General features: G+C 39.2%; 5 protein-coding genes and 1 long non-coding RNA gene across 7 annotated transcripts; 4 read left to right on the top strand and 2 right to left on the bottom strand.

The window, feature by feature from the left end:
* The first annotated feature begins 12,841 nt into the window (after positions 1 to 12,841).
* On the top strand, positions 12,842 to 14,049 carry si:ch73-23l24.1 (otospiralin). Its single transcript, XM_034694549.1, has 3 exons — positions 12,842 to 13,134; positions 13,437 to 13,511; positions 13,636 to 14,049. Exons 2-3 carry the CDS (start codon positions 13,448 to 13,450, stop codon positions 13,878 to 13,880), a joined length of 309 nt encoding a protein of 102 aa, XP_034550440.1. The 5' UTR covers positions 12,842 to 13,134; positions 13,437 to 13,447; the 3' UTR covers positions 13,881 to 14,049.
* A 6,503-nt stretch (positions 14,050 to 20,552) lies between these two features.
* Positions 20,553 to 32,473, top strand: ecrg4a (ECRG4 augurin precursor a). 2 transcript variants are annotated; one of them, XM_034694273.1, is made up of 4 exons: positions 20,553 to 20,689; positions 28,806 to 28,853; positions 28,972 to 29,141; positions 32,033 to 32,473. In XM_034694273.1, the coding sequence occupies exons 1-4, from the start codon at positions 20,620 to 20,622 to the stop codon at positions 32,180 to 32,182; spliced, it is 438 nt and encodes a 145-aa protein (XP_034550164.1). In that variant the 5' UTR covers positions 20,553 to 20,619; the 3' UTR covers positions 32,183 to 32,473. The 2 variants fall into 2 exon arrangements, with proteins under 2 accessions (XP_034550164.1, XP_034550163.1); XM_034694272.1 differs by lacking the exon at positions 20,553 to 20,689 and adding an exon at positions 21,916 to 22,053.
* Positions 32,474 to 32,547: 74 nt separating this feature from the next.
* uxs1 (UDP-glucuronate decarboxylase 1) lies at positions 32,548 to 81,305 on the bottom strand. The gene is made up of 15 exons (XM_034694271.1): positions 80,496 to 81,305; positions 78,689 to 78,716; positions 75,764 to 75,812; positions 73,862 to 73,905; positions 71,360 to 71,420; positions 69,273 to 69,453; positions 64,325 to 64,429; positions 62,740 to 62,799; positions 61,895 to 62,016; positions 50,845 to 50,964; positions 49,866 to 49,909; positions 38,468 to 38,528; positions 38,281 to 38,338; positions 37,588 to 37,691; positions 32,548 to 33,342 (listed from the first exon to the last, which is right to left on the bottom strand). The coding sequence occupies exons 1-15, from the start codon at positions 80,584 to 80,586 to the stop codon at positions 33,211 to 33,213; spliced, it is 1,260 nt and encodes a 419-aa protein (XP_034550162.1). The 5' UTR covers positions 80,587 to 81,305; the 3' UTR covers positions 32,548 to 33,210.
* Positions 81,306 to 87,686: 6,381 nt separating this feature from the next.
* LOC117819867 lies at positions 87,687 to 88,970 on the top strand. The gene is made up of 3 exons (XR_004632649.1): positions 87,687 to 87,744; positions 87,840 to 88,058; positions 88,870 to 88,970. It is a non-coding gene; the product is annotated as an uncharacterized LOC117819867 (long non-coding RNA).
* An 11,614-nt stretch (positions 88,971 to 100,584) lies between these two features.
* Positions 100,585 to 144,374, top strand: tmtops2b (teleost multiple tissue opsin 2b). Its single transcript, XM_034693358.1, has 4 exons — positions 100,585 to 101,432; positions 122,674 to 122,999; positions 134,733 to 134,966; positions 142,107 to 144,374. Exons 1-4 carry the CDS (start codon positions 101,066 to 101,068, stop codon positions 142,320 to 142,322), a joined length of 1,143 nt encoding a protein of 380 aa, XP_034549249.1. The 5' UTR covers positions 100,585 to 101,065; the 3' UTR covers positions 142,323 to 144,374.
* Positions 134,984 to 216,363, bottom strand: st6gal2a (ST6 beta-galactosamide alpha-2,6-sialyltranferase 2a). Its single transcript, XM_034693357.1, has 7 exons — positions 216,016 to 216,363; positions 187,781 to 187,837; positions 186,620 to 187,704; positions 160,544 to 160,641; positions 159,435 to 159,536; positions 149,301 to 149,475; positions 134,984 to 139,568 (listed from the first exon to the last, which is right to left on the bottom strand). Exons 3-7 carry the CDS (start codon positions 187,617 to 187,619, stop codon positions 139,321 to 139,323), a joined length of 1,623 nt encoding a protein of 540 aa, XP_034549248.1. The 5' UTR covers positions 187,620 to 187,704; positions 187,781 to 187,837; positions 216,016 to 216,363; the 3' UTR covers positions 134,984 to 139,320.
* Between the last annotated feature and the right edge of the window lie 26,663 nt (positions 216,364 to 243,026).

Genomic DNA, 243,026 nt, shown 5'->3' with positions numbered 1-243,026 from the left:
ACCTAACATTAAGTGTATGACTCTCAACCACCTGAGCTTCAGCTGCACAACATGTCCCCATATTCTGTATTACAAGAATGTTTGCACTGGAACGGAAGTTAAAATTCGTATGTTCACTGTTTTGTATATTTTAGTTTTTGTTCAAAGAGGCTTTTGAGTGAAGTGAAGACAAACACCATCACGCCTCAGCTTGTAAGAAAAGAAGCTTTAATGAAGTTGTTAGAGAGGTTTGAATCAGGGCTGTGCTGGATGTTGTTGCAGTTTCAAATATGAGTATTTGAATTAAACACACCACATATTACATTCTCTGTGACAGAGTTTAAATATGGCATCCATAAGCCGAGCGACCGCGGGGGCAGAGGGTGTGGCCGCCTCAGGGCCCAAATTTTGCAAAGGACCCCCTACTAAACTGCTTTATTGACAGGACCGGAAGAGCCCATGTCTGTCCCCGTCCACAGTGCTGTAATTAAAAAAACATTCACACACACAAATCTATTTTGAATTTGAAGCAAACTCCCGTTGTCGTTCAGTTAATAATCCTCAGAAATCCATATTCACACTAACACACCTGAAAACGCATATGGCATGACCATTCAAGATTATTTTTCTTATGTTTAAAGATGGGCCCATGTAATGCTTTAAACTAAGGCGTGCAAACCATTGTAGGTATCCAATGTTCCATTAGATAGATCATTCGTTAACCCTAATCCTAACCCACACCCTAATAAAAACCATAACCTTAACCCTAATCCAAACCCTAACCCTAATCCAAACCCTAACACTAGCCCTAACCCTAATCCAACCCTAACCCTTACCCTAATCCAAACCCTAACCCTAACCCTAATCCAAACCCTAACCCTAATCCTAACCCTAACCCATATCCAAACCCTAACCCCAATCCTGATTCAAACCCTAACCCTATTCCAAACCCTAACCCTGATCCAAACCCTAACCCTAATCCAAACCCTAACCCTAACCTTAACTCTAATCATAACCCTTACCCTAATCTAACCCTAACCCTAATCCTTACCTTAACCCTAGTCCAAACCCTAACCCTAACCCTAACCCTAATCCAAACCCTAAACCCAATCAAAACCCTAACCCTAACCCTAATCCAAACCCTAACCCTAACTCTAATCCAAACCCTAATCCAAACCCTAAGTCAAACCCCAACCCTTATTTTAACCCTAACCCTAATCCAAACCCTAACCCTAATCCAAACCCCAACCCTAACCCTAGTCCAAACCCTAACTCTAATCCAAACCCTAACCCTAATCCAAACCCTAACCCTAACTCTAATCCACACCCTAACCCTTATCCACACCCTAACCCTAACTCTAATCCAAACCCCAACCCTAAACCTAGTCCAAACCATAACCCTTATCCAAACCCTAACCCTAACTCTAATTCAAACCTTAACCCTAACCCTAATCATTACCTTATTAGTAGAGTGCTGTGTGCTGTCCTCGGTCCAGCAGAAACATTTGAACTCGACAAGCAACATGTAAGCAACAAGCAACTCTAACCCTAATCCAAACCTTTACCCTAACCCAAACCCTTATCCAAACCCTTACCCTAACCCTTACCATTATCAAAACCCTAACCATAATCCAAAACCTAACCCTAATCAAAACCCTAACCCTAACCCTAATACAAACCCCAACCCTAACCCTAGTCCAAACCCTAACCCTAATCCAAACCCTAACCCTAATCCAAACCCTAACCCAAACCCTAACCCTAACCCTAACCCTAATCATTACCTTATTAGTAGAGTGCTGTGTGCTGTCCTCGGTGCAGCTGAAACATTTGAACTCGACAAGCAACATATTACCTTTTATTGTATCTTTTGGACCAATAATTGAGAATTTCTGTTTTTTATTGATAAGTAGGAGAGAAAATACATCAGCTGTTTTACAGTTGTGAATTTGACTATCAGAAGGCCCCCTTGAGGTTCTTCTGCCCCCTTTGCGCTGAGAGTCTAGCTCCACCCCTGACGGCATCCATTACAGTCAGTTGCCAGTTTAGTGTTTTGAGTTTGTTGAATTACAGAGTGCAGATTCAGCCATCCATTATGGGTCCCTTTATGGTGTTAAAGTCCCTTTTGGCGAGTAGTTCTGTTAGACACCACATCTGTCAGCTGGTGTGAACAGTGTGGCTGATGTTTCACCTGAAGGAGTTATTGCACCCGCATCAGTCACAGTAAACTGTCATCTGTCTCTGCTGTGTCGGGAGGCAGAAAGCAGAGGTTGAGATTTCATAACGCTAATGCTGTTAAACCACTTCAGCAGGCCAGTATCATAATTGATGTACTTTTTTGAGAATAAGTACAGTTTTTACATCACCTTTTACATTTTGTGGTTCAATTTCCTGGGGTTTAGGACAAATTGTGTCCGTAGGGGAGTGTCCACCTTTTGCATTAACAATCATTTCATCAATAAAGCTGTCGTCTTGGCTGCAGGACCTCTACTCTCCACATGATGGCAGTGTTGTGCTTCTGACATGGTTAGTAGTAGACAGCTGTTTGTGTTGTCAATATTCACATTCTGGGTCCACAGGACATGATGAAAAAATCACATTCACCATTGTTTGTTTAACAACAAATTCATGTTCTTAAAGCAGAAGCTGGATTATGTGTTTGAGGCTGATTTGAATGGATATTTTGTGTGGCTTCTCTCTGTTTGCGCTGAGCAATTCCCAATGAGCTAACAGAAAAAAAGAAGACCAAACCAAAAAAAGATTATCAGTCATCTGTGATTCTTGCACATTTAATTCACAGGAGGTTTGAAATGTGATGGGCATTTTAAATGTAGACATTTTGATTACAAGCAACCAGTGAAGTTGAATTTCACTAAAAGATCTTGTTCTGAAATGTTTAGAAATAGAAACAGAGAAGATTTCAGGAGTTGAACATATAATGGATGTTTTTCTGTGTTTATTGAAAATAAATTAATCTAAATAAATCAGATAAATCAATTAACTCTGGTCCCAGTTGAGTGTTATAGATAGTAGTAGCAGTTGAGGTCAGGCGGGTCCACAACAGCAGGTCATCTGCTGCAACAATCCAGAGGAACCTACGACACAAGGGAGCTTGGGGACTCCCAGAAAGGCCCATGCTAAGTCACTTTAATGGGACATGAAGAAAGATAGAGGAGAGAGATGGAAAGACTAGAGCTCAGTGTGCTGATTCCACCAGTAGTCTAAGCCTATAGCAGCATAACTAAGAGCTAGTCCAAGCTTGAGCCAGCTCTAACTATAAGCTTTGTCAAAAAGGAAAGTCTACTCTTTAAAGTAGAGAGGGTGTCTGCCTCCCAGACCCTAATAAAGTTGTCCAATTTATGAAAGCTTGATCCAGTCTTGAGGTGTGATTCAATTTCTTCTACATGGCGTGGCCTGCAGTACTTTCCTTCCCTGGATTACAACAACATACTCACTATACTTACTTAACCATAGACCTTTCTGGAGTCCCTGAGCTCCATTGTCTCGTAGGTTCCTCTGAGCTGTCCTAGGCATCCTCCTGCTGTGGACATTCCAGACTCCAGCTGATACAGATGTGCTGGACTCCAGTGGCAACAGCTACTCCTCCTCATCTCATCACTATCACCGCTCTCTCTCTCTCTCTCTCTCTCTCTCTCTCTCTCTCTCTCTCTCTCTCTCTCTCTCTCTTATTCTCCTCTATCCCTCTTTCCACACCCACCTCGGTTGAGGCAGATGGCTGTCTAACATGAGTCTGGTTTCTGCCTGTTAAAAGCAGTGGCGTGTCCAGAGGGGTAGCCAAGGCTGGCACTGGCACCCCTTGAAATCCAATTGTACACCCTAGGGGCCACCCCAAAATCCTAAACTATGATTGGCTGTTTACCTTGTCAGAGGTGGGGTTTCTGTTAAAAGCTATAATTTGGGATGAGTTTTAAAAGGTTGACAGTAGATTTCTTTATTAGTGCTCTCAAATGTGACTTTGAAAAAACATCTTTTGTAAGTCCTTAAAGAATTAAGCTTAGAAGATTTATGCAACTTTGTCATGTTTTTTTTTTTTAAGTCAAAATTAATATAACAACTGTTTAATACTTTAATGAAAGTAGGTTGTGAAGACAGAAAGGGTAAATGTTATTTATTTGTAATGCACTGGCCACCCCTGCCTATGTGAGAGCCTCAGTTGGGCCACCCCGGTCAAAAAGTTCTGGACACACCCCTGGTTAAAAAGGAAGTTTTTCCTCGTTGCTGTAACTAGCTAAATACTGCGAGGTGCGATGCTCATGGTGGATTAAGGTGGGGTAAGACTGAGTCTTACCCTGTCTTGGTGTTGGGTCTTTGTTAATAATCTAACGTAGAGTATGGTCTAGACCTGCTGTTTTTAAAAGCATCTTGAGAAAACATTTGTTGTGATTCGGTGATATACAAATAAAGATTGATTGATTGATATACATTGTCCTGCTTATTAAACGACAACTTCCTGAATAATTCAGGAACTTTAAACCATATATTGATGTACTTGATTGTATTGATTTAGAAATTGTTCTATTTCCCTCCATGAAAACAGTCCTCTACTCTCACAGTTTGAGCTATGTACCCTTCCTTTAAATGAGCTTACTTAACTATTATAACTCAAATTAAACTGAACACTTCCACTGAGAGTGAAGCAAAACAAGGAAAACAAGGTTGCATGAATCAGCACAGCACCTAGTTGAGGTTTTCTGCCTCGTCACTGTAAGAGCCTGAGACATTTATCTTTCCATTAATCAGCCCTTAAACACCGCTTTACCTCTTATCCACGTTCCATTAAGTGTTCATTCACTATCTTGATTTTCTGTCTTGAACCTCTCCTGCCTTTAGTTTGTTGTTTTCGACTCTATTTTTGTTTCCTGACCCCAAACAACCTGCATCCAGTTAACTGCACTTCTCTCTGCATGTTGAAATGATTACAGTTTGTCCTACAGAGTCTGTGATTCAAGCCACATCAAGAAATAGCAGACTGTTGCTTTAAAGTGTTGCTATGTAATGACCAATCAGGAACAAGTTAACTCAACGGAGCCATGTGATAACAGTAGCTAACGGGTTATTCAAATTCAGTTTACATTACAATGGGTGCATTTCGAGTTATCTGTGTTTCGACCGCGGGCTGAAGTGCCGGGTAGATTGTGCAAATCAGGCCTGTGACGTATGAAAAAAAAATTATATTAAATAATATTTTGAAATCTTAATAAAAAACTAAACTAAAGGTGTTTTTTGACCACAGGAACTTTACCCCGGAACTAGGGACTTTACCCCTGAACTACGTGTTTCAACTGGAGGAACCAGGGTCTAAATTTAGTTCAGGGGTAGATAATCTCCCCCCTGAAAGGTTCCTGCTTGGGGGGTAGTACTTTTCAAAGGACCTGGGACTTTTGGTAAACTGTTACGTGTTTGTGGAGTTAGCACAGTTGTTAAAACACAGAGGGAGTTCCTGGGAATGCATACTAGTTTAGTTTTTTTATTAAGATTTCAAAATATTATTTATTTAAAAAAAAATTCTCCATACCTCACTGGCCTGATTTGCACAATCTACCCGGGACTTCAGCCCGCGGTCGAAACACAGATAACCATGGGGGCACAGGAACCTTTTAGTTCCGGTGAAGTAGTTCTGGGGGCTAAAAGACAGCGGAACTCTTGGTCGAAATGCACCTTAGGATGCATTTCCAGGAACTCCCTCTACGTTTCAACAACTGTGTGAACTCCACAAACACTGTTATGTTCAGCCGAAAGTCCCAGGTCCTTTGAAAAGTACTTCCCCCCCTAAGCAGGGGCTTCTCAGGGGGGAGATTAACTACCCCTGAACTAAAGTTAGACCACGGTTCCTCCAGTTGAAACCCACGTAGTTCCGGGGTAAAGTTCCTGCGGTTGAAAAACGCCTAATACGTAATAACTCCAAATGTTCATTATCTTTTGACTTTTCCATCAGTGATGACAACCCAAAGACACAAGCCTTTAATTTTCACAACAGAAAACAGCTCATTAACTAAACTAGGCCATGTGACCTGTTGGCCTGTATGTTTTGGTCAAAAGTCAGCAATATATTTAAGGTGCAAATCTCATGAAGTGCAACATAAAGGAGATAGATTGAGGAAGATGATGGGACACAAATGGGAACGGCCACCAGAAATGAGTGATTGAAACACAAATGGCTGGGTTATTAAACTAAGTGGATGTGGAGAGTTCTGACAGCAGTATATAGAAGGTCTCATAAATGCAAAAACATGGGCTGCAAACCTGGTTGTTAGTGCACGCTGAAGTATTGACAGAATAATGACTCCTCCGTTTTGCCCTTTACATTTCATCTTTTCATCTTGTTTGTCCCATTTTCTGTGTCGTCTTTCAGCACCAGAAGTTAAGAGCTCAGCTGCTTCACACGTTCACACTGACGGGCTCTCAACATCTTATGTGCTGATGGAAATGCTTTTATCACATCTAGTTCTTTATGTATAAACTCTTCACTTCCTCTCGACGCAGCAGGTTTATGGGGACGTTCTGTAACTCTCTTATTGTAAACATGTCTCCCTCAAGTAAGCCCATCAATGCCTTTATCCCTCTTACTAAATCTATACATTTCTAATCTGTAGATACCTGGGCAACGGTTGGCATTGTGGTTCAAGCGCCTGCCCCACGTGAAGAGGCTATTTGTCCTCGATGCAGCGGTCGCTGGTTCGACTGCAGCTGCAACCTTTTGCTGACCAGTGCACCAAAATCCAACCAAGGATGCAAATATCAGCTTTTATGCTGATGACTCACTTTGCTCTTTTACAGATTCAACTTACTTTTTACATTGTCTAACAACCCCTGCATGAAACTACATTTTAGGTTCATTGCAATGTGGGTTAATTGTTTCCTGTATTGTTACACACAATGGAACAATTATTACATGCTCAGTATGTTCAGGATATGTACGTCATGACTCTGTCATTTGAACTCCTTTATAAGAAACTTTCTGTGAAGAGAAAAGTCAGCAGAAAGGAAAAGGCCTGCTTGTACCTGCAGGATAAAAGCATTGGTGTCTAAGCCTTTTTTCTTTTGCTTGCCTGACCGTAGCACAATTCTGTATGTACATTCATGCATCTTTTCTATGCTTACATGCTTAGAATACAGCAGCAAAGAGATTAATCACGAACAGTGCTGCTGTGACACATCACAGCTCACTGTGTACTGAAGGCGGCTTGGCTGGTGCTAACTTATCTGCAAGGCCCACCTTATCTCTGAGAGTTTTTACAGCAGAAATATATAAACTTTGAGCTTCTCAGCTCTTGGGAATTATTTCTGAACCCTAAACTTCCATGTACACAGATAAAGTAGAAGAATAATACTCATTCAATAAGCAATGCCTTCACTTTTATCCCCTCTCAATATTTTGGACGTTTAAAAGATGATGATAATGCCTGACAAAACATCACTTTGAAGATTGATAAGTTTTATAATGCTCCTTTATTTTAAAGTTCTTTCTGAAGAGCTCTCTATTCGTGTTGGTTTGGCGCCCCCTGTGGACAAAGTGATACCTCTAATCCCTTTACTGAGTTTGTTTTGTACACGCATGAATTTAACAGTCAAATGTATATCTGACTCAGAATATTTTCTGTAAACAAGGGAAAAGTTTATTGTTTTGTTTATTTATTTATTTATTTATGCAATTAAAAGAAAATACAAACACAAAAAAAAGAGCAAAGATAAATAATATACTGTGCAGGAAGAGGCAGAAAACTCAGAGAGCTTATTTGAAGCCTCCACCCAAATAGTGTTCTAATATCAAAAATGAATTAAAAAATACTAAATGGACACATAAAGACAAAAATGAAATAACATAAGAATATAAAAAAATAACAATTTATATAAATACACAAATTACATCAAAAGTAAGTAATAACCATCTTTTCACAGGCATTAAAAAATAACATTAATGAATTTGTTAAACTTGTCCTTGATAATTTTTTTTTTTTTGATGATCATAAAAAGGCATCACTTTTCATTTCAGTCTGTTTCATAACTAGCTTAAAACTCCCTACAGGATCTTTAATTTGGGAAATTATTGTCTTCAGGAGACAATGGTTGTGAAAGGTCAAGCAAAAGCCTTGCTTCAAATGTACTAGATGTTGAGTTGTGATTGTTAAAATTTTAAGTTAAAGGCCCTGTGAGGAGTTTTGAACTGGCTGAGAAACAGACTGGAATTTATACTGATGCCTCTTAATAACCTTCAATAGCAAACAAGTCCATCAGCAGCAACACTGACACCTTCTCTGTTGTAATTTTTAATGCCTGAAACCGCCCTGGGGGGGTAGGTGTCAGACCAGATGATGGACATTTTGCTTCAGAAACAGCCTTTCTTTGACTATCTTCATGGAAAATAATCACATTGCCTGATAAAGTTGACTGTTGAAGACAACAGGATGAGGCTTTTGTTGAAAATACTACTTTTGCATGTATAGGACAAGAGATAAGAGGTATCACTTTGTCCACAAGGGGGGCGCCAGAATTGATACAAAACAAAAGTTCCTTACAGCACCCTTAAAGTACAGATTTTTAAAAGCTACTCAAAAAGTACAAGTAAACAAAAAAATCTCAAATACAGTAACATGAGTATGTTGTTAGTTTATTTCCAACCCTGTCTGCAGGTAATAATGATAATAATAATAATCCATTTTATTTATAGGCGTCTTTCTTGAAACTCAAGGTCACCTTACAACATTAAAACAAACAGAGTTTCAATAACAAAGGTTGTGTATGGATTTGAATAAAGACATTATAAGATATAATAATAATAGGTTGATCTAATTGATTTTAGTGGACCTATTGGAGACCCTTTTTGATGCTCTGAGATTGTGATTGATCTTTTTTTTAACATAATTAACCAATATTTTTGTCAGATTTTATAAAAATGATCTTCAGTAGTTTATATAAATTGTTTTGTGTTATATGTGATGTTATTTGTGACATTCTGCCAACGTTCTCTATCTTAGCCAAGCAAGTGAGAGGAAAGATTTTAAAGTGCAGTTTCTGTCTGAAAAATGATGAGGTAAAAATAAACTACATTAATCTGAAGCTTAAAATAGTCTTACATTTATTCCTCACTTCTGTTGGACTCGGAGCTGATTAAAAAAAAAAGTTCAGTTCCCAGCTGTTGTCAGAACTTTATTAGCTTTTTTTTTTCATAATCACACTAGTTTAATGTGCAATCTGTGCGATAGGTGATTTACTCTTTAGCAAGAAAGACATCTTTAAATTGTCGTCAATAATCATTTCTGTTCGCTTGTTTTCTATATTTTGCTTTTATATATTACTCTATTATATTCATGTCAATTAAGCATATTGAACTGAAACAGGGTGGAAATGATTTGACAGAAAAAAATCTGAAATAGAGTGTTGATTCTTTCATATCCCCTCCAGACGGACATATAACACATCAAATAATAATAATAAAGAAACTCACGTCTAACTTTCCGCTGTGTGGCCGACTGTTGGTTTAGTCTGTCTGGATCCCAGGTGTGAAAACTGTCTAGGACATGATTCTTTTCATCTCCCTCCATCTGCTCTCTCTCTCTCTCTCTCTCTCTTCACTCTTTCCTCTGCTCTTCTTACTTCCTTTCACCTTGAAAAAGCTAAATTAATCTTCTGCAGCTTAAGGCCAAAATATGTCACACTGAGGCTGTTGATGGATGTGACAACAACAGTTAAATATACACAGCAGCAGGATGATGAGTCTGTATCATTAGGCTGGATCCAGATGTGACCTTTCATTTTAATTGGTCTCACCTTGCCTTAAAACTGAACCTTTTAACAACAATGGGCTGTGCTGTTGAACATGGATGGACAGCACAGCAGCTCCGCTCAAGTGAAGCCAAACTTGAAGCTCACCTTGGTGTCTGGCTTCAGTATAGGCAATAAGCCTACCTCCTACATTATAACAGATGGGACATGTGTCAAACTAGAAAAAATCACAGGTCCTGTGATGAACTTTTGGACTGTGTTGATTTTGGCACCCTCTTGTGGCAAATGTGTGCATCTTTTGTCTTTGCTAATTGTGTCTTATACATGTCATTCATCCTGCCTTCTTTGTGCCAATAACCAAGACTTCAACCTGTGGAAAATATTTTTAAAAAGGGTGTCATTGATGACCTGATATGACATCTTCCCCACAGCGGCTCTTTCAGGCATGAAAAACATCCATGTCCTCCTGAGACCTGGAAATTTATTTTTGTCCTCTGTGGGGGACATGAGTTTCCAAATGATATTTCTGAAACCTTATAAGATATCATGCTGAAACGTTTGTACCATGTAGAAAACATCCTGGCTTTTCTAATAAGCTCCCATTTATTGAAGAGAGTCATTCACAACTGGAGTTCTACCTTTTCAAAATGGTTACCATCTTAGTAATCACATTACGGGGGCACGAGAGGTGAATAATTCTAAATATTAAAAGCATTCATAGAAAAACATTTGAAGTGACTTTCAAGTATGCAGAAAAGTTTGATGCTAATTGGGTACTTTTTCGTGACCTTTGTGGTGGACATGAGTGCTTGCCTGAAGTTGTTATATGAAATTCGTGGTGTCACAGCTGACAGGAATAAGACTGGGGCTCAGAAAACTTTGCCTAGGATTGTGGATGGAAGTTCAGACTCTGAGCTGTCAGATGATGAGGAGATAGAGAAGCAGAGTGTTAAATGTAATTTCAGACAGCTAGGTTATTAGAAAAGATTGGTTTGACTTGTGGGGACCAAGCAGCAACCTCCAGTCTCAAAATATGAAGCTCATGCGGAAGTGTTATAAACTGCAATTCATCGACCATCCGCTTGAGGCTGGCTGCAGAAACACCGGAAACAACATAGACACCATTTCAAAAAAGATGATATTTGCAGCATTAATAAAAATGTTTACAGCCTGGTTCAAAAAACAGCTTGGGTCTACGTAGCTAATTTCTCTAATGGCACACACTGTACGGAGGTGAACTTTTTTTGAAACGCGATGGTTCAGAAGATATTCAGATTACGAGTTTTTGCCCAAATAAGGACATGACTGACTTGACTGACAGGCGGGAACACATAGCTGTTGGCTAGGAGGCTCAAACCTTGCCTCTTTACCTCACACTAAGTTTGGTTGAGTTCAGCATTTTCAATATGGCTGCCGCCATCGATTGGCTTCAAAACAGCGCTCAGGAACAGATGGGTGACGTCACGGATATTACGTCCAATTCTTTTATACAGTCCATGGGGACTCAGTTATTTTATGATGGACACTACTGAATATTTGGCTTCAAAAGTCCTGCACTGACTAAGACAAGTTTGACTGGGTTGACTAAAAATAGTTCTATCAGGAGAGACATCATGAGGACTGAACAATTATTTACTTGAAAAATTTAGGAAATATTAGAAATGTAGAAAGTTCTGGCGTTTATACTCCACCGGGTTGTCCTCAGGCACTCGAAGGAGGAGTGAGGCCGAGAGCAGGTCAGGAGGACATCAATGAGATGAGTTGGAGGTGACTCAGGTAGAGGAGGGTTGCAATCAGGCATGGACAGGCCATCTGGCGTACCGGGCAATGCCCGGTGGGCTGACACACATTCTTGGGCCAGCCCTGGGCTGTCATAATTTAACCCAAAAAGTACATTGTAACAGCTACTGTTTGTTAAATGTGTTCAGTGCAGATGTCTCTCTCTCCTTCTCTCTCTGTTTTTCATACTTTAAGGTGCCACTTTGATGAGGAGCTCTTTATTTAACAGGGATAAATGGTCTTACTGTGGTCTTAATAGTGTATTTGTATAAACAGTATATTTCATTAAACATTGAAAAGACATCACTAGCAGTGTTTCTTTGACATCCACTTTCACTTCAAGATGGAAATGATGACACTGTGGCCATCTCTCCCAAGATGAAAGTCTCTGTGAGTAGTGAAAGAGCATATCCATTTTTTAACATGGCTACTCTCTTCCATGTAGGCTGCTGCGCTTTATTTTAATTTTTGAAACAACACACTGTGCACATATACCCTCTGGTATGTCGTGTGCTTTCGCATATCGTATAAATAATCATGGTGGGCCGCCATGGCCAAAAATGCCAGGGCCATTTTTTGGTCCCAGTCCAGCCCTGGTTGCAATGATCAAGCTGAAACATTGACTGAAAGTGGGACAGAGGAGAACAGATTAAAATTTTTGGCAGCAGCAAGATGATTGGTCGATAAAGGCAGAGGCTAAATCTGATTGGTTTAATACTTGAAAGAGTTAACGCCCATAATTAGCTGAACAGGAAGAGACAGAGAGGGTGAGAGATTGGTCCTCTAGCTGTGGGACGTCATAATTGGCAACTCTGTTAATAAATGAGGGCCCCTGAAGGATTCAAACATTAATACAAGAGTCTTTGAAGTCTCCACAGCCACGAGTTTCTACAAAACAAGACAACATGCTGTTCCACTGTGGACGGCACCTGTGTGATCTTGTTAAAGCTGGGGTTGGTAGTCTTGGAAAACTAGCATTAATTTGAATGTAGCATTTCCTCATGACTCCGTCTAACCCCTCCTCCATCAGAGCTCCTCCAAAACGAAAATGGTGATTGGTCTGTGTTTACCCATGTTTACTCCGGCTGTAGATAGTAGCTCTTTTTCACTCTTTTTTAAGAACACATTATGTATTGATTGCCATCAGGACATAAAGATCATTTTAACCAGTATGACAAAAAGTGTATCTAAATCTGACTACCAAACCCAGCTTTAAGTTACATGTGTGATAATCTAGGTCCACCAGCTCATACAAATGCCTGTGCAACAAAATACATCACCAGTGTTATACAAAACAGTATTTTGGCTTCACTTTCTTCAAAAATAGGAGGAGATGGAAGAGCGCCGTCCATATTTATAAACATGTAAACAACAAATTTTGAAATCTAAACATCAGAAATCATAATTTTGTATCCTTCTGTTCAAATAAGAAGCACAAGAAGTGTAGAACAGTCTTCCTGACACACATTTAGGGTAGGCGTCAGGAGTGGAAGTGTGAAAAACAAACATGTCCGCCTTCCTGTCTGCTTCGAAACGAGATGCAGATGTCATCCAGAGATCAGTCTGACAGAGGTGCGAGAGAGACAGAGAGAGGGGCCAGGGACGGGAGCACAAGCATAATCTCCTGCTGATCAGGTAAGACAGACGGGTAGACGGCCTTGACACATGGCAGCTTTTGTTTCTTCTTTCACAGACTGATGCCTACAAAGCTTTTATAGAACATCTTCACCTGGAAATGGATTTCCGCTCGAAATTATGTCCCTGACTTTCTGGTGTTGCTAAGAAGTTCTATATGGACCTTAATTCACACACACGCACGTGCACACACACACACACACACACACACACATACACACACACACACACACACACAGATTCCTCTTGGGTGTCTTGGGTTACTCTCCTCTCGGTTAATCTTTTTGTATTTTGTGCCTCAGTTTCTGGAATCATGCGTGCTCTGTGTGTGTGCATGCTGCTCTGTTCCCTCCAGCTCTTCATCCTCCCTTCTACAGGTGCGTCAGCCCCTCATGTGCTGGACAAATTACATATATAGACCTGACTTTGTGTTATGCAGCAATCCTGACATGACAAGGCGTGAAATAATGTTCACACCTCTGTCTCTGTCTTCTCTGACAGCAGTAGACGGGAGCGAGGCAGCCGGCAGGAGGGATGAGATGGGGGAGAGGGCAGGGAGGGAGAGACGGAGCCTGCCGTATTGGGGCCTGTGGTCGTCTGATTTCTTCGGCTGGTTGGAGGAGCTGCGAGCGCAGGCGGCTCAGACAGGGGTGGAGGATCTGGCTCGGACGTTCTGGTCTCACTTTCCCATCGCAACCGAGCTCGGGTATGATAGTCCCGAGTCTGACCCCCAACTTGAGGAGTGAGGAAGAGGAGGAGGGAGGAAGCAGATGAGATTTAAGAGCCTGAGGGCTGAAGTCAACTTTGACGTTTTTGTGATGAATCGTGATGAGTTTTCAAATCAATTCTATTTTGGAAACTTCCATATCATTTTTACATTTGTGTTAACTTGTGTGTGTACAAAGATAACATGAAATGCACAAAATTTTACATGAACGACTGTTTTTTTGTTTTTTCCTGCATTATTAAAACACAATTGAATCAACACCTCTCGACAACTTTCTCTTGAACAGTAAAAAGAAACAATGATCATGATGATCATTATGATATCACATCCTCAGGTAACTGGTGATTTCAACTCCTATCCTAAACATGATATTGAATACAGAGCTTTAACTTCTAACGCAGTATATTTAAATGTTTGTTTTGATGCTTTTTAAGTCGAGTCAAGTCAACTTTATTTATATAGCACATTTAAAAACAACCAGTGTTGGCCAAAGTGCTTTACAAGGTAAAAAGTAAAAATACGTGAAGACTATAATAAACAACACAACATATCAGGATATTAATGTCCTCCTCACGAGGGGAAGGCCAAAGAGAAGAGATGTGTCTTCAACAAAGCTTTAAAACAATCAACAGTGGGGGCCAATCTTAATTGGAGTGGCAAGCCATTCCAGAGCTTTGGGGCCGCTGCCACAAAAGCTTGGTCGCCCCGTGTTTTAAGCCGTGTTTTAGGCACATCCAGGAGCAGCTGGTTTGTTGACCTCAGTGCTCGAGATGTGTTATGAACACGAAGAAGATCAGCCAAGTAGGATGGTGCCAATCTATTTAAGGCCTTGTACGTTAAAAGTACAATTTTAAATTCAATCCTGTGGTGGACCGGGAGCCAGTGGAGAGCACGCTGCATAGGTGTGATGTGCTCCCTCTTTTTCCTGCCAGTCAGGAGGCGAGCAGCAGCATTTTGAGCAAGAATGCTGGACAGGATCCAATTTGAAAATGTCTGTGTTGTAAGCATCTTACACAGTCAGAAGATCAGTAAGAGAGCCGGGTAATAATCAGGTGTGGTAACCTAACACTTCTTCCCCCTCTGTTGGTCAAAAACAAAAAAATATATATATTTTTTTTAAGTTGGACTCATAAAATGTTATCACTTTAAAGATGTGTTTTCGTGAAGAAACTCTCTACAAGGGATTACGTTTTGAAAAACAGTCAAACTGAAGTTGAAATTTCAAATTTGCACATTTTTCAGCTTCCCACAGAGCTGTGAGTCAGACTTTTCAGTGAGAAATGTTTGTGTGGACTTATGGGAGCATCTGGGATAACTATGTGCCGCAGTGTCAGACACTCGTGTCACTCCTCTGAGGCTGTCAAGTCAAGTGTGAGGAGCAGAGGGACGGGAGGACGGACTAGGAGACAAAGAGTTTGATGGGGTTAAAAGAGAAAACTGATGAAATTGTGCTCTTGAGCAGAGTTCAATAAAAAATTCTGATCTGACACTAGTTCAACTTTTTATTCCCTGGACAACAAGCAAACACACTGCACACACAAGAGAGGATGACCTTATTCTGTATTATCACAGTCCAGGAATGCTCTGATGCAGAGATGCTCATTTCACGCTTTCGTGCAGGAGGGAAGGAAAGCTTTGTGCCTGAATCTGTGTCCACATTTTGCAATGCTTTGCTCTTTCCTCCAGCTCAGTGTAAGGTTTATATGGACAGGAAACATCCAAGTGTCTAATGAGGGTTCTGTGGAATGAATGTCTTCATCCCATGAGAAGCGTCATGTTGCCTCAGCGTTCTTCATCCCGTGTTCTCCTCTCCTCTCTGCTTCCGATGCGCTCAAAGCTCTGATAATTACAAACAGCCTGAGGGGACCATGAGGGATCAGTGTTTGTCTGTTTCCACAATGTGTTTCGGAGCTTTCCAGCTCAAATTTTGTAATCTCCAACTTTAAGTCAGGGCTTTAAAGACCATTAAAACATAGAAGTCTGTTCTCTCAGTTTTTTCAATCTAAAAAAATGACCATCTTTATACGCCTTTGATAAGAGCCTCTGCTTCTCAGACCTTCTCCGAGGTGTCTGATGAGTAAAACCACAGGGGAAATCTCGTCTACACGCATGCCTGCACTGACAGCACGGACTTGTGCCTTTTACTGAGCTTTACAACTCACTTCAGAATGCGATAAAAATCTTTCCCTTCAAGGCCGAGTGTGTGGAGAGTAGCTGGTTGAATTCTGTTTGTTTCAGAAAAGACACAGCCAGCCAAACGCAGGCTTCATAAAAAAGATTCAGACATTTTTGGCTAAGTCAAAACAATGAATTATGGAGTTCATAAACAGTCCATTCATACTCTATTCATTAAAAGGTTTCTTCTACTTTTCTGTGTTTCTCTTTCTTTCTTTCTTTCTTTCTTTCTTTCTTTCTTTCTTTCTTTCTTTCTTTCTTTCTTTCTTTCTTTCTTTCTTTCTTTCTTTCACCTCACCATCTTTCCAAATCCATCCTGACAGCAGAGCATCGTGTGCCAGATTCTGGGCTTCCAGCTCGACCTGTGAGAGACACAGAGGCTGTTTGTGTTCCCAAACCAAATACTTTCCTTCTCTGATGCACACTCTTTTTTTTTCACACAACAGAATGAGAAGTTCAAACCAAGTGGAGAGAGGGAGAATTTTGGAATGGAACTTTTATAAAGTAACATTTAATCGTTAAAGCTGGCCCAATTTAAGGCTTGATTTGCCACCCACAGTGATCGAAGGGGCACGGATGTGAGGCTTGTCGTATTCAATTATATTTCCAAATAATCCTAAAGAGTGTGGTGTCAACACGACTAATTTACTGTTCCCAACTGAGTCACAGCCTCCCTGACCTGGGATCATAAAAATCGAACATGTTCGATACTTTCAACTCTGGCACAAAAGCGCAGGAGAAGCAGTTGTGCTTGCAGACTGAATCTGTAAACACTCAGTTCACTTCTGCATGTGCTAAAAGGTATGTTTACTCTCACAGGTACTTATAGCTCACAGAAATTGGCAGTGAATGTAGAAAGAACTTTGCCCTGAGTCAAATGAAATCAGCTTGTAGAATTATAACAACAACACCAGCACCTTTGTAATATTACGTCCAGTTCACTCACTGAACAAATTTGCCCAACCCAAACAATTTATGCCAATTTTCCAGAGAGCTGTACACATGTGAAAGGTTACTTCAAGGCCAATAAAAACCATATAAAGCATATAAAGCTTTGCAAAAATGCATGACCACATCTCAAGCGCCAACCTCTGGTGGTAAAAAATGAAACCTATGTGGATGTGCAGAAACACTGTGATTCCTCAATTGTCCACTTGAGGTTGGCTCCAAAAGCCAAAGAAAGTCCATTGGAGCTCATATCAAATTTCTTCCACAGCAGAATGAAACACAGCCTAGTTAAAATAGCAGTCTTGGTCTGCCATGAGTTGATCTTAGTTTGGGATTTTTCTTTGTGTTTCATGCCTTGTTTCCTCCCTGTCTCATGTTATCTTATGTCTTGTGTTATTAGTGGTCCATGTCTTGTGTGTTGTATTTCATTGTGTGTTTTTGTGTGTTTCTTAGTCTAGTTCAGGCATGTACAAAGTACGGCCCAGGGGCCAATCGCAGCCCAAGGTCCATGTATTTATGGCCCCAAGCTTCCATCTTGAAACGTGTTATTTATAACAAAGAAATGTATCACTTTATGAATCATTAGCACTGGGAATTCTGCAAGACGGCAATAAAGAAGAAACACAAGAACTCTTAAAGTTGACAGGTTTTCAAATTAATGTTTTCATCATGATGTGAAAATGTTCTTGATGGACACTAAAAGTTCAGAAGACACAAAAGAGGACACAAGACAAGATCAAAATTATGAAATTGTGCAGAAAAGGCTAAATTTGGTGCATATAAATTGTTAAAAAATAATTATTTTTTTCTTAAAATGTCATCTGCTGGTCAGAAAAGTCTAAAAAACAACATGAAAAAGAAGTGTGATGAAATCCAGATCGTGATCTGCCATAGAAAAATAATGAGACAATATTTTTCCCACATTGCCCGACGCTAATGAAAAAAAAATTCCTCAAGAAGAAGATAAAGTTTGCTAATGTTTCTGTGGCTTGAGGAGAACTGAGGACCATCTAGTTACTGTTTTATTGAGAAAAAGTTTTTAAAAAATGGTATTAAATAGAGTTCATATATAACTTTTTTAGATTACTAAGCTTCAGTAGGAGCCTCTTGCCCTGAGGTATTCTGACAACATCAAATGTGGCTATATTTGAAAAAAGTTTGGACACCACCAGTCTAGTTTATTGTGTTTACTGATTTATTTTGTAGTCCTTAATCCCTGTTTCCAGTTTAGTTTTACTTCCTGTCCTTGTATGTTTCCCCCCTCTTTGATTAGCCTCATTAATTTCACCTGTGTTCTGTTTCCACACCTGTGTTGATTACCCTGTGTATTCAGTTTCTCTGTTGTCCCTGTCCTGTGTCCTGTCCTGTGTTCCCAGTGTTTTATTTTGGACTTTTTGGATTTTGTTTCTCCGACATTGGTTAAGTAAGTTTCTGTTTGTTGTTTTGTTATTCAAATCGTATTCTGCACATGGGTCCTCTGCTGTTCTCAAAACCACATGCTACATACTGCCTACGAATGCAGGATGTAGTCAAGCGGCAACCTCCGGTCTCAAAACTATGAATCCCATGCAAAAGTGTTATTAGCTGCAACTCATTGACAATCCGCTTGAGGCTGGCTGCAGAAACACCAGAAACCACATAGACACCAATTCAAAAAAGACGATCTTTGCAGCATTAATAAACATGTTTACAGCCTGGTTCAAAAAATGGCTTGGCTCTACGTTGGTCACTTTTCTATCGGCACACACTGTACGGGGGAGTGAATTTATTTCTGAGGTGACGGTTCAGAAGATATTAAGATTATGAGTTTTTGCCCAAATAAGGACATGACTGACTTGACTCCTAGCTGTTGGTGAGGAGGCTCAAACCCCGCCTCTTTACGTCACACTTTAACTGGTTGAGTTCCGCATTTCCAATATGGCTGCCGCCGCCGGTTGGCTTCAAAACAGCGCTCAGGAACAGATGGGTGACGTAACGGATATTACGTCCATATTTTATAGTCTATGGATGCAGTACGTACTGCATACTACATTCTGCGTTTGAAGGTTGTATGTAGTATGACTGTTCTGTTGGATCTGTTTTGCAGAAGTAAACAACCGCCAAGCTGATAGCGAAACTTCTTCTTTAGCATTCACTTATAATTGAAAAAGTTAAGAAGCGGAACATTAGTGCTGTGCATTGTGGGAAACAGTACGCAAGGGAGACTGGTCCGCTACATACTGAGACATTTTCCTGAATCAGTACGACATCCGGGTGGTTTTGGCATACTGCAGATTTTTCTCCTGTTTACATACTACATACTAAATGTTCGCCAAATCAGTATGTACTGCTAGTATAGTAGGCCGTTTTGAAACAGCCATGGTCTTAACCTCTCATTTCTGTATCTCATTTTCTGCCCCTTTGTGACAGGCGTATGGGAGTTAACTTCTTTTTAATCATTAGTATTGATCATATAAGATCTAAGAGTTTTGAATAATCAGGCATGATTGTGGCATGGTTGCGTTGCAGCTGGGCTCAACTCCAGCTCTTCGCCTGATTCCACATCAGCTAGAAGTTGGTTGGACGGTAACGTCACTGAGACCATGTCCACGTTTTAAATAGGCCAAGCAGCATCTGGATACAGAGCTAAAGGGCTGAAAGAGAGAGTGTAAGCTGATCTAGGACAAACACAGGCAGACGTGCAGTTGGCCAAACAACACAAAAGCTAGCCCCAAAGCTAACAGACTCTGTTGCCTTGTGCACTTAATGAGCAATATTCACTCAAGTGAAAGAGCAGCTTTCTTTAGTGGAAAACTTTGAACTAGTTGTTGTTTTTTTAACACCCAAGGTCACATAATGATTAAAAGAGATGAAGTGTAAAACGTGTATGTTGAAGAAACGGGGAAAAAGGAGAATGGTGTCTCTCTGTGCTGAGGGGTTTTGATTGAGAACACATGTAGGAGGCTTGGCTTGATGTTTTATTGTAAAACCATACATGCAATTAGACTGACATACTTAAATCATGAAGCTAGTTTAACGTGCAGCATCACTCTGCCACTCTCACTGAAGGGGTTACCTGAATCAGGCCTTTTTAATATTCCTGACATGAGACTTCCCCTCAAGACACTCACTCTGATGTTATCAGCAGGGTGAGCTACTGATGTTTTAAACAACAGTGAAAAGATCCTCAGGTATCTCCCTCTCACTGGTCACTGTGTTAAAATTAATATCATGCTGCACTTGTTTCTGCTCAGAATTCTCCTGTTATTATTTCACTCTTGTGAGTTACAGAGAAAGCATGAAAAAAACATTCACACTGCAGCAGCTTTCTCCAGAAATTACATTTCAACCCTCTGAATATCTCTAAACCTGTTTTATTACACTTCTACCTTCTACTGGATTTCAGCAGCTGCTCCTGTGCTGCATACAGAGATGATGGAAAACCTTAGACACATGAAAAATCATTTTACAGCAGAGAATTCCCCAGTTTCAGCTGTGTTTCTGTAGGCAGGGAGGGAAACGACATTCCACTGCCGTGGGCCAGTTTCCACTTGAAAAGTCTTGGTTACCGCCCACTCTTCCCTTAGGTTGTGCAGAAGTTTAAGCACAGTTGTTGCCTTTAAGCCGCTCTGAAAGGACTGTGCTCGGGGAACAAGATGGCATCCCAGCAGCTCTGCTCCAGGTTAATAGGTCTGGCTGTGTTTCTGACACTGCTGGCTCTGAGAGGTGAGATCGGTTTGATTTCTCTTCTGCTTTCCTTTTCAAATGTCAAATTTATGGTTCACATTCTGGATCATCCAGCTTTGCCATCTGGCTCTTTTTCATCAGTGTTTATTTCTGGATTTTTTTGTGATAGTTGGATGAATGACAGTACAAGGAGTTGAAAAGATGAATGACAGTATGTCAGAGTGTGTGGGATGTAATTTCAGAGAAGGTCTGTTCTTAGATAACCCTGAAAACGAAAAAACAGTCTTTCCAAGTATGACCATTTTCTCGCCATCTCTTCTTTGACACTGTCTTCTTCACTCACATCCTTACTGTGATTATGATAGGAGAAAAGGAACACAGGAAAAACCAAATTGAAATTGATTTTCTTTTAAACAGCAAAGCAGATGAACAGACTAATTGATAGTTTTATCCCATTCATTTCAAATCAGCAGGATTTATGATGCATATGTTTTATTTCAGACTTTAAACTAATTAGAGATAAGACGTCTGTCACATTTGCTTCCATCCAACAAGTTTCACTGTTATTTTGTAATGATGCAGTTTAATATACTCTATAATGGAAGTCTGGAGTGCATCAACACAAAGCATAAAAACAAAAAAAACACAGATGCAGACAAACTGCCACTAATGACTCTGTGAAGGTCACAGCTCTTTCCTTCCATTATAAAATCTCTTTACAGAAACTGTCTTCAGATGGCTTTGCTTAAAGTGAAGATTTAAAAAGAGTATAGCTGATTTCAGACATGCACAAAAACCCCAAAAACTTGTCAGTTTTTTGAGGGGGGAGCTGCATGTGTGAACCAAGCGGTAACCTCCGGTCTCAAACTATAAAGCCCATGCAGAAGTGTTATAAACTGCAACTCATCGAGAATCCGCTTGAGGCTGGCTGCAGAAACACCGGAAACCACATAGACATGAGTGGGGAAAAAAGACGATCTTTGCAGCATTAATAAACATGTTTACAGCCTGGTTCAAAAAACAAATTGGCCCTACAAAGCTAATTTCTCTATCGGTACACACTGTACGGGGGTGAATTTTTTTCTAATGCAACGGTTCAATGGATATTAAGATTATGAGCTTTTGCCCAAATAAGGGCATGACTGACTTGACTCCCAGTCGGGAACACATAGCTGTTGGCTAGGAGGCTCAAACTCCGCCTCTTTACGTCACACTATGCCTGGTTGAGCTCCGCATTTCCAATATGGCTGCCGCCGTCGATTGGCTTCAAAACAGCGCTCAGGAACAGATGGGTGACATCATGGATACTACGTCCATATTTTATACAGTCTATGGTGTGAACACAAACTGCCCAACTTTACCCAGACTTTTATCTGCTTGCCCACATTTCCGTATGAAGTCAGGTGAGTAGATGTGAGAACACAGCAGGAAATAATCAGGAAGCAGTAAGCAGGCAGCGGTGATGACATTTATATCATGCCAGCAGTTCAAACCTGGAAGAGCGACATGTAACATTAAGAATAAAAACATCCTGGGTTGAAGCAGCAAAACTGTCTGCACATCCGTCCATTTAAAGATAACATTGATATAGATTCAAAATGCCTCATCATAGCCTGGCTCTGTGCTGCTTCATCTGCCATGTGGATACTGCAGTGAACTTTTGATATCATGTCCCGCCTCACACCCTCCAATCTGCCAGGGAGGAACATGTGTGAACAAGCAGCTTTAGAAACTCTCGAGGGCAGAACTCCTTGACATTTCTAGAACATTTCAGGAATGCATCGTAATGAAAGAAGCTTAAAGCTGCTTTCACACTTACACTAAATATCTGAAAACTTGAAGAAATGATCTGGATGAGCTTCATGTGTGAATGCAAACAGCTGAATTTTTTCACCCTGGAATTTTTCCTGCCAGTTCATGGTAGCCTTTTGGAGATGAGTCAGGTTGAGCTCGTGGGAGAACACAGCAGAGAAGCTTCTCTGCTTGGCCAAAATTACTTTAAATCACACTACTTCTCTCACTGTTTGCATCATAAGAGTAAGACGCGCATGTTTTGTTAACCTTCATTAAGATTTCAGGAGCATCATGTCCCTATAGACTGATATATCCTTTATTAATAGAGGCCAGGACTCTGACTCTAAGCATGCGTAGGGTCACTTGGTAGCACATTTTGATAGGAAGCTCTACTTGAAGAGCGACACGTAAGAAGATGAAAAACACATCAGTCGTAGTGAGACTGCTGTATACTCGCTCCTCCTTTCTAGTACATTCTTTTTCACTCATTTGTTGATACTTCTGATATATTCAATCCCTTCTAGCACTGATAGAAAGGCCAAAACTGTTATAAAAGCATGCGATCACTGACAGAAACACATGGGCAATGAATCTACGAACAAAAACATTTATCACGAGTTGAGAGAGAAACAAAGTAAAGAGAATCAGTGATAAAGTAAGTTAAAACATGTGGAAGAGTAAGATGAAAGGATGATTTTAATCATTGATAAAAGTATTTTATTTTATAGATCAGCTTTGCAGGTATTTAATCATTAGAGAAACTATTGATGGAACAATGTAAAAGTGCTGAACCGTGTGTATCTGTCATCATTTGGAGCTGACATCTGTTAACATCACTGTAACCAGGTTGTCTGTCCTTAAGTGAGTGTGAGAGTGGAGTTGTTGGAATCTCTTTGTATCTTAGTTGGACAATTTGAATCTGATAATTGTGCTAGAGGAAACTTTAGGTCAACAAGAAATATTATGGATGTTGGTATAAAATATCTAAGCAACCTGTCAAACACTTGTTGAGATATTTAAATCAGGATCATCCAAAAATGCTGACATGACCAACTAAAGATAATGCCAGAAAACGTCAAAAATGTCAAAAACGATCCTGTTTCCTACGCAAATCAGGAACAAAGTATTCTCAAAGCCAATGAGATCAACACTAAAGTCTTGATCTCTGGCTTAAAGTGTTTTTTTTTTTTTCAGATATTCTTCATCCTTTCACTTTTAGTATAAATTAAAAAGTGTTATATCTGTGGATTGGTTGTTCAGTGGTTACTCTATGTTAAATTATTAACAAAGACACAACATCATGAAAGGGAAAGACTCAGTCTGATCTCATCTTAATCCACCATGAGCAGAGCACTTTGCAGCATTCCTTTTAACAGTCAGAAACCTCGAGCAGAACCAGACTCATGTTGGACAGCCATCTGCCTCGACTGAAACTGGGTTGGAAAGAGGGATAGAAGAGATGAAAAGAGAGTAAGAAATGATAGTGGTGAGATGGATAGTAGTGGAACGTCCCCAGCAGCATACCGTCTATGGCAGCGACTCAAAAGATGTCAGGTTTGAATGTGCAAACTTGACCTCTAAAGACTGTTTTTTTCTGAGTACCAAGGCTGCCCCTAACAGTACAGTAGCATTCAGCTGTGGTTCAATTGGTGACTCTGTTTTGTGAATGTTGCTCTCTTTATATGTTAGAATCTTGATAAAATCTTTTCTCCCTCAGGCCGCTCTGCTTTTATAAGCCAGGATCAGTCATCAATCTACAGCCCTCTGGGGAGAAGCAGCACAGCTGATGCATGGATAGATGGACGGATGTTATTAGATTGCAGTTATGAGCAGATTCATGCACTTTAACAAATGTGCTGATTCCACTAGAGTGAGAAAAGGTTAAAAACACGTCACACAAAAGCTCAGCAAGTATGACTCACATTGTTCATGTAACGGTCAGACATTGCAAGCGTTCTGCAGAACAATGCGTTGTTCATAGATTGTGTGCACGCCTTACCGGAGAGAAAATCCACATGTAAGCAATTTTCTCAAAATGTATTCTCTCACTGCCTACCGCAAAGTGAAAATGTGTTTTGCTTTATCTGGAACAGAATCCACTTGAAGATGTGGACTGGATTCCCATACATATTCTGAGGCACATGGAGTTCTCAGGCTTATATAAGCTACTCAGTTTTATGTGAAAGCTTTCTCAGAAAAGCATATGAATGAGTTCTCCAGACACTAAATAAGGTCATGGCCCAGATGTATGCAGGGGCTTCAGTGCTCCGAGAGAAAGGCTCATTGCCCCTTCAAGGGTTGCTAAACGTCATGTGATTGAACTGGCTGTGTGCAGCGAGGTACAAGACACCTCTTTAGTGCCCACTTTGTCTGTTTCCTTACACAGTGCATTAGTCTGGTGGGAGGTGTGAGCAGCAGGGAAGAAGTGGATGGAGTAAATATATTTACATGCAAATTGGCCTCTGACTATCTGCATTGAATGTGTGTTACAAACTTCCCTGTTACTCATGCTCTGTGCTCTACTCTGACATTTAGATTTATAATGAAAATGGAGATTGCGCTCAGCCATGAAACTGGGATGAGTTAAATAAAATGGGGGGAAAAAAATGTATGCATGTACAACCACTGAGGCTAATCATAAAGCTGTCAGCTGATCAAGCAGCGTAATCAGGAAAATATATTTTGATTAAGCTTTAACGAAGAGGGTGGAGAAAGGTATGCTGAACTATATCTACAAAAAAAATTGAATGGATACAACCTCATTTGGATAAATACACAGATATCCGTACAGTGTATATTTCCTTTTCTCTTTAAATTGAGTAACCAGTATGTTTACTTTTTTTAAGTGTTAATTTTTGATTCTATTTATTCCATCCATCCATCCATTTTCTTCCGCTTATCCGGGTCGGGTCGCGGGGGTAGCAGTCCAAGCAAATTGACCCAGACATCCCTCTCCCCGGCGACACTTTCCAGCTCCTCCTGGGGGATCCCGAGGCGTTCCCAGACCAGGCGGGAGATATAATCCCTCCACCGCGTCCTGGGTCTACCCCGGGGCCTTCTCCCAGTTGGACGTGCCCGGAACACCTCTAAAGGGAGGCGTCCGGGAGGCATCCTTATCAGATGCCCGAACCTCCTCAGCTGACTCCTTTCGACGCGGAGGAGCAGCGGCTCTACTCCGAGCTCCCTCCGGATGTCCGAGCTCCTGACCCTATCTCTAAGGCCGAGCCCAGACACCCTTCGCAGGAAACTCATTTCAGCCGCTTGTATCCACGATCTTATCCTTTCGGTCATGACCCACAGCTCATGACCATAGGTGAGGGTTGGAACGTAGACCGACTGGTAAATCGAAAGCTTTACCTTCCGGCTCAGCTCCCTCTTCACCACAATGGTCCGATACAACGTCCGCATCACTGCTGACGCCGCACCAATCCGCCTGTGGATCTCACGCTCCATTTTACCCTCACTCGCGAACAAGACCCCGAGATACTTAAACTCCCCCACTTGAAGCAAAGTCTTCACTTCCCCAATAAATTCTATTTATTGCATTATCTAATTGTAATTTCTATCAGGGTTGTCAAAATTACATGCTGATTTCTATTAATTCATCAAAGAAAAAAAAAATGTAAAAAAACGAACACAACCATCTCATAGACTGTTAATTATAACACACGCTTTAAATGTTCCCTGACTATGAGGCCAAAATATGTAGCGCTTCCTCTCATGATGGATGGCATTGTAGGTCATATACCCAACCTCCTCTGTGTTAACAGATTGAACATGGGTCAAACTTTAAAATCAAAATTCACCTCAAATAGTTTTTTCTCAAACATGGTTCCTGTCACTTTAAGTTCTTATAATGCTGATGTATTTCGAGGTGTTCATGTCTCTGAGAAGTTTAGTTTGAATTAGTTATTTGATGTTAAAAACGATGTAGTGGCGTTTCCTCCGGATGCCACAACCACGAAAGAGCTGCAGGCACGATAACTAAGTTTCACACGCAAATGACATGAGAGGTGATCCAGTTTTTGAAACTTTTAATAAAGAATAAAAAGTAAAAGTCACATGTCACATGGTAAAAGAACTGTATGCTCTTGCACCTGGCACAGCTCTCTGTCTCTCTCACTCGTCTCACTCACTCACTCACTCACTCACTCACTCACTCACTCACTCACTCACTCACTCACTCACTCACTCACTCACTCACTCACTCACTCACCATGTACCAAGTGAATCAATCAAGTGACCTATCCAATCACATTCCAGTCGCAATGAATATTCCTTCTTTCCCAAAAAGGCACAAAACATGAATTTAACACTATATTTTTCAAACAAATTAAATTATTGTAATGTGGCTCTTACTAACGATATATGATTGAATGACATTTGGATTGAAGGACTGATGACACTATCCTTCTGCTAATTAAAACATGCATTAAACTTTACGGATAAAATGCCAAAGATCTCTCAGGTCGATTGCAGAACGAATTATTGTGTTAATTTAAAGCGCACACTCCTGACTTTGAAAAGCTTATTGAATCTTGTGAGCCTGCATTCGTCAACAGAGCTGTCAATTAATTTAATCTTTCTAACTGCTTTTACTTCTATTTTATTATTTATTTATTTTGTATCCAAATAATTCATTGTTTTAAATTGTATTTGACTATTTATTGTTTTAATTTATTTTTATTTTTTTCATTTATTATTTAAATGTTCATAATTTATCCTGAACACCTTTTCTCATTTTACCGATGTGATGTTGTCCTCTTATTCTGAAAACCTTTTATGTCCTTTTAATGCTTTTATTTACTTATCCATTTTTATTCATTTATTTGTATTTATTTAATTTATTTATCCTTGAAAAACCTCTCAACAACGATATACTGGGCTATTGTCCCACCACTTCATTCTGTTTAATTGACGTGTATTCCTTTTAACCTCTTGCGTTGCATTTTGTTTTGCATAGTTAAAGTTCCTCCTCCCTGTCCTTAGAAATGTTTGCTATTTGAACCATGCTTTTTTTGTCAAAGCACTTTGTAAACATTTGTTTTTAAAGGTGCTATATAAAGGACAGCTGTCTGTCCTTTGTATTACACTGTCTTTGGTAATTACCATCTACAAATAAGATTAAGCAGTATCTCTCACAGTCTTGTTTCTACCAGCTACGCAAAATCTCTCAGGTCAGGCCCTTTCTTTCACACCATAACCTAAAAATGATCATCCGTTCATTCATCACTTCCCGATTAGATTATTGTAACTCCCTCTACACCTGCCTAAGCAAACACAACCTCTCAAAACTCCAGTTCGTCCAAAACGCCTTTGCCAGACTCCTCACACACACACACCAAGAAAAGGGGACACATCACAGCAGTTTTAGCCTCTCTTCACTTCCAAGGGCGAGGTTAAAAACCAGAGGTGACCGGGCCTTTGCAGTCAGGGCCCCGTCACTCTGGAATGACCTGATGGAGGAGATCAGGCAAGCCACATCCTTGTCCTCTTTTAAATCTGTTTTAAAAACACACTTTTTTAAATGTGCTTTTACTTCTTAACTCATCACTGACTATTTAATTTCTGCATGGTTTTTATTATTGTCTTTTACTTAAAGCTGCTGTGAGGAACTTTTGATTTATATCAATTTTGGTGCCCCATTGTGGACTAAGTGATACCTATTTTCTCTTGTTCTGTACATGCAAAAGTAGTGTTTTCAACAAAAACCTCACCCTGCTGTCTTTTAACATCCAGATTTATCACTCAATGTGATTATTTGCCATGAAAACAGCCAATAAAGGGTGTTTTTAAAGCAAAAACGTCAATCATGAGGTCTGACACCTACCCCCTCTGAGTGGTTTAAGGCATTTAAAAATGACAACAGAGCAGGAATGAGTGTTGTTGTTTATGGTTTTGTTTGCTTTTGAAGGTCATAAAGAGGCATCAGTGTTGGTTTCAGTGTGTTTCTCAGCTGCTGTAAATCTCCTCATAGTTCCTTTAACTCATTTTAGCTCACCTTACCTTTGCCATGTGCTTTTGTGTTTTATCTTGCTGTCTTGCACTCTTTGTAAACATGTTCATATATAAATAAAATGTATTATTATTATTATAATGCAAGGCTTCTCAAGAAAACAGTAGAAAAAAAAATCATCTAAGTATAGACTTAAGGTTGGTTATTTAAACTTAACTTTACCTGTGTTTTAACAACCAAAAAAAAAAAAATCTCTTTCCTCCTCAATAAGCAAGGTGTGTGATTCTCTCAGGATTGAATCACAGCTGGCTCCACTTTTTAAATAATGTATCAAGACTTAAAACTAACCTGCTGTGAAGGATGGTGTCTCTGCAGCTCATTTATTTCCTCCTCTCTCCTCAACAGATGTATCCAGTGAAAGCAGCCTGCACAAGATCTTGAGGAAAAGAGAAGGTAACATTTTACTTCACACCATCATTAATAAAAAGCTGAAATAAATGTGGATTCTTGAAGTAAAAAAATGTTTAGAAAGCTCCCCTTCATTCTGTTGCCCTGCTGTGCTTCCCCCTAGTGGCAGGAGCTGGTGCTGACCTCTCTAAGTCCTCCATCGCTGTCCCCTCCTCAAAGGCTCAAGAGTTCCTGGCCAAACTGAGCAGAACTAAGAGGAACCTTTGGGACCGCAGCAGAGCGGACGTGCAGCAGTGGATTGCGCAGTTTACGGCCATGGGATATGATGAGCAGGTGAGTTGTGTTTGTTCACTGAGAGTTCAAGTTTCCTCTGAACTCCTTAAGTCCTCAAACACACCAAACTCCTCAGTGGAGCTGTCAACAAGACAGGATTGCTGCAAAACAAAACTGATCCACATAACAAACAGCACACGGATTTACCTCCCTCTGAGACATGACTGTGCATATGAGGAGGGAAAGAGCATGCGCACAGCAGGATAGCACACACAGGAACTGCAGGCACACTGATTCTGGATTTCATATTTTTCTTTGCTTTCTACCATCAGTAGAAACACTTCAAATGTTGCGCAAAATACTTTTTCAAATTTCTGCTGTTGGAAAGTTCACAGGTATGTTTCCTCAAAGGACCCCTTTTCTTTGCAGCTGTGATAAACACTCTACAGAGTCGGGGCATTTTGAAGAGATGGAAAATGTTCCTGAGGTTCTGGTTGTTTTATAGTCCTAAAGCCAAAGCTAAAACACCCCTGAAGATGTTACTAGTTGGAGTATTTATTTTGTTGCTAAATACACCTTTTTTAACTGGATTAGTGTTAACGCAAACTGCAAAAACTAAATTGAATTGAAATAAAATAAATCAGAGGTTCAAAAGGAGCTCTTTGTACATGTCTACACTACAGCTCATTTAAAGCTTGGGTTGGTAGTCAGATTTAGATACACTTTTTGTTATACTGGTTAAAAAGATCTTTATGTCCCGATGGCAATCAATACATAATGTGTTCTTAAAAAAGAGCGAAAAAAAGCCGCTATCTACAGCCGGAGTAAACCTGGGAAAACACCACCAATCCCTGCCATCAGGAGCCAAATTATGAAACCAATCAAATCCTGTCCTGCTGTTCTGCCTGCCTCTTGCGCGTACATTTGGTGTACACTCCCCGTCTCCGGCTTCTGCTTCCTCTGACTCTACTGACTGCCCCTCTCGCCTGTCCCCTCTGACCCGTTGAGGTGCTTTGCTCAGGAGGACTGTAGTCCGGATTAGAGTCTGAAAAGCTCTCACCACGGGGGCTCTGACAAGCAAAATAATGAATGACATTTAGTAAGTCCTACAGAAAATGTAGATGTATTATATGTATTAAAGCATTTCTCCTAAAACTGGATAATACTAGCACTAACAATAGACATGTTTGTTTGTGTTTTTAACTTTCACTACGATAATGTTTTAGTGTTTTCTTACCGCTGAGTGAGACATGAGTTGATGTAGTGCAAAACACAAACGATGTGCTGAGGACCGGTTTTGAATCAGTCATGACCACGAATCAGAGGGGCTCGTTTACGTGAGCGGGGGGCATCGTTTTGGAGGAGCTCCAAAGGGAGGGGGGGAGGGGTTAGACGAAGCCCTGAGGAAATGCTACATTCAAATTCATGCTAGTTTTCCATGACTACCAACCCTAGCTTTAAGCGCTGGATTTAGTAATTTGTTTAGATTAAAGTGGGCGTGGTCTAGTTTTGAAATATGTTGTCACATACTTCCACCATCAATCTAGGATTTAGCAGTACTTGAATTCAACTTGTCCAAACATTAGGGTTTTTAAGCTTATGTATCAGTGCACAGTACAACAGCTCTCCTAAAGTGAAGCCAAAACTCTTAAAGGTCCCCCGGGTGATTGGCTACCGTATAGCGACACCGCCTTCATTCAACAGATGAAACATGGGTCAAACTAAAAACATTAAATGCACGTCAAATTATTTTTTCTCAAACATGCTTGCAGTTAGTTCTTATCATGCTGATTTATGTCTAAAGTTCTGTTTTTGGTTAAAATGAATTATCTGATGCTATAAAAGGGGGACAAACGACATGATTGGCAGCTCTGTTGATAAATGCAGCTCCTGCAGCATTTTGTGCAGCTCTACTGAAGAGTTGAGGAGGAACTGTTGGGAGAAAATGTAAAAAATTATAACACAAGAGTCATTGACCTTTCCATAACCATAAGACGACAGACAGACCTGCGGCTCCATTAGCCAGATTGCTTCTGCAGCCAGATTGCTAACATGTTGTGTTCCACCAGCACAACATGTTAGTGTCAATTGAAGCGGTAGTCTAGCTTAATCCTTATGTAAGAATATAGATCGGGACATGGGGGAACTTAATCAATTTTTAGACAGTCAATAAATGGTTTGAGCTTTTTTATAACTCTTGAGAAGTAAACTTAAGAATTCTTTTTCAGCTTTTAAAATTTGAGCTAACTTTGACTTTGATGTGTCATATATAGTCATGTCTATTTTCTACTACTCAGATTTTCAGAGGCTTTGAACCCTGAGAAGATTGACCAGGCAAAAATTAAAGCTAAAGTAACCTGGATTTTGATCTGACTCTGCTTAGCAGAGTATAAACCATCGCCTGCCACAAGTCTAACAAAGTGTGTTAACAAGGCACAGCTTTCCTCATGACATGCTGTATATATGAATACATAAATACAAATGTAGGACTGTATAAAAGAACATACGAGTTCCCTTTTTTTTGCAACTGAAGTCCATGTAGAGAATCAGTTTGTTCTTTTTCAGGTCATTGAATGTCGTGTAGAATTCCCTGTGAGGATATAGCCGAGAACAGAGGGAGCAGATAATGCAAACAGAAAAAAGGGGAGCAGAGTGCACAAGATTATCCCCCCCAACGCCACCAGTTTTGACAGCTGACAGGGTTTTCGTTTCAGCCTCTGGAGCAGTCTTTCCCAGAGATGTGCGCCGTTTGCTGCTGCTAACTTAAAAGGCCAGAGCTGTGAAAGCATTGGCCTTTTCAATGTTTGCCTTTCATCCGTGTCTATTCTCATGACAGTATAAGAGGAGACCTTATCAGCTGCCTCTGTGTCTATTAGCTGGGGATTTGTTGAAGCTGAGTTTTCCTTAACAAGCCACGCTGCTTGTGGTGTTCTTTTTTCTTCTCTAACTAGAGGCTGGAGGCCGACCTGTCGTACTGGATGGACCAGGCGCGCTCCACCGATCAGGGGCGTCAGCATCACTACGATGAAAACGCCCCCATCGGCCCTCGGTACCCTGGTTCTTACAGGCATGGAGCTAATGTCAACTATGACTACTATTAATGCCAGTGTGTGATAGTCTGCTCGTCTGTCACCTGTCATGTAGCTGTCAACATCGAAGTACTCTGCAGCTGCTCCAGCCTGTTTTAATTAGCTGCACCCATCTGTATAACCCCTTATTGATGCTCGGTCTCAATTCTGAAATAGCTGTTATAAAAAGGAAAAACATGCACAGAGTTTGCCCTCAAAAGGAATCACCTGTGATCAACAAGGACATTTTTATGCAGCTGATTTCTGTAAAATCTGTCTTTAATTTGCTCTACTAGATTTTTGTAAATAAAGATTCGGCTCAAACTCATGCTTCTTGTTTTCTTTCCACTTCCACACAACAAGCGTAGGAATGATTTTCTACTTCCCTTTTCAGATCATTCACAAAATATTGGAAATATTTTATTAAAACAGCATCATCTGAGATTTGTAATGCAAAACCTGACATAAGATTTCACAAAGTAGAACACCATGATGTCCTGATAAACACACAATAATTCTGTAACAGTCTTTGTGGAGACTTTTTTTTCTCAGTCTTGCAGTGCTCTGCATGAACATCCAGCTGGGTGCTGGCACGTCGCTGATAGGAGCACGAAACATCCAGTGGAAAAAAAAGAAAAAAAAAGAACCAAAGCCAGGTAGCTCATATCTGGAGACACAACACCGTAAACGTGATAAAATGAACACAAAGCACTGATTCACAGCACAAGCTGTTGGCATGATTCCTGTAATGTAGTTTGCGATTTAAATAGCAAAAAGCAAAAATTCACAAAAACGCTAGGCTGGGTTTCAGGTTTCTTCTCTTCTTGATTCAGTTCTGTCCATCCATCATGAGAGCTCCAGATTCAAGCCCTTTTTCCAAGAGAGCAGCTGTGGCTCGCACACAAGGCAACAACATCTCATATAAGTCGTCTCTGCTTTAAAAAAAAAAGACACAATATCCCAGAGTGCTTTACTCGTCAGTGTATTTCAGTCTTCAAGGGTCTCCTCAGGAGTCTTTAACTTCATTCTGTTTCGGAGAGTCTTTGTCCAGACACCTGACCTCAGTTGTGTCGGGGTCTCCCTTTCTTCATGCGAGCCGCTTTAGGTTTGGGGATGTACTGGTTGTTGGCTTGGTGCTCCAGCTCCCTGCTGAAGTACTGGATGGTTTTGTTCAAGCCTTCCTCCAGTGGCACCTGTTGACAAGAAAGAGAATAGAGAAGAGGTGGGCAATTCATTTTCCCAAGAGGCCACATGAGAGACGGGGGACAATGTGTCTGCCCCCTGGTGGCTGGCTGCAGTATAGGTAAAAAAAATCTGTCAGTCAAACTTAAAAAAATAAATACAAGTCGTACGAATGTTTCTTACATCTGTATGCTGTGGTGATATGTAGTTATTATTTGACTGTTTTGTGTTCAAGGCCTCTTTTTCCTGAAAAGTTTATTTTTCGTTAGTTATTAGCGTTTAAAAAACGGGGTTTTACTTCCGGGTTTCCTTTGATTCACAGCCGCCCTAGAGGGAAACTTCAAAGGACACACAGTGTGTTATGACGCTACGCTGTAGGGCGGAGCTTGTTACATTGGCTTCACAGGCTCTGGCTGCACAATGGCTGCGCCCAGGAGAGGGACTTTTTGGCTTCAGAACCGTACAACGGGAAGAGGCGGAGCAACGCTGTCCATTTTTATTTACAGTCTATGGAGCGGACATCCTTGAGGGCTAGCAGTTAGCCTACTTAGTCAATCACGGACTGTATGCTTTGTGGCATATACGTTCACACGCAGCCACCTGCCACGCACATACGGGAGGGGCATGTGGCCGCACGTAAATCACAACAAAAAAAGTCGCCTTCAAAATAAAAGCATTTTCCTGGCATTGGATGCATGGTGTACACTTATTTACTGTAGATTTTATTTCTGAATCTGATCACCCATTAAAGATGAGTGCCTGGACCATATTTTCTTAACTTTGGTGAAATTACGCGAAATAGGCATAGAGAAAATAGCATAGCTTACCTGCCGGTCCTCTGGGAATTTTCTCATTAAAGCGGAAGAGCTCACCGGCACGCATTGTGGCTAACAGGAGCACTAATGTACTGTAACTCATACGACCCCACTTCAAAAAACTGAAATATCCCTTTAACCTCACGCGGGCCAGTCAGGGACAGCCAAAGGGCCGGATGTGGCCCCAGGGTCGTAAAATGCCCAGGGCTGGCATAGAGAGATATGATGGGAATTGGATGTTAATGAATAGACTGGTGATGTACTCTGCCCTTAATGATTGTCTATTGATGGAGGCTGCTCTCGAGCCTCTGTAGAACACTGTGTGGTTACTCATTTAGTCGGCTAATAATTCTGGCTATTGTGTCAGTCTATAGACCTCAGGTGAACCTCTCCAGCAGTTTGACTCATGCAGTCGGATAATAGTTCTGAATGAGCTTGGCTTACTCCCACATTCCTAATATAAATGTCACAGTTCGATGGCCTGATGAAGAACTTTTTAATGAAGACTAACGATTCCAAATAACATATTATAAACACTATTACTAGCATTCATTTCAACACTGTTGATGTCTCCCCACATAATAACAATGTGACTCACACTGAGGTTTGTCGACTAGGTTTAAAACTGTCTTTTCTCTTTGAAGTGAGACAGTCAAACATTTCCCCTGACACATTTTGAAGCATAACACCGGTTTGTATATGACTGATAACATATTTTCTAACACATAAGTTTGAAATTTTGCACGAAATGTTGATTTGGACAAGATTTTTTGACATTTATGCAATAAAAATGTATTTTCTAGCTAACTTTACTGTTATTACTCGTATTAAATTGAACATATCTCAGTTACTGTACTGAGGTTTGGGGAAACATAAAAGCTAATTGCATCCACTTTCAGCACAACAGAAAAGAGTCCTGAGAAGAGTACACAATGTTGATTTCCGTGAACAAACAAATGTATTATTTCTCAAGTCTGAAACCTTATTGTTATTTGATCTTGTGGATTTTAATACTGTGCAAATAATGTATAAAGCAGGAACAATCTGCTGCCAGGACATATTCAAAGAATGTTCTTTTAAAAAGAGGGAGGCTGTGACTTTAGAAGGAAGTTAAATTTGAAGATAATGAGTGTTCAGAAAACAATGAGGAGTTTTTGTATTTCAATCTGTGGTGGGAATCTGTGGAACAGACTCAATTTGGAGCTACAGCGATGCCAAACATAATCCAGTTTAAAAAGAGGCAATAAGAAACAAAGTTTAAAGGGCTTTGATACTCACCAGGGGTTTACTTTGAATGTATGTTTAAATACGAAGATTTGTTTTGTATGAATTTATTCAAGTATTGACAGAAAATAATTTGTGCATAAAATGGTAGGATTAAATTTGGTTTTTACTTCTTCCTACTTCTTTTTGGACACGGAATTTGAAATGTTTCAGAGCTTGCTGATGGAATTCTCTGATTTTTCTATTTTGTATTTATTTACATGTTTGTAATAAAGACATCGAATCTAACATTTCAACTGATGGTGAAGTGAAACAAGGTGGACAGGATTGCACGAATCAACTCCACACCTGATTGAGTTTTTCTACATCATCACTGATAGAATCTTAAGATTTCATCTTCCATGGATCAGTTCTTTAAGACCTCTGGTAACCCAAATCAACAAAAATGTTTTGACTACGATTTTTATAGTCATACGTACATACTATTATATACACATACATACATATACACATATATATATATATACAAATATTAGTGTATATATACACAAATATTAGTACTGAACTTTATTCCATTTTTGAAATGTTGTCAGTCAAGCTTTTGATAACTCTGACCATAGGTTCTGACACTAGTTTGAAGTGGGCAGGGTTACCTTAGATATTTATGATAAAATAAATATCTAACCAATCATAAATTAATCACTACTACTCAGCCCGTCTCCTAACCCCGGAGAATCCAGGAATCCGGGCATCACACGTTCCTGATGCCCCGAACATGGAGACCACGCAATAATAAAATTTATAAATTATATTTTGTAATTCAGCACTCGGAGACCATTTGAAACAATGATTTTCAGGAGCTGGAGTTTTTATTTCTTCAGATACGGAGTTGGGCGTCATTGGTTTAGCTTTCTAAACGCACGCCTCATGTAGAGGCTACAGTCCTCGTCGCAGAGGTCCCAGGTTCGATTCCAGCCTCAACCTGTTGCTGCATGTCCTCCCCCACTCTCCACTCCCCACATTTCCTGTCTCTCTTCGGCTGTCCTATCCAATAGAGATGACAATGCCCCAAAAATATAACTAATCCGGAGTCAGCTCAAACATGCAGGCTTTGAACACTCTCTTGACGTGTCAATCAAAAAGGTAGCTGCCATGCCCACACAGTCCTGAGAAATGCTCTGAACTGGAAAATAAGCCGTTTTTCATAGTTATGGATGTTTTATTTTCACTCAGGTTTTTATTGATGCTAAATTACACGTTAAATTTTGATATTCTATATGAATTTTAAATATTCAAAGTCACATTCCCAGAGGCTTTAACATCACTGTATCCTATTCTCTGTCCTGTTGTTTTTTTTAACAGCTGAAGATAGGCAGGAAATGTGGGGAGCAGAGAGGGGGGAAGACATGCAGGAGATGGTCGCGGACGGGAGTCGAACCGGCGACCTCTGCGACGAGGACTATAGCCTCTGTATGTGGGGCGCTTAGACCGCAAGGCCACCAGCACCCCTTCTCTGTCCACTTCATGAACCATCTTTAAATTAGTAGATTTCTCTGTCCTAGCCTCCAGTTTTTCTGTCTTTAACCTCTCCTTTTTAACATTTGACTTGTTTTTCCCACCATTAACAAACCACAGCAATAGTCTTCTATCAAGAAATAACATTGATATAAACTGTTGACACAGTCTATATTGATATATATAGACCAATCAGAACAAAGCACTGAACACAATGTGTAATACAGGAAGTAGAGTAAATTTGAATGTTGGAAAGCTTTTAGGACCGTCTCAATTTCAGATAATTTTGAGCGGAAGTTCTAGCAGTTATAAATCATTCATTTTCATTTTTGATCAATGTGACTGAACACCAAGTCATTACTGATACCGAGAGTAATGTGTCATCATTACAGTGAAAAGTATGATGTAATGATGATTTTAATAAAAATCCTATTAATCCTCCTCTGTGTGAAAAATTCAACATCAGCTTGCAAGGATAGAACTCTGTTAATAAATGTTTCACTGCAGATTCGTGACGTGAGATGAGTCACAATCAGAAAACTAAAGGCGGGAGAAAAAACACTGATCACCGGCTGTTGGTCAGATTTGCAGAACTGTTACAGCAGGTTTGTGGGATAGTATGTGTATGTGTGTGTGTGTGTGTTTGTGAGAGAAATTGAGAAAACTCCTGCTGACTGATGCTGGGTTGTGTGTCACACGTACCACCGGCTCCCAGCCGAGCATCATCTTGGCTTTTCTGATGTCAGGTCTCCTCCTCTGTGGGTCGTCCTGAGCCTCTGGGAGAAACTGGATCTGACTCCTGCTCACTGTGGGTGTGCATAAAACAAAGAGAGGAGGAGAGTGAGTGTTTTCATTCACAACCTGAGAGGTGCATATTTATTTTGCTTTTTACTCCTTTAACACCGTAGATGTTCATATGACGTTAATCGTTTAGTGGGAGGGAGCAGAGTCGAGGGGGATTGATGGTTCTGTGTCACATGTGCTGATAGAATTGTGTGAAGGTGATGTGACTGTCAGAGGTACGACCGGAGCTGACATACTTCATGTTCTGGCTACAGAGAAGCAACACCAGACAACTGCAGCTGTCACTACATGTGTCTATTGTTGGTGCAGATTGAGACATCATAATCTGGATGTCAAATATATGATGCACAAAATGCTACAAGACATAAAGGGTTAAATCCTGCACTGAGAAACAGATCAATTTCCGTGCGAGGGTCACCGTGAGAGAAGAGCAACTTATCTGTAAGAAGCAATGGGTAAGATAAAATAGACAATAGGACAAGTAGAGTGGGAGAAGGACATTAAGAGATAAGCATTCAGGCTGAGATGGCCAGGGTCAAGTGCTTGCAGAGACACAGAATTATAACAATCTTGATGGATGTGACACCTTACCGACAAGACTTTTGATGAGACGGGCAAACTCCAATATGGTGTGCTCCTCTGGGTTTCCCTGCAAACAGATTTCATAAACTTCCATCAGATCAGTGTCAACAAGAGGCAGACTCACCGAGCGTAGCGCTGGTAAATTGTCTGCCTGCAGAATTCATTTTCCACTCCAGTTTGCAAAGCATGAACTCACCAGATTGACTGGACTGCTGATGTTACTGTTCATCAAGAGCACGAGGCCGTTCACCAGGTCGCTGCAGAAACAAACAGACACAGGCAGAAATCTTAAAATCACTGTGGAACTTTACCTTATATGAGGGGCAGAGTATCATGTACGTTCACGAATGTGTACATCAGAAATATTCATTAACTGCCACAGACTAACAGTTGTTTTAATATTACTTTTATATCTTTAGTCTCATAATAATAATAATACATTTTATTTGGGGGCACCTTTCAAGTCACCCAAGGTCACCTTACAGAGAATAAAAACATTAATCATTAAAAAATCATTAAAACAAACAAGAAATAATACATAAAAAATAAAAACTAGTGAAGTGCACAGAGTCTGGTTGGAGTGAATATGCCAATTTGAACAGGTGAGTTTTGAGTTGGGATTTGAATGATGTGATGGAGTCTGATTGTCTTATGTGTTGGGGGGAGGGAGTTCCAGAGTCTGGATTCTGAGCAGCTGAAGTCTCAGGCACCCATGGTACTGAGGCGTGAAGGTGGGATGGTTGACTTGGCTCTCACCTCATCACGGTGGTACAAATGTTCTGACACTGTGAGAGAAATTTTAGCTTCAGTGTGTATTGATTGTCTTCTCTCACCTTTTCTATTTAGGACATATAACACCAGCACAGGTGCGCTAAAAGCTCTTTTGTGTAGCCATAGTCTACATGGGCCTCATTTCCCTCTCTTCGTCTCTTCTATCCCTCTTTCCAACCCCTACCCAGTCCAGGCAGATGTCTGTCTAACAGGAGTCTGGTTCTGCTCGAGGTTTCTGTCTGTTAAAGGAAGTTTGTCCTTGCCGCTGTAACTTGCTAAATGCTGCATGAGATAAAACTGAGTCCTGTCTATAAGATGGGACTGGATCTTATCCTTTCTTTAAGTTGGGTCTTTGTTAATAATTTAACACAGGGTACGGTCTACACCTGCTATGTTTGTAAAAGCATCTTGAGATCATGTTTGTCGTGATTTGGTGCTATATAAATAAAGATTGATTGATTGATTCAAACTACACACTGAAAGAAACAGAAAGTTCTGTGTATGTAATAAACAAAATAATACAGGGACATAATTAAAAGTGATGCAGCTCTGTGAGGCTGTACTGCGGCACACTCCTGCATCTGAAATGACCTAAGACTCAACCTAAGATGCTGACATGCAGATTTCTTCACGCTAACAACATAAACATGCTGATAAAACATGTATGTATTAATTGAAGCTAGGAGAGCGAGTACAATAAATAAATAAAGATCCCCTCTTGCTCATTTTCACTAGCGTTTTGAACATGTTCTGATGTTTCCCACACAGATACACACTTTAACATATCATTAGTACAATTCTGTCAACATGTGTTCGACTCTGACATTAGCAGGTGCATGCAAACAGAGATAATGATATGACAGACTACCTCACTAAACCACATGTTGAGGGTTGGTTGATGCAGGTTTATAAAAAGAAAGGTTAGCTCTACTTTTGCACAAATGTCAAATTTGCATTCATGAATATATACATGTTATACTAAGGGAAGTATTCTGTCTGTTCTGTTTAAATCAATGATGACACACTACAAAACAGAAACATTTCTCTGTAGATTACACTGCAATCAGAACAAACCAGCTGCCACAAAGATAATCCCAAAGTGGAATCAATCAACTATTGACAAATCCTTATCATGAAATGGTCCAACATGACCACCGTAGGGGAGGGGATTATTACAGTGGTGTTTTATTACTTTGCATGTGCTTATGTAAACACATGTAACATTTTAGGGAAATGTATGTTAAACCAATCAAATTATACAAAAGGGGCATTTTGTAATGATACAGTAGATTTTAGTGTAAAATACATAGACTGTATAAAATATGGATGTAGTATCCGTGACGTCACCCATCTGTTCCTGAGAGCTGTTTTGAAGCCAATCGATGGCGGCAGCGATATTGGAAATGTGGAACTCAACCAGGCAGAGTGTGACGTAAAGAGGCGGAGTTTGAACCTCCTAGCCAACAGCTATGTGTTCCTGTCCAGGAGTCAAGTCAGTCGTGTCCTTATTTTGGCAAAAACTCGTAGTCTTAATATTTTCTGAACCGTCTCGTAAGAAAAAAAATTCACCCCCCGTACAGTGTGTGCTGATAGAGAAATTAGCTACATAGAGCCAAGCTGTTTTTTGAACCAGGCTGTAAACATGTTTATTAATGCTGCAAAGATCGTCTTTTTTCCCATTCATGTCTGTGTGGTTTCCGGTGTTTCTGCAGCCAGCCTCAAGCGGATTCTCGATGAATTGCAGTTTATAACACTTCCACTTGGGCTTCATCCTTTGAGGCCGGAGATTGCCACTTGGTAAAATATGAGTTTAGCAACGTCTTGCACAATAATAAAACAAATAATAATGTTAGTTATGAAGTCGAAATTTTTCGCTTTGCAGAGGTTATTTGTGTGGTTTAAGGCAGTGCTTCCCAAACTTTTCAACCCACAACCCCCAAAATAGCAGTGCCGGAGACCAGCAACTCCCATTGTCCCTAGAGGCAGTTTAATATTCCTCACTGCAATGGGAATACACTGATAGGCCGATCCACAAATAGACTAAATTGAAAAATGAAAAAGGTCTAAGATACTTAATTAGCTGGTCGTAGAAAATTACACTACCTAAGTGCAAATGCTGTTGTCACCTCAGGGTTTTTTTTGACAACAAAGAAAGGTGGAAAACAGATAAAACATTATTTATTTACTGTATATGGTTTTATTGAAAATGTAACCACTATTTTGGTTTATATTTTTATAATTGTGGATAAAATATGCAACATTCAGTTGTTCTTGTTTTCACAAGGTATTTTGGGACCCCCTTATTGGGGTTTTTGCGACCTACCAGAAGGTCCGACCCCCACTTTGGGAACGACTGGTTTAAGGTAGTCAACATAGTTTTCATTCTATATTCTGAACTCAAACATTACCCCTTGATCCTTGAGGTCCAATACATTTGCTAAATGCATTTTCTTTTCATTAGATTTTATTTAACCTTTATTTAACCAGGTAAGTCATTAAGAACAAATTCTTTTTTACAGTGATGACCTGGCAAAAGGCACAGCCTTTTGAGGGGTAAAGGGTTAGGGAAAATAGTAATGAAATAAACACAAGGGTAAAAACATAAAAGACAAGTTAAACATGACAGGACAGAACAGAGCAAACAACGAACAGCGTCAGCAGGAGTCCAGGATTTAAAGGATTAAAAGCAGGTGCAGGAGTGTTTAAGAGTGTCCGTGAGAGAGTTCCTGAAGGCTGATTTTGAGATGTAGTTTTAAAGTTTTCTGTAAATTGTTCCAGTCTGTGGGCACAGCAGACTGAAATGATGACTGACCGATGACTGACTGTGTTTTGGGGATTTTCAGCAGGATCAGGTTGGTTGAACCTGTGTTGTAAGTGGCAGGTGCAGATTGTAACAGGCTACATAGATACGGAGGTGACAGTCCAAGGAGAGTTCTGTATATGAGCATGTACCAGTGTATTTCACGGCGGGTGTGTAAGGATGGCCAGTTTACAGAGGAGTATAAAGTGCAGTGGTGAGTTCTGAAATGGGCATTTGTGGCGAATCGATGGCAGAGTGACAGAGAGCCTCATCAAGATGTTTTTTTCCCACACTATTTCAACCATGCATTGTTTGAATGCTTTTATGGCACTAATGCTTGTTGCTGTTTTTTTTGTTTAATTATTTAAATATTGTTTACCACCAACAGCTTGCAATCAGCTGAAAATGTGAAATCAATGTCAGGATTATGTCACAAAGGCTATCATAGGCTACATTACAAGAACTAACAGTAATCCACTTACTAAATTAGGCTCCATGGAGCTGGCGGAAAAAATCGTCATTGTAACATTTAGCAGCACACGTGGTGCCGTTCTGCTTGACTAGTTTTCAATTAGTGGCCTCTGATCTAGATTAACTAGATCAAGCGTTCAATAAGGGTCGACAAGAGGTCAGAGAATTTATGGTGAGGGTAATTCATGCACTCATTCTTGTTAGCTGGAGAGCCTGAGAGAACATGAGAAACGTGTAAAAGAACACACATAAACACAATACAGGTCTCTCCTGGTTGACAAGATCTGAATCAGCTCTTTCTGTTGAACATACTTCATTAGTGAAAAGCATCGACTAATAGCAGTCAATAAAAACAGCATTCTATTCATTCTAACATCATTCTAACCAAGAGACTTCTATTTAGTAACAGGAGGATTCAGGCCCTATTGTTCTGAAAACAAAACTGCTCTCACTGAAAGGTGAAGACTATCTAATACGAATGTGACCAGTATGTGGGTCTTTCATGACCTGAAGGTTAACTGCTCATACATTTCATGACTATGGAAATAATTTCATTGAACAGCAACAATATTTCATCAAAGACAGGATATTTCATGAAACACGAAAAGATTTTACAAAATGCAAAAACATTTGAAAGAATTCTCTTATTTTCCAATTTTTTTGCAAAAGGTTTTTCAATTAATTAATTTGTGACAGGTTGCTTTTAGTTAAGTGAAGTATTTTTGTTTTGTGAAATTTCTTTTGAGTTTTGCCCTTTGTGAATTTTCTTGATTTCTAATGATTTTTTTTGTATTTTGTGATTTTTTGTTGTTTAATTAAATAATTTTCCATTTGCATTCAATGTTCTTTGGTTCATTAATTTTTTTTTTGCATTTACTGAATTGTTTTTTTGTATTCTATCAAATATTATTGCACTTTGTAAAATGTTTTTTGAGTTTCATGAATTTTTTTTTTGCATTTTAAAAGAAATGTTTCATATTTCATGGAATTTTTTTACATTTTGTTTTTTTCTCATTTTTATGTTTTTTTTGTTATAATCCAAATGTTCTATATTTTATGATAGTTTTTTTTCCCTTTAAGTCCAAAAAATTGCACAGGATCAATTAAAACACTCAGCACCATCTTCATCTGTGACGGTGTTGAGAGTGGGATGTGTTGAGGAACTGAAGTCCCTGCCAAAGATTGGCTGCTGCTCTAATACGGTAAGAAATAGATAAAATAATTACTCTTTTTTACCCTCTAATCTTTAACTCAATATTTTTCTGTATACAACCTGCCATTGAAGTCTGTGTTTAAAGAGCTTTTTTCTCTTTTACCTATTGAGTGTTTTGTGCAGCAGTGTAATAATTCCTTTGCACCAACGTAGACCGTAAAAGCACTTTGACAGGAACCAAATATAAGTCATTGTTATCAGCAGAACCAGGCCTCCGAGTCTTAACAGCTGCTAAAAGAAACTCCTGTCAGTTAAGCACAACTAGCCGCTTCATAAGAGCCTGGATTGGATAATCATCATTTCCTACATTGTCTGAGCGGAAGTGAGGAAGTGTTTTTCATTAAGAACAGGCAATTAGCGGAAGAAGAACGAGAACCTTATTTCCTCTTTTTTAATTTTCTGCTTTCATCTCTGGAGTTCTCCTCCTGCATTAAGCTATGAGCTGGAGACATCTTTTGCAAGTATTATTGACTCACGAGGTTTTATATAGCATGCATTCTCTGGGCTAATGACATCAAGATCCTGCTCCATTAATTTTAAATTTGTCCGTCTTCCTTCATTCATTATGCATATTTTCTCTCCAAGGCGTAAGGGGATCATGTGTTTAGTATGGTGTGTGAGCAAGACAGCGAGTGTGTGATTGTTTCTATTTGTCTATAACTATCCTAGCACATAACTGGATTAATCAGAATTGAATGTTGCGTTTAACCTTTGGCCTGTTTGCTCAATGAGGTCTTGTGCTTGCAGTGATTCACTAGTTTTAAAACAACTGCTGTATTGGTTGTTTTACTCCATCATTGATGAGCAACGAGCACAGCTCATTTTGTTGTTGTTGTTGCAAAAAATGCAACTCTCAACAGAGGTGAGATGGCAGCATAATGGCCACTTATTAGCTACATCCATCATCAGGTCCAGAAAAAAACAGGATGTTGAATGATTTCTACAAAGAAAAAGCCATTGAGATGATTTCAAGGTCACAGGAAGATGATGCTGTACAAAACTCAAGGGCAGACACATGCTGTTGCAAATGTATGGTGTCTTGTACCAACAGTACGACCTTGCAACAGCAATAAAAACAAGTGTATGATTACAGGTTGAGCCTTTTCATCAATGAATGGGTGGTTCTTAAAGTATCTTCTGTCTAAAGCTGTTTTTTTTTAAGTAAAAACTTCTCCTTCAAGTACTGAGAAATCCCAGCAGCATCTGAAGGCAGCACGACTTAATATGTTGATTAATCAGCAGCCTCAGATAAGAGCTGTGCTGAAGCGCAGGGCTGTTACACACAGCTGTTCATTGTCTACCTTCATCCATCATCTGAAGACAACACCAGGATGACATGTTGTATCTATGTTGAACCATGTACCTCAGACTGGTGGGTTGTAACTACTTATTTCATTTTCTTATGAAGGGGACATCCTGTAACAGATCCAAATCTCTTAAACAACTTTCTATCCTTGAAAAATCCGACAGTGAAAGATGTTGCTGTTTTCTAACATTAATTCTTAAAGCCTGGTTTATATTTTTGCGTTATTCCTCTGCCATGGTGGCCGACGAAGATGGGCTTTGTGTCACGCTGCAATAATCCGCAGAGAGCAGTATGATCTTTTTGATGGCGGCTCGCCCGTTTCCAGTCCGGTTACATTATCTGATGCTTTGTCACATTGGAGCTGATACATGTTGCCGTTTAAATTATCATACACCTCTTTATTCTTACATGGAAGAATTAAGAGGAGACGTCAGAGAAGATGGCAACTCCGGAAGTGCTGTTAATGCAGGAAATACAATGCCGACCAGCGAAACAATCACAGACTGCAGACACTACTCCTACTACTACTATCCGTCTCACCACTATCGTCTCTCTCTCTCTTCATCTCCCTCTATCCTTCTGTCCAACCCAAACTCAGTCCAGGCAGATGGCTGTCTAACATGAGTCTTGTTCTGCTCCAGGTTTCTGTCTGTTAAAGGAAGTTTGTCCTTGCTGCTATAACTTGCTAAATGCTACAAAGTGCTCTGCTCATAGTGGATTAAGATGAGATAAGATGAGTCCTTCCTGTAAGATGGGACTTGATCTTATCCTGTCTTGATGTTAGATCTTTGTTAATAACAGAACAGAGAGTACGGTGTATACCTGCTCTGTTTATACAGCATCTTGAGATAACATTGGCAGTGATTTGGCACTTTATGAATAAAGATTGATTGATATTAAACATTAAAACTAGAACTAGAATTGCAACAGCCCCCATGATGGTATACATTTGATCTTCACATCTATTGTTTTATTAACTTTTATCACATTAGTAAAAAAAAAAAACCTTAACATAAAGCATGATCTTTCCTTACTAAAACTACAACCTGACCTGTCAAAGATTGTTCTTTGAAAGAGAGGGGGGTTTAACTTAAGAGGGAAGTTGAGATTAAAGATGGTGAGTGTTCGGACCAGAAGGAAAAGTTTTTGTATTTCAATCTGTGGTGTAAAACTGTGGAACAGTCTCAATATGGAGCTACAGCAATGTGAGAACATAATCCAGTTCAAGAAGAAGTATAAAGAAATGATTCTCACGAGATACAAGGAGGAAGACAAGTGTTGAGAATCACGATGGTATTACTTTTGACTTTTGACTTGTGGGAGTGCACTAGTATAATACCAGATAATAGTGAATGAAGGGGTAGGATTAGATGAGTTTTAACTTCTTCCTACTCCTTTTTGCCCTTGAAAAGTAAAATGTTTCAGTGCTTGCTAATGGAACTGGTTGATTTTGTTTCTTTTGTACAACTATATCTTTTTTTTCTTGTATGTTTTTATAACTATTACTTATTTTCTACTTGTATGGTTTTTTTTTCTATTTTACTTTTACATGTTGGAAATAAAGACATCAAATCAAATCAAAACCTGTTCATTGGTTGTTCCCAAAACCATTTGAAAACAAAGGACTTGGCTCCCTCAGTTAATCAAAGGCTCTGAGTTTTATTACAATGTTTTTGAATTTCATTGGTGAACACAGAGAGTGGAATTAATAAAGTATTTCATTAAAGTAAAGCAGCAGATTGAGATAGTTCTCGTAACAGCGGGAAGGCCAGTTAACTCTGTTTCTCTGATTCTTGTAGTTAATTGGCAGGGATGTTTTTCAATACTTGTTTCTGATCCACTTTTTTTTTCTGTTTATCAGCCTGATTTGAAATCCTAATTAAATAAAAATCAAAAGTCCCTGAGTGCACTGAACATTAATGAGCGCTGTATCTGGGTAAATTGAACAAAATCTGTTAAAACTGTGTAAAGCTTCATGTTGCGGCCTGCCCTCGAATCACTTCATTTAAACTAAAGAACAAGAAGACACCACTGTGAGAGGAAGGAGGCGTTCGTTTCTTTGAAAACACGATTGTTTTGACTGACAGTGTTTGTAATGAAGGTCATTTGAAGTTTGAGAGAATTTCTCTTTAAGGACACTTTTCGTGACGACCTTGGCTTTACTCTGCCTACAGAAGAGGGAAAAACAACATCACACTAAAGGGATGGGCAGAAGGTGAATTCTTAATAGAGATACGAGAGCTTCAAATGCTCTTTGTCTCTGTTCTTTCGGCTTCAAAGTGATCAAACTAATCTCATCATCACCTGCACACAAACCACTAAACAACTCTTTTAACATGCAACAGGCGAATATATCAGCTCCACCAGGCAGGTCACCGCACACATGTTGGTATTTAGCTTAAAAGTTCAAAGTCACATTAAAAGCAGAAAATCAGTCTAAGCATCAACATCCACACAAGCCTTTGATAAAAGCCGAAGAAATCTTCTCGTGCTGGTGGTAGTGACTAACACTGCATAAGCTATGTAAAGGCATAGTATAATCAAATGTCATTATTATGGCTGTCAAATTATTTTGAATCATGATCAATCACATGATTAAAATCCCATAATTTTATATTCCTTATTTATTCTATTTCATGTTTTATTTTGGGGGCTTGCACACCTTTTATCAAGAGAGGAGAGGAAAGTGGCTACAGCAGGAAAACAAAGGCACTTTTTGACCGCAGGAACTTTACCCCGGAACTAGGGACTTTACCCCTGAACTACGTGCGTTTCGACTGGAGGAATCTATATTTAGTTCAGAGGTAGATAATCCCCCCCTGAAAAGCCCCTGCTTTGGTGGGTAGTACTTTTCAAAGGTCCTGGGACTTTCGGTTGAACGTAACAGTGTTTGTGGAGTTTACGCAGTTGTTCAAAAACAGAGGGAGTTCCTGGAAATGCATACTAGTTTTTTGTTTTTTTTCCTATTCTATATATTAAGTTCTATTTTTTGGGCTTTTAAACCTTTATTTATAGAGGAGAGGACAGTGGATAGTGTATGAAACCGGGAGAGAGTGGGGGATTGACATTCGGGGAAAGAGGCCGGAGGCTGGATTCGAACCCAGGCCACCCACTACATGGGCGTGCAACTTAACCATTAGGCAAAGTCTGCGCCCAGCTTAGTTTTTTATTAAGATTTCAAAATATTATTTAATAATTTTTTTTCCCTCCATACATCACTGGCCTGATTTGCACAACCTAACCGGGACTTCAGCCCGCGGTCGAAATGCAGACAACAATGGGGGCACAGGAACCTTTTAGTTCTGGGGGCTCAAAGACCCCGGAACTCTTGGTCGAAATGCACCTCAAGAGAGAGAGTGGGGAATGACATGCGGGAAAGGGGCCACAGGCTGGAATCGAACCTAGGCTATACGGGCACCCTATTATTTTATGTTTCAAAAAACAGTTTTTAAGTCCATAATAACATTTAAAAGCAATCCTTGCCATCCTAAGGAGGCCCAAGTCTTCCATAGTGTTGAATGGCCTGCTGACAGTTTCCACCAAGTTAGTACGCTTTGTAGTACCAATGTTAACAGTTGATCAAGTATCGATTCAGTGATTGTTGAAATTACTCAATCTCGTTTTTTTGTTTTGGAATTTCCGTCATGTGGTACAAACATCTTGCGGGCTCATATTTAATTTAACCAACAGGGAGGTGTTTTACGATTAAAGCATGTCTCGATGTGAATCAGCGGAGAAGCTTAGCTAGGGGATGCGGCTGTGCAACAGGTCTCCACAAGCACTTTATTTCTCGGCCGCTGGACTGATTATGACCTGGCTGCGCTCTTGGCTGACACCTAACCACATACACATGCTTATTTTTTTCAAAAAGGATGAGTAGGCAGAACACTGGGCATTGTGAGTCTGAAATATTTACTCGTCAGTTCTCTTGTTACAGTAAATCCACATGTTGTATTCTGAGCCTCCGCTTTATTTGACTGTACGTCTGCAGAGATGAATTTTGAGCCTGCTTCACGTTGGTAGTCAGCGTGGAGCAGGCTTCACTTTGTACGACTCAATCATAGACCGTATAATAAATGGATGTAGTCTCCATGACATCACTCATCTGTCTGTCCGGAGACATATTGGAAATGCTGAACTCAACATTACTTCCGTCAAGCTAGTGTAAGGTAAAGAGGCGGGGTTTGAGCCTCCTCATCAACAGCTACAGTGTTCCCGCCTGTCAATCAAGCCAGTCATATCCTTAAATGGGCAAAACTCTTAATCTTAGTGTGTGCCGATAGAGAAATGAGCTATACAGACCAAAGCTGTTTTTGGAACCAGGCTGTAAACATGTTTATTAATGCTGCAAAGATCGTCTTTTTTGAAATGGTGTGTATGTGGTTTCCGGTGTTCCTGCAGCCAGCCTCATGCGGACCCTAAATGAATGAGGTTCATAACACTTCTGCATAGGCTTCATATTTGAGACCAACGGTTGCCGCCTGGTGTCTATATGATCTGTTGCTATTCAATACCGTCAATTATGTACACTGTGTCTCTAAGGAAAATTGATTTCGGGGAAAAACCACATTTGACATGGAAAACATTTCAGATTTTTTAGTGATTCATCGATAATTGATCGTTAACATTTCCAGAGATCGATCACAGAGATTACTTAAAATTGACATTCCTACTCTGTAGTTAACTTCTTTGATCTAGTTTCATCCACAGGTCGGTCGTGATCTGCACATTACAGAATACTTTTCTGCCAGCGTTTGAATCCCTTTGACACAAAGTGCATATTCCTTTTGAGATGTCAACTGAGCCACCTGGGAGATCTTTTTAATTATATGGTTATTTTCCATCAGGTAAGGGCTGCAGCAATTTAAAAAAAATGTGTTCATTTCAGAATTGAATCACATCAGGATTGACGCTGACAGTCAAAGTGATTACATACAGTAAAATTATGATGACTCATTTTTAATGATATAAGGACTGAAATGCAGCAGTTTTTTTGATTGATGTATGAGACACTTTTGATGAAGCAGTCTTACCTCACATACTGAAAGGCTCTCGTTTGTGAACCAGTACCGTACACCTGAAAGAGAAACAAGGTGATTATCATTTCATCGCATTATGCACACACAAAAAAAAAACTCATGACATTGTAAATAACATGTTATAATTTCAGCAGCTAAAATTAATTTTATATTTTTTAAATGATTGTTACAAAAATGACCTATTTGTAATTTCAGATCAGCCTTTTTCCTCTGAAAGTTTTAGTTTTTAATAGCAATAATAATAATAATAATAATAATAACTGCTATTTATATAGCGCCTTTCAAGAAACCCAAGGTCGCTTCACAGGGTCAGGTAGGGGGTCTGGGGGGTAGGTGGGGATAACACTAACGGGGAGAGGCCTTGAGGAAAAAGTGCGTTTTGACTGCTTTCTTAAAAGTGTCCAGGGTTGGGGTGCTGCGGATGTACTTAACAGGGAGCTAGTGGTGGGAAATGAGAGTGGGGGTGATGTGCTGCCAGGGCTTGGTGTGCGTGAGAACCCTGGCAGTTGAGTTCTGCATGTATTGGAGCCTGTCCAGGGCATTGCTGGGTACCCCGAACAGGACTCAGTAATCCAGCCTGAAGGTAATGAAAGCATGGATGAGGGTCTGGGCAAAATGATGAAAGTATTTTTTCCTCCTAAGAGACATACATCAATCTCAGTGTAGTGCATCATTATCTACTGCTATGAAACTGTTTATTATATACTCCATTTGACTCATATCATCAGAGGACCTACATCCTGATTAAAAACAAAAAAGTGTCTAAATTCTATATAATTTATGTAAATAATGTTCAATCAATAAGCGGTAGGGAGATAAACAATGCAGGCTTAGACATGGATCACTTACACTCTCAGTAGAATTAACTAACTTTACCACTTTCGCTGAACAAAAAGAGTCCAACAGAGGTTTGATTAAGCCCCTGATTAATGAGATGAGAGCACATAATCATTAGAATGCTTTAAATACGTACAGTGAGAGGTTCTCCCTGAAGAGCCTGCAGGATGAAGTTGCTGACTACACGCCCATCATTCATGTGCATCCGGGAGCCGAACGTGTTGAAGATTCTTGCCACCCTCACCTCTACTCCTTCCTGCGAGCAGATTAAAAAAAAAAAGAGAATGAAGTTTAGTCATTGATAAGTTCACTTTTCAATCACTTGTTTTATTATTCGACATGTTGCACATTGTTGAACACTTTGCAGCATTTTCTGTGATATTGAGTGTTTTTCTTAACGTGCATAGTAAGAACAGGATTATTTTCTGCCACTGAAATACTGTGTATGCATCTGAAATATAGTTATTAACTCATATGTACAAGGACTGCTGCTGGTAGTGATTTAATGCTACTGTATATAACCCTTATAAATATATAATTCTATGAAGACTGATGAGCTGATGGAGCATTGAGCTCCCCTAATGATCAAATATCTGCAGCATGTATGGAACACATTTCGTACACTACATATGTTTGGTTTATATAGTGTCTTGTTATTCTAAATATTACATGATAACGTGGAGGATCGGATTAGTCAACCAATACAGTATTTAACAATAATTTGAAGGGAAACATAAAATTAGTTCATAAAAATCACTGCATGTCATTTATTTTCTCACATTTTTGAAACTTCGTATTTTTTTCTAGTATTATTTATTTTCCGACCACAGTCAGCATGTCCTGTTTAAATCTAAACCAAGTATCTAGCTGTCTCCAAATAAACTGGAAATAGTTGAAACAGCAAATCTGTACCAAGCGGCAACCTCCGGCCGTGAAAATTGAAGCCAATGCAGAAGTATTAAAAACTGCAGTTCCTCGAGTGTCCACTTGAGGCTGGCTCTGGAAGTACTGGAAACCACACACACATCAATTGAAAAAAAACTATCTTTACAGCAGAAATAAACACATTTAAAGCCTGGTAAAAAATACAAGTGTAGTCTGGATAGCTCATTTCTCAATCAGCACACATGTACAGGGCGTAAATATTTTCATAACACGGCAGTATAGAAGATATTAAGATGACAAGTCTTCCATTATGAGAGGCACAGCTGACTTAATTGACAGGCGGGGACACTAGCTGTTGGCGAGGAGTCTCAAAGCCCGCCTCTTTACCTCACACTAGCTCGACAGCAGTTAGGTTGTGTTCAGCATTTCCAATATGGCTTCTGCTGATGATTGGCTTCAAAACAGCGCTTTAGAAACAGATGGGTGGAGTCATGGATAATACGTCCATTTATTATACAGTCTATGATTTGTACACGAACATTTGGAAACCATTAATTAACATTTACTGGGTGTGTTAACCTCTGTGTTGTCTCTCGTCACCAATTCTGTGTGTGGCTATCATCAGGATCTCAGGGCCCAGGAAAGAGGATGTCAGGTTTTCTTGCTTTAGAATTTCAGCATGTGATATGGTTCTTTTGGCTTCATAAAGCTGGGGAACCCCAGCAGGCATTGGGGAAATGGTTGGTAGAAGAGGGTTGGCATCTTCAAGTCTAAGGTCAACCAGAAAATGCTGGATTGCCTCCTTCTCAGAGTCTCTGCTTTAGGTGAATAAGTTCAAATGTCATGTTCCCAAATGAGGGTAATATGGATGTGAGATTGATAGGTTGGTGCAGCAACAGCAATGACACGGGCAATCTACCAGACCACTATGGTGAAGAGGAAGCTTAGCCTAGAGGCACAGCTTTCAATTTACAAGTCGATCTACATTCCAACCCTTAACCATCATCATGAGCTTTGGTTAGTGACCGAGAGAATGAGCTCTCAACTAACAGTGAGGGGAATGAGTTTCCTTGAAAAGCTGGCTGGGATCAGCCTCGGAGATAAGGTGGAAAGCCAAGACATCCGGAGGGAGCTCACAGTTGAGCCACAAATCCTTCCCCATTGAAAAGAGCCATTTGAGGTGGTTTAGTCATCTGATTAGGATTCCTACTGGCCGCCTCACTTTGTAAATTTTCCAGACGTGTCAACCTAGAAGAAGACCCGGTGTTCAGTCAGAGCACCTCAGACCTCGCTGAAGGGATTATATATCCTGTCTGGTCTGGAGACACCTCCCTCAGGAGGAGCAGTAAAACGATGGAGGATGGAGGACGGAGGATGGAGGAACGTCTGGTTTGACTTACTTCACCTGCTGCCACCGCAACCCGTCCCCTGATAAGCAGAAGCTTTGTGACAGTCATTTTTCCGCTCATCATTTTTTTGGTTTATGCCCAACAACTCCTCATAATTTTGATCCCCTGAATTATATTCAGTTCAATAGCTGTCCAAATCTATGTGAGCGTGTGAAGATGGTATCACGTGGAGAGTCGCCATTACACGCTACTCTATGCAACAAATGAAGAGTACCCCTGCAGGCGTATAACTAGCCTCCACACTGTCTTTTTAAAGGTTATCAGAACAATTTGCGTCAATTGCTTCCTTGCCTATTAGCCATGTCCTACAAAGACCATTAAGCATTAGTGAGATACTTACATTCAATGATTCTGAAGTGGAATTAACAGCTTTATGTGAGAGTGAGAGGAAATTAAACTGACCTCCCCAGGTAAAATAGTCCCCAGGTGACAATGACTCCAGGAGCTCTGTGTGGACTCTCAGCGAAAGAGTGAATAAATAAGGCCAACTACACCCTTCGTACTCACAGCTGTAGAAAACACTTCCTTTTTGAAAATCCAGGGCCTTCATGTGTCAGGCTCAGGCATCAATACACACTACTTGGATGGAATGAGGGCGCGTTTTAGCTTGTATAGCATGAATAAAAACATGAATATTATGGAGATTGTTTTTGATAACGCAGAACAGGAAATTCAATAGTCACAGGCCTCCAGTACACTCAGTCTGGTGGAGAACAAGGACACAATGGGGACGACACGACATGATGGAGAGTTCTTGGAAGGTGTGTAAACAGAAAAGATGGTGTGTGTGTGTGTGTGTGTGTGTGTGTGTGTGTGTGTGTGTGTGTGTGTGTGTGTGTGTATGTGTGTGTGTGTGTGTGTGTGTGTGTGTGTGTGTGTGTGTGTGTGTATCTGGATAGCTTGTTTTAGTACTACAACAATAGTCTACACACCTAATCAGCGTATTCACACCTTGAACACAGAGTAATGAGCTTAAAGCAGAATGTCATTGACATCAGCTTTAATCAAAGGATGTTCTTCACTGACTATCCCAATGCTTGTCACTACACACTAATTATTTTTAAGGTTGCCTTTTAAATTCTTCTAATGATCTGCTAGTGTCCTGTTGCCCTTTCTAATAAGCAACCACATTGCCTTCAGGTTATTAGGATCTTAATGTATGTTGCTGACACATACAGAACTCTCCAATTAGACAGCTCGCGGGAGATCCACATGGATGAAAAGAAAAAAAACAACATACAATTTTCATGAGAATTCAAGCACAGGATGTTGAGGTAATAAGCAGGAAATAGAGCTCCTTCAACCGTTTACAAAAGGGAAACAGTCCCAGAAACTAGCTTTGGTAATTGGCATGTGTATAGATGGGACATGACAATACTATAGATTGATTTAGTTGGAATGTGCTGTTATCTGTGTGTTTGTGTGTATGTGTGTTTGTGTGTATGTTAGATAGAGAGAAATGATAAGCGAGATTCAAAACGAGAAGGGCTGGCAGGGGAAACAATCTTTTGAGACTTTATTTCTGTTTCAGTGCACAACCATATTGGAATAATCTATAAGGAAAATGCAATTTTCAGTTTCGTTGCCAGAGGTTTCTTATAGGGGTTACAAAAAAAAACATATACCAGGCTTTGTGAGAACATGTGTGAGATACACGGAGCAGAGCACATGGTTAGGTCTTATTCCAGTGCAGACTAACAAGCTGGTAAAAAATTAAACCTGCTTTTTCCAATTCATGACATAAATAATTAACTACCATTTGTAGCTGATGCAGCTTATCACGTTTTCAGTTTGTATCTGCAGATAGTGAACTCGGATTATCATGCACTGCCCTTTGAGCCAAAAATGTTAAATAAGGTAATTTTGAATTAAGTCCCTTTCTGAGGTTTAAACTTTAAAAAGCAGATCAAAATGTTGTAAGAAAGCTACGCCTTAATTCAATTCCTTCAATCAGTGAAGCGCAAAGGATCTCTCTCTTTTATTGGTCCACAATAACTACTACTAGTCAAAAAAAGTCTTGGCATAATCATTTTATGCTCCTTAAAGGAGATGGATAACGTATATTTCAGGTTTCAAAAATGTATGATTGTTGCTGTGTATGAAAGTGGAATAAGAGCTATTTGAATCCATCCTACTTTATTTACTTATCTGGTTCAAATTTCATTCAATTTTAAAGTCATATACTGTCTTATTTTAAATGATTATAGACATATATATTATTTATTCAGTTAGTTTTTTTTTATTTAAATTTATTGTGGATTATTTCATTGTTTATCTAGTTATTAATTACATCTTAATTCAGTGATTTTTAAAGATTACCTCTCAGCATTTTAGTATTTTATTCAGTTTTACTTTGTTGTATTTACGTTAAAAATTGCATCTTAGTCTCATTTACTGGCTTTAGCTTTTAGTATTTTTTTTTATCTTATTATATCTTATCTTATTATTTTATTTTGGTGAGCTTAATTTCCAATCTTGAGTTTCAACATATTATTTTAACATTTTATTTTACCTCCATTGTTTCCTCATTAACATATCATTAGAGCGTTTCCTCAGTTTGTCAGCAACTTTTTCTTCATTTTTTACATCATATTCTTAACAGTGCATATAGTCCAGATCAGAGTCTAAAAAGCTCTCACCACGGGGGCTCTGACAAGCAAAAGAATTAATGTATATGTGCTGTAGCATCCGTCCGGACGCTGTAGGGATGACAAGCCGTGAACATGTTGAGCTTTAATAACTGGTTACTGTCGGCCATGATCACGCCAACCAACAAAGCAACAATCAATGTTTGAATGAATGAATGAAAAACTTCTCCTCTTGTCTCTCCTCTCTCCCGCTCGCACACTCTACACCTCTCCTGATGCCTTCACTAACCGTCAACACTGTAGGTATTAAGAGCATCTACACTGAACACGTTTAACAAACAGTAGAGCTGTTACAGTTTTATATGTATTATAACTTTTCTCCTGTTATCGTGCCACCAGATCAACTGGATAATGCTAGCATGATAGTTGTGACTACTAACAGCAGCCATGTTTTTTTGTGTTTTTAACTTTCACTATGATAATGTTTTGTGAGGACCATTTTTGAATCAGTCACGATCATATGGTCGCAAGTCAGCGGCGCTCATGCATGTGAGTGGGGGGGGCGCCGTTTTGTAGGAGCTCCGAGGGAGGAGGGGAGGGGTTAGACGGAGTCATGAGGAAATGCTACATTCAAATTCATGCTAGTTTTCCGAGACTACCAACCCCAGCTTTAATAGATGTCTTTAAAAAAGAAAGGGCGACTGGGGTCCTCATTTGTGAGGGACGGTTGTTTAAAATGCTTGACTTGTGTGAGGCAGTAACTGAAAACAGATGTGTGTAACAGTCTCATCCAACACAAGGAAAATCATAGATTCATATTTTGAACATAGATGGTATATTAAAATGAACACGATAAGTGTTCACTGACGTCACACTTTGACTGGTTGAATTCAGTATTACCAATATGGCTGCCGCCGTCGCTGATTGGCTCAGGAACAGATGGGTGACGTCACGGATACTACGTCCATTATTTATACAGTCTATGATTAAGACACATTGCCCTCTATATACAGTCAATGGTTTTGACCAATCAGAATTAAGTATTCAGCACAGCCAGGTGAGGAAAGGAAAGAAAGCTGGGTAATAATAAAGAACAAATAGCTACTGTAGTTGAAAAGTGGCTGTGGTGCACAGAACAATGTGACGAGGTGACCTCAAGTCAGGTTAACACCCATAACTAAGAAGAACTTGTTGCTCCTCAACTTCAAGGCCATCCATGACCTCGCTTCTCTGTACCTGTGAGAACTCCAGCACATCAATATACCTACCTGCACTCTCAGATCTTCTTCTTCTATCACCTAACCTCACCACCCGCCTGCATGATCATCAAGGGGCCTAGAGCCTTCAGCTGCTCTGCCCCCTGCCTCTCAAGCTCCCTCCCACCAAAACATCTATAACATTGACTTCTCTCCATTTTCAAACCTTGTCTCAAAACATATCTTTCTAAACTGGCGTATTGAGTTTGATTGATGTCCATGTGAGTGATTCTATTCACTGTTAACTTATTTTGTTAATTTTATTGACCTATTTTTATCTTTTTACACATTGTTTATTATTTTATTGTTGTTAATTATTTATGACTGCTTTGTTAGGTGACCCTGAGTGTTTTGAAAGGCGTCCATAAAAAAATGTATCATTGTTCTCGTTATTAAGATATTGTTCAATCAATCAGCACACTCTGACCTAAGCACTTTCATTTAACTGGACATATTATAATTAAAAACAGGATTTCATTATGTCTTATTGCTTTATATAATGTATTTCTAACACTCAAGGTGCGTCACACTGCATGTCATTCACACATATCCATCCAAAGCCTTCTTGAGCAAATCTGGGCCAAAGCAGCCAAGTCGAATTCTGAACATTTGTGTAATTCACCAATCGTTTAAATCTGATAATAATAGTAATCTAGCCACTATTATAAACTGGAAAGAGGGTGGCATGCAACTAAGGAAACTGAACAAACTATAGTCAGTAATAAAATCAACACATGTGCTGAGGCTCTACCAGGTGAGCTAGCATAGCACCCGCATTCTGCATTCACGTGGATTCAAGCAGAAGGTAGACGACAGATGGAGCGCACCTTCTGCATGACATGCGAATAACAAACATCTGACATTATAATAAACAGTTTTTTCCATTAATGCCTTAACCTCTACAACATAACTTTCTCTCATTTGCAAGTTAAACTTAAATGTCAAACCCCCTCCAAAACTTAGGATCATTTTTTTTCCCCCACTATGAATAGTGAAAGCAAACTATCCTCTGTGCATTCCTTTCTTGTTTTTGTCTGATAAAGAGAGACAGTTTGCCATTGCAGCCAAATAATTGATTACTGTCTGTCCAGATTGGCTGTTTTCTCAACAGGTATCTGCTAAATTGTGTGGTTTATAGCTCGTACACTGTCCTGTTTAATTAACTTCATGTTTCTATATTTCTGAATTCTGTCAGTAGTCAGAAAAAAGGGTCAGATATTGCACTTTATTCATTCTACAACTTATTGAGTGTGTAGAAAATGAATGCAATGAATACAATATCACTGAAACCCAAAACTTGCTCATTACTACCTTTTTCACTACTTCTCAAAAAATGAGCAGGTGGCACTAAAATCCAATCATATTATTTGTAATATAGATGTGATTATGTAATTTATTATGTAATTCCTTATGTGTAATAAAATCATGTTAACCAGTGATATAAATAGGAATTTGATAGATAACGTTAGCCTTGTGTCTGAGGAGCAGACTGCATAACCTACACTCATCACTTTTTAAATGTTAATGCATTTTGATTACATGACTGGACAATAGATGGAACTTACGATATTCTTGTCCTTATGCACAAACGACTGACAGTTGGATATTGAAAGCCAGCCATTTCTGAGAAAGCTCCCAGCAGGTGTGAAAAAAATAATGAGGGGGAGCAGGAGACGAGTCAGATAAATAAATATCACCTGCCTGAAGCAAAGGCAAGACGAGTCAATCGTATCTATTCATCAAAGGCTGGCGTCAATCAAATCAGGACAGCACAAAATTAAACAAAGAAGTCTCAACATCATTTGGATGTGTGAAAATTCCAAGAGAGCGACTGATATTGTGCTTCAAACTAATAGTCAAGATATCAAGGTATGTATCCAAGTTATTAAAATCTCTTCATCTATCTTTACCTGTTCAAAAATTCAAAATTCAATTCACTTGTTCAAACCCATATCTGATCAAATAAGCCCATATATGAGCACTTTTGTATGACTTTTTGAGATCCAATGAAATAAGAGGTTGGTTTCTTTATGTGTGAGCTTTCTGTTTACATACTGTTACATAGACATATTTTCCAAAACGATTCAAATTACAATTGCAGCTCCAGAAAAAACAACTGTTCTGCTTAAGACATATCATTTCCATCAAGCAATCAATTATATGTGTATGGCACCATTTCATTGCAAATATTATCTCAGTTACAAAACAATTAGGCCATTTAGATAACTTAGAAAAATCAAAGAGAACAACCACAAAGCCAGTGTAGAAAAAGGCTTTATTGGCGTCTGACTAGAGCCTCAATTCCTAAAAAGATGAGACGCTGTTTCAAATGTGGATGAAACAGATTTTGAAGGTTTGTAAATTATTCAAACATTGTATTCAATCAAAAATGGTGCAAAGACCACATATCAAATGTTCTAACTGAATAGATAAGTATTATTTTGAAAAAAACGTTAAAATTTGTGGCAGCAACAAATGGGACACAAAAGTGGGACAAGGATGACAAAACACCCAAAAAGTTGTGTAATGCTCAAAAACCACATTGAGGAACATCTCCCAACTATACATTAGTTTTCAATAGTTTACTAACATGACTGGGTATAAAAAGGGCGTTTGAGAGAAGCCGAGTCTCATGCAATATTTCCCCAATCTATTTATCAACGTGCAATAATTACTTCATCACACTTCATCCTTCTCTTCTTACATGTGCAATATGTCTTTCTACCCATCTTCCCAGTACTGTTCTCTACATTGTTTATACCTAGGCTACAAGTCTGTGCACAATTTTCACTCATTGGTTTTGGAAATGTTTGTAAATTTACTTATTTAGTTGTGTATATATGTTGTAAGATATGCTTATTTTTACTTGTTTGATTTTAATCGCTAATAACTTTTTAATAATTGTTATTCTATATGCTCTTGTTTGCTTTATACTGTTTTGCACTGTCTACTTTGCTGCTGTAACACTTACATTTCCAGGTTGTGGGACGAATAAAGGATATCTTATCTTATGGAAGTAAAGATTGGACCACTCTGTGAGAGACTGCGAAGAGCAAATGAATTTCAGAAAAATGTTCTACAGCATAAAATTGCAAATAATTATTGGAATTAATCATCAACTGTACATGATGTCATGAAAGATGCAGAGAATCTGGAGAAATCTCTTTAAAATAGGGGTAAGGCCCAAAACCAATACTAGATGGCTGTGATCTGCAAGCCCTTGGGTGGCTCTGCATGAAAAATAGACATGACTCTGTAGTGGAAATCACTGCATTAGTTCAAAAGAATGTAGGTTGCAAATCAATGTACATGATCCAGAAATGCCAGCAGATTCTCCAGGCCTGAGCCTGTTCAAGATGGACTGAGGCAAAGTGAAAAACTGTCCTGTGGTCTGATTAAAATTTGACATTCTTTTTGAAAACCATGGACACCGCATCCTCCACTCTAATGAAAAGAGAGACCATCTGCTTGTTATCAGCACACAGTTCAGAATCCAGCATCTGTGAAGGTATGGGGGTGAAGAAGTGCCTGTTGCATGTGAAGCTTACATGTCTGGGAAGGCACCATTGATTCTGAACAATATATATACAGGCTTTGATGCTGCAATCCAGACAATGCCTGTTCATGGAAGGCCTTACATATTACAGCAAGACAATGACCAACCCCATTCTGCACATATTACAATAGCATGGCTCCATAGAGTACTGGTGCTTAACTGAATTGTCTATCTACTGGAAACATGGCACATCATGAAGAGAAATATTTGACAAAGGACACACTGAGCTGTAGAGCAGCTGAAATTCTGTATCAGGCAATGCATGTCAATCAAAACTGGTCTCCTTGGTTCCAAAATATTTATAGAGTGTTGTTAAAAAGAAGAGGTGATGCAACACAGTGGAAAACATTACCCTGTCCCAACTTCTTTAAAATGTGTTTCTGGCATCAAAGTTAAAATTTGCATCTATTTTTCATAAAACTAAGACATATTTTGGTTTCATCATTTGATGTTGTCTTTGCAATAATTTCACTTAAAGCTGGGGTTGGTAGTCAGATTTAGATACACTTTTTGTCATACTGGTCAAAATGATCTTTATGTCCTGATGGCAATCATTACATGATGTGTTCCTAAAAAAGAGTGAAAAAAAACTGCTATCTACAGCCGGAGTAAACCTGGGAAAACACTAACCAATCACCGTTTTTTGGCTCCCCAAATTTTAAACCAATCAAATCCCGTCCAGCCGTTCTGCCCTCCTCCTGCGCGTACATTTCCCCGGCGTGCACTCCTCCGAGTCCCCGTCTCCTGCCTCTACTTCCCCTGACTCTATTTACTGCCCCTCTCGCTCGTCCTCTGGCCTGTCCCCTCTGACCTGATGAGGTGCTTTGCTCAGGACTGTAGTCCGGATCAGAGTCTAAAATGCTCTCACCAACAAGCAGAATAATTAATGACGTTCAGTAAGTCCTACAGAAAATATATATTTATTGTAGCGTCCGTCCGGACGCTGTAGGGATGACGAGCTGATTCATGAACACGTTGAGCTTTAATAACCGGTCACTGTCGGCCGTGATCACGCCAACCAACAAAACAACAATCAATGTTTGAATGAATGAAAAACTTCTCCTCTCCTTTTCCGAGACTACCAACCCTAGCTTTAAATGTTGGGTTAAGTGATTTGCAAACCATCACAAACATTTCACACAGCATCTGAAGTTTTTTGGGATTGAGAGTATAAAACAATATAAACATTTTCTGTTGGCCTAAGATTCATGCAAGTTTGGTACAATTCTACAATAAAGAAAATACCCTTTAAATTAACGGTGTATATGTTGCCCCTCTTTAAGTCTGCTTTAAAAGTTAAAGTGTCAAAAGCAAATTATCCTAATTATTAAACTGTGTTTCATGTGTGTTTCATGTCATATTATTGTTTTAGTAAAGATGGACATTTGCAGGGGTGTAGTGTTCTTCAACAGAACAATGATGTCAAATAAAAAAGACCTTTCCCAAGCCAATGATTTTTAAAATTCATATTATAGATCAATGGTTACAATACCTGTTTCATGTAGGCATAACACATGGTCTCTGCCACACGTTTCCCTTCATCGTAGCATGCTCGAGGACCAATCGGGTTCACATGCCCCCAGTACTCCTCATTTTGTGGGTGAACCTCTGGATCTGAAACATAAATATTTCAGCCTTCTACCTTTAAGACATGATTTCAAAGCCTTGAGATTAATTTCCCTTTCCATTAATTAAATCATGTAGATTTGTAGTAGCATGCTTCATATCTTGCTGACTGACATCTTCTGAAGTATTCATGTCATATCTGCTCCGAAATTCTGCTTCGTTTTAGCACAAAACAGACAGAGATTAATGACTGAAGGACACAGCTCAGACTTGATTTATCATAAATGCTGCATCTGAAACAAGACCGTAATTGCTGTGTAGATAAAAGAAGACTCTCTTACATTTCACCAATCGTTCTCTTTCACCAATCATAGCTCTGCCCCCCTTTATGTGCAACTGACTACAACAAAACAAAACAAAAAATATTTGATAAATGTAGCTAGATGAGCAGGACAGGTGGGGTCCTTGAATTATTCAAATCTATATGTGTGACGGGGATGCTAACGTTGGCAGAGTTTTCAAGAGTTTTAACGGACAATTAATCATCAGTGAAACCTAGAAAACAGGTCTTGTTATGAGGTTGCTGCAGCAGTCTGATTTGCATTTTGCTGAATGTTGTTTTACAATGTAATTTGTTTTAACTTGTAATGCTAACAGGCTTCCATTAGTTAGAATAGCCACGATTTCACCCACATACTCATAGCTAAGCAGCACCATTCAGTCTGATTGTGTAAAGAACAGTATGAGATGAGTGGGAGGCGTCTCTCTTACCTCCGTATACCTCAGAAGTAGAAGCTAGGAGAAGTCTGGCGCCCACACGTTTGGCGAGACCTGAGAGGAACAACAGTGAAGACAGTATTTTTAACACAAAGGAAATTAAGTCTTGGCATTAAATCCGACTTTACACACACACAAATAAAAGATGATTAGAGCATTTGAAATACATATCTGACTACGGTTTATTTTCATTCTAATATTGTGCTTTAACTATACTTTATTTAAACTGACAAACAGATAATGCCTTTTTTTGTCGATAGGATGGAGACTTTATTTTCACTAAGATAGAGATTGACATTATCCATTTATCCAAAAATGTATCCAAATGGATAATGAGAGCATATTCATGACACCAGTTAAATTAAACTAATATAATAACAATATTTCTGATTTATGCACAAAATGTTCTGAGGAGAAGGGGACATTGTTTCATTGTGTTTGACAGTGTACTAAGATTAAAATGTTCTAGGAAGAGATTAAAAAGGCGATACAAAAAATTGCTTTATAAGATATTCCAATGGATCCCAGGCTTTTTATTTTAGGACTTTACCCAAATAATCATAAGTTTACTAAAAATGACCAGATAATGATAGATATGTGTCTTTTGCACGCCAAAAAAACCATCACAATATTTTGGAAAAGAATAAACAGATCAAGTATACCACTTTGGGTTAGACAAATGCTTATAACACTTCCTGGGAAAAAGTGACATATATTATAAAAGGAAAAAGTGACGTGTTTGAAAAAAATATGGGGACCCTTTACTGCCTTCATGAAAAGTATTGAGCTGTCAGATGATGAGGAGAAGGAATGAGTTTTCTGTGATAGAAACCTCAAAACATATTGACTGAATCTTGTGGAGATAATATGATATCTTTATTTTTTGATTGTGTATAACCCTTTCATGTTATTTTATTTTATATATATATATATATATATATATATATATATATATATATATATATATATATATATATATATATATATGTATTTGCAGCAAAGATAGCTTTTGGTCTGAGAAGAAGTTTGTTTTAATGTTTACTGTTGGTGGGTGCTTTGGTTGTGAGGCACAAATCAATCTGTTGTTTTGTCACTAAAATGTGTATAAAACTCAATAAATATATTGATTGACAAAGATAGAGATTGACCAGAGCTGTTCTTAAGTGAGAAGGAAGCTTGTCTCTACATCCTCTGATCAACCCTCCCATCAGTTTTATTATTTATCACTAATGAAAAAATACATTATACAACATTCAGACAGACTGACAGCTTCCAGACATTCACGGATGACTGTGTTGTGAAGCATGAAGTGTTTTGCCGGATATTCAATCTGTAATTTACACTTCTTGATCTGAAAATTAAATCAGGGGGCAAAATTATACTCTGGTAAGTGTTGAGATTTTTCTCATTTGGTCCACACTACAAAGGGGAAAACTATTTGTTAGATCTTAATTCAAACAATCCCAGTCTGACTCTACCCTTGAGTGAACCGAGTGCGACCATGTTTCGAGTCCTCTCCTACCCTCAAGCCATTCTTCCTGTAAGTACAGAGTCAGTAGAGTGCGCTTGATGTACTCACCGAGCATATTGAGAGTGCCAATTGTGTTGGTCTTGAGTGTTTTGATGGGATTGTACATGTAGTTGGGAGGGGAGGCTGGAGAAGCCAAGTGGTAGATCTGGTCCACTGTAAAGAGAGAGAAACATTAACAATCCTTCCAGAGTGAAAGATAATGACACAGAGACTGTAGAACCCTTTTTGTTGTGTTCTCTAAATGCTGCAGCCTTATCAAATATTGACCTTTTTATGCTGGCCAGCCTTGGGTGTGTAACCTCTTGTATAACTGGAGCAGATGTTAAGGACTGGAATTAAAAAGGTGAAATAATAATAACACCTGCTGAGGGCTCAAGATTTGATGTACACCATGATTAGACCGAAGCAAAGCAATGAGAACTTTTCATCTTGAACATGCTATGAGTGTCCAAGCAAATCTGTAGGAGGTTAAACTCAACTGCTGCTTGAAAGTAACTGAGAGAAAACACTCCTGACAACTCATATTTCTCTTGAGACAGACAAAAGAACAATGTGCTTTCCCTCCGCTACAATGTTGTTTTGACTTAAATGCTCTCAGCAAATTTTCCTCCCTCAACCATCAAAAGTCCATTATCTCGCCATCTTTGTCATCCTTCCATTTTCATGCCCACTACATTTACTTCAGCTCTCCTCAAGCAGAATGTCGCCACCCATTGAAGGCACGACCTTTTGATTCATGCGGCAAAACATTTCCACTTTCAATGCCCGTTGCCTCGACAGCTCGTCGGCACTATTTTCAGTGTCAGATTAGATTTCCTGCACAATATAAAGTCTTCCAGTGACTGGCGAGTCGGCTTTTTCTAAATGGATTTACATGCAGTAGTTTTAATTTCTTTTATCTACAATATGCAAAGATTTTCTGGAGGACATTGGAGGGTGGCCAAGCAATTTTCATGAAGTTGGCAAGACTCCTTCCATCTTAATTCTTCCTCAATACCCCAAACCCCCCTCTCAAAAAAGAATCCAATCTTCTTCATACAATAACATCACAGACCCTCAAAGCTGTGAGAATTTATGAAATTGCAGGAATGCAAATTACACTGATACCACAAACAAACAAACACAGAGATAAGAGTTATAGTATGCTTTTGTGTTCACTCCTCTAATGGATTTTCACAGCTTGTGTTCTGCAGCTTGTGTAAGTCAGGGCTTGCATATTTATGGTTTAATAATGCTGCTGTGTCTGCAGCAGGTATGTGTGAGACATTACTCTACTTACATGCCAGAGTGTGGGAGGCCAACTGTTTCGTAACATCAGTGACAAGGATTCATGTAAAATCAGACAGGTTCAGATGACTCCAATCTACCGAATCAAATCAAGTTGGCATATGTCCTGTCGATGAAACATAATATTCAAATGTTGCAACCCAAGGTCTCCTTAGCATAAACTGGAGTGAAGCCTCAGAGCTAGTTAAGAGGCAGATGTCTCGAGTGCACTCCTGCATGTAAAGATTAGACAAAGACATCAACCTAATAACACACCACTGACATTCACAAACACTGCCAACAAAGACTCTCTGCCATCCGCAAACTCAAAGCACTTTCTGTCGCCCCCCACCTTCTACTGTTACTGTACCAAAGCATCATCCAACCCATTCTCCTCTACTGTTCCCCCTGCTACTACAACATGCTAACTGTCTCCAACAAAAACAAACTCATACGCACCACAAACACTGCCACCAAAATCATCCGCCTCCCCACACCCAACCTGTCTGACCTCAACAACAGAGCCATCATACGCAGAGAACGCACTATAACACTGGACCCCCAACACCCCCTCTACTCAGTCTTAACACTACTCCCCTCCGGTCGCAGGTACAGATCCCCTTACTGTAGGCGAGCCCGGTTTGGCAGAAGCTTCGTCCCATCGGCCATAGCACTGCTAAACAGAATGCCACTGTAATGTGTTCGGTGTGTTTATATGTGTCCGGTGTGCATATTTGTGTCCAGTGTGTTCATATGTGTTCGGTGTGTTTTAGATGTGCCCAGTGTGTGCATATGTGTCTGGTGTGTATATTTGTGGGATGCGGGGCACCATTGCTGTGAGGCTGGGTGGATGGTTATGGTTACTGTGTTCATACATGTATTCCTGTACAGAAGGTGGCAACAAATCTCCTTATTAAGGACAAATAAAGATCTATCTATCTATCTATCTATCTATCTTTATGTAATATGAGACCACACGTTGTTTACTGCTACCTGACCGAAAAAAAAGGGTGATCGAGCACCTTTTTAATAATCAATTACTCAATTAGCGATTAGTCGTCAACATCACAAATGAGCTTTGAACCGTCATTTTTCAGTGCTCCTTCTGCAGTTGGTTAGCATTATCTCAGACATTAATCCTCTGCATTAACTTCTGTTATAACACTTCTGCCTAAAAAAACAAACATAAAAAACAAACACGCTTATATAGCTTGCCAAGAAAACATTCAGAAAAGACTACCACCGCTCAACCAGGTGCTTTTGACAGCTGGTACGATTAAGGAGAACAAACATAAACGGATCAGGCTTCATATGCACCATATGCATCCATCACAGGTATAAGCAAATGTATATGCCAAGAATATTCTTGGCATCAAAGACCCAGATTCTGATCAGAAATCTTGGGTGCCAACAGGAAAATCTGCACACCCACCTTTACTGCGAGATGACAATAGCTTCTAAACAACAGGCTGTTAAAGACAATTAGATAAAAAGAAAAGAAAAGTTGTGAAAAAAAACGTCAATTTCTATCATTTACAGTCAAAGCATACTCACTGCATCCTTTAGGTTTTCACCACTCAGAGGTTCTGCACAGTTATTCAGAGGGAGGCATTTTGCATCACCCCTGTGCTGCTCTCTCATCTAAATTGCTCCAACAAGGTATAGTAGCTGTAGCTGTAACAGGCAATATTAAATATCCTGTCCATTAACCTTTAAAACAGTCATGTTTTACACACCCACCACCGCTGTGAGTAGCTGATCTACGCTGTCATCATAAAGTTTACCAATTTTTGTAGCTGTCAGCTTTCACGTCATGTGTTGCGTGCATAACCTTAAAATCCTTCTTTAATTACTACGAGCAGCGTGAGCTTTAATCAAGGTAGAGTTTTGTTGTAAGGTAGACCATGGTCTTATGTCTGCTTTGATTTGTTGAGGGAATGAGGGGCGCAAGCATCAGAGGAAGCTGCAGTTTGCTTTAGAAGTTTGGTACATTCATTAAAGAGGTGGGTATTTAGCTTTCTCATATTTCAACCATACATATAAAATAAGAATGTCAGAAGTCCATACTAAACGAGTGCAAATTTTCCAATCGGTAGGCATGCAGATGTTGTAGTACTCCCTTGATTTGTGTGTAAACTGCTCAAAATGGTCCGCTCTTATAATCCAGCGAGATCTTCACGAGGCTTGCTGAAATGATGAGGTCATCACATAAGGATCTCCTAGCTGGTTAATCTGTGTAGCTGGTACAGCTGAACATCGTGGAAGGAAACTGTCTGCCCATGGCTGTGCCCCCCATAGACATATAAAGAGTAGACGCTGAATCAACCGCTACTACCTATTGGCGCTGACGAGCCGTGGGGCCGCCATCTTGGGCCGGTCACCCGCTCCACTCAGTGTAATCTGTTTGGCAGGCGCAATTCAGTGTCAGCACATTTAATCAATCATAACTCGCTAAATATTAAACTGATTTTTATGCAGGGTTGTTTTTTTCTGCAAACGTCATACACGTAGGTTATGATACAGGACACATGGTTCGGCGTATTTTGATATTCATAGTGGGCTTAACAGTAATAGAATATTCTGATATGTGATATATGTGATGTATGATAGGTATTTTGCCGCACAGTGCTCTGGCATCTTGAAGTCTCTGCTGCTTCAGTTTACGTTTACAGGTAGGATCATGGGTAGGATCACCGGACCAAGATGGCTACCGTATTTCTTGCACCCTAGCAGCCAATGCGGTGTCTACTCTTTATATGTCTATGGTCCCCCTGGCAGGCCTCAGGAAGGGTTTGAACTTGGGGCCTTAAAGAGACAGCAGCTGAAATGAAGCAACAGAGGCTAAAATGAGGGTTTCCTAAAACAATAGTGTCAGAAAAAATTTGGGTTTTGTGAGCCGTCAATCAAGTACGCTACAACAGAGGTACCAGATGGACATTATCAAGCCTGAAAAAAGCATAATACCCCCTCTTTAAAGATACTTTGTGATGTGCCACAATGTGCCACAGTGTTATCCAAATTAAAGTAACTTTTTGGAATGAGTTAACTTTTTGCTTTCAGAGATTCTTGAAGGATGTATTCTGCTTTATCTTTGCACTGTCAGCGTTTTAAATAGAGATAAGCAACTCAAAACATTTACACAAACACTTGTCTTGAGCTTTACATATATCTGTGATAAAAAGACAAGAAAAAACACAAGCTATGATACACATCACTTTGGATATGAACAACACAGGTGACAGCATAAAAGAGATGAAACTACTGTTTGCAGAGCTTCTTCTAAATGATTTTGAACTGCTTCTGCAAACATTTTTCAGAGGCTGCTTTTCAAAGGGGCTCTATTCATCGCAGTCAGAGCTAAGGATGTTTGTTTTCTTAGCCGAACAGACAAAACAGATCTATTTGAAAAAACATTGAGATGAATGACGATAGAAGCATTGGTTATCCTCTCTGTAAGGGTGCAGGTTAGTGGTGTTCACATCAGTCTGAGACTTCTGCAGTCCATGCATTAACAAAAGTTATTTCTTTACGATTTGATGAGTCTTTCCCACTCTAAAATAAATGTTCCGATTTAAACTTTAAGCACAGGATAACTCGGGAGATTATAAAAATATGTATGAGCTCTCCCTGGCTCGCCTATATTTGAACCCTTTATCATAAGCTCTCCTCCTGCATCAGCGTCAGAAATAAGAAGCCATTCATCATCGCTCCCATTAACTCTCTCACTCACCCTCAATATAGAGAGGCTCCACCACATCATGATTGATGAGCTCAAAGTTTTCATGGCCGATCCAGTGCTCCACGTTCCTTTTCCTTCCTGTGAAGAAATTGTCCACCACCGTCACCTCATGGCCGTCCATCATGAGCTTGTCAGTCAGGTGGGAGCCCACGAACCCGGCTCCACCGGTGATCTAATGAGAGAGAACATGTTTGATAGCATCAGTCATGTATACATATATATATCAGTACTTTAATGGGTACATAGATGATTTCTCAAAAAAGGAAATGAAAAACTTCTTAGCCTGTGCTACACAAAATGAAGGAGCGGGGGCGAGTGTAGGTGTAGGAGTGAGTTACAGTTTAAAGATTTTACTTTTTGTGCTAATTCACTCTTTAACAAAGGCAGCAGTCAAGTCAGAATCAATCAGCCTTTTTCAAATATCTCTTCATGCTACGAAAAGCACAGGCGTACCGTAAAACATAACAATGATTCAGCTCTACTTCGGTGTCCCAGTGAGCCGAGAAAGTACAACAACGGAAGTAGCTAAATTGACTTCAGTCATCCTTTATTTCTGTATTCAGGCTTTCTGTTTCCTGTCCTTGGGAAGAAAGTTTATGAAACAGTCGTCAACTGATGTGAAACTTTTCTTGTAAAGCTCTTTTAAGCACCATCTCAGTCATTTACTGCAACTCTAAAGGCTGAAGATCTTGCAGATTACAAGCCGAGATGATGGAGTTGAACCTCCTCTCATATACTTTCTCTCAAAAAACTCATAAAACATGCATAATCTGAAAACACTTTTAACACTGCTGCTGACGAGAAGTCTTTTGAGGCAGACGTGTTCCTATAACAGTCTGTTTTCTATATTAACAAAAAAACTAGTATAACAATAGTAATAAAAATAATAATAATAATAGTAATAATAATAATAATAATAATAATGACAATTACAATATGAATATCATTAATAAAAATAACAACAATAATTATGATATAGTAATAGTAATACATATAATAATAATAAGAATTATGATAGCGTTATTATCAACACCAATATTATCATTATCATTATGATGAGGTAATGATAATTTTGATGTTATTATCATTATTACCATTAGGTAATGATAATTTTAATATTAATATTATCAGTATCATCATTATCATCATTATTATTATTTTATTATTATTATACGTATTACCATTATCATAATAATTATCATAATAATTATCATTATTACTACTATTATTATTATCATCATCATCATCATCATCATCATCATCATCATTATTATTATATAGATAATGATAATCAATGATGACGATCATAATAATAATATTGATAATAATAATACAAATAATAATCTTTATTTATATAGAGCCTTTCTAAATAAAGTTCCAAATTGCTTCACATAAAACAAGAAATACCAAAAAGAAAAATAACTTTAAGATCTTAAAACGCATAACAACACATCAAGAATGTTTTCAGAAGAGATTTAAAATTAGAGACAGATGTAGCATGCAGGATTTCAGCAGGTAGGTCATTCCAGATTTTTGGAGCTTAGACTGCAACTTTTGAAAGTCCTTAGTCTTCAAAAGTATTAAACTTCAGATATATATTCTACTGCTGGTCTTTATTTTCTACTTCCAAAATATTTGATCTGACCTTTAATTATCCAGAACCTCTGATTGTGTAATAGCTTCAGTTTTTAGCTCATCAAAGTAAACAATGTTGATCCCTGACTTGGTGGGTACAACATTATTATTCCTGACATGAACCACAGCCAAAACTGCTATCGCTGTCAGTCAAGAAGCTCTATCAAACTTTACTTTGACAAACAGTGCCAGGACCCGCTTGTTGACCAGAACTGACAGTCTTCTGCAGCACTTAGAATTCGTAGCACTTGAGAAAGCTCCACTGCTTATGATTAGGTTTCATTTAGAGATTAGAGCACACATTGGAGATTTAGACTTTTGGGATTTGCACAGATTTTAAAGAGAAGAAAATTGTGACTTAAGTGGCTCAATAAAGCATTCGATCCCATTATAATAATTATTGTGAGAGTGATTTCGGTTGAAGAGGTATTTTTGTAGCATACCAGAATCCTTTTTCGATCCTTTTCAGACAGGAATTTCACAGGTGGGTACTTCTGTGAGAAACTGGGAGAGAGAGAAAATGTCTTCAGGGACAGAAATGAGAAAGAAAGAATCCACAAAAGACAAACAGTGCTGTACGTGACTTAAAAATATGACAGGCTGGATCTTGCTTTTCAACATGAATCCTTAAAACGACATCAGGAATGAGGAGTCTCGTTTACCTGTAGCATTGGATAAACCCATATCTAAATGTTAAAGTGTTTCATCTGTGATTGTACTGCAAATGTTTGCCAGGTTTGCTTGTTTTGGACACTGGGACACTTTTGACTATAATTTGGCTCTGGATAAAAACATTGAGAAAGCCATTCAATTGTTTTGGAACTTGTTATTTAGTGTACAGTTTGCCATGCTTTGCAAAGGAGCTAAATCAGGGTTACCCAAAGTGGGGGGTTGAGACATGAGACACTAAAGTGGGGTCACAAGAAGACTTCCAGCATTAAAAAAAAAAAAAAATGTAAGTAACCTAAAATAACATATTTTTCTCACTGTTGTAAATATATGGACAAAAGCATTGGGAGCAGCAGGTTAATTCATAATAGCACAAGAAACACAGCCACGTGTGCATGTAGCTCGGGTAATTTTCTGCAGACCAGCTAAGTGAAGTATGAAGCAACATTTAATTACATCCAGGGACAGTGGGGGTCGTGAGTCTTTGGCACCTATATTTTGGGGGTCACGGCCTGAAAAGTTTGGGAACCCCTGAGCTAAATGACAAAAGGGGTGCAACCCTCATAGAAAAACAGAACAAAATCTATGACTGTTTTTTAAAATAAACTAAAGACTTACCTTTTTAATCTGGCTTTTAATTTGAAATAATTCATTTTCAGCCCTTGACTGCATTGTAATCGTAGTTTTAACAACATGTATTTATCCTATTTCTTTAGTTATCTATTTCTTTATCAGATTTTTTTTACTTCAACTGATTTGTAATTTTGTATCCTTGCCCTACTTATTTTATTAATTTTATTGTATTGATTGAAGTATTTTTTACGAGTATGCTTTTTATTATTCTACCCATCTCTGTTGTTTTCTGTCTCTCTGTTCTTTTGTGCAACACTTTAGGCTGCATGCTTTATGTATGAAAGTTGCTATATAAATTAAGTTGAATTAAGTTGAGAAAAAGAGCTTATTCTAATTCCTATTCTTACCTTCTTCTTACTTCCAGAGAAGAAGCTGTTAGTCTTCCTGGTTGAAGGACCAACAGCTCCTTTAGCAGCTCGGTATGTCTCCTCCTGTTTTATTTTCCTGTATTATACTGTATATAGATAAACTGTGTACTATTTAACTGTGTTGTAATAATGAACTATGTATATAGATCAACTGTGTTGTATTGACTAATTAAATTCATTAGATATTAGACCTTTATTTTACCAGTTAAAAATGTTTGAGAACTAGTTCTCATTTACAAACATGATCTGACCAAGAGACGCCAACAGGAACATATACACACACATAGACATATAAACATAAGATAAAACAAATGTGTTGTGCGCGAGGTGTAAAAAAGTATTTTTGTATATAAGTATGCATGTAAGTAAAGTCAGAAGTGATCAGCAGGAGCAACAGTCAACTAAAATCTGTTGAAGTTTTAGCTTGAAAGTTGTGAATGGAGTCAAAGTTGAGAGTTTGAGGGTGTTTTGTAAGTTGTTCCAGTTGTTTGTTGTTGCAATACGAAAGGAATTACGTCCGAAAACAGTAGAAGTACCAGGGATAATGAACTTGATGTATTCAGTGGACCTAGTGTGATATGAGGCTTGGGTGACGTGAAGAAGAGAGGACAGGTAGGGAGGTGTCTTGTCCAGGATTGACTGGATATATAGATAAATTGTATTGAATTATAAAAAATGAAATGTTAGTGTAATTGATGAAAATATGTATTATAATAGTTATTGTATTTGTTGTTTTTTTTACTCTGCTTTAGAGTATGCCAATAAAGCAATATGAACTTGAACTTGATTTTCAGCAGGATGATATGGATACACTGCCCATGTTCATTCTTTTGAAAGAGGCCTTTTATCCTCTGGCATGTTGCAGGGTTACAGCAGGCAGCATGCTGTAGGGACATGGGGCTCATATGGCTTCAGTCATCTGCGTCATTAGCATTCAAAGCATCAAAGGTGACAAGGATAACAACAAATTTGATTAATAATGTAACTATAACTGCATATAGTCTGCTCTGTAGAAGTCATAGTAATCATGGTGTGGCCTCTAATCTTGCAGTAATCTTCCATTGCTTCCGTTTACAGTCATCCGGTAAAGAGTACATCCCTATTTTCAATAAATGGGGCACTAACCTTTCACTGAGCAATAACTTGGTATCACACAACAGTCGATATGGCTGCAGTGAGAAGAGATACTATTCTTCAAGTCTGTGGACACATTTCGCAACACCCCCATCTTACTACTTTGTATACATCTGTGCATTAGCATATGAGGATACACACCTTTGTTCCAGATCCCGAATCTTCTCTCTGAGAGGAGCCACAGCCTGCAGGGAGACGAGAGCACAAGTCAATGCATATTAATATATTTGAAAATGGTATATCATCAAATGATCCCAACAGTGCCTTATGTTAACACAGCAGCATGTTAATGAACGTGTACAGGGAAGGCTACTCCATATTCATAGCATGTTCATTTATTGATGTACCTCCATGGCAAATGTAGGAATGAATTACCTGAAGAATTAATCTGAAAGGATTTTACTAATCCACTTTTGCACACTGATCGAATGGTTTTAAATACGAGACACATTCAACACAGGTAGAATGATAATCCCTCTTTTAGGTTGTAGGAGTACAATGTCCTTTGGATAGCCCAAAAACTGTCTTCTAAGACTGACGTAAACCGGTAGATCAGGTATAAACATGTTATTATTGACCGCCACCGAAACCCATTAAAACAGTTCAAGACAACATTTTACAAGTTGTTTAACCACACTAGGAATCTTAATAAAACCTGCCCTCCTTTGTTGTGTCGGTTAATCATCTGTTTCTTTCTATGTCTGTGCGTCATTAAAAGTGTTACATACTCATCTGTAAATGAGGCCAACCTTATTTCCTTATTACCGACTGTAAATGTCTGAGCTCAAGGTCAGTATGAGATTGAAGTCAATCACATGTTGTATCCACGTCCCAGAGCAGAAGTTCACAAAGGCTCTGTTCGTGGCTGGAACTATTTCTTCCACTGGCAGAGCACTCCTAAAAAAGTTCTGAAGTTCAAAAAGTTTTGGTACTAAACTTACGGCACTTTTGGAGTCTGACTGTGGACAGGTGTTTTTATACAGATAACGAGATCAAACAGGAGCCATTAATACAGGTAACGAGTGGAGGACAGAAGAGCTTCTTAAAGAAGAAGTTACAGGTCTGTGAGAGCCAGAAATCTTGCTTGTTTGTGGGTGACCAAATAGTTATTTTCCACCATAATTTACAAATAAATTCTTTAAAAATCCCACAATGTGATTTCCTGGATTTTTTTTCTCATTTTGTCTCTCATAGTTGAAGTGTATGTCTGATGAAAATTACAGACCTCTCTCATCTTTTTAAGTGGGAGAACTGGCAAAATCAGTGGCTGACTAAATACTTTTTTGCCCCACTGTAAATAAAATGCATTATTATTATTATTATATATATTTTCTTTAAGTACTTGTTTTTTCTAAGGAAAAAAAACAGTGTGCAGTTTAACTCTCTATATTCAATATTAAAAAATCGGATCTGGATCAGGGGCCAAAAAAGCTGATCGGGACATCTGTACTTGTTGAGTGATCCCAGCTAAAAGAGAAACTGGGATCAACCTCCTATGGTTGTTTACCTTCACCTTCTAATAAAACTGCAGCTCGCATCCTTTTCGTTCCAGACATATCAGTGTACCGTCTGTATTAAGGACTTTGGGGAGTATTGAGACCTGGTATTGTCATGTGTCCTGGGTGACTGCATCACACATGGACAGCTCTGACTATAAGTGTGAGCGTTGACACATTGCATTATCATGCTTCTCTAAATGCCCCTCCAGAGACCACTCGTCGTGACCCAATCTTACTCTTCCTGCTTTGTATGCAAATAAACTCAGAGCCCCATTCATCTTCATTATCTAATTAATAAAAATCGTGATGCAGACTTCTAGCACGCAGAGCTGAACTCTTGCAAAAGCAGCAAAGAGGAGCATGTGATCACGGACTGAAGACACAATCTAAAACTTTAGTTTGAACACAAAGCCTGAAAATTGAGAATGTTCTCTGAGGTTGTATTCTCATAAATGTGTAATGATATATGCAGCAGGGCTCTTTGAATCTGTAAAACACAACACGTCAGGAAAAGGAAAATAACAGCTCCCCGAGCCAAACTCACATCATCAATTCTTTGCTCGATCTTCATTTCTCCGTGTTCTTGAATCGATCTAGGAGAGTAAAAAGACATGGAGCGGTAGGGATGAGATGGTTGCAGCCATTATAGCAAGGCCAAAGAAAGTAGCTCTTGACTGGACTATTTCTGTTACAAAGCAACACATAAGCCATCGCCTTCACCTGTGCATGGAGAGAGGGTTACGAGGCAAATCCTGTATTGCAGACATTATATAAAAGGAAACACGTATTGTGTTGATTTAGCTGATTGTCACATTTTGCTGATTCATTAATAAAATGATGGTAACAGCAGTATTTTAATCACATAAAAATCTGCTATGACATTAAAGCATTATCATCATTGACTTGCACTGACACAATAAGATGAGGGAACTTAATCAGTTGACAAAACGTATTACAGCTTATGAACATACAACTAAAGTGGAAAAACACTTTATGGTGTTTTTTAGATGATCCAGTACTGGAAGTGACAGGACAGGGAGGAGAGTGCTAATATTGTTTTATCCATGATGCATTTATTTTTACTTTTATTAATGGTTTTGTTTCATTCACTCATTGTTTTTATTTGTTTTACTGATTTTAACTGTTTTATTGTTTAAATTGCTTTTTAGTTGTTTCTCTTTTACTCAGCTGTTCCTTTAAGCTCTTGAATTGTCTTGCTAGCTCAATGTCTCCCCCTCATGCTTTGTTTCTTATTGTGGGTTTTTATGATGTAAAGCACTTTGTAACATCTGTTTTGAGAAGAAGAAAGAAACGTACTTTATTAATAAAATGTTTCCACTCGTGTTATTTTTGAGAGAGTGAGGATGCTGCCATCCACCAGCGCATCCCGAGCAGTTGGGGGTTCAGTGCCTTGCTCAAGTGCACCTCAGCAGTGCCCAGGCAAGTGAACCAGCACCTCTGCAGACACCAGTCCACTTGCCAAACTTGATGCAGGCTTATTGACAAGTGTGTGTGTATGCAACAGGGTTGACGGCCCTCAAAAGACACTTAGTAACTTCATTCATATTCAACAAACAGCAATCCTGTGAGCTGCTTTGAGCTAGCATTAATCACAATGTCAGAATGGGAGCAGGGACTCTCTTCCTGTCCACTATTACACAATCTAAAACCAATTCAAAGGCTGTTTTGATTTGGCAGAGGAAGGACGTATTATTTTCTATGAGACTGAATGCTGGTGTGTGGGTTTTTTTTGTGAAGTCCCACATGCTCCCCGTCAGCCCTGTGTTATTTAACAGGTAAGACTACACAACATGAAGGAGTAGAATGACCTCATGCTGAGAGCGGTCGCAGTCCTCATGTTCTGTAAACAACCTCATTAGACCACCCACTCCTCCTTCTGAATATGACATGTAGAGGTGAGTAATCTGGGGACTGATCTGAATTCTGATTTCGGCATTCTGTGCATTGATACTTAACAATTCAGGAGAAGATAAGTGGGTTTTTTTCCCTGTGATGTTTATACATGTGAATAATTGTTTAGTAGAGACGTGCTTTTGCTGCATCTTGAGCAGGACCCAACAAGTAGATACCTTGTATTTAGGGCTGGGCAATAATTTGATAATGATAACGATCATGATATAATTTTTCTCAATATAAATATAAAAAATGTTTGATACAATTTTGAAATATTTAAATCTGTAATTACATCCCCCAACCACCGGTAAGAGAGCCTTAAATGTGCCTTAAACGCTAGGTGCCTCCCAACATTAGACAGAAGAAGACGGCATTGAAGAGCCAATCATGTTGCAGGGTTAGAGGTAGGCGGGGCTTAAAGACGTCTGGAGCAAAATGTAAACACAGCTGAAACAGCGACATTGAAGACAACCCAAAACCTACCAGCTAAAAACAGAGTCGTTAGCCTAACACTGTGCTGACTCGGTGTTAACTATTAACTTAATACACTTCATTAAATATACTTTCACGTTGGAGTAAAGGAAGAGCACAGAGACAAGTTCTGCTGTGCATTTTGAACACGTTTAATGTCAACCAGGACTGTAGTACAACTGAACACTGAATAACCGTGATGCTTTCACTGCACTGTGGGAAACAATATCAAAACAATACTCTATAAACTGATACACCATACACAATTTTATATATCTGTGTTGTAAATTTAAATCAAATTATGCAAATAACCTCAACTTGAGAAAATAAGAATCCACAAACTAAAACTCTCATCAAAAATCTCATCTTACACAAATAGACCTGCTTCCTGTTAGTACTGTCAAAAATGAGGGACTCAATAAGCCCATCAGAAAACTACACAAGCTAACAAACCATTTTGTTTCTTCAACTTTCCCACAGGAGCAAAAATCTGCCTTTAAATTTAGATAAAAAAACTGATTTGATATTTATCGTGATAATTATCGATATCTTCTGATACATTTTTATCATGATAGCATGTTTTTCAATATCGCCCAGCTCTACTTGTACTTAAATAAGATATATAATATATATATATACTGTATATACAGAGAGAGAGAGAGAGAGAGAGAGAGAGAGAGAGAGAGAGAGAGAGAGAGAGAGAGAGAGAGAGAGAGAGAGAGAGAGAGAGGCAGATATTTTCTTCATATATATTGTATATTTTGTTTAACACTTTTGTTTTTGACCTAGCTGTGACCTGATTATATATTTTATCTATATGTATGTGTATTATTTGATGCAATTTATGAAAAAATTTATTATTGTTACGCTTTGGCAACATTGTTTAACTTTCATGCCAATAAAGCTATTTGAATTGAATTGAATTGAGAGAGAGAGAGAGAGAGAGAGAGAGAGAGAGAGAGAGAGAGAGAGAGAGAGAGAGAGAGAGAGAGAGAGAGAGAGAGAGAGAGAGAGAGAGAGAGAGAGAGAGAGAGAGAGAACATTGATAGATATAAGGGGGGTTAAAATAAATGAAAGACTGTACCTCATGTTTGTGTACGTTCCCCAGACAGCTTGAAGAGAGAGAAAAAATATTATCAGAAGAATGGCAGCATAATGAATGCAAAGTTCATGTTAAAAATGGTGTCACATTCAGTATTATTCTATAAAAATTGCACAATGGAAACTGTCAAAGAAAAAGTTAAGTGAGAAAATTAACCTCATATAAATATCCTCTTTGTGTGTGTCTTTTGTAAAAGTCCTTTTTGACGAGTGCACTTGTAATCTCAGCGTGACAAATAATTAAAATGCTCATATCCATTGAAAGAATCTGACTATTTTTGTAAAAGGTTAGGTTGAAAGTCAAGGCAGGAAACATTCTGAAGCTTAAATTTATTTTACATCTACTGTAACTGTCTAAATGTATGTTGTTTAATCTTTACAACAACTATCAAAGCAGTAGAAAACGTGAATTTAATTCAACTGTTAGAAAAATTTTGAGATGACACTTTCTCTCTTTTGACATTACTTGATGTTACATTCAAACTTAGTAGAGGCATTGTTTACACCAGCCCTGAATCAATCTCACTTGTCAATATCACTGTCTGACACAATTGAAATGCCAGCTCAACCTTAGGAAGCATTTAAAAACAAAACAATCCCTCAATGATGAGAATCAAATAAATGAATACATGATTGCTTCTTAAAAATGTACCCTTTTGGCTATTACTAAAATAGGTTTTTTATGTATGTGTCATCATCCACATGGTAGGTGAAAACTCAGTTATCATATCACCTGATGAGCACAAAGATCACATCATGGGTTTTACAGACACCATGTTCATTGTGCATCCTCAACACAATAATCCAAACTGCATTGTTCAGCACAGCAGACAAACTCACATGTCTGCTCATACAAACCAATCTAAACTCAAAACAGGATCATTGCTTGACTTAGTAATAAGTGTTAGTATGACTTAGGGATAGACCAATTATCGGCGCCAATATTCGGCATTTTGACGCATGTCGGCATCAGCCTTTTTTAAAAATCTAACGGCCGATAAGAGATCAATTTAAAACTGGGCTATTTCAGCTCAAAATTCACTAAATCACATGGCAGAAATGACACCGTCTGCAGAAACTGTAGTCTAGCTTGTGTTCCATTTCTCCCTGCAGTTTCTCATCACAGGGGACGAGCTGAGCAGCATCCGTTGTGGTCCCTACAAATACTAGTGATTTAAAACTCATACAACCCCACTTCAAAAAATCTGAAATACCCCCATAAAAGAAAGATAAGTGAAAGATTAACATTTCAGTTATATTGACATTTTGGAAAACTTTATTTACTGTAGAAAACTGTAGGGAGCTATATATTTGTTTAAGTTTTCATTTAACTTTATAAGACATGCTGCTGAGCCTTTTTATTCAAATTTTGATGCCAATATTTTCCCTTTTACTGCAAATGAATATCGGCTCCAAATATCGGTTATCGGCCTCCTTAACTACTAATACTCGGTATCAGTATCGGCCCTGAGAAAGCCATATCGGTCTATCTCTAGTATGACTGAAACAATACTGAAAAATGTGATTGATTGAGACTCAACTCAAAGAAAAGCACAGCAATTGTGATAAATCACTTGGAAAATAAACATTGTGTCATGCATTTTATAAATATGCAGCATAAACTGTTTAAAATGACGAATCATTATTTCAGTGGGTTTTTATTATCATGTCAAACCAGCCGTAAAAATGTATATTCTGTGTGCTAGGAAACTAAAGAGTATGACGTGTCTGTTAAAACTAGTCCCACGAGTTCAGTTGTGTGACAGTTTCCACATCATGTTTTTACTTACAGGCAATGTAGGCGATCAAAGCGAGGGCAAAAAGCAGCTTCATCATTCTTCTGTTTAATCCTGATATCAGCCAGATGAGCCGCTTCATCATCCGCTCAATCGAACAGGACCAGGAAACCTATTAGCCCCACTTTCAGGTCCGGCGAAACAACATTAAGTCACAGTCCATCATGTCCTCGGTTCACGGTTCAGTCCCTCAGGATGATTTGGTATATCTCGCAGACTCTCAATAACTTGGTACCTGTCATTCACATGAAGTGTAACTACACTGACAGGACGGGGAAACTAGCTTCTCCCGTTAGGTGTGTACGTGGCTAGCAGGAAACCCACAGGTAACTATCAGCACCAGGTAGCAAGCTACACTGTTGACTGTCTATGTTCAGAACCACATTTAAACTTGTATAAAAGCAACATTGTTCCCCAACTAAAAAGCAGCAGCAGAACCAAGGACTGTGTTACACTAAGGGATATCTCAGAGTTTACAAACCGCCTCAGTATCACATATCACTGAGGGGTTAGCCTGTAGCAACACATTAGCAAGCTAGCAAGCTAATAAACTGCCTGCCCTTTTCCCTCCCATCAACAGCTGCAGCCAGATAAACAAAACACGCGGAAATGAAGGTGCCTCCCGTCTATATCCAGGTGAGTCCGGAGAAAATAAAACAGCTGTCCAAGAGCATAAAAGCACACAAGTCGGAGTTTGCACCTCTCATATGGGCCGCAGGAAAAGTAGCAGAGCGACTGATCTGTGCTCGATTGAGCAGCCTGGCTTCTCCTGCTGCATAGACTGAGTGACGCTCTGGCAAAACTTTAACAATCATATTATTTTATGACTTATTTTATGACTTATTTTATGAGCTCACTGTTGCCGTTTGAACGTATACGGAGTAGAATATAACTACACAAAATATTAAGCACACTTTGCAACAGCATCGGGCAACACAATCATTTATATTCAACTCTAACACAATGGCTCATTCATTCCACCATACAGCAAATTCCGCGGAGCTTTTTAATAACCCTGTGCATACCCTGTTTTTCCCATTTTAACCACTGTGGCCTGTGTGGCGCTGTACGCAAGTGAAATGTGCATGGTCAGGTGTATTCCCATTTAAAATCAAGATAGATAGAGCTACACACAGTGGTGGACAGTAACAGAGTAGATTTACTTGAGTACTGTACTAAAGTACATTTTTAGAGTATCTGTACTTTACTTGTGCATTCTTTTTTGGGGGAACTTATTATTTTTACTCCACTACATTCAGAAGACAATTATTGTACTTTTGACTCCACTACATTTCTCTCAGTGCTCTAGTTACTCACTACTTTTGCTTTGAAGTCAGCTCATGCATTTCTTTCTCTTTTCTGAAATCTGATCCCTAAGACAGTAAAATGTGTTTGTGTAGTTCTGTTTGTCTCAGTGGTTTAGTCATACCTGTATGTCGAGCGTCTCCACGGTTGCACGTGGAGCAAACAGAGCAGATTTCACTCAGATCAGGCAGTTCATTTAGAGGTGGTAATGATGGCTGTAATTCTACACCTGAGCACCCATGGTCATATCTTCAGCCCGTGTTAGAGGTTTTTGAAAATGAAGAATGATACATATCTTTTGAAATGTTCTCCCTGTTTCCCACTCTGCCCAAACAAACAAAGGTTCACTGTCCAACCTGAGAAAGTGTGTTGAGCTACGTAACATTTGTTTCATTCCAGATGAACATTTCAAACTAAGTTGTCTGTGATTAGAGTAACTTAGTTTCTGTTTTTATTCCATGGTATAGTTTTTAGAGATTTTGAGTAATGGTTTCTAAATAAAAATATTGTAACCAAATGTATTCCTATGTATTCTTGACTGCACTTATGTATTGTGAAAATACAATGTTTTAAGATTTTTTAAGAAGTACTTTGAATACTTAAGTATTTTAAAAAAGAAGTACTCCAGTACTTTAACTCAAGTAATATTCTGACAGAGCAACTTTCCCCTGTATTGGAGTAATATTTGACCTGGAGTATCTTTACTTTGACTTAAATAATGAATCTGTGTACTTTGTCCACCACTGAGCTACTAGAGCCAGAGCTTGCCCTAACCAGCTTGGTGCCCTAGCTAAGATCTTAACTGGTGCCCCTTGTATTGTAACCAACTCCAACAATCACATCACATATACACTGAAAGACAACTGACATCCAGCTTTATGTTTTACAGGTTTCCTTTGTTTTAAAATAAAAATGACCTCTTAAAGAACATTAATAAAATGTTAACACTGATATTTAGCAGGAAAATAATTATACAATTTCAAAATGCATAACGTCATAGTAGAAGAATTTATTCGGTCATTATATAACAGTAATTTTCACAGTGCACACTTTCAACAAAGCAACAGTAATGTATTAAGTTAGGACTGAAAAGGCAGAAGCAAAATGCTTATTTAAGCCTAGCCTACATTTTCTATCTAATTAAGTTAACAGCTCCCAAACAAACAACCAAACAAACAAAAAAAAAACAGGTAAACCATGAACACTTAAAGACTTCAAAAACTGATTTGCATACCATTATTTTTAAAAACCAAAAGTAGATCACAGGCTTTTAAATGTTTACTGGCATCATTCCGCAATTTAATCCAAAATTAAATTAGATAAAACAATATTGTTTTTCCTATTATCTTCAAATTTTCTTCCTCAGTCATTTCGCTGTGCGCCCTATGGATGGCCGGCGCCCCTAGCATTTGTCTCTACTGCCTATGCCACGGACCGGCCCTGCATAATAAAACAGTCACTGCAAGAAAACGGGACCTCACCTTTATAAAATAAATCAAAGCCAGTGTCTCATGCTACATTTGATCTCTTCCTCTTTAATTTAATTCAATTCAATTCAAAGTGCTTTATTTATCCCCGGGGGGAATTAAAGGGCCAGAGAGCAGTGGTATAAAAGTTAGGTCAATAACGGCACAGCAGCAATTAAAAACTTTTATAAGACACCAGAGCAAGTGAAACAATACTTTATGTCTTAATAAAAGACGTTTAAAAAGATCAACATACATCTCACACAATAAAATGATCTTGTGTGCTCAAATAATTATCTTGTGCGCACAAAATAATAGCTTATTCCCACAAGATAATTATCTTGTGCCCACAAGATAATATCCTGTGCGAACAATATACAAAATATTTCTTTTTGGGACTTCAGGGGCTCCATAGACCATACTTCAGGGTGCCATTTGGTGACAGTTTTTGTATATGCAGCTTGAAAGCTTCATGGTCTTTATGTCTGACATGTTCTCTAATTAACTTTAAAAGCAATTACTGTCTGTCCCAGCTCAGGGGCCGGATGATTTCCCCTCAAAGGACCTAAAGTCCAGGCTGAACCTGCATATCATTGCCACATGTGCAAAAATGGCTTGACTGCTGATGTTATAAACTGCAGCACAATTGCCTGAGTAGAGGCTTGCTTCAAAAAATTAAAACCTCATTTTTATGTCACATTTGTGGGACTTCTGAAATGGGACAGCCCTTGATGGACTGTTTAGACACATCCGGCCCAGATATGAGGACTTTGGAGGGTGCAGGCCTGAACTGGGACAAAGCAACTGTATTTATAGAGTTTGGTACGGGGCTCGTTCTCACAAAAAGAAATTGAAAACAAGGAAAGAAAAGTTCTGAAAAAGTTTGAATTTGAGTATGATGTAAAAGATTGTTTTGTGTTGTTATAGTGTGTTTTGAGCCTTGCAAAAAGAAAAAAAAAACATAACACTGAGCATGCTTTCTAAGTGATGGCATAAGTTCAGTGATATTTTCTACAATCCCAATCCCCCCCAAATAATAATAATAATCCAAATTATGTGTTTATGAAGATTTTACACTATGTTCCAATTTTGGGGGAATTGGGGATTGTGTATGAGTTACATTTAAATTCATTCATTCATTCAATAATGATTTAAATCTGTTAATGAAGTTTGGACATGTAACATATCCTTGTTGTGAAAAACTGTAAAAAGGCCTGATGTTTATTCTATTTGTCACCGGACAATGACTAATGCCAGTCACACATAATTGAGTGATTTTTTGTTTATACACCAAGAACAACTAAGGATAAGGAACACTTGCAAGCCAAATCCAAGCAAAACGCTATCACTGAAATAATACATTGAACTGGATCACAATCTTGTCAAAGCAATCCGCAAGAACATCACTAAGATATTAAAATGAAAAGGACAGTTTGCATTGATGTTTTTATGTTAAACAAAGTAAAAGTATCAAGATTATTTAATCACAGTGATTACGTTTTTATTGTCAAAGGGTTTAAAACAATATTAGCAAATAAGTGAAGTTTAATTTGTATAGCATCTTTACAGAGCATAGTCTGGGCTTCACAAAATATCAACACAAAAACAACACAATTGTAATAAAATGAGGAAAGAACCAAGATAGTACTAATTATTACAAACATTATGATAACATGCAACAATACAAGATTACATCAGATGGTCGAAAGCCAATTGAAAAAATATGTATCTTAAGCTACTTTTGAAATACTTAAGTAGAAACAGCACAGCATATTCGGACAGGAAGAGCAAGAGTAAATTGGACAACAAGTTGGTTCATATACAGAATCCTGCAAGCATGGAGTAACATCTTGGTCTAGTTGTTGTTTTCAGATCTGCAATTAACCTTGAAGGTCATAATTATTTGCACATACGCCCTGAGCAGACAATATGAATCCTAACAGGCTTAATCTAAATTCATCCTTGTGCGCAACATTTGAAGATAAGTATTAGAGGGTTACAAAATTGTTTCCATAAATGTTCTCATAAGGTCCACACTGATACATGTGACCTCTAGTAAATGACACCAGACCTACCAAATGATTGTGTTCTGTTTGTTAAGGAGATGGACAGCATCTTGAGCTGTTCTTATGAGCTATTGGTGAGCAACTCGTAATTGCTTTCTAGGGATGGCCCGCCTTCACGAAACAAAATGTCATTTGATTCGAAAGCAATGTTTGTTTTTTGATTTGATGGCCTTCGAGACTATCACAGGGACCGCTAAACAGCATCCATAAATAATGAGCTGTATGAGAAATGATTAACAAGTTGTCCCAGAGGAATACTTATTTATGGTTTTGTCATCAAAAGATACATTTAAACATTTCCTGGATTCTAATCTGATATTCTAATCTTGGTCGCAACATGTGAATTTTTCAGGGAGAGATAATAAAATTGTTCTTATATGCCAGGAAAAGGATGAATCTAGCCCCAGTTTATTCATGGCTTTGTAATATCTGATTCTGGAAAGCACAGAATAAATATGTAAATCAGCTAACCAATGTAAAGCCAGACATGCTGTGTAAATATCATATTCTGCCTGTTAAATTCCCACCTGACTGAGGATGCATTAGCTGGTGATTTAGCAAACACACTGTCAAAACACTTGACTGCATTTGAGATTGACGTAAAATGTTAAAACATCACAATAATCTACAAAATACATTGGATGGGAGAAGCAAGCCATTTTTATCACCTCCATTATTTATACTCTTTATATCAGGAGAATGACAGAATTACCAAAATGGTCAGAATCACAGGCAACATGGCATTCTTGTACCAGACATTTTTCCATACATAACATGACATATTCAGCTGTGAAATGATAGACTGGTTACATAAAAAAGGATGTCAAATATTGTTTTGTGTCATTGTAAAGAGCTTGGTATTTTGACAGACAACATGTTGTTTTACTAGAGCCAGACATGACCATATTCAGATGAGTAGTTTGAAAGAAGCCAGATTTGATCCAACTCCATGTTATCAGCTAACGCTAGCTTGTATAGCAAATTGCATTTGTAAGTTTCAGTAACTGTTATGTTAATAAGTAATGCTATTTCCTTAATTCAATATTACAGAATGCCAACATTTGCTGTTGACAGGTAAGTTTAGTCAACTTAAGTTATTACAATTCCTGTTAATTTAAGTTTGTTTTCAAATTTCGTGTCACTCCATTTGGATGGTTTTGAAGTTTCTGTTATACACAAGAATTAAGCATAACTGCAGGTCTGAAAATGAATTTAATGATGAAGTGTCTCAAACCTCCATTCTTTATTATGGCTTGCAGAGGATGACAGGAGTAATCCCTGTTCATGAAATAACAACTTTGCTTCACACTGAATTATTACCTAGGGGAAAACTCGAAATAGTTTTCGATAGTAGTATTGGGTATAGTATAGTAGTTTAGGGCTCTATATCACTAGTTTCAGGTCCACATGGTACTATGATGTTCAGTTTGTAATCAATGGTCCGTTGAGATTAAAGTAAGCTGATTGTTTTGGAAAATTGTCACGCTGTGATTGAAATGTTTTGGCACTGCAGTTTTGTTGGGTGTTCTAAAGCAGGGGTTCCCAAAGTGTGGGTTGGGACCCCCTGAGGGGTGGCAGGACACCAATGGAGGGTTGCAAGATGTCCTCCAGTTTTTTTATATATTTTTTAAGTAATCTGAATTTGCTTATTTGACCAATTATTGTAAAAATATTGTCAAAAATTGTAGTTACATTTTAAATAAAACCCTGCAAATAAGTACATTTCATTAGTTTTCTGCCTTTCTTTGTTGCCAGATGACTCCTAAAGTTAGAGTCAGGGTTAGCTAACAGTTAATTATGTAGGTAAACTAATTTTGAAGTTAAAGTAAATGAAGTATGAAGCAACATTTAATCACTTCAAGGGACATTAGGGTCTTGGCAGTCTTTAGCACCTATATTTTTGGGGTCGTGGGCTGAAAAGTTTGGGAACCTTTGTTCTAAAGTCATAAAAGCCAGAGGATGCAGTGTTTGATTTTTGTGGATATTTTGTTCAAAGATCATTATGAAGAGAAAAACTGTCCTCAGATTACCAATGATACAAACTATTTCAAGTCTGCCGTAATGAGGTTTCACTGTTACTTAGTTTTTCTACTTTTCTATTTACAACCCCAATTGCAAAAAGGTTGGGACACAACAGCACAATGTTGATAAAATGTGAAGCTTTGCAAATTATTCAAACTTTGTATTTATTTGAGAATAGTGCAAAGACAACATATGAAATGTTGAAACTGAAAAACATGTTGTTGTTTTTTTCTGAAAATATATGCTCATTCTAAATGTGATGCCAGCAACAAGTTTCAAAAAAGTTGGGACTGGGAAACAGACTTGTGTTATCTGAAGATTTTTAACAACCAGTTGTCCATGGCCTAACCACACAAGCAGTGATGCATTGCAGTGACAAAGTCTGTAAGGCTAACAGCTTCATACTAAGACAAGTTCACAGCAACGTACTACCCTGCAAGTTTTGTGGTTTTATACCGGGCCTGTCTCTCCTGTGTTAGGCCTCTTTTCCTTGGACAACTTGGCCTGACAATTACATCTCTGTGACATTTACATCGAAAGTGAGACGTTTCAGAGGCGGGAAAGTGAGGCAATGTAAAATGGACTACAGACTCACAGAGCTGCTAGCATGACTTACTGAGCAAAATCTTTTTGTCTTGTGAGAACCACAAACAACATCCCTTAATTTGGTTTGGGGTCACAGCAGAGTGTCAGGGATGGTAAGTAGAACATTACACTTTTAAATAAAATAAAATAGACACCATAGAGGAAAGAGAAAAGTGATATCAAAACAAGAGTTTAACTATTATTGGCTTTAAAAGAAAATGTTACTATACACAATAATCTTACAAATTCAATATTCAAACTAGACTGGTTTGTTTCTGCTCCTCTTCATAAGCATTGTTAGTAAAACTTTTAATATTTCACGTGTTACCGACCCTACAAGAGCCAAATTCACAGGTGCTGGTTGCATCATCCCAATGCTCTGAGAAATCTTTGTTTTATTTTTGTCGGCTTCTTTTGTTTTCAGAACCAATAAGCAGAGAAAGGCAGGCAAGAGTTCATCTGTATCACACTTAAATCACATGCTGTTATGTCGTACCACCTGCCTAGTGGCTGAGTTAATGCACTATTGTATTAATTTGCAGGTCTTTGATGTCTACGTCTAGAAGTTATGTGTGTTTGATCAGTACTGGTTGAACTGGTATTCTCTGGTCCAGAGATGTTGGCTTTGTTTTTGGATCAAGTTTATATTTCCTTGTAACTTAATTGTAAATGCAGGGACACATTGTGTTCACAACCAATGGTTTATGGAAGGGATTTTGATCCCATGTACTGGTTTCCATTACAGAGTCATGTCTGTTTCAGTGCAACCTGGGGGGCTTGAAGATCATAGCCATTCAAGTACTGTTTTTTGGCCTTGCCCCTTTGTACAAGGATTTCTCCAGATTATTCGTTTTTTTTTATCTTACAGTCCCTTGTAAGAAACACTGCAACCAACAATCCTGGTTCTCTTGTTTTTCTATGTAGATGAGGCAGAAGGTTCTGGTATTTGCACACAGCTGTGGATACTCCAGGTGTCCAGGTCTTGAATGGAGCCACAGAGGTGGAAGAATACACAATCATCTAGTCAGGTGACTCTGTTTTGAAGCTCATCTGACCAAACGAAATTGCCACCCTCCAAAAGGATTCATCTTGATTTGAGAGGATTTTTGAAAATTTACAGGTTGTCTATGAAATCTATTTTTTTTCCCCATCAGAACACTTCAGCGTTCAGCGGCTGGAAGTGACAGAAATAAGTAGAGGAAATTGAGTGCCAGATTGTACCAGCATTACTGAATTACTTACAATTTGCTCCTTTTAGAAAAAAAAAAATCTTCACAGAGCAGTAATGACATTTGAATGCCAGAGGATGAGAGACGCATTTTCATTTTATTTTAAACAATTATGAGGAAGCATTACAGCATCTCCGCTTTGTCCTGTTTGTTGGTATAGTTTGATTAGGATTTATCATTGGCAGATAAATCCCTGAAGAGAGGATTTCTAGAACATCCCATCTGCCAGGGGAAGTGTTTGGTAATAGACCATCTGACAGCTGTTAATAGTGGGGATTGGCATGAAAACAGCCAACACGGAGCCTCTGTCTCATAATTTCTTGGCCGTACCGCATCATTGACAGTAAAAACTGAACTGGCAACTGAATAGAAGAGCGGCAGGGGACAGTGCAGAGGCAAAACACAGTTTAAACATCACTTTATAGAGTACAAAGACTTTTCAATACACAGAGGAATGCTTTACTTCCTCTCTACAAATCTACAGAAGACTGCAGTAGGGGATAACATAGCCATAATAGTATGAATTGCACATCACATTACATGATTGTACCTGATGTGAACAGTTACAAAAGAAAATTGGTTTATGGATTGCTATTTTAAACCATTGAGTTTGACATTTTTTGCCGTCATTTTATTTTGTGTTTTTTATCTATTCATGTTTTGAATAGAAGGGTGGTCACTATCAGCCATCTAGCATTGAACTAGACCTCCTCCACTTAACTACAGTTAGACATCTAGGTATATCTTATTGAACAGGACACTTATGACAAATTACGAAAGTGTCCAGAGGTAGAAGATTCAGACTTTTTCAAATCATGCTAACAGTAGTGTTTCATGGTTAGCAGTGTTTGTTGGTCATTGGAATGCTTGGGTGCAGACTCAAATACTTCCAAAAACTACTAAATATATTACCACAAAATTATGTGCACATGCTCTTGGTCTCCAGAGAATTATTCCTAAAAAACATTATGAGTTAATCATAAGAGGTTTTAACTAAAATACCCCTAGAGCTTTCCAAAGTACTAGCAGGAAAACTTGATCATAATTAATTAATTTCTTCTTAAAATGATCATAGCATCATTCTAATCCCCTGACTTTTCGTGTAGCTGCAGTATTACTTTAACATATCTAACTAGATGATTGCTAAAAAAATAAAAGACACTACATGAGCCGGTTTAGATCAGCAGATAAAGGCCATGTGCAGAGGCTGTGGTCCTCAAAGTGGGCGTCCTGGGCGTGATTTTGACCTGTGGTCTTTTATCACGTACAGTATGACTCAGCACTCTCTCTCTCTCCCCAGTTTACTACTTCATCCACTGTCCTCTTTGAATAAAGGTATAAAAAGCCTGAACATAAACTTAAAACAAAGACATTCCCATGTGCCCGAGCTGTGCTTTGGTCTTGTGTTCATTAGCAAATGTTAGTATGCTAATACAAAAAACTCAAATGGGGAACATTGTAATTTTTGTGACAGCCCTAAACATTGACAAAGTAGTATTGCCATTGTTTGCTGTCAGCATGCTCAAAACTGCACTGTTTCCCAGACTGTTGAAAATGAATCTAGTGTCCAGAGACTGAATGTCAATGAGCCTGCTGACCAGTGTTATGCCCAGCTCGTTGCCGAGCATAACACAGAAGGGAGGTCCACACAGTGACAGCTTTTAAATAAGGAAATAATTTATTGAAAGTACTCAACAAAGGAAAACTAATGATGAAGTAAGCTATCAGTAGTGTGGTCAGGGTGTTGGCTGCTGTGAGACTTTGTGTGCTAAATAAAGCTATGTGTAAAAGGAAACTAAGGCTGAACTCAACATAATCACCAAACAAAACCAAAGTGGGTGCCTGGCACCAGCCTTCCAGGGGGGAGAGAACCATCTTAGATTCACCCAGCTATTAAAGGCTCCAAGCAGGTGAAGCCAGGTTTTACTTTTTTGACACAGGCTTTTTTTCTAAAAAAAAAAAGTTCACCTTTCTTATAGCAATATAGAGATAACATAAAAGATATTGTAAGATACATTAGAAAATCATTACGACCATAGCATTTACACAAACACAGAAAGCTCTCCCCACCTATAAGCCCAACTAGAAACCTTAATAGATAGCTAATAGATATGGTAAATGCAGCCCTATGAAAAGTATTGAATGAAAGCTGACTATTATAGGTGTTTTATAATCTGGAAAAAGGAATTCTTAGGTAAAAAAATCCAAGCACACTTCTTTTACTGACCTAATCATATCAGTATAATACCTTATTCGTACTGTATATTACATAATATTATATGATACAAACATATTAAAGGTCATAATGAAAGACTTGTGATTCATAATTTCATAATTAGGCAAATATGTAGTTACTGAAACTGGAAGAAATAAGTTCTTACATCAAAACTATGTGCTATCCTTTTAAACAAACCAAATTCAACCATCTTACGGTTTACCTCTATCATAATTGAACCTTTTTTTGTAGGAGAAGCACAGATGTTAAAATATTGAAATTCTTGTGTAGGAATAACCCCTGGAGATGTGTCATCTCGTTTTCGAGGGGGGTCCTAGAATACTAATAAAATGTCATATATGATATCTGAATGTTATTCAGGGACCTCAGATTCAGGGTCCTGGTTTCATGGCTCTCAGCTTCGTCTGAATAGAATTATCTATGCAACTATTATTATTTACTATTCTCTTTCTATGAAATTCAACAATCTCACCAAGTGTCCTGTAATAAACCTTCCTTTCACTGTAAGGTGAAGGTTTCTGAGTCACTGCTCATGAGCAGTACAAACCCTGCTCAGCTATATAACATCCTCTGAAGTTCAGATGCAGTGCACACTGACGAGTTTGGAGAGATGAAATTGGCTATTAAATATTTCATCTTATGGACCACAGACAGCTTTGTGCTAAGAATCTTCATGGACATTTCCTGTCAAACCAAGCTCAATCACACCTTTGAGCTTTTTATTCATTTATTTTGCTATTGAACCTTGAGTCCCAAACAGAGTGAGTTTGAGTTTCAGAGAGGAATTTGTCCTTGAGGTTGAAAATGTGAAGTAGATTAGGTGTTCAATTGACTAGTGAAATTAATATAAGCTGGTTAAGAGTGCAATGTGATACAATATGATACAATATGATGCAATACGATACAATATACCGTGGTACAATACGATACTGTGCAATATGATACAATATACCATGGTACAATACGATACTGTGCAATATGATACAATATACCATGCTACAATACGATACTATGCAATATGATACAATATACCATGGTACAATACGATACTGTGCAATATGATACAATATACCATGGTACAATATGATACTATGCAATATGATACAATACAATTTGAGCCGATAAAATATGGTACGATATGATAAGATACGATACAATATACCATGGTATGATACGATGCTATGTGATACGATACATTAAAATTTGATAAAACACAATAAAATGTGGTATGATACAATATAATACAATACGATAAAATACAGTACCATTCATATGATATGATAAAATACAATATGATACAGTGCTATATGAAACCATTCTGTAGGCCTATAGCGTATGATACATTAAATATGTTACAGTATGATATGATAATGTATCGCATGATATGATACGACATGATACTGTACAGTGTGGTATAGTGTAGCATGTAGAAAGACAAGACAAGGAGGTAACATACAATATGTAAAATGTGATATGTTTCAACATGATGCATAAGATACAGTTTAATATAGTAAAAAGTGATATAATTAGATGCAATACTAATCAATTTGATAAATGATGACACAATATAATTTAATATGCTATGGTTTGATACAGTAAGATATGGTACAATACAATAGGAAACGATAGGGTGTGATACGCTACAATATGATAGGATGCAATATGCAATATATGCTATATACAGTACGATATGAGCACATCTGATCACAACCAAAAATTACACATAAGGTATATAAACTATGCATGTTGCATATCAAACAGAACAATAGTGAAAATATTTCTTTATGTGATAACACATACGAAGAGGGTAACATAAAAACTTAAAATTGTTTTCTTTAAAATGTTCTACAAAATGTCACTGATACTGGTGCTTGGTATCTAAACATGTCTTGAGTTTTGCATTTTAGACAAGCTTATTTAATCATTTATGTATGTAGATGCTTCAGGCTCTCTTACTGAGGCAGGCTGTTGTTTCTTGATTGTGCTTGAATTACAATTCTAATGGCAGGATATTCAAGCTGTTTATTTACCAAGCCATTTAAAATGCAATCAAAAGCTGATGGCTGTTCAGGACACTGGCACTCTCAGTTCTAGCCACAGTTACCTGCTTTAAATTACCTTATATTGTTGCTTGGATTCATTTGATCCAAAGAGGAAGCTCTGGGCCTGTTTTTTCCTTCTTCTAACTGGAAGTTATCAGAAGCTGGAAGTAGTTATCAGCACCTCACACATTTGTCAACATAACTTCTGTAATACACTTTGGGTGATGAAAAAATTCCTTGTACACAGCTTTATGTATTTTATAAGCTAAGCAAGTATGGGAAGAAGTGCTAGCTTTTCTTTGGAACTGATAAGAGTGAAAGGGAATGGGATTGTGTGGATCAGAAGTCTGTGTAGAATGGAATTTAACAGTCTTTTCCATATAACAGGAAGTGTTAAAGAATTTTGATTCACTAGAACGTCAGACCAACTTCCATTCGGAATAACAAGGGCTGCACTTTCTGTTTTGATCATAATAACATTCTTCAATAATAATAGAATTATTGTATTACTATAAAGAAACAGCTATATATATATATGACAAGTTTATCATCAAAGCCCACAGAATTAGTCCATGATTACAATGACTGTTAGGTTTTTAGTCCTGCATCGTTTTCCAACAGTCTCTCCAAAAAAGTGTGAAGTGTTTTAAATGCATACTGAACAGAAACTTTGAGGCTTTGAGACTGAAATAATTGAATTTTTATGATCAAATAGAAAATGGAATAACTGAATCACAGTACAGATTCTGATGTGACTTCACTTATTGGATGAACGAGGTGGTGTCAACATGCCTAAAGGCAAGAGGAGCAATGGAGCGTTGAGATGAAACTAACGCCACACAATTTTTGGACAGTTTCTCCCTAGAGGCACCTACAGTGTTTCACTCGGTTCACAAAAAGTGACAGAAATGAAGAGCTTGAGGGTTAAGTTTATGATGTGGGCGCTAACTAGACTCCTAAGTCAGGAAAAGTGTGTGAGGGAGCAGGCAGAAGTGACATAACAAGCTGTAAAGGACACATTTTGCTGTTCGCTACACTGTGGTGTTAAATGTCACGCCTTTGTGTTGGGCAGCTTGAAAAGATATTTACTACAGTGAGATTAACAAGAGTTTTCTGCAAGAGAAGCGATCACATCAATGAAAACACATGACACAACACGGTTTAGCAAAACAGTTCAAACTGATTCTTGTTTCTTTATCAGAATAATCTCTTATTTGGCCAGTTCCATATCCCAGTAGATTATTTAAATAGTGTTCTTGTACACAAACGTAAACTGAGATAAATATTCATTTTTGTGTGGGATTGTGTGAAAAAATTAATAAATTGTAAATTATTGTCAGAGTCTCTTTGGCGCTGGAACTCTACAGGGAGATAGGGTGATTGAAGATAATCTCCCTTGGAGTTCAGGCACTGGTGGGGGAGACCATGTCATCAGAGGCTGATGAGATAATGGAGCTGACCAAAACTGCGAAGACTTGGCGGTGATTGGGAGATGGTTGATGAAATCGTTTAGGGCTGATGAAGCTGTAGAACTGCAAAGAATGGGCAGCTGTGGCGAGATTGCTGAAGATGTAGTCTATGGTTGATGAAGCTGTGAAGTCTGGGCAGGGATAGAAAGGTGGAGGGTCGCTTGCAACAAATGCATATATGAACTGGAGGAAAAGACTAGTAGCAAAATGATTGGCTAACAATGAGAGTGTGTTGCAGTGCTATTGGATGGATATGACCAGGTGATGAGAACAGTTGATGACTACTGGAAATAGGAGTGAGATTACGTGGAGGAGTGTGCACAATGAACTGAGTATAATGAACAATGAAATAGCAAGCGGAAGATTCTGTAGTTTCCCTGACTGAACTTTCACGAGAGCTTCATATGTCACATGCTCATACTGATGGGCCGTGAAATGTTACAACTGTTCTGCAAGGCCAAGCAATGAAACACTGTACATCATAACAGCCATAGTTCCACAGTGTGCTATGTGGATAAGGCACCACACTTTGGCATTTGAAGGGCAGAGCTCACAGTCCAGACAGCCTGAGGGAAGACTCTTTCTAAGCGGCTCTGTGTTCGTCTTCTATGTTCGTCCTGATGTTGCGTGGACGTCAACCAGAGAGTGGCCACTCAAATAAGTCAGTTGCTTGACTGCTGGGGGTCATTCATGATCCTGTTTGCACTCACCATGCTCCTCCTTGTGAACATTTCCTGCAGGGTTGGGAGTGTTGTACCCATGGCACGCTCTGCTGATTTCAAAACCCTCTGCAGGGTTCTTCGGTATCACACAGTGCTGTTTCAGTACCACTGAGTCATACCATTAGTCAATGCACTCTCCACCACTCCAGAGTAAAAAATCTGCATGATCTTCAGAGGGACTCTAAATTTCCTTTCGCTGCCGGACGTGATGGAGGCCTTCTTCACCTGACTATCAATGTGTGTGGTCCATGAATAATCTACACAGATGTGTACTTAAAGCTGCACACCCTCTCTACCACCATCTATCCTCAGTGGAGTTTAATCCCTCCTTGTCTCCATCTGAAGTCCACAATCAGCTCTTTGGTTTTGCTAATGTTCAGGAGCAGGTTGTTGGCCTAGCACCAATGTGGCAGGTCATCAACCTCCCCTGTATACATCCACTCATCATTGTTGCTGATGCAACAAACCATCATCGTATCATCTACAATTGTCATAATGAGGTTGGAGCTGTTTGTGGACACACAGGCATGAGTGAACAGGCTGAAGAGCAGGGGGCTGAGGACACAGCCCTGCTGGGTGCCACAGGGCAATTAGTAAAGATAAATTAGAGCGAACTGAGGAGGAATAACTCAGATATCCTGAATTCTTCATAATTTCATAGAATATTCAATTTATTTTCTAGTTAATTTGTGACTGCTTCCCTTTAATTACTGACTCATGTCTGGGGAAATATTAAGTATCTTGAGATCTTGTAAATGCATTTCCTTGTACTGGTAAATTTAGAGTATTTTACCCTTCTGAATACAGTACTTTCGCCCTCTTCTGACTTTTCCTCTTTCCCACAATAACCGATAATGGCTGCTTTTTTAAAGTCCTTTGAAACAGCATATTTTCAAAATGTGAAATCCGACCTTATAGTATAATGGTCCACTCTGTAGTGTGCTGGCTTCTGATAAGCCTAGTATCTCTTAACTCAGACAGAGCTGCGTGTTTCATCCTCTCACCGTTACTCGCACCATGCCCACACCAACAGAAACCTTTCCTATTTAACACTGGGCTATTTTTAGCCTGACCACCTACTTTTCATCAAAGTAACTCTATGGGGACATTTTTCCCTCCTCCCTGTATTTCTGTTGGCTACATCTTGGGAACAATATTGGATATATTGTTGGTGAGACACTTCAAAAGTCAGGTAGGTTTGAACATAAGCGACATGTGCATTCCTCTCCACATGCTGCGCCAAAACAAATTAAGAAAGAAACAACAGGTAGAACATGGAAAGGTTAAGTTAATACTGTTGGAGGAAACAGAGAGATTGGTAGTCAGTTGAACAGCTACCATAAAGGGCTTCCTATGCACGTTATTTCAGACGTCAGAACTGAAAATAAAGATGAAAGTAACCTTTTGTAATAATATTTTGACTTGGCAACGGCTTGTGTAACTGATAGCATTATTAGTTGTGGCATTTGTCAAGGTTATTTGTTCCCTTTGTGCTTTTTATCTGCCACAATGTCTGAGGAAGAGAAGAGAAGAGAAAAGAAAGTGTAGCAATTGTAATCAAATCATGACATCAGTCAGATCCAGAATATGAAGCCATCTGTTCTTCTCATAAGTTCACCGTCAGCATAGTGATACTATCCTTTTGTGTGTAGAACTCTAAGTTTGGGTGATGCTAATAAAAATGTCAGAGCAGAACATTAGGAATCATTGTTGAAAGAGAACACTGTACTATTTATCATTTCTTTTCAAAATGGTCAACTTGACTCTTCTGCCTACTTTTACTGAGATTGCTCTTTAGCTTCAAATAACATTTTAGATCATAGATATTATACACACTACTCCAGAGTACTAACACTTCAGTGACACTTCCTTTTATGAACTTAAAAGTTACTGTCTGCAATATGCAGGATTGTGAATGTGCCTATCACATTTGTTTGTATCAGTAAGTAAATATTCAGTAAAGTGTCTTGGCTTAAACTTGAGAAGTTGCACATGAGCCTATCAGGGGTCTCTGCAGGAGCAGTGACTGAATTTCTGTGACCATATGTCCACACACATGCTGTCCTCAAGGCAAGAGAAGATGAGACAGATGTGTGATAAAAACATCTGACCCTATTTCTGGATGTTCCCTGGATCATGCAATTTAGAGATGCATCTGAAAAAGGGTCTAATAAAAAATACTACGAAAAAAAGTTAGTGCATGCTAGAGTGACTGCAGGTTAGTGGTAATTTCATATCAACCATCCAATTTAATGTCTGACAGTGCTCTGCTAGCTGTTCCACAGTCTAGACTAAAAACTAAAGGCGACAAGGATTTTGCTGTCAGGAACCCCCAGACTGTGGAACAACCTGCCATAGGAAATCAGACTTACAGAGTCAGATCCTAATTGTATTTCACTAATCAAGGCACACCTTTATAGAAAAACTTTTATTTTGTGAATTTATTTAAATTTTTAACGTTTTACCTCTCTGTTTTTACTCAGTTTGCCTGTATTGCTTCTTGGCTTTTATGGTATTTTTATTGTTTTTGTGAAGCACTTTTTTGTATTGAAGAGTGCTATACAAATAAAGATAGTATTAATGTCAATCAATCAACCAATCAACTCATCAAGTTTATTGATTTAGTTATTGTGAATAAACCTGATACAGGTAACATTAACAATATGATATATGATGTGACATGATATGATAAGTAAGGGATAACGTATGGCTAGCAGGTTGTTATGGGAAAAAGAATCCCGGCAGTGTGAGACAAGACCCCAATGGGAAGTGGAGGGGTCTTGACCACCCTGAAAGTTTTTTTTCCCATAACTACCTGCTAACCATACATTATCCCACTTATTATCTGGCTACTAACTTAAAATACAAACACGCTGTCAAGAAACATTGATTAAAAGATGAATTTATGGACATGATTCTTATCTGCCTGTTGCGGTTGATTTAACGTTAAACTGTCCTCATTCAGCTCTCCTTCTTCTTCGAGCTCTGAGGTTCACACACCTTTAAAAATAAATGAGGCAAATGTCACAACTTTGAACCTTGATGCTATCATCACCACCATTCATGGTTTAAGTTTCTTTGTAGAAACCGGTATCATGACACACTACAATACAACACTATAAGACAGTGTACGATTAGACCCAACACTATTAAACACCATAGGATACTATATGGTACAACAGACTAAGGTATAGTTTAGTAAGGTATGACATGACATAATATGATACCATATGGTAAAATCTGGTACTATATGACACAATGCAATACAGAACGTTACTATGTGATATGGCACTACACGTTATTATAAGATGTGAAACTATATGATAGGATATGATTCATTATGACAGGATATGATACGATACGACGTGACACTTTCTGATATGATACGGCACAATAGAACCTGATATGAAAAGACACAACAGAACAGTGTACGATATGATATATGATAAGACATGACACTACAGTACAATATGAAACGACGATATTCAATAAACGACAACACGAAACGATAGAATAAGACACGAAAAGACTCAACACAATAGTATACGATATGATATGATAAGACATTAAATTATACAGTACATTATCAAACAACAGTATTCAATATGGTATGATACGGCACAATTTAATGCTATATGATACTATATGGTTGAAAACGACACGACACAACACGATACAATACGAAACGAAAAAGACACAACACAACAGTATATGATATGATATGATAAGACATAACATTACGCAGTACAATATGATACGTCAATATTCAATGTGGTACAATAAGGAACGATTTGAATCTATACGACACTGTATGGTTCAATACGACACAACACGAAAAGACACAATTCAACAGTATTTAATATGATTTGATAAGAGACGACATTATACACTACAATATGATACAACAATATTCAGTACTGTACAATACCCAAAAGATTTACGACACGAAACGATACGATACGACACGAAAAGACCCAACACAACAATAAACAATAGGATATGATATGATAAGACACGACACAACACAATAGGATACAATACATTATGATACACTACACTTCATGGTCCCCTAGGAAAATTTAAAAATTGATTTTTACTCAAGTACTGCACACCCTGAACAATCAATATTACAGATAAACAAAACCACTTAAAAAAAACCAAAAGAAACCCCAATTAATATTTATTGCACATTACCCTTATTGCACAGGATCAGAAATCAAAGAAAAGGATCAAATATAACATCATGACGTTTTTGCACCAGTCATACAGTCTCATTAGAGACCCAATATTAATTAATGAGATGGCACCAGTGGCCATAATAGACTTCCTTTGAGCAGGCAGGGAGCTGGAGGGGAAGGAGGCCCATTGGTGTGCAGCCATCAGCCGTGAACAGCAGGGCTGAGAAAGCAGGATACCTGAGTGTAACTGAGAACAATATTCACCTTTTGTCTTTTCATAGAGATAGAATAAAAAAATTCAAGTCAGTTGCAGCAAACGTGTTATTTGTGGTTTTTATTGTGTTTTTTTAACTGGACCCAGCTGGCCTCCTGTCATTTTGTCAAATGGGGCCCCTCGGCAAAGTAACTTGAGCACCTCTGGTCTGGATTGTTAATGTGCTGTGATAACCCTCCCAGCAGGTCTATAATAAAAAATATCAACATTTATCTGTCAAATAATCATCCTGCTGTCAGAAATAGAAAAATGGAGTGGGAAAAAAAGAAAAACAGGAGTGAATTATGGAACCATAAATAAGGGCACAATTAATAGAGCCCCTCACACCCTTTCCCACATACACACATACACACATGCACAAACGCAGACACACATACACACACACACACACACATACAGCTCATGGCCCCTGTCGTCTCAGTGTCTTCTGACGTAAGAGCCGCCTTTAAAAGATGCTGGATAGCTGAGCAGCGCGCACTCTGCTCAACACCGTCAATGCAGCCGGAGTGTTCACTGTGAGCACGGATTACAATTATTCCCAAAGTGGAAACTTCTACATTTCAGATTTTTTAAACATTAAAAGACCAGATCATGAAGGAAAAAGTAGATCCTTGTCTAGATTCTGCTGAATAATGACAGTTTTGTTAAGAAATCCAGGCGTCAAAAGAAGCTGAAATGCGCTGAATTTAGAGAAGTGGACGTGCGTTCAGGTAACAGGTGGCACTTTTTGGACACAGTGTATTTTTAGCCTATTACGTCAGTGTTGTATCTCTGGGATCCAGTAACCATCTTAATGCCTTGACTATCAGTGGATATGCGTTTTTGAAAACATGCAGTGCATTGATCTGATGTCCCAGAGTAAAACGAGCATGGAGACAGAGAGAAGCCGAGATTAGTAAACTTTTCTGGCAAGCAAAGTGAAAAATCCAACCAGCAAAAGCGGCTTCAGAGTGAAGACAAGCTCCGATGAATGGACAGCAGGATGTTTTCTGGTCAGGCTGGTCTGAATTACAGCTTCAACCTGAGCGATGACCAGGAGCTGGAGGACGCGCCTGCGGGCAGAGGGAAGCTGTCCCCGGCGGGCTTCGTGGCGCTGTCCGTGGTGCTGGGCTTTATCATGACTTTCGGCTTCCTCAACAACTTTGTCGTGCTGCTGCTGTTTTGCAAATTCAAAAAGCTGCGGACGCCGGTGAACATGCTGCTGCTGAACATCAGCGTGAGCGACATGCTGGTGTGTTTGTTCGGCACCACTCTCAGCTTCGCCTCTAGTATCCGTGGGAAGTGGCTGCTGGGGCCCAGCGGCTGCAGCTGGTACGGCTTCATCAACTCCTGCTTCGGTGAGTTGACCGAGAGATCCTCGGTGCTTTGCAGATGTACTTTAAACTGTCATGTTAAAAATAATCAAGGTACAAGCCACTGAAACCCCCCCACAAGAATCAACATGTTTTTTTTAAATCATCAACAATTACGACTTTAGATGATTTCATTTTTTGTTGCATTTTCAGAAGTTAAGTGGCAGAATAAGCCAAATTACAATAGAGCTCTATTGGCCCATTAATCGTGATGTTGTTCTTTTAATGGCAACTTATCAAAGATACCCTAGAGAGAACAAGAAAGAGCTGATACATGCGCAATTTTTGTCCAAGATTCTCCACAATGAATGCAACTTCACATGCTTTCCATTCCTGCTGCTGTCCACACATAACTAGAAGGTATGTTGGTGTGGTTCTCCCTCAGCACTATCTATTTAATGACTTTCCTGACGTGACTCACATGACTGGAAGTTGTAAATAATGTCATTTCTGTGCTACATTCTTCGTCTGAGGTTGCATCCCGTGCAAAAGTCTCTATGGTGCCAGAATTTAAACTAAAGATCGTTAATGCTGGAACATTAAAAGTCATTTCTGTGCTGCCTGCACAAAAAAAAATGTGACTGTGATGCCAGAGATCAATTTCCTTACCAAACACATTCCTTGCATTGAAAAAAATCAGCGTGTCACTGCTCTCTAGTGGACAAAGTATGCAAGTAGTTTTGTATTGCTATGCTGGAATTCCTATTACCTAATGGCTGACATGGATATATCTTCAAATGTTTGTAACTGGCAAATACATCAGTCCTGCTCTACTTGGTATGCAGCTCTTTTGCAGCCAAATGTGAAATATTCCACTGAGCAGGGAGAACTGTCATATCTAATATTCCTGTATCATACTACTAATGACATCCCAGAGGCTTCTATCCAACAAAAACAACACAAGATGTTTTAAATTATTTTCTGCATTAGGCCTTCTGAGCAACCTGGGGATGATCTTTTGCCTCTCGTGAATTCCACCCTTTGTTTGAGAAAGAGTCAAACGTACACGAAACATCCGCTTTTACTTTCACAACTAACATAGTTTTACTTTTTGTCATACAGATACAAGCATTCACATCCACCCAGTCAGGTCAGGGCTCCCCAGAGGTGTTAAATGCCTTCAAGAGGTGGGGGTGTGAAAGAAAAGAATGAGTGCACCCAGCTGAATGCATACTTTTGATAACCTTTGACCTCTGGGGGTCTAAGATAAGAAATTAAATGAGTTATTGATTCTTGGACATGTACTTGTTTACTTTTTGTTATCTCAGAAGATTGAAAGATATGCGGTGAGTGTTTGAAATGAGCTGCATGCTCTAGAGAATTATGGTTCTTGGCTTACATCGCAAAAACTAAAATCTTGCCAAATGTAAATGTACATTTCCAGTCAAAATATTTAACAATATATGAAACATTCACAACAACTTCAGCCACATTTTTTTTTATCTTAGACCCAAAAATAACAAATTAAATAACAGATTTATAAAATCAATGTTGAACCCAAGATAAAGAACCATTAAGATCTGTGAAAAAAAAGGAGCTTTTTTAACCCTTAGATCTCTAGTGGAGAGAGCTTTATGTGTAGCATCTACACTGCAAAAAAAACCCCTCATATCTAACCAAAGAATTTGTCAAATTTCTGGTCACATATTTTAAAACTCTGCGAATAGGCCACATACACCTGACAAGTCCGGGTATAACATATTGAATCAAGTTAATAAAACCCAGGAATTAAAGCCTCAAAAGTAGCTGCTGGTGCAGCAGAGAGTTTATTTTGCTCATCTATTTCTTCTTATTAGAAGCAGTTCAGAAAAACGTTTGTGCAAGTAATGTCCTGAAATAATATGTTATACCTGGTCTTGTCATATCAAATGTAATTAGAAACGTACATTTTATTCATCTGTGAACAAAATTGTCTGCGGAAAGGCCAGTGGCTCATGTTCTGTTACCTCTTATTTCAAGCTGCCTATGAATAATTGTTTGATTCAAACTTTTAAGCGTACAATCACAACTTTTATAAAAATGTTTTCCTTATTCATGATTTACATTGATTGTGATGATGCCAATAATTCCAACTCTATCTTGATCTCTTGTTTTTGAATGTTGTCTTGTTTGCAAATCAGGTCATTGTGTGTTCTTTATGTGACAACTTTCTGCTTTTACACATTGTGGACAAACAAAGTTTATTCTCTTCTTTATTCTCCTAAATTCAACAAACACGCTGGGGAAAGCTTGGTTTATACTTCTATGTCAAATCAACACCTTAGGTCCATGTAGCCCTATTCCAGTGCAGAAGACTCCATACGTAGCCTGGCGTGCACCTCCTGTAAATGAAACTGCACATTGAAACGATGCAGACTTGTGATTAGTCTGCAAAATTTCGGCCAAACATCAACAGTCCATTTCATCTCCTCTGATGTCTCCTCTCTGTTTTTCTGTTTAATAACTGCTGTATGATCAACAACAACATTTATCAGCTCCAATTTAACATAATACACTCAGAGTCCCTATAGCGCCCTTTGGACAAGCAAGTAGAGGACATCGCTGGACTGGAAACAGACAATTTGACCAACATAGAAATCATATTGCATACAAGCGTTGAAGCGGGGTATTGCAGAGTGACACGGAGTACGTAGTGCTCATGACCACCGAAGGGTCAATGTAGAAGTATAAACCAGGCTTGAGATTTGAGGTTTTTGCAGTGTAGATGCTTCATACAGAGCTCTTAAGGCTTTAAATGAAGAGTTAAAACATGTTTTACAGATGTAAATGATGCCTAACCTTGGATTAAACATTTGTTTTGTAAATATAGTCCTTCACTTTGCTACGTTTGGGCCTTTTAGTCACCAGTCTTCTTTTAGAAATAATTTTACTGACGGTACACTGGCCAAAGTCCAAGGATTTTAGTTGTATAGTAGATTTCTATCATCAAATTTAATCTATAGGAACCAAAGCTGTTGATCTGTTTTGTCTGTCATCTGTCTTCAGAAGCCAAAAAGCAGTTTCTGCATTTTTCTTTGATGGGATTTTTAAAGGATGAGAGATATGTAGAAAACTACAGCCCAGTGTCACCTGTAAATGTCCTCTAGTGTAGAGTAGGAAATCAGTCCACACACATGTGCTGATGCATTTTGAAGGCCATGTATATGTATTTATGTGTATTTCTATTATATAGAAATCAGCTCTATCTGATGTTGCACTTGCTTTCATCATTATTGATACAGGCTCTTACATGATGAGTTTACAGATGAACTGAGTCACCGCACTTACCATTCAGGCAGAGTATAAACTGGGGATGCTGTTTGCAATGGCTACTGTGAAGCTGCTTCCGTATGGGTTTCCTGTACAGAGCCACATCTATATTCAGTCCAACTACTGATCCTATTTACAGTCCTGAACAGGGCACTTGACTCACTTTTTTCTTCTTTCTTTCTTTCTGTTTTAAGTTTCTCCACCACCCTCGCCATCAACATACCTTACCAGCATTTTAACTAAATCCTCGACTTGGTTATTACATTCTCTGACCACAACATCTTTTTTTTATTAGTCACAGTGAATTTGTTTATGAAGTCTAGCTGGTGGTTTTGCACCTGCTGCTGTTTGTTTGTCCTCACAGATAAACAGAATAAAATGAATGTTGACTGAAAGGAATTTCCATATACTTGAAAAAAAAAACTTGTATATGTCTGACTGTTTTTGAAATCAGTGTGTGTTTATTTTGGCTTTGTGTCCCTCCGGGCTCCTGTAGTGTGTGGATTGTGCTGTGTTTTTGTACAGAGGGCTTAACTCAGCATGCTTTTGCATGCTGGAGTCAGTCTTTATCTCAGTGTTGCTCTCTGAGTCAGCTGGACACCTAGCACCATAGGCCATGTGCAATGTTTGTTTCATAACACCTGCAGACTTTAAATTTGCAGGATTTGGCAAGTAAGTCCGGACATTGATATCATAAATGCACTGAGGTGTGCAGCTTTAGAACTGCAAATCAATCCAAGAGATGTATCCTTGGCAGAGAGGACCGCAGAGGAAAGTAACCTTATAGATATAGTATTCATAACTCAATAAAAAATACATCAGCTTAATGAGTCAGGAAATACGTTTTGATGTTAAATCAGCATCGATAGAGAAGTTATATCTGCATGATTTTTCTCATTCTCATCATGGCTTTCTGAACAAGGCTTAGGGTAGAAGGCAGCTGATCTGATAATGTAAGGGTTTTAGGATCTTTAGCAGCTGAACGTTTCTCCTGTTAGCAAGACCAGTGGTCACTCTGTAGTTCAATGCAGAGAAGAGGGACCTTGTAAAGAACTATGGGTGACAGCAATGTAGCCAAATACACCTCGCCTCTCTAAAAAGTACAATTTCTCTGGGTCAAACTCTCTCACAGTTTTAAATGTATTCATTCAGTTCAATTAGTGGACTCAGTGTACTAAATGCACCACAGAATGCTACAGGAAGTAATTTCTGCCTATGGTCATCAAACTGTAAAACTCTACTTTTATTATGTTTTAAATGTATTCATATTTATATCTAATTGTATTCCTTATTTCTGTTAATATTCTTATTTATTTGGTATACGAGAAACTGTTATGACTGAATTTCCTCTCCGGGATAAAAACAGTATTGCTGATCTGATTCTGATTTACAGGAAAACGAAGGAGAGAGAAACGCAATAAACACATGAGCCAGGGGGTGGCCACCCTTGTTCTTTGATTGGCCACCCTGAAATCTTAAACTATGATTGCCTACATGCCATGTTAGAAGCACTTATAATAAAATTATCTATCTTGGTTGTCCTTCAGCAGGCTGCCGCTAGCTTCTTTGTTATTCAAAGATGAACACTTTATCAGGTTTTTACTTCTAAGACCCAAAAGCACTCAGAGTGGCACAGTACACCCAGATTTATTGTCAAGTGAAGTTAGTTGTAAAGATCAAGTCTGTGGTGGAATAGATGGATCAAGAAGCAGGGCAGGTTGAGGCAGCTGAAAATCCAGGAAGAGTAGTGATCCAGAGAAGAAGAGGGAGACTGAGACTCAGTTTTAAATCTTTAATGAACCACAAATCCCAAGTTTCAAGAAGTAGTCTAGCCGTAGCACAGTACCACACCAGACTGGTTATGGAGCTGGGTTATATACATTGGTGGAAAAAAGTGTTCGGACACCCTTAAGATTTGACACAATCTCAAATTTTGTCATGAAATATTTGTGAAAAAATATTTTTTGTGTTTCAAGCATTAGGCAGACATAAACAAATATGAATTATATTTGTTTTTGTTTATTGTTTGCAAGAAAAACTAACAAAACTAAATTATTGACAGTTTTAATATGTCAGTTCTCAACATTGTCGGTATCAAAGTCAACAAATAACAGAGAATGCGTTCAAAACTGAACAAAAAAAGAAATAAACCTGGCTGTGACTGTACTTAAAGAAATTGTGCTTGAAGACCTAAGAGTGATTCTCTATGCAATATTTCACAAATGCATGGGGTGTCAGAAAACTTTTTTCCACCACTGTATACTGCAGGAGTTTCATCAATGGATGGAACTCAGGTGTGCAGGTTGATTAGTAGCAGGTGTGTGACAGATACAGACCATACAAGGGGGGGGGAGATTTTTCTTTTTTTGGTACCTGAAATGGTGACTGCAGACAAACACCTTCTTTTAAAGTCCTTGGACAGCAGGTTTAAATGTTGCCACTGTAAAGAGCTACCTTTTCAAGTTTGAAATATTTTTTTGTCTCTTCTATATTACAAGTTAAATCAGATCTGATTCGTGTTTACCACGCTTGGCCACTCCTACAAAAGTCAGCCCCCCAGTTTGCCCCCTCCCCCCCAAGTCAAAAAAGTTTTGCTCCAGCACTGGTCTCTAAGTACCTATTCCAATGACAGCACTACAGGGGGCACACACAAAAGGCAATCACACAAGCACACAGAAAGACATTGATTGTAAAAAGCTTGAAAGAGTAATGTTTTAATACTGAGCTTACAAGACCCTTAAGTGTCAGCAGGTCTTAGTTCAGCCAACTGTCATAAAGAAGGGTTCCACAGAGACGAAATGTACCTTCACTCGCTTTATTTGTAACTCTGGGTACATGAAAGTAGTCCACACCTGGTGTTTGAGGGGTATAAAACACAATAATAGTCACCGTATAACCCTTTTGATTTAGATAAAGCCTGCACACTAAAGTTTGTTCATGTGTTTGTGTGTCATAGAGTCAAAACATGTTGTTCCTCAGCCAGACTTGTGTGTGTGTGTGTGTGTGTGTGTGTGTGTGTGTGTGTGTGTGTGTGTGTGTGTGTGTGTGTGTGTGTGTGTGTGTGTGTGTGTGTGTGTGTGTGAACACACTTATTTGACTGGGGTGGCACAACAAGGGCACAGACTTACTAACCACTCATTTCAAGTCTCATCCAGATGTTTTATTCTTGAGTTTAATTTTTTAACTTTGAAAAGTGACACAGCAGAATGGCAACTTTTAAATCCTCCACACTTGATTCTTTGAGGAAGATGTTTTCAAAAGTCATGATCTAAAGTAGATTCCTGTGGAAACATTAATCTAGTTTTGACTGTAACACAGTGTGCAGGAGCTAACTTGCATTTTTTGATAGATTGATCCCTTTTCTATACACCTGTGTTATAAAATATATGTGCAAAGTATTTTTCTACAATAAAAAGCACCACTTAAGGAAAATAAGCTCCCTTACAATGCAAAGAAAACCACAAGCATGCTTTGTAACACAGTCCAAATAGTTGTTCCATCTCTGACTAGGCAAGTAGATAATCATAGTTTAGGATTCTTCTGATGCACCTGGGGTGGCCAATCAGGTTTGAAGGGGGGGCTACGCTAACCCTCTGCACATGCCCCTCTTGACACTCCCCTGCTCCTCATTAAGACCTTGTAAAATGAAAACGAAACCATCAGTTTCACATCCTGATGATGCATGTCTATACTTTAGAACATAAAGAAGCTTTAGTGAAAATGTAAACAATCACATTAACTTTTAACCGCCTGACTTGGATGATTTATTCCATCCATATATCTTCTTAAATCCACTCTGCAGTATTCCCTTCACATGAGATGTCAGAGGAGCTGCTTTTATGCTGAAGCCTGCTGCACTACAGGAGCACTAACTCTTACCACATACGGTATGATATATGATGATTGATCACCAGCTGCTCAAGGTTGGTTTCAAACCAGAGTTAAATTTGTACCGCAGAGACCCCTGAAGACACGTGAAGTCCCTCTGGGTCTTCAAAGTGTCCAATTTTCTCCCATTTTCTCTGTAAGTCACCTTACCTGTCTGTTTACCTTGGGTCTGCGGGACAAGAGCTGAATGGCTGAGACTAGCAGGATGTAGGATGACTCATGTAGCAAATAATACATATTCAATTGAGTCATTACATTAATAAGCTGTACGTAAACAATGTTTTAAGTGCTTCCTCTGACTCATACGTTTTTGTACAATATAATATCTTTGAATAACTGGAAGAAAGACATAACCTTGTGCCTTTACTCGTTTTAAATGCTTTTCTACAGTTATGAAGGTGACACATTGACTAGAATTGAAAATTAACTTTTGCATAATGTGCAAGCATCGGTCATGCATCTAGACCACAATGTTCTTCATTTCACTGAGGTACAGGCGACATGGGAACTGACTTATACAGGGGTGGGATGACGTATGTATATCAGGGCATATATCGTTATCCTTTCTGTACCTTGCATCAATTTTCAAAGCTATTCATCTATAGAAACTGACCTTAACACAAGCAAAGAGGTGGAGTTGAGGCCACCTGGCGGTCAACTCAGCCATGCTCCTGATTATGCAAATTTATGTATAGCTCTTAACCTCGGTAAATTCAAAACAGATGTGTTCTAAGAAAAATTCAACCCCTGACCATACAGTGTGAATATACATATACAAATACTGCATACACACCAACCCAAGTTTTCTCTCAATATCCTTGGAATTGCAGCTTTAGAAAAAAATCTTTTTGTACCAGGCTGTAAACATGTTTATTTCTGCTGTAAAGATCGGCTTTTTGAATTGGTGTGTATGCGGTATGTGACTTCTGATACTTCCGGAGCCAGCCTCAAGCGGATCCTCGATGAACTGCAGTTTTTAGCACTTACGCATTGGATTCGTATTTTTTGATCGAAGGTTGCCGCTTGGTTTCAACCGAAGACTTTATGAAGCATGGAGGTAGTCGGAGTGATGTCACCGATTTGTTTCTGTAGCAGAGTTTCAAAGTCTATCAACGGTGGTCACCATATTAGAAATGCTGACTCAACCTAACTTTTAGTCGAGCTGAAAGAGGCAAAGAAGTGGAGTTGAGGCCAACTTTTAGCCTCTTCACTAACAGAAACATTGGAAAACTGGAACATTTTATCAAACAGTAGTGTGTGAGGACAGAGAAATCACCTTTTTCATACCAAAATATTTTTTTACCATGACCAGTACTTTTTTTTTATTTACATTTTTTGGGCTTTTACACATTTATTTATAGAGGAGAGGACAGTGGATAGTGTAGGAAACTGGGAGAGAGTGGGGTAATGACATGCCGGGCAGAGGCCACAGGCTGGATTCAAACCCAGGCCACCTGCTACATGGGCGCGCAACTTAACCATTAGTCTAAGTCCACGCCCTTGCCAGGCTTTTTTGAATGGGTGTGTATGTTGCTTCCAGTCTTTTGCAGCCAGCCTCAAGTGGACACTCGAGGAACTGCTGATTTTAGCACTTCCACATTGGCTCCATTTCTAGAGACTGAAGGTTTCTGCTTGATTGCAACACAGCCAAAATGTGTTGGCCTAAACTTGAGTCCCACCTTTGACCAAGAAGATAACCAGTCTTTTTTCGGATAATGTGGTGGCATCTATGGTAGCCAAACAGGTGTTTAGAGGTGCTAGCCCCAGGCAACCCCCTGGACACTCCCCTGCACTGCAGCCATTATGGCTACAAAGTGATCTTTATTTTGATTCTATGTATATCAGGGAAAGGAGTCAAATATAAAACTTTTAAGCAGCAGATGGTGTTATGACAAATATTAACACAAAGGTTGAGTTCAGAACAACATATTGAATGAATGACTAGTCATGTCTGAATTGTTGATCTGTTGGGTTTTCTTGGCCAAAGTGAGAGTGACACTGTGGCAGAAAAACAGCCTGTATCAGAGAGGCAGCACATCCATCATGTTAGTGTTTCTCATCAGTCAGTGCCATGGTTGATCGGTCAGAGAAGAACAACTGACCAACAACATGTCAACCAGGCTACTGTAATAAACCAAGTCCTGTCTTTTTCATCTATAAAAAGAAACTATGATACATGAGAGTAAAGCGAAGAGCTGATCAGTAGAAGAAGACACATTTTTCATGTTTGGAGAACAGATGGCTTTACGATTACAGCGTGACTATGGCAACATGTTGAGCTTAAGAATTAGCCCACCATAACACATTGAAAGCCAATGGGTGTGTCCAACGTCACGCTGTCATTCATTTCTCCCTACTTTCTCTGTGGGGAGTTCTCTGAGAGGGAACTACATAGTGAGTTCAACAGCTTAATGAAAAATCCACATGGATACTAATCAAGCCGGACACCGATAAAGACTTCATTACTGTCTCACAATCAATAGAGATTCAACGTCAGCCAGGGATCAATAAAAGCGGGTATAACAGAATAACTATATAACTACAGAAATAACCGAATAACTTAAAATAATATATACACTGTATTTCTAATAAAACAATGAAAACATATTTTGAGGTACAAGTCGTTCACAGAATAGAATAGAGTAGAATCAGTCTTTATTGTTTACAAAGTTGTACATTTGCCTGAGGCTGTCCTGATACAGAATGTGGGCACAAGAACATTCACGCAATCACAATCAAACAGGACAACAAAATTACACATTAAAAACAGTACGTTATGTTAGGGATTTGATCTCATCAGTCATTTTGTAAGGTTGAGAATGTTTCTTGCACCTGGGATGAATGACTTTAAACATGTTTTTAGTTGCCAGAGGGATTCTATAGCGCCTCCCTGAGCTCAGAGGCTCAAACTGGCAAAAGAGAGAATGGGAATTATCTACCCTGTGCTTTCTTCCTCGTTCTGTCAGTAAATAGTTTCAAGTGACCATGCCAGGCAGGAAGGTGGAAGAGCAAGACACACACAACAATAGATTGAATAGACTAGTTCTAGAATGTGCGGACTGACACAAGGCCTCTCAGTTTTCTGAGGAGATAAAGTCTCTGAGAGTATTTCTTGAAAATATACTCAATATTTTTAAAGAAGCTTGGTTTGCAGTCTAGAACTGTTCCAAGATATTTAAAGCTATTAAGGATTATTAATTTGTCTCCTAAATACTTACTATGGTCTCGGGCCTGTCATCATCATTGGACAAAACTAAAGCCCTGTTTCCACCAAGCGGTTCAGTTCGGTTCGTCTCGGTACGGCACTCATTTTGTGGCGTTTCCATTGACTGAAACCAGGACAGGCCCCCAAATTACCGAGCTGTACCGTCCCACTTTTTGGTACCCTTCTGTTGGGGTGCCAGACATAGCGATCGGACCCTAGAAGGTGGGGCTGGAAACACTGCAGTCCATTGATTGGTCAAAAGAATCGTCACTTCCCGTGCGACAGTGGTAATAAAGAACAACACATAAACCCGCCATGTTTAAATCTCCATTGGGCTTCGGGGAAGATAACTTTTTTTGTTTGGAAAATGGCGTCAAGAAACAGACTTTCCTCGCGTTTTTCTTCTTCGTTGCATTTATTAGCGGGGTACACTGTGTTGCGCTGCCATGACGTCACGCTATTACGTAGCTGACTTGGCTATCGGCTTTCGGCTTACACGCCGCCCACCAAGTAGGGCACGGTTGGCTGTGGAAACACAAACATGATCAGGCGTTGCCGATCAGACCCGTACTAAACTGTACTGATCCATACCAGACCGCTTGGTGGAAACGAGCCATAATGTTACTACATCAAAAATCCTTCCTTTTTAATATAATAGCTTTCAGATTTAAGAAAAGATGCAACTAAATATGAACTTATCTGTGTTTTTCAAACTCTACTTAAAATTGTTTCGATAAGAATCTGATTCAACATCAGACAGGGCACTGGTCATGCTTCTCTTCTCCGTCATTCATTCTCCCTCTACTCTGCAAATGCATGATGGTAGGTATTGCTTGGCTAGTGACCATTGGTGGTACCCATTATGCATTGTGAGATACAATTAGTCCACTACAAAGGGTATAATAACTCACAGTTAGAATCCAGACTGTACCGTAAAATGGTGAATTCCCAATATAATTAATAATCTATAGAAGTGTTTTGAACTTACAAGGTTGTTGTCAGTGAAAAACTGTATCCTGTTATTTATTCCAAAGTTAGACCCACTAGTATTATGTGACAAATTATTACTTTTCCGAACACCCTAAATCTGTGATTACAGGGTTCTAATAAAACTGTCTTGAGTTGGTTATGTTTTGTATTCTTTGTTGTATTCTGTTTTTGATTTCTGGTTTTATTTTGGAGAGTTACCTTGTGTTTCATCCCTGTTTATATTCTGTATTGGTTATATGTTTAGTGATCCTTGTGTGCTTCTAGTCTATCATGTTTCCTGTTTTATTATTGAAGTTATTGCTACCTGTGTGACTGGTTTAGTTTTACTTCCTGTGTTTTCCCTCCTTTTGATTGTCTACACCTGTGCCTTGTTGTTCTTCAAGCACTTCTGTCTCATCATCCCCTGATTGTCTGTGCATTTAAGCCCTGTGTTTTCTCCCTCATGTCGTCAGTTCATTGTTCAGTCTAACCTGAGTGTTGCACCTTCCACGAGTGTTACTACATCTTCTTGTGTTCTCGTGTTTCTCGTGGATTTGTTTCAAGTAAGTTTTGTTTTGTCACAGTTTTAGCTTATTAAATCCTCTTTTTGTTTTCTGTGCACCGTGACAAAAACAATCCTTCAGATTGGAAACAGCTCTTAAAGCAAAGAGATTCCTTAAGAGAGTTATACTGATGGTGTCTCGAGAGAATCTATTATCCAATCTAATGGTTAGGGACAGGAGGACTTTCAATCTTGATATTCCTCAAAGGTTACTATGAGGTTCAGTATCATCAAGATGACATCCATATGAATTCCAGGCGGACACAGTAATCTGAGAATTAATTGTGCCTGTCGATGGTGGTGATTATCACTGATTATGTGTAATTGTAAAATCCTTTATCCTGCTCATTTCAAGCTGCTGACTGATGTGTTGATGATCCCTTTCGGCGTGCCAAGCATGAAATGTTTTGAGAAAATAAAATGTTGTTATGCTATGTAGTAAATGGAGTATTCAACAATAATTATTTTTAATAGGACTGCAGGCGCTATTTCTGTGCAGGTAATGATAGTCCAAAAAATGAATCACAAGAGGAATGGAAGCAATAAGGATTAGATCTTTTTTTGCCTCTATTATTCCTGTTATCTTTTTCCCTCTATCTTTTGCCCCCTCATCCATGATTCTATTTTTTTCTGTGTTGCACAAAAACAAGAGCCCTACTTTATTTCTTCACATGGAGATTATGTTGTATTATGTACCTCTACTGAAACCCAGAACACACCTATTCACACCATGATTAAGTAGAAAGCATACTGCTATTATTCAAACTGTAAAGGAATTCAACAGTATGTTTGCCCCTCTCAACTGTACTTATAAAACCAAACATGGGAATCTAAAATCACAGTCAGATAGTATTGTGTGTTGTCTGCATGAACCAGCATATCAGATTTGAATTGAAGCAAGCATTATCGGATTGAATTACACAAAAAGCCAGAACCAACAGTGCCTTTGTCTGCGTGACTCCTCTGACCTGCCTGTAGCTCTCTGCCTCAACCTTTTAGTGTCTACCAAGAACAAAGAGTCATTTTAAAAGGTCAGATATATGTTGTTTCATTTTATGAAAAGGTTAAGTGGCTGAATTATGTAAAACAGCTGGGCATGTTGGCTGTTGTGGGAATATGTTAAAGTCTGAGGATTAAACTTGCTTGACAACATCACACGCGAAATGCATCCTTAAATATCATTAAAAAAAATCAACACTGAGTGCACACTTGTATTCTAGTTCCTTCACAAAATTTAAGTGTATATAGATGCTTCTGACCCATAATTACTTAGGGAGAAAATGGTATTAGTCTTAGATTGGGTTACGTGTTCAGTCTACAGTATATGCCCATAAATCTATTCAATTGAGAACCTTTATTTATTCTCGAAAGGATGTTGAGGTTTACCTCATTTCCAATGTCATTGAGATCACAGGCACATTAGAAACAACAAACAAACACACATAATCATCCACTAAACATTTGATAAATTAAAACAGATACAGTTTGAGACACAGTGGTCAGAGATCATAGTGTTAAACTCTGCAGAACGGGGAATAGATATCATCTTTAAAGTCTGATGGAGGGTATTCCATGAGTTAGAGGCGTCAATGGAAAATGCTGACCCGACGAGGTCAGTGTAAACCATAGACTGTATGAAATATGGACGTAGTATCCGTGACGTCATCCATCTGTTCCTGAACGTTGTTTTGAAGCCAATCAGCCAGATTGGAACTCAACCAGGCAGAGTGTGACGTAAAGGGGCAGAGTTTGAGCCTCTTAGCCAACAGCTATGTGTTCCCATCCGGGTGTCAAGTCCTTATTTGGGCAAAAACTCATAATCTTAATATCTTCTGAACTGTTGCGTTCCAAAAGATTTTACCCCCCGTACAGTGTGTAGATAGAGAGATTAGCTACGAAGAGCCAAGCTCTTTTTTGAACCAGGCTGTAAACATGTTTATTAATGCTGCAAAGATCATCTTTTTTGAATGGGCGTCTATGTGGTTTCCAGTGTTTCTGCAGCCAGCCTCAAGCGGATTCTGGATGAACTGCAGTTTATAACACTTCCACATGGAGACCGGAGACCGGAGGTTGCCGCTTGGTGTAAACTCAAGGGGCTTTCAGAACGGGCCAATCAGAAGACAGTGTCTTGGTACAGAGTCCAAGGGTTTCAGCATTTAAGCTGTAGCATGTCAATAAATTACATCAGGATAATCTAAAACAGATAAAAACACTGCTTCAACATATCTTTTTCTATAAGAGAATGGAAAGCTGGATTTATTTCTGTATAAGAAGCCATCTTTCTGTTTTAACTTGGTGGCAAGAGTGTTTTTATTCTATGCTTTTTAAATATATATGTAATGGTTAATCATTTATTACTGCATGTCTTGGTACTGCAGTACCTACAATAAAGCACAACCCTCTCTAGCACCCACACTTGATTAGTCAGCGCCTCTCTTTAGAGCATTAGAGCTTTAGAGCGGGGATCCAACCCCGTGTACAGTGTCCTGAATTTAAAAACAGCCCTTACCAAGGATTTCAAAAAAGCCTTCAGAGTGAACACACATGATACCGCATGTGTGTATTTATCAGTCTCATAATGATAATGTTTCAGCTCAACTAGACTCAAATAAAAACACTCCAATCCATTTAACTGCATTTTGAAAATAATCCTTGTGTACTGACCACAGGAATGGCCGGCCCAGTGCTGTGATTTCACAAAGTGCTGCCCTGCTCCTCGCTCAGCGTTGAACTTTTAAACCAGCTTTCATGCAGACACTCAGGCTGATCACACAGGTGACGTCAGATGAAGTCAGTGAGGGTTCAGTGCTTAAGGCTTAGGCGGTGTTTACATTATGATGCAATGGATGGCAGTGAAGGGGGGGGATTTTCATGTTAAACAAATGTGAGTGTTTGCTATCAATATCATAATACCAGATTGGCTTTGTAAGGACTGAAAAACTAAACATATTCTAACAGAACTTTAATTAATTATAGGTTAAATTAAATAGTATATACTCAAACCTGAAGTTAGAATAAAATTATAATAATTTTAAGACTCATGCCTCTTTATGACCAGGAACAGCAAACCGGACCATCGACCAAAATATTGATATCAAATATTTCTTTATATTTAGTTGCTTTATAGTGAGAACAGGTTTGATTGTGACAAAGCAACTTACTGCATGCAGACTTAAAGAGCCTTTCTGCATGTTTTTCTCTGCAAAGTTCAGAAGAAGTATCAGCCAGTTCAAACCAAACAGGGAGTGATTTTTCCTGCAGTTAAAATGTATGTGCACTGGATGTCCACAGAAGCACTAAAGCAACAGAATATGAAAGCTGCTTTAACTGTCAAGTTAAAGATATTATGCAAGACTGGCTGAATAATCAAGTTTCCATAGCTTTAAAGGTTGATATCTCTTGTTTGTATTATACTTACCACTGGCGCCAACGTCAAAGCTGCCAACAGGATGTCATCCAAATCTTAATTAATTCACTGTATACCAAACACCTTTGTCATCCTGTCAGCATTACAGTGTTTAAAGATAGATGTGGCACTTTTAAAAAGTGTTGTTAAAAAGATGTGTCTAAGTTATTTAAAGCTCCTGTGAGGAATTTTTAGATGGTTATTAAACACACTGATATTAATACAAATGCCTATTTATGAGTTAAAAAAAAGCAAACAAGACCAATGAGGAGACTCAAATCAAAAGTAAAGTCCCTTGTGTCATAAAGGGTCTTATTTACATAAAAGTAAGCATTTAAATAGTATAAGGAATTAGTTATTTATCATAAAATTAGGTAATAGATTCCCAGAGCAAATCATTAGGCTAGTTACACGGCCACTGCTCATACCACGGGTCAGCTAGCTCTCTGAGTGATTGTTGATGTTGGGGTTAATTGTTTATGGCTGTGGTTGCTGGCTGTTGCCAAGTTTGCCTATTTTCAGCTGAAAGAGTTTTGTTATTGTTGTGGTTTTTTTAGGCTGAGCATGATCTATTTTTGGCTTAAGGTTTAGACCAGAGTTCAGTTGTGTAATAATGATATAAACATGTTTATTTCAGCTGTAAAGATCGGCTTTTTTGAATTGGTGTGTATGTGGTTTCCGGTACTTCCCGAGCCAGCCTCAAGTGGATCCTCGATGAACTGCAGTTTTTAGCACTTCAGCATTGGACAAATTTTTTTAGACCGGAGGTTGCCGCTTGTTTTAAACAAGATGTGATCTTCCTAACGATTCTTTGGAAGCAATCCTCACTGCAAATTAACTGCTTTTCACACCACATTTTTCTAGCATTCATGAACACTAATTTTCATACCAAATTTTGTGGACACTAAATGAGACTTATCTTTACTGTCACTGTTATTGCACAATTTTAACGTTCAAAAATAGCCTTAAATTTAAGCTGGTTCATGTACTTACTTCTCCACTCTAAGCTTCACACTGCTGCTTAGCTATGAGGCTGTTAAGATGGTTACATGATAAACTGGTGTTAATGGTAACCCATTTGGTACTTGGCAAATGTACCTCAGAGCATCTTGTTTGCTTGAATCAGCAGATGATTTTTTGTGAGACAGCATGCAGTTTGGAAAGGGCAGAGGCGCTGGAGGGATGTCAGATTTGATCGATCAGGTAGAAGTTGATCTCAGTGGGGTACTCTCACTGCTGCTCTGATTGTCTGCACACACAACTTCTGTACCCTTCAACTACGACATATACAGGCTGTTGTGTTACTGTGGTGTACGTAGAAACAGCAAAGGGAGATCTGTGATTTTCTGAATTGACCTCATTGCACTGCTTATGGATTTTATGCTGTGTTGTGACATTTAAACTGTGGGGTGAATACTCTGTAAGGCTGATATGCTGCCTCTACAGAAAATCTTATGTAAATAATCTTGGATCACTGGATGTAAAAATTTAAATGTAAGTGTGACAAATCATTTTTTCTGTGGGTGACATTTTGTGTTTGCGAGAGTCTGGTGACCTGCCCAGAAATAAGCTTGTGTTTCTAGATATGGTACATATATTTCTTTTTCTGATGTTTGTGGTGGTAGAATGATTTTAATTTTTTAATTCTTGAGCGTGTCATGAGTGAAGTGTTTTTTTCCTCTCAAGAGATATGGGATTTATACTCTCAAATTCTCTATGCCTTTAACATGCAGTGTCAATATTGAGTATGGTGCAGATGATTTATTGCAATACAACTTTTTTGAGAGTCAAATTGAAAGGTGTGTTTGGTGCTATCCCTTCTTTTTTTGTAGATTTTTAATGTACAGTGGCAGTCAAGGACAAACGCTGTACAGCCCAGAATATGTCAAGTGGGAGAAACTCAGAAACACATACAGTAATTTAAGTCAAGTACATCCATAGAAACATGATGCAAATAACAAAATCACTGCAAAAACACATGCTGTGAAATTAGAAACAGTTGAGTTAATAGATAAATGATACAAAGTTAAGAAAAAAGCCCAGAAAACGCTTGCAAAAGTAAAATGCGGCATATTCATTCATCACTACAGAGGTGCTCCAGGCCAATAAGAGGTGCTGTGGGGGTGGAAATGCAGTGTTTGTCACTGTACTGGCTGAGTAGAATCAGATACTGTATAAGACATGGGCTGTTTTCGAAACAGCCTGCTACATACTACCTACTAATGTAGTAGGCGGTAGGTACTCCCTACTACATACTGCGTTTGAATTTAGTATGTTATATGGCTGTTCTGTTCGATCTGTGTTGCAGTACGCGGGACCAGACATCACTGAATTTCCGGTTTGAGAAAGCGGAAGTAAACAACGGCCAAGCTGATAGCGAAACTGCTTCTTTAGCATCAACTTATGATTTAAAAAGTTAGGGAGTGGTTTATATGGAATTTAATAATTTTCACAGCACCTAAAAACTGAGTTCCCCCTGTCAAAAAAAGAAGAGAAAAGGAAAAGCTGAACGAGTGCTGTGCATTGTGGGAAACCCAAGGCAGACTGGTCCGATGCATACTGTGAAATTTTCCCGAATCAGTAGACATCTGGGGGAGTTTTGGTTTTGAGGCTCTTTTTCCCATACTACTTACTACATACTGAATTTTGGCCAAATCAGTTCATACTGTTAGTATAGTAGGTGGTTTCGAAAAAAGCCATGGACTTACTGTCATGATGTCACCCATAGATTTCTGATGCAGAGTTTTGAACCCTATCAATGTCACCATACTGGAAATGCTGACTCAACCTAACATTCAGTCAACATAACAAGTGGCAAAGAGCCCCCTTGCTAACAACACTCTGCCTGCCTTTCAGTCAAGTCAGCCATGCCCCTCATTATGCAAAACGTGTGACTCTGATATATGAGTTATAAAAAAAAATCCCCCACTGTACACTGTGTGCTTTTGGTCTTTTTTGAATGGATGTGTATGTGGCTTACATTGCTTCTGGAGCCAGCCTAAAGTGGACATTAAAGGAACTGCAGTTTTACCCACTTCCACATTGGCTGCATATTTCAAGACCGGAGTCTTCTGCTTGGGTAAAATGAAGCCAAGAGCAGAAAATATGAAAGATCGGGTAGTCCAGACTAGATAGGAGGAAACAGCAGCAAACAGGTCACAGAGTGCGATTTGGTAAGATCAGACATTGGGTTATTTCAGGAGGCTTTAGTCTTCCATCACATGTACTGAAGCTGTTTTTATATTCACTTTAATATGTTTATAATCTAATGCTACTTTCTTCTCTCTATGCACTTTTTGAAAGCAGGGCTGGTTTGAATGATGTGAGTCAGACAAAAGATGAAGCTGTATCTTCCACTCTATGTGGCACACAATGATGGACTCAAGGGGTGGGAGAGACAAAGTGCCCTCTCGGATGCTCCTGTGACGAATAAAACCTGATAAAGTGCCAGCTGAAGCGCAGAAAACGTGATAAGGTGCTCTCCCCGTGAAAAAAAAACACATTGCAGTGTTCACTCCACAACGGAAAAAACATGATGAAGGGCTCTCTTGGGTGTCCTCTCAGCAGCTATAAAGGGTGCCCAGCATGTTTGACAACTTACTACATGCTGATGCATTTTTTGCCCCTCAGGCAGCCAGAGACCACCACTGTGGACCCATTTTTACACTTTGTGTTCAAGAAGGGATGAACAGAGGTTGAGGTTTCGCTGATTTTAATCTTTTTGCCTGTGAACAAACAGCCTCAGGCAGAACACATCACTAAGGAGGCTTTTATTTTTTATGCAGCGAAAGAACTGGAAATGAGCATGGGGCAGATACAAGTCCTGCATACAGTATCAGGATCCAGTCTCACTGGTTACTCCTCTCTTCCTTTGCTCAGCCTCATGGGAGCTTGTGCAGAATGAGAATTGGTGCTGAAAGTCATAGAGTTCCCCAGGATGGCTTTTCTTCATTTAAAGATTGAATTATAACCCCACAAATCTTCTTATGCTCATGAACACACTCACAGTCATAATGTTGAGTGGTGTTATTACTGTTGCTGAGTGTTGGGAATGCTTTGTTGTCATTCTGGGTGATTTACAGCACTGGAAAACAGGGCTGTCACAGATAAATAATCTTTTCGTAGTTGCTTGTTTTGTCACTCGGCTTTCAAGGCTTCAAAGAGAGCTCAGATGTACTGTAAGCACATGATGACACATAAGAGATGCTTTCAAAAAACACAGTGAGTGTGAATAAAAATGAGTCTGCCAACACAAACAAGGGACGAGCTGTAAACCACAATAAAAAAACCCGACCAAACTACTAAGAAAAACCTAGACAGTGTAGAAGGAATGATTCAGCTCACAAGTACTTGCTGAGCCGAGTTTAATTAATTACTCAATGATCAATTATTAATTGGAGTGGCGGTGAAGGCGTCAGAAGTCCTCACACTAAAAGGTTCAAATGAAGAGCAGCAGGGGGTCGAGGCATCATTATTTTGGTCTCCCAGTGTGATAAACTCATTAGTGATAATTAACTTTATCTTAGACACTTCTAAGACGTATTGATTGATATTTACAGTCACAGATCTCTAACCAACCGTCTTGAGTTGGTTGAGATGCAAAATAGTTGAGAAACCTCGAATAATACGGATGTTTATTGCACAGTCAATTAAAGTATGTCGATCAAACATCTTGTCTGTTTACACATTTCCTTTGCAGCGTGCAAGTTTTTTCATCATGTGAAGTTTGCAATCCTGCTTGCTTCAGGTAGGGTAAAGGAGCTCGGACTACCGGCCAAATTCCACCAGATCCATGTCCGGTCCGACTCCGATCCGTCAGGGCAACGGATCTGATAAGTTTCAATTCTAGTCAATGTGTTAACTTCCACTGGATCCGCTCCATTGCGTTCCAGCTGTGTCTGTGATCCGGTGGGTCGGAACGCAACGGATCTGATACGCAAGACTCTATTTTTGCCGGATGCCGGATATGCTTCAAAATCAATGAAAACTCACCCTGCCTTTATTTGGGACAGGCATCTATAGGAGGGAGGCCTTTAATTATGAATCCCTTTTTTTTTTTTTTAATTTGAACAAAACGTTTGAGAAGTAAAGAAATAAACATTGTTGCAAGAATGGTTAACTGTATATACATTTAGTAAACAAATTGCATATTAATTACAAATCAGTAATTTGACCATGCTCTGTACTGTGTGTCTATTCCAACCTGCTGCACTCAGAGATAGAAAGAGAGAGTATTTCAGTGCATGTTTTATGTGTTGCGTTATGTCACATACGTTATAACCCATATGATTACCTGTAAAATCTTGCTTTAGCGACAGAGATGCCATGTTTGTCTTCGTTGTTGTACCAATCTTGGAAGCCAGCACACATCGTTGAATCTCCACTATCCTTTCTTTCACTCACTGGGGCAGTCATTTCTTTGGTCTTCATCCTGATTACTTTACGGTGACATAATGTATTGACGCACTGTGAGTGCACACAGAAATGTAATGCTCCATCTAATTATCAACCCTCCTCATACTAATGCCAGATGATGTCTGGGTTTTGACAGCATGACAGCTTTCAGGTCCCAAGGTGTTCTGTGCCACTGCAATCAGTAAATGTAAATTGTGGAAGTAAAAAATCTGGTACTTTATTGTATAACTAGATAAACAATGAATGTACACAGGCCTCTTTTTGAGACCTGCCTTTATTTGTCAACATTCTCCTGATCAGCAACTATAGCATACCCATGCTTTACCTGCTAAACAAACATGCTAGCATTTAGCCAGAAGCCTTGATGAGCCTTAAATACTAGTGAATGTGGCTGTCGACCGCAGAATGACTTGTTTTTATTTCATTTCAAGTGCACTCAGCATTTTAAACCTAGTTGGACACATATTCTATTTTCATGTAAAGTTCAGGTGTCTATGTAGATGACTCACAGGTACCTCTCTGTCTCCTGCAGGTATTGTTTCGCTGATCTCTCTGGTCATCCTCTCCTACGACCGCTACAGCACTCTGACTGTTTACAACAAGCGTGGGCCGAACTACCGTAAGCCCCTGTTGGCTGTCGGGGGCTCCTGGCTGTACTCTTTGTTCTGGACTGTGCCCCCTTTGTTGGGCTGGAGCAGCTATGGCATTGAGGGGGCGGGCACCAGCTGCTCCGTATCCTGGACGGTTCGGACAGCTCAGTCGCACGCCTACATCATCTGCCTCTTCATTTTCTGCCTGGGGATACCTGTGCTGGTGATGATCTACTGTTACAGCAGGCTTCTGTGGGCAGTCAAACAGGTAAGGGCATAAAAGTGTCTACATGTGTGTGTGTTGACGCTTCTCTCTCCTGTTTGATGTTGAGTGTTTAACTAAAACTTGCTTAAATTGACCCGCAACCAAAATCTACCAAAAATAGCTTGTGCTCCATTTAGAAGATGGCATGCACCCATGGCTGATTTAAAACCTAATTTTCAAAGTACTTCAAAGTGGCTTCAACTTGAAATGCATCTCTGTAGGTCTAGAAAGTGAAGGCTAATGGCTTCACTTCTCTAACACACATTAAAGTAAAAAAAAGTGATATCTACCTGAGAAGAGCAAACACTTGTCTGTAGTCCAGGGTAGCCTTGCAGGAAACAAGGTGGCCATCATGACCTTTACCAGTCTTTGCATACCCACTGGTCATGCAACAGCCTGGGGACTAAAGCATGTGGCCTCTCACTCTCATAGAGCCCTGGTTGTTCGAGGAAGAGCTATTTTCAGTAACGTTTCTGGTCTCCCAGGGGACAAGGAAGTATGTGGAAAATTTAAGTCTTCCCGCATGTGTCTGCAGGGACGATAAAAAAGCTCCTTTTTATGCCTGAGGGAGAATCTGTGCTCTCCTGAGATGGCATGCGCGTGTGTGTGCACCGAATTGCAAACATACAGTAGTGTTTGTCCCATACATTCAGTATGAGCCAACAGCTGAAATCCCACCTGTATGGATGCCCTAAAAGAACAAGAGACAAAAAAATCATGAGATCTATTTTTGAAGTCAGCTGTCAGTTGTTTTATCTCCCATGTTTGTGCCTGAGGACAAAGTGAAAAAAAGATGAGGAAAAGAAACAAGAAATGTGGAACAAAAGCTCTTAGATACTCTTTTTAGAGGTGATAAAGAATGGAAAAATATGGAACAAAAACATGAAAATTAACAATTCAGGCTCATTGTTTGAATTCAAGTTATTAATATCACGGCCGACTCTATCCCTATTGGTTTTCCTCTATGGGCTAACCTTGTCAATGGCATTGTGAATTGGAAAAAGGAAGGGCCCAAGTTGATGAATAGCAGAGATAACTGGTGGAAATCCCAAAAGAGAAGATGGCGTCTTGAGAGTTTTGGGAGCTGAAGATCCCCTATGTCCATGTCTAAGTGTTAAAAATAGACTGAAGTCACGGAAAGGATACCGATGAGTTCCAGGTAGAGCTGGCTGAAGCCAACTGGGTCAAGACAGGAGGAGAGCAGCAGTGGGACAAGCCCATTCTTTCCTTTTATCTCTATAAAGCCTACAGACAAATTGGGAAATATATGCACGGGCATCCAAGCCTTGGAAGCCCGAGGGGGTTCCCTTGAGTTGTGTTGCCATGACATTAAAGACACAAGTAACATAAAATGCAGCAACTACCCAAGGCTAAAATGTGTTGGTTTCTTCCAGTTCAACCTCTGAAACCTCCCTCGGGTTCACACAAAGTTGTTAGTACAGATGAATTAAAAGTAAAGAGAAAACTTTTGGAAAGAAGGAGATTTTCCTCTCATGCTTCTCAGGGCCCTCATACACATGGTAAACTCTGTCACAGTACAAGCTGCTTGCTCTGTTTGCAAGGCTAGAATCCATCCAAAAATTCTCCTCAGACCTCCTCCAGATGTCCAGCTTTGATCACTCTGTGCTCTCATTTTTGGTCTTCCTGGGATAAGGGGAAAGAGTCCCTGCCAATCATTCTGAAAAGCTGGGATTTTTCCATACCAAGCCCAGACAGCTGACAAACAGAGGCACAGGATGGTGACGGATGTGATGGTGAGACTTCAATGCTACATTTCAAGTTTGATGAATTGTGAAATCTGTGTACATACATCAACCGTAAATGTCACACTGGATGACACTCTATAGATCACAGAGATATCTATCACAGAAAGTTATAGCTGCCCTCCTCACATCGGCTGGCAGACCAGAATGCATTGCAGCAAGGATACAAAATAACACTCATGTCTGCAGGTATAGTTAGCATAGCTGGGAAACCTTTTATTTCTTGTGCGTTTTATTATTTTTTTTTTTTACTTTGAGTAGATAAAACTTAATCCACCCCCGCACTTGGGATTGTGCCTTTGACCCCATCTGTGTGCTTATTGATCGACAGATGGAATGGTGATAGCCGCCTCTCCAGTCAATTATAGAATCCAGTTTTAAAACTCTTGTTATTGTGTTCAGAGCCCTGAACGTTCAAGCTGAAGCTTATATAAGAGAGCTCCTGAAGCCATTAACTCCAGCAGGACTCTGAGGTCACCTGGTCGGGGTTTATTGGCTGTGCCTCGTACCACGCTCAAAACTAAAGGAGGCTTTGCTTTTCAAGTTGTTCGTCCTAAACTTTGGATCAGCGTCCCACAGGAACTGAGATCTGTGTACACTGTGTACATTTTTTAAAAGCAGTGAAGACCCATCTCTTTAGACCAGCCTATGTTTAATCTGTCTTTATCTGCTTTTATGTAAGGTACTTGTATTTAATGTAATTTCTGTTTTGCCTTTTAATATTTTGTCCTGAAGCACATTGTGACCTCTGCTCTTGAAAGGTGTTCTATAAATAAACTTAACTTACTTTCAACACAGTCATTCTTCAAATCTACCATTGTCCATCTACAAAGCCATGATTCAGGAAACAGCCCAGCTAGCAGGGAATGTTCTCACCACATTGGCTAACATTCCCTGTAAGTTCTGATTATGTTTCAAGACAAGGTTTTGAGTGTGATATTCAGAACATCTTAAGGATGTTTATCGATTTAAACAATGTTCATTTTTTGTTAATTATCAATGAAAGAAGAACATTTTGTCTTTAACATTCAGATGATGTTTTGATAATATTCTTTAAGTAACAGACAAGGTTTTGAGTTTAATATTCAAAGAACATCTTAAGGATGTTTATCAATTTAACAATGTTCCTTTTTTAACTATTAATGACAGAAGAACATTTTGTCTTTAACATTCAGATGATGTTTTGATACTATTCTCTAGGTAACAGACAAGGTTTTGGGTTTAATATTCAAAGAACATCTTAAGGATGTTTATTGGTTTAAAATGTTCCTTTTTTAACATTCCCTTTAAGTTCTGATAATGTTTCAAGACATGGTTCTGAGTGTAATATTCAAAGAACATCTTAAGGATATTAGCGATTCAAATAATGTTCCTTTTTTAACTATTAAGGACAGAAGAACATTTTGTCTTTAACATTCAGAGGATGTTTTGATAATATTCTTTAGGTAACAGATTATTGAATGTTTTCTATAAAATGTTCCTATAATGACACTTAATAACAAAGAAGCATCATTCTCAAAGCAACATGTAAAAAATGTTTTCAGGATGTTTCTGAAGCCTCAAATCACAAAATGTTTTATTGAAGAATATTCTGGTGATATTTAATCAGAACGAAGACAGAATGTTTTATTTTTAAAATTCAAACAATGTTTTGATAACATTCTTTGGGTTAAAGATTATTGAATGTTTTTAGAGTACGATATCTGAGAACAAATTATGAACATAATGAAAACTTCCCGCAGAGAATGTTTAAAGACCATTAGGGCACTGTTGTCACTTAACATTGTATTCATGTTTCTAGAGAATGTTACTAGAGACCATACTTTGAACATGAAGCAAACTTCCTGCTGAAAACATTAAAGTAACATTCTCTGTAACATTAACAGAATGTTTTTAGAACAGAACATTGCTGGCTGGGAGAACACCTGAGCTGTTTTCATCCTACTACATTGTAGTACATACTGATTTGGCCAAAATTCTGTACGTAGTACGCAATATGTCAACAAGAGCAAAATCTGCGGTATACCAAAACTACCCGGATGTCGAAGTGATTCGGTAAAATTTCTTAGTATGCAGTGGATCAGTCTCTCTCACTTACTGTTTCCCACAGTGCACGGCGCTAACATTCTGCTTCTTATTTTTTCCGTATATGACGGGGGGCACTCAGTTTTTAGGTGCTGTGAAAATGATTTAATTCCATATAAACCATGTCTTAACTTTTAAATCATAAGTAGATCCTAAAGAAGCAGTTTTGCTATCAGCTTGGCCATTGTTTACTTCCGCTTTCCAAAACCGAAACATACTGCATTTTTCTTTTAAGTGAAGGACGGGATAAGGGGAAAGATTTTTCCAAAATGGCAGCATTCAGCCATTTTTGTCCATTTGTAACTTCTTCATAATACTTAACTTTTAAGAAGCCAGGAAAATGCAAGACACATAAACCTTGCAAAGATCCTGCGCAGTGTCCCGATGGGAGGGTTCTTGCCCTCATTAGCCTGAGGCAGATAAACCTTGTTGGCAACTGTGTTCACTTTCTACCATTGTTATTTTCAAATTTCATTACTTGTAAAAAGAACAACTTCATTGTTATTCACATGTGATTGTGGCCCTCTTGGATGACCCCTGATTAAAGCCACAAGTTGAAATGTTTTGGTTTGACGATAAAGTGTTTCTTGTACAAACAGTGTTGCTGGAGTTTAAACCTCATTACACCTTGCACCTTTATAAGCTCTGCTAAATTTTGTACACAAAACAGATTTTTGTCTCAGTGTTATAAGTGATTGAACTCTTGCTAGACGGTAAGAGGTTGAGTGGGACTTGTTGAACCTCTTTACACCAATCACTGTTGTGCACATGTTAAGTATCCATTGCACTGATGGGCACAGTGAGTTTCTTGAAGTTCCCAGGAGAGATTTACTCGCACTCTCAGTGATTTATTCGTGAGAGCAGAGGAGAGAGGGCGGGTTAGCAGAGCAGGGCACTAAGCTTCACAAAGCTGAGCTGCTGTGACAAAGCCTAAAGCCACGCAGGCTTTGGACCTCAGTCTTTGAAGTGCTGCACAAATAAAGATTATTAGAGGACAATTGCACCGTACTCAAACAGAGAAGGAGAAGGAGATATTGCTCTGGGAGTGCTATCAATCTCAACATGAGTACAATTATTTTGAAAGGATGTTCTGTTCTGAAAACAGGAGTTTTCCTGAAGCAGTTCTCTCTGACTGCTGGACAGCTCATTCCTAAATAAATTGTATTCTCTGATGGTATTGACCTTCTTATGTCAGTAAACAGCTCTCACAAAGTGCCCTTTACCTATAATTAGCTCTCTGAGGGCCACATTTACTGAATTGAATTCACTTTGCTTCCATTACTTTGTTCTGTCACTCATGTAAGAGCCTGACGAAGTGAACACCTCTACTGAGTGGATGTCATGTCAGCTGACAGAGTGTTATTAGATTTTTGTAATTAGCTGTTTTAACCATTTTATAAAGCAGTTATTATGCAAATAGGTAGTCACAAGGAGATACAGTATGAAAATAGGTAAGGGAGGGAGTATCAATCAAGGGGTAGGGGGCATTTTGAGGTTGCTTAACAGAAATTATTAAGTTATGCTTTATAAATGTTGTCCTTTTTTTGCGCATTTGCACATTTATTTTTCCAAAGTCATGAGTGATAAGCTGAAAGGCGCTGAAAGGAAACTGGATGTGCGTCATTCACCATCATTTGTTTCCTACTGGCTGTCACATGCTGGGTAATGAAAAAGCCAATTAACTTAGACAAAAACCTTTAATGTAGACACAAAGGTTCCATCATCTGATTACGTCAAGCTTCCTTCCGTCGTCTGTTCAAAGTAAACACTCTTGATCACAAAATAAACATGCGGGAAATTGTTTTTCTTTCTTTAAGATGGAATAAATGAGTGTATGAGTCCTGTAATCTAACCAGGTGCAGACACTTGAAGAGATTCAGAGTAAGTACACACACTTAAATATATTGTATTTCATACATAGAGGCTATATTGTACATTCCTGTAATATATCAGAGGCATTATGGGGATTTCTGTCCGTCTGGGGGAGCCAGTTCATCTTGGCTGCCATACCTGTCCTTCAGTTTATTGTGTTTTATCAATGTAGCTTGGTCCGGTAACTTGGTCCAGTACAGAAATGTAGACCTCTAATAAAGAAAAGCTCACATTATAACATGTCTGTCTTCATAAAGTTTTCACTCAGTGTGTGTGCATTGAAAAAGTTTGTAGTATCTCCTGCCTGTACCTCCTGCACAAGTTCCTTTCTTCAAGATATGTCAATGTAAGTTAGGGGTGGAAAATTCTTCTTTTTATGAAAAATCCACTTCAAAGTCCTCTCAACAGAAATTTGAAAGCACACCAGTGTACAGAGTAATGTCATTCAAGCAGGTTCTTCTCCAAGGTTAAAGTGTTTTCAGGAGAAAAGGTCTCTATTAACTTTTGATACTTACCTCACCTCTTATGTGGTTGCTACTCATAGAGGATCATTTGATTGTCTTTGTACACCAGAAACAATAAGTGCTGAAGAATGGAAATGAGATTCTTGTGCAAGCATCTCTTATATATGTGAGTCATAATGTAACTTTTTCAAACTGAACTTTCGTCTGAGAATTTGAAGAACTATTTGATTCATGCAAGAAAGTTTGAACTTGATCATGAAGTTAACAGGTTTGCACACAAAGAGAAGGTTGCACTTGGGATGGTGGAGTGAGATACTTCAGAATGAGCGTGTCAGCAAAATAATACACTGCAAAAACTGAAAATTTTACCATGTGAAATTGTCTCATTTTTAGTCAAAATTTCTTATCCCACTTGATTTAAGATAAATTTACTTAACAAGTAACATTTGAGCAAGATAGAGGGTCTTGTTTTAAGATGCAAAATGCATCTTAAATATCTTGTTAAGTCAAACGATCTTGAAATGATCTTGTTTTGAGTTGTAATTTAGAAAAAACAAGGTTTATTTCACATTTCATACATTTTTCAAGCTGAGATCTTTTTTGTAGAAGACGGATAATCTTGATTTAAGCCAACCCTTTACTTGATTTAAGTAAAAGCATTTTATTGGAGAATCTATCAGAGAACAGCTCCATTGATAAAAGAAAGAAAGAAAGCAAAGTTGTTTTACTTTAAGGGTGGGTTACAGTTTTCAGGCACTGTTTCTTCTAAATCAGATAAAAAATATACATCCTCAAACTACACGCACACAATGAAACACCTACTTTTGAGCATAGCTGGCTTATCCTAAAAAACAACATGACTGAATATTAGTATATCCAGCTAATTATGAAAAGACATTATATCTTAAAATGCTCAAATTAAACTTTGTAATCTTATTTCAAGTACAAGATGGTCTTAAACCTAGAGAAGTGCTGCTATAATACAACTCAAATTAAGGTGAATATATCTCAAATGAAGAAGTTGACATGAAATGTATTAGTGCAAAAATCTTTTTTTGAATGAAAAATACTATGAGTTAGCATTCCTGGCTTATTCTGAGACACTAAGCTTTAAAATACTGGTGAAATATTGCTTAAAATAATACATTTTAAGATCACAGTTTTCTAAATGTTGTCTTATTTTAAGAAATCTTACCAAGCAAATTCTCATTTGTTATGTTGGCAGATTTGTGTGCCTATTTCAAGGTAAAAGTACCTTCAAATAAGTTTTTTTTCTTGTTTTTGGGGGGTATTTTTTCCAGTGTAGTGAGAGGTGTCTGATATGTGTGACTGTGTGCTCATGATGGCATATGGTTGAATGTCACAAGCCAGCCCAGTCGTCAGACAGCTGGTCAATGAGTCATGTTTATGGAGCATGAATGAAACAGCGTATGGCAATCATCCCATAGAGTTCAGAATCAGTGCCCTCCGAGGACTAATGCCTCAAGAAAGCTGAATACAAAGATGCTAGTGACAAATGTTGCTAATTGGCCATTCCTCGGACTGTGATTCACCTGTTAACTGCTGAAGCTAAAATATCATATCATGTTGTATTGCTGTGTTTTAAATGATATAAAAGTAAAACATGTGTCCAGTTTTAATAATTTCAGCACTTCTCAATTGATTAGTAACTGATTGGAGAAATTAAAGTGTCATTCTGCAGGGAAATTGCTCTATAAGTTTGGTACCAAAAGCTCATGGCTAATAGCTTTCTTTGCTAGCTGACTAGTCTGTTAGCTAGTAATTAATATCTTCTTTTGCTACTACTGTAAAGAAATATTTGATAGTAACATGCTAAATTTTAACATTAGCTGTTGTCTGATGTTTGCTAACAGGTTTTCAAAAATGTTTTAATCAAAATATGGCCAAATGTCCCTGATGATTTCCACTACTGTATTTTTAGTGATTTATCTTCAAGAAGGAGTGAACTGAAATCAAAATATAACAATATGAAATAGCATTTGAGCTACCTAGACATGATGTCAAGGGAAAGTTGCCACCATTTGACTGTAGTCAACGACAGTGAAGCGGTCAACAATTATCCTAAAAGGTTTTTCAAATCTAAAATGTAGGTATTAAGACTTACCTTTTTAATCTAGCTTTTAATTTGGAGTAACTTATTTTCAGCCCTGGACTGCATTATTATTTTTTTTTTAAATGTATTATTATTTTAACCATTATTATTTTAATTATTGCTTTAACATATATTTATCTTATTTAATTATCTATTTATTTGTTGTATTCACCTGATCTTGTTAACACTACCTTATTTTTAACTATTTAACTAACTTTCTTTCCACTATTACTTATTTTATTAATTTTACTGTTTTGATTTTATTTTATTTTAAAGTACTTTATTTATAACTCCTGCCTTTTATAATTTTACCATTGTTGTTGTTTTCTGTCTCTCTGTTTTTCTGTGAAGCACTTTGGGCTGCATGTTTTTATGTATGAAAGGTGCTATATAAATAAAGTTTAGTTAAGTTGAGTATGTCTTTGCAAAAAGTGAAAATAAAGAAATGTGGGCTACATATTCAGAAAAAAAATGTTAAGTTGAGTTCCTTAAAATAAATGTTTAAGTTAGAGGAGGAGAAAACAATCATGCAGTAGCCATAATATATAGAAGTAAACATATTTTGGCAAATAAGATTTAATTATAGTTTGAGTTAACTGATGTTGGAGTTCTAAAATACATCAATAGAACTGACGCAATGCTGTGGAAGACAGGCTACCTCAGCTCCCCTCTCACTCCCCGTATATCAGCAGAAAACGTCAGTTACAGAAATAAACTAGACTGACGGGAAAATGATAACAATTAACCAACGCAGTCATCCTAAAACAGAAGAGGGAAAATTACATGTTCAAATAAGACTTTAATAGAAATCTCTGCTGGAGTCCCTCTGCTTGAGTAACAAACACATCCAAAAGCAGAGCAGAGCTTCAGCTGGCATTGAGTCAGCATCCGGTCATGAGAACTTAAAGCCATTTGCTTTAAATATGAGGGTGTCTGAAGTGAAGTTGAGAGAAAGTGCTGCACTCAGTGGGCTGTGTCGAGTAGTTCTGTGTGTCACGCAGGGAACTGTCTAAACTCTTCACCTCTCTCCAACTAATTTTACAGTATCTGTGAAACATAAGGATGAAAAACGGCCAAGAGTGTGTGTGTGTGTGTGTGTGTGTGTGTGTGTGTGTGTGTGTGTGTGTGTGTGTGTGTGTGTGTGTGTGTGTGTGTGTGTGTGTGTGTGTGTGTGTGTGTATGTGATCGGTGACGGTAGCAGGGAGTAGTGTTATTAGATGAGGATGTATACAGCTAGATGAATTCTGTTGAGGACACATATAAAGAGACAATGAGTGACATTTACTTGTGAATACATTTACTTGCCATCAAATAATTTGTTCGTGCTATGATCTGTAAACATCATTAATATTAATGAAAGGCAAAATAAATAATATGCCCCAACGAAAACATGCCCTATAAATTCAACTTTTTTTCTGAATTATCATCTATAATACAGAGGTAGTGTGTGTATCTGCAGAGAGTCCTGTGTGTCTGTACTTTCTTATTAAATTGGTCGGCAATTACTGTGTGTCAATCATCTTGAGGCATCATGCAGCGCTGTGACGCTTCCTGTCAACAGTCTGCAGGCAAGGACAAATAGAAGACATCAAGGGACCAGATGACCACACTGTCTCTCTCCTCTGCTCTCTGTCTGTATGCATAACAGACATATATGTAACAGCATTTGATACTAAAAGGACCTAACAAACCTCAGTACTTGCCAACCTGTAGATGAGGAGAGTTAGCAGTGTAGTGGTTGTGATGGAGGGTGGAGCAGAGACACACAGCATATGACCTCAGCGGCAAACAAACAAAATCTGTCACCGTCCTGCTTGTTTGTGCAGAGGTGTGGATATTCTAACTTCTATGAAGCAATCAGAGTGTAACATATAATTTTTTACTTCCACCGCTTTGATTTCTTTACTGGTGCTCTCTCTCTTTAGTTTATCTCTATGTCGATTGACCACCACTGCTTGCTCTCTCTCCTTCTTTGGGTTGGAAACAAAGATGAAGAACCACTTGTCTTTTTCACGAGCGTTGTTGCTTTTCAAAGCATCAAAATGTTGACAATCTTAACTGTATGATGTGTGTGTTAGGTGTTTAAACTACAAATAAACTGATAATTATAGACTTTTTTTATGTTCTTTGTATAGATGTCAAAGTTGGGCTAAACTTTCAGCAGCAGAAGTTTCAGGACCTCATAGCACACAGGCAAGATGGGGTCATGTTTTGTTAGGCTACGTTCACACTGCAAGGCTTAATGCTCAATTCCGATTTTTTGCTCAAATCCAATTTTTTGTTTGCCTGTTCACATTACCATCTATAATGTGACCTGTATCTGATTCCAGTGTGAACTGTTTGCAGCTCCGAACTGCCTCTCATGGGCAAAAGAACAGTAACAATGACATCACATGCAGCTGTTTCACAAACCTAAACATGGAGGAAGTCAGCATTTTCACCTTTGTTACAAAGTTTTTGTGCAGTGGGAGCCGGAGAATGAATGACCAGGTGCGGAGGTTCTTTCGATATACTTTCAAACACAGACCAGTTATGGTATGAACCCTCAAGCTTTGCTAGTATGGAAGTGTCACCACATATATTTATAAGGTCCAAGACCTCGCTGTCCTTCCATTGACTTGCTCCATCGTTGCTATCCTCCATTTTTGCAAGGCTACCGCCGCGCAGAATTGTGACGTGTCGCTATAAAGTGACAAGAAAGTATCAACTGTGCATCAAACATGCCTTGGCTGTTCACACTGAGGTCACATTGAAAAAAAATCAGATCTGTATCTGATTCAGGACCACATATGGAAGTGGTCTAAATCAGATTTGAAAATTTCAGATTTGGGCCAGATTTGAGTGTCCACACTACCCTTTAAAAAATCTGACCTGGTCACTTGACCCCCCCCAAAAAATCTGATTTGGGCCACTTTTGCCTGCAGTGTGAACATAGCCTTAGAGTCCTCTTCACTTGCAGAGTGTGCTACCTTTATATACAAGTGTTTTACATATCTGTTAGTTTGACCTTTTGTCTCTTTATTGATACATCACACAGAATTGGAAAGCTGGTTCTGATGAAAACTCCTTTATATTGATGTCTTTTAAACACAAAATCATTCCAGCTATCTTGAATTTCAGTCTATTTTATAGACAGAAGTTGCAGCTTGGATTATGAAATGGGTGCTTAAAGTATGCTTTAGAGGGTTAAGACAAGGTTTCTTACATTGAAGTATTTCTAAACACGGCATTTCTCTTTCAAGTGCTCAAGGTTCAAGCCCAGTGTGCATTAGAGAGAAATGAAAGAACACCCTTGCTGTCTTGAAAGATGGAAATTAATCAAACCAGTCATGATTTACTTCTTCTTAGTGAAAGGAGCACTTCAATACTCAGGATGCCGATTATGAAAAAAGCTCAGCTGGATGGCGGCTTCATTAACCTTCTATGACTCTCTCGTCAGGTGGGGAAGATTAGAAAGACAGCCGCCCGGAAGAGGGAGTACCACATCCTGTTCATGGTTCTGACAACGGCGGCCTGTTATCTGCTGTGCTGGATGCCTTATGGTGTCGTTGCCATGATGGCGACATTCGGGCCGCCCAGCATCATCAGCCCTGTAGCCAGCGTGGTGCCTTCACTGCTGGCCAAGAGCAGTACAGTCATCAACCCTCTCATCTACATACTCATGAATAAACAGGTGAGTCAGACACAGACAGCTTTACAACACTTTATTTACACGGTAAAAAAAGACAACTTACAACAGCTGAAATCATACAAATGGTCTATTTTTATATCAATTCAAGTGTAAGAAAAGAATTCACTAACAAATCAAAATCAAGAAAGACACCCTAAGGCTGCTGGGAGTGAAAACAGGACCTTCACTCTTATTATGTCCAGTCATGGATGCTTCTTTTTCTTCTTCCTCTTTTTAAGAATAGTGTAAGCTGCAGGAGGGAAACTCTATGTTTTACAATCCTTTAGAGGCAGTGTGGTGCAGCAATTCCCACATTACAGAGTAAAAAAAAAAGACAAGAAAATCAGACCTCGAGAGAAAAAAAAGAAAAGAGGGAAAATGTAAGAAACAGTGTTAGCAGTCTGTTCTCGTATCTCCCTAATTCACCACTGGTGTATTAATAAAGTTTAGAGATTACAAATGAGATCGTTTTCCACTTTAAGCGTCCCAAAAATAAGCAGTAGCACCTAAAAGTCGTGCTACCTCAAGAGTATCCCTTACCATCCGTATTTAACCCTTCTAAGACGACACAAGATGGAATTTGGCACAAAATTTTGATACCAGGATGAGATTTCAGAATGAATTGCACCTCCTTAAACACTCCCAGGAAACTAATGTTAGCTGCGCCACAGCTTGTTGGGATGTCCCTGCCTGCAACTAGCATGCAACTACAACCTGCAAAACACCACTAAAAAAAAAAAAATAATAATAATTGGTAGCACAATCGCCCTCAAAACATTGATGACAATGGTGTCTACTTGCAGCACAGTACAGCACAGACAGTTTAAGACTATTAGCCCTGATTCTGATTTGCATGCTCTGTGCACTGGAAAGTAATCAAAGTTATTATCAGAAATATACATGTATTATATTTTCATGGGTTTTGCACCTTCAGTGTGTTACAATCACAAGTAATAAACATCTGATGATTTATTTCAGCAGAGAAAACCTACAGCAGAACCAAAATGAACCAAAAAAAACCTCCTTAAGATTCAAAAACTGGTTTCTTCAGACTACTTATTAAATCCCTTGTAACAGTCCTCCAACTGCTGTTGACTTCCCTGGCTACTAGTTCCAAGACTTTTTTAATAACATGCAAAAAGATCCGCCTGAAACTGGGGCTGGGTATCAAACCAAACCACTGTTTGCAAACAGAAAAAAATAAATCTGTATGCATCAGAAACAGTCAAGTATGCCTTAGTGGCACAGCCAAACATATTTAATATACAAAATCTGAGATCATTAATCCATCAGAGTTACTTTAAATCAATTCCCACTGAAGCAACTGCCAATCACTGAAAACTGCTCTATGCCAAAATTAGATTTACACATTTTGCATAAAGCCGATGAAAGTCTTTGTCAAAATGTAATTCACCCAAAAGCTCTACCCATCTGGTTATTTTAATCTTTAATCCTTCATTAAGATTTTAAAGTTTGTTTGTTTTGAAACTGCTCTTAAGAAGTGACTACATTTTTGGAGTTAATACATTATTTTCCTTTATTTATTACTTTTTTTTTAAGTTTAAAATGTAAAAAGCTATAAAGGAATCTTCTGTTAGTGTTGATTTTGGCGCCCCCTGTAAACAGAGTGGCACATCTTTTCTCTTTGCAGATCTTGTCCTGTACGTGTGTAAGCGTTGTTTTCTGACGAAAAACATCATCCTGCTTATAGTTACAAATGTATCACTTACTATCTGTAGTTGAAAAAGTTAAATAAATAGAAGCTTTTTTTTTTTTCAGTGTACTGCAAATTGTCATGTCTGACACAAGGGGCAACCTCCGGTCTAAGAATATGAGTCCAATGCGGAACTGTTAAAAGCTGCAGTTCATCGAGGACGCTTGAGGCTGGCTCCGGAAGTACAGGAAACCACATACACATGAATGGGGAAAAAGCTGATCTTTACAGTAGAAATAATCATGTTTACAGCCTGGTACAAAAGACGAGTGTAGTCTGGATAGCTCATTGCTTGATCAGCACACTCTGTGAGAGGGGTGAATTTTTTTCTAACGCAGCAATTTCGAAGTTATTGAGATTACTTGTCTTCCAATGAGAGGCACAGCTGCCTGTGGGAACACTGCAGCTGTTGGCTAGGAGGCTCAAACTCTGCCTCTTTACGTCACACTGGCTTGACAGAAGCAATGTGGCTCCCACCGACGATTGGTCTCAAAACAGCACTATACAGTCTATGGTCTGACACCAGCGCTCTCACAGCTGTTCAAGGCGGTAATTATAAAATTAAAGACTTATAATAAAAAGTCATGTTGTTGATGGTCTATTTTGCTTTTGTAAGTTATAAAGACACATCACTGTTAATTTCAGTCTAGTAAGCAGTGCAGACTAGTTTCATAACTAGTCAAAAATTCCCCATTGGAGCTTTAACACTAACTACATTTCAAAATAAGATGTGGTATCATGACATACAGTGTATCACTGTTGCATTATGAATGGACATAGCAGTAGATTTGATCAATACTTCTTTCGCCCAGTTGTCATTTTGCACCAAAATACCTTGTCAGATGCTTTTTTTCCCCTCAATATCAGGCATGTGTATAATTATAAAAAGTTATTTTGTAGAAAAAAGAATGTTTTTGTTCAAATTTTGAACGATACCCAGCCCCTCTCAACCACAAGTAATGCTAAGCCCCAGAACCATCTACATACTACGACTACAGAGCCATCTAACTCAACATACTGGATATTCAAAGAAACATTTCTCTGACGACTTGTCACATCTTTTATCAAACCACAACCAATGGCACAAGAACATTTTGTAGAATATTACACTTATCAACGAAAATCTCCGTTCACAGGCAAGACTTTTCTCAATAATCACCTGCAGCAAAAATCACAACCAGCTCCTCCTCCACCTCCCACGACGAGCAAATAACCCTTCAGAGCTCACTGCAGATGCTGCACTGACCGACTGTAAACATAAAAAATCATCCTAGCCCGAGATAAAGCAATTTTGATGATATTACCATCTTAAATTCCTCTTTTATTATTGTCTCCACCAGCAGCTGCAAACAGGTGCACCCTGCTATTAGAGGATCCAGGAAACAGGAGACATTTATAGATGTAGGAAATGAGCTTAATGCTGTTACATGACCAAAAAATAACCCTGCACATTTGCAGACACTGCTGAAAAAATACATTCAATAAAGAGTGAACTGACCGTCGCAAATTGGAGCTGGTGGTTGCTGATGCAGAGCTGAGAGTCCCCTGATACAGCTTGCTTCAGCAATATGAACTGCTCCAATACCCCTAACAGCAATTAAACTCCATGTTCCTGCAGTCCTGCCACTGTTTGTACTGCATGTATCGAAACAGGCACAAGGCAACCTCGAGGAAAGTGTTCAGTCGACCACTGGGCACAGGGCTACGGCTGTTCAGAGCACCGAAAATTCATTTTGGCCCCGTTTGTTTTGAATTAATTAAGGTTTTCATTAAAAAAAGGCTGTTAAACTGTACGTGGGATGAATCCAAAAACCGGTGCTTTCTTTCCTTCTATCCTGTTTTTTAAATTACCTTACTTAAGCCTCTCAACACTAAATGGTATTTAGCTGGCAGGTTGGCATACACAGGGGAGTAATTGAGTAATAGGCTTGAAAACATCAGTTGTTTGAGAGGAACCCCTCATGAAAACACAAAACAGCGTCTGACTTCACAGGAAGATTTAAGAGGAATGTTGAACAGGTAGCACCCCTACAGAGTGACGACATGAACAGCAATGTAACTGCTGAGAGTTTCACTTCTCTCCTTTCCACCGTGCCTTCCTATGTGTTATGATGGATGTGTACATTTAAGAGCATGTGTTCCATTTCTGACATTCAGCACGGATGACTACTTTTTCACAACCTTTTAAATTGGTAAAAAAGAAATCACAAATTTCCACCGCTATGAACAGTGGTGTTTCCTTTAAGTGGAGAACCACCCTAATGAAAAATACTGTTTACACCACTGAAACACACTCAGTTATTGAAAATTCACTTGCCTGTCTAAAAACACTGATCTGTTGCTACCCTAGTCAGCTCCACAGCTAACGTGGCTCAGCTAAAGCAGAGAGAAATGTCTTTTTCAGCCCCATCCTGGAGGCTCTTCCTGCCAGTCTCTGGTCAGGTAAACCATCTTAATGAAGACAAGTTCTCCATGATGATCCCCCCTGGAGGGCTATGGCTTATGTTCTTCATGGGTCTCATTTCAAACTTGTAAGCTCCAGCCTCTGTGTCTCCTGTGGCTTTATTGCACCTCTCCCTTCGTCAGCCAGCAAAAGGCTGGTGTGTGTTTGTATTTCAGGCTCAGAAGGTCAGTTTTCATATCTCAGATGTCACAGTTGATGGTGCTTAAGCCTGGAAGAGTGACCCGCCCCTTCCTCCTTAGGTCCCTATCTGGGCCTGTGTTGATCCGCTGGATCAGGCTCTTCTCGTACAGGAGCGGATGGTAGGCACCCAGTGTACAGGCAGCGTCGTAATAACGCTCATGGTAGTGGCACAGGTCCGTCTGCCTCATGGAGGGGATGTACTCGTACACGTGCACCTCCTCGCACAGCGCCATCATCACAAGGATGCCTGAAACAGCAGAAGAGACAAAGAGAGAGACAATGTATTTTATATTTGTCAGGAAAAAATATCTTCCTCCTTAGCTGCCATTGAAAGACAGAGAAAGGTACAGTTTTCAGCCCTCCAACATCAATAAATCAACACAACATTTAATTTAAGACCAAATATAAACATCAGCAAAAAAAACTACGATCGCATATAAAGCTTATAATTGTTTTTAAATCTCTGGAACGCACTTTTTTGTGACGTAAAGAGGCGGGCTTTGAGCCTCCTAGCTAACAGCTACAGTGTTCCTGCCTGGCAATCAAGTCAGCTGTGCCTCTCATTGGAAGACTTGTAATCTCAATATCTTTGAAATTGCCGCGTTAGAAAAAAGATTCACCTCCCCCACAGTGTGTGCCGATTGAGAAATGAGCTATCCAGACTACACTCGTCTTTTGTACCAGGCTGTAAACATGTTTATTTCTGCTGTAAAGATCGTCTTTTTCCCATTCATGTGTATGTGACTTCCGGTACTTCCGGAGCCAGCCTCAAGCAGATCCTTGATGAACTGCAATTTTTAGCACTTCCGCATTTGACTCATATTTTCAGACTGGAGGTTGTTGCTTGGTTTTCCCACATGTAGAGTACCAGTCAACCATCACATCTTACTTGGCAGGATAGTAAGCAGTGCAGCTTTAAGTAGCTAGCTAGCTAGCTACTTAAAAGCATGTAGTATTGATAGACAAGTAGTGAAAGAAACGTTGTGAAATATGACACTGGGTTGTCAATGTGAAAAATAAGTACTTCGATAAATGTGAGAAAACAATCTCCAGATCTTGAATAAGTGACCAACATTTCATATCTACAATGTCTGGTTGACTGAAAAGAATAATTGGTCAGATTATCAGACGAGAATCTTAGCTCATTAGCTCATGGCCACGGACCCTGAATAAAACAGTGAGCTTTAGCAGAGTTACATTTGTTTTCAACCTCCTGTACATGAACATAAATTACCTATCTGCTTGTGAATGAGAATTACAATGCCTGGATAAAACGTTGGATAATCTGATTATGTAAAATAAAAGGTGTAGTAATCTTCCTGAGCAGCTGCTACACATGCACCTTTATGAGAAGCATTAATCATAAAATCTCCCCTGGATCAGCACATAGTCAAAAGTCAAGGACTCAGGTGCTAATGTGATTTTTTTGACATGTGAATGTAAAGTTCAGTGCAGAAAAAGAGTGCGCACCCTCAGCAAAAGCCTGCTTTAGATAAGGCTAAAGATAGAAGTGAATACATAATAAATGAAGACAGTGAGTTTGCCTGCCTCAGCATGCTCTGCATGGTATCTTTTATTTAATGTGCTATGTACCGACACAAAGAGCAGGTAGTTGTACATCTTATTTTCTGTTGTAACTTCTCATTCCACACCCGGCTTTGTACAATTTCTTTTCTCCGTTTCTCTCTGACAATTCTCATTCTGTGCACAGCTCTTCACCTTTTCCATTGCTGCTTCCATTGCTCTAGTGTGATAACGATCGCCGCAAACAAGCAAGTCAAATCCTTCACACTGAAAGCTATATTTTTTTTGCCACAGCCTTTTTCTCCATAGTGTGTTTCTAAGAATGCTGGACATTTCTTTTCCTCCACAACGTTCGCTTTTTGTGGACGATGTTTTTATAACAAGTTATAAAGGTGGAGTTACTGAAGCCTAAATTGCTGCCATCTGCTGTGATATTGCTGTGTGATTATGTGTTCAAATGACTTTGAATCAGAGCCTGATGAGCCTCTGCTGCGACTACTGGAACGTGTGTGTGAATGGGATAAATAATGTGTGGTGTGAAGTGGTTTTTTTTCAAGGCCTGCTGACCACAAAAAGCTATAGAAGTGCAGTACATATGCAATGACTATCAAATCTCTTTAGCCACAATGTGCTTTAGGACGGCTTGCAAAAAGTCTCACATGCCTTTACAGCGCCTTTTCCCCAGCACAGTTCTGATCTATCAGACAAATATGTAATTTTGAGTACATTTTCCAACCAATTTTATGAGCATTATTATTACCTGTTGGACATCTCACCTTGAAAAAACTTTAAAGTACTAAAGTGCACCATACTGCATTTGTCTCCACTTATGTGTCTGATTATTGTGCAATAAGACAGAGTTAGACTGCCTTGAGTTGTAAAACAGAAAATAGATGTCTTCATGAGTCATATGTCTAAAAGTTCAGGGGACACAGATATAGCCTTTTACCTACATTTGACAAAGCGGCTCTCAGACCTTTTTCGTCTGACGAGTTGAGTCACCACAAAGGTCAAAATAGCCACTACATGTAAATGGCAATGTTGCTTTCCAGTGCAACAAGTCATTAGGGGACCATTTTCTCTGCTTGTTGACTATAATGACATGAAAGTGCTCTGACGGATGATTTCAGCACAATCAAACTCTGAAAACTATGAATAGCATACCTCTACCACAAGGTTAGTCAGTCTGATAAATTCCTGTCGAGTTGGGGAGTTCTCAGTGTGAGCGTGTACATCATGGTCACATAATCTTTTCTCTCAGTTCTACAGGTGTTTCCTGATTCTGTTCCACTGCGACCACTGGTCAGGAGAGAACGGCAACATCTCCATGCCCTCGAAGACCACTGTGATCCAGCTGAACCGCAGGGTCTACAGCAACACGGTGGCCTGCACCGCGCAGATGTCCACCGACGCTCTCAACCAGTGCTGCAGCACCCCTAACACCAAGCACACCAACCCCCCTGAGGTCCAGAACTAAGTCAGGGGTAATCTCAACATGAGCACGAAGGAAATACAGTTAAACTGACGCTTACACTTGCAACGTGAACTTCTGTGGAATGTGGACTAAAGCAAGATGTTTGCAAGAGTAAATTTATTTTCTGTACTTTTCTGTGTGAGCTTGTGTTTTACAGAATATAATCTTTTTTGTGTCCATTTCATTTTTATGTTTTAAGTTTGCAATGTCCAAAAAATAAAAAGGTACTATAAATCTTTAATTTGCATTATATGGCCAAAATTCTGCTTTCTTATCTCTAATCACAAGCGTTATTAAAATGTTGCACCAACAGCATCCACTTCTCCAGAAAAGCTACCCCCAAATTCTGGACTTAAGGCGTCTGAGATTTGCTCCCTTAGAGCCACGATGTGAAGTCGAGTGCTGATATTTGGTGATAAGACCTCACTTGCAGGCAGCTTCTACTTCATCCAAAAGGGGTTTGAAGGGTTTAGCTTGAGCCCCTCTGTGGGCCAGTCCAGCTCTTAAGCGGGAAACAGTTTGAAACTACTTATTTTCTGGTCTTACTTTGACAAAAAGAGCTTTATAGCGTTGAAAGGATCTTCACAAAACTGTTTAAAGTGTTATTTTCACGCTAGTATTAGCATTCCTGCAGTTCGGAAGTAGAAGCTGCTGATCAAATGCACACCAGAGAGTGTGTACATGTATTTTAGGCCATATAATGTACTTGTATTTCTTTCTTTCAATATGGGTTTCACAGATTACGGTAATGGCTTGTATAAAAAGGTTTCATAGGAGTACATGATTTCTGTAAACTCCTCTGTCACTGAGACAAAGCACAATTTTTCTCTTATGACATTCCAACAATGGTGATAATAATCAAGAAATATTTCTTCCCAGGAAGAAGAAGAAGTTTGGAGAATTTTGTGGTTTGTCAAAACTCTGAAGATTTCTGTAACGCATTTTCCTTTGGCTGAACTCCTTTTTGAAATCCAGGTCCTGTTATGGTCATGTCTTCTCTACAACACAAAATCCCTGTGTCTACTTTCTGTTGCTGTTCGGTCACTGTCACTGTGCTACTGTAAACGCCAACGCTTGATAATCATTTGTGCTTCTTCAATCAGTGTGTAAGTGGTTCAATGTGCTCATGATTTAAGCTTCATCCTTTCCTCCAGCATCTGCGCTGTTCTGCAGAATCCTGAAAATGATCACTAAAAGGCTTTACCCGACTTTCAACTTGTATATACGTACATCGAAATTTCATATTTTTTGGGTCTGTGATATTGCATGATTTTGTTGCATGTTTCTTTGTATGATCACTTTTGAATGGATCAGAACCATGGAGATCCAGACAGTAAATATCATCTTCATTTGATGCAAGAGACAAGCTAGGCTTCCATGGTGGAGCCATAGGCCTGTTGGATACAAGGACAATAATGGCCAAAATCCCATATGGGGAGGGGAGCAGACAAAAAGTGGAAATGGGATGCCAAATGGCTTGTGTCACGACTTACAGACTTTCAATGCCTGGATGGAAAAGAAGGGAGGATGGAAAAGAAGGGAGGAAATCTGTGATGTTTGACTGTCTGAAGCACAGGATGATCAACACAAGACTAATGATAAGCCAAGATGACACTAACTAATTGCGGAAGAGAAACCTAGATGCTCTCTTCAAGCATCGTTATGGTATTTACGAAAGCCTCCTGAACACGTCTGCTGAGCTTTTTCCGGAAAAGTCACAGGTTTCAGAGGGTTTATTCACAATTCTGGTCCACAGCCAGAAACAAGTGCAGCATGGTGCCGAATGCAACATTCTCAGAGCTTGTGCAGCTTGAGTCGCTAATGTTTCACTGTGAAACAGCAATGGCCGACCTCTCTCACTGCAGGGTGGTGATGACACTCAGCTATAGGACAGTATTTGGACAATCTGACTTCAGCTCATCTGGAAGCTGACAGGAGTTAGTCCCAACCAAGACTGGATGCTATCCCAGTATGACTCTAAGTGACGTGGTCATTTCATTGTGTTTGACTGTTGGTTTTCTTTGTTTTAATAAACGTCATTGCTGTGGAAGAGAATTGTTGTCTTTCTGTTTTTTAAAAAGGTGCTACAAAAAAATCATAGAACAAAAGTCACTTTTCTAAAAGGAATACAGAGGGACAAAGTGCCACATTATTGTCAGTGGATCTGTCCCTTTTTTGGAGAAAGGACAGAGTGTCTTGTGTAACCTGTGTTTGCTATCGTTCATACAGAAAAGGCTACATTATTGACTAGCTGTTGGAAGCATGTAACCATCAACTGCACTGTTATATAAATGAAACATGGTACAATCTAAAACGTGACGCCAATCTTTAAGTCAAATGATCCTGTTCTGATTGGTGACAGTGCCAGCAATCATTCTCTGAATGAAGAATCCCCATAATGGCAGCTGTATTGACAGTGCACAGTGCATCACCTCCCCTCTTGTTAATGTAATGACTGTGTTTCTGACAAAAAAAAAATTACACAGCGGCGTTCCTTCACCCTGTAGCCATGGCAACCAGGGACCAAGTCCTTGCACTTACTAATTTCCTGTGAAACAAAAGAAGAGCTCTTGTTCTTTTGGAGGTTAACACGCCTTCTTTAGTCACTTTGTACAAAAGCTTTTGCCAAATGTCAAGGGAGAGAGTATTGAGTATACTGATGGAACATGTACAGCAAGGCTATTCAATTACATTCTTTGCATCAATTCCATTTTCAACAGGGCCGTATTGAAGACCAGGACAATTAGGCGGGCTGAATATTTTCAGCAGCATTCAAAACCTTTTTTTTTATATAGCTGTAGCGAAAGTTCAGACAGGAAGACTATAAATCAATCACAGCAGTTGTCTAACTCTCCTCTCCCTCGTTCAATAGCTCACCTGCTCCTGAGCTGTCATTGGTTAATCATCAAATAGCTCAGTGGCACGCGCTTATCCTCAGCCTATCAACGTTCTGCTGTCTTTTTAAATGTGTCTAACTCTCCTGCTAGTTCCTTCTTGCATTGATGGTGCGCACCCCTCCCCCTCCCCATCTCCACCTGGTCTCTGCAAGTCTTCATATCCTAGGATTCATCAACCACCACCACCAATGTCTGGACTCTAGGGGGATTTCTTCTGCTGCCAAATTCATGCATCCTACACTCAGAAAATTATCCCCATAGAGTCCTTACGCCAAAGATTTCTGTCAAGTTTCATTATTCATTCAGTTGAAATAAATAACCTTTATTATTAAAATTGTGTCTCTCCGGATTGAACTACTTTTGTTAAAGGAAAATTAATTTAGTATAATAGAATATCTTATTGTTTCACATTTGAAAAACTTTCGGTCACATATCTTGAAGAGGCGTATTGAAGTGCATGACCATTATGAAAACTAGTAATCAGTGCTACCATTGCATGGACTAGCTTGTATTCTCTCACTACTTTGGAGTCTGGAGGGAAGCTGCAGTGGCTCTCTGTTTGGCTTTTTCAGGACCTACCCAGAGTTGTACATTTTCATTCATGAGCTGCACACAAACTCTGTACTTTGTCTACTTGTCCTGCATTCTTTCTTTCGTTAGGCAGAAAGTTTGGTGTTTTTTTAAAGTGATGCCTCCAGACAATTTATTCCTTCGTTATTCAACGTACAGTTGTCAACAATATCAGAATTTTAATTTTGGTACTAGTAAAAATGTTCAAAATTTGTGACGACAGAAACAAAAAATGACCTCCTGGGCACCCAAAATTGTTATATTTGTTATTTTTGATTTCCAACCTGCAAACAGTGCTGCTACAGAAAAAGGAACTCATCTTTTGACATACTGTACCACAGACCTCTGTTGTGATCAGTACTGCACAGGTGTTACTCTTGACAAAGTTAAAATGAAGTATGATGGCTTACTCACAAGCTTAGTTTGTGCACACAGTACGTGCTGCGTAATTCTTTTGTCATATATTGGATTCACATAAGCAGGTCTGCTCTGGGCCACTCAGAGGTTGCCTGCAGGCTGGTTTAGGCCCAGGGGCCACAAATTGAATACCAGGACATATGTATGTGCACTTCTTTATAATTGTGAAGGGGGATGTGGAGTTTAATAATTGATGAGATTATGTCAATTTAATTTTTCTGAAAGAAATACAAGTCTCTAACAAGAACACAGGGGAATTGACCTTTGCTCATGGCTGGTCTGTACTGACAGCTGGGTAAAAATCAATCCATATGTTTAGGGTGTAGCACAAGTAATAAGAAGGCCTTTTAATTACGTCTAACAGGATATGACAAGACAGAAAAAACTGAGAACATTCAGTAATGGCAAGAAATACAGCTCAATGAGCATCTTTGAAAAGCCATACAAGGTACAGCTCACAGTGTCAGCAGAGAAGTCATCAGAAACCTCACTAAATCAGTTTACCAGTGACCTCTGACCCTCACTGAAAGAAAAGGAGGTTATATTGGACATTAGAAAAACACTTTAGATTTGAAATGTTTTAAAGACATTAACAGTTTTATTTTGTATACAAATGTAAAGAAAACTGTTGTTTTTGTTGAAGTTTGAAAACAGTTGTAGTAAATATTATTATTTTCAATCAATAGAACGTTTAAAATGGTGCCTAGTTTTTAATTTTTACAAGTTATATGCTCTTATCACCAACTTGCATAATAATTTGTTTTCCAATGCTTTTGTATCAAGCAATGTTATTATTCCCCTTGTCCCGTTATGACGGACCAATCATAGCTAATGTCCAATCTTCTGTCCTGATTGGTTAGGGGGCAGCCCCTACTACGTCCTCCGATTGGTTAGGAGTCCGGTACTATCATGACTGCACACACTGATTTGTGTTGGGGGGCTACAAGGAAATCTGGTTGGGAGGGATAGCGTTGACATTCGAAGTCCCTCGATCTGAACAGATGTTTACTCTGTAACTACTAACAGCAGCTTTAATATCACTTATAATTGTTTCTCCATCAGGGTTGCAAAATTCCGGGAATTTTCAATGTTGGAAACTTTCCATGGGATAGTTATAGGAATAAATGGGAATAAACCAGGAATTTACTAAATTGAAGGTTGGCTCTTAATAGGGAACTTAAATATAGTTGGGTAAAATATATTTTAGCATAATCCTGACTAAAACAAACAGATTTCATGTAAGTACAATTGAATATCTATGCTATTCCTCAATCACATGCACATAACACACTGCTTACTGCAGGGCTATAGAGACCATGCCCCCTTCATGCACTGTGCATTCCTCCCACACATGCACAGATGACTTCTATTTTGGATGGATGTCTGCTTATAACAAAACAAATATTTATGCTTGGAAATAATACCTTTCCATTAAATTACCCTCAATTCCTAGTTTATTCCCATGTATTCCCATTAATTCCCATGTATTCCCATGTATTCCCATTAATTCCCATGGAATGTTTCTAATTTGAAATATTTCCCAAATTCCCCAGCTTGACTTCCCATGGAAATTTACTAGAAACTTTCAGGAAATTTACTGGAAATTTTCCACTCCTTTGCAACCCTATTCTCCATCTCCAAATTAATCCTGAAGACCATAAGATAATATTAGACAACAACTCATGCTAGCCTCTAACCAAATATCTGTGAATTGAAAATATGCATAGAGCATTTCTATCAGTGTATGCTAGTAAATTGGTGGATGCTAAAAGTAGGTGTCAGTGCATCAAAATAACTCAGAAAGACCAGCTTTAAATTTTATACGCAAGCTACCATTTGCAAAAACCTATTCCAAGCTAATATTTCTGTTAGCTAGCTAACATTACTGCTAGCTATGAATTTTCAACATGTGATTCTTTAGCATTTAAAGTTGGATGCTAATGTTATCTGTTGATAGCGCTAGCTGATACCAAATCATATTTGTTACCTTAAAAATTTGCCTGATCCATCCAGTTTTTTATAACTACTGTCATTCTGAGCAAGACACAGCAAAACAATAACAATTTATAATATTCTCAAACTACATACTATTATAAGATTGAAAAGTTCGAACACAATGGTGAAACTGCATTTTCTTCCACCTTTAATGTGACATCAGAGGAAAATGATTTCTGTTTAGTCATTATGTTTTACATAAAATTTTGATTACCATTACTTTCCATAGCCTGTATAAAATTGTTGATAACAAATCCAAAGTTGTTTTATTCAGGGGAAATGTCCACTTTAAGCCTTTAGAAGTACATTTTAAAACAACTCAAGTGCAGAAATATGATAGAGTGCAAAACTGCTGGATGAACAAATTTAAAGTGCTGCTTTTTATATTTAAATGTAGCCATTTGAGGTTACTTTAAGCAAGCACTTGCTTAAAGTAAGCACTTTATAATAGTTTGTTTGCTTTCTTGTGTAGTCTGCATATTACTTTCATCTTTGTTTACAGTCAAATTCACCAAGTCAAGGAAAGCATTCAAGACCACACAGACGAGGCTTATTTCACCGTAATATGTACAATACAGAATCTGTATTTTGTTGTGTTGTCTGCAACAAACATAACAGGGACGAGTAAAAATACATTTTGATACGTTTATTTAGTATTAATAATGTTGTGTTGCTCTGAGGCAAACAAATTCAACCACGATTGAGTGTATGATGTTAAGCCTCTGTGAGCGGAAAAAAGCGAATAAAAAATGCTTGAAATTACAGAGTGGAAAAAACAACATGAAGAGGATATCAACAAGCAGGAGAGTTTCTCAGAGGAGCTTACAGTGGTCACACTTCCACTCCACCCCTGCACAAATGAACTGCTCTGGAGAGCATTGCAAAGCCCTGCTGCATACTGATAATGCCACTATGCATACTAAAGATAAAAATTTCATCATTTCTTAGAAATGATATGTATGTGTGTCTCTGCGCCTATATCTCTTCTGGGAGCAGTTGAGGAAACAGAGAGATTAGAATATAAAGGCAGCTGGAAGAGAACTGACGCACTCTGCATGCATACTGACAGTATGTGTGCTATTAAGTACGTGTGTGTACTCACCTATGAAGCCAGACGATGGGGGATTGGGCTGGATGTTCTCCTGAGTGTTGCCTTGAATAACATCCCACAGTCTCCACACATAGCTGGGGTGGAGGATGTAGAAGGGCTGGCTGGGATGGAGTTTACGGTGCTCCACGTATGGCCCAAACAGGTTATAGTCTGGACTGGCATACCACTGAAGAAGAAAGACAATACAAATATTTATATTCTCTTGATTCTACTTTGGATTCACATTTACTGACATTTCCTCAACCATCAACTGATTCTGTTTCCTCTGAAATTCTTCTAAACAAAACTGTAAACAGCTTCAAATAGCAAAATGAAAACAATATCATCGTTATAAAACACCACGTTTTCCATCCTTATCACACCTCCAGCCACAGCTGTCACCAATGTAGAGGAATGAAACATTTTTTATATTGGTTGTTTCTCCATTTGGAGTTTCTGTTCAATGTGTAAACAGAGTCTGACACAAGACAGCTGTTTCTACATTCATCTGTTCCCCTCTCCTGCCCCAAGTATGAGAAGCTGTTTGAAACAACACAAAGCCAAAGTTTTTCAATATGCAGCTTACACAATTGTGATGTTGAAATACCAAACCAAACAAACACCAAAATAGTCTTTCATGTGAAATAGGGAGAGATTTGTTCTCCAGTAGTTCAACTTTCAGAGAATAAATTTGCATTTCATTAAGCTGGATCATTTAAAGCTAGGGTTGGTAGTCTCGGTAAACCAGCATGAATTTGAATGTAGCTTTTCCTCATGACTCCGTCTAACCCCTCCCCTCCTCCCTCAGAGCTCCTCCAAAAACGACGCCCCCCCGCTCACATGCACGAGCGCCGCTGATTCTCGACCATATGATGGTGACTGATTCAAAACCGGTCCTCACCAAAACATTATCATAGTGAAAGTTAAAAACACAAACAAACATGGCTGCTGTTAGTACTCACAACTGTCATGCTAGCATTATACAGTTGTTCTGGTGACACGATATCAGGAGAAAAGTTATAATACATATATAATACTGTAACAGATCTACTGTTTGTTAAACGTGTTCAGTGTAGATGTTCTTAATTCCTACAGTGTTGACGGTCAGTGAAGGCATCAGGAGAGGTGTAGAGTGTGCGAGTGGGAGAGAGGAGAGACAAGAGGAGAAGTTCTTCATTCATTCAAACATTGATTATTGTTTTGTTGGTTGGCGTGATTACGGCCGACAGTGACCGGGTATTAAAGCTCAACGTGTTCACGAATCGGCTCGTCATCCCTACAGCGTCCGGACGGACGCTACAATAAATATATATTTTCTGTAGGACTTACTGAACGTCATTAATTATTCTGCTTGTTGGTGAGAGCTTTTTAGACTCTGATCCGGACTACAGTCCTGAGCAAAGCACCTCATCAGGTCAGAGGGGACAGGCCCGAAGACAAGCGAGAGGGGCAGTAAATAGAGTCAGGGGAAGTAGAGGCAGGAGACGGGGACGAGGAGGAGTGAATGCTGGGGAAATGTACGCGCAGGAGGAGGGCAGAACGGCTGGATGGGATTTGATTGGTTTAAAATTTGGGGAGCCAAAAAACGGTGATTGGTTAGTGTTTTCCCAGGTTTACTCCGGCTGTGGATAGCAGTTTTTTTTTAGGAACACATCATGTAATGATTGCCATCAGGACATGAAGATCATTTTAACCAGTATGACAAAAAGTGTATCTAAATCTGATTACCAACCCCAGCTTTAATGAGGTACAAAAAAAAAACTCTAAGACTTTAAGTCACTCCTTTTAAAGACCTTATTTGACTTTTTTTATTCAAAGCAGAATAATTTTCTGAGTTTGGTATTATGTCAAGATATTTCAGAAATACGTGATGAAGATTTGCTCACAGGGATTTTGTTTAAAAGGGTAAACTAACATCTGTTCTGTATTCATTACATGTAAAGTGAAATATTTCAAGATTCTTTTTTTTAACTTAACTTGGATGATTATGAGGTCTAGCACACTAAAACATAAATTCAACATCTCAAATTATTAGGATATTTCATACGATCAATCAAAACAGGATTTAAAATACAGAAAAGTCAAACCTCTGAAAAGTATGTTCATTAAAACACTCAATACTTGGTTGGGGCTCAGTTAACACAAATAACTGCATCCCTACAGTGTGCACAGAGGAAATCCACCTGTGGCACTGCTCAAGTACTTTTAATAGCAGCCTATTTGTTGTTTCTTTGTATTTATAGCTAAGGTTATTGTTATTATATTTTTTATTTTATTTTTTATTGTAGTTCTTATTCTTATTCTTATGCCTTGTACAAGAGAGCACAGTTTACTAAAGTCAAATTCCTTGTGTGTTCAAGCATACTTGGCGAATAAAGCTTATTCTGATTCTGATTCTGATTCTGATTCTTCAGCTTGTCTGTATTTTTGGGTCGGGTGTGTTTATCTTCATGTTGACAAATATCCCACAGATTCTCTACGGAGGTTCAAATCCGCTGGATTTGCTGACCAGTCAAGCAGAGTAATGTCATGGTCAGCGTTTGATAGTAGTTTTGGCGCTGTGGGCAGGTGCTGCTGGAGAAGGGAAGTAGCATCTCCATAAAGATTGACAGCTGATGGGATCATGAAGTGCTCTTCAAATTTCCTGGTAGATGGTTGTGTTGACTTTAGACTCGTTAAAACACAATGGACCAACACCAGCAGATTACATTATTATTTGAAATGATCTTAATATATGGGGAAGTGTTTTGGGTTTTTTTTTGTTTGTTTTCTAACATATAATTATCAAAATAAAAATAGACAAATGCTTGAAAAAATGTTGTTTATGTATAATGAGTCTTCAATATGTAAATTTCAATCTTTCTAAAATAATTGATGGACATTTTAATTTTTTTTTCATGATATTCTAATTTGTTGATATGCACCTGTATGTGCTCGTAGTCCAGCTAATCAACAATCTGCTGAGAGGAACAAAAGGCCATCATTGAAAGTCACATCACAAGTAGGTTGGTGAGGTATAAAAGGACACAAAAAGACAATTAGGTTTAATATATACAGAGACAAAGAGAAGCACTCCTCTGATTTCACTCTCATAGTTCTTTCATCTCACCAATGAAGTGATCTCAGGTCTGATGGATACTGCAGGCTTTCATCCGAGCAGCAAAAGCACATTTCACAACATAAATAAAGTCTAATGACTGATATCTGACACTACCTACCAACAACAGATGGAAATGTCCTTTGTAAATGTCAAGGATCTAAAATGTATGACAAAGAGATACATATCTCTGTTTTATGCAACTGTACATGACCCCATTCTGATGGTTTATTGATCAGACTTTAATGTCCATATCTCCAAAGACGAGCATTAAAAGCCTGCAGTCTAAGTAGGACATTTGAATGCTGTTTTGCTCTCTTTCCTACCGTTTGGTGACACAGCTGCTACGGTTCTGCACAGTGCCTGATTCAGTTTAAGTATTTTCACAGTAGGCAGGAAAATGTTTTATTTACATTATTCTTGTATTGTAAATAATATAAAGATATATGATTTACATACACGGGTTGTGAGAACACAAATAATTTCAGAATATAGGGATTTCCAAACCCTAGAATGTACTATTGTTGGAGGTAGTGTGAGTGTAGTGTGACTGTGTGGGACCTTTTAGAAATCTAAATTATAAAAGAAGTTACAGTGCAGTGCACATTGCGTAAATGTGAACCAAGCCTCTCTTAATGGGGACATACAATCATTGGCCCTCATTTATGAAACGTGCGTACGACTGAAAACAGGGTGTAAGACCATTTCCACGCAAAGGTCGGCATTTATCAATCTGAACGTGGGCGGAGGACACGCTCACATCCCACCCCAGGTCTCAGTCCGTGTACGCAAGTTTTTATGTCAGTGTGGAGCGCGTTGCAGCAAAGTAAATCTGTCTGTGGCAGAGAATTAGCACGTGTAGTACAGTGCATTTTTAGACAGACATACAGAGGAGCGCAGATTAATATTGAGATCGTTAAATTAAATATGACACCTAAAATGCATTTTATGTTTCGCACTGTATCGATCCCTGCAAAATGCTTTTGAAATTACGTTGAGCAGCGCCAGCTGTCAGCTGATTTCTTCCTATAACAAATGTGTGTTTTCTTTATCGATTTACTTTCAAAAATATCCGAAGCTTGCAGTACTTAGCAACACTCCTGTGTGCACAGTTAACTCTCAATAGAAAATATTGTTGGTGATTTCAACAGAAAAACATAAATATATAAATTCACCAGAGACCACTGAATTAAACTTTAGCGTTTGAAATAGATTAGGTTTTTTTCTTAGAAAGATGTGATTGATGACGGGACGTATTATGAAGACGGTTCTTATACTCCTGATTATTTTAGTGAATGGATGGCCTGTGTGTGGCAGCTGACCATTTAAGAACGAAAAACATTCATTCACATGAGATCAAAACCTGTCGGCACCTCCGGAGTTGTTAATAATTAATTTAACACACACAGTGCGTAATTCTGCACAAGCAATTTCTTTCCCAGGCTACATTTTACAAAATGACCACAGTTGGAGTTAATTGAAAACAACTGGTAATATCAAACAAAAAAACTTAATGTACCATAATTACATGCTGAAAATTCCTAGCTAACAGTAATGTTAGCTAGCTTACAGTAATATTAGATAGGAATAGGTTTTTGCAAAATGTTAGCTTGCGTATAAAGTTTAGAGCTTGTCTTTCTGAGAAATTTTGATGAGCTGAACCTACTTCTAGCATCCACCAATTTACTAGTTTGCACCAATTTACTTCACATGGATGTTTGTTGTCTGGTAAGAAAAATGAATAATATCACACAAAAAAAAACCTTTATCAATAAAAAAGTGCTGAAACTTCTGAGTCCACATTTAGTGGATGCTCATGTCAGCCATCAGTGCTAAAGTCCGAGTTAAGTCACAAGTGCTGAAAATCAGGACTTGGACCCTGAACTTCCTAAACCACTGGTTGTAGTTCAGAGCCACCCCCTCTGATGTTCTTGTACTGTGGCATTAAGCTGTTTAAGATGGATAAGCCAGGATATGTTCAGCTGTAAGGGGAAGGAGAGTTGGCACAGAGGTTCTTAGTTTCTTTGTGTTAAGAATTAACAGCAGTCAATCCAGGTGTAACAGCATTACCTCTCCCTTAGCACCATAACACAAAAGTCTAATGGTCAGATAAGGCCCTTTGTGGATTTATCCATGCCATATTCACATCACACTACATCTCTGCAACCATGGTTCTACCATCACTATGCTTTTGTACTCACTCACTGCAACCAGAGATGGTGTAATATTGGTGTCCTAGTGGGTGATTTCACATCCCATTACAGCGTTGCAGACTCACGAGAGGCACGGCTTGCAAACACAGTGGGAGCGCTACGTACACACACACACACTCACACTCACACTCACACTCACACTCACACTCACACTCACACTCACACATGCTTGTAAAGACAGCGCTGTTCCACCCTGCTCCGACACTACACATCAGGAGGATCAGAAGCGGCACAACTTTGCCCCACCATTATGCATCCTTGCATTAGGCATTGCAGACAAGGTGTAACAGGGGGCATAAATATACCACCTTGAAAGAGCAGCTTGTAAGAGCCTATAAAAACAAGACTTATGTTTGACTTCAGCATTAAAAACAGCCTGCCAAGGTACATTCTATGTCAAATAGAAGGGTTTTGGAGCCCGTCAAAATGATCAGGACACCCTAACAGCCAAAACTCCTTTAATTTTTAACATGTCAGTCTGATTTGACAACTTGACAGTTACACACAAAAAACAACAATGTTAGAGTCATCATAACAGCTGGGAAAATTGTTAGCCTTTGACAGGAATCATAAGAGGCACTGAAACATACTGTGTACAGACAGGAGCTGTCTATTATTAATGACACTGGACTGCACCTCTATAAAAAAATCAGATAATGCTGCCTGCAGCAGGAAAAAAAAATCTCCAGTCCCCGCTATCTTTTGTGTTATGGGAGCTTTATTTGCAGTCACAAACAGCAGAATGGAGATAGTGTTTACAATTATTCAAGATGCAGTGACATCTGCACACATTTTTGTGTGAAGTTCAAGGCTTTACTGTCTTTGTTGGCGAACCCAAGAAAAATGTTCGACCCTGCTGGACACACAGTTTATTCAACTTCTTCTACAACTCTGTGTTATTATTCAATGCTCCTGTTCAATGTAATACGGTTGACCAAACTATAAACATGGCGATGTAATAAGGCTGCCACTTATTGAAGGTAGAGAACGTCAGTTTGGATGGGCTTACAATGAATCATAAACATGTGAATGTGCTCTTTTATCAAACTGTTATAACTGTAATTTTCTAGATGAGTGCTAGAAGCAGCTTAATTAACTCGTCTTTTGAATGCAGACTTTTATAAAGCAAGGAGAGCCATAATAATAATTCTCAAGTATGAATGGTACTGACATCTATTCACGCAATTCACTTGTATGATACTGAATACATGTACTGACACTCTAGGTCTGCTGTGGTAAAAGTCATTTCAGAAAGAAAGGGTCATTGTACTCACAAAAAGCTGTTATTGGGTCTCTTTATGATACAGAAAGAATTGAAAGTTGGGTATTAGAAGTCTAACAACCTTTGTTGCCTTTGTCCTAGCAGTTTAAGCGCGTGACCTATATTCAGAGGCCGTAGTTCATGTAACAGTGGTCACTGTTTTAACTCCCAGCCTCGACCCTTTGCTGTATGTCTTCCAACACTCTATGCTCCCCAAGTTTCCTGACTCTCTTCAGTAGTTCTGTCCAATACCGGCAAAAATGTCCAAAAATGTAACTTACAAAAACAATCTGAATATATATATTGATTATTGAAGTTAACAAAAGGAGGAAGAGCTGGACACAGAGACTTGTGTTTTTTTTCCTATTGCTTAAAAAATGTGTTTCATTAGCAGACCAATATCAGAACCCATTGGCTTTAGGGGTGTGACGATACACTCAGGGATTGTCAACTGCACTTAGGCACTAGCTGTTTTTAGACATTGATTAATTAATGAGTTCTTTTTTAACGGCCTCATCTCACACTTACCCAGGGTTAATGGTGTTTACAGGCATAAAAGAAAATAGCAATATCAAAGTAATTAGTCTTCCTCCTGGTGGTCTCATATGCTTTCATAAATCATAAAGAAGCATTGTTAATAATTCCAGTCTGTTTTACAATCAGTAAGAAACCCCTCACAGGAGCTCTCAAGCGGTTTCACCATGCTTTTTTTTATATTTCAAAAATATACATTAAGTTCAAATGTTTGATCTCAATACTTATTGTGGGAAAAGTTTCAAATTGTGAGGTAAACACATGTTGGTGTACTCCCAGGATGCTCTGAACGGCTTGTTCACACGAGCTTTCAGTGAGATCAACATGAGATTCATTAACATGTGACACCACCAGTTAATGAATCTACTTAAAAGGGGCAATGTATCATTTAAAAAAGAGAAACACAACTTTGTAGCATGGTAGCAGTGAAGGAGGCTTCCAGAATGCTGGCTTCTGGAATTCTTTGCAACAGAGGCTAATGTGAGGGTCTTCAAAGACACTGGTGTGAGATAAGTAAAGGGAGCTAAATATCATACAAGGCCACTGCATCGCTATCAGAGGGACAATATAAAGCCTTAACAACTGGCATTACACCCCCTCTTTAACTGTTTTGTTTATATGTCGAATGACTAATATTTGATTGTATCTATATTTACAGAGTCTGCATAGGAATGTAGAATCTGTACTCAGGTATGTGGATTTTCAGTAGTATGTTTTTAGTCCTTGTAGTATTAATGAGGAATGTTTCAGCAGGCTTTGGTGTATGCATGGAGAACAGTACGTATGGAGAACAAAAGCAGGTGGATAGCACATCACTGTAATGACTTTCTGGCGTCTATCAGTGACAATTTATTCATCTTTATCCAAGATTTAAACCTGTGTGACAGACCTGACTGAAGCTGTGTTGTAAAAGCCAATCAGAGGTTACATTCTCGACTGGAATAAATCAGAAATGATTGATCCGACCAAACAACTTCAACTATCAAACAAGCACTTTAAAAGTGTTTTGCTTCTCCTCTTGAGAAGAGCTGAAAGAGTTTTTTTTTTATTTATTTTTTATACATCTTTATCACAATGATGTTATTGTGGCAAACTTCTGACTTATAAATTCAACGTAAATGACAAGAAGAAAGGATTTCTTGTTCGGGCTCACACTATTGAAGTAAACCAGAGTGAAGCCCTGTGTGACATACTGTCTTTTGAATGTACTGCTGAACTGAGAGCTACAGTAATTGAAACAGATGAACAGGCTCAAGCCCGGGGGATGTAATGGACCAAAAGTGTTGCACAGAAAAGTCTTAGCTGGAAGTCCTTCAGTGCTGGCTTGTGTGGAATTACGGAAAAGTTGGTATATGTTCCCAGAGGCTTATGCCACATAGCATTGTCAGTCTAAGATAAGCAATTATTGCTGATGGGTTCCAAGATTGTATTTTGTCAAAAGGCACATGCCCCAGTTTGCCGGCCTCACAAAGTGCAACGCAAAAAAATTACAAGAAGTGCAAATAAAAGGTGGAAATAGTATTTACAAAATGTGCCTTGTTTTCTACAATCATTTTTGTTTGTACTGTTTATTATTGTAATTTCTTTGTTATTATTATTTTTCTTATTGTTGGTTTTGTATAACTTCTATATAATTTTTTAAATTGTGGTAACAATAATATTTTTTACATTTTAGCTGGCATTTTCTTTAAACTCAAACCTCATATTTAGAGAAATACATGACAACAAAACCAAAAGATTAAATTTCAAAAATCATATGCCGCCATATCCGCCTATTTATTCTGCGGAAATGATGCGCTCCGTTTCCTCATTTGAAAACACGGGCGGGATATGGCGGTTTGCGAATGCAACACACCCTTGCAGGTAAGTGGACATGAGGCTGTGTAAATATATGTTTGAGCTCCTAAGTGTGCACCCTTGAGTACTTTATGAAACGGAGGGGGACAGCGGAATACCAGCGTTGTTTAGTGGGTGAATTGAGACCATTGAAATGAGAGTGGTGAAGAGGGGAACGTTTGGTGTCTATGTGTGTGTGTCGCAGCGTGCACTGTCCGCAGTCAGTGACGGTGCCTCTCCATCACAGTAAGGCCTATAAAAAATGTATCTGCTAAATCTTAAACTATGTTAAAAATTAATAATGATCTGTCATACCTTTTAATTAGGGTGTATTGCAGTGTTTCCAAAGGCTAATAGCTGTCATTAGTTGTGACTAAAATGGGAAAAGGGGGTGTAGAATCAAAAGCAGGCTGCAGCAAAGCAGTCTTACCAATCTCTTTCCAAGAACCCTTGCCCTTAAATTTATTTAACACAAACAGCTTTGTTTAGCGAACAATTCTCTGTGATTGGGTGGCACGAAGCATGCTGCAGCTACATAACAGCTCCCTAAATGAAAGTTTAGACACAAGCTATTAATCTAATTAAGGTTAATATGGTTTAATCTTTGCTTAAATGAGCTGAAAAAGTGATAAAATGGGACGTCAGCTCCATCGTCCAGAATTGTGTTGTTGTGTAAGAAGAGATGACAATGCTGCACAACAACAACCCCCTGCACATGCAGAGAACTAAAGGTCAGCTAATTTCAAAAGACAAGTGCTTCTATTATTAACTCGTGAAAAAAAATGAAGTGTTGGAAATAACTCAATATGAACAGACAAGGACATATTTAATATTCCAACATCATTGAGATTTACCGAATATTTTAAACCACCATGAACAAAGCTCACACACAGAAAGCAATCAATTCTAATTACAAAGTGCGTTTTGCAGGATATGAACCTGAACACTCACTGGATCTTATTGATTGTGGCAGTGGCTTGCTCTCTGAATTTTAATTAAAAGGTAGAACAAAGACAATGAAAGGGAGGGAGGGTGAGAGCAGAGTTAGCCAAGGAATAATATTATATTCACATTTTATGCATTACTCTGGTTACGTATACATCATGGGAAGAGAAAGCATTTTGTGTCAGACTGCATGCAGATTAATGAACTGTTTGGATGGTTTGTGTGAGAAACAGGCTCATATAATATAAAAACAAACATACCTTGTGTAAGTTAACAGTGTAAGGTGCAGGGTCCCAAGCCACCAGAGTCACATTCTTGTAGATTGAGCTTGTGTTGAACTGATGTCTGGGATTGGCCATAATCTGTAAAAGGAAAATATGCTATGTAAAAATTGAAAAACACATTGTTTACACTCAAGTATAGAGTAATGAGTCTCATTCATGTCCAATTATTTCAAAGCCAATTTTGTAAATCTACTTAAGCATTGAGAGAGTCTATTGGTTTGTGAGGATTTTGGCGCCCCTGTGGACAAGGCAAGGCAAGGCAACTTTATAGCGCATTTCATACATGAGGGCAACTCAATGTGCTTTACATTAAAACATTAAAAGCATTGGAAACATTTAGACAAGCATAAAAGAACACAATTAAAATGACATATATAATAAAACAGAAAAGAAAGGGAAATTAGAAATATATTGAAAATACATTTTAAATTTGTATTTAAAACAAGTTAAAATAAGCTAAGATAGGAAGGCAGTGGCAAATAAAAAAGTCTTAATCTTTGATTTAAAAGGGGAGAGAGTTGGAGCGGACCTACGGCTTTCAGGGAGTGTGTTCCAGATATGTGGTGCATAATGACTAAATGCTGCTTCACCATGTTTCGTTCTGACTCTCGAGACTGAAAGCAGACCAGTACCTGATGACCTCAGAGGTCGAGATGGTTCATACAGTAGCAGCAGATCAGCAATGTATTTTGGGCCTAAACCATTCAGTGCTTTATAAACCATCAGCAAGATTTTAAAGTCTATTCTCTGACAGACAGGACAAGGCAGATTTTGCAGATAGTTTCCTATCAGTACTGTTTTTTTAACCAAAACAAAACAAAAAAATGTCACCCTTTTGTCTGAAACAGTTACATATAACACTCATTAAGAATCTTTCTCATGGAATACATAAAACAAAGGCTTATTTTCAGCAGCGCTCACTTCTTCTGCCATCTAACTGGCGTGTTGTGTTAACAAGTCAAAGTCATAAATCATTGATATTTTCATCATATGCTACTCCACCAGTCTGGCACATGTATCAGCGACACAGCTTTCTGAGTTTATCAGTGATACATTCTTATGCATCACCAAACACTGTCACTCACCTGTGAGTTTATGATGCGGATAGTGGTTTTGTTCCCCACGTCTCTCTCATATCCCTCTGTGGGTGCAGCGTTGAACCGTAAAACTGCATCATGGGTATCTGGAAGACAAACACACAGCCCAGGGAACATTCTTATTACAAAAGATGTATACAGCCAATTGATGTTTCCTGAGGTTTCTCTCAACAAACTTTACAATCTGAGTTTTTTTAAGAAGCAGGCAAAACAGCACTACTTGTAATTCATCTGTTACAAATGTTTTTTACCACATTTGATTACAGCTCTGTGAATCAGTGGCAGGAAAAAATGTGTTTTAAAATACCTTAAGCAGGTAAAGCTGAGAGAGAAACAAATACTGAGGGTAAGAAATAGAGACGAAAGTTTTCATATCGATCCAAACAGACACAGATATGATTACTAAATAAACAAAAAGGTTTATCAAAGAATGTCGACAAACACTGCGTTACCTAAAAATATACTGATGTGTGCTTGTGTAAGGTACACAAATGTGCTGGCTCTCGCTTACCTTCATATGTGTGTTAAAATGTGAGTTTTTATAGTCTTTGTGTCTCAGTTTTGGCTGTTTTAGTGTTGATTTATATATTGTTTATTGGTATGTATTTTATATGTATTTAAATAACATTTTAAAATGGAGTAAGTTGCAATGTTTCAGAGGCTCAGGGAGTAAGGGGTTAATGGTCATGCTCTGCCTGCATGCATGAGTCATGCAGCTCGTTAAGCTCCGTTCAGAGTGCGCATGTTTGGGGAGAGACGGGCAGAGCAGTAGTTTGTGTGCCTAGTTGATAGTTTACCTGCTCCTCCTGTTCCTTCCTTTCACAGTTTTAGTTGAGTCGCTGATGAAAAGTAAGTGTTTTGATTTCGTGTATAAGTATTTTGATGAGTGTGTGTTTATATCCCTTTATTTCCTATACATTTATATATGTCGGTGCATTTTTAGTTTACTGTGTACCAGCGCCTTATATGTTTACTGTGTGTGATTTTTTCCAGACTACTACAATATTCCTATTTAACTGTGTGAGAAAGGAAATAAATACTGCTGGCCTTACGGCAGCTAAGTGCACGCACCGTCTCCTCATCCTTCCATGTATCCTGATCGATACACCATCCTGAAAACTGCCTACACTAAAACGAATTAGCCCTACCTACCTTTACCTCTTCAACATGCAATATCCTGGAAAGTCCATAGCTGTTGTTATTACCCGACTGTGTTAAATACTTAAATCCGATTGGTCAAAACTCCACAACAACAATGATACATTCTCAACAACAAAAGCAACACCGCACCCACATCAAAACAAACCAATCCACTGAAAATAGTCCATCACATTTCACTACTGCCTGTCGACACTGTGGCAAAAAACATAAGTGTGCATCCCAGGCTGGTTTTGAGAGTTACCGGGCACAAATGTGAGAGTAGCCTGAGTAGCTACTAGGGATGTACATTTTAAGTATTTTCCGTGATCGATTTTTGGAAATGTTAACGATCAATTATCGATTAATTGATAAAAAAAAAACATTATTATTCTTACGTAAAAAACAATGCCAAATACGTTGCTTTCCCCCTAAATTGTATTTACTACAACAACAAAATGCATCTAACTGACGGGATTGAATACGGATACATGTTTGACACTCAGAATATCAACGATCAGGCTCATTAAAATATTCTCCGCGGACATAATCTTATAAACTGAAGGCTCATAATACTAACAGAAAAGTACTTCAGACTCACAGTGTCCAGTTTTCTGTCTACTCGTTCTTATTGAGAAAAAAAACATGTGTATTCAGTCAGGTGTCAGCCGGGAGCGCAACCGGGTCATAATCGGTCCCGCTGGAGAAAAGCCCAGACGGCTCTGATGTTGCTGGTCTGTAAACGTAGCGTACCAGAATTTCCCACCTGTCTTTTGCCTTCGTATCCAAAGGTGGAAATACCCTGTTTAAAGCTGTCAACCTTTGTGTCCGTGTTGTTGTTGGCAGCAGTTTTGTATTGATCCTCTTTTAAAAAGCGCACGTGGAGAACTGACGCACAGCCGCAGCCCCCAGCGGAGCGTCTCCGCTGTGCTCAACACCTTTAACAGCTGATTCACATGGAAACATGCTTTAAACTTAAAACACCTCCCTGATAGATGAATGTAACATGAGACCACATGATGTTTGTTCCACGGGACGGAAAATTGATAACAAAAATGTGTGTTTCGAGTAATTTCTTAACAATCAATTAATCGATAATCGATTAATTGTGGTCAAAGTAGCTACTAAACCGGTGGTGTCTCACAGAGAGATACTGCAGGTCTTTTCTCCCTGCAGTGGTCAGAGTATATCATCAATATCAATAACCTCACCAAAACAGACTTAAGTGCAATATCTCCCCCATCTATTTATTAATGTGCAATAATTACTCATTCCTCTCTTCTTACATGTGCAATAAGTTTTCTCTACTCGTCTTCTCAGTACATTGTTTTATAGCTATGCAACAAGTCTGTGCACATTTTTACCGCATCACTGGTTTGGTAAATATTTGTAAATGTACTTATCTAGTTGTGCATATACATCGTAAGATATGCTTTATTTTAATCACGTTTTCATAATTGCTATTTTATATGCTTGTTTACTTTATACTCTACTTTGCTGCTGCAACACTTAAATTTCCCCGTTGTGGGACGAATAAAGGATTATCTTATCTTATCCTTTTTGATAAGGAAAAGTGGATGAATATCCTGACCTGCAATCCAGGCAACAGCAGCTTAACTAAAACTTACACCATGAGCAGTAGTGATTATAGCAACAATGTTAAAAGTTGTGGCATTTGCCTCAACTATGGTGTGATGATTGCAAAGCTCAGAGAAGGAGGAGAGCTAAATGAGGACAGAAATGTCAACATAAATATTCCAGCAGAAGTTCACCTTGTCTGACATTACCTTTATGGAAATGTTCAGTTTAATGTGATTTGCAGAGGTAAGCCAGCTCATGTTTTAAATTGACCGGGGATAATGATGTTTGACCCACAAGTAGGCAGAAAAGTATACGTTGTGAAACTATTTGTTCAAGTAAAAAAATTGCAACTCCATAAAATCATCTTGAATTCAATAATTTGTATCAGCTTGTTTATTAATTTTGTTAGCAGCTGAGTAATGACAGGGGATAATGCATAGTGAGTCAGGGCCTGTTCACACTGTCACAGCCTAATGGCCCTTTTCCACCGGCCCGTCTTAGCCCCACTCTACTCGACTCGACTTGACTCGACTCGGTTTGTGTTGCGTTTCCACGGGCGCCGTACCTCGTGTCAGATGCCAGTTTTTCTTACCTGCTCTGCTCTGGTTCCAAGCAAGCTGAGACGATACTAAAAGGTGGCATCGACTGACTGCTGGACACTGATTGGTCAGAGAATGCCGTCACCGAAGAGTCTGAGCGCGACGCCCAACACAGGAATCAAATCCGCCATTTTTACAAAACGACATTAGTACTGTACAATGTCTGCACGCAAAGTTTCTCCGTGGTCCGTTGACGAGGTCCAGACTTTTTTAAGTGGAGTGGCCGACGAACGGATCCAAAAGGAGTTAGACATTGGAGTTGTGATTGCTATGTTTGTGTTGCGTTCAAAATGACGTGAACGCAGTTTCCCACAGCTTTGTTATGATGATGCCGCCAACCATGAGTCGGTACTCGGGCTGGTAGAAAAGGTACCCAAACCGAATAGAATCGAGTCGAGCAGAGCCAAGTCGAGTCGAGTAGGGCTGGAACTGCGTAGCGGAAAAGGGCCATAATTTCCACAACCACCTGCTCACTATACATCATCTCTTACTGATTCATTGGTGGTAGTGTAATTCTCAGAGTTTTGACTCTACCGCTAAAAAGGAAGTTAATAGTCTTATATGACTTGAAAAACACATATCTAGAATTAGTTTAAAATAACTGGTCTGTCTTACTTCACTCTGGGTTCATCTTTAAACAAGAAATGTCCCAAACTTGAAATTTCTCTCACACAAAAAAAATTACAGAACCATTTCTAATCCTGATTGACAGAGAGAGAACATTCCTGCTTATTCATCAAAAAATATATTAAAGTGTAAGTGCTGAAACTCTTCTTTGAATGCTAAAATCCTGCATTTAAAAGTTCCCAAAATGTTTCCAAATCCTATCCAAAACATCCTGTAAACACAACATATACTATACCTCATGTTTTCTGATACACTTTGGTTCGCTGCTTCCTAACCTTAGCATCAAAACACAAATATTAGGGATACGAGATGATTTATAAAGTAAAAAAAGAAAGCCGGGATTTTTTGTGGATTTACATTTTATTAGATTTCACAGCCTTTCAAGGCTCGAATGCTTTTAATTAACGAAACCCTCTAAAGAAGTTTTGAGGGCATTTTTTCTATTCTATTCATTCTTTTTATAAGTCTATTTTATGTATTCTGTGTATAAAAAATATAGGAGAGAAATTATAACCGTCAGCTATATGTAGATGACTGCAAATTATAGCCATAACCACTCTGAATCGGAGCTGAGGAAACATAAAATGGCATAAACAAGGAAATCTGGAAAATAGAGGTAGGCACATGTGCAGTGTGAGAGCTGGGTCACATTCACGGATGATTTCAAAGCCGCCTCCTGCAGATATAGTATCATCCACAGAGCAGCCTTTATGCACACTAAATGCAGTCATTTCCTCTGTACCTGATGGGCTCTCATTACAGCTTCCTGATCATGCATTGTTTCAAAAAGCGACTCTGAATGAAGCTACAAGAATTTTACAGCAATGATACTGCTCCTCCTGTTTACTTCTGATGAGCCCCATTTATTTAACCTTCTTTATTTCTTTCCTTCTTTCGTCTTCTACTTTCTTCCTTTCAGTCCTTCAGTTCTATGTATGAATATGTTTTTCTTTGATGGAACGTTTCTCCTTTCTTTCTTTACCTTTTGTGCATTTTAAATCTTTCATCTCCATCATTTATTGAAGGTTACTTTCTTTCTTTTTTGAATATTTCCTTCCTTTCTTCAGTATTTCTGTTTTTCTTGAATCCGTCTTTAAATTGTATGTCTTTCTTGAGTCTGTATTGAACAGAATTGTCTCTCTTGTCTCGCTTTTTGTTATACCTCAATTACACATTGTGACCTGCTTTAATTGTACACTGCAGTTTTCTGTCCTCAGCCTTGTTTTCCATTCATGTTTATCCTGAACAATGGGCAGCAATTCTCTGTTTTCACGTACGAGCAACAGCAGTGCGGGGAGAGAAAGGTCCAAGGTCTTGCCATTAATATACATCATATGCCACTGCAGAGAAGAGAGACCTTGATCATTGTGTCCTGTGGCCAAAGCATGATATTGTGATTTTATTACTTCCCAAAAGCTTCCATTTCCTGAGAAAGTGCAAAAAGGGTTTAAGTCACATTGTACAAAATGTGTCCACAGAAGGTCACATAGCATCACACTGCAAGTTGCAAATATGTCACACCTCAGTTACCTGCTTGGAATACCTTCAGGAGAGTTGTCACCATCTTCTCCCACCAGAAGGAGTAAAACTGCCACCATCCTCCAGGCTTAGACATGTTCTGTCTTATGCATGACTAATTACTGCAGGCATTGGTTTCATGACTGTACTGTAACAGACTCCTTTTGTGAGGCAAACCTGTAATCTACACCTGGCTGTCTTCAGCTATGCGAAAATATCACAGCTGCATTCAGAGATATAAATGATTCTCCTATGCCTGTGCCAGTTTTTGGCTTGAAGGACCATTACTACGTCTTCTTTTTAAGTGCAGGCTTCACCTCGGGCAATTTGGTCCAAAACATGGCTCTCATCCCTCTCCTGAGGCATTCTTCCCTTTTAAGCGAGTAGAAAGATGCCAGCCTGTTTGTGAGCTCTTGCTGCCAAAGCTGTTTTGACAAACAAAAATGTGCCCTAATTAGTGAAGGCTACACTGTGAAGTATGTAATCCTCATATTCTGAAGACTTTAACAGCCAGCACGTAACATCCGCTTGAAATCAGGCTCAGAAGCAGAAATAACAGCAGCAGTATTTCTGTTTAAATTGACTTCAGTCCATAAACCCTAACTCTAAGGTAGGATTAGATTCCTTTTTTGTGAAGGTTCTTTGTTGGAAAAAAAAAAGTATTAATAACAATAGGTGGGTAAATGAATACTAAAATAGTGCTCAAAATTACAGGTTAACTTGCAATAGTATACAATATGATACGATACCTTATGAGGCAATGCAATATGATACGATACCTTATGAGGCAATGCAATATGATACGATACCTTATGAGGCAATGCAATATGATACGATGCAATGCAATGGGATGTACAGTGGTACAGTGGTACAGTACAATACCATAAGATATAGTATGAGATGATATGACACAACACACCACGAAACGACAACACGATACAATACAATCCATACAATGCGATACGATACTACACAATACACTATGATACAATATGATATGAAACGATGGAATGCAGTGGGATGGGTTGATGTACGGTACAGTACAATAATATAAAATACAGTACGATGCGATTTGATAAGATACAATACGATAAGATATGATACAATATATGATACGATACCATACGATATGCAAAAGAATTTGCAATACGACAAAATACAATATCATACAATATGCAATACAGCATGATCCCAAATCCCATGGATTATGCCATGCCATGCCATGCGATACGACACGACATGACACCATACGAAACAAAACAAAACGATACTAAAAGCAAGTACTTCAGTACTTAAACTCTTAATTTGACTGAGAAACTTTCACTTGTACTGGAGTAATATTCAACCTAGTTTCTGCCCCACCTTTATGAATAAAAATGTAGTTATGGAGGCAGATTAACTGTCAATAGACCTGCTCCTGAGTCCTCTGAAACATGCTTGCATTTAGGTTAAAGGCTGCCATCATTCATTCTAATTTGGGATAGTTGCACATAGTGTTGGTTCAAAAACTTCAAATGTTCATGTCATCATCCATTTTATCAGATGAGCCACATTTACAACTTTTATTTTTTTTAAATCAAACCTTTGAAAAGCAAACCTCTGGCCTTTTTAATGACTTCTTATTTTCCAAGTCAAACTGATAGTAAGAGACAGTTGATTTTTCCATCACTCACAAAACATTTTGTTCAAATTATATTCAAGCTCAAAGAGACCCACTAAGTGTGCCGCTCTGTGCAATATGAACAACTTTGAATTCAGAGAACAGCTCTTAGCACTGTTGGAGCTGCTTTCTGCTGCTACCATAGTTAAATCCACTTTCCTGATAGATGATAAGAAGGGAGAGATTTGGATGTTTGTTTTTTTCAGTTGATTGTGTGGATGCCAGATCGGACAGATGTGATACCAGATTTACCATCTGTAGGTTTCCTTTTTTAGAGGGAGAGCAGGAGAGCAAGAGCTCTGGGGAAAATAACTGCCTCATCGCTATGCTGCAAAATCCCACCAGAGATGAATACACACACCTGGGAGAAGTGTTCTTTAACCTTGTCAACACTTTTTTGTGGAAAAGTTAAACTGTTTTCAGTAACAGTTGTTACAAACTGTTACTGAAAAACTCTGTTTACAGTGAACTGGAATGTGATGGGGGTTTTTGTTGGTTTTTGGTGAAGCCTCTTTGTATTAGAAAGGGAATGTGTATGCATAAGGGCATATTTCAATATGCAAATGGCATTAGAGCACTGATATTACTTACTTGGCAGCAGTTTGGCGTAACTTTCTTCTTTTGTAGGCACTTTGGAATCACACAGTGTCTTTTTTTGTCTTATTTGTGCAGGCTTAGGGGCTGCAAGAACTTTTCAAAACTTTGGTGCCTTCATCTCTTTGTCTATTTTGCATGTATAGTTCTGGAAGTCTTTACTGTCAGATAGCCTTATCAGAGTTGGATGCTAAGTTTCTCTACCTCATCCTAAATGGGGGGGCTCATGTTTGTGCAAGTGGCTGCAAGAGTCTGCCTACTCATCAGGACAGAGTCTGCAGTATAAAAAAATATTACTTAGGTAATGAGGATCCAGTTGTTTGCCACATATAGACTACACCTAGGCGTCGCACCCAGGTTTATTAACAATTGCTTTATTACATTTGGAGAGCCATAACAGCATTGGCTATGTTTATTTTCAGAGATACAGCACTATCAATTAATTAAAGCAGGCTGTCTGCTTGCTCTGCTCCTCCTGTTTGCTTTGACAGACACACACTGTGCTGACGTGCACTCTTATCATCCCGTAAATGCAGTAAATGTTTTTGGACCTCTTCTTTTAAACACAATGTTTACAAGTCTAGCTCCCTGTAAGGATTCAGTAATAGAGTTACTCATCCTGTGCTCCTACAAATGAGGGTTGTTGAATTAAAAGCGCACTTTGTAATGCTCTGATTTTGTAGGGGTCATTGTTAATTTAGAGTGCTTGGTGAGCTTAGCACCCAACTTTGGCCGGCGGCAACTCGTATCCAGAGGAAGGCTATTTCACAATTTAGAGCCACAAAAACTAAAAGCTGCCTCACCTGAATTGTTGGGCGACACTGTAGGAACTTCTACAAGAAAAGCAGCAGATGTCTGAGAGTTCAAGAGGGGACATTACATGGATCGCACTCTGGAGGTGCCTAATTATGTCAGGCCTTGTAGATAAATAAAATGACTTTAAAATCAAAGGGGAGGAATGATGTGATGTCTTTTCTTGCCTGGCTTAGTCATTTTTAATCAACTTTAATTTCTGGAAGACTTTGTGTGGAGTAAGGCTCTCTCCTGCTGTGAACATGGTTACAGGAAAACATCCACCATCCAGTATCTATCCCACTTCAGGGTCTTGGGAGGGGGGGCTGGAGCCAATCCCAGCTGTCATTGGGAGAGGCAAAGTATACCCTGGACAGGTTTCAAGTCAATCACAGGGCTGACACATAGAGACAAACAACCTTTCACAGTCACCAATTAACCTCATGAGCACATCTTTGGACTGTGAGAGGAAGTTGGAGGGCTGAGAGAGAACCCAAACATGCACAGGGAGAACACACAAACTCAAAACAGAAAGACTTTGTATTCAAACCAGGAGCCTTCTTACTGTGAGGTACCATCATGCAGCTTACAAAATACTCCAGGTGCATCTCAATCAATCATTCTACTTCACTACATGCTACCACAATGACTTGACACCTGTCCAGAAGGGTAAGCCACAGAAGGTTACTGCTAAAAAGGTTGTTCACAGAGTGCTGTATGAAAGCACATTAATGGAAAGTTGACTGGAAGGTAAAAGTGTTAAAAGGTGCTCAAGCAGCAGGGAGCAGCTGGTGTCAATGCATTAAGAGCCACCACGCACAGACGTCTCGAGGAAAGAGGTTACATCTGTCAGACTCCTAATGTCAAACCACTCCTGAACCAGAGCTGCTGTCAGAAGTGGTTTACCTGGGCTAAGAGAACGGAACTGGACTGTTGCTCAGTGGTCTCAAGTCCTCTTTTCAGAGAAAAACAAATCTTGCATTTATATTGGAAATCAAGGTTCGATAATCGGGGGAATATGGAGACACACAATTCAAGGTGTTTGGTGAAGTGCTACAGACGGATTTCCTCCATGCTACATCGTATTGATGCAGTAGTTCATGATAAAAGAGCCCCAACAAAGTATTTGAGGTATAAATGGACAACCATATCATGTTTGGGGCGCCGTTGGACTGGTGGTTTGGTTGCGCGTCCCATGTACAGAGACTATAGACCTCGTCCGCAAGTTCGACTACCGGCCTCCACCATTCTTCCCCCCACTCTCTACTCCCCACATTTCCTGTTTCTCTTCAGCTGTCCTATCCAATAAAGGCAAAAATGCCCCAAAACATTGAAAATAAATAAATAGTTGAAAAACAACATGTTTAAAACAACATTTAAGCTTAAGGGTACAGTATATTTTTGAATAACTCAACCTCTCTACCTTGCCCTCAGACAAACCCATTCTATTAGTGCTAAGTTCTGAGTAGCTTATACAACCTGACATCAAAAACATCTTTTTACTGACCCAATATTGCCTTATGAGGAATTACAAAGTTATTTTTATGTATGTTTTTGTTTGTCTGACTGACAGGACTGTGCATATCGGTTGCTCTTGACCACCTATTTCAGTGTAGTGTTTTTCGTACATCCCTGAGGGGTCACTGCACCCTTCATACCTACATTGATGTGTATTAGCTTCATTACAAAAGGTCAGAAGAATTTCAGGAGGTTCCATTTCTTCAGATTTGCTGGAAAGAGATTCTGTAGCTTAAAATAGCAGCTCGTGCCCTGCTTTGTGACCTTGTTTTCCTAAGTTTATCTGACCTATTTGAAAGGTTTCAGTGGGCAAAACGCCTGCAGCTGCTACTGAGACCTATCAGCAGATTTTATTTGATTTGGCATTCAAAATATAGAAGTTTCACACTCTGAAGTTGTTTACATTACTTCAAACTGAAAAAAAGCCTCTGCAGCAATTTTAAACCTTTGCGCATTAAGTACTTCACACTAGTAAGAGCATCTCAAGGTCTTGAAGAAGTCAGGACTGAATGAAGATCAAAGTTAAGACCTTTATTTTTCTGCAGGCAACCTCAAAAAGAAGTGTTAAATACATATAATCACACTGTGGCTTGCTGAAAATGCCCAATCATTAGCACATGAATGACTTCCCTTCAACCTCGCTCTCTCTCTCTCTCACACAAACAGACACACAGTATCTTTTTGTAGATAGTCAGATCAATGGCCTTGCAGCATCAAAGTTTGTGTGGCAGACTCACTCTGACAACACGTGACAGCAGTGATGTAAAACATGATCACATAACCAAAGTGCTCTCTAGTGGTTCTCTCCTGTAACTGATGACTAACCCAGAGAGGTTTCCAAGAAAAACACCATTGTCCCCTTTTCCTCTTCCACCCCCCTTCCTTTCTCACTCCAACGTGAAACCCTCGGCCTGATGGATGCTTGTAGTAATAATTAGAAACTTGTAACGTCTGCCTGTGAGTTGATCGATCCACCGCTGATCCTCCTCCTACAATCAATCTGACACCAGAGTATAAGAGAAGAAGCTGTAGCTCTTGATCTTATGCTGCTCCATCACTGCCAGTGCTCGGCTGATTGGCATTCACATCGGCGCCATAGACTGTGAACAGTCAGGCAGCACGTGCTCACTGTCTTGACATTGAGCTTGCCCTCCTGCTCCAATAGAAGACTGTAAACATGTCTGCATCCTACAGGGCCACTGCGCACTGAAGGCCTCTCAATGAGGTGATCTGAAAGCCGGGATCTCTCTGCTGATAGGGGGCTTAATTCATCAGATTGTTTTTCAGGGAGAGAAAACGTAAACTGTGACTTTTCAAAAACAAGGTTTATGAAATCAAAATCCTGAGCGTTATCACCACAAACCATCGTAAAAGCACAACACTGAACTAAAATGTATGGGGCTTCAGTTTGGCTTAGCAGTTATATTGTGCACCCCGTGTACAAAGGCTATAGTCCTTGAGGCTGGTGGTCTTAGTTTTATTCCAAATTGCCATCTCTTCCCAATTTTTCTTTCTATTCACTGTCCTAACTCTCTCAATAAATGCATTAAAATAACTAAAATGACCTGTGCCTTACTGCATGTTTAACTCTCAGTGTATTTGTGATTGTAAATGCCTGAGGGAATCCTCTGTATTTTGATTTGTCCTTTTTGTTTCATTTTACCCTGATAAACTCCCTTTCTTGACCCCATTTTAGCTTTTCAAGAGACTATATGGTCAGGCGGGAATTTAGCCTAATGGTTAAGTCTCATGCCCATATAGCAGGTGGCCCAGGTTCAATTCTGGCCTACAGCCCCTTTCCTGAATGCCATTCCCCAACTCTCTCCCAAATTCCCACCCTATTCACTTCCTCTCATCTAAAAGAAATAGGTGTAAAAGCCCCAAAAATATATATATATATATATATATATATATATATAAAAAAGAGACAATATTGTAGCATCAGTGCATTGTGTTGGTATTCTCTGCCTGTGCAGAATAAAAATACTTAGCATAAGTGCGTCACAACATTTTAGGCAAATTAATTTTGTGAAAAATCATATTTTTCTCCTCTGTAATTGCTGCCCCATGTTTACAGGTTTGTTTATAAAAATGTAAAAAAAAAAATCATATTGCATCAGTTTCCTTTTCTTGATCTTAGATTTTAAAATATTTTATGTTTTCATGTTTATGTTTGTTTACTGTCATATTTTAAATTGGATATTTTCTGACAAGGTATGGCGTTATGGAATTAATAATAATAATAATAATAATAATAATAATAATAATAATAATAATACATTTTATTTATATAGCGCTTTTCAGAAAACTCAAGGACACTTCACAAATAGCACACAATAAAGAATTAACCTGAAATTGGATCTACAATTAAATGTTAGGCATACGGGCACCCTGCGGGGGGGTCAAGAGGTCTGAGCCAGTTTCGGGCTGCGACTCGACACAGAAAAGATTCAATGTGTGAGTCTTAATCCTTGAGAAGAAGTTCTGGGATGAATCTAATGATTAAAGGGTTCATTTCGGTTAAGACAAGATCAATTTTGATTCTGTGTCCGGCGGGACAGTAAGACTCTGCAAGTTACGGACTTCAGAGCAGTTAAGAGGGCTGATCATTTATAATAATCCCTCCTAATTTAAATTAATAATAAGGCCCAACACTATTTACTATGTACGTTAAGTTACACAAGTACACAGAGAGAGAGAGAGTAGATCAAACATAACTGGCTGCATATAAAATGTAAATGTTTGAAGTGTATGCTGTATGTTTTTGTTGATCGTTACTGTTCTGTTCTTTTTTTTTTTTTTTAACTCTTTTGAACATTTTTAATTGCTCTTTGTATGAATGGTGCTTTTTAAATAAACTTGCCATGCCTTGCCTTTATGGTTTGGTTCAATTGTAGTTTTACTCACTCTAAAATTCAGTCTGTAAGATGCCCTTTGATTACCGTTTTTTGTCATTAAAAAGTGAGCTATGCTTTCTACAACAGGGCGACTAATACACCAAATACAGAAGAGGTATTCCGTTGTGTTATGTTATATTACCCAGAAGATGGCACTCAAGAGGCATGTGACCACTTCAATGCACAAAGCCTGCTGGATACACAGCGAGGTAGACCAAAAATAAACCTTATAGATTGCTGGTTAAATTGAAAAGACTCTTCAGTTTTAGATAACAAGTGACCAGCAGAGGGGGGCTGGTGTGAGTCTCTGTGAATTGGTTGCAGCAGTGGGTCTGTCCATAACTCACTACTATCAATGCTACCATAGGCTGTTTAACTACCATGCAGGTAAAAGGCAGTGTGGTGATAACAGGTGGCGCGGATCACCTGTCACCATTCACTGTCCACTATCAACACTCATTATTCCCTCCTTAGTTATTTTTAATGTCTGAAGCCACTATCTGTGGGTAGGTGTCAGACCAAAGAGATTAGCTGCATGCTGCTGATACAGATTTTTTCCTCATGTTCAACAGGAAAGATTAAAATGATAAATCAGCAAAGGCTGTTTTTCCACAGGGGGCGCTAAAGTTGATACACATGGAAAGTTCCTTACAGGGGCTTTAATTTATTTATTTTTTCAATCATTTCAGTATTTGTAAATCGAACCATGCCTAGTTACCTTTGTTACAGTGTTATTTCATAGCAGGTCTAGACCGTACTCTATGTTATATTATTAACCAACCAAGAGCCAACATCAAGACAGGATAAGATCCAGTCCCCTCTTACAGACAGGACTCAGTCTGATCTCATCTTAATCCACCATGTGAGGAGCACTTTACAGCATTCAGCAAGTACATACAGCGGGAAGGAAAAACATCCTTTTAACAGGCAGAAACCTTGAACAGAACCAGACTCATATTAGACAGCCATCTTCCTCAACCCAATTTGGGATTGGAAAGATGAAGAGAGGGAGTTTATAGTGGGGAGATGGATAGTTGTACTAATTGAAAGTAAACAAAGACTTCAGTAGTTGTTTAGCTGTGATATTGCCACCAAACTGACTCTTCCTGATTGTAGAGGACAGCCTGTTTGCCATTACTAGAATTGAGTTCCCTATTATTGTGATAACATATAGGACACAATAGGACCTTCAAAAAATGAGGCGACCTTGGCTCAGTTTTGTCCTCTCTGTCTTTGCTTTATTGAAGAAATTGGCAAGACACTAACAATGCAGTCTGCTGGGATGTAAGAATAATAAATTTTTTTTTTTATTTTTTTTTTACATAAGAATGTAGTCATAGTGGCTTTATGTTCTGTCGTTATCTGTGTGCTGTTGTGTTTCAATCTGTATTGAACTGGTGGTAAAAACAAAATCTCCCTCTGGGACAATAAAGTCTGGATCTATATTTAAATCTCATTCTTTCACCTTTTTTATGAGCAATGAGGAGCAGTGAGACAAAACCGTGGTGCTCATATCGCAGATGTTTTTCTTTCTTAAACACACGTGAAGCCCTTTAGTGTTATAACTGTGTTACATAAACATCCTTTGTTGTGTATTTACCTGCTAAATATTAGGTCACTGTATTGATTCTCTTTTTAAATAACGCTCTGTGCTATCACGCAGCAGCCTGTATTTATAGAGCATAATCAAACAGATAAAGGAGTACAATTAGGTCTGCTTATTAATGTTAATAAGGAAGCCTACTCTGACTCAGCTCCATTGACATCAATTATATAAAACGCCACAGTGCACACGTCAGAAGGTGTTCGTGAGAACTAACTTCTCGAGGCTCTTTTCTTTTAAACCCACCAACTTTTCAATCCTGTCTGACTATGACCCCTTAAAATGAATCAATGCCCTCCTCATGATGCCTCACAGGCTGCAGGGTGAACAGATAATCCCAAAATATGTTCTGCTTTGAATCTTTCTGTGAGGAGCCCTAAAGGTAACAAACAGAAAATAATTGCAAAAAGTATATCAAAATATCAAGTAGGAATATAAATGATTAAAAAAAGACTACATGACTTGAGGTGTATAAATGATAAAGATAACACTTTTAAAATCTACTTTATTGCTTATCATTTCAACGTGTTTACTTCCTCTGTTTACTCAACATCTTGCCAAAACTGTAAAACATCCAACCAAGACTCCGAAACCTCACAAACAGCCACAGTTTAATAATTGAAGCTTTTCACTGTGAGGAAGAAAAGCTGTTTTGCCTTCAGACAGACAAACTTTGACCCCAGCATGTCTGTTTCCCAAAACACTCACTCAACTGAGATTTTCCTTTTCTTTTGAATCCTTCAGACTCACAGTTGTGTGTTGGCAGCCTGTAGCTCTTTGTTTTACCGTCATTTCCCCGAACACTTGTTTAGTGGTTTAACCTCAACCTCACCAGGATCAATAACCCCCCTTAGATTGTTTTACAGAGTGTTTACTCCTTGTTTGTGTGTCTGACGTTTCTCAGGAGTGACCTCACTCGGAATTTCTTTCCTTCACTACTGGATTTTTTTAACAATGTTTAGCAGGATTTTGGATTTTAGTAAGTGTTTATCTGAGCGTACCTTACTTGTACTTTGTTAATGTCTTATCTTATAACTTATCTTAGTTTAACCAAATTATTCTACCCACTTATCACCATGCTAATGTTTTCAAAGAGACAGTCAAGAAATTAAATTGGTATCGACTTGGGTGTTTCATTGATGACCATTTGCTTTTTAATGAGCACATTCAGTATATAACTAGAATACTGAAAGCCTCCTCGGTTTCTATTAAACAAACATCATATTTCTCCTTTAAGAGACCAGTACAGTCTACGCTTTCACCTGTCCTCACATGGAGACTTGTTTAATTTGACCACTTTGGCTCCTAGCCTTTATATGCTTTGACAGTTGGTGCCTTTAAATGGGGTCGTGTTTACCATGTTCATGAGGAATGGCCATATTAAAGTCCCCCTCTTATCATATTTACAACATTGTAAGTCAAATTTTTCTGAAAGCATCAAGTTCACAAGTTGTAACCATAGACTGTATAAAATATGGATGTATTATCTGTGACGTCACCCATCTGTTTCTGAGTACTGTTTTGAAACCAATCGAGGGCGGCAGCCATATTGGAAATGCAGAACTCAACCCGGCAGAGTGTGACATAAAGGGGCGGAGTTTGAGCCTCCTAGCCAACAGGTATGTGTTCCCGTCCGGGAGTCAAGTCAGTCATAACTTGTAATCTAAATATCTTCTGAACCGTGGCGTTACAAACAAATTCCCCCTCGTACAGTGTGTGCCGATAGATAAATTAGCTTCATAGAGCCAAGCCGTTTTTTTTAACCAAGCTGTAAACATGTTTATTAATGCTGCAAAGATCGTCTTTTTTGAATTGGTGTCTATGTGGTTTCCTGTTTTTTTTCTGCAGCCAGCCTCAAGCGGATTCTCAATGAACTACAGTTTATAGCACTTCCGCATGGGCTTCATTGTTTGAGACCGGAGGTTGCCGCTTGGTTGTGACGTGTCTGATGACGTCCATAGAAATGGTGGAGCCAACGGACTCCAGTTTCACACAAAGACATTACATTATTATGTAACTGATAGGGTCTGTAGTCCTAACGTTAGCGAGACAAAGCTTGTACAGGGACTCCACACAGCATTTCAGCCCATATGAAAAAATAGTAATATTAGCATTTCCACCTATAATGCAATGAGGACAACAAATAAACTTTTGGCATTCATGTATCCCTTGCCTACCATTTTAACCCCAAGCCACTCATTCACACAACTCCACGACTGTACGAGTTCTATTTGAAGGCAGCAAGTGTGCATTATCAGGGGCGTGTCCAAAGAGGTGGCCATGGGCCCCATTTGAAATCTGATTAGTCACCCTATGTGGCACACTACAATCCTAAAGTATGATTGGCAGTGTGAGCCATCCGAGGTAGGACTTCAGTATTTGGGCTGTGTTGCAAGGATGAAATTGAAAAACCTTTGTTCATTGGACAATATGCCATTCATCATTCTCAGATCAGAACTGAATTGGGACAGAAAGCTTTTTAGGTTTCCTGTGTTCACTCTTAAGCTTGTGATTTTAATGTTTTTCAGTAAACAATTACTGGCGTGCAGAAAGCGAAACAGCAAGCCAAAACACCACGGATTTGTGGTCCGTCCAGCCGCACCACCATATATCAGCCTCACAATACACTATGTTGATAATGACTGGACTCTGAGCAGCACATGCCTCCTAACATATTTTTCCCCGACAAGCACAAAGGTGAAATAATTGCTCCGAACCTGGCTCTGATTCATTCATTCCTCAGCCTCTCTTATTTTTCTTCTCTGTCACTCACACACACACACACACACACACACACACACACACACACACACACACACACACACACACACACACACACACACACACACACACACACACACACACACACACACACACACACACACACACACACACACACACACACACACACACACACCGCCTCCATTCTCCGTCACCCAATCACAAGCCTGCTATCCTGGTCAACACATTCACTGACATCACGTAAAACTGAACATCAACTCATTAATTAACATCATAACTAATTAATAACTAACCCTAGCAAACACCAAACAACCAATCCCGACAATACAGAGCTGAACAGTTCCCAAATGACTTCTATGTGTCAGGTGACATGCTTTTAGCAAATTCTGCCAACATACTGTTGAATGGAAACATAAAAATAAGTGTGATGACCACTTGTCCTCCAAAAGCCATGTGAAAGACAGAGTGTTGCATCAATAAATTTAAGGATTTCATTAATGGACATTTTATTCACTGACACAAAAAGCACACACTATATGCTGGTAAAATATGTCTAAAGGGTAAAAAACAGAATTCTAAAAATTTAAAAAACAGAATTTGGAAATGATAAAACAGATTTCATAGGGCCCTATGGTGTGCATGATGACAGACAGTGGTGCAAACATTGTTAGAGCACTGCAGCTCAACAGGCTACTGTTTTGGATACAGGCTGCACATCGCTATAGGTAAGTGTCTATGGTCAAACCAAGGCAAGGCAACGTTATTTGTATAGCCCATTTCATACACAAGGGCAACTCAATGTGCTTTACATTAAAAGATTAAAAGCATTGGAAACATTCAGACAAGCATAAAAGAACACAATTAAACTGCGTACACTTACAACACAGAAAAAACAGAGCCAGAATCCTGTTTTGAAAAGACTACCCCATTTCATGTTGGAACATCGTGATATAATACCGTTATCGCGTAATGAAGGAAAAATACCGTGATATAAATTTTAGGTCATATCGCCCACCACTAGTGCAAGCCATGAACTCTCACTCAACTTTAAGAACTTGTGTGTGTATAAAATACTATACAGAGAGATTGGAGTGTGTAAAAATGTGTAAAAGTAGACCTCAGATCTCTTCGACAGTCTGTGAAAAGGAAACACTTAATAATGAGTTCTTTTGTGCTCTCTTTTTTCAGAGCTGCCATAAAGCATGTGAAGCGTGTGACACGTCCAGTGATTACACTACAGTGTTACAACACCATTTTTCACACCCTGTCACTAAGAGTTTGATTAATATACCACTAAAGAGCTCATCTGTCAGTGTCTATGAGATTAAAGCTGATCCCTTTTGTTCACGCAGTTTGTTCATGTTTGACATGTTACATTTCTTTCGTCGTGATAAATTGAGTTTACAGGTTGAGTTTAAGACCTCTGGAGCTCAGTCTATTCTTCTTTGGGATTTATCAGTAAAATACAGATATGTTGATTACTACACCTCCTGAACAGCTGACCCACAGCTACAACACTTTACTCTTAACTTAATATAACTGACCCTGCATGTGTTATGAATAAGTAACTTTGAAGTTAGGGGTCTTTCATTTCTACGAGTGCCTATGTTGACCTTCATGCCTGACAAATAAAGCGAGAGAGAGAAAGCAAAAGTCAAAAACAGGAAGCTGGATGTCTGGCTGTGAATTTTGAAAGACCTGTCATGTTTTTCTCTACTTAAAAAGATCAGACACACTTTTTTTATGCTAATTTATTTTTCTACCTGGAGCTACTACAAAGCACTATTCTGGTGTCAGTCAATGCTCCAGTAATTACTGTAGCTATTTAATGCGTGATGGCTGTCTTGCATTGGCCTCATTAAAGTTTAAGTGCTCTGCTCACATCATGTATTAAACAGCCTTTTTCCAAAAACATTATCAATCTGTTAACTTTTTATGAACCTAAGAGTTGCAAGCATCAGCTAGCAAGAGGTCTGCTGGGTGTATGTGGCTGTTCAGAGGTTTTCAATTCCCTCACTGTATTGCCCAAATACTGTATATGATGGTTTCTTTTATTCCTGGAAATACACCTGGAAAAATGGGATTGTCTGATATTTGTTTAAAACAGAGGACAACAGCACATCTGTAAAACAAGCGTACCTATCATGAGCCAGCCATCACTCACTGCTACTGTACCAGCGGGATGAAAGATTGACTGACACGTGATCAGACGTAGGGAGCATAGTGGCTCAAAAGTAGGCCAAGTTATCAAACATTTCAAACAGAGTTATAATGACTATTTCAAGATGATGGTTATAAATGCAGCAGAGTTGCAAGACAACTATCATCTGACTGAATTACAGTGTCACAGTGTGTAATGTCAGAAGATGGCCAGCACACAAAGACTGTTTTAGAATGCATGTGTGAGTAAGTAACTGAAACAGGGAACAAAGGTATGCCTAATACCAGACCTGTCATCCACCTGCATGCACCTTCAGGAGCAGCACTTCTAATTTCATTGTGCACTTTACAATGACAAATAAAGGCTATTTTATTCTATTCTAATTCTATTCTATTCTATTCTATTCTATCCTGACATTAAAATGCTGATTTTTCGTTTAAATTCTGGACTTGAATATTATGTTATTTTGTATTATACTGTTCTGTCAATCATATTGTACTTTTTGACAACAAAAGAAATGTGTATGAAATGTATGTAATGAGAACCAAACCAACGGGGGTGGGTGGGGGGGTATACGTAGTTGTTTCTGTTTTCTATTTTTTCTTTTGTTTTGTATTTTATTGTTGTTATAGTTGTTTGCTTTCTCTTTAATTTTCACTGTGAAGTTAGACTACACATTTTTTTTCCAATCTTATCCTCTTTATTTATTATTGCTATTATTGCTATTATTGTTAGATTTTTGACTTACTTATTTTCAAACTGTGAATTCCAATTCCAGTATAATTTATATTACTTTTTGTGTCTTTATTTCCTTTATTTGCATAAAATGTAAAAAAAAATAATAATAATAATCATAATAATAATAATAATAATAATAATAATAATAATAATAATAATAATAACTGAGCACAAATGATTTACTTTGACTGTAAGAAATAAAAATATCATTATATATTTATTTTAAAAAATGCTGATACCATAATGTTGCAATTACATATCTGATCACTTTCATTTCATTTAAAATGTTCAACTTTAAAAATATATTACAAGCATGATGTTAGAGGTTCTGGCTCAGTTGGTGGAGCATGCACCCCATGTTCAGAGGGTGCAGTCCTGATAGCAGTGGTTGTGGGATCGGTTTTCAATCCCGGTTTGGTCCCTCTCTCTCACCACATTTCCTGTCTCTCTCAGATTAGCTTAAAAAAAAAAGAAAAGCCTAAAAAAAACCTTTAAAGCAGAAAATAGCATGATTCTATTTGAAGGTGTTATAAACAACAACCCTGTTCCATTTAATGTGTTTTTATCATCATTATTGTCAATTACATGTGTCCTCTGTGTAAGAACAAGATTTGATTTGCAATGAGTCTTTTTCTAAAAATCAATCTTTAAAAGGACAGTACTCCTACATTCTGGTAAATACGGTATTTGCACAGTCACACTTTTTTAAAGGAAAACCTTGAGATGTTTTTTTCGATGAAATGATTTTTATCCACATGATCTGATTTTGCAGTGAAGTTATTTTAATTACCACCATTTGCTTCTGTTTTCACGTACACCTTATGATTGACAGTGACTAATTAATGCAGGTATAACTCCACTTAATCTATAACCATTCTTTCAGGGCATTCTTCAGGCATTTTCAAACATTTTCTGGTTGCAGTCTCATTAATGAGAGAATTTGATTTTTTTCTGTGATTATAAATGGAATACATTTGGGTTTGTTACAAATAACCAACCAAGATAAGAAACATCAATGTATCAACTCCGTCTCTGTAAAAATGATGATACGCTTTTGACCACTATTTTTCAGCATCTGGTGCAGTGCATGATAAACGTTGGTCGAAATAAATTGGCAGATCTTTTTGCAGTGACAGTAGCTATTTCAAATAAACATATTTATTTTTCTAGTTGAGTTAAAGCTTGAAGTTATTGACAGATAAGAACCATTCTGTTTGACAAAACATCACTCATTTACATTTAGACTGCAGTCACAGCAGGATGACACTGCTCTCTCTTTGTGATAAGGTGGTGGAGATATAACATAACTGGTTTAAATTTCTTGCCAATTCCATGTATGTGTTTGTAGCGTAATGTAAATTTTCTAATGGCTGGATATTTCTTCACAATATATTCTAATGTGTTGGTAATTTTATCTCTCTTTTTACATGTGCTGTTTTTCCAAACTACCACCAGGGGGCACCAATTCTTGCATTTCAATTTAAATTTTTTGCTCAACCAAATCACAATTCCCAAAATAAAAACACTAATAATTCCTATGTACTGTCAAAAAAATTCTAAGATCCTACACTCAGCTGTCAAAGGACTCACAAAGAGGGACACAGGCGGGGGGCTTCACCAGCACAGACAAATGATGACTCAACAGGAAATTAATAATATCACAAACTGTGATCTCAAAACTGACAACAGAGTTGAGTCAGTGTCTAAGTATGAGCTCTACTTGAGCATTTCATTGAATATAGCCGTTTTAGTGTAGCTCATGTTGAGGATGCAGTGTTTGGAGTTGACCACATGATGGCAGCAACACATCACACACTAAACCAAGCCAACCCCTCAATTAGAGACCCTCACAGGATGCACTGAGATGCTGAAGCTACTCAAAAGCATGCAAATATAAACGCCAGCCAACCTGCAGGCGTCACAGAACAGACATTAGTTTAAAAATCCATCATTCAGTGATTTCTTTTTTTCCCATTTGGAGCTCCATAATGTGATGCTTTTTGATGCAGTGCAGCCTTTTTGGGGAGCACGGCAGGATGGTGAAGAAGATGGAGCAAGATCAATGTGGTTTGATTTCCTGTTGAGGCTGAGCCTGAGTATTAATGTAACAAAGTCGTGCTCCTCCAACACTGTGAGGCTGTTCAATAATTAATCTGCTGTTACATCTATCTGAGTCGTCAAGTCACAGAGTCCCCCCGTGGAGCCAAATCTCTTTTTAAAGAGCTGAATAGCATGATGATGACACACTGATCCAACACCCTGATGCTGCTTTTTGACGTAACATCTGCGTGATTCCACTTCAGAGAAGAAGTCATCAGTTCTGATTTTAGTTGACAGCTTCTCTATATTTCATAATGAGTCTCTGACGGCAAACACCAGGCATGGAAGCTCTTTTTATGAGGTATGCGTGTTCAAAACAATGATGGCAGATTCTTTGCTTGGCTTCTGAGCATGTGCATATGGATCACAATATTGGACAGAAACCAAAATCAAACATGGCAGGATGATGATACATCGGCAGAGATTTAGAAGCACCTGCCGAGTTTAAGTCAAAGGCTTGGAGCCCGAAGCTAGAGACTGCCTTTATTTTCTCCGATCTGCTTCCAAAAATAAGTTACCACATGGCTGAATGTTCTTCAAACACCAGTCCTAAAGCTGTACCCAGGATTACACCCTAACATTTCTTTAGAGATTAAATGGTACCATTGTTTTCATCCTGATACCATCTTTCATGCCTAAACTTGAGTTTTGGCTGAAATGTGATACTCTGTGATATCATTGTACTTAGAAACACATGATTCGAATTTTTAACAACTGTTTTTTGATACTGTATTATTTTTTTCATTCTTGTGTTGTACACTCTGGCTCTCTACATCGAAGAAATCATAACCTCAAATTAAACTGAGCATCTGGAAACAAGCTATGCTATTGTTAGCAGCTGATCAGCTAACAACTGATTTGCTATGTTAGCTGAAGTGAGCTGGAAAAACTCTAAACACTAAACTTCTTTATTTAGTGTTTTTAAATCTCATTATCATCATAACTTTAACTCTTAAGATGATACAGCTGACAAATTTGTACTGACTGCTGACATCTTGCTAGTTTTGACTTTAGCTAAGATTTGATAGCACCACTGTTGTTGTTAGCTATCATCTAGGGTTGCAAAGGGCTGGAAAATTTTCAGTACATTTCTGGAAAGCTTCCTGTGAATTTCCATGGGAAGTTAAGCGGGGGAATTTTGGAAATATTGGAAACTTTCCATGGGAATTAATGGGAATTAATGGGAATTAATGGGAATTAACTGGGAATTGGGGGTTTCAAGAGTCTTGTGCTCTGGGCTCAAAAGTGTGGTCAAGGATTCTAGAAATCATCTGTGCATGTGATGGAGGAATGCACAGTGCATGTAGGGGGCGTGGCCCTGCAGTAAGCAGTGTGCTATGTGCATGTGATAGAGGAATAGCCATAGACTGTATAAAATATGGACGTAGTATCCGTGACGTCACCCATTTGTTCCTGAGAGCTGTTTTGAAGCAAATCGACGGCAGCAGCCATATTGGAAATGCGGAAGTCAACTAGGCAGTGACGTAGTGTGAGCCTCCTAGCCAATAGCTATGTGTTCCCGACCGGGAGTCACGTCAGTCATGTCCTTATTTGGGCCAAACTTGTAATCTTAATATCTTCTGAACCGTCACGTTAGAAAAAAAGTCAACCCCCGTACAGTGTGTGCCATTAGAGAGATTAGCTTCGTAGAACCAAGCCGTTTTTTGAACCAGGCTGTAAACATGTTTATTAATGCTGCAAAGATCGTCTTTTTCCCATTCATGTCTATGTGGTTTCCGGTGTTTCTGCAGCCAACCTCAAGCGGATTCTCGATGTATTGCAGTTTATAACACTTCCGCATGGGCTTCATCGTTTGAGACCGGAGGTTGTCGCTTGGGAATAGCGTAGATATTCAACTGTACTTGCATGAAATCTGGTTGTTTTAGTCAGGATTATGCTAGAATATATTTTCCCTAATTATATTTAAGTTCCCTACTTAGAGCGAATCTTCAATTTAGTAAAATCCTGGTTTATTCCCATTAATTCCCATGGAAAGTTTCCAACTTGGAAAATTCCCGGAATTTTGCAACCCTCCTATCATCACATTGTAGTTAACCTGGAATGTATTCTTCATTGTTGCTTAACCATTTAGTAGTGGTGACTAAACTTGATATTTATTAAGGCAACATGGGATACTGTCTTGTGGAGGAAGGTATAAGCACATTTTTGGAGGGGCTAATATATTGTGGTATCATATTATACTGGTTCATTGACTAGCATAGTGTTTGCCTGATATTCCGTGTTAGGCTGTATTGAAGGCATTTCTGATTTTGGTTGTGGTATAGGAACAACTAAAAATACTTTCATACAAAAAAATATTGATTGATATTGTCTGATGGTGTATTGATATGACTGAATTGTCAATTTTTTCACACATACTGGCTCAGAGATGAACTTTTTGTCTTTAAACCTGATGCCCTTGGACACCTTGCTTTTTGCACAGAGCAGCAAGTGGAGGCCTCGGTGATGAAAGTCTGCAGAGTTGGTACTTTCAGGGACACCACAGGTTAATTCCACTGTGACCACAAGGTCAAACACAGATGTAGGTGTGCATCACTTGTGTGCATCAAATTTTCTGTGCAATTTGTTTGCTCTGATTCATTTTCTAGGGCAGTGATATCTGGGGCAGTCTGCAGGACACTGTAAGATTTAGACAGATAAGAATAAAACACATGCATGCAAAGCTCTTCTCGTTGCAGCTTTAAGAAGCTCTGTGCAGCTGAATTCACAAAAAAATGAAACTAAAAACTATACATGATGCGAGGAAGCCTGATTGGTTACTAGGAGGGGGTTCTGCTTTTTTTCTAGTGAGCCATCTGTCACCGAGTTCACACTCTCCCCACTTACCAAAAAGCTGCCAATGCCTCTAAACCAAGAACACACACATTCTAATGCACAGGCAAACTGTATAGCCTACTAGGCACAGGTTCAAACCTGCTCACAGTCTAGTTGACAAGTTAATCAGTAAATGCCGTGCAGAAATGAGAGCAAATGCAAATCACTGGAGGTGCAAATGGATATTTGTTGACCTTTAAAAATCCAAGATCCCAGTCAGTGAGTGTGTTTAAAGGATACGCGATGAAAATACATTTCGAGTTTGAATCCATGATATTGATTTTTCATATGCACACTGATAAGCCACTTTATTAGAAAAAGGCTATTGAACTGCAGCTCCTAAAAGCAAATAATCAGCCAATCAAGTGGCATTAACTCTCCATGTAGACGTGACCAGGATGATCTTTGTTTAATACACAATAAATATGAACACCTCAACATGAATCTTTGTAATCTTTTTAGATCTTTGCTTTCATGTGCAGCTTTTTGATGCTGTAGCTCTCCTTTGTAGTGCTCTTATGATGTTAAGCCCTTATGAAACAAACAGCATATTTAAAAATCCTGGTCTTTCAGCGCACATGTTTGGCTACAGCATGTCAGCCCCGATCTTTTCTTCTGTCAACTGTTGGGCCGGGTATTATTTCAAGTTTATCCAAACAAAATGCCCGAGGTCAAATACTAATACAGACAAAATTTAATTCTCTGAGGATTATAAACAAGCTTTCTTCAGCAAAACCCTGTTTTCATTAAATAAATAAGCCAGAAATCTCACGTGAAATGTTTTGTAGAAGAGAAGCGGGATGTTTTTGCTGCAAACATATTGGTAAGATGGTGTTTTAAATAAGTTATGATTTGATCAAAGTACAAGACAAGAAGAACATAAATGTGAGCAAGCTTTAAGAATTGAGGTTTTGTAATCAGCCCCTTCTGAATTTCTCAAAATCTTTGTTCTCTCTACTCACCAATCTCTTTGCCAAGTCCAGAGCGCAGGATGGCACCAGCAGAGGTGACCACGGCGCAGGTCTTGTAGCTGCTCTGACCCTGCTGTTTGTAAAGTTGCTCCAGGGGAAGAGATGGAATCAGATCAGCCCAGCCGAGTGAGGAGAAGGGCTGCTCGGACCCGTCAACTGTCCTCAGACGCGCCTGGGCTTTCATTTGGCACAGTAAGTCTTTGGGGCTCTGGGCGGCCCTGCGATGCCCGTTGAACAAGACGTGGTGTTTGTTGGCGCTCACGTAGTCTTTCATTGCGCGCTGAAGACGTGGACTCAGCATGCCGGCAGACACCCGGCCCTGCCACAGCCGCTGCACTACAGAGGCAGATTTTGAGAAGTAATACTCCTCCAGATCAGAGGAGTCACCACCCCCCCCTCTTCCTGTAGTCCTCATTCTGTTCCCTAGTTCCTCATCTTCATTGTCCCTGTCATCTTCTTCTTCTCCTCCATCATGGTTTTGTGCAGCGCTGACATGGTTCTGGTACTCAGTGGTCTGAGAGGTTTTCTCTCGACTCTGGGCCACATGGTTTGAGTGAGAACCCACATTTTCTGTACCAAAGGAGGACCAAGCAGCCAGGCTCTGCTGGTCCAAGTAGTCCTGTTGGCTGGCTTCCTGGCTAGCATAAATGGCGTATGGTGCACTGTTAGGGCTGCGGCTCACCTCCAGGTTGAGATCTGGGGTTGTGGAGCTGGCAGAAGGCTGCAGCTCGGGCTCATCTCGAGGGTAGGATGTAGACACTGTGGAGGCGGGGTCAGGTCGGGAGCCTAGGTTTGCAAGCTGTTGATGGGAGGCCTGTATGGAGGCCAAGCGGCGGGTGTCTGGGTGCTGGGAGAGCAAAGAGCCAGCAGAGGTCAGGGGCTCATTCACACGAGCATCCAGGAAGTAGGAGAGAAGCGCGAGGAAGAGGAGACCCCAGGCCAGCATTCCTGCCAGCACCAGCCTCCGCCACTGCCTCATGCTGGACTTCATCACCTCTCACTCACATGCACGCGTGTTCAGCTGGCCCACCAACAACAAATCCCCACAGGACGCAGCCCGAGGTCAGCTGGAGGGCCTGTAAAGAAATAAAAACTCAGAATGTGGAGAGAAAATATGGAAAAAAGTAGAAGAAGTTTTTCAGAGACACTTACCTCAACTGACGCGTCTATTTCCTCATGTCCGTGTGTCCTCTGTGATTCAACAGGACCCTTGAAAGAGAAGAGTAGTACAAATGAGCTAAAATCAAGAGTGTACACACATACATGAGGCTGTGTGTGCACGGAAACACACTGCTCACACTGACTTGCTGCAGGATAACACCTCCTGCAGGGCAGGACTTGGCTGCTCTCCACTCACAACGAAAAAAGGAGAATACTTTAAGACCTGAACTGTCTAATAGGTAAAATCAAATTCACAGCTTCCTTCAGAAAATCTGCAGCAATTCAGTCACAATAAGAACTACAGACTGCTTTCTCTAAAACTAGGTGCAAAAAGGTCCCTGAAAACAACACATCCCAGAAAATTCCCAGACAATTTGCACATCTTTCTTCTTTTACACAAATTACAAGTTTTCTGCTTCTGGGGAGTGTGAGATCAACACCCGTCTTAACCCGACTATAATTTATATTCAGGCTCTTTCAGGTGCTCAAAACTAATCATCACACAATGTGCCATGTGTTGGTGTGTCTTTGATATGTGTTATCATCTTCAGTATGTAAAAAGGCAGGAACATATTAATCACACTTTGCACCTGTCATTCAGGTGAGGTGTTACTTCTCCAAACAAAGAAACTCTCTTTACTTTGTTCTTTCTTTAGGAAATCGACCATTCAAACAAAGCAGAGGAAGACTGCTTTATTTGAATCATACACTTAATATAAGAAGTAAACACACCAGATGGAGCCTCTGGTTTAGTATTTCTGATGTAGCCATTTTATCTTGGAACAAGTAGTGATCATACATGGAGAACAGGATGTACAAACATTGGATGGACATTATTTTGATGGCAGATTGTCAGTTCAAAGAGGTCACAACCTCAAACATACACAGTTTTATTGTCTTTTTGACACTATAATGGACCATAATTTAATAATCAATTTTAAAAAAAAACAACACAATGTTGTATTAAAGAAGAATTTATTTTAGAAGTGACCAAAACTTGAAAGAGAAATCTTTACCCATGCACTAAACCCTTTGAGTAGTGTTAATTTCCCCATCTCGTTCTATCAAAAGTTGTGTGCAACCAAACAGGGACTGGTGTTCTAAAATCAAGCAACAAAAGGTGCAAACTGCAGTTCCTTGAGTCACCACCTGAGGCTGGCTCCAACAGCCAAGAAAAGCCCAATAAGAATGATATTGGTTTATATACCTCATTCATTGTTTTGCAAAAACTGTGCATAGGGGTGCAGGGTTTCATCTACTTGGTTTTGATGACTTAATATCATAATCACAAGGCTTAATAAGGGTTGAGGCGAATTTGATTGGCAGGTGAATGTGGTTTACCAGGCAGCAAGGCTAAGGTCTCAATTCCATGAAGGTTTCTGGATTAGTGGAAAGTTAGTTGGAGTCAGCATTTCCAATATGGTGACCGCCATCTTTGGGCTTTGTAACTGGTTGTCAGGTGTTTGAGACTATGTTCATGATGAAAAGACTCTGCCTCCCCTGGTTTCTCATATCTAGCTACAGACTTGCTGTGTGTTGGGTGGTGGGGCTGCTAGGAGCCAGGTGGAAGGGGAGGTAGTATCGGTGTTGTCACTACCTGGAGTTTGCATGTACGGAGCCTAGGTTGTTCTGGGTTATTAAATTGGGGTGTTCTGCTAGTGGATATGATGGACACTGGGAGCTGGCATGGAGGTGGGTTGCTCTGGAATGCCGGAGATAACTTTAGCCTTTCCGAGGTGTCGTAGGCCTAAATAAACGAAACATCAGTGAAGGGAGGAGCCCACTTGATAACCCCAGTGACGTGCTGGCTCTCACTGCCCATGTGTCCTTTCTATCTCAGGCTTTGGGAGACATGAGGAACCGTGGAGTAGGCTTCCAAACTTATCAGTATGAGGGCATAGTGCCGTGGGCTTCTTCACTGAGCGCTCATCCTTTCAGCACAAGTACCTTGTGTTTAATTAAAATGTGTGCTGCTAGTGGAGCCACCCCCTGCTGGCCAGTAGGAAGAATGCATCAACAAGGTGCTTCATTGGCTTCACTTGAAAACTTGGGTCAATTCAAATTCATCCGTCCACAGTCCAAAATATAACTAAGATATGTTGTGTAAATAGGACAATAAACACATGTTCTATTGACAATGCTTTATATTTGCGATCATCTGTGTTAGGACTGCTGTGCTATGCTTTGCTAAAATGTGCACCGATAATAAAAGCCCTTTAAAAAACTGTACCAATCAAAATCTTCACATGCATCAACAAGAAATCTTTACTCATTTACTGGTGTGGTAAAAAAAAAACACTCATTCAAAATAACACTCTCATTATCAGCCCAGCTTCCTCTAATGCTCTGGAGTATAACACCTCAGGTTTACTGATGGCTGCCGAGTGAAATACACAGCAATGAAGGTAAATAAATGAAGCATTAAATTGCCTCACATCAGAGGACTACAATCCTCTCAGCCGCACGTAATTATGAGCTTTGGTCTCTTAATGTGGGAGCATTTCTCTCGAGAGGGTGGCAGGGTGAGGCAGGAGAAGGAGAGAATAAAATGCTCCAGTGTTAAGCCTCCTCTAGTCCTAATTACAGCTTCTTGTCTCTGTGGCTGCCTGGTCCTGCAGAGAACAGCAAGAGGGATCTCGGGCGATCCCCCTCCCTATAAACTCAGACATCTAGGCCTCATGCCCCGGGGGCCGCGCAGGAGGGCAAAGCTCATTCACTGACCCTGGTTAAGCAGGAGGAAAGCAGTGGGGAGCAACTGGGCCAGAGGGAGTGGAGACCATAGGGGAGAAAGAAAATAAAGACGCTCAGACAAACACACATCTGCAAAAACACACAGGACAACTTGATTACCGTCTGTGAAAACGTGCAGAAATTTTTGTTCCATGCCTTAAGGCGATGGATTGTTAGGCTGGCAGAATCAGCTGTGTAGCATTTTTCGACATGTCTGCCATACTGAGATCAAATGTGACTCAGTGGAAAACTGCCATTTAACACCTGGATACAACAGCAGCAGGCTAAGTGCTCAAAAAACACAGAACACAAGCTGAAAAAAAACAATGACAATATTTTCACCAAGCTAATGCCATCTTCATGCACCACTACCATGTGGAAGCTCATTGTCAGTGTGTCTGTGTCCGTGTGCGTTTGTGGCCCCGAGGCATTGCGTGCATGTATTTGCGTGCGCTGCTAGTTTGCCTCACCTGGCAGCAATCAGTATGAGTGCTTCAGTAACTGCAGTGAAACAACATAAATGTGTGGCACAGATGGAGAGGCGGGGGTGGAGGACAGAGCCAGTCTTGTGAGGGCTACACAAAGACGCGGTACAAAACGGAAAACATGGAAACAAGACGCTGCCAGGAAGCAAAGGACGACTAAATGACTTAGTGGGAGTTTTCAGAGATGAGAAAAGCATTCTGACAAAATAAAAGCATTGACTGTAGAGAGTAAAAGACAGCATCAAAGGGAGAGTGGATGCTTTTGAAATGAAGAGGAGGGGATATAGGTTAAATGTTTGCATGCAATTTTCCCCCAGGGGGTAATTATATGTTTTGCGACCTGCATGAGAGGAAAAAATAGAAGGAGTGAAAGAGAGGTGAACGGAGAGGAAATGTGTTCTGTTGAGAGTCACAGGTGACCATCAAGTATGCAGACAACAACAAAACTATTTCCCCTAAATCCTGAAAGTAGAAGCAGGATATTATTATCATTATTTGTAATTTCCCATGTTGCTTGGTAAAAAAGATTGGTTATAACAAAAACCTAAGATAACATCTTTAAATGTCTAGTTTTGTCCAAAGGATGAACTGTCTTATGGAGGAAAAACATCAAATCTTCACTTTAGAGGTTGGATAATATGTAGAGGTTTAATAACTTGATCGCCCAAGGAATGACCGAAACAATCAATCTTGTGTCGAAAAATTATTTTGTCTTGATCACGGTGGAGTTGGTATAAAAGTAATGAATGTTTCTATTATTTATGCTGCATGAAATGCCAGTGAAATGTTGAAGACACTCCTATAAAGCCTGAGGTTATCCATTCAAATGACTTTTGTTAAGCAGCGAATGTAGCTTTGCATGACTGTGATGGAGATTATTCACTGGGACGGGTATTCGCTGAAAAATACAACCCCAACTCAAAAAAAGTTAAGACATTGTGTGAAATGTTAATAAAAAACGAATTTGATGGTGTAAAAATCATTTTAACCCTTTATTTAATTGAAAATTGTGACAATGTTGAAACTGAATAATTGTATTGTTAGATGAAAATATGCCATTCTAAATTTGAGATGTTTCGATGATGCCTTATTGAAATCTTGAGACAGCATTGTTAGCTTAACCTAACGTAAGCCTGGTTTATACTTCTGCGTCGAATCGATGGCATAGCCCAGGGGTTCCCAAACTTAAGGCCCCCCAAACAGCATTAGCTTCTGGCTGGGGACCCCTTTGCAAACCGAGTCAAGGCTTCAAAATATGTAAAGAAACATAAACTTTTACAATGTATATTCTTACTTTTATTCACTTTACAATAATTATTGCATTTCTTTAGCATAGGAAATTATTAACAAACATGTTTCAAAAAATATATTAAAAAAAATACAAATAATAATAATTATTTAAATTCTATTTTTTTCCCTTCCCTCCAATTTTCTGAGGCCTCCCTAGCGCCCCCTTACCTGCCTATGCATGTAGCCGATGCGCACCTCCTCAAAAATGTAACTACGCTTCGGATAGAAGCGGACCGCAAGCGCTGTGATTGGTTCACTCGTCTGCATTGTATTTCCTGTATTTACAGCACTTCCAGAATGCTGTCAATCAGCTGTGCATTTCATCACCTCTGAAGTCTCCTCTCTATTCTTCCCTATAAACATTGCTTAATGATAAACAGCAACATGTATCCACTCTAAATTAACATGGTATGTTCCGAATCAGAAAAACAGAAAACGTTGCAGGGCCGGAAACAGGTGACCCGACTATCCCAACTGTCGCGTCGGCCACTGTTGCGTAGGGTCAACGCAGAAGTACAAACCAGGCCTTAGCCAGAAGAAAGCAGTTAGCCTAACGTGTTGTTTGAGATTAACATGTTCAGCTATCTGGTTGCAACTGGTTTCAAACATCCAGGCTTCTTTCTGCAGTCACACATTTGCTAATTTTTACTTTTGTAAATAACAATAAAATAAGTTGGAAATTAATTTCATTACCGCTAGACAAAATCTAGCTAGCCGTTTCCCCCAGATTTCATTTCATGTAAAGCTCCAATTAGCTCCGTATTCAACACTGGACATCGAAGATTATCTTATCATACAATCCATTCTGATTCATTGTTTCAAGTGTAGTGAAAGCTAAATAAACATGTTTGTGTTTAGATGTCGTTTATGATTTCATTGTAAGTTTGTTTTAATAGGCATCATGTATATCTTGTGACACAGTTAGCTGCTGGTTTACTTATGATCCCTCTCTTTCTCACAGCATATAGCAGTGACGTTTTGACAGTGTTTATACAGCTGTTTAAGAGGAAGTTCTCCTAAGAAGGACTTCCCATCGCTTGTCTGGGTGATGGACGTTTGCATTGAGATTTGTCCTGCAGGCCTTTGTTATGAAACTCTACAGTATAATGTCAGTCAGATGAAAACCAGATGACACATCAGTGGTGACACATAGGTCAAATCGAAATGTCCACACTCTCTGGACTGCAGACTTGTGGGCTTTAAAAGGACATGTCTCTGAAGTTGGAGGTTCAAGCTAACTTTACATAGGCTTTAAGGACAGTTCGCTTTAGGGTGCATCCCCGAGATACGCCTGCTAGGCCTTCTCTACGCTCATAGCAATCGAAGTTTGAGTGTGTAAAAGAAATTCATATCATAATGTTCAAGTTTTTAAACGTGCACATTGCCTACCACAGGAACATTGCTTTGGAGATTACCGTCACAATAACAGTTTCTGTTCTCCTTTACCCCAAAAATAAACCATTTATTAGAAAATAAGAAGAAATGAAAGAACAAAAGTAGGTTCACTAAATGTGTATGCATGCCGAGCAAAAAAAATACTTCTCGTTTGTGAGTGTCTGAGGTTAACAATTCCATAACTTCACTTTTACTTCCCTCACAGTTCATCATCCCCAAGTGACTTGATGTGATTTTAAAGACATGTGTTTGTGTTTTATGTCCAAAAGAGACAAAAAATTGTGGTTTCAAGAGTGTAATTGTATTTATGCAGATTTTTGTCAGCCTGTAAGGATATCCACAACTCTGAATGGATCTCTCTGACATGCCAGGTGTGTGTGTTATAGCCTGGCCACTGTACCAGGCTGTTCTGCTGGCTCATCCAGTGAGCATGTTCATTATTTTACTGCTCGTCTCTTGGTGCATGTGGATCTTTCTGTACTGTTTCATGCTTCCGTTGTGTCTGCCAGCTGCGTTTGGTGTTGGACTGAGTGTACGGTACGCCAGGCTTTGTTATGTTTCTGTGCCTCTACCAAGTATAGTGTGTGTTGCCTGTCATTTGGCAAAGCAGCATTTCAGAACCTAATTGTCCTGGACTTGCTTTTCACACCTGGTTGTTTTCCCTTTGTCTACCTGCCTACACTATCATTTTTTGGCCACGTTACAAAACTGTTACGATCATTCAGTAACCATGATACTTTTCTGTTTCTGAAGTGGATAAAGACTGTTAGAGAATGGAGGTACAAGTTATCAGCCTTACTTGTTATCTGGGGATAGAAATATTAGACAGAAAGAACTGAGGAAATGTGCCTACACAGTGAGAAAAATCCAGACTGAAACAGAGAAGTAATTGTTCTTTAAGGCATGATTCTCTTGAGGAAATGCTGCATACAGTTTGAAATACCCCTTATGGATTGTGTGCACTTTATTTCTCACACATTATTAATCTTAAACAACTATAACTTCTTACAGCATACAGTGCATTCATGATCCAATACTACTATACTTGATAATGAAGCCCCTGCTGTTACTTTGGTCTCTATGTATTTAAGTTCTTTCTTTGCTACTACTATTTAATTTGACTCTACTCTCGTGATATTAAATTGATTAAACAAATAATAAAGAAACACTTCTCAGTATAATTCAAAACACTAAAACAAGGTACCCAAAGTGTGAGTCCGAAACCCCTGGGGGGGGTCAGGAGGCACTAATGGCCCTTTTCCACTGCACAGTTCCAGCCCTACACGACTCGACTCAACTCGACTCAGTTTGGTACCTTTTCCACCAGCCCGAGTACCGACTCACGGTGGGCGGGGTCGTCATAACACAGCTTCACAAAACTGCATTCATGTCATTTTGAACGCAGTCTCAAACACAACAATCAAACAATGGAGGACATGGTAGCATGCTAACCCTAACTTTGTCAACAGACCACAGAGAAACTTTGTGTACAGACATTGTACAGTACTGATGTCATTTTTTTAAATGGCGAGTTTGATTCCTGTGTTAGGCGTCGCACTCATGACTCTTCGGTGACGACATTGTCTGACCAATCAGTGGCCGGCAGTCCCTTGACGTCACCTTTTAGTATCGGCTCAGCTCGCTTGGAACCAGAGCAGAGCAGGTACGAAAAACTAGTATCTGACACGAGGTACCGCGCCCGTGGAAACGCAACACAAACCGAGTAGAGTCGGGTCAAGTCGAGTAGAGTAGGGCTAAGACGGGCCGGTGGAAAGGGCCATAATGGGGGGTCCTGAGATGTCTCCCCGATTTATTTTATTTAAGTAATCTAAATTTTCCTATTCTGCCTATTTGTGTAAAAATATCGATAAAATAGTAGTTACATTTGAAATAAAACCATGCAAATTACTAAATTTAATTTGTTGCCAGATGAATCCTAAAGTTAAGGTTAGGGTTAGCCAACAGTTGATTAACAAAAGCATCAGTAATAGCAGGTTAATTCACAGCAGCACAGGAAACACATACATGTGCATGCAGGAAGGCTTGAAGTATGAAGTAAATAAAGTATGAGGCAACTTTTAATCACTTCGAGGGACAATGGGGGTCACAAGTCTGGCAAATATATTTTGGGGGTCGTGGGCTGAAAAGTTTTGGAACCCCTGCACAAAAACAGCACCACAAAACTGCTGCAGACAACATGGCTAGGAAGCTAGGAACACCTCAGTTAAAACAATGTTTACAATAATTGTAAAGTTTACATTAGGGATGCACCCAAATGAAAACTCTTGGCCAAAACCGAAAATGAGGAAACCAAGGCTGAAAACCCAAACACCAAAATAAATTATTATGCTAATTATTAGTACCATTGCATTTATGGCTATGGCTGTGTACTAACCTCACTAAAATCAAGGCATTGCAGAAATATAAATTAATATTAATGCTTTAAATAATAAATCAATTACAAAGTTGACACACATAGACACACATACATACCTATTTGTGTATTTATTGATTGATTCCTTCATTATTAGTTCAGTTGTTTATTTTTTCATCTGTTCGTGATTGATTCATAATTTTCCTTTTTATATAGTTGATTCTTTAGGTAATGACATTTTGCAGTATTTCAAAATGAAGAGAGATCACACGTGAAATTATTTTAACTCACTGTGACCCCCAAACAAGTCTGCAATGCAACACTATACTCATGGCTGAGCCTGAGACCACAGAAAGAAAGATGATTTGATATGATTAGGTGGCCGAATTTTCAGTGCATCCCTAGTTTACATGTGAAATTAAAAAAAGGCAAAACTGAGCAGAATACATTCACAACACACAAAGCTGTTAAGTCTTACATACTGACATTCTAGCCTAAAAAACAAGCTGAGCACCAAGAAACAGGCTGGGCTCATTCTAGCTGTTATGCTAGCTAACAATGACACACTGAAGAGTTCCAACTTACAATATGCAAGATGGTTTATGTTCTTGAGACTGATAAGTAAAACCAATGACTAAAAAATTGGAGTGCTTCAACACACCTACGGTTACACAAAAAGAAGGGACCAAACAGCTGAAAGAAAACTTATAAAAAAAGTTAGCTAATGCAACATTAAAAGGTGCTGTGGATGCACTGATAGAGCTTTTGTTACTACTATCTTTCCTTTTGGCTTCTTCTTCAAGATAAAAAAAATGTATGTTATTTTATCTATAACATTAAACACCACTCTAACAAAAATACTTGATTAACATTATATAAAACCCTGCATCTCCTCACAGAGGCCAAACTCTAAGACAGGCCTGGAAATGGTAAGCCAAGGGGACTATATTAATAGTTTTTTTTATGTAACCACTTTCCTTTCATTCCAGCATGCCCTGCTGCTGCCTGCTGTGATATTCTTTACGTGACGACAGTGCAGGCATTGCCAGAGGTGACTGTACTGAACTCCAGCCACTGTTTGACTGCCAGGTAAGAGACTTGAACAAACCCTGAGGGGATACAGCCGCACAGCATCACACTGAAACCTGTTTAGTCGACTTCAATACATCCTTCTGAGAAACCAGGGTTGGACAGGCGAAGTTAAATAAATGTTTTCACCAAAGGCAACTTGAACGTTTTCCTGAATAATGGAAAGGGTGCTGTAGGAAGTAAAGGTTTTGGTGTTGGACTGGTAAAGTAAAGGTGACATGACCTCTAAGGAAAATGCACGGTAAAAACAGAGGACTGCCGAAGAAACATTCTCGAAATGCTTTCTAATAATGAAGCACTAAGTACATTTTAGTTCACAATAAGTCTTAATTAATTTGTGGTGTTAACACTGACATTAAAAGACTGATAAAGGAAACAATAAAAGAGTCTTACAAAGAAAGCAGTGGGTGTCAGAGGTATTAAAGTCCTAAAACCTGCTGCAGGAGAACACACTGTCCCTCTCCATTCGACACACTGCATGGCAATAGTGTGCACATTCTCTCAAATAAAACACTGACCAAAGGGCTTGTTCCTCATAAAATATTGAGTCCACAAGAGTGGAGTTGTTCCTCATCTAAAAATATAAAGCTGTTTTCCTTTAATATTCACCGTGCAGTTGTTCAAGCAGCTACAAACTAATACATCACAGTGAGGTTATAAAAAAAGCACCACGACTGGGTCCAATAAGCACTTTCAGACGCAGTGATAGAAGCATGAAAATGTGTGATAAAGGACATTTTAGGTTTCTTCATTCATTCGTCAAATACCACTCCGGGTGTTCCAGGTTTCTGTAAACTGAATATAAAATAAATCCAAATACATGAGGAGCTGCTTGTGTGAAAGGTGAGAAATTCAGCCTTTTGTTAGATTTTCAAATACATGAGGGACACAGGATAAAAAAAAGCAGTAGTTAGAAATAGGAAGTGGGTGTAGGGTGGGTGTATGCACCTTCACCACTGGGGCCCAGAGTTATTTATGACCTAGAGCTAGAGTGGAGTGTTTTTGGGTTACCGCAGCCAAATTGTGCTCCATCTACAGCCCCAATGCTTCACTCAGAAAGACAATGGCACTGCTTTAAAAGACACAACGTTGTCATTCATTAAAATAACACCAGTCAGTGTGGGAAGTTGGGGTTTCAATTCAAAAGGTCTTTGGGAACAAAACATTGTCCTGCATTAAAAGTTGAGCCTTGCTTTAAAGGTGCAGTGTGTAGGACTGGATATACCCCTCCTGTTGGTGAAGCTCCAAAAGGGATGGTGGCCTTCAAGGACAAGGAGCTACTGTTGTGCTTTATGAGTATGATTCTCCATTTGTCAGGTTTTTACCATAAGAAACTCCTATCAGTACTCACTAAATACAAAGATGCGTATGGCTGTTACTTGCTTAGCTTTTCTATGCAGCTGTAGAAACATGGCGGTGCAAGATAGCAGCCTACATGGAAGAGGGCCCGCTACTTTTCTACACATAAAAGGCTCATTCTAAGCTACCAAAAACAATTTTGGTATTTAGGTAATTATACACTAATTGAAACATACTTTTGAATATTCAATTTCTACCATATCGGTTCTGGTAAACACCACAAAATACTACTCACAGCAACTTTAATTTAACTGGGAAGTCTCGTTAGCCGCTTTAACACAGTTAGTATGTTTACTTTTTGTTAAAAATATTGATTTATTGAGTTAGTATGACTAAAACTAGATGTAAACATGTTAGTTCAACTGAAATCACACTAAGTAGAACTTCTCAAAGTTGGAATAACAAACCTAGATACTACCGATGGGGATCAATTCTCCTTTGGATGCAAACCCATTTTTAAATCTTAGTTTTTATTTCTATAACTACAAACTTTTAATTTCTCATAACAAACTGCATTTTAACTAAGTTTTTTAACTACATTTACTTTCTTTCTTTCTCATTCTTATATTTTAAAATATTTTATGTTTTCATGCTTATGTTTGTTTAATGTCATATTTTAAATTGGGTATTGTCTGACAAGGTACGGCGTTATGGAATTAACCTGATATTGGATCTACAATTAAATGTTAGGCATACAGGCACCCTGTGGGGGTGTCAAGAGGTCTGAGCCAGCTTCGGGCTGCGACTCGACACAGAAAAGATTCAATGTGTGAGTCTTAATCCTTGGGAAGAAGTTCTGAGATGAATTGAATAATTAAAGGGTTCATTTTGGTTAAGACAAGATCAGTTGTGATTCTGTGTCCGGCGGGACAGTAAGACTCTGCAAGTTACGGACTTCAGAGCACTAAAGGGGGGTGATTATTTATAATAATCCCTCCTAATTTAAATAAATAATAAGACCCAACACTATTTACTATCTACGTTAAGTTACATAAGTACAGAGAGAGAGAGAGTAGATCAAACATAACTGGCTGCATATAAAATGTAAATGTTCAAAGTGTTTTCTGTGTTTTTGTTGATTGTTACTGTTCTGTTTTTTGTTTTTAACTCTGTAAAGCACTTTGAATTGCTCTGTGTATGAATGGTGATTTATAAATAAATTTGCCTTGCCTTGCCTATCCATGTACATATCTCAATTGGACCCAACTGGCTTTGAAATTATGCAAACAGTTTGCATGCCAGGCTTTCACCCGGAAGTCAAATAGCGTACATGTGGAGAAGGAAGCTGGATGGTAAATAAAACCTCAGCCGCAGAAAAGTCAACAAGAGGAAGCTATCATATCGTGTGTACGGAGGGTAGAGAGTTGTAAAGTCGCCATGTTTCCACCATTTGACCTCCATCCAGTTTGCCTCTTGGTTACTTCTTTCTGGCTAGTTCTGATCAAGCTAGCTGATTGAGGGCATTTCGCCACCTACCGTGTCGGACAGACTTTTGTCAATAAATCAATTCACGCCTGGAGCTTGTATACTGGGACAAGGACATTTGTCTGATTAAATTGCCTTATTGAGTTATAACTGCAGCTTGACCCAACTGTGCATATAAATGTGCTGAGTGTTTCAGGATGGGACGTTATGTATTCCTCCTTGTTGTTCTGAGTAAGAAGTAGAACGATGGGGCTAAAGCGATCTGTTGCTGCACCAGATAGTAACAAAGGCGAAACAACAGCTGTGAAAATGTGGAAGCTGATAGGATGGAACGGCGCAGTACGTGTTTGTGAGGCTCACTATGTTTTACTACATGTCGCACCTCAATTGCTCTTGTGACGCTGTAGCTGTGTTAAATCACTAACTGGGGCACCGATCTATGAGTATTATTTGGTTCAGTAACAAAGAAGGTTGGTTATGGGAGTTTTGCAGAATTTCTGTGAAAAGAGGGCTTTAAAATTGTCGGTGCTTGGGTGGCCAGATAGCTCAGCTGTTAAAGCATGTGCTTGATACAGAGTACTCTACTCAATATAAGTTAAGGGTATTTTCACCTGTCTGCTGGCGAGCTTTGCAGCATAAGGTTGACTGGCAACTTTTAAATTATTGTAATTCTTGCTTGTCCTAACCTGTTGTGGCCCATTGTGTCCTGCTAGCTTGTGAAATAAATAGGAAAGTTATTTGCAATGCATATTTTCCAACATTTGCTTCAAGTGCTTTTACATCGTTCAGTTGAAAACTACATTTTCCTGCAGCTCGCTGTGCTTCTGTTCCTCCCAGGGGGATTCGAAACAGGCACAAGCACTCGTCTCTGGGTTGTTGATCCGTCAGATGAAATTTTCATAAAGCTGAAACTTCTCAACTTCTCCAAGTTGTGCCGGAGGGAGACTTTTGAGCCCCAAATAGAGGCTGCTGGGACGTTCCATTCACATTAAAAGGTCAGTAAGATGTGCCTCCAGAGTTTAAGTCTGTACAGGTGAATTCCCTGGTAGAGGATGATCAAAGAGGAAGGGTGATATAGTCAGGAGGAGAATTTGACAAAAGGCTCTTCAGCTTGCCTTCAGCAGTGGCCCCTCTGAACGGGTAGGAACACTTCGTACAGAAATGTTGAAAACTTAACTTTTGAATCTTCTCTTCTGAACTAGCAGGGTTTCACCTGGGATGTAATTTAAAGGGTGATGATGATGACAGTCAAGACTTCCTGTCCAGACAATGCTTTGTTCACTTTATCGAGTTCAAAATGGAGAGCTGTCTTATCCAGCACAATTTAAGGGTTCATTTTCCACTCCAGAAATTAAACAAAGAACACTCTGAAGCAGCAAAATTCCATCTTTAACTTGGCTGGATTGAGTTCGAATATGTAATCATTCTAACAGGGAGTCTGTATGGCTGTTGTATGCTCTGAGGAAATCATGCTTTAATCATGAGACAAGATGACAAGGTGCAAAATTGTGAAGCATCTTAAGGAGCCACTAATCTCACCATCTGAACTGTGAAGCACGAGACGAGGCTCGCACAGATGGAAATTAACAGTCTTATTATCACCCTTCTTACACACTCCGTTCAACCTAAAGTCTTTATGCTTTCGACTTTCAGGCTGCATATGAAAGGCACATTTCAGATACATTATGACTAATGGCTATTTACAAAACTGTCATCAATCTAGAGGCACTTCATCAGGTTTTTAATCTTGTGCCATTTTTAGGGACAGATAAGATAGACGCCATAATATTTCATCGTACAGCACATATGGCGAATATGTCTCAACATGTTGGTCTTGAAATTCATGCGATTGCATATCACACAACGAAAAATGAGACAGGAGCAAAGACTTATTGAAACAGGAACATCAGACGTGATGAAATGGAGCTCGAAGCAGAAGCAGATGCACGGATTAAATGAACCACGTCTCTCTCCCTCTCACTTAATGAACCCCCTGCTATCCTGCTTCCCTGCTTTAGCCTCAGGAGGCAATGAGGTTATTAGCGTGTAGGACATCAGACTTCGCCCTGCATAATTATACTGCCAGCGTCCGAGCTCTCCGAAGGGTCCGGTGCACTTCATCACATCTTGAAAGCCCAAAGTGGAGCTGTTAAGAATAGATTGTAGACTGAACGGCTCGCTACCTGGGTCCATGTGAATCAGCGAGTCGAGGCGGGAGGACGTCGAAGCTAAGAGACAATTTACAGACAGTTTCAAACAACTTTTACCTTGCTTCACATCTTGACTTGCTGCTAATCGTGTACAGTTTCGAAAGAGACGAATGAGGCGACTTTCTGTAAATTCACTTTTTTTCTCTTTCTTTTTAATAATTATGACTTTACCTCTAAAAAGGTAGAAATCAAGGGGTTAAAGCCTCCCCATACATCTTTCCAACCCCTAATCCTGAACTGCTCCAACATGATGACATAATGAAAGGCTTCCTCCTCCCTTCACTTCCACTTCCAGCAGTCACTCACCTTCTCTCCTTCCCCCACATCTGCCTTTTTCTGTGACCTACATTCATGTGTGCTGATGTGCATGCAGATGTAAGTGCAAACACCGCTCCACTGACTGACTGTGTCTATATGCATTTCTTCTAAAGTCACTCATTTTATTGTCCTGCCTTTACCCACGCAAAGATGCAAATAAATATTGCATTCACGACTGTACCTCGGCCCGCGAGAGCAAATTGTACAAGTGTGTCGTTGCCATGTTTGGTGCGTTTCTGCCTGTGTGTGAGAATGTGACTTAGTACCAGCAGCAGCAGATCAGTCGGCTCCTCACCACTGGCACCTAGCATGTGGAGCCGAGCACACACTGCAGGCAATACAGCTCATTCCAGCCATCCCACTGCCTGCCAATCACACAAACACACACACACACACATACACACCAGAGCATGTGAATGCATGACTGCATGCACGCATACAGCTAAGTACAGCTATGCACAGCACCACTATGAAACCTAATATACAGCGCAAACTACAACCACAACCTACAACACAATGAAAGATAAGTTTAATCTTAGTTCTTGTGCTAACAAGTAGTGAGGCTAAATTGAGACACAGAGTGGGCAACTTATGTTCACACAAAGAAGCCAGGCATGTTTAGTTCTGCCTGACAACTTGCAGGGACATGAATGTGATGCAAGACAATGAGTGCTACTGTCTAAAAAGGATGACAACACTAGTCTCAATACTAGAGTGATAAGGAATGCCATTAGTGAAGGAAATCAGAAAAATGACTTATTTTTACAGAATGACATCGACACTCCTCGATCATGATGATTCTTTCATGTTAAAATTCAAAACTGCGCTTCAAAAGAAACATAAAACACATTTGTTGGCATAATCTAGTTTCCACTACAGCATGTCACTGAGTTATCAATTCGTTTTTTTTTTGTTGCAAACATGCCAAAATGTACTTGTTTCAAGCATAGACTGTATAAAATATGGATGTAATATCCGTGACGTCACCCATCTGTTCCTGAGCGCTGTTTTGAAGCCAATCGACGGCAGCAGCCATATTGGAAATGCGGAACTCAACCAGGCAGAGTGTGACGTAAAGGGGCGGAGTTTGATCCTCTTTGCCAACAGCTATGTGTTCCCATCAGGGAGTCAAGTCAGTCATGTCCTTATTTGGGCAAAAACTTGTAATCTAAATATCTTCTGAACCGTCGCCTTAGAAAAAAATTCACCCCCCGTACAGTGTGTGCCGCTAGAGAGATAAGCTACGTAGAGCCAAGTCGTTTTTTGTACCAGGCTGTAAACATGTTTATTAATGCTGCAAAGATCATCTTTTTTGAATGGGTGTCTATGTGGTTTCCAGTGTTTCTACAGCCAGCCTCAAGCGGATTCTCGATGAATTGCAGTTTATAACACTTCCACATGGGTTTCATAGTTTGAGACCGGAGGTTGCCGCTTGGTTTCAACCATTGACTGTATATAAATATGGACAACATGCCCCCATCTTCTTCGATTGTTAGATTTGAAGCCAAAATACTGCCTCAATGAGCGCTGCCATATCGCAATACTGAAGCCAAAACATCCGCATAAGGGATCCGGCTGGTGGAGTAGACAATACAAAACATACATTTAAACTAGAGATGTACATTTTAAGTATTTTCCGTGATCGATTTTTGGAAATGTTAACGATCAATTATTGATTAATTGATAAAAAAAAACATTATTATTCTTACGTCAAAAACAATGCCAAATAGGTTGTTTTCCCCCTAAATTGTATTTTCTACAGCAACAAAATGCAAATAACTGACGGGATTGAATACGGGTACACGTTTGACACGCAGAATATCAACAATCAGGCTCATTAAAATATTCCCTGCAGACATAATCTTATAAAGTGAAGGCTCATAATACTAACAGAAAAGTACTTCAGACTCACAGTGTCCAGTTTTCTGTCTACTCGTTCTTATTGAGAAAAATAAATGTGTATTCGGTCAGGTGTCAGCCGGGAGCGCAACCGGGTCATAATCAGTCCCACTGGAGAAAAGCTCAGACAGCTCTGATGTTGCTGGTCTGTAAATGTAGCGTACCAGAATTTCCCACCTGTCTGTTGCCTTTGTATCCAAAGGTGGAAATATCCTGTTTAAAGCTGTCAACCTTTGTGTCCGTGTTGCTGTTGGCAGCAGTTTTGTATTGATCCTCTTTTAAAAAGCGCACGTGGAGACCTGACGCACAGCCGCAGCCTCCAGCTGGGCGTCTCCGCTGTGCGCAACACCTTTAACAGCTGATTCACATCGAAACAGGCTTTAAACTTAATACACCTCCCTGATAGATGAGTGTTATATAAGACCACATGATGTTTGTTCCACGTGACGGAAAATTGATAACAAAAATGTGTTTCGAGTAATTTCTTAACAATCAATTAATCGATAATCGATTAATTGTGGTCATCCCTAATTTAAACGTTCTGAATAAACCTCAAAGATCCCTGAGGTTGGTACAGTGTACAGAAGAACAGGTTCTTGTGTTGATCTGAGGTGGATACTCATGGTTATTAAAGGTTTACTGACTCACTGAAGTGTTTGTTGATGTTCCTCTTTTACAGTTCTAATTAACAGTGCACATGAATCAACATGACAGGAACTAGCTACAATGACAGAAGCTAAACTGAGAACATTTTGTTTGATGTGTATTTCAATATTCTAGTTTGACCCATCGGTTATAATGGAGGAGGCAGGCCTCAAGACCTATGCTGTAGCCAGTTACCAGGGAGAACTCAAGGTTTTGGTTTCACATATTTCATACAGTCAGTGAGAATACTTACTCGTTCAGATCATCTGTCATCATAACATTTCATTTCATCATTATGCTGACAACATTCAGTTTTACCTCTCCATAAAACCCTCTGAATACAACTCTCTGACTCCACTTTAAAGCTGTTGCAGGAGACTGGGTGTCACAAAACTTCCTGCAACTATACTCTGACAAAACAGAAGTGATCATCATCGGTCCTGACAACCTTCGCTAAGAGATTCCTTCACTGCTCAGCCCCCCTTATCCTAAATATTAATAAAGACACTGTTGGAAACTTAGAAGTTGTATTTGACATCTGCGTTTTAGTCAAAACACAAAGTGTTAGTCTTTTTTTTAATCAGATCAGGAACATTTTTAGAATTGTGTCAGTTTTAGCTTTTAACAACACAGAAAGAAAGTCATCCAGGCTTTCATTTCTACTCGCCTGAATTATTGTAATGTTCACCTGCCTTAGCACATGAGCCTTAGAACAACTTCAGATTGTTCAACATTCCGCAACCAGACTTCTCACAAAGATAAAGCACACCTCTCACATCACCCCTGTCTTAGCTTCCCTGCCCTGTTACTAATTTCTTACGGAATTAATATCAAAATTTTACTCAAAACTTAAAAAACTTGACATGACTTTGCGCCTTAATTTATAAGCAAGCTTCTTAACAACTTACTGCCCAAGAAGACCTCTTAGATCAGCAGCATTAGGCATGCTAACTGTGCCAGTCAAAGTTACGGTCAAAGGGTGACTGAACTTTAGCTGTGGAAGCACTGCGGCTCTGGATTAGTCTTCCCCTTTGCATTCGGTCAGCAAATAGAGTTTCTGCTTTTAATACGTCTTAAGGCTCATTTTTACAGATCTAACATTTTAGCTGAAAGGTCATTTTATTTCAACTTTGGTTTTCACATGTTAACTCTACTTTACCTTTTGTTGCTTTTATCTATATTGTGTTTTTCCTTTGCTGTTTGTATTACCCTTTTTAGTTGTTTGTGTCTTTTATTGCGTCTTTGGATAGCTCCTGTCTTGAAAATTGCTCTATAAATGAAACCTGTTTTAAAAAATGGGTTTTCTTCATTGTTTTTTTCCTACATAATATGAAGCCAAGATCTCAGACGAATAGACTTTACTCAGATAATGTCAAATTGCTAAGAGAGCTTCAAAAACACTATAATTTGTGTTTTTTGGCCGCTTGGAGACAGCTCAACAGCTTGTTAACATGCTGAACCAGTATCATTTTTGCAAAGTATATACTGAAGGTGTTAGCAAACAGTGGCCTGATTAAACATTCAGTGGACATGAAGCAACATCAGCATGTCAGAAGACACTATAAATAGTGGTCTTTAGAGCTGTGCCATAACAACAGGGGTAATTTGGTTGTTAAAAAAAATGTGCCTTGGAGTTCTTCTCTTGTTTTATGACTTCATGTATCTCAATCCAAAATGCAACTAAAACGAACACCTCTGGGGCCTGGAAAGTGCTCCTGTCTGTGAGTTTGGTTGATTTCAACAACATTAACATGTGTTTAAAGGCCGCTTTGCGTTCAGTTGATAAATGAAAATCCAATATTCATGCTTCCCTAAATGCCTTGAGGGAAATATGTGGTGCCGTGTCGCTCACTTTTTCAGCTGCTACGGTAGTGGGGCTGGTGTAACAAAGCATTTTCACTGAAGAAAGGAAAGATTCATGAAACAGTGTAGTCATATAGTTAGTGCAACCAAAACGAAGAGCAAAATACCCTAAAACAAGTAAAACTGGGAAAACACATCAGGTGAGGTCCCTTGTAGGCACTTTACCTATTGTTAATATGAAGGTGTTGTTTCTGCAGCTGTAAGTTTGTTTTGAATCCTTGAACACAAGGTTTCTGAAGTTAAAAAATGTGTGTGGCTCAAAGTGTCACAAATGTACTCTTCCGCAATTTGTGTCAGTTTTTCCACTCGGTTTCACAGCATCAGTGGTTAAAGGAGAAAAAACACATTTTTCATGTTTTCACACACAAAAAAGGTTTGTCTGCTCCCAGTATATGTGACACAAACACAAAAGCAGGAAAAGCTCACTCGGCTGTCTTCTTTTTGAGAAATGATCAAAGTAAAAAAAAACAAGCCAGACCTCTTTCATCCTGACTCTCTCTTGGTGGCAGCAGAATCGGACTCATGAGGGATGGATTCATGCTGCTGTGGTGCCGGGTCTAGCAAGGTCAGAGCAGAAAGTACAAACTCCATTAAAGACTGATCCCACTGAGGCAGATTAAGTCAGTCCTGTCCCTTGCTATCCTCCTTCAGCCGCAGCACTGATTATATCTGTGCTGCAAAAATGTCTATTTTTGCAAAAAGCGTGCTTAAACACTCATTAATCCTGCTCCAGAGAGGCGACTACTCCCAATAATCTCTGAGAGGTGCAGGGAGGCGGAAGTGTCTGGCACACACCTGTCACAGTCCATCTGCTGCAGGAAATTCACACCTGATCCACAGTGCAGAGAGGAAACAACAGGGTCTATATGCTGCAAAAAAAACAGGCTCTGCAGAAAGCAATGCAGACATCCATACCATAACACCAAGCAGACACCTGGACAAGGTCACCACACTGCCAATTAGCCCCTTCTTCAATCGGAGCACCATGTGAAGTGTTCATGCACCTTGTAATTACCAGAGCAAAGGACATGTTTAATTTCAAAAGCAGCACCACTGACACAGCCCTTGAGAGGAAAACAAGCCTGTGACTCATTTAGAGTGAGTAACGGACAAGAGAAAGTCATCAGCCACCAGACAGTCTGAACAGGAGAGTTTCAATCTACCAACACTGCACTTAACGGGCCCTCGAACACACAGCCGCCAAGAAAGGAATGACGTTAATGTTTAGCTTTAAAAGTAACCTCCACTTAAAGAAGAAAAGGACGTCTGATGGAAACTCAGCGGCCGGGGAGAGTTGAATCATCCTGACCTTCCGAGCACATCCTATTCTGATAAATCACACAGGGTAGCGGTTCTTGATGACAAGCTTTCACGGTGCACAGAGCCCAGCAAGAATACAGCCTGCCAGCAGCAAGGTCCTGTGAAGGAAATGCAGCTGTACACCTCACATTATGGCCCATAAATACAGCTGGGAGCGCCGCGGAGCCCACAGCAGGCCAGCGTTTGATGTGAGGAAGCAGAGAAAGTCCTCTTGAAGCTCATTTCACTCTCTGTTGGCTTTCTTGTGGAGGCTGAATGAACAGAAAACTGCTTGTAAAGTTCAGGTGTATAACTTGTTGGCCTCTGACCCTTACGATGACCTAAACCCAGCTGAAGTAAGAATTCATCAGAGGTTGACAGATTTACTCATCCATGCTAAAAAACAAAGGACACCAATAACTGGGATGAAGCTTAGGAAGCAAAGAGTTACATTTCTCTGGTTCAGAAACCAAAATAAGAGCTGATCCACCAACACATGCTAATGCTAATGCCTGAGGAAAAGATGCTGACAGGATTTGTCTGTATCAGAGTTTCACACACTGGCTGTTGTATTTATGGAAAAAAAATGATGTTTGACTGGTGGGAGAACAAGCCCACTAATCTACAGCACTACAGCCACTTTCAGACAGCTTAACCTCTCTATAATCTGTCTGAACTCTGGGCACTTACTTCTAAACACAGCCTGAGATTAGCAGCCTACAAGAGATTTATAGCACAACTATGAAAGCTACGCCAAAGTAAGCTGCTCAAACATCCATGTCTCTTTTAAGACGACTCAACATAAGACATATACGTCAACACACGGACACGAGATCCTTAAAGGACTCCTGGCAGGATGTTTACAATCTGGTGGAGGTGGTCAGTGGGTGTGGAAGTCCATGTGTTCCTTGTGGAGAGTCCTGTCCTCTCAGTGCTCACACGCCCAGACAGCGTGGGGAGTGAGCGAGCGGCACAGCTGGTCTTGATGACTCCTGCACTCTTACTTTGAAGGCTGAGCTCAGATAACTGCTGCTCTGGCCAGTTAGCGCACATCTGAAATTACACCTCCACCTTCCCAGACTGCCCTGCCCATGCAGTCTCTCCACTCCTCCGTACCCTGTAGATCCACACATACTGTCTGGCAGAGGAAACTCGAGCTTCAGCTGACAGTAAAAATTATGAGGCTTAAGCATTAAATAGTAAGAAGCTCAAGCGTTGACTTAGATGTTTGGCCTTGCCGTTTCTACGAAAGCTGAGAGGCACAGAGCAGACTTTTTGAGTTTAAAAAAAAGATGTTTTTATTTTTTGAGTGGTTATTCAGTCGATTTATTTTAGATTCTGACTCACTCTGGATTTTTTTAAGTGATACTAATGCCAACCTGAGGAGCAAAAAAATTATTTATTACCAATATGGGGACCTCTACAACCTCTACAACTTGGACAATGCACCAAATCGGTGCCAATATGGCTACAATAGGCTCTCAGAAGGTTGGCCTCACACCAATTAAATAGTTTAAAGAATATGTAACATTGACATTATCTCTAAACCACCCTAAGCCCTATTCTATGCAGCATATTCCAAAAAGCTATAAATCAGATATACAATCTATACATACGGATGTAAACATAATTGTCTTGTACCAGCCTGATAGAACCAATCAACAGACACATACACTGTTCAACCATAACATTATGATCACCTGAGTAACACAACGTAAGCCCACTCTCTCATCAGGACACGAACCAAAGCATCCCTGACCTGATGAGACCCTGACAGATCCTTTAAGTCCTGTAAGTTGTGAGGTTGTTCCTCCATTGATTGGACTCTGGTTGTCCAGCACATCCGTAAGAAGCTTGATTGGATTGAAATCTGGGGAATTTGGAGACAAAGTCAACAGTGTCTTGTTCCTCTAAAGGCCACCTTCTTCCAATCCAATGCTCTGTGGTCCAGTTCTGATGGTCATGTGCCCATTGTAGAACTTTTTGATGGTGGACAGGGGATCAGAACCAGCATGAACTTCTTCAGCAATCTGAGCTCCAGTAGCTCTTCTGTTGGACGACACAGGCCAGCCTCAATATTCCTTCCTTGGACCACTATAGTTAGGTACTGACTACTACAAACAGGGAATACCCCCAAAGAGCTGCAGTTTGTATGATGTTCTTACCCAGTCCTCTAAAGCCACCACCATTTGGCCCTTGTGGAAGTAACATCACATCCTTACAGTCGCCCATTTTTCCTGCTCCCAGGACATAACCTCTGAGCACAAAATGTTTGCTTGCTGCCTAACATCCCCCTTACGGACAGGTGCCATTGTTATTAGATAATCAATGCTATTTACTTAATCTGCTTGTGGTCATAATGTTATGGCTGACTAGTGTATATTAGCTTGATTTTCATAATTGTATCTCAATGCATCACATTATAATGTGAACTATGGTTATTTGTGAGATTACCACTCACAAAAATGTCTAATAATGGTTAAACTTCATCGTTTTTCTATATGATAAACCTCCCAAAATTAGGGATGTTGCAAAGCCACTGATTTATTCAACACGCCTAAACCATAGACTGTAAATAAAATCTACAGTGTCGCTCCGCTTTTTCCAATTGAACGGTTTTGAAGCCAAAAAACACTGAACGCTGCCATCTTGTAAATTTTTCTGCAGCCAGTCTGCGCAGTAGAGAATTTATCTGTTGGCACGGTAATTTCTGTGTTGCCACTATGGAGTTTCCCTCTGCGGCAGCTGTCAATCAAAGTGAATCTGCAAGTAAAACCACGTTTTTTAACCTCTAATAACTAACGAAAAAGAAACTTTTCAGAAAAAAGAGGCCTTGAACACAAAACAGAAAAATAATAACTAAAATCACCACAGCATACGGATGTGAGAAACATTCGTACGACGTATGTTCATTTTTTAAAGTGTGACTGCAGCCCCATTCAAATGAATGGGGGTGACAGAGTTTTTGACCTATACTGCAGCCAGCCACCAGGGGGAGGAGTTTTTGTGGAAGCTTCACTTCCAGACGAGCGAGCTGCATCCCTGGACTACATGCAAGCTCAGAGAGTCTGTTAGTAAACAATGTCAAATTGATTTGCCAAGTGTGACTATGGTTAGCAGAGCTAGCATGGGTAGTAGAGCATTATAGCAGTAACATTAACTGAAGCTACAACACTGTTAGTGGCAGGTGGCATGATTACAGCTTGGACAACATATTACCAGCTTTATGGGTCAACATAAAGCTATTGCTATTTTTCAACTAGCAAAAGTGACAACAGGTAAGGACAACTAAATGTTCGTACCCTTACCCCAAATTTTTTAAATAAATCTAAAAAGAGACTCAAATTTACTCGGGTGGACGCCAGCATGACTCTGAATAAATTCACTTTACTATGTCAGCTTCAAAAGGTGTTAGTATGCCAGTGTGGTGATCATGACTTCAGTCATATCAAACTGACCATGCCTTACCTCATCCTTATGATTGGTCATATCATCTTACTGTTCAATCAATGGAACTGATCCGAGAAGCGTCTGAGCTGTAATGATGCCATATTAAAAAAGGTGTGTCTACGTGCTGCGGTGGAAACGATCGACCATCACACATCTGTCTTCAGAGACAGAGAGTCTGCGTCCCTTCAAACTGCAGACACTACAGAGATGTGTCCTTGAAGCTCATCTCTTGCCAAACACAGACACTCCATCACAATTATCTGTGGCTCTTCAAAAAGAAGATGCTATTTTTTCAGATGCTTTGTAGTATTCTGTATCAATTCAACTTAAATGAGCATTTAATACAATTACGTGAGACTTAAGTAAAACTTCATCTGATTAAGAATGTCTCTTCACACACACTCTCCCACATAAATCACCTTCTAGCTCACACTCTCTCTGGTCCAATACTAATCAGAGGGGTCAATCTTTGATGAACTACTCTGCATTACTGGGTCATCACCGACAGCAATTATGCATTTCATCAGTGAGAATTTCAGGACAGTGTCATCAAGATTATTTTGTCTTCTGACAGCAATCCTTTTCGACCCCTTTCTCAGCAAGGTGATTTATGATAAAACACTGATCATGGCTTGATTCCTCTTCTTTTGCTCATTTCACACATGAACTCTAAACACTTTTTACACTGTTTCAAGACATTCAGATCCTGTCCAAACTGCCTTTCATACATTCACTACAGAGAGATGGTAAATGCTGGATGCTGTCCTACATCCCTAAACAGTCTGTTTGATTGAGGTGAGGAGGGTCACCTTGGTAGAACACGTAAGGGGGGAAAGGATAAGTCTTCAGTAATGGTGACTGTTTCTAGGTTAAAATCCCTACAACATGAATGAGGACATTTCCACAATACAAAACACAATATTAAAAAACAAATACAGAGCTGTAGAGAGTGTAAAGGACAAAAACTACTCAGCATGAGCAACTTTTTTCTGAGTGGCTCAAAGGAAAAAGTCCACTTAAAGACAGGGTGAAAAGTCAAGGACGATTGTATTCACACATGCACCACTCCTGGATAATATTTTCGGCAATTTTCAAAAATTGCAATATAAAGAATTGTTTTAAAAATTGCAGGTCACCTGAATGAAGCTGCTGTAGCCCATGAAACACTTTGCATATATATATATATGCACCAAGCGGCAACCTCCGGCCTCAAACAATGGCGCCCATGCAAAAGTGTTACAAACTGCAATACATCGAGAATCCGCTTGAGGCTGGCTGCAGTAACACTGGAAACCACATAGACATGAATGGGAAAAAGAAAACAGCTTGGCTCTACGTAGCTAATTTCTCTATCGGCACACACTGTACGGGGGGGTGAATTTTTTTCTAACGCGACGGTTCAGAAGATATTAAGATTATAAGTTTTTGCCCAAATAAGGACATGACTGACTTGACTCCCGGACGGGAACACATAGCTGTTGGCAAAGAGGCTCAGTTGGTGTTAGACCACTTCCTGTCAACACTTCCTTTCCCATGTACCATTTACATCTACAGAATATAAACTAAAGGCAGCAGCTTCAAACTAGCTTATTGCAACGGTTTGTGCCCAAAGACAACAACAAAATCCTGTGATTTACTTGAAATCTTAAATTTGCTGGAATAATACAATGCAGACTTATGTGAAGGAAAAACCAAAGCTTTGTCAGGTCTGTCTTCATAAGGAGAGGAAAAAGGCTTCTTTGTTGAATAAAAGTCAGATTATTCCTGATGCATCCCTGGACGTCAGAAAATCCAAACAGTGATTGGCTTTCACATCGAAGCATCAAGCAGATTTGTTGCTCAAGTTAAAATTTTGATCTTGACATCATTGTTGGCTGAATTTGCATCAAACTATCTGTTTAACACATTGCTGTCAATTTCTGCAGTTGGGATATGTCATTCCTTTGGATTGTGTTCTGCCTGATTTTGCTCTCCGCAAACACTGTTTTTCTTGCATGTAACTGGACAATACCATTTGGATTACAAATGTACCAGGATGGACACAAAAACACTTCCAATGCTGAAAATTCAGCCCCCTGAGTACAGAGATCATTCTTTATTAAGAATGGGTGATGCAGTGTTTCATGTGATCCATGGTAGATGATTTTTATCCAGATAGAAGGCCTGATGCAGACCATGTAAATGAAAGTAAATCCAATTTTTTGGCCCTCAAGTTTCAGTTGGCTCACACACTCTCCTTATTGTTACATTTTCAAGACTTTTCCAATCTATACAGGAAAGTACCGAAGGCAAAAAAAAATGCTGATCAGATTGTCTGTAACTACGGAGTGAGACAATTCTCAGATTAGTGGAAAACTTCCAAAAACATGGCCCTGTGTGAAATGGCTGTTGCTGCATAATGGCTTAGCATGGTAGGAAAGTAGTGGAACATTGTTAGTGCATACAGCTCTCCTACACACACCTGTACTCTGTATACACACACAGTGGGAAGGCGCCCCATTTCAGACAATAAACATCCAGCTGCAGAGACAAAGAGGTGCCGGCAGTAATTAGATATTTATGTGTAAAGGCAATAATGCAGATGTTCAGTGAGAACCCTTTCACACATTTATGCTGGGAACAGAATGTGCATTTATCAGGCATCCATCATCACGTTCATAATGCATCATTAGAGTGGGTAGTAGCATCTATAGTTCACTTACTATAAAAGAAAAGGCTCAAGCTAAGAAGAGATGAATTATTTAGCTTAAGCTTTATGTAATGTGTGTCTCCTCTGCTACACTCTGAGGCCTAAGAACATTGTCTACTAGCTTCAACTTTTGTCCTCGTCACTATACAGCTTTGAAAACCAGAGGGGACGCAATTATTCAGCAGCTGCACACACAAACAAAGCAACACTTTCTTGACGCAATGTCACCACAACCTGGAGTTTTTTTTTTCTTCATGCAGCCTGAGGAGAAAATACAAAGAAATAGATTGGTTCCTTTGATTGCAGTGGACCACAGAGAAGTGAGTGAGTGTGTGTGTGTATGTGTGTTCTTATCGTAATGAGCATTAGGTGACTCTCAACCTCAACTGCTGTTCTCATAAGTGATGTGATCATGCGTTTCTGTGACTTTGAGATAAGTCTCAACAGACTGCTCAGAGTGAGAAACCTCAAGTTTCCCGTTTGTTGATACCAGTCGACACTTCAAAAAGACACATACACACGCCAACCCCCTACTACATAAACACACACAAAGAAACACATTTAATTACCCTTGACACTTGCATGTTTTCCTTCGCATTTCAGAAGCTTTCCCCGCAGTCGTGTGATGTGAAGGCGACTGGGAACGCTTTTTTGTGTTTAACTTAAAGCGTTTGGTCAGAAAAGCTGAGATGGTATCTGGCTGTCACTAATTAAAATTGCTCCAAACAAAAACCTTGCCACGGCTGCACACCACACCGCGGTGTGCAGCTGTGTGGATGTGAAAGTGTAATGATGTGAAATAAACACATTTCAGGCAGCGGCATGTTAGTCTTTTTAAAACCTGCTGAGAAATGCAACTTTTGGAGCTCAGGAAAACACCAGCATGACGCACAGTGACACAGATCTGTGCGTGAGATTCCTCCATACCAAAACCAATGTACTCATGGAACACACGTGTAGTCATTATCTGTTTCTGTGTAATCTGATTGTGTGTTTCAGTTTCTCACTGTGACTGTCTTTTTTCTGATAAAGGCCAGATACATTCTATTGGTAGGCTACTTTAAATTTCAACTGCATTACTAATGAACCGAAGTAGAACCATGAGGCGAAGAGGACACGCTATTAATATATATTGCACTGAGCTTTTGTTCCTGTTTTGCATGACTGACACCATGTGCATGAAGCTGATCAACAATAACTGACTGCTAGAGGAAGCATCAACCTCAGCATCTCCTGCCCAAGTTGTAATGCAACGTGCAGGCCTGGCTTCTCCCTCAGCTGTGAATGAACTCAGTTTCTTCTTCAATGTGGAAAAAAAACCTTAATTTTCCTATTAGGACTTAACTGCAATATAAGCACAGGAGCGTCAATAACTGACGCAAAGGGAACACTGCTGTTCGATAATGTGCCTCATGGTTAATAAACCCATTTTCTCTCGTGTGTGAATGTGTGTGAGCGTGAAAGAGTCGCTGAATGAGCTGCAGTTAAATGAGCTTCCTACGATGATCACCGTGTTCCCGTTTAAAGGAACGAAGACAAAGAGCTCTCTGCCACATTTGCAACAATTTAATCAAACAGAACCCCGAATGCTGGCTCGTTTGTGCCCAACACCGTGCATGTACATCCTCCCCCGGAGCAAGCTCCGCGTCCTGCACAAAGCGCTCAGATCTGTATGGAAATGCTGCGGAACGCGAACAAAGCCCTACCTAGAATCTGTGTCGGTCCTCACTGGATGATGCTTCTGCTGCTGCTGCTGTTGTCCACCGGTCCATTTCGCTCCTGTTCGCCTTGTTGCACAGCAAGCATGCGGCTCGGTCTGGCTCGCCTCTGCTCCACGGTCACGGGGAGATAGTACGCCGAGCGGAGCGGAGGGGCTGTGTTGTCTGTCACACTGTTGCTGGCCTTTTTTCTCGCATCCACATCTGAGTTTGAGGGGCGGAGTCAGGGGGATGATTTTTTTCCAGTCAGGCAACGAGGTGGCTTTGATGGCCTGGAGGAAAGGAAAGGAGGGAAGGAAGCTATGTCAGTGGTATTGAGAAGGGAAAGAGGAAGACATGATGGAGGGAAAGGCATCTTTATTTTGTCTTTAATTTGAGCAAAGATTGTACTCTTTGAGGGGGTGGTATCTACATGTATTCACTTATATCTAAAAAATAAATAAAAAATTGACCAAACTGAGTTTACTGTCTCATTTTTGGGGGGAAATCCTGGGAAATATATCCAGCTACTGTTTAACAGTGGTGGACAAAGTGCACAGCTTCATTACTTAAGTCAAAGTATAGATCCTCCAGGTCAAACATTACTCCAATACAAGTGAAAGTTGCTCTGTCAGATTGTTACGGCTGTATGTCTTGTTCTGTGTCCCTCCCCCTCTGTCACCTCCTCTTGATTGAGGCAACAAGATTCACTTGGCTGTGGGCCTTAAAGTTTGCTGCTGCCTGAAGTCAGAGGGAAGCAGTTGAGTTGAGGACTGCTGTCCGGCTGCCTCTTCTTCAAGGGATTTGTGTTTTTGTTGTGTGCTGTTACAGTATAATTTCTCTTTTTTTAATTGTTCAATCCTTTTTTAGTTTTATATTAAATTCCCTTTTGTTACGTATTGAAAGGTGTTTTGTGGTTTATGTGGATTCAAGTGTTGGATTATTGTTAGCCCCAAGGGGCCGGCGTAACACAGATTATTACTTGAGTTAAAGTACTGAAGTACTTGCTTTTAAAAATACTGAAGTATACTGAAGTACTTCTTAATAAAACTTAAAACATTGTATTTTCACAATACATAAGTGAAGCCAAGAATACAAAGGAGTACACTCTGTTTATCTAGAAACCATTACTTGAAATCTCTAAAAACTATACCATGGAATAAAAACAGAAACTAAGTTACTCCAAGCACAGACAACTTAGTTTGAAATGTTCATCTGGAATGAAACAAATGTTACGTAGCTCAACACGCTTTCTCAGGTTGGATTGTGAATTTTTGTAAGTTTGAGCAGAGTGGGAAACAGGGAGAACATTTCAAACAATACGTATCATTCTTCATTTCAAAAACCTCTAACACGGGTTGAAGATATGGCCATGGGTGCTAAGGTGGAGAATTATAGCCATCATTACCACCTCTACATGAACTGCCTGATCTGAGTGAAATTTGCTGTGTTTGCTCCACGTTCAACCATGGAGACGCACAATATACAGGTACGACTAAACCACTGAGACAAACAGAACTACACAAACACATTTTACTGTCTTAGGATCAGATTTCAGAAAAGAGAAGGACATTCATGAGCTGACTTCAAAGAAAAGTAGTGAGTAACTAGAGCATTGATAAAAATGTAGTGGAGTAAAAGTAATATGTATCCCCAAAAAATAATACTCAAGTAAAGTACAGATACTCCAAAAATGTACTCAAGTAAATTTACTTTGTTACTGTCCACCACTGGGCTTCAGGCAGTGACTTCCTACTGTCTATGCTGGCTGTCCTACAAGTGCTTCCAGCCAAGAACCTAACCACCTTTGAAATGTCAAACTGTATTTAGGTTTTTATTAGAGTGAACAAAGACACTATAACATGCAAAGTGGTGATCTTTACAGTTGGTGACAGGAGGACTGTGCAACCTCTCGGCAAAGCCAGGGAAGCAATTTCTCCTTTTTCTCTGGTCATCAGCTGGGTTACATGTATAGGCTGCCTGCTATAGCCTTAAATTAACCAAATAAAGCAGCACAATAAGTGTAAAGAAATGTACCCTCATATTTCAGTTGTGACCATATACTGCATAACACATCAACCATCTGTGATGTCACCAATTTGATTCTGAAGCAGAGTTTTGAAGCCTATCATACCTGGTTGCCATATTGTAAATGCTGACTCATCCTAATTTTAGTCGACCTAACATGAGGCAAAGAGGCAGGCTTTGAGCCTCACTAACACTTGCAGCGGGCCAGTCAAGTCAGCTGTGCCTCTAATTATGCAAAACTCGTAGTCTTAAAATATTCTTCTTGTGGCCTTCACTGTAACTTCATATTCTTCTTCTTCTTCCCTTTCTTCTTTGTACTAGGCTGTAATAATATTTTTTTGCTGGAAGTATTGTTTTTTTAATGGGTGTGTATGTGGTTTCAGATACTTTCAGAGCCAGCCTCAAGTGGAACTGCTGCTTTAACACTTCTGTATTTGTTTTATTGCTCATGGGCGGAGATTGCAGCTTGGTTGTGGCTCCCTGTGTGTGCTTTGGGGTGTGGTCTTTGGAACTTCGGTTTGGGAGCCTCTGCTTAACTAATTCCTAGTTATTTAAAGCATAGTGAATAAAGTAAATACAGTATTATCTTTAGAAAGTCGTTTACACCACCAGCCACTTTTCAAACATATAAGCAAAATAAAGCAAGTGAAAGTATTCAGGTACCATTGAAATCTATCAAGCATGCTCAATGTTGTTTTGTTTCCTTGTTGACAGTCATCAGCTGGTGAAGATACTCTGACTGATTTAAGAAGTTTCATGTCTATCAGCTCCTGAGAAACTGAAACTTCTGTTACCAGCCAGAGGACATCAGGTGACAAGCAGGTGGGAGAACAAACCGGAAATAATACAATTTTTAGACTTTGGTTCTTTCATTAAACAAATTAAGGTTTCACATTTCATTAAACGACATAGAGGACACAACTTGGGGTAGAATTACCTCAAACCTAAATAATGTATGAGTTTGTAAATGTATTTATTATTTATTATTCATCATTTTTCATTTAAAAGGACCATGCATATTAATTAACACTTCTGTAAATATGCCAGAATTAGCCAAAAGGCTAGTTTACATCTGCAGTCCCTTCCCAGATGTTAAAAGGGCTCCCTAAAAAAGATCAAGATTAACCCTCCTGTTATGTTGCGGGTCAAATTGACCCTTTTTAAAGTCTATTTTAGGTAATATATGCCTTCCAAACCAGCTAAATGCAGCATAAAAATCTGGGCAGCATGTGACAGAAGAGATGTTGTGTTAGTTTATCAACATCACTTCATAACAAACAAACAAATTAATAAAAATCTTTGTCATGTAAAACTATTTTATTTATATTTAGGGCTTTCCAATGTACATTAAAAAAAGTTTTAACATTAATTTTAATGAAAAACGAGTGAGTTATCCTCATTGAACCATGATCTGTGAGGATAAAAGAACATCAATGCACTAAACCTTGATTTAAATGGTTAGTATTGGAATTAAAAATTAGATTAAAAAATGTTTATTGGAATTTTTTGGGGTTCTGACACTTTTGGATAACTGAATATGCCCTGGGTCAAATTGACCCAGGAACATTATTGCTTGTTCCATAGAAACCCATGTAACAGGAGGGTTAAACAAAAACAAAAAATAAAATAAAGTAAAATAAAATAAAATAAAAATAAGAAGGGAGAGGAGAAACCTAAACACAAACAAAAAAGAAAAGATGAAAAAAGAAAAGTACAAATAGCACCATATGGTTAAAATGACTAAAAGCTACATAAGGACATGAAATGTCCAAATAGAAAAAAATACTGAACATAAATCCTTTTGACTTTTAACTGAGTCTAGAAATCTTAAATTCATGTCTTGCTCCCCCTGATCACATTGGAAAACACAGTTTTACATTGAGGTTCATAGAAATAGCCAATGTAAACAAGTCAGGCAGTCTTGTCACCAACGTGGGGTTGCCAGGCAACCAGCAGAGACTCCAATAGGTTACAGCCTCCCGCTAAGAAGTTGTTTGACACAGCGAGCTCCTGAAAAACAACAACTGTCATTGGGGTTGTTTGTGTAAACATTGAAAGATCAAATGTGATGTAACATGTTAATCAGTGAGGTAAGAGGTGATTTTGTTTATTTTAATAGAGCCTATTAAAATGTTCCTCTCTGTGTGAACACTTTATGTAAGGCTGTGCTAACAGAATAGTAATATTTGTGAACTATAGCTAAAGTACTCAGAGAGGTTCCAAAGTGGAGTCTAACAACAACCAATCAAAGTCTGTTTGAGGGTGAAGATCATGACCAATCAAGATCTAGTCGATACTAAACAACAACCTAATGATGAGGGAGTCCAAGATCAGGAATCACCCCAGATAGTGACAGATTTGTTTTTATCTGCTGTTAGTCTACTCGTAATGTTAAAAGTAGGCCCACTCTTTTGGTATTTCTGTTTGTGTGATTGTTAGATTGAGAAAAAGCCGGTCTGCAACACATGTGGCCTTCATGCAGTGCAGTCAGTTTATATTTGTTCACTACAGAAGTATAGAAACTGTTAAACATACATGTTCATTTTAAGTGCAAATGTTTCTCTTTAAAATGAATGTGTGTGGAAGATGGAACATAGTTTGTTATTTGTGTTATTGTGCTGTGCAACGGTAAGCCAGTGTAATGCAGGTTGTGCATTTGCGCGCTGCTCTCTTAATTGCCTCATCAGTAAACGTCAAATGTTCAAATGGCTCTGCTATCTAGATTTATTTATTCATTTGTGCTCCATCAGATGCAGGCGCTGCTGCTGCATGGTGCAATTACTGCTGCACGGCCAAATGTGCCAATGAATAATAAATCACAACACAAAGAGATCTAAGCAGTTGTCAGCGAACCAACTGTTAAACCTACACAGTGTTTACAATAGAAACATCCTTTTTAACTGCTAAAACTCTGAGGGAGGTTCAGGTGACCTCTCAGGTAACAGAAGAGGGACACTTGGTGCAATTGTGCCCACGAAAAAAAGCCTACACACAAACATCCAGATCAACATGCATGTGGAACAAGGAGTTAGCACGAATCCTCAAAATGTTGCCTCGAAATAAGGCAACCAGAGGCACTGGCTCCTTTGCACACATGCTGTTCTCTTCAAAGTGAAGCTGAATAGCGGGGCGTTTGGAGGCAGATGACTCACACCAACTCACTGGTGTGCTCAGAGACTGTGACTGAAAAATGGAAAAATAGTGTGAGTGGGCTGTGGGAAGTGTGTTTCTGTCCCCGGAGCAATATGTTAAGACCTATGTACTGAAATGTCTCCTCCAGTCGCCCCAGCAGCCCCGCAGCAGGTCAGCAGCCCTTTGTTGAACACCTGACTCAGGCGCTTATCGTCTTTCTCCAGGTGTGTGTCAGTCAGCCACACTTCATTATGCTGCTGCCTTTGTAGTAGATGGCCAGAAAGGAATCTGACAATAAGGGAAAGAGGTGTGTAACCAGGTGTGAGAAAGAGTGTGTGTATGTGGGCTATGTCAAAAGTAAAGCTTACATAGGTGTAGTGTGTGTGTGTCTGATAGTGTATCTTGCTCTTTTAGCCCTGCTGTGAAGCAATTTCCTTTGAAATAGGCTGATCACAAGGATCAAAGGGACCAATTAGACCTCCTGCTCCCCTCGTCAGATACTTTATTCTTGTTCCGCATGTTTAGCTTACTATAATAGAGTTGGCAGAATTTATATTCATTCGTATGGTAAGTTTTGGAACAATGGGTCCTTGATTTTGTTCAGATGGGGACAAAAGCAACCTCTTGACTGCCAGTTTTACCGGTCAAAACAAAAAATGCCGTCTGCAAATATTCCCTACAGAGGTAGTTTATAAGTTCACTGAGATGGTTTTAGGTTGTGAATCCTAATGTCTAGCTTAAGCATCTTCACCACTTTATGATTATGTATAATGGAAATAGAAGGAGTATTTATTGATAAATTGCAAATAACCCTGCTTTTTAGTGGTGTAAGAAACTTCAAATAATTCACTGTTGAATGTTCATGATAGAAAAAGCCCTCTGAAGCCAGTCCAGGACTTGGACTTAAGTCCAACTTGAGTCCTGATTTTCGACAAGAGCCTCAACTTGGACCCAAGAACTTTTTTTTTTCACATCCGGCAGAAATCATTTAAAAAATCATTTACCAATCCAACAAATCAACTACAACTACAACTAGTTTATTTCACGTGCCGTCTCGTTCAGCAACAGGGATTAGCATGATACTAAAAGTGGGGCCACAAATCATGAGATTTAACACTTTATGTAAGCAAGAGTAGTACAACAAAGAGGAGACAAGCTTAAACTTCAACAGACATCTGTCAGGATAATGCACCCAGAGGCTAGAATTACCTGGAGTGTTGATTACGTTACTGTTAGCAAGCTAACAGCAATGTTAGCAACTACAGTGACTGAACCACTGGGTCCAAGATGTTTGGTTAGTAGATTCTGATTTGTAGCAAGTGGGTGGAGGTATTTTTAAGTGTATTTGACCCCTGTAGTGATTCCACAACAGCAATTATGATGAGTGTGTCTCCCCACTAAGAGAGGAGTGGTGGATTTACACAGAGTGCATAGCACTGTAACTTCATTGATAATTCAAATCTCCAGACACGCCAACAGAATCAGTCAGAATCTAATGTTAATTAATAAAATGTGCTTTCAACACATTCAAAGGGTCCCACTGGGGCTCATACAGTGAATCGTTTGGTGTGAAACAGCTGCCCTCCTTGTAATGGATGATGATGACTCGACCAGGACTCAGGTGATGGGGACTAACACAGACCTGACACTGATTACTCTCTGGTGACTCAGACTCAACTCATGCCTGAACACGAAGGACTCAAGACGTGACTCCATCATGGTTTAGTGACTTAACTACAACATTGTCTGAAGCAGAGAAGTTCGATTTTTGCTTTGTTGTTAGCAATGCAAATCAATGTTTTTCACTTTTTAAAAAGTTTTTTTTGGGATGGTAAATGGACTTGTACTTATATAGCGCTTTTCTAGTCTTTCTGACCACTCAAAGCGCTTTTACACTACTCGTCACATTCACCCATTCACTCACTGATGGTAGAGGCTGCTATGTAGTGAAAGACTATCAGTGTTAGCTAATCTCATTCGTTCACATTCCCACACCTCTGAACAACAGAGGGAGCAATTTGGGTTCAGTGTCTTGCTCAAGGACACTTCGGCATGTGACTGCCGGAGCTCAGATCGAACCACCAACCTTCCGATTGATAGACAACCGACTCTACCCACTGAGCCACAGCTGCCCCGCTGTGCTTTTTACCTTTATTGAAAGGGCAGGACAGTGGACAGAGTATGAAACCAAGAGAGAGAGAGAGAAGGGGAATGACATGCGGCAAAGGGGCGCACGTTGGGATAGAACCTAGGTTAGCCGTTTTGAGGACTGTAGCTCCTGTACATGGGACGCACAATTAACCACTAAGCCAATCTGCCACTACCCCACAATGTTTCATTTTAAGAGGAGCTCAAGCATTAACACCAAAGCTAACTGATGAATATATTGCTGTGTCATGTAACTAGCTAGGTTGCAACTTTTCAAACATACAGTATAAGCAGGACAGAGCCTCTACCTGCTAGCTTAAATCCTGACACCATATACTGTTAGCATTTTTGGCAGCTCCCAAATGGTTGATGTGTCTCAAATGAGTGGGGTATTAACGTTTTAAGCTAGCCATGGGTATTTACTCTGTAAAGTAAAGCTTGGTTATTAATGTTTGGTCATTTAGCCAGGCATGCTATTTTAGCAGCTTACACTGGACCAGACAGACACAATGTGAAATCCTTTCCTTACACTCTCCACTGGGTACATAGGACATGGGTAAGCTCTGCTGCTGCAATCTTGCCTGCTTTTGTTTGTTTGATTCCACAGCTTGATGCTTTTTTGTGTTTGCGTGGATTTCTAATGCATGTTTCCGTTCATATTTCACTGAGACTTTGGCCAGACACAAAACAAATGTGGCAGAAAAATTGTCTCCGTGGGTCGGCCGTACCCATTCAAACTCTGACAGTGTCGCCAGATCAGGATTGTAACTGGTATAACGTTTTTTCGTGCTGGTGGCTTGCATGTATTTGCTCCATCACCTTCTTCGTCAGTCGTCTCTCCCCCCATTTCAAATGGAGACGCCAAAAGTTGGCAAGAAGAAGACCTCAGTGCGGAGTACGTCAGTCAATTCAGCTTGCTGTCTCTCATCGGTCAAGTTTCCCTCCCTGCTTGAGCCGCTTTGAGTGCTAGGGCGCGCGTGTGACATACGCATACTCCAAAGACTGTATAAAATATGGACCTAGTATCCATTACATTACCCATCTATTTCTGAAGGGCTGTTTTGAGGCCAATCGTCGGCGGGAGCCATATTGCTGCTGTCGAGCGAGTGTGACCTAAAGAGGCGGGCTTTGAGCCTCCTAGTTACAGGGTTCCCGCCTGTCAACCAAGTCAGCTGTGCCTCTCATTGGAAGACTCGTCATCTCAATATGTCCAAAATTGCTGCGTTAGAAAAAAATTCACCCCCCTACAGTGTGAGCTGTTCGAGAAATGATCTATCCAGACTACACTCGTCTTTTGTACCAGGCTGTAAACATGTTTATTTCTGCTGTAAAGATTGGCTTTTTTGAATTTGTGTGTATGTGGTTTCCTGTACTTCCAGAGCCAGCCTCAAGCGGATCCTCAATGAACTGCAGTTTTTAGCACTTCCACATTGGACTCATATTTTTAGACCGGAGGTTGCCGCTTGGCATAGACGGGTTGAAAACAGAGACCATTTCAAATAGCCGTAGAAGCACGGGGGAACCTTTCTAGACTACAGAACGAAGGAAATCAAATGTGGTTTTTGCATTTTTCCCAAAAAACGGGACAAATTGTGTCCTGGGAGAGATTTTTATTTTCCTGGGACAGCTGGTGGAAAAAGAGAACAATTCTGGGGAAAAACAGGACAGGTGGCAACTCCACTCTCCTCCCTTTTTTAGCTCTTGGCTAACATTAGTGATACAGTGCCTCACAAACTTTGTACATTGTAGTTTAATAATTTTGTATGACATTCAAGGCTTGACAAGCCTGTCATGCATTTTAATTTTTCATTACAGCTGATTGTCTTGTTTTTCTTAAAGACACATTACTTGACTCTCTTCACACCATACCGTTTCTGTTTTTTTGTTGTGCACACATTTCTTGACTATTCCAGGAGAATGATGCTCTGCACTCTCAATTTACGAGCTGTAATGCTATGGAAAAAGGTGTGTAATGCCATCATTGACACCCCCGTCTGCTGTCGTCTGTGTTTATATACACTGAAGGCTTTTTTGTCTGCTTTATAAACAAAACACGGACACCAGCACTAACCTCATCATTGCTACCTGCGTAATCATCTCTGAGACTCATAACTGTGATAGAGATGAATCAGAGAGCAGTCAAAGCTAACAGCCCCAGCTAAAATCATATCTGAACATCTGGCCATCAGTCAGATCCTCCCCGCTTTGTTGTTCCTCTCCACTAATTGTTCCCATTAGAAACCTGCAAGAGCGTGACGGTTTCCATGGTGATTCGCTGATGTGCCCGGGTGTTTAGAGCCTTAAATATCCTGGTCATTTCATGCCATCTGTTTCCCCTGGTCGCAATATCTCCACTGATTTGGAAATTATGTGAGCCAACACACCACAGAGGCCTCGACTGACTTAACGGGCTCGTTCACATCAACACAAATGCTGGTGGAGGTGCTCAACAGAGGTTTGACGGACTGGTGAATTAGACTCCTGAGAGCATTTCATTAAGTTTATATTCAATTCTCACACACTGAAGAGTGACAAGTACACAACAGATGATGCAGTGATACGACAGCAAGTGGGGAGCTTATATTAGGCAGCTACAGATCATTTAGTGGTCTGATGCTCATCGAGAGCATCAGGAAGAAGAAGCCTGATGATCTCTTTGGAATCATTTTTAGGTAGAACACCTGCTTATGTTTCTTATTAACAAAATGTTTGAAGTTAGTTTTAAAAATAAATTTAAGTTTACTATTCTTCATTTGTGTGTCGAGTCTGATCATGAAGTCTACTACTTGAACATGCAAGCATCTTTTTGGTATGGTGCTTTTTTCTGTATGTCAACATGCCCACAGTGGCAGTGGTAGGCTAGTTTACAATGTGTTACCAGCCATGTTCATTTTCTTAGCATGCTAATAATAAGTATTAAAAAGAGGGTCAAGCTAAAGACTTATTTATGATCTATATCAGATAAGCATCATAGACTGTATAAAATATGGATGTAGGGTCCATGACGTCACCCATCTGTTTCTGAAGTACTGTTTTGAGGTCAATCGTCGGCGGGAGCCATATTGCTGCTGTGGGGCGATTGTGATGTAAAGAGGCAGGCTTTGAGCCTCCTAGCCAACAGCTACAGTGTTCCCGCCTGTCAATCAAGTCAGCTGTGCCTCTCATTGGAAGACTCGTAATATCAATATCTTCGAAATTGCCACATTAGAAAAAACTTCACCCCTTGTCCTTTCTGTCCATTTCTGCACGTGTTCTGGAAGCTTACGGATATGAACCAAATGTTGCAGTACCACCTGAAATCGTGGGGGCAGTGTTGAGCTGTGTTATTCAAACCATAGCCAGAGAGAAGGATAGTTTGGAAGACAGTAGAATGTTATGAGGAAAGATTATGTCAGTATGTTAGAAACCATTAACATCCACTATATACGATGTTACTTGCCAGGGTACAGGGACAGACAACCTCAACAAAACAGCTGGGTGGAGATTGGGCAGGAACTGAACATCAGTTGACAGGTTTGTTTGAGCGCTCTCCATATGAATCTATTCACTCCGACTTTCTGCAGACTATTTCCTGCCAGTCTTTTAATGTGATATCCAGTTGAGTCGATGTCTGATGCAACAAGTAGCAGTCTGTAATGTTCACTGGAGCAATTTGATTGGTTGATGACATTCATTTTAAGTACAGATTTGTTGCTCGATACTCTTTACTACTGGGGCCTAAACAAAATGCAGGATTTGAGGTTAGCAAGTTAACTTTAGGGTTAACTTTGGGTTTTCAATACTACGAAGGTGGCTCACTTCTTATGGTGTTGATCACCAAGGTACCAGATGCTTCATTCAGGATAAGAATGCAAGCTTTCAAAAAACAAACACTTTGACTATCTTGTACGGTCTGAAATGTGTCCGTGGAGGATTTTCTTTGTGCCTTAATATCATCCTACAAAAGAGAATGATAAAAGTAATGAAGCAATGAAATAATCATACTTACTGATATGCAATTTGTTTTCATATTAATGTTTATGAGCTCCATATGGATACATTTACTACTGCTGAATATGTCTACATTTGTTAAACACACTACAAAAACACAGCTGAGCAACCAGTTTAATAAAATAAAGAGCTACACTCAGAGCACTAAGGAAGAGGAAGGTGATATCATTAGCCTTAATTTACCTGTGATTAATCTCTGTTTAATGAAGGAAGAGGGATAAACCAGATTTTGGATGAATTATTGATGCAAGTTAAATCAAACGCTGAACATATTATTATTATTTTTGCCATTTCACATTTGTTATAGTTTCCTTTCTCATTATTTTTCCTTAAACAAATCATCCACAAACATCCATAACTGACACTAACAAATTGTTGAGATACCAGTAGATTCTCTCTTTAAATAAGGACATTGCATGGATACAGTTCATTTAAGAAGAAGAAATAAAATGGAAAGACATATAGACATTTAGCAAACAAATCTAATTAGAGAGTATGCTAAAGAGCATTCACAGCAGATATGCTTGCATTTGGATGCAGTCTATTTGGTTCTGTTCCACTAATCAGGGTTATCCCTTTAATCACTACTATCCACAGAGATGACCCCAAATAAGAAAAAATTGCAGGCAAAGAGAGAAGATTGCGACAGTCATACATTAGCATTCATCCAGTGGCCATGGTGAATATCTGTTTCAAATTCCAACCATGTGTCAAGATATTTCATCGAGCTGTGTGAAAACAGGGGCCAGCTCTACCTTCACTGGAGTCGTCCTCCTACAGTGTGACTAAAGTGAAGAAGATGTGCGAGTGTGACAGAGTAGCACACAGAGAGGTATCACTGCTATATGATGATACATAGCCAAGCAGCAACCTCCGGTCTCAAACTATGAAGCCCATGCGGAAGTGTTATAAACCGCAATTCATCGAGAATCCGCTTGAGGCTGGCTGCAGAAACACCTGAAACCACATAGACATGAATGGGAAAAAGACGATCTTTGCAGCATTAATAAACATGTTTACAGCCTGGTTCAAAGAGTGGCTTGTCCCTACGAAGCTAATTTCTCTATCGGCACACACTGTACGGTGGTGAATTTTTTTCTAACACGACGGTTCAGAAAATATTAAGATTACGAGTTTTTGCCCAAATAAGGACATGACTGACTTGACTCCCGGACGGGAACACATAGCTGTTGGCTATGAGGCTCAAACTCCGCCCCTTTACGTCACACTATGCCTGGTTGAGTTACGCATTTCCAATATGGCTACTGCCGTCGATTTGCTTCAAAACAGCGCTCAGGAATAGATGGGTGACTTCATGGATACTACGTCCATATTTTATACAGTCTATGTATATAACTTATCTAACACACCACCTCTTAGTCCCCACTCTTTGAACATGAGTGGTTTATAATGTCTTATCTCTTTATGCCTGTTCAAAGTGTTTGCCACGTCACAAAATTGGAGCAACATAACTAGGGCGTTAAAGACAAAGACATTTCATTTTTGCGGCACACACCTATAGATATGGTTTCTCTGCGCCCATACAGAACAAACAAAAACAAACAAAAAACAAAGCCACAGAAGAATAAGAAACAGCTGAACTCAAGGAGGAGTGTAGAACGGGAATCAAAGAATGATAAAACAGGAGGAAACAACAGTCAAGTGAGTCCACAGGAACCACTTAAACCTCCCCAAAGCCTACAAAGATGTCCAAGAGGCATAAACACTTTGAAATTGAAAGAAAGCCTTGGGCTGAAGTCTGCTCGAGGAGACAAACGCAACCACAAAATGACAGCTATTCACTGAATTAATCTTGAGACCAAAGATAGTTTGAATTATTTTCTATGGTCGTTGTATAACCCTCAAACTTAACCATAACTTAAGATACATACATCTGCCTTGGGAGTTTCAACATTTGAACAGTGAATCCTTTCCACCTTTTGCTTAGAAGAGTTTCAGTATGATGCTCCAAAAGTTCCAAATAAAAACCTAATATGTCACGTAGTGGGGATAATGTCACTGCAACTTCTCTACTCGGCATAAACAGACAACATTAGAAGATTTATTTAGTTAAAGGGTAAGGCAGCAAAGTGGCAGACAGCCCTGCTTCCTTTCCTTTGTTCCCACATCTACTTTGTTCCACCTAAATATTACATGTGCATTAGAAAGAGCGGTCAATGATGGATGTGTTGTGGTACAGGCTACACGTGCTCTTTTCCACATTTTCTCTGGTACACAATACCTCAGGATAACCTCAACATCCCTATAGAAACATATGTAAGAAGAATCTCTCAAGACTGTTGACACTTCAACAACTTTTTATCTATATCCTCCACAGGTCCTGACAGCTATCTTGCTAGCTAGGTCAAATGTTGTTGTAATGTCACACAGCTTCATCCAAGGTTATAAATCCTTCGAACATAAAGCATCTGGAAACAAGTTGTATATTATCACCCAAATCTGGAGTTGATATCAAGTCATTTTTAAAGGTAAAACAACAAAATTGATAACCTTTCAGCTGCTGTCATATCAGCTAATGGTAGCATTCAACCAACTCCAAGCTAACATCACTGATTTGCAGTTAGCTTGTTCTTTAGCAGCTAGTATCACCATCAACTAAAAATGAAGGTTGCCTTCTTGTATGACGCTGAAATACAAAACAAAAATGCTAGCTAGGAATTGGTTGGAGGCTAACATTAATTGTAGTCCATTAATAGCAGATGACTTGACTCAAGGTCTTTACTATCCATACTTTTTTGGGTCACTCCAGCATTATTTGGTCATATTCAAGGTTAAAGGCCATATTAGACAAAATTATAGTGTCTTTAGCTTTGTAATAAATAATTATACTAACAGGGCTCTCAAGTTTTGAACTCAGCTCAGGGTGAGATTTTGGCAGTGGGGGTAGGATGGGGGGTGTAGACAGACCTCATCTTCTAATCTGCGGTCAGTCTGCATGTGCATCCTTTTCTTTGGAACGTAACGTTGTTGCGTTGTTTTACCCGGATACAGTGATGCTACTATTTGATTGGCTGTTGGGTAGCGATATTCTTTTCTTTCTTTTTGATTAGCTGGTGCATGGAAAACTCATTCTGAAGGCAAATCAGCGCAACTTGGTGGCCGTTGTCCTAGTGATTATTGTGTGTGAGAAATACAAAGTGTGGCGTGTGAGCATGTGAACTGTTTGAAATGCGTGTGTCTCACGCTCATGCGTGAGACTTGAGAGCCCTGATACTAATATTGAGTGCTCATGACTCAGATTCTTCTCTGGTGACTCAGACTTGACTCAGACTTGAACACTGAGGACTCAAGACTTGACATGGACTTTCAGTTTTGCGACTCAACGCCAACGCTGTTAGTACCATGAGAATGTTAGCTAAGAAGGCATGACATGCAAACGCTAGCAATTGTGGTGGTGGCTGATGAGTTCTTGAATGAGTTTTTAACTTGAAACATGGCCTGATTTTCTTTCAGGTTTCTTTTAGTTCCTGATCAGAACCGCTGAATTGACAATGATATGTTAGTTTTATTTTAATGAGATGACTTGCAAGTTGTAAAATAGCATTACATCATCACTACGACTTTAAGGGTTCCCACCCTGAGCATGATGTCAATGGAAAATGGTTGCTGTGTGAATATGGTGTATTGCACTTGACCCAGTCAGCCATGCTTTGAAAACCAACCATTTCCTGTCAACTGTCAGCTACCTGATGTAATTTAATCACTCAGACTGAAGCATTTATGACCCTCAATCAAATCACTTTATTTTCCTGCTACAGGTTTTATTTTTATTTTTCCCATCCACTCAGTTGTGGCACTCAATGAGCACCAGCAGAGTCAGACTACTTTGACTGGGGTGAGCAAACTGGGGCACTAACTTTCAAATGGGTGGCATAAGGGAAACATACACTCACATGAATATGTAATATGCATTTTCCCTTTCTGTCTAACCATATTTAATTTGACTTCTAACATAAAAGTACACATAAATATTATACAGTAAGCTTTTTCTTTGAGGACTCGAAAAAAGTTAATGTAGTCACAATTTAAAGTAACAACTAAAAGGCAGCTGCCAAGAATGTTGAGCAACATAGCCTCAAGAGTTTATTTCACAGTAAGCCCCGCCTTTGACAAGGCAAATAGCCAATCATACTTCAGTATTTGGGGGTTGCCAGGAGTAAACAGGGATGGAGATCTTTAGAGGTTTACATCTAGGAATGTTTTATTCTGTGAAAAATTTATATAATACCACCAAAATACAGCATTTTAGTGCAAGAGCCTGTGAGACTGAGCAAGTGGGATATGGCAATTAATATGTAAATAGCTATCTAAATATTTGTTATTTGTGATAAACATATAAATTTAAGATCCTTTGAAGTCGCACCATTGGGGTTTTGTTGAGGCGGGGAAAAGATAAGATGATGAAGATGTGGAGGAGGCTGCCCTTAAACCAAATCTCATCAAGAGCTATCACGGTCATGTTAAAACAAATCAATTCGAACACTCAAACTTTGTTTTTTTTTTTACATTAAGGCTTTATTTCGTACAAATAGCTGTCTAGACTCAGAAAATATTTAGTTTACATTGATATATGACATGGGGAAGCTGGAAATAGCAAAAGTAAGTCTTTTTTGTGCGACTAAGGACACAAACCAAGATGGTAACAGTATGAGAGTTGAAGGACCTGATTAAGTAGGTGCATATATTTTGCTGATTTAATTTCACTTGGCTTACTTTGGATATAGAAAGTGAATGAAGAAAGATTTCAACCTTTTTTGTTGGTGTGCTTCTTAACAAATCTGTGTTGTGGAAAATATCAAGTAGAAATTGTGACACATTTTCAGATATATTTTTATCACTGTTGATCTGCACAGTGTTTGGACTCTGCCAGTTGCTGTCACTTACAGCTTTATTCATCTAAGCTGATTTTTTCACTGCAGTGTTGGACCCCTGGAGGTTTTCCTGTGATTTCCTCTAACTGTACCTGTCACTACCTGGGAGATGGCAGCCCCGTTCCCGCAGCCTAACCATACAGCAAAGGCAGAGCCCGTCAGCTCACCTTTTGTCACTCTCGCTCTCCTGCCGTCTGTCTCCTGGGCTCCAGGCTTAGTTTTCTCCATTTATGTCCCCCTCATACTTTATAAAACAGCAATTATTCTCCTTTTAACATGTCTGACAGTGTGAGGTCACAATCATCGCAGCACTGATTTGTTTCCAGTTGAATGTCACACTTCTTTAAAGCCTCAGAAACTCTACTGTCATACTGTGACAACCTTTCCAAGTCCGTCTGTTTCCCTTAAATGTTCCAATTTTACCTCAGAAACATGACTTCATTTTTCTCTCTTTGACTTTGTCTGTCTCCTCCTCCTGTTCTCCGTCTCTCTTTTTTTTATTTCCCTGGCTCTGCTGGTAATCTACCCGCTATCTGACTGATGTAAGCTGGATGTAATACCTTTAATGATTACATGTTGTTGGTGTGATAAGCCTTCTTGAGCTGATTCAAACTCTCTCTGAACCCACAAATTAGCTTCCAAAAAGACGGTGGAGGATGTGTCATGTGGCTTGGGCCTCAGTTTTAATTTGGGCTAAAAAAAGAAAGATGGCCGTGGGTTTGTAATTGTGCAGACATCAGCTTGTTTTGTGTGTATTTTGGGTTCTGTTGCCAGACACGGTGTAACAGTCCTTCTCCCCCAGACTCATTTAGTCTAATTGGGGAAGGCGAGGATGAGGGTGGTCGCTTTAAAAGCCGCTCATCCCTCAACAGACAGACAGGCAGGCAGGCAGGCAGGCAGGCAGGCAGGCAGGCAGGAAAGCAGGCAGGCACAGCTCTGTCTGGTCCTCCATTATGCCGCTGCACCCGCCTCGCACAAGCTTGGAACTAGGTTGTTTCCATGGCGACCAAGTATTTGATGGACAGCTCTGTGTATGATGGCCGGTCCCACTGCGAGAGCTTCCACCCTGTGCTGTCGTCAAGATGGGGATGCTAAAGATAAAGCACGTCTATATCTTTACACTTCATTATCTGCATTGCATTAGCACATACAGAGCTGCAAATGTGATGCCTTCTCTGTCATCTACTGTAGGAATAAAAGCCATTCAAATTCTATATTCACCATGTCCGCTTTAATGTACAAACACCTACACTTTATTTTTACAGTAAATCCCACACCCACAGTGTATAAGGATATAAGACTTTGGGTCTCTGCCGTGTGAAGTTTGGCTCATCATGAGACAGCATACACAACATGAAATAACAGAAAGCTTGCAGATTCAAAATAACCAACCTGTTGTGTTTCCGTGTCTCCTCTTGCAGAATGAGTTTGCATATTGATGTTCTGTGTTCAACATCACTTAGTGTGACGTAAGCTACATAGCCTCTAGCTGTGTTCTGTGGTGTGTCGTAGTTAGGTGCACTGATTGAAATGCAGTGAGAGATCAAAAGTTTGAGGTGCCAGTATTTAGATTTCATGCTTTGTTTGACCTCTTCTCTAACTCACTGCAGAAGAAATCACAACACTTCTTCTTACTAATTATATATTTAAATGTGTCATGTGACTTATTGTTTATTCTGTTGCATATGGAGAAAATGAATACTCCAAATCAAGATAGAGCCACAGGGAGTTTACAATCTGTACAGTATAAAACGCATCTATGACTATAGCCGATCTGATTAAGGAAAAACTGCCTCCAATAAAGATGTTCACATGGACAATATTCAAATAAAAATGTAATAAATGTCTTGTGTACACATATAAACACTGTACAATTACAGCAGAGGTAATCAGACTGTCACATTTTATGTATGTATACTGTAAACGTGCCAATGAAGGCTTCTAACAGCAGTGAAACAGGGAAAGCTAACTCCTTTATGGCAAACTGCAACAGCAAAATGCCTCATATTAATGCAGAAGCAATCATCCACCAGAAAGATTTCTGCACGCAGACATGAGTTTTCCTTTTCTTATGTTTTTGTGACAGTCAGCATGACCTTTTGACACCACAGAGCGCGGGGGTGGAACAATTTCCTCCAGGTTTTTTCAGCCAGTGAGCTCTTTCTCTTGCTGTGTCCATCATTTTAGCCCAGACCGTGTTCTTTTCCTCGCCATGGGCAAAAAGTTCTTGATGCCAAAACCTAACCCGTGACTGTTTTTACAACACTTACCACTTGTTAGAACCTTTGTGAAGTAAATCATGTGGTGAGCGGATAGTCGCTGTTTTGTTTAAAATATCCTGCCTTTGTGAAACTGAAAAAGAAGGAAGTCAAATCAGGTTATGTTTGTGTCATTGAACATGATCTTTCTTTATCCTGTGTGAAAGTTGTGTTTGTTCAGTATGCACGAATAGACATTAAGATAAAGAAAAAAAATGCAATATTTAAGTCCATTGTTGGCCAATCTAAAGACTACTCCTGTATATTTCAGTAGGGCACCGGATCAAGTCCCGGTATGGAACCAAGTTTGGCAATTGGACCAGTGGCTGGAGAGGTGCTGGTTAATTTGCCTGGGCACTGCCAATGTGCCCTTGAGCAAGGCGCAAGACCCTGAATTGCTCAAGTGGCGCTGGTTGATGGCAGCCTCCTCACTCTGGCATATATATATATATATATAGCTATATATAAAAGAGTGTAAAACTTGAGGGAAGGCTTAATAAAGTACATGTTTTGCTTAATTCAGTATAGTATACCCTGTATAGTCTAGGATGAGTGCCTTTTCAGGACTTGGTGACTTGACTTGGACTCAAGCACTGATTCCTCAAACTTGAATTTGGACTTGAGCACTGGTTCCATTCAAACATCATTTATTTTCTTGTTTTTGCTTGTCTGTTTGTCTAAAATCCTGATGATGTATTCAGTGTCCAGCGAAGGGTTGACACCAGCATACATGTTCACAAGCACCATCTTGTTCACTTACAGTTCCTGCCAGGGTGCCTAAAGGCATGTGAATCAACTCAGATTCTTCTTTGGTGAATCAGACTCAGTCTCTGACTTGAACAATGGGGATCTGGGACTCAACTCAGACTCCCCCAGTCTGGGCACTTGACCCAAACACTGCTCTCTACATACTGGAGGAGTAGTTTGTCAATGATAGCATACTATCCTATTGTACTCTATCCTGCTGCGTAACCTCACTCAAGTGACAATTCAGTCCCTAACTATTACTTGTTCTGCAGTATTTCAGTTTTGATACTTTTCTTATAAATGACCTATATACTTCCTGCAGTGCATTTAGTATTAATTATGTGAGTAGACAGCTCCAGAGTAGTACTGAAAAAAAATGAATAAGGCTGTAAACACTTTTTTAGTTTCATCGTGGCAGAACTTAAAGTTTTCAAAGACTGCCATCAGTAGCTGCTCAGGGCAATTTCTTTTTTTCAGAGTTTTATTGCATCTAAAATAGATCATTTAGATATGTTTTTTCATGCTGAAAAGGGATGTGTTAAAAGTGCAAATCTCTCTCTTCCTGAATCCCCCTAAAATCCGCCTGTTCCAGCCTTTTTTCCACTTATTTCAAAAGGGATGTATCAAAGTGTTTGGCAGTGAGAGGCAGCAAAGCCCTCTTTAAAGGATTACTGTGTGAGTAGGATGAGATTTTTCACTTCTCTTCCCTTATATCTTTGCTCTCTTGCTGCACAGTGCATTAAAAAACACATCGTTAATACCTCACATTTTCTACACAGGTAGTAAAGATACGTCAAAAAAGATACTTAAATTAAAATAACAGTTTTCTTTCTACTGTAAATATCCAGCACTGGAGCGGACGTATGCGTGACCGTGAGATTCCCCTCCTGTTGGCTTCTCAGCACGCCTGTGACTCAACACCTGCAGGTCACAGACAACATATGCCTCTGTTAGCAATTCACAAGAAGAGCAGGACCCCCACTCCCACACACGAGAGAGGAAAAGGAGTTTTTAAGCAATGTGATTACACTCCAGAACCCTTTCATACGTGCCAAATCCAAATCAAAGCATTGAAAGTATGTCTTTAACTCAGCACACAATTCGCTCACCATAGGTCAGTGTTTCTGTTTTAATCCATAATGCGTTTCTTCTTATTGGATTAGTGATGTGAAACAGGTATCAACTAATAATTTGTGTGTTTCCTGTAAGCCTCAGTGACAAAGAACCCGTCTATCCATCGACAAGTTTGGGGTGATGAGGATTTGCATGACAAAACAAACAATTTGAAATGCTATTAACGTGAAATGAGGGACTGAATGAAATTGCCTTCACACCCGGCATAATTTCCCAGCACAAGTTGATTTTGTTTTTCTGTCATATGAAAAGAACAACAGGTAAAGCTGCAGACTTGCGCGATGTGATTGGTAGTCAGCATGGTTAGTCATCCATAATTCACTCCCTGTGTGGCAGACAGTTGCAGGAAAGCGGAGTAGTAATTATTTTGAAGTGAGGCAGCATGTTTTGCATCTTTTACTTAAGGTGCATATATGAGCCATATACGAAAAAAGATGAAAGATGTTCAGACAAGCTTGAAAACACTGTATTGACCACAAAAGCCATTTTCTTTTCCTTCTTTTTCCTTTCACTTTATGAGTATGTGGTTTCGAACAGCACTGTGTAATTTCTCTCTCTCTCTCTCTCTCTCTCTCTCTCTCTCTCTCTCTCTCTCTCTCTCTCTCTCTCTGAAGCTTTGAATGCCTGTTTTTCTTTTTCCCAAACTGGCCAGGCTCCCCATCAGATATAATGAGGGAACATGGAAGCCAAACTAGAGGTTTGAAATGGTAATGAGTAAGACTCCCTGCCTCTAAAAGAGACAGAGAGACTGATTTAGCACAGCAGAATTAGAGATTCGAAGACAGTAATGGGACACATTTAGATGGCAGTCATATATATTTAGCCATGGTACCCGGGAGAAAGGAAAGATTGAATTCAGATTTTAGCTACACATCCATAATGCCTATTTTTACCAGGGCGAAATATAAGTAGAAAACGATGTTCTCTCCTCCGCAAGATTACAACTTAGCGGGATTGTGCTGTGGTACAACATTTTGCCCCATTGCGAGGAATGTTCTTGTTTCTGTGGAGGAGAATGAACACAACAAACAAGCAAGCACATAGCACAACAATTTGCTTTATGTCGTACTTGTTCAGTCACCATCAGCGTGACAAACACCCGGGCCTCACACTCATGATGCACAGCCTCACAAGACGCCTTCAAACCCACGTGGATGTATATTTTTCTCCAGCTTATTGTCTCTCCTGCTGTCACCCTAATTAGCCAAGTATGTTGGCTGCAGCAGATTGTGTCCCACTGTGCTCGCCTCTGACACATTAATTCTGCATGGAGACTGGGTGATGCTCATATGATAGACATCCGAGAGTGTGGTTTGTGTTATACAGAGTGGTAACAGTTTGCCTCTTAAAGCCTCTTTGTTCTTTTTGTTCACTTCTGTTGTTTTCACTCACAAATTGTTCTTTTAACAACAAAATGTACGGAAGTGAAGGTGATCAAGAGATAAAAGCCAAGCTAGCAGCACTGTAAGACTATACTCATTCATCACAAAGATGATAACCACAGTAAGCATCATACCGTCTCAGCATTAGCAAAATATAACTCTCAAAGAAGCGTATTAGCATGCTGATGTTAGCACACAATCGAATGCTATACCTGCAAAACCAAGTTGGTGACAATGGTGGCCGTCCAACCTGCTCACTATTAGCACCATACACACCTTAAAGGCACATAGTAGCATGCTGATGATAGCATTTAGCTCACATCACAACCCTTAATGTAGCCTAACAGAGCTGCTTGCACGGCTCCAGTCTAAAAAATGAGCCCAGTGCGGAAGTGTTAAAAACTGCAGTTCATCAAGTATCCGCTTGAGGCTGGCTCCGGAAGTACCGGAAACCACATACACACCAATTCAAAAAAGACGATATTTACAGCAGAAATAAACATGTGTACAGCCTGGTACAAAAGACGAATGTAGTCTGGATAGCTCATTTCTCGATCGACACTGAGAAACAGATGGTTGAGGTCACGGCCACTATGTCCATATTTTATACAGTCTATGCTGTTAGCTCAGATTATAGGCTATACTCAGGGTTATGGTAGAGCTAAACGCCTTTTCGGCATGCCAATGTGCTCCTTTTTTTTTTCTTCCAATTATCTTAATGAAGCACCTAAATACATTTACTAACCTTGATAAAGCAGAGGGCAGTAGACCTAGTAATCCTGATTTAGTTTTTATCATGATCATTAAAGTGTTATCATTCTAATTTTAACAAAGAACAAAAAGTCCTTTTATTACCATTTGAGCAAGTCCTACACAAACTGCAAACATATAACGCCAACATTTCTCACTATTAAATGGGCACTGCTTTATAATGAGGATGATTCAGCTGAGAACATGGTGAGTCTCCCATGGTTATACAGAACAATGGCCAACAGAGTCATGCAACAAAAATGGAATCGATGAAATTCAAAACAGAGAAGCCACAGAGAGGTTTGACAATAAGAAAGCAGAACAGGAGGAGGCTAAGCAGGTTTTGTGGCAGGTAGGAAGCACAACCAGCAGGAAATGCATTAAGGGTGAATAGAATGATGCCTTCATAATCTTCTCTGCATGAACATGGAGGTTGAATATAATAATAATGTCATAATAATTTAATATATAAGGGATCATTTTCAACCCATTGACAGTAAATGAAAAATACTGAAAATAATTGTACAGGAAATAACTTAGCCATGCCAAGGCTGAATTCACCATAAGTGAATGGACAAGAAGCATCTTTGAATGTAATTACTTTCCGAGGCAGTGGAAAGGAGTAGAAAAACTAGACTACAACAATTCCGACAAATGGCAAATGGAGTGGCCCAACTAGTGGTCCTCAAGGCGACTACCGGAAACTTAAGGGTAAGGGATTGATGTTGGACCAGCTCAAAGGATTATGGGTCTCACAGTGCCAAGATAGTCAAAAGGCCTTCTTTATTGTGAGTCAGTGGCATCGATTGACATCACCTTACCTTCCATCTCTTCATGGATCAACGTGGACAATGTTGATTCACAAATGTCAGAGATCAAGCTGGAAATGATCAAGCAAATCCAAACTGAGTCAATTGAAAAGACCAATCAAACGAATCAAAAATGTGTGAAAGAAAAGGACGGGGTGGAAATGTAAAAAAAAAAACGTGGCCTTTAGAAAATTCTAAAGGGCCTAAGCTTTTTCCCACCTCAGCTCTAATCTTAAGGTTAAATGAACTATGACTTTAAAGATATTTAAATGATTACACTGTTAAATATTTATGTATGTAAAGTTAGAATTCATTCAATCTGCAGAGTGCTCATTCAACCGTCTCTGTTTTCCCTGCTTTAATATGAGACTAAGCCCACCTGGCTTCTGATTGGTAAACTGTCAGGCCCTGTCTTGATAAAACAGCCAACAATGTCTTAGTGATAAAAACAAAAAGAAATATGTGTAAGTCATCACAGATCTGTCAGCGTCCCTACTCTGACTCAACAAGCACATTAACTCGTTAAGAAAACATCAATCTTCCAAAACTGATCCAAATGTGAGTTTTATATTCTTATAGGCTCTGTAATTTCCTCCAACAGCTGGTCACTGTAGTGTTTAGCAAATGTTAGTGTTAGTGATTAGCACATTGATAGAGGCTATTTTGAGGTGTGATTTATAACACATTTAGTCAGCGAGTGAGTTTACAGCTGCAGGATAGTGTGCGTGCGATTGTCTTGTGATAATCTACATGGGTTGGATACCATGCATACTATTTCCCCTAATTTGATCCAATTCAAAATGAAAGTCGTATCCTTCCAGTTAAGTTATGAACAGAGCTTTAAAATGATAAAATGTACTTCAATATTTTCTACTTAAACGACTTAAAATGAACTTTGCTGTACAACCAGACATTTTCAACCAATATTATTACATGTTTTGTGTGAGATGACTACTTTTTACCTAGTAACAGTTTGCCCCCAAGCCCTTGAATTTCTCATTTTCTCTCTTAGGATTGATTTCAGGCTTTGCAGTGACACACACTGTGCCATGTTGAAAACTGACATTTGGAAATATATTCCTATATTCAAAGATTCAGTGAGGCGACCACTTGCATTTTACCCATTTTTCCTCAGCATCTCTGTGACCTCCCGCTTCAGGCTGCCTAGAGGCAGCCATTAGGACTGTGGAATGAGAAGGTCTTTCTGCGCACTCATCCAAGTGTGACGACCAGTCGGGGTGGGGGGGGGGACACATGGACCATCACAGGTCCATTCATGCCTTTCAACCATGGTGTTTGCCTGGCACGATGCCCCTAAAAGGTCACCAGTATGTGAGATAACATTTATACAACCATCTCATGCTTGGCTGGACTACTTTGGATGCAGGAGGAAGGCAGCAAGGAAAAAGCAGGGGTGGGTTGGAAGGGTCTCCAGGGTTAAACACAGTACAGGAGAGTGAAAGGAAAGCCGAAGATACTACGCTGTTTAAATCAAGTGTAGAGCCATTTTCACTGCAGGGTGTTGTTTAGGCTACCGCTGATCTGTTTGTGTTGGACAGCGTGTGTGGTTAATTTGAGAGGCGTGCGGATTGAATACTATGGAGATAAATGCGGTGTTTGGCTAAGCATTGAGCCAAAGATTCACACCATCAGTAGCATATTTTGAATCCAAGTAGGTCCTCCCCTCATATAAAAGTGTTGTTTGTTTCATAGAAACATAGCAAAAGGATGTAGTTAAATCTTCTTTAAGAAATACTGTTGTTTCATAAAATCAAAGGACAAAATTAAATATAAGAAGAGTCTCAGTTAAAGCTTGGGTTGGTAGTCAGATTTAGATAGACTTAAAAGGATCTTTATGTCCCGATGGCAATCAATACATAATGTGTTCTTAAAATAGAGCGAAAAAAACAGCCATCTACAGCTGGAGTAAACGTGGGGAAAAAAGCGACCAATCCCCGCCTTTAGGGTCCAATTTATGAAACAAATCAAATCTCGTCCTGCCGTTCTGCCCGCCTCCTGCGCGTACATTTCCCCCGCATGCACTCCCTGTCCCCTGCCTCTGCTTCCCCTGACTCTATTTACTGCCCCTCTTGCTCGACCTCGGGCCTGCCCCTCTGATCCGATGAGGTGCTTTGCTCAGGAGGACTGTAGTCCGGATCAGAGTCTAAAAAGCTCTCACCACGGGGCTCTGACAAGCAAACAAAAGGGCTAAACGGAATCCTGAGGAAATGCTACATTCAAATTCATGCTTGTTATCCGTGACTACCAACCCTAGCTTTAATGCATAACATTCAAGGGTTCTATGTCCGATCATCAAATAGCTAATGATCAGAGGGAAGAGTTTATCATGACTCAAAAACAGGAACTTGATGGGAGCAAATGAGGAACCATTTGGCCTGTTGGTCAATTGGTTCCCCTGTAATAACTCTGATACAGGTCTTTATAGCTAAAGATGTTGAGTTATTGGATACAGCACATTGAAATGGAGACACAATCGCTGCTGCACAGACACAGCACAAAAGATTGTGCTTCAGATCCTGGATTTCTTGCTTGGGCCTGGCTGTCAGTGGATGATAACCTGAAGACAAACTCAATGCTCAAAAGGCTTCAAGAAGACTTTCGAAACTTGGGATACAATCTCAATGGTTATGCCACTTATTGAATGCAAAGTAAGGGATAATGTATAGTGAGTAGGTGGTTAAGTGAATTAGAATCCTGACAGGGTGAGCAGAACCTGCAAAGTGGAGGGATCTTGTCCCACCCTGAGGAGATTCCAACTCATATGACCACCTGCCCACAATACATCATCCTGCTGTTTCACCTGGTTAACAACTAAGGACATATAACGTTGACAAATATGATTCATTTGAGGGTGATTTAATTGATTTAAAAGACTTATTTATAGAGGAAAATTCCACGGTCATTAACCCTTCCCTTCCATTGATTGATTCTGATCAGCCTCCTTGTGGCTGAATCAACATTAAACTGACCATTTAAATTTTTAGTCAAATATAAGCCAGCTTATTTTTTATGATTTACACTGAACTGAACAATTTTATTGAAGGCAACATTAAACACAGTGAACGTTTCTTCTGCAGGAATATCTATGTTAAAACTTCTGTCGTCGCTTTGCAATTGACACACCTTTAAAGATAAGTTATGTAAATGTCACAACTTGTAACGGCTTGCTATTATCACTACTGCTTATAGTTTAATCTAAAGATACTTGCTGTTGCCTGGGTTGCAGGACAAGTTCTTGCTCCACTTTTCTCTTTTAGAGAAGGTCAGGGCCCAGTAGCTCCTCAGGCTGCTCTCACATCTGTTACATTATCACCTGACTCTCAAAATCAGCTGGAGAATAGAAACTTATGGGATTTTTTTCTACAATGTTTACTGATTAAGAATGCTTAAGAATGCTTAAGAAACTCCTGTTTTTGCTACAGTGTCAACAGGCATAGGGGAAATGTCTCCTTTCAACAGATTGATTTGATATGATGTGCAATCAGGTTGTCCCTGGCGTCACTTTTGCTACTAAGAATTAATTGATCTTGTTATGGGGTTTGAACAATCAGAGTGCAGTTTGAAGGAGCCTTTGAGGAGCAATGAAATGGACTCATTTAAATGGTCTGCGGAGAGTACGTCACTGGCGCCTTACCAGTAACCAAAGGCAGCAGATACTGGCAAGGACCTAATGTCTAATTGCCTATTATGCCTAGTTGCAGAGAGCCACTGGAAAAGCTGGAGCAAAGA

This window comes from Notolabrus celidotus, chromosome 10 (assembly GCF_009762535.1).
Source record: "Notolabrus celidotus isolate fNotCel1 chromosome 10, fNotCel1.pri, whole genome shotgun sequence".
Taxonomy (NCBI): Eukaryota; Metazoa; Chordata; class Actinopteri; order Labriformes; family Labridae; genus Notolabrus; species Notolabrus celidotus.
The sequence above is the reverse complement of the archived record's forward strand: the minus strand, read 5'-3'. Positions and strand labels throughout refer to the sequence as shown.

Coding starts and splice junctions, on each gene's coding strand:
- si:ch73-23l24.1 (XM_034694549.1), top strand. CDS start 13,448: ATGCGTGCTCTGTGTGTGTGCATGCTGCTCTGTTCCCTCCAGCTCTTC. Junction 13,512..13,635: donor CTTCATCCTCCCTTCTACAG/GTGCGTCAGCCC, acceptor CTTCTCTGACAG/CAGTAGACGGGAGCGAGGCA.
- ecrg4a (XM_034694272.1), top strand. CDS start 21,939: ATGGGTGACATCATGGATACTACGTCCATATTTTATACAGTCTATGGT. Junction 28,854..28,971: donor GATCTTGAGGAAAAGAGAAG/GTAACATTTTAC, acceptor GCTTCCCCCTAG/TGGCAGGAGCTGGTGCTGAC. Junction 29,142..32,032: donor CCATGGGATATGATGAGCAG/GTGAGTTGTGTT, acceptor TTCTCTAACTAG/AGGCTGGAGGCCGACCTGTC.
- uxs1 (XM_034694271.1), bottom strand. CDS start 80,586: ATGATGAAGCGGCTCATCTGGCTGATATCAGGATTAAACAGAAGAATG. Junction 62,800..64,324: donor TGGCACTCTCAATATGCTCG/GTGAGTACATCA, acceptor TGTTCCTCTCAG/GTCTCGCCAAACGTGTGGGC. Junction 50,965..61,894: donor GTTATGCCTACATGAAACAG/GTATTGTAACCA, acceptor ATCTGCTCGCAG/GAAGGAGTAGAGGTGAGGGT.
- tmtops2b (XM_034693358.1), top strand. CDS start 101,066: ATGGACAGCAGGATGTTTTCTGGTCAGGCTGGTCTGAATTACAGCTTC. Junction 101,433..122,673: donor CTTCATCAACTCCTGCTTCG/GTGAGTTGACCG, acceptor TGTCTCCTGCAG/GTATTGTTTCGCTGATCTCT. Junction 134,967..142,106: donor ACATACTCATGAATAAACAG/GTGAGTCAGACA, acceptor CTTTTCTCTCAG/TTCTACAGGTGTTTCCTGAT.
- st6gal2a (XM_034693357.1), bottom strand. CDS start 187,619: ATGAAGTCCAGCATGAGGCAGTGGCGGAGGCTGGTGCTGGCAGGAATG. Junction 160,642..186,619: donor TGGACTTGGCAAAGAGATTG/GTGAGTAGAGAG, acceptor TTTGTCTTCCAG/ATACCCATGATGCAGTTTTA. Junction 149,476..159,434: donor ACACTGTTAACTTACACAAG/GTATGTTTGTTT, acceptor TTTCTTCTTCAG/TGGTATGCCAGTCCAGACTA.